Source organism: Cupressus sempervirens, chromosome 10 (genome assembly GCF_028749045.1).
Source record: "Cupressus sempervirens isolate cs-2001-9-10 chromosome 10, ASM2874904v1, whole genome shotgun sequence".
NCBI lineage: Eukaryota > Viridiplantae > Streptophyta > Pinopsida > Cupressales > Cupressaceae > Cupressus > Cupressus sempervirens.
The window spans coordinates 863,805,071-864,093,428 of NC_143127.1; the positions used below are offsets into that span (position 1 = coordinate 863,805,071).

The 288,358-nt window shown below is 34.9% G+C and overlaps 4 protein-coding genes across 23 annotated transcripts; 3 read left to right on the plus strand and 1 right to left on the minus strand.

Annotated features, from left to right (window-relative positions):
• Nucleotides 1–53,877: 53,877 nt before the first annotated feature.
• Nucleotides 53,878–175,052, minus strand: LOC149536748 (DNA-directed RNA polymerase II protein). Of its 20 annotated transcripts, none has more exons than XM_089803292.1 (17): nucleotides 174,795–175,021; nucleotides 173,948–174,115; nucleotides 143,947–144,037; nucleotides 143,518–143,676; nucleotides 130,180–130,281; nucleotides 127,014–127,101; nucleotides 120,179–120,278; nucleotides 119,988–120,061; nucleotides 119,680–119,751; nucleotides 87,756–87,833; nucleotides 77,211–77,335; nucleotides 60,524–60,596; nucleotides 60,274–60,335; nucleotides 59,817–60,194; nucleotides 54,569–54,680; nucleotides 54,395–54,469; nucleotides 53,878–54,286 (listed from the first exon to the last, which is right to left on the minus strand). In XM_089803292.1, the coding sequence occupies exons 5-17, from the start codon at nucleotides 130,200–130,202 to the stop codon at nucleotides 54,074–54,076; spliced, it is 1,473 nt and encodes a 490-aa protein (XP_089659418.1). In that variant the 5' UTR covers nucleotides 130,203–130,281; nucleotides 143,518–143,676; nucleotides 143,947–144,037; nucleotides 173,948–174,115; nucleotides 174,795–175,021; the 3' UTR covers nucleotides 53,878–54,073. The 20 variants fall into 20 exon arrangements, with proteins under 20 accessions (XP_089659418.1, XP_089659419.1, XP_089659417.1 ...); XM_089803293.1 differs by having other exon boundaries at nucleotides 59,817–60,191; nucleotides 174,674–175,021; XM_089803291.1 differs by having other exon boundaries at nucleotides 174,674–175,021.
• LOC149536749 (uncharacterized) lies at nucleotides 72,800–73,755 on the plus strand. The gene is made up of 2 exons (XM_089803296.1): nucleotides 72,800–73,243; nucleotides 73,383–73,755. The coding sequence occupies exons 1-2, from the start codon at nucleotides 72,861–72,863 to the stop codon at nucleotides 73,621–73,623; spliced, it is 624 nt and encodes a 207-aa protein (XP_089659422.1). The 5' UTR covers nucleotides 72,800–72,860; the 3' UTR covers nucleotides 73,624–73,755.
• LOC149536750 (uncharacterized) lies at nucleotides 74,642–75,349 on the plus strand. The gene is made up of 3 exons (XM_089803581.1): nucleotides 74,642–74,683; nucleotides 74,810–74,972; nucleotides 75,108–75,349. The coding sequence occupies exons 1-3, from the start codon at nucleotides 74,642–74,644 to the stop codon at nucleotides 75,347–75,349; spliced, it is 447 nt and encodes a 148-aa protein (XP_089659707.1).
• A 36,344-nt stretch (nucleotides 175,053–211,396) lies between the features above and the next one.
• Nucleotides 211,397–233,584, plus strand: LOC149536751 (DExH-box ATP-dependent RNA helicase DExH12-like). Its single transcript, XM_089803323.1, has 3 exons — nucleotides 211,397–214,635; nucleotides 214,767–215,156; nucleotides 230,129–233,584. Exons 1-3 carry the CDS (start codon nucleotides 211,690–211,692, stop codon nucleotides 233,312–233,314), a joined length of 6,522 nt encoding a protein of 2,173 aa, XP_089659449.1. The 5' UTR covers nucleotides 211,397–211,689; the 3' UTR covers nucleotides 233,315–233,584.
• The last annotated feature ends 54,774 nt before the right edge of the window (nucleotides 233,585–288,358 follow it).

The window sequence follows — 288,358 nt, forward strand, 5'->3', positions numbered from 1 at the left end:
TCCACCTCATTGTTCAAGTCCCACAGCTTGGAGGTTGTTTCCATGTTTCACAAGGTTTCCTTTAGGTAAAAACTTTAGGCAAGGGTGAAAACTTTTGTGACAATAGTAATACAATTGCTAACATTGGTCTAAATTCTATCATTTAATTGATTGATGAAGTGGATTTGAAAAGAAAACAAGAGTACCTAGAGAAAGGTTGAGTAATATGGTGTATAAAAGGAGCACTAAGACCAAGTAAGACTTTGATGATATAGTATATTTTTTATCTACTTAAGGCTAAAATGAAAGGATACTTAAGCAAAGACAAGAAGAAGACTTGGCAAAGAAATGTATCTACCAAGCCTAGCCAAGCAAATAGTGGAAGCCAAGCAATTTTGTGTAGGCCAAGCAGAAAGTTAGTTGTGGTCAAGCAAAGCAAAATTTAGTATGAGTCGAGCAAAGAAAACCTTAGTATGTACCGAGAGTTAGAAGAATGGAAGTTATGAATGAGTGAGCAAAGACTTAGTTCATGTTCAGGAACCTAGTGTTAACCAAGCATCAAAAGCATGTTACTACCGAGAAAAAAACATGTTATTGTGGAGTGACAGTAAAATGAGTTTGATCAAAGATTTGACAAATCTGAGCCAATAAAGTTGATTTCTTGAATTATGTGAAGTGTGTTGAAGATAAGTATGATGAGTTGGTGGCACATAATTCAAGATAAGTTATTTTGAGGAAAATTTGAAGAGGATTGTAAGATATTTTTCTAGAGGAAACAAAATATAAAAGAGGGAGTATTCGATGAATCTAGCCTAACCCTAAGATGGATGATTGTGATGAAGCAGAAAAAGATCAAAATTTTCTATATAAGAGATACAAGGCCAAAAGAAAAGTGTGAAGTATGTGAGGGATGTTAGATTATGGTGACTGATCAGGAAAGTACTATACATACTTCATAAATAGTGATCGACATATGGCCGACATGTTGTAACCCTAAAATGAATAAAATCCTTGTATAAAAGGGTTTAGGGTTAGGTATTTTTCATTATGTTGTGATGCAAAATTGGTTCTTGCGGTGGTATTGAGCTGTAAGGGATTACAGATTGTAATCAGGTTGTAATCACTGGATTGTAATAAGATTGAACTTGTTGTTTGGTGGATGTAGCCCAGGGATTGGGTGAACCACATTAAATCTTGGTGCCTTTTGTTCATTTTTGTGTGATTTATTATTATTTTTTATTGGTTATATTTGCATGTAGTTTTATTTCTGTCTGTGGTTTATCCTAACAAGTGGTATCAGAGCGAGGTTGTCTTTCAGTTATACTTTGCAGGAAAGTCTCACGGTTAAGTGGGAGTCTCACAGTTGAGTGGGAGCAATGGCAGATGAGGGTAAGCTGAGGGTTGACAGGTTTAATGGGCAAAACTTCCAGTTATGGAAGATGCAAATGGAAGACTATCTATATCAGAAGGATTTATGGAAGTTGTTGGAAGGCAAAGCCAAGAATCAGGGAACTATGTCAGAGGTTGAATGGGATCTTTTGGACAAAAAGGCACTCGAAAGCATTCAATTATGCCTGGCACCATCGGTGGCATTTAATATTACAAAAGCAAAGATGACAGAAGATTTGATGAAAACCCTAGCGACACTATATGAAAAGCCCTCCACTTCAAACAAGGTATTTCTCATGAAGCATTTATTTAATATGAAAATGGCAGAAGGTGGATCTTTTGCAGATCATTTAAATGAGTTTAATACTATTACTAGTCAATTATCTTCTGTGGGTATTAATTTTGATGAAGAAATTAGGGCTCTCTTGATTTTGTGTTCTTTCCCAGAAAGCTGGAATAGATTGGTAATGGCGGTGAGTAATTCTATTCTCGGATCTAGTACCCTAAAATATGATGATGTGATCAGTGTTTTTTTGAGTGAGAAAACTCGTAGGAAATCCTCAGGTGGATCTACATTAGGAAGTTCTTTGAATGCACAAAGTAGGGGCAGAACAACTGAGAGAGGAAGTAACTCTGGAAATCATGGGAAATCAAGAGGAAAGTCAAAGGGGAAGAGGTCTCAATCAAGAGGACCAAACGATTGCTAGTACTGTGGGAAACCAGGTCATAAAAAGAAAGATTGTTGGAATCGCAAAAAAAATGAAGGAGATACATCAGATGGAGACAAGGAGGCAAATGTGGTAAGTAACAAATCCGATGAGGATGCTTTGCTTCTATCTTTAGAAAGTGTTGATGATTCATGGGTTTTAGATTCTGGTGCTTCATTTCATGCTACACCTCATAGAGGTTATTTCACTGATTATGTCCAAGGAGATTTTGGGATTGTTTATTTGGGGGATAATGAACCCTGTCAAATTGTTGGAAAGGGAAAAATTAAGATTAAGTTGCAGAATGGGAATCATTGGCTACTACATGAGGTAAGACATGTTCCAAGGCTAAGTAGGAATTTAATTTTAGTGGGGCAACTCGGTGATGAGGGTTGTTTAGTTACTTTTAATGATAAAAATTGGAAGGTTGCAAAAGGTTCCCTTGTAGTAGCAAAAGGTGTGAAAGTAGGAACCTTATATCTTTGTACAGGTCATATTGTTCCTTCTACTTTGATTATTTTAGAGAAAAATGAATGTTCAGGAACAATTGTTGCAGTTGAGCAAGGAGAACAAATAGTTGCTATAGATTCTGATACAGCGTTGTGGCACAACAGACTTGGGCACATGAGTGAGAAAGATATGAAAGTACTTCATTCAAAGAAATTTTTACCAGGTCTAAAATGTGTTAATATGGATTTCTGTGAAAGTTGTGTGTATGGAAAACAAAAGAGAGTAAGTTTTGTAAAGACTGGGAAGGAAAAAAAAAAGGAGAAATTAGAGCTTGTGGATACAGATGTATGGGGACCAGCTCAGGTATCTTCCCTTGGTGGCTCTCATTATTATGTTACATTTATAGATGAAACAACTAGAAAAGTATGGGTTTATTTCCTTAGATAGAAATCTAATGTATTTCAAACTTTTAAGAAATGGAAATGCTTGGTTGAAAACGAGACTGGTAAGAAATTAAAATATCTCAGATCTAATAATGGTGGTGAGTATTGCAGTCATGAATTTGAATATTATTGCTCCACTAATGGTATTCATAGATAGAAAATTGTTCCAAGGACTCCACAAGAAAATGGAGTGGCTGAACGCATGAATAGGACTATAATGGAGCGCGCAAGGAGCATGAGGTTGCATGTTGGGTTGCCCTTACACATGTGGGTGGAGGCTATCAATACTGTAGTATATTTGATTAATAGAGGTCCCTCTACTCCTTTGGGCTATGGTATTCCAGAGGAAGCATGGACTGGTAAGAAGGTGAGTTATTATTTTCTCAAGACCTTCAGTTGTGAAGCTTTTGCTCATATAGACTTTGAAAATAGAACCAAGCTAGAAGCCAAATCAAAGAAATGTGTCTTTGTTGGATATGGCATTAATGAATTTGGTTATAGGCTTTGGGATTTTGAAAATCATACAATTATAAGAAGTTGGGATGTCATATTCAATGAGAAAGTGTTGTACAAAGATCTGTCGCAGCAACATGAGAAGAAAGAAGATGATTATGTAGTGCTAGATGATACTCCAAAAGCTGATGTTCTAGCCATTCCTCATGATGTGCAACAATCGCAACAACAAATACCACACACACCAATGAATATTAGATGGTCAACGAGGCAAATTAGGCCTCCACAAAGGTTTTCTCCCTCTTTGTATTCTATTTTACTTACTGATGCTGGTGAACCCGAAAGTTATTATGAAGCTGTGCAGGTGGATACTAAGATTCAGTGGGAGTCTACAATGAAAGATGAAATGGAATCTTTGCTGAAGAATAAGAATGAGATTTGTGAAAGTTGCCTGCAGGTAAAAAGGCTTTACAGAATAAGTGGGTTTACAGGTTGAAAGAAGAGGAAGGAGGTCAGAGAAGATTTAAGGCCAGGTTAGTTGTAAAAGGATTTGTACAGAAAAAGGGAATTGATTTTGATGAGATATTTTCTCCTATTGTTAAAATGACTTCTATTCATACTATTTTAAGTCTTGTGGCTACTGAAGATTTGCATTTAGAGCAGTTGGATGTTAAAACAGCCTTTCTTCATGGTGATTTGGATGAAGAAATATATATGTCTCAGCCATAGGGTTTTGAGGTCAAAGGTAAGGAGAACTTAGTGTACAAATTGAAGAAAAGTTTATATGGCTTGAAGCAAGCACCTCGGCAATGGTATCTAAAAGTTGATAGTTTTATGCATGAGCATGGATATAACAGGTGTCATTCAAAATAATGTGTTTATTTTAACAGGTTGGATGATGATAGCTACATTATTTTATGTTTATATGTTGATGATATGCTTGTAGTTGGGTCTAACATGGATCATATTAAGGGGCTAAAATGCCAGTTAGCACCTGCATTTGCTATGAAGGATTTGGGGGCAGCAAAACAAATCCTTGGTATGAAGATTTGTGGAGATAGGAAGAACAGAACCTTGACAGTATCTCAGGCTGATTATGTTGAGAAGGTATTGCAACATTTCTCTATGGAGAATGCTAAAGTTGTCAGCACACATTTACCTAGTCATTTGAAATTGACTAAGGAGATGTGTCCCAAGACACATGAAGAGGAGGATAAGATGTCCAAGTTACCCTATGCTTCAACTGTAGGAAGCTTGATGTATGTTATGCTATGCACTAGGCCAGATATTGCACATGTAGTGGGAGTCGTTAGCAGGTATATGAGTCATCCAGGATTTGAGCATTGGAATGTTGTCAAGTGGATTCTCAGATATTTTAGAGGAACATCCAATAAGTGTTTACACTTTGGGGTCTCTACTATTGATTTACAGGGCTATGTTGACTCAGATTTGGCTGGGGATATTGATACCAGGTGGAGTACTACAGGTTATGTCTTTACTGTTGGTGGGGCAGCCGTGAGCTAGGTTTCTAGGTTACAGAAGATTAATGCTTTATCCACTACAGAGGCAAAGTATGTTGCTGCTACAAAGGCAGCCAAGGAGATGATATGGCTTCAGTTCTTCTTGGAAGAATTGGGACATCCTTAGAAGGATAATTATTTGTTCACAGATAGTCAGAGTGTCATTCATCTTGCCAAGAATTCTACTCTGCATTCTAAGACCAAACACATACAGTTACGGTACCATTTCATTCGGTCAGTTTTGGAGGATGGACAGTTAAAGCTGGAGAAGATACATACAAATGATAATCCAGTAGATATGTTGACAAAGGTTGTAACAAGGGCAAAGCTGAACTCCTCTTCAGCTTTGGTTGGTCTTTTAGACTGAACATGAATGAAAGAACAACAGAGTCCAGGGTGGTTTCATCCAGTGGGAGCCCCATGCGGTAGTGGTATTGCTACAAGATTAGTCTCCAAGTGGGAGATTGTTGTTTAGTGTGGAGCCTAATCAATCCCCAAGTGGGAGATTGTTAGATTATGGTGACTGATCAGGAAAGTACTGTACAAAAAATTTTGGGCCATGGCCGACATGGTAGCCGACATATTATGGCCAACATATGGCCAACATGTTGTAACCCTAAAATGAATAAAATCTTTGTATAAAAGGGTTTATGGTTAGGTATTTTTCATTATGTTGTGATGTGAAATTGGTTCTTGCGGTGGTATTGAGCTGTAAGGGATTATGGATTGTAATCAGGTTGTAATCACTGGATTGTAATAAGATCGGACTTGCTGTTTGGTGGACGTAGCCTAGGCATTGGGTGAACCACATTAAATCTTGGTGCCTTGTGTTCATTTCTATGTGATTTATTATTTTCTTTTATTGGTTATATTTTCATGTAGTTTTATTTCTGTCTGTGGTTAATCCTAACAAGGGAGGTGCTACTTCATATGGTGGCTCAAGGAATGAACCTGCAGTTGGCATACTAAGCATGAAGGTTTGAAGGATGAACAAGAAATTAGAGATGAAGGGGAATGAATGACAAGAAGAATGCAAAGATGAATAAGAGATTTTTAATCTACAAGTGAAATGTTTTGTTATGGATTATATCCTACTATTACTTTCTAGCAATTGTATCAGTCTAGATAAATCCTTTGGATTAAGGTTGACCTAATAGTCATAAGTAAATCCTTTAACCGGGTGACATTCTAATGAAATTTTCTAAAGTCCTATAACAAGCCTCACTTTTAATAGGGTGATTGAAATCCTTTAATCAAGGTCACATTTAATAGTGTTCATTGTAACCTTTAACAAGGTTGGCTCCTCATAGGGCTCACTTCAGAAGAGTGAAAATTGGTAGCATGTTACTGGTGGTTTTTCCCAAATTGGGTATCCACATTAAATCCTTGTGTCAAATTGTGTGATTAAATTTGTGATATTTCATATTTACATTTCTGCAAAGTTCATTTGACCTAGGACAGTAATATACTAAGGTTTGAGATATGGGATGATCTAATCAATGCATGCACATGTATTTGTTGAGTGCTGAATAGTTTTATCTATACATTTGGAACATTGATAATCGATTCACCTCCCCCTCCCCTAAATAATTCTAATTTATTCCAATATATAGATATAAATATAGATATAGATATTTTTCTTTTACTTTCTATATATTGTGTTTGTGTTACTCTCTCTCTCTCTCTCTCTCTCTCTCTCTCTCTCTCTCTCTCTCTCTCTCTCTCTCTCTCTCTCTCTCTCTCTCTCTCTCTCTCTCTCTGTGTGTGTGTGTGTGTGTGTGTGTGTGTGTGTGTGTGTGTGTGTGTGTGTGTGCATCTTGTTGATTCATGATGCAAATGTTTGTAGGAAAAGGTACTATTTAGCCTCCAAATATTTTATTTATTGAAATATGATACCATGATCTATATAGGCACCCTAGGCCTAGGAAATCCTAATTAGGGATTCAACTACCAGATTTGGGGACTATTGGGTTAATATCTTGATTTTGATATTTTGTTAAGTTGATATTCTTATTTATGATCTATGTATAGTTTGTGATCTTGGTTCCATGATGTCCATAACTATCACTTAGGTATATTTATATGAGTATATATGGGTGTACACCTATATATGGCCAAATAAATATGCACCTGATATTGGTTGCGTGTGTGTCGCACTAAGTGTAGATACAATGGATGTGTCTCAGCCCAACTATATAGTTCTTGTGAATAAATAAATAAAATAAAATAATTAGCAAAAAATAGGAATTTATACTAAAAATCCATTTTGAGACTCGAACATGTGAGCTACCACCTCCCAAACCCACCACCTATCATCTCTTCTAATTGGCTCTTCGAAAACCATAGTAGATAACTTGTAAATATGGGATAAGTTACAAAATAAGGATTAATAAAAGGTCATGAGAATTGAACCCTTGACCCTAGAATGAAGAGTGAAGTGCCTTGACCAATGTTCCATTTGAATTCCTTGAGATGGAATCCTTTAAGAAAATCTACTAAGATGGGAAAAAAAGGAGATATTAAATTTTTTTTTTTTTTAAAACTAGTTTGATTTAATTAATCAAACCTCTGGGTTGTCACTTGCAATGGTTACAACCAATGGAACCATTTGGATTATTCCTATAAATCTAAAGTCTTCTTGGGAATGCAAGGGAGGATACTAGAGATAAGAAAATTCTTGCATAAGTATTGATTCAAAGAGTTTTAAGGAACCTCAGGAAGAAGGGAGAATGTTGTTTAAGGAAAATTAAAGATAACTAGAGAGAAAGAGGAAGGGAGGAGACTTTTATGGATAGGCATCTCTTCACCTTTAGAAATTTCCTCTCTCTCTCTCTCTCTCTCTCTCTCTCTCTCTCTCTCTCTCTCTCTCTCTCTCTCTCTCTCTCTCTCTCACACACACACACACACAAACACACACACACTCTTACAGAATTGAAAAAAGAAGAATGGATAAATACAATAGTTGATGGAATTAATATAAATAAATAATATGATAAATTAACATTCATTTCTATTGCTTTTTTGCAACTGTGGTTCTATTATGTTATTTTGGTAGTGCTCTTGATATTTTCTTTTGGAATCATAATGAGGCCTTCAAAATATTTTGTTAAATACCTTATTAAATTATACTAAAAATCCCTTTTGAGACTCGAACATGTGAGATATCACCTCCCAAACCCACTATATCACCTAGTTTAGTAGTTTAAAATGAATACTAGCTATTAAGGAAAGCATTAACCATACTAAACAAAACTAACACTTAAGATAGGACCAAAGAAGACAAACTTGAGGAAAGTAGACCAAAGATGGTAAACTCCTCAAGTGCTTCTCATGATGACGAAGCTATGTCCCTAATGAGAGGGGATGTATGCTCACGTTGTGCTCAAGATCCAAGTAGATGGGTGATGATCAAATATGGGTGTGGATGAGGGTTTCAACAATGGAAGTATGGAAGGATTTCAGCATTATGATGGTATTTTGGTAATTTTTAGGCTCTCAAAATAGCATTATAACTTCGCATGAAAGGTGTATTTTTCTTGTGAAGGGAGGAGGTTCAATTTATAGGCCAAGGGTTGGAGGAATGGAGGGTCAAGATGCAAAGATGATGAGATGTTGAGGGAGGGTCAGGATGCTCTCAAAAGGGAGCACAAGGATTGTGCTAGTTTAGCACCAATAGGGTGGTGACACTTGTCAAAGGGTGACTGGATGAAGGGAAGGCAAGCTAGATGGTCAACAAAGGAGGCTCAAGAGATAAGGGCTCCATAAATTCCTTGTAAGAGTCATTAAGGGAGGTGTAAGAGGTGTAAGAGTCATAAATGTTGGAGGGTGAGGGTGAGGATGAGATTGTTCACTTTGGTTTGGGTTAGCAAGTCTTAACCCATGCTTAAAGTTGTGTACATGATTAGGAGGGAGATTAGGATTAACTTAGAAGGGGAGTTAGGGGGTAAGTTATTTAGCTTTGATGGGATGGGTTAGTTAGGAGGCTAAGTGAGGTTAGTATGGGTGAATGGGTTGGATTAGGGGTTAGGATAGGGTTTAGGGAGGCTCTTAGGATTTTAGATATTTTATTAAATGATTTATTTAATAAAATGGGGAGTATGGAATTAAATTGAATAGATTTAATGACTTATTCAATTTAATAGAGGAATTGGGATTTAATTGATAAATTGATTTTGGATGATCATTTGATTTTATCAATTGGACTATAGTTAATAAATTAATTAACTAGGGGATGACGATAAATTAATTAAATAGTAAATATTTAATCAATAATGTCTTAGGAGATGACTAAATATGATTACTTATTGATGTAATTAGATTTAGGTGTCTACACCCACTACCTATCATCTCTTCTAATTGGCTCTTTGAAAACCATAGTGGGGGGATGGGTGATAACTTGTAAATAGTGGATAAGTTAGAAAATAAGAATTAGTAAAAGGTCATGAGAATTGAACCCTTGACCCTAGAATGAAGAGTGAAGTGCCTTGACCAATGCGCCATTTGAATTCCTTGAGATGGAATCCTTTAAGACAATCTACTAAGATGGGAAAACTAGGAGATATTAAATCAAAAATAAAATAAAATTTAGTTTGATTTAATTAATCAAATTTTTGGGTTGTCACTTGCAATGGCTATAACCAATGGAACCATTTGGATTATTCCTATAAATCTAAAGTCTTCCTAGGAATGCAAGGGAGGATACTAGAGATAAGAGAATTCTTGCATAAGTATTGATTCAAAGAGGAAGGGAGGAAACTTTTATGGATAGGTGTCTCTTCACCTTTAGAAATTTTCCTCTCTCTCTCTCATATGTGCACACACACACTTCTTAGTGAATTGAAAAAAGAAGAATGGATAAATACAATAGTCGATAGAATTAATGATAAATAAATAATATAATAAATTAACGTTTGTGTCTTTTTCTTTTCTACAATTGTGGTTTTATTATGTTATTTTGGTAGGTCTTTTGATGTTTTCTTTTGGAATCATAATGAGGCCTTCAAATTATTGTGTTAAATATTATGAGTCAAATTCCCAAATCTAGGGAGGACTATAGTAGGATCCATGCCTAGAGATTCACTCCTAGGTTGTGAAAAGTCTCCTAATTGGTCCAGATTCAACCTGGAAATTCAATTCATGACATTTATATATTTTAAATTTTCTAGTCGAGGATGGATATGAAACTTTATATGCACAACTTTGTGCTTCCATTAGTTTTTCTAAGCCTTTTAGCTATGGTGCCCATATGCGCAAAATTAATGTATACATGTGCAATTTTTTATCACTTAATGTTATTGCATAAAAGTGCAACAATTTTGTATTACCAATACATAGTTATACATGTCAAATGCTAATCTAGTGAAAAATAGAAATAAGCATAGTTATAATAACTATATGCATAGTTTCTTCTTATGTATGTGTAGAAATAAGATTATTGCCTAATCTACTCCCTAAATTTTTAGGTCTAATTTTTCAAAGCTTTTTTGTTGGTCACCAGAGGATTTTACTTTCTTTGGTATAATGTACTCATGTTGTAGCTCATTTTTTATTGTATTTTCTTTGATAATTAGAATGGGCCTTGGATTTGTTATCAGGGTTAGGTTTTGGGCTAGTAAAAAATGTACCCTAAGACCATTTGTGCTTCTTGGATTTGTGACTAGGGTACAAACCCTAGGTGAGTGGCTCACCATAGGTTCTAGTGCCTAGAAGTGGACTCTAAAGTATCCTATGTGTTAGATACGAAATACTTGTGTAGGTTGGCTCTACTTGCAAGTTGATAAAATAAGTCATAATATAAATAAAAGTGAAGGGTTAAGGATGTTTGGGTTTACACATTAATCAAGAAAAAGTGGATAATATGATTGTACATGTCCCATTGGAGTAGTTGGCTAAAGATATTCTCTGCAATGGGATGGTCAAACTCCTTGGCAGTTTGATCATAACATATAAAATGTTCGATGACACTTACCTAGATGTGGTTGAATCCCTCACACGTGCTTTTACATCTAGTTCTCCATTTGATTTTATGTTTTCTATTTTACTTGTGATTTTGGAGCTAATCCATAAATATTTCCTTAGAACCTATGCGGATAAGGGTTTTGTCTCCTATCTTGGTGGAGTGATTCCCCTTGGTTCCACACGGTTGGTTAGAAAAACATTTTGGAGGCTTCTTTGTGGTTTAGGTTGGATTGATTTGAAAAATCCATGATGCTTGAAGAAATTTTAAAGATGTTGTATATAATTGCAAGTACTTCATGTGTTATTGAATGTATCTTATATGAAGTTAAAAAAATCTATTTGATGTACTTTAATGATGTAAAATTGATAACCCTAAAAGGGAGATTTAATATTGTATTATTTTTTTAAAAAGTCATTTAAAAAAAAGGGAAGTTTTGGAAAAGAAGTTTTGGAAAAGAATATGTAAATATTATTTCTCCTCACTCCCTTTGTTCCAATTCATTGAAAGCAAGTGTTATTGGTTTTACTATGTGTAAAGAATTTATTCAAGGGAATTTGTTTCAAGTTATGAATTAAAAAAAGGGTATTATTAAGTTAAATTTTACAACTTTATCCTTGCAAGGTTAAATTGGAATTTACTTTGTAAATGCTATAGAGAGTTAGAAGATAAACTTATTTTATAGATTGAGAAATTTCACAACAAATGTTTAAAGAAAGTAAACTTAGGTACTCTAATGTTAGGTAACATGTTAGGACAACTATACATATGTATAAGGCATATTTAAAACAAAAATAGAAACTTTAAATTATGTCCTTCCAAGTTCCCTGGTGGGGCATGGCATCTAGTATCAAAGCCCTAGGCTACTGCATTGGAAAATTAAATGCCTATTATGCTTGGACAAAAACCTAGTAAACTAGAAAATGTGAAACTTAGATATTTTTAGAAAACTAAACTTATGAGCTTTTTATCTTGTGACCTTCAGGATGCCTCCTAAGACATGAAGAGTCACTAGGGGAAGAGCACGCAACTCTCCCCCAAGGTCCCAACATGAAATATTTCAAGGAGAGTGAGAGGAATAAATTAGAAATAAAGTAAGTGAAAGCTTGGAAAATAGGACCAAAGAAACCCAACTTGTGGACAAGATACAACAAATGATGCAGAGGTTCATGATACAAATTGAAAATAGGATGAATTAGGATAAATCAAACCATTCCCAATGAGGGAAACATAGGGAAGGAAAAACAAGACCTAGAAGAATTGCAGAAAGATAAAATACCCGCTTCTACCCAAATGAAGGACCTATTAAGACTACAAATACCCATATATGGGAATGAAGCGGGATTGACAGCCAAAACTTGGTTGTTCAAGTTAGAAAAATATTTTACCATGTGCCCATTCAGTAAAAATTTTAAGGCAAGGTGTGTCATAATGCATCCAAGGAAAAATGCCTCAATCTGGTGGAGATGGGAGGAGAAAAGATTGCAAATATCGATGGATGATATTTATTGGGATCTCTTCATAGAATCTTTCAATGATAGATATCTTTTAGACTAGTGGAGATAGGTTAGAGCCAAGGAATTTCATCAACTTAAACAAATGAACATGTCAGTAGAAGAATATAAGAGGAAATTTTATGAACTCAAGCTTTTCTTAGGATACAAGAAGATGGGCATATGTTAATGCAACACTTCTTAAGGGGTTAATACAACTTAGGTGTTAAGTGAATTAAGGCTCCAATTGGAGAAACTCTTTAAAAAAAGGATTTATAAGGCCAAGTTATCTCTTTGGGGAGCATGGGTAACATTTTTAAAGAAGAAGGATGGGTCACTTAGGCTATGTATCAATTATAAATAACTCAATAAATTCACTATTAAGAATTGGTACACTCTTCCTAGAACTAACAACTTATTTGATCAGATGAATGAGGCGAAGGCCTTTTCAAAAATCAATTTGAAATTAGGATACAACCAACTATGGATATATGAAGAATATGTCCATCAAACAACATTTTGTTCTTGGCATGGACACTACCAATTTATAGTAGTACCATTCAGATTAACAAGTGCTCCCTCAATTTTATGAGCCTAGTGAATGGAGTTTTTATACTGTACTTGGATAAATTTTTCATATTGATGATATAATGGTGTATTCTAAAACTGTTGAAGAACGTGAACAAAAAACTAAAGCAAGTACTTCAATTCCTCAGGGAGAATGAACTTTAGAAAAATTTAGAAGAGTGTGAGTTTTTCCAAACTGAGGTAAAATACTTAGGGAATGTAATATCTAGTGAAGGGACCTCAATTGATCCTGCAAAAATATAAGCCATTATTAATTGGGTCACTCCCACCAATGTAGAAGTAAGGAGTTTCATGGGCTTAGTATTATACTATAGAAGGTTTTTTATGGGTTTCTCAAATATTGCACACCCTGTCACATCCTTATAATGAAAAGGGAAGAATTTCATTTGGTCAAAAAAAGAGGAAGCTTTCTAGTGCCTAAAATAAAAGCTTCCTAATGCTCCAAATTTGGCAATACTTGACCCATAGTGGGATTTTTTAGTATGTATGTAAATTCTTCCTTGGAAGGAACAATTGTGCTCCTCATGAAAGAAGGGTGATGGATTGCTTATGAGTCCAAAAAACTTAAGAATATCATGATCTCAACTATCTCATTCATGTTTTGGAACTACTTGTAATGGTCCATGCCTCACTGAGATGGAGATATTTTCTCCTTGGGAAAAATTTTGAATTACAAACAAATCATTTGAGTCTTCTTTAGATCTTCACTCAACCCAACATAAATGATAGGTAACAAAGGTGGATGGAATTTTTGTGTGAATATGACTTTGAAGTAAACTATGTTCAGGGAAATAAAAATGTAGTGGTCAATGCTCTTACTGGAAGAAGGCATGGAGCCTCAGTCCTTACCCTCAACACTGATCTAAGAAGTCATATTTTGTAGGAACTCCCTTTCGAAAAATGGTATCAATAAGTAAAGGCGGTAAATGAATTAGGAGTAAGCTTGGAAGGAAGATATGTGAGATATTACCTAGAAGAAAATGCATTATTAAGACAACAAAGAAGAACATACATTCTAGAGGAAATCAAAAGGTTAGTCATATCTGAATCTCATCAAGATCCCTCCTCATCTCATCCAAGAGTTAAGAAAATTGACTCATACTTCTAACAACTATATTTCTAAGAAAGCATAAAAAGGGATATAGTAGACTTTGTGGTTAGGTGCTTACAGTGTCAGATAGTAAAAACAAAAAACCAACATTTAGCCTTGTCTTCTCCATCCTCACACAATACCAGAATGGAGATGGGATATCACATCCGTGGATTATATTGTTCATTTTCCCATAACTTCATAAAGGTATGATGTTATTATGGTGATTGTAGATAGATTTACTAAACTATCCCACTTCTCTACAATTTAATCATTGTACACAACCACTACAGTAGCAAGAATATTTTTGAAGGATGTAATCAAACTCCATGGGATTCCTAGGAAGATCATCTCATATAGAGATATATTCTTCATATTCAAACTCTTCACATCACTACAAAAAATCTTGGGTATATAATTGAAATTTAGCTCAACGTATCACCTTAAAATTGATGGTCAAACAGAAACGGTAAAACAGGTTTTGGAGGATATGTTAGGTTGTATGTTATGGACCAAAAAATTCACTATGAGGGTTATATATATCTAGTATAGTTTTCCTATAATACAAATTTTCAAAACTATATCAACATGACACATTTTCAGACATTGTATAGTCATCCTTGTCACGCCCCTTTGTGTTGGGATCACTTGGAGGATAGATTGACTATAGGGCCAAAGATTCTTCAAGATATGGATACATAAGTATAGAGGATCATGGAATATTTGGTGATTCCACATGACAAGAAGAAGTCTGCATATGCCCACAAAGTGGATAAATAATTTTCAATTGGGAATAAGGTCTTCTTGAGAGAGTGACCTTGATAGAGCACAATTAGATATGGAAATGTGTGTAAATAAACTCCTCAATTTTTTACACCTTTTGAGATTATATAGTAGAGATGACCTATTGCTTATCAATTTTCCCATTGCCTAGCCTCACTCATATTGATTTGGGATCACTTGGAGGAAAGAATTACCTTAAGTCCAAAGATACTTCAAGATATGTATAGATAGGAACAAGGGATTAGAGAATATTTGGTGATGGAAAACAACAACAAGAAGTACATAGATGTCCACAAAGTGGATAATGTTGGAATTCTTTACAATAATTGGAGGTTGGGGGGTGGGTTCAATCAGTTATCCAAGGTTTAGATGTAAAAATGAAAATTTTCAATGCTTAGTAGACCCATATCCATAAAACCTTATCATGCATGCATCCATTAGATCATACAATACATAAACTTTGTCAGTTACTATCCTAGGTCAAAACAACTTTGTAGAAATGTAAACATGAAACAACACAAGAACTTTCACACAATTTGACACAAGGATTTTATGTGGAAACCCAATTTGGGAAAAACCACCAGTAACATGTTACTAATTCCCACTCTTCTAAAGTGATGCCCTATGAAAGGCCAACCCTGTTAAAGGTTACAATACACACTGTTAAATGAACCCTGGTTAAAGGATTTCAATCACCTTATTAAGAGTGAGCCTTGTTAGAGGACTTTAGAACATTCCATTAGAATGTCACCCAGTTAAAGGATTTAAAAATGATTGTTAGGTCAACCTTAGTCCAAAGGATTTACCCTAGATAGATACAATGATTAGAAAGTAATAGTAAGGCTTGATCTAATAAAAATTACAACTCACTTGCAGATTATACATCTCTATTTCAGTCCTCCATTATGCTTGGCATTCACACACTTCAACTCTAATAGCTTGTTCACCCTTCAAGAATTCATACTCTGAAGCCTTTTTTCTTTGATTTTCAATTGCAGTTACTTCTAGTTAGCCACTAAATAAAGAAATACCTAAGACTCCTTGTGTTCCTTAAGTTCTCGCACATGACAACCTTTGCTTCTAATCAGCTATCTCTATAAATAGAGAATTTAGATTTTTTGTTTCTTAACCATAATTGTCCATTTTAGGGTTAGGAAAGATATAATGAATCTACCCACTTTTCCATTTTGTTCCTCTAGAAACTTCTTCTACAATCTTCCTTGAATTTGCCTCAAAATGGTTTACCTTGAATTTTGTGCCACCAGCTTATCATAGTCATCTTCCATACACTTCACATAAATCAAGAAAACAAATTAGTCAACTCAAATTCATCAAATCTTTGATCTAACACATTTACTGGCACTTAGCATCAATATGTTGTCACTCAACATCAATATTGTTCAATCACTTTGCCAACACTAGTTCACTTGACAAACACTAAAGTTTACTGGTGTTTGGCACCAACTAAACTTTACTCAGCATATACTAATAATCACTCATCTTGCACTATCTTTCATCTTTTCTCAACATCTCTTGATTTTTAGTCGGCTTCTATTGATTTCTTCTTGGGTTGCATTGATTGTTCGACAAGGCTTGACAGACACTTTTCATACTTGATCTTCTTTTAGTCTTAACTTGAGTAATCTTTCATTCTAGATTTTAAGTAGATAAACAATATACTATAGTATGAATGTCTTACTTTGTCTTAGTGCTTCTTTTACATACCAAATAAATCAACCTTTCTATAGGTGCTATTGGTATCTCCTCTTTTCAAATCCTCTTCATCAATCAACTAAACGATAGCTTTCAAATCAAAAATAATTGTCTCACAAGTAGGTAGCAAGTTTCACATCATTGACAAAATAATTATTTTTCCATTATAGTTTCTTCACTTCAAAATAATCTCATATAAATAATCTCCCTCTTTGGCATTGATGGAAAACCAATACCAACAACAATACTAAAAAGAAAATAAATCTTTGACATTTCTCCCTCTATCAGTGTAGTATATGTCCTTTCTCTGTGTAGGATAATGTGAGCTTTGTCAAGTTCCTTTACTACTCCATCTTTCTTATATCTCCCTCGGTACTTTCTTCCTCCTACTAGGTATATGTATATGTATTTCTCCCTCATTCTTATTTTTAGGTACTCTATCTCCCTCTAGTAATCATTTCTCCCTTTGTCTAGTTATTTCTCCATCTTTGACAACAATGCCAAAGACTTGTCATCTCTGTATGTAGATATAATCAATTCCAAATTCTCACTCTATTACCTTTCATGTGACTATAATTTTTTTTTTAATTTAGTTCCTTCATTACTTTAGGCATCTCCTAAAGTAATATCCACTGCATCAAGTTGTAAGATACAACATTTAGCTCAATTGATGTAGGGCACTAATTATGCTTCTTAAGTAGCTTTGGATAGGGGTATCACTCCTAGTTTACCTTTTAGATACTCATGAGCATCCTTAGGTAAAGCTTTTGTGAAGATATCATCTATCTATTCTTTTTTATTCACATATTCCATCTGCACTTCTTTTTCTTGAACTAACTCTCTAATCAAGTAATGATACTTGATTGCAATGTGCTTAGTCTTTGTGTGCATCATAGTATTATTTGATATATTTATAGCACTTTTATTATCACACTAAAGTACCAGAGGTTCAGTGATTTCCTTCTTCATACCTTTGAGTAGTTGTTTGATCCATAAAATATTTGTACAATTTACTGCAGCAGCCACATATTCAACTTTAGAAGTAGATTGAGATATGCAATTTTGTTTCTTGCTAGTTAGGTGACCAATCTCTTTCCTCAGAAAAATTCTCCACCACTTGTGCTCTTTATGTCACCTATATTTCCAGCCCAACCAGCATTGGTGTAGGCTCTCAACTCAAAAATTTCATTTTTCTTGTATTATAGACCATAGTCTTATGTTCCTTTTAGATATCTCATAATTCTCTTAACAACCATCAAATGATTCTCCTTAAGATTACTAGAGAATCTTGGAACTATTCCAACAAATAATGTAATGTCAAGTTTTCTACGTACTACATATTGCAATTTTTCAATCATAGACCTATACAATGGTTGATTTACATCATTCAAATCATCATTCTTTGACAACTTGTGTCATGTCACCATAGGTTCGCTAACTAGTATGGAATCTTCCAATCCAAAAGTTTTCAATATTTCCTTCACATACTTAGACTGAGTGATTTATATACCATATTTAATCTGATATACTTGCAAACCAACAAAGAACTTGATCTTTCAAAACATATACATCTCAAATTCTTCCTTCATTTCATTTGCAAATGCCTTACATAATGTATCTTGACTTCCAAATATGATATCATCCACAAAAATTTCAGCTAGTAAAATACCTTTACCTTCTTCTGTCTTCAAGTACAAATTGTTGTTATCATCAGTCTTCTCAAAACCAATCTTCACAAGATAATTGTGAAGCCTTTCTTACCATGCTCTTAAGGCTTTCTTTAAACCATATAAATTTTTGTGTAGTCTACATACCATGTTCTTGTTGTTAGCATCAACAAATCCTTTTATTTGTTCTAGATAAATCTCTTCTAATATACCATTCAAAAAATTTGACTTCACATCCATATGATAAACTTAAAAACCTTTGTATGCAGAGTAAGAAAGAAAATTTCTTACTCCTTCCAATCTTGCAACAAGAGAAAATGTTTCTCCATAGTCTATTCCTTCTTGTGGATACCCCTTGCAAACTAATCTTTCCTTATTCCTTGTGACTTCACCATTTTCGTTTAACTTGTTTTTGTACACCCACTTGGTTCTACTCACATTCTTCTCCTCTGGTCTAGGAACTAGAGTCCATGTCTTATTCTTCTCAATCTATTCAATCTCTTGTTTCATGGCTTTACTCCAAACCTCATTTTCTAAGGCATCTTTCAATTTTTTAGGCTCATACATGTTCAAAAAATATGTATCACTTCTTAGCTTTTTCCTTGTCATTGGTCTAGCATCATTATCTCTAATAGTTTGTTCAGTAGGGTAATGTCTTTTGACATAGTTTGAAAATCTTGGTTTTTCTCTTCTTTTATCATTAGGTCTTTCAGCTTTAGAATCACTATGTACTTCTCTATCTAGTAATTCAGCATCTCTTTCATGTACAATTATCTCAGAATTAGAATGAGACTCATCTTTTTTCTGCAACCCATCTTTTGACTATAGCTCAGTTCCTGAATGCAACTCGACATTCATTGTATGTGACTCAACAGTCACTAAAACTTGTTGTTGATTAACAACTTGGTTTACAAAATCTTTATCAATAGGCATACCTTCATAAAAGAATACAAATGATTTGTACTCTTTAGGTTCCTTCACCATTTTCGTTTAACTTGTTTTTGTACACCCACTTGGTTCTAATCACATTCTTGTCCTCTGGTCTAGGAATTAGAGTCCATGTCTTGTTCTTCTCAATCTATTCAATCTCTTCCTTCATGGCTTAACTCCAAACCTCATTTTCTAAGGCATCTTTTAGTGTCTTAGGCTCATGCATGTTCAACAAATATGTATCACTTCTCAAATTTTTCCTTGTCATTGGTCTAGCATCATTATCTCCAATAATGTGTTCAATAGGGTAATGTCTTTTGACATACTTTGACAATCTTAGTTTTTCTCTTCTTTTATCATTAGGTATTTCAAATTTAGAATCACTATTTACTTCTCTATCTGGTAATTCAGCATCTCTTTCATGTACAGTTATCTCAAAATTAGAATGAGACTCATCTTTTTTTTGCAACCCAGCTTCTGACTATAGCTCAGTTCCTAAATGCAACTCGACATTCATTTTATGTGACTCGATAGTCACTGAAACTTGTTGTTGACTAAAAAATTGGTTTACAACATCTTCATCAATAGGCATACCTTCATAAAAGTATACAAATGATTTGTACTCTTTAGGTTCCTTCATAGGTTCAGCTTCATGTACCTCTGTATATTCATCAAACTTCACATTTGCACTTTCTACAACTTTATTAGTGTTAGTATTTAAACACTTATAAGATTCACATCTTGTAGAATAACCAAGGAATATACCTTCTTCATTTTTAGGATCTAATTTTTCATTCCTAAAATCCTTAAGAATGTAGCACTTTTTTCCAAATACCTTAAAATATTTTACATTGGTGAATATCCATACCATAATACAAAAAGTGTTGAATGAGTACCTTTCTTGACTTGCATGTGGTTCAAGGTATGGACATTTATACTTACAACCTCTCTAAAGTATTTCAAATCAACATTCTTCTCCATCATGAGTGTCCTAGTATAGTCCATTACAGATATGTTCTCCCTTTCAGCAATTCCATTTTGTGGAGGGGTTATAGGTGCAAAACTTTGTCTTTTGATTCCTTTATCATTACAGAACATCTCAAACTCATTTGATGTAAATTCTCCACCTCTATCAGATCTTAGACATTTCAAGCCTTTGAATGTCTCCTTTTCAACTCTAGTTAAGTTCCACTTAAACATTTGGAAAGCATCAATTTTTTGTTTTAGAAACATAACTATCATCATCCTAGAATAATCATCAAAAAATAAGATAATGTACTTGTTACATTTGTAGCTTTTCACATCAATTGGTCCACACATATCGGTATGAACAATCTCTAGAATATTTTTGGAGGTATGAGTCTTACTCTTAAAACTGGATTTTGTCATTTTTCCTAACTAACATCATTTTCATATCATATTGTCATGTTTCTTCAATTTAGGACTTCTAACTCTTGTCATGTTACTAATACTTACTAAGTTATCAAAATTAGCATGACATAACCTCTTGTGCCATAACCACACATCATCAAATTATACAACAAGATAAGTAGCATCATTCATATCAAGGTAAAATAGATTACCTCTAGTCTGATCACCTTTCCCAATTATTTTCCCATCAGTGGTCATAGATCTTTGCTATCTTGTTCTCAAACTTAACTTTGCAATTTGAACTATTCAATTGTGACTCACTGAACAAATTATAGTTAAGTCCTTCTACATAATAAACATTGTCACACATATCTTTTTTGTGAGTTTGATAGATCCTTTTCCTTTTATCAGACAAGGTGCATCATTACCAAACCTTACACTATTTCCATCATAATAATCAAGGGTAATGAACTTACTTTTATCTTTAGTCATGTGATGTGAACATCCACTATTAATGATCCATCTATTACTCTTGTTCACATAAGATACTAATGCAGTTGCCTCATCCTCATCAAATCATCTTTCATTGCAACATACACCACTTCATCACCATGGTCATCAGATCCATCTTTGGCTTCCTCCTCAGTAATGTAGCAAGACTTCTTGCTTTTGTCTTTCTAATTTTTTATCCTTGTCTCTTTTACTTTCATATTTGTCTCCACTTCGATTGTTCTTTTTCTCTAGACATCTAGGAACAATACGACCAACCTCATTGCAATTAAAACACATGATAGGTAACTTACCTTTGAATTTTCCATTTCCTCTTTGAAATCTCCTTGCCAACAATGCTTCAAGTTGTTCTACATCTTCCTCATATGTATCACTATCACTAGAAACATATTTAACCTTTTTCTACTTCTCTTTAGGTCCTTTTAATGGTAGTTTAGAGAATTCAAAAGAAGTCTACCTATCAATCCTTCTAGGGTCAGATCATTACCAGGTGTGCACCTTAGTTCTTGTATGGTAGAGACTAATAGCATAGATGGGCAGTAGGATTCTGAGTACTTTGCTGATCACGGTTTCATCTTCAATCTTACAAGTTTCTCCTCTAATAGATTTGACTACTTCTTTTACTCTAGCACAATAGTGAACTATATTCTCACCTTCTTGCATTCTCATATCATCAAACTTACCTCTAAGACTTTCAGATTTTTCTCTTAGTACATTTTTGTCTCCTCTATAGATATTTTCTATAGCATCCCACATTTTATTAGCAGTATTACATTCCTTAATGTCATCAAACTCAATGTATCTTAGGGCAGATCTTCAACATTGTCTGATTGTGTTCTTTCTTCTCACTAATACATTTGGTACCAAATTGCAGTTTTCCCGTCACAACCTTGTCATCGTCGCAATTGCGATGACGACAAGGTTGTGACGAAAAAACTGCAACGACACTACCGTCGCAATTTGGTACCAAATGTATTAGTGTCTTTTTCAAATCCTCGACAGTTAGGGCTCCAATAGGGTCAACATGCTCAGTGGTTATGGTAGATTGTGAATAGTCTCCAACACCTCCTAGGTGTAGCTTCATCAGACTTTGGCATGCAAAGAAGTTCTCCTTGTTAATCTTGGGTACCTCTCTTGTGGACATCCTGATCTTTTTCTTCTAGTACCTTCAAACTAGTCCTCTTAAGCACTATGATGCTCTGATACCAATTGTTGGAATTCTTTAGAATAACTGAGAGGGGGGGTGAATCAGTTATCTAATGTCCAGATGTAGAAATAAAACTTTTCAATGCTTAGTAGACTCATATCCATAAAAGCTTATCATGCATTCATCCATTAGATCATACAATACATAAACTTTGTAGGTTACTATCCTAGGTCAAAACAACTTTGCAGAAATGTAAACATGAAACAGCATAAGCACATTCACACAATTTGACACAAAGATTTTAAGTGGAAACCCAATTTAGGAAAACCACCAGTAACATGCTACTAATTTTCACTCTTCTGAAGTGATAGCCTATGAAAGGTTAAGCTCATTAAAGATTACAATACGAGTTGTTAAATGTGACCTGGTTAAAGGATTTCAATCACCATGTTAGGAGTGATCCTTGTTATAGGACTTTAGACCATTCCATTAGAATGTCACCCAGTTAAAAGATTTACAAATGATTATTAGGTCAACCTTAATCCAAAGCATTTACCCTAGACTAATACAATAATTAGAAAGTAACAGTAAGGCTTGATTTGATAAAAAATTACAACTCACTTGTAGATTAAATATCTTTGTTTTAGTCCTCCAATATGCTTGACATTCACACACTTCAGCTCTGATAGCTTGTTCACCCTTGAAGAATTCATACTCTTAAGCCTTCTTTCTTTGCATGCCAATTGCAATCACTTATGTTTGGCCACTGAATGAAGCAATACCATAGACTCCTTGTCTTCTTTAGGTTCTCACACATGACAACCTTTTCTTCTGGCTAGCTATCTCTATAAATAGAGAGTTTAGATCTTTTGTCGTTTAACCACAATCATCAATTTTATGGATAGGTAGGATACAATGAATCTACCCACTTTTCCATTTGGTTCCTCTAAAAACTTCTTCTATAATCTTCATTGAATTCACCTCAAAATGGCTTACCTTGAATTCTATGCCACCAACTCATCATAGTTATCTACCACATACTTCACACAACTCAAGAAAATAAAATAGTTAGCTCAAGTTCATCAAATCTTTGATTTAACACATTTACTGGTACTCGGCATCAATATGATGTGACTTGACATCTATACTGTTCAGTCATTTAGCCAACACTAGTTCACTTGGCAAACACTAAAGTTTATTAATGCTCGACACCAACTTAACATTACTTGACATATACTAACAATCACTTGGTTTGCACAGTCTTTCATCTTTTCTCTGCAACTCTTGATTTTCACTCGACTTCTGTTGATTTCTACTCAGCTTGCATTGACTATTCAACAAGGCTTGGTAGACACTTTTCATACTTGATCTCCTTCAAGTCTTAACTTGAATAATCTTTTATTTCAGACTTTAAGTAGATAAACAATACACTATAGTATCAATGTCTTACTTGGTCTTAGTGCTTCTTTTACATACCAAATAACTCAACCTTTCTCTACATACCACATTATGATCTCTTAAGATAGGGAGTTGGTGGAGGGAGAGGTGGAGTAAATTCGAGCACCTGATGGATATCCTCCAGGGAACCGCTTGTAGCTTGCTTCACGCGCCCTCTGCACCGTCAATCTACCATCTCAAAATGATCGTAATAAGGAGAAATAAATATTCCTATTCATTAGATTAATATTCATTTTCTCATCCACATTATGATATCCTAAGGTAGGGAGTTGGTGGAGGGAGAGGCGAAGCAAATTTGGGCACATGACGGATATCCTCTAGGGAATCGCTTGTAGCCTGTTTCATGTGCCCTTTGCACCGTCAATCTACCATCTTATGATAATCATAATGAAGAGAGAGAAAGATTCCTTTCAAATGATTATGTAAATGAAAAAAAATGGATCATCACATGACTTATCTTTATTTAGAGCTATTATATGCTAATAATTATTTGTGTTGCAGGTCCATGATCAAAAGGCGTATTAGGGAAGTATATTTTATACATCATTTTTTTTAATCTACTTCATTGTGAAAATCAACAAAGAATGTATGATTTGTCTGCATTATGTATGCTTTGTGCCTTCATGCATCATGTGTCTGCATTTGTATACTTCGTGTCTTCATGCATTAATGTGTCTTCTTCGTGTATGCTTTGTGTTTGCAAGCACTTAGATATTTACTTCATGCATTATGACATTAACTACATGCATAATTTATGTGTTCTTTCATTCCAGTGTATAACTTGTATATTGAATTCACAATAAAGGTTTAGTGTAAACAATCATTGCTTGAGGACAAGCAATTTGAGGAAGGGCGGACTGTCATGTCCCCATATTTATAAGATTTAATGATAAATTAATTATTAATAATAATGATATAATTTGTCATTAAGTTAACATATTAATATGTCCTTGTCTCCAAGAGAAAGGATATCTATCACATCATTTGTAGATTATTATTCTTTGACCTCCATTCTAATATTAAATGAGTTGATATTCAAAATCAAACAAGTCAACATTTCATTGATTTGAATGATTCTTCAATATTACGTAATTATATCAAATGTATTAATATTATGCCTTTGTATATATGTACCTTAATACATATATTACCCTATTCTTATATCATACTTTAAGAGGGAATCCTATAATTAGATAAAATATAATAATAGTTCATACACTATTATCGACTGTTCACAAAAGAAATAATATTGATAAATACTTATGATCTATTTATATTACTTAATCATTTGTATTATTCATAGTAATAATATAAATTATTATTATTCATAATAATAAGATTAAGATATAAGAATAAATAAATGTTACAATTACATTATAAATAATGAAATAATAACATATCTAGATATTATCACATTTGGATATATATAATATTAATTGATTAATAAAATAATCAATATAATATTATATAAATTAATGATACAAGAGTTAATATAAATGATAATACAATCAAATATGTTATAATAACATATAATATAAGTAAATATATATGATAACCATCATATTTAAATAACATATAAATATATATATTTTAACATAACTATGAATTAGTTAACACCTAAGGATGTGACTGTTGGCCAATACCGACCAACACGTATAAAGAAATCCAATCAAATGTTATATGTGGATGGGAATAAGAAAGAGATGGAATTGATTACATCTCTGACAAATTACTGAAGCAATAACAATGAAGATGCATGGACCAAATACGAAGGACAAAGAACATAATAGAAACTAAAGGGACGGAATATATATTCAATTTCTCCCATTTGTAGACTTATGGGGTGGACTGAGAAAGCATGGTTGCTGACACAACCTTCCAGTTACAAGTGCAGGAATTGCAATAGCATATATCATACACAACGTAATTGTTGAGTGCATATTTATCTCTTTATCAGTGATGGCTTGAAGCATTGCAAATTGCATACATAACAAGGTTATATCAGAGAAAACATGGAAAAAGATATAAGTAAAGAAAAGAAAAGTCGCAAAAATGAATGTCCCTAAAAAGGGGTCATTACACACTCTTTACAATTCACAGACAAGCAACTAGCTTTGGAGCCAATATGTATACTCTAGCATAGGACCCTACACCTCAAGGGTTGCACCGTGGAGCAGGTCAGGATCTAATGGGATCCCAATAATGAGTCCTCCGCTACCTTAGAGGATTCTAGTAAATAAAATATTTCTTATCCATATTTATTTGTCAACTTTTAGGAGAAAGTCTAGCCCTGGGGGAGGATAATGTGATTCCCACCCTAGTGACATGTTTTGGGACATTATTTACCTTTAGATATTTTTCTTAGCTGTTTGACTTATGGGCTAGGTAGAGCTAGATAGCATTTCATACTTTGCATTTATTAGGTCATTATGGAAATATTTTCTTAGATAAATTTTGCATAACCTTAATATGGATTTATTATTGAGATAATTATTATTTTCATATAGTGATTTGGATTATGGTTTTGGACTAACCCTACTAACCCACCATGTGCTTTAACTATATAATCAGTGATGTAGGCATATGCAGGAACAAACACTATTAAGCCTCCAAATATTCTATCGATTCAAAGATGATACCATGATCCATGTGGGCACCCTAAGCCTAGGAAATCCTTATTAGAGAGTCAACTATGTGATTTAGGGACTTATGGATTAATATCTTGAGTTTGATATTTTGTTAAGTTGATATTTTTGTTTAAGATGTATGTATAGTTTGTGATCTTGATTTCATGATGTTCATAATTGTCAATTAGGTATATTTATCCAAGTATATATGGTTGTACATATATATGTTCGAATGAATATGCATATAATATTGATTGTATTTGTATGGTACTAAGTTTAGATCCAATGTATGTGAGTCTTATCCCCAATTGAATCATTCTAGTGAATAAATAAATAAATAAAAATAAAAATAGAATAAATAGAAACAAATAGGGACTTACACTAAAAATCTCTTGGAGACTTCAGCCTATGACCTATTGCCTTCCAAACCTACTACCTACCATCTCATGCAATTGGCACTTCAAAAACCATGGTGGGGGACATATGTGATAACTTGTAAATAGGGGATAAGTTAGAAACTAAGAATCATAAAATGCCATGAGAGTTGGATTTTGTTTTTTTTAATTAATTAAATCCCAAATGTTTGACTAATCAAAAGAATTAGTTCAATTTAATTAATCAAACATGTGGGTTTCCAGTTGCAATGACTACAACCAATGCCACCATCCAAATTCCTCTTATAAAATTGGAGTCTTCCCAAGAATGCAAGAGAGGCTACGAGGGACAAGAAAATTCTTGCATGAGTAAGTATTGATTAAAACAACTATAGGGAAACTCAAAAGAAGGGAAGTTTTTCTTTTGGAAAAATAAGAGATAACTAGAGAGAAAGAGGAAGGGAGGAAATTGTTGTCACAAAATTTTTCACCCTTGTCCAAAGTTTTAACCTAAGGACAACCTTGAAAAACATGGAAACAACCTCCAAGCTATGGGACTTAAACTATGATGTTGAGTCTTCGGAGAAGGTTGGATTTCTTTGCTATCAAGATGCACCTAACCACTCTTGGAGACAAAAATGGAGAAGGAATGAATAGAAGCAAACTACCTAATCTATTCTAAGGAGGTGATGTACCAAAATAGAGTGTTTAATCTTATCTCTACCCATAAATGCACAATTAACCAGTTATAACCTCAAAGATTACAAATTCTAATGGGGACACAACCCAAGCACAGAATGGACACAACAGGAAAGAGAAATTTTATTAACTTTGTAAATAAGCTAATACATTTAGTACAAATAAAATAGACTTCAAAACATGCCCTATAGGCTTACAATAGCATAAATCTGGAGATAATTTCTCCTTTCAGTACCTCCTCTCAAACTCCACTCTGAACTGCCTTTTACAATGCCAGAAATGTTCTTAAATAGACCCCGAAGGGTTAAGGATTAGGAATAGATTCTAGAAAGTGCTAGTAGGTATCCATGGACCAAATAGAAGGCTCTAGAAGTCGCATTAGAAGTCGGCACAAAATTAGAAAAATCCAAAAACGGTAGCCGAACTTTTGGGAGGCATAACTTTTGAACCGTAGCTCTGATTGACAAACCATTTACATTTTCAGAAAGCTCTCGAAGCGCTCTATAGCCCTATGGACCAAATTTTCTCGTCCCCCATTTTTTCACCTTGTTTGAGGTCATTTAATGCCCCTAACCTAACTTTGAAGCATTCTTAGGAGGTCTCCAAAAACTGAAAAACTACAATAACTTTCAAACCATGGGGCCTTTTGACCTGGTTCTTTTTCTGGAATGCTCTAAATTACAATTACATTCATCTAGCGAATTTACACCTTCTAGTGCACCAAAATGATGGCTCAATTACATACTCCTATTTTTTTGGCATTTACAAATATCCTAAGGTGTTAAAATACTCTATCCTAGAACACTGATAGTGGAACTGTGAGAGTTGGAACTTTTATTTGACCCAAATGGGTATCTAGAAATGAAAACACATGAAACAGAAACTAAGTCTAAGTACATTTTTTTGGGTGACACAAGATTGCCCTTATACCTCTGGATTCTCCTGCATCAAATTCAGACTTCATTTAATCCAACAATCACATTTAGATCAGAAAATAAAAGAATTTCATAGGAAGAAACTTCACTTAATATCATTCAAATGCCAAAATAGATACAATCATGCAAATTGCAAATTGCAGACTATAGACAATAACATTAACTAGAGGCAAAGGAGTCTTGCACAGGGTGTTAATGGCTGAAAGAGATATAGCAAAAAATTACAATGGCTCAGAGGCACAAGAAATTACAATAGTATGCATGGAAAGTAATACTAGAGAATCAGAGAAATATCAACCCTTAAAAAGATTACAAATTTTTCCTTTATAGTTCAAGCATAACTCGGATAGCCTCTACCCCAAGGCAAAGCACAACTACCACCATCAAGATTACAAAGAACAGTCATAAGATCAAGAAAATTTGATCTTAGAACAAACCTAAATGAAAGAAAATCCAATATTTTTCCAAAAGAACTACCCTGAGAAGACAGGAACAGCAGTCATTAATGCACAACTGGGTAGATGGATAACATGGTGATGAGTGTGTGCTCCTGTTGCATTTACTAGGTATGGAAAATGTTGAAAGCAATATGTAGATGGTCGAAAGATTTGATCTGTCATAAAGAGTTGTTTCTTCCTTGCTATCAGCATGCCAAGTCAAATGTATTAGCAAGTCAATAATATACAATGTTCATCATATACCCTTCCTACAATTCTATTGGTCGAAGAACCTTTCCTTTTCTAGCTTGGACAGGTGAAACATCCCTATCATGGTCAACTCAAGGTTCTACAATCCTATGATCATCAACTTATCTTAACATCAATCCCTCCTTGAAACTCCTCTCAATCTTACGACACACCATACTTTGTAACATCAAGTATCTACCTTGCCTATGATTCCCTAACTGGACGATCTCATGACAACACCATGGCATAGGGTTGTAGATCAATCAATCTTTCCTTAGAATATTATGGATGCATTTTCTTGACCTTACGATCTTACGATCGTAGTTCAGTGTAACATCAGTAGTAGCAACACTTAACCTCTACAATCTTACGATCATGGTTAGCTATCCTCTTGACATGACTTTGACACCTTCATCACTTGCACCTATGATCTTATGGCACGGTTATTGTAAGATCGTGTCCATTTCTTTAACCCTTTCATGATCATTTGTTGTTACGATGTTATGATAGCCAAATATCGTAACATCGGTAGCTTAATCCTTCCTTCCTGAGATCTTATGACACAGTCTTTATCATAAGATCGTGTAACTCCTTTACCAGCCTAGACACATGTAGAAACCTTGCCATGTTAGTATGGGTATCCCTCATGCAACTTCCATTGGAAATAAAACAACAATCACTTGCTCATAATCCATTTGATGGCTCTAAAACACACTAATTTGTGTCAGAACATAACCAATAGAAAACACTTCCTTTCACCAACTCACCTGTCAACCTATCCACCTCACCTACAGACCACAAGAAAGATAGGACCCACATGCCATGCATTAACCCCTTTCTTTTTCATCAAGGATAATGACCTCATAAATTTGCATAGCAATAAAGCGACAACCATGGATTATTTTGAATCTAGCAGCAGATAGAAACTTGTTGATGAATATGTTGACTAAAGAAGAAAAAAGGCACCACCTAGATGCATGTCACACTATCGCTTTGTCGCATGAATTAAAATCTGTGTTTTTCTGCAAAGTGACAAAGCAAGGTTCTTCAATCTGGGAAGATATGATGGCTAGGAAAGTGCAAGCCTACAGAGATATTAAAACATGAACTTAACCTTGGGACTTAGGATATAATGCATATAACCAAAGTATTCTCGTGTGCCCTAATATTTGAATTTTCAAACATATGAATGTTAGGGTATGCTTAGGCCTTTGAATTCAATTTTTTGGTGGGAAGGCATTTTTGGTTAATAGAAACTTTCAAAGATATGCATCTCATCTGATGGAGACACAACCCAAGTACAAAAAGGACACAACAAGAAAGGGAAAAACTTTATTAACTATGAAAATATGCCAATACACTAAATGTGAAGAAAACAAACTCCAAAACATGCCCTATGGGCTTACAATAGTATAAATCTGGAGATAATTTCTTCTCCCAATACCTTCTCTCAAACTCCACTCTAAACTGCCTTTTACAATGCCAAAAATGTTCTTAAATAGACCCTAAAGGGTTAATGATTAGGAATACATTCTAGAAAGTGCTAGTTGGTATCCACCGCCAAAATGGAAGGCTCTAGAAGTCACTTTAGAAATCAGTGCGAAATTAGAAGAATCCAGAAATGGTAGCCAAACTTTCGGGAGGCATAACTTTTGAACCGTAGCTCTGATTGATGAATCGTTTACATTTCTGAAAAGCTCTCGGAGTGCTCAATAGCCCTATGAACCAGCTTTGCTTGTCCCCCATTTTTTAGGCCCATACGAGGTCATTTTGTGTCTCAAACCTGACTTTGAAGCATTCTTAAGAGGTCTCTAGAAACTGAAAATTTGAGATAACTTTCAAACCATGCAGCCTTTTGACCTGATTCTTTTTCTGGAATGTTCTAAATTACAATTTTAATCATCCTTCCAGTTTACACCTTCTAACTTACCATAATTATGGCTCAATTACATAGTCCTATTTTTTTGGCATTTACACATATCCCAAGGTGCTTAAAAACTCTAACTTAGAACACTAATAGTGGAACTATGAGAGTTGGAACCTTTACTTGACTCGAATGGGTATCCAAAAATGAAAACATGTGAAATAGAAACTAAGTCTAGGTATTTTTTTTGGGTGATACAAGATTGCCCTTATACCTCTAGATGCTCCTATATCATCATCACCTTCTCTCTCTCTCTCTCTCTCTCTCTCTCTCTCTCTCTCTCTCTCTCTCTCTCTCTCTCTAGAGAATTAACAAAAGAAGAATGCATAAATACAATAGTTGATGTAATTAAAGTTAAATAAATTGTATGATAAATTGAATGTGTTTGTTTATTGCTTTATTGCAAGTGTCGTGTTATTATGTTATTCTCAAAGTGATCTTGATGTTTTCTTTTGGATTCATATTGAGGCCTTGAGATTATTTTGTTGAATGTTATGAATTAAATTCTCAAATATGGGGAGGACTATTGTATGATCTTTTTTTGGAGATTCACAATAGGGAGATTCACTATAGCGGTGGAACATCTCCCCTACTTTGTCTAGATCCAACTTGGAAGTTCAAGTCATGACATTTAAATAATTGAAATTTAATTGAAACATGTCACATAGATGTGATTGAACCCCTCACACATTCTTTTTCCTCTTTTTTTATTTTAAGTTTTCTATTTTACTTGTGATTTTTGGGATAATCCTTAGATATTTCCTTACAACCTATGTGGATCATGGTTTTGTCTCCTAGATTGGGAGAGTGGTTCTTTTTTATTCCATTTGGTCGGCTGGTAAAATGTTTTGGAGGCATGTTCATGGTCCAAGTTTGATTGATTTAAAGATTCCATGATACTTGAAGACATTTTAAAGATTTGTATATAATTGCAAGTACTTGATTTTTTATTGAATGTATCTTATTTAGAGTAAAAGGAATCTACTTGATGTACTTTAATGATGTAAAAATGATAACCCTAAAGATGAGACTTATTATTATATTTTAAAAGAAAAAAGCCATGTAAAAGAGTGGGTAGTTTAGGTAAAGAGGTTTTGGGAAAAGATTATGTAAATTTTGTTTCTCCTCTCTCCCCTTTATTAGTTTTAATATGTGTAAATAATTCATCCAAGGGAATGTGTTTCAAGTTATGAAGAAGAGAAAGTGTATTATTCAATTGCATTTTTATGCTTTATCCTTGCAAGGTTAAATTAGAATTTACTTTGTAAATGCTATAGAGAGTTAGAAGATAAACTCACTTTATAGATTGATAAATTTCATGAAAATATTTAAAGGAAATTAATTTAGGAACCCTGGTGTTAGGGAACTTGTTACTACAACTATACATATGTATAAGGTGTGTTCTTAAGAAAAAAATAGCAACTTTAAACTATGTCCTTCCAAGTTCCCTAGTGGGGCGTGACATACGAAGTCTACAATTAAGGGAGAATCATGAGGGCACTCTATTGCAACAACAATCAAGAGAGAATTTTTATGAGGGCACTATACTATTTTTCCATGAAGGGAGAATTTCTAGGGCATCCTATTGTAGTACTAGCTAAGAGAGATACAAAAAGACACATCTTCAAGAAATTTTGATGTCCAAACAGGGGAAAGGAGCATGACATTTACAATCAAGGTTTGTAAAATTTTTCCTTAACCTTCATTTATTTCAAATTGTAACTAAGAATTTAATAGAATTTTTAATGTATACCATGTGTCTACATCATGCGTTAAGGTGTTTGCTTCGTATTTTCCTTGTGTCTTCATGCATTTGTGTGTCTACCCCATGTTGGTATTGCGTCTTCATGTGTTCATGCTCCTAGTTTACTATTCTCTTGCATAAGCCATCATATATTAACACACATACTTTGCAAGTGTTTAACATGTATGCAAGAAAGAGAATGAATATGAGCTATGAATCAATTAGGAACACATCAATTGCTTGAGGACAAATAAATTTGAGAGGGGCGAAATGTCATGTCCCTGTTTTAATATAAGATTTTAATAATTATTATATATAAAATATAAAATTTTAGTAAATGGAAATTAATAATAACGTTAAATTATCAATTAAAAATATATTATTTATAATAAAAGATATATCATTAGTGTAATGATATATAATCAACACAATAATATCATGAATGATTATATATATGAAGTAATCTATATATGTAACCTATTCTAAGTAAAATAATATTAGTATTTTTTATTATAATCAAAATATAGATATAAATTAATCATGCCTTTTAATGTAAACCAACCCATTATATAATATATGATTAAAAACCAAATACAAACTTTTATTGTTGAAGTGACTAACTGAATATTTGTAAGCTTCATTCACACAAATATATTAGAGGAAAACAATGATGCAAGGAAACCTCATCAGCGATTTGGTACTTTATTGGAATGACCAAAAAGGGGTCATTACATATTCTTTTTATCAATCAATCCACTTTAATTCATATATTTTTATCAATAGTATTTACATCAACTAATAGACTATCAATTGTAAACTGATTAGCAAAATTTATGAATTTATTCACCACATGTATTGAATTTTTCTCAGTGAATTACAAATGTTTTCCTTCCTTTTTCAACCAATTCTAGTCATCAAAGGCCCTAAGACTAATCAAATTTTGGGTTTCTTCAAACTAAGGATTCCATGACACTATCTAATATACTTGAGCATGAATATAGTGTTTAAGTTGGTCAAAATATTAATACCTACTTAGGCGAACAAATTGTCCACTAAAAGTGAAAAATACGCCCACAAGATTTTAATTCGTTAATGCCTCATTGTTGACTATAAATTTGTTAACGTTGTAGCTTTAGAAAAATTGAAGCATGCAATAATCAGAATAATGTGTATATGCATATACTTCTACACACACAGCCATGAAACAATGTTTCTCAAAACCCTCCACCAAATGATCTAGTGCCCCCTCAAAACCACCTACCAAACGATCCACTACCCCCTTTAAACACTCCTTGAATTGAAGATTTGATACAAGAAAATCTTACCAAACTGAGGGGTTTGCAAACCACATATAACAACACTGTACCCACATTGGCTCCCATGTTATCCACGTTAAACACTATAGTGGATAATATTCAAACACTTACTGATGAAAAAAATGTTTCTCTTCACTGGCATGAACAAATGCATGCCATGTTTGATGATGGGTTGGACTATGATGAGGTTGTGGCCCTAAACATAAGTAAAGATGATATAGTTAACCTTTTTGCAAACCAAAAACCAGTAAAAAAGTAGATTGCTCAAAGCCCAAATTATCAATTAGATGGTGAACAAATGAGCCTATGTGTGTAAACTTTTGGGATTTTTGGTGGATGGGTTTTGACAAACCTCCACATAGCAATTTAGAGGTGTTATTCTATTTCATTAGAAAATTGTATGCTAACTATGTGTTGGGCCCCAAGGTGAACTATAGAGCATGAGGCCCAACATGGGTGTAGGAGGAGGACCTCCTCAAGATAGACCATTTGTCTAGTAGAAGAAAGTTGGTACATTTTTCCCCCTACTGATGTCTCCCCCCTCCTCTAGTGCAGCATCTTGATATCATTATAGACGCTAGCTCTCAAACTATTAGTCTTTCATAGATTGAGTAGCCTATTGATATCCCAAGCTAGGTCAGTGTTGTCTCCCAGTGTTGATGATGTTGGCCCGAGTTCATCATTGACAAGCTTATCACATGTTTGTGTGTGTCATACTAGCATAATGTGGAAGAATATTTGTCTAGGTCCCATTGGTGATCATACTAAGTATCAATTTCTATTGAGGAGGATGATACAACAAATGTGCCTAAATAGATTACACACCCTGACATGCAGAGCCATGGGATCCTTCTGTCTTGGTACATGTATACACTTTTTTGTTACGGCATATGTGATTTAAAGTTAATCTTTATTATAGAATAATTTTAACCCATACTAACTTATACATGTATGTGATCTTGATTCATGTTTAGTTGATGACTGAAGAGGAGCTTAGAAAAGTTGATCATGTCACTCTCTTGGCTATCTCATTTGACCTTAAGACATCTATAGTATATTATGTTGTGTTTCCATTGTTTTTCTTTTTGATATTGCAGCATATATGGTTTCTAATATTTCTTTTCTCTTGAAGGTATCACCTATTAGTGGGGGGAAGAGTGCAGGGGATGAGGCACAACCCATTGACAAGGGAATGGTAATTAGGTTCTTTTAAAGTGATTAAATATTGATGCATTCTTATAAAATGTTTGTGCTAATGAAATTTAATTACATTCTTTATTGTACAGGGTGTGGCTACTGGTGATGAATTCAAGTAGATTTGACATCGCATACCCTCTAGCATTTCCATTCACAACGAGAGCCCCATTGTATGTATAAGTATCATTTATAAACAAATTCAAAAAATATTTCCATTATATTAACAATTAGGCTTTTGTATCCCATAGGAAACACCTAGTGCGTAGAAGGCTGGATGTCAAAGTTTTGTATCTTTTCTCATGCAACCATTATATCCAAAGGAGGAGTCGAAAAAGGCAAGTTTTAGTGTAAATTATTGTTTATATGTTATAAATTTAGCATTCTATGAATTATAATGTTATATTTTAAGTTGTAGATCCATATGGCAACCATACTTGAACATATACATGCCACAATAAATGAGGTTCAAGCATTGTCGAGGACATATGAGAGGACTCCTGACCACCGCATGAGGTCAACGAGAAAGGTATTTATGATGAAAGTATAAAACTATAAATATTCATTAAAAAAATGATCATTATGCATTTGATTAATTCAATGTTAGATACGTAGAATCATGTAAATTTAGTAGTCTACTTTGGTTTTCCTTTTTTTGTTTATGTAGGAGGCATCTAATCCACCTAGTTCAACAAAGAGGCTGCATTTTGATGATCCACCAACAACATAGGATAGTATAGTTGTCATAGGATGAATCATGAGACATTTTGAATGGCATATTCCACATTACATACAGAAACATTGATATTATACACATTTTGATGGCATGATCAGCCACATTTTGTATATGGATCTATGTATTTTGATATATATTTGTGTAATTTGTCTATGGATACATAAACTTTGATATATATTTGCATAATTTATTATGGATACATGTATTTTGATATATATTTTTGTCATTTATGTGCACAAAGATATACATATTAAATTAGTATAGTATTGTAAAATTTATTGTGGATTATGTGTATTGTTCATATTTCTGGACTATCATTCATTTTGACCATGTTTGTTATATTTGATTCAAATGCAATAATTAGTGAAAAATATTTTAACAACCTTTATTATCAAATTTTGATGCAATGTTTAATTTGAAATTATATCATATATGTTTAATTTTAAATGATCTATACAATCCCTTAAGATGTCTACAATTAGCCAAACCCATGAGCAATTTCGTCTTAGGAGCCCATCTTTGGTCTTATGAGACATTTTAGCATGTAGCGGTCACAAACGTTATAGGGGCTCTGTGGTTAAAATAGGGGTGTCACTAGGTTATTATAGATATCAACATGACTATCATGTTTTCACATTTCACTAATAGCCCCCACAAGCTCTGAGTTATGACCCTCAAAAGATCGATCTCCAAATGCACTTAGAGCATCTTAAAGAATCTTCAGTACGGGATGGTCATGAACATTGTATGTTCTCCACATTCGGAACAAAGGTGTCACTAGGGTTCACTCGCCCATCTAGAGCCAATGGCATTGACAATTTGATGCCAAGATCAGTGGTTTCAAAGTTATGCAGTGATGCACCAATGAACTAAGGCACACTGTAAGTTTTGGCATCGAGAAAGATCATTGTACCAAATCCAAATGGAATGTGATCCCTCCAAAATAAGATAGTTTATTGTAGACCATGACATCACTGTCTTGTGGCATTTAGTGTTTCACCAATATCCCACATGAGCTCTGAGTTACAACCCTTAGAAGATCGATCTCCAAAAGCACTTAGAGCATCTTAGAGACTCTTTAATACATGGTGGTCGTGAACGTTGTAAGCTCTCCGCAGTCGAAACAAGGGTGTCACTAGGGTTCACCTACCCATCTAGAGCTAATGGGACTGACAATTCGATGTCAAGATCAGCAATTTTAAAGTTACGCAATGATGCACCAATGAACTGAGGCACACTTCAAGTTTTGGCATCAAGCGAGAACATTGTTCCAAATCCAAATGGAATGTGATCTCTTCAAAATAAGATAGGTTATTATGGACCTTGACATCACCACCCTATAACATTTGTTGTTTTACCAATATCACCCATGAGCTCTAAGTTATGACACTCAAAACATCGATCTCAACATGCACGTAGAGCATCTTAGAGACTCTTTGCTTTACAATGAAAAAGCCAAAAATAAAAATGTGATTGTCGGGTCTCCAGTGACAAAGAATATTTTGGTAAAAGTCTGCCAGTAGACAAATTCAGGTACTCGATCCCATATCGAGTATCCAATCCCAAATCAAATACTCGACATGATATCAAGTACCCGAAATTTGCGCCCAAAATTTGGATGGAAATAAAGTGGGGACAATAATATATAGTATTTATAGTCATATATATTATTTACTTAAGAACAATTATATATTGTTATTATATAATAATGTGGTATTATTATTATATAATATAGTAATATTATTATTATTATTTTAATATAATATATATTATTGTTATATCATATAGTATTTATATCCATATGTATCATTTATTATATAATCATATATATAGTTGGCAACAATTATATAAATATATAGAATTTACTTATTATATATTATTATATAATATAGTTATTATATATTATATATTATTATATACATTTATTATATATCATTTTGCAATCGATCATATGGGTCAAAGGGGGTCATAGGCTAACCTATGACCCCCATTGATCCATTTCATTGCAACATGTGTCCCTACGGGTCCTAGGACCCCTATGGACATATTGTAATCGATCATATGGGTCAAAGGGCGTCGTAGGCTAACCTACAACACCTTTTGACCCATTTCATCACGACATGTGTCCCTAGGGGTCCCCTAGGGATATATAGTAATCAATCATGTGGGTGGAAGGGGGGTGTAGGCTAACCTAGGACCCCCTTCAACCTATTTCATTGTGTCATGTGTCTCTAAGGGTCCTAGGACCCCTAGGGACATATCATAATCAATCATATGTGTTGAATGGGTTCATAGGATAACCTCCGATCCCCTTTGACCCATTTCATCATGACATGCATCCCTAGGGGTCCTATGGTAATCGATAATATGGATCGAATGGGGTCATAGGCTAACCTACGACCCCCTTTCAACCCCTTTCATCCCTAGGGGTCCTAGGACCCCTAGGGACATATCATAATCGATCATATGGGTCGAAGGGAGTTGTGGGTCCCTTCGACCCATTTCATCATGACATGTCATGATAGATCATAGCCTATGACCCCCTTTGACCCCTATGCCCCCCTTTGACCCATATGATCTATCACGACATGTCATGATGAAATGGGTCGAAGGGACCCACAACTACCTTTGACCCATATGATCGACACATGTCACGATGAAAGGGGTCAAAAGGGGGTCGTAGGTTAGCCTATGACCCCATTCGATCCATATTATCGATTACCATAGGACCCCTAGGAACGCATGTCACAATGAAATGGGTCGAAGCCTATGACCCCCTTTGACCCATTTCATTGTGACATATTTCCTTAGGGGTCATAGGACCCCTAGGGACGTATCGTAATCAATCATATGGGTCGAATCAATCGTAAGCTAACCTATTAACCCCTTCGACCCATTTCATAATGACATGTGTCCCTAGGGATCGTAGGACCCCAAAGGACATATTGTGATTGATCATATGGGTCGATTGGGGTGAATCATTCCATCACAACATGTGTCCCTTGGGGTCATAGGATGTAGGACCCCTAGGGACATATCATAATCGATCATATGGGTTGAATCGGCTTGTAGGCTAACCTATGATCTCCTTCGACCCATTTCATCACCAAATGTATCCCTAGGGGTCCTAAGTACATATCATAATCAATCGTATGGGTAGAATGGGGTCATAGGCTAACCTCTGGCCCCCTTTGACACATTTCATTGCAACATTTGTCCCTAAGGGTTCTAGGACCTCTATGGACATATTGTAATCGATCATATGGGTCAAAGGGGATTGTAGGCTAACTTATGAACCACTTCGACCCATTTCATTACTACATGTGTACCTAGGGGTCCTAGAAGCCCTAGGGACATATCATATTCAATCATATGGGTCGAATGGGGTTGTAGGCTAACCTAGGACCCATTTCGACCCATTTCATTCTGACATGTATCCCTAGGTGTCCTACAACCCCTAGGGACATATCATAATCAATCAAATGGGTAGAAGGGGGTCATAGGCTAACCTATAACCCCTTTGACCCATTTCATCATGACATGTGTCCCTAGGGGACATATCCTAATCAAGCATATGGGTTGAATGGGTTCATAGGCTAACCTACGACCCCCTTCGACCCATTTCATCATGACATGTATCCCTACGGGTCCTAGGACCCCTAGGGACATATCATAATTGATCATATGGAACGCTTGGGATCGTAGGCTAACATACGACCCCCTTTGACCCATTTCATCTTGACATATGTCCCTAGAGGTCCTAGGACTTAGGATGCCTAGGGACGTAATCGATCATCCATTTTTTCGTGACATATGTCCCTAGGGGTATCGTCATTAATCATATGGGTCAAATGGTTTTGTAGGCTAACCTACAACCCCCTTTGACCCATTCCATCATGACATGTGTCCCCAGGGGTCCTACAACCCCTAGGGACATATTGTTATCAATCCTTAGGGTTGAAGGGGGTCGTATGCTAATCTATGACCCCCTTCAACCCATTTCATCATGACATGTGTCCATAGGGGTCCTAGGACACCTATGGACATATCGTAATCGGTCACATGGGTCTAATGGGGTCGTAGGCTAACCTATGACCCCCTTCAACTCATTTCATAGTGACATGAGTCCCTATGGATCTTAGGAGGACCACTAAGGACATATCATAATCAACCCTATGGTCATATGGTAATCGATTATATGGGTCAAATGGGGTCATAAGCTAATGTATGACCCCCTTCGACCCATTTCATCATGACCTGTGTTCCTAGGGCTCCTATGACCCCGAGGGACATATCATAATCAATCATATGGGTTGAATGGTTTCGTAGGCTAACCTACAACCCCCTTTGACCCATTCCATCATGACATGTGTCCCTAGGGCTCCTACAACTCCTAAGGACATATTATAATCAATCCTTAGGGTTGAAGGGGGTCGTACGCTAACCTACGACCCCCTTCGACCCATTTCATCATGACATGTGTCTGTAGGGGTCCTAAGACACCTATGGACATATCATAATCGATCACATGGGTCTAATGGGGTCGTAGGCTAACCTAGGACCCCCTTCGACCCATTTGATAGTGACATGAGTCCCTAGGGATCCTAGGAGGACCACTAAGGACATATCATAATCGATCATATGGGTCAAATGGGGTCGTACGCTAACCTATGGCCCCCTTCAACCAATTTCATCACCAGATGTGTCCCTAGGGGTGCTAGGACCCTTAGGGACATAATGTAATCGATCATATGGGTCAAAGGTAACCCATGACCGCCTTCAACCCATATCATCATAACATATGTTCCTAGGATTCCTAGGACACCTTGGGATATTGTAATTTAATAAACTATATAATAGTATGTAATTATTTCTAATATTATGTTAAAATATATATTATATATAATATTATATATAATAATAATATATAGATAATATTTATAATATTATAGATAATATAGAATATATAGTACTTTGATCCTAATATACTATCTAATCATATTTAATATCATATATAATATTATAACAATAAAATTTATTCTATAATAAATAATAGTAAAATAAAAAAATAATAATATTCAAATATCATTATATCTTAAATGTAAATAATATTTAAATATGTCTATAACCCTTTTGGTTTAAAATGTACAATTAGTTCCCACTATCTCAAATTTAAAATATTGTATTTTGTCGCCACATTTTGGGTGCACGATTAGGCTTGGTATTTATCAAACTTCTTTGGTCTACTCAAAAAACATATTTGAGCCATGTTTTTTCTAATATTCAGACTTCGACTGGCCATCTAACAATATTTTTTTCATCCACATTCAATGAAACGAAAAGGGTTTCTTGAGAACACTCCCAAGATTCCCTCAATATAATTGTTGTCAAATTATGAGTTCGATAAGTATTTATTAGTTGATTTCTAATGAAGATGTAAGTAAACTATTGATTGTCATACTGATTGAAAAATAGCTATAACTTTCAAACGGTATAACATTTTTTAAATCCAAAACTTGTGTCACATTCTATGCCTCACCTAGTATAAGAAAAAAAATTAATTTTGTGAAATTTTCAATTAGTTAAGGTGGTCAGACATGGAAGTTTTTTAATTCTAAAAAAGTAATAGTAGAAAATTCATATTTAATTATTTATTTAGAATAAAAATACCCAAAAATATGTGTCACATCTAGGCATGAGTCTATTTTTTATATCTATAATTATATTTAAAAATATTACCATTTGATTTTGATTAAGGTGGTCATACATACACCTACTTTATTACTTTCGCCCTGAATTTTTTGTAGTACTGCATTAAAATCCAAAATCTTGACCAATCAAAATTTTTTTCTATAGATAAGGCCTAGTAGTTTAGAAACTATATTCAATTTCCTACAAATTCTTTTATTACATATTTTTGATATAAAGTCCATAACCACTTTAAAATTACATGTCAAGTTAACATAACCTTGATTTGTTAGTTTTTCACTGCCACTTAAGGCAATAGTTTGGTTGACCATGATCCTGCATATACCCATGTATGTATGTATGTATGTATATCTATGTGTGTGTGTGTGTCTGTGTGTATATGTATGTGTGTGTGTGTGTGTGTGTGTGTGTGTGTGTGTGTGTGTGTGTGTGTGTGTATTTATATGTATATGTGTGTGTGTATTTATATGTATATATATTTATATGTATGTATATTTATATATACATATTATATATATATATATGTGTGTGTGTGTGTGTGTGTGTGTGTGTGTGTGTGTGTGTGTGTATGTACATATAGATATATATACACATACTTGCACTTAAATGTGAGACATGATTTACCAAACTCAAATGGATCACATATTATTTGTCTCATAGTTATCAAGCTCCTCATATTATGATTGTGGCATTATAAGTCACAGATATTAATATATATTACATTGAACCATGTATGACCCTCCACCACATATTATCATGGTGGATTATGTTATTAAAAGTTGACTAAATTAAGTTCATGTAGGGACATGACCCTATGTGGACATGACTCCTTGTTATATATATCTAACGATAACCATTATTGTAGGAAACATCATTTATCTATGACATGACCAATATATCTACAACAATGGAATATATAATTACAGTCAGTATTTGATCTAAGTTATTTCACTTGGATTGTTTCAAAGTTTGCCTGAAGATTGTTATCCTATATTGTCTGTTTTGAGTAGTTAGATAGTTCAAAATAGCATAGCAGGTTGATAAATAGAAATTATTTGTATATATCAGAACCATAGTCTAGAACATTACAATACTTATTTTGTTACCCTATCAAAGATCTAATTTTCCTTTACATGGTATCAGAGTCGAATTGATAGAGCATAAATTATCGTTTATCATTCAAGTTTCATATCTATTTAAAAAATAATTTCTAAATTGCAACCATGGTGAACTATGTAAGGCTGGATGATGGACTTGAAGTTTCTTCAACCTTAGTATCATGGAAGATTTGAATAATGATCATCAAATGAGAACTTGATTTAGAAGGATGCATGGAAGAAACTAAAATAATGCTTGAAAGTGAACTAGATAAAATAAACTGGAAAAGACATAATACTAAAGTTATGAAAATTATTATAGATTCTGTTAAAGATCATATACTTTCGTCCATATCAAATGTAAAAACTACCCATGAGATGTTCATGACTATTGAAAACACAATTGAAATCAATAATACCAACAGACTTCTCACCTTGATGTTAGATTGTGGTGATTGATCAGGGAAGTACTGTACATTCTTCATAATTCCTCTGTGGGGTTCGAAGCTAGCTCGGGCCCCGAGGGGGGGTTTGGGGGCCCAAAATCCCAATAAAACATATGTATGTAGCATTAAAACATGAAGCCTCAAAATCAAATTAAATTTTGCATAGAAGGATAGGCCACCTTCATTTTCATGCTCTACCATTTGTAGAAAAGATTGTAATAGGTCTACCTAGTCTAAAATTTGATCATATTGAAACCTGCAAGGGATGTGCCTTAAGAGAAAATACCAAGGGATATTTTTAGAATAGTGAACCTAAATCTGAAATTGTGCTAAAATGTATTCACACTGACTTGTGTAGTTCTATGTCAATACATTCACTAGGAGGTTTCTTGTATTATGTAATTTTTATAGACAATTTCTCCAAAAAAACTTGGATTTACTTCCGAAAACTCAAGGAATCAAATAGAGTATTATTAATCGAAAATCAAACTGGGAAGAAAATCAAGACACTAAGATCAAACAATGGGGTGAATACATTTTTTAGAACTTTAAAGAATTATGTACTCTATTGGGATTAAGAGGGAGTTTATAGTACCTTACAATCCTCAACAAAATGGAGTGGCAGAAAGGAAAAACAAAACTATAATTGAATCTGCTAAAGCCATGATGCATGATCAAAATCTCCATATCTCATTCTGGGTTGAAGCCTCAAATACAACAATATACATCCAGAATAGATGTCCTCATTCAATCTTAGAAATATAACTCCTAAAGAAGCATTTATAGGAAACAAGCTAGAATAAGTTACCTAAAAATCTTTGGATGTGGTGCAAGAGCACATATGCAACAGGAAGATAGCATACACCATTACTAATGTAGAATTATATTGCGATGGAAAGTATGGTGGCGAAAAGAAGACAACCTAAAAAATGAATAAAATGCAGGCGCACAAAGAAAATATCAGAAAGATTTGAGTTTAAAATATGAAATTTGAAGAGTGTATGTGTGTGTGTGTGTGTGTGTGTGCACGCGTGCGTGCGTGCGTGTGTGAGTTTAAAGTTTTATGTTTTAAAATAAAAGTCTTTTTCCATGTGGTGGAAATGTTTAGGTGGCATTCTTATAAGCCTACCCAACATTATCCACATAGGACTTAGTATGAGTTTATTTTAGTTTATTTTGGGTGTGTTAAAAGTTTCTAATTTTCGAAAATGTTTATGGGAAAAATCAAAAGGCAAAAAAATGATGAATATTCCTAAAGCATCATGTGTAGGCATTCAAAATGTAACTGCCTCAAGAAAGCTATGATGGTTTCTTGGGAGTTACATTAGAAGGTTTTTCAAAAAGACAAAAGGTGCATATTGTAAGGGAGGTTTTTTTCAAAGAGAGATTTTAGGAGAGAACCTTGAGACAAAGTGAATAGAATGAAGTCCTTGAGTTTTCTTGTAAGTTTCTTGAGTTTCTAGTGTTGTATGGATGTGATTGTGTAGTATTCTACATAAATTTTTTTGTTTGCAATTAGATTTTCATTTTGGAAGAAATCTAAAAATCAAATCATAATAGTTTAACATCTTCTTACTTTTCATTTCCTATCAGCCGGATCTTCTGTTATTTTGAGAGTGTGCTTTGCATGGAGTTTTTCTAAAGATCCTCCAATGGTCTTTATCAATCATTTGAGGATCCTCTTTAGTTTCATGCATCTATTTGTTGTTGTATTGTTATCTCATATCATGTTACAAGAAAACCCAGTTGTAATGCAAATTTCAATAGGCAACATCATCATGTGTTGACCCTTTGTTGAGAAAAATTTATGAAATCTGCATGCATGCATGTACAATCTGATTTTCTAAATTTCCTCATTTTTGTTATCAGAGCCCAAAAAAAGATATGGGTAGGGAAAGGTGGTTTGGTATTTGATTTTGAAGTTATATGGGGTTCCATGCAAGAAAGAATCGAATCACATATTTGTTTGTGAATGTTGAAGGAGAATGGATCAAAATGAGTTTTGGATTGATTTGTTGCTAAATCACTTGTATGAACCAAAGGAAGTAAATCACTGTCACTTGAAAGAGAAATATCTGGAGTTGAAACTATTGCATGCATGTCAACATTCCTTAAATTTGAAGCTCTGTGATTTCGGGCAGTGTAGTGGAAAGCCTTTCCTTGTTTTTTCATGAAGTGTTTCCTTATTATGCATGAGATGTTTTTAGAAAGATTATTTAATATACTCTCATTTGGTTCAAGTTTGATTCATTTTCATTTAGAAATGAGCAAGTTATGCATAATTATGTGAAGCTAGTCTGTTCAGATTTTAGATTTACAGTCCAAAGAAAAATTTGTAACAACCACATATGGTTTCATAGAGACCTAAAAATTGGTGGGAGGATAGTTCATTATGTTTTGAACAACTTTCATTTTTTCGAGAGAATTTTATCTCATGATTTGAGGGGTCAAAATTGTCTTGTAAACTGTCATTGTTGCTACAGAAAGGCAGCAATTTGAAAAGTCTTTTCTTTCTTGATTTTCATGGTGTTAAGAAGGAATGTGGTTGAAAGACATTCAATTTTACCATTTGGAAATAAATTCCAATTTCTAAAATCAGTAGCATCGAGTTGGACAATTTGTTTTGGTGATATTATGCTTTTAAAATATTGCATTTGATTTTGGGAAGAGCATGGTAATATGACAGGTTAACCATATATGATTGTAGAGAGAACACATATATATACCGTCAACAAGGATGGAAAGAAGATGGTGTTGTTTCCATTGAAGGATGATGAAACATGGAAGGAATCAAGAAGTTTAGGCCTTATTAATAGGATAGCATTTCCAATGCATTCTGAAGTTAAAGAGGAAGTGAAAGAAGTTTTGGTGAAGGCTAATGAAACTGTGGAGAAGGCGGCCATAAAGAGTGTAGATGCATGTGAAGTTGGGACAGAAATCTCAACAATGATAGATGTAAGTTGTCCTTTGGAAGGGCAAGAACATGAAGCGCAGAAAGAATATAAATTGAAACAAGAAGAAGTGCCACAAGTAAATGTTAATGAGAAGAATAAAGAGGAAAGTCCTATGGGATTTGAGTGTGATAAAGTTATGGTGTGTGTGTGTGTGTGTGTGTGTGTGTGTGTGTGTGTGTGTGTTCATTTAAATTTTTTATGTTAAAGATGTGTTCATTTAAATTTTTTATGTTAAAGAGTTACTATCTTTCATATGTGGATTATGTCATGAAAGGTGATGATCTTTCATTGATATATTTGTAAGGTTGCAATTACAAGGTTATTATCTTATCAATAGCTTTACATGGTTACATAACATGGTTAGACTACATTAAAAATTATAATGTAATGTGTATTGTAATATCTTAAGAAATTTGGAAAGGCTCAAGTCCAAATAAAAAAATTATTTGAGGACTTGTTATCCAATAGACTACATTAAGTTGTTGTCTCCAAGTGACAAAAATTGGAGAACTTATTCTCTTGATAGATGTCACAAATCTAATGCTAGTGCACATATCAAGTGAATACCACTATGGTGAGGGAGTGTTAAAGTTGTAGCATCAGTCGTACTAAAGTAAGAGGTAAATCAGACGTGTGTGTGCCTGTGCTTGTGTGTGTGCATATACTTGTGCACGTGCACACGCACACACAGATATATATAGTTACACTTACATGTGAGACATGATTTACCAAACTGAATTGGGTCATATATTGTTTGCCTCATAGTTATCGGGCTCTTCTCATATTATTATCGTGACATTATAAGTTATTGATAATATATATTACATTGAACCCTGTATAACACCCAATCACATATTATCATGGTGGATTATGACATTATCTTCATTTCTTTGCACATGGTCATAGCTTGTCACTATCTTCATTTATTGAGCTTTAACTTCACACTCGTCCTTCCTTGATGGTGATGAAAAGTTTAAAAACATCATTAGCATGACGCATTATGATTTTTCTCCTTTTGTGAAAAGACATCATGTATTTCTACTAGGTGTTATTTCTTCCCAAAGGAATGTTAGTTGACATGCTCCAATCTTTGTCATCATCATTGCTCAAGCATCCTACCATCACTACATGAAATTATGCATTGGCATGGAGTAGGCATGAAGGGTCAACAGGAAAAGGGTGGGCAAGAGGTATATTGTATATCTATATCCTTGTGGTGGAACATTGATTGTACATTGACGACAAATAATTCTTAAGAGGTTGTGTTGAATCCTCCTTACTATCTATAATACATATATGTTTGCATCTCCTCTTTCTTGAAGTTTTTCTCATACAGATTTTTCTAGCTCACCCATGTTAAAATGATTAGATTTATTAACATATATGATTTGTGTGTATGTTCTTTCAATTTTTGACTCACAAGATATTACTATTGACTAATGTGTGTTCTTGCAGATTGCGATCAAAATAATGTAATGATTACTTTCAATGTTTATACAAATCTGAACTATGAATGAAGAGTTGTGATATTGTGAATGCAATACTAGAGATGAATATGAATAATAATGATCAAATTCTTAGAAGGCTTGCACTATTTGATTTCTATACATCCTTCTAAGTCCAATCTAAGGATACATATAATCATTTGGAGACTTGTCAATGAATAAACATGTCTTCATGTGAGTGAATACATGTCCATTCATGGACGTGTCCCTCCATAACCAATGATTAGTTTCCTTAATCGCAGTAATCCAAATTGGCATCAACACAATGTAATTATGGTGATTTGCTATTAGTAATTTAAGCAAGCATAATCATACTCAAATCTCTAGAATATTGAAACCATTTTCTCATTAACTAATTTACCATCAATGCATATAAATGGCAATAGAATTTGATCAAGTGTAGATCAATTAAATCAGTATACTTGGGTTTAAAATTTAGATTTATCATGGTGATAGATCAAGACAATGGTTTGATATAATTATATATATACATACATCAATATACATAATGTATAGATAAGATAAGATAAGATAAATTTATTAATGTCGAACAAAAGACCACAACGCGAGTCTATGGGACTAGAAACTTACACCAAGAAAAAAGCAAACAAACGGAGCACCAAACGGTGTCAATAAAAGAACAAGTACAACAAAAGAAGAAGAAAGCAAGAGACATCACAAAAAAGATTAGGTGTTCATCCTCACAGGGAAAAAGTCCAACAACGAGTGATTTGTGTGGCTACCAAAGGCCCTGTGAGGAAGCTGAGTGCTACGAGAGGACTGTCACTAGCAAAACGTTCCTCTATATTCAAATTATCATCTATTGCTATATGAACGTTGATATCAACTCAACACTCCCTCTTAGCTAGGGAAGATAATGCTCATCCAATTATGGATTATATCAATAGCACCATGCTCGTGATATTAGTAGATATGCTTAAGAAAATCAAGTCTCATGACATTCTTCACCAATATCCATGTTATAGTGATCTTCAAATGTTCATATTCAAGTTATCATCCATCACTATATGAACATTGCTATCATTTCAACACTCCCTCTTAGCTAGAGAAGATAATGCTCATCCAAGTATGGATTATATCAATAGCACCTTGCTCGTGATATTAGTACATATGATATGCTTAAAAAAATCAAGTCTCATGACATTCTTCATCAATATCCACATTATGGTATGTGTACTGACATCAAGTCTCATGACATTCTTCATCAATATCCACATTATGGTGTGTGTACTGACATCAAGTCTCGTGACATTCTTCATCAATATCCACATTATGGTATATGTATTGACATCAAGTCTCGTGATGTCTACCATAAAAAATATGGTATATCCATGGATACAACATCCACCATGATTATCTCTTAAAGGATCATAATGATCTTCAAATGATATCAAGTCGCATGATATCTATCAAAATGTCTAGGAGATATTAACCATCATGACATGTCTCACAAATATCAAGTCACATGATATCCATCATGATAGTAAAACAAAACATTGTAAAGCTATCACCTTACAATGTCAAATACAAGTTTTCATTATCTGAAAGAACGCTACCTTTCAATAATGCCCACAGGAGCCATAAAGTCATTGAGTCACCACATGACAATAAAGGATTTTACACAATCACCACAAATTCTCTCACATGGTGTTGTCATGGTTCCACACATGACATCCATTGTGAACTACATCAGAGGGTGGATCCATCATAACTACTCCCAGAGGGTGGAATTAAGGGTTTCATTTTAAGCTTCTCTCTCACAGAGAAGAATTTAATAAAGTGTATTTTAAGAAATCATTGATGCTAAGAGACCCTCTTAGCAAGGGCTTCATTCTTCACAATCCAAGCTAGTCTCAAAATGCTTAAACTGTACTTTTGTATGAGACTAGGTGAGAATATCAATCATTCATTCATTCTTTAGTGATAATGTACATTGTCTAGAAACCATCTCTATTCTCTACTCCCTCTGAATCACTATGATCAAAGTCATAAAAGATCCACTTGGTAGATCTTCTACAAGTCTTTATTATATCACAATATTATTTGTAGGAGTAGTTTCTCATACACAAATCTACTTGTCTGGTTTCATAGTAACATTAGCCAATGTATTTAACATTGTATTTTTCCCCATGCTTGGTGACACCAACATTTATGATAATGTGGCTTCTATCTGAAGCTCCAAATACATGCATCAACCTCTTGACCTCCTCATTCACGATTTCCCTAGACTTTTTCCGTAAGTAATATCAACCTTTGGAACTCCTCGTCCAAGATTTCCTCTAGTAGATTATTTAACACCCTCTTGATTGCTATAATTTCATGGTCACTAGAGAAGTCATCTTGACATGATATTCTCCATCTGAACTAATATAATCCTCGATGGTCAATTTAAAGTGGATCCTCTAGTTGCTCCCTCTCTCATGGAAGCATATCTTGCTTCAAGGATGCAAATAGATCTGAAGTGTCCCCTATGATTCATGACGGATGAACCATCATTCTCTACTACTACTACTACAGCAAGTGTCTCCCCAACATCACGAGCGATGTGCAAAGTTCCATGTGAATCTGTAACATCAGATATTGTGCCCAAAAAGCATCATTTAGGTGTCAATCCTCTGATTCACCAATTTCCATAGATTATCATGCTACTGAAGCTACCTTGCATTTTGTTGTTGGCCTTGCTCCTTTCTTGGGTCTTGCCAAAATTATTGGTAGTACCAATGAAAACTAAATCGTCGATATCATTTGTTTTACTTTCTTGGTATGCTTAGACACTCAATTGTCTAAACTAGTGTAGCAACAGTCTCAGGAGTAAACACAACATTTGCCAAAAGTAGAATGACATGTTTCAAATATCTCTAAAATTTCCTCTAATGAGGCATCGCTTGACTAGATTATCCCTTCGCCATTAATAGACCGCTTTTTTGATGATATAGTCTCTCAATCTAATGAATTAAGTGCCTAGAAAAAAATCTTGTTCTAGTCCAACATGAAATATTCCCATGACAGTCTCCAAACTAAATGGAAAATCAAGAGGAAATTCTCAAGAATTATTTTGCTTTATAAACATCAACAGCTTTGTTTCCAACATTCATAACAATCTATGTAAATCCTTTACTTGAAATAATTTCTTTCCCCATAAGAATACGACTTTGCATGCATTCATTAACATCTAGGACTATAGAAATTGCCCATGCAGAGCCCAGCCTTCAAACTCAATAGACTTACACTTTTGAAATTGAAACTTAGTTCTCAACAACTCTTCGGCCGCAAACAATAATCACACCAAGTATATTGAGGTGTGACTTGTTACTCCCATGATTCAAATATTATAGCAAAGCACTCAATTAGCTAGCAGTGCTTGTGACAAAAGTACAAATTCATGCCATAGTGTGATATACATCTTGGCATCTACATCGACTCCCACCTTTCTGCCGTGTACTTTTGTCCTATTGATAGTGTAAAATCCTTAGGTGATATCATTGATAGAATCATAGAGACATCAACACATTCCTCATTTGTAGATCACATCATCTAAATATCATTAATCATTTCTACTTGAAGACTGTATGCATCATAGCCTTACACTAAACATCGTCGTCAATCAAATCAATTGATTTTTGCAATTTGCATGGTCATATAAATACCAACATTCAGAAACTCATAGTTCAAGCAATAACAAGACACAATAATCATTGCGCCAATTTTTATATATTCATAACATAATACACAAAATAAAAAACAATTTGCTGTCATATGATCACATTCGTCATCAATAGTGAATCCCTACATATATTCAGATTATGGATCCATGGGTATTGTCATTGTTTACATTGTGATCAAATAGCAATATCATCATAATAGAGATTGACAATATCCTTGTGATGTCACAGTAATCGCACTATCCATTGAACATATTTCTTGTGATGTCTTATCACACAATTTAATCTTTGTATCTGTTTGTCTAAATTGTTGTTTTATACCATCAATTCCCCAAGAAAGTACAGATGCTTCCTCTTTTCCCTACTAATATACATTCATGATTAATGACTATTGTTTTGATTTTCATATTTGTCATCTTAGACAATATATATAGACTTAAACACAAGTTTATATTTGCAGCAGTGCATTTGCTTCAAAGTTTCTAAAGTACTGCAAACAAGTCCATTTCCATAACTTTTGAAGTCATTGTATTCCGTGAGACTGGCATGTCTTTGAGGGAGTCCACCAAATGTATTATGTCCCTGTCTAATTTCCAAATTCTACATGCAATCTCTAGAAAAACACTAACTCTCCTACATAGTTGCTTCTCTATATTCAATGCATCTACAGATTGTTGTAACATGTTTCAAATGCTCGTGTATTTCTCAAGTCATCTTTCAATCATGTTTGTTGCTTCTTTTGCTTCAGCGAGGATCTCTCAACTTTTAGACTTCATCTCATTCACCTCTAGAGATCACACTAATCATTGTGAAGAATGGAAAGTGACTTTGGAAGCAAGTTTATATTCAAGCTTTAATCTGCACTCTCAAATCTAATCAGATCTTCCTTAACAAGGCTTTCATACCATGTTAGAATCATAAGATTTATTAACAAAACTAAACTGTATGGAAGTTATTTCAATTTTTAACTCACAAGATATTCCTATTAACTGGTATTTGTTCTTGCAGATAGTAATCAGAATAAGGTAATGATTACTTCCATTGATTATACAAATATGAACTAAGAATGAAGAGTTCTGATTATTGTGAATGCAATACTGAAGATGAATATGAATAATAACGATCAAACTCTTAGAAGGCTTGCAGTATTCGATTTGTGTGCATCCTTCTTAGTTCGATCTGATTCGATATATACAGTCATTTCAAGACACATCAATGAATAAGCATGTCTCATGTGAGTTGAAACATGTTCATTCATGGACGTCTCTCTCAATAACCAATTATTAGTTTTCTTAATCACACCAATCTAAATCAGAACCAAGACAACATAATTATGGTGACTTATTATCGGTAATTTAAGCAAACATAATCAGACTCAGACCTATAGAATATTGAAACCATTTTCTCATTAGTCGATTTACCAATGATGCATATAAATGGCAGTAGGATTTGATCAAGTACAGATCAGTTAAATCATTATTATACTTGGATTTAATATTCAAATTTATCGTGGGTGATAGATCAAGACAATGGTTTAATTAAGTATTTATATACATACATTAATATACATAATGTATATTGTTGATTAGTATGCATATAATCTTCAGGTCTTTATATTCAAGTTATCATCCATTGCTATCATTTCAAAAACCTCATCTGTGAAAGATCTGTTTGCACATGGATACCTGACACGACCTTGTCACTATGACCCACTCTTGCATCTTTGCATTACTTCCATACTTCATAAGCTACAATTAAAGAGTGTTGATGAAAACATGGTATAGTATTCAGTTATTTACATTAAGTTTTATTTACATCTGCATACTTAAACTTACTCAAGTTGCTAACTTTTGTGTCTGGTACACTGATCATAACATGTGTCTATCATAAGACTTCTTCATTATCTTTATACCATATGTTTGCTCATGTATTGTACCAGATTCATTTTTCTATCTAATAAATCATCTAGTTTCAAAGCATTTGCATTGCTCGTCTCTAACGAATAATTACTGTACTTTTGTAGGCTTGATAAACAACTGGTACATCTTTGAAATGAACCGATGTCCAAATTTTAGAGAAGTACAATAATGAGGTGTTCATAAATTTCTGTCCAACCACTAGCAAAGACAGTGGTGTAAGAAAACATTAAAACTCTTAATAGTGGCAAGAATTAACATGTCGTAAAAAACTATCATATATTTAAGAAGTTTGGCTAATATGTTGGCTTGCTCTAAAGGAAGATAATTCATCAGAATTAGCATGAAAAGAAGCCTTCGAATGGTAAACATTACTAAGTTTATAGCATAACTGGTTCTAAAAAGTTCCAATAAAAAATAGCAGATGTTAATTCACATCAAAATAATTATGTACATGCAGACCCAGAGTGGATTTAACCAATACATTTGCCACATGATAATAAAATGAGATGTCATACAGATGAACTTGATTAACTAAGACGATCCTAAGGGATGTTGTTAGGAGTTCCTACTTTCTTAGGTTTGTCTCGGCTTAGGGTTAGTACATTATCATTTATTATACTCTTTATCATTCATTATTTCCTTCTAAGACAGTTCAGATAATAGGAGTTCAATGATGCTAGTATAACATAACTTGACATCAACTAACTCAAACTTTGCAGCAAGGATTTACAAACATTGATCGGTCCTATGGTTCATTCTGATCTTAAGCACTTAAAGGCCACCACAATTATTAAATATGCAATAATGAAAATACAAAATAAACAATATGACAAATTGCAAATGTAATGAGACGATGCATTTCATGATACTGTACATGGTCACCATTTTTTAGCATCATTACCCTTATCTTTTAGCATCATTGCTCTTGTCCAATGCTCAATGTCTTCTGACTGTGAGGATGGTGGAGGCAATGTAGGATGTTCCACTATATCCCACTCGTCAAACACACTTTCTGCTTTTTCTGCATCTGGTAGTTGATTTGGATGAGCCATACTGTTATTGCGCCTTGACTCATCTCTTGGGAGAGACTTCTATTCAAGAATTTACACAATATATATTAATAAACATTAAACAATAAATGAATGTTGTTGGTTTAAAAAGAATTAAAAAATATTATGCATTACAACCACAAGTTTTACATTTTTGCTCACTCTTAAACTGCTTGATGATATTCTGGAATCTGCAATTGATTGATCCTCACCTAGGCTATTAGGCTGAGAATAAAAAAGGCAATACATATAAATGCACCTATTATATATCATTCATGTTTTTTATTTTATTTTTAAAACTCATTTATGTGTTGCAAGCTTTACCATCACAAGTTTTGCATGTTGGCTCTCCCCTAAACTGCTTGATGATATTCTGGAATCAGCTACCAAATGATCAATTCCAAGCTTGCTGGGCTGCTGCATGTGTCTTTTTGACCTTCAAAGAGACGGTGAATTAAGTAGAGCGAGCAATTATTCACACAAAATTAAGAGATTCCAACCAAGAAATCTTATGCAATGCAATGGACAGTTCATCTGCGTAATTAGAAATATCAAACTGATTTTAAGAAAGTTAGGCTGTTGAACTGAAATATTTCAACAGTGGCATAATAATCTAGGACATCCACAAGTAACCACAATATCAACCAATATTCAGATATAAGCTCTAGGTTTCAGAGACAGAGATGCAATATTGCAAAGGCAATCAAGATGAATATAGATGTGATAGAGGTTGATTGTTAGGTTAAAAAAATAATTAAAATATTTTATGCCTGCCTGCTAGACCAATGAGATGTAAATTATATATTGATATGCTAGAGACAAACTACAAGAAAACAATGTGGCCAACTATTACTCAATCTGCATGCTCTAAAAATAAACAAGCAGGAGTTATAAATATAATGATTATTCTACTACAATAAATCCCTCTATATAATAACATTTGAGAATAAATTACGACGAAGTACATATCTAGTAATTTATTAGTATGCTTTTTCATGTTTAGTAGATACTATAGCATCTACCAAGAGGAGAAAAATGAAAAGCTCCAGAGATGGGAAGCAAGCTTAAGTTAGAAGGTGCTTCCTGTGGAAATTTTGGACAACTAAGCACTGGTTATGTTTTCAGGGATGCTTCCAGAGCTTTTGACTGGTGATTCTCAATATTCAGGTATAAAATCTAACAATGCTGCTGAGTGAGAAGCACTTCTAGCCAGTTCCTTCTGAGGGTTACTGTAATATTATGGTGAAGGGGTATTAATTGGTTGTCAAATTATATTAATGCCTTGAAAAGAGAAAATTTCCTTAACTGACAGATGCAATCCACTACACAATAAATCCTTATTGATCCAAGAAGTTTGAATCGGCATAAACTCCTCACTGCTATCATGAACAAAACGAAGTTGCAGATGTTCTAGCCATTATGATATTGATGTCTGATACTTCTTCTCAAAAAAGTAATGCATGACTGGGATGGGCTTGCCAAACTTACAGAAGAGAACTACCCAACATGATGTTTTAGCCAATTATGACATTGATGTCTTATATTTCTTCTCAAAAAAGTTGAGTTGTGGATGACTGGGATGGGCTTGCCAAACTTACACGAGAAGACCATCCTCCATGATCAAAAATGAAGTTGCTGAATTGTGGGACTTAACTGGCAATTCCAGGTACAAAATGTGCTGGAATCAGATTCTAAAAAAGTTCTCCTGTGTGTTCACATCTAGGACTTGTGTTTTTAAATGCTGAAATGTTTAGTGATTCTAGTTCGATATTTTAGATATTTTTAAGATCTAGACTACTGACTAGCAAACTCTGAACTTGCCTATCACAAGATTCTGACTTGATCTTTTTGATACAGAAGCCAGAATTTAAATTACAAGTTTCAAAATATGAAATTTGTAATGGTTTAGTTTAGCAAATGTATTGGTATATGACATTCTAAACTTAATCCCTTTTTTAGCTTCAAAGATACACACACATATGTATTTATTTGTTTGAATGCACCAAAAGATGTACCCAACCCCCAACAAAATTTCTATAGTACTGGGGTTTGGCATTTCGTACCATGTACCTGTACCCATTCCCACTTACCCTTGGAAGATCATGACTGGTGTCAGATCCTCTATTTTTAAGTTGGCTTAAACATCCTTTTAACAATAACATGAATACAAAAGCGAGCATAGGAATGTGTTTTACAAATTACAAGTTGAGTTGTTAGTTAATATGTGGGAACTGGAATGTCAACTTATAGATAGTTATAGACATAGTTCAAAATATCTCATATATATCTGCTTTTTATATTTTGGCTCCTGAGAAGTGATGTCAACTTATCTCTGATAAGTCATCACAAAGAAATTTCAAAATATCACAGAAACCTTGGTAAAATATTGGCAATACTTCTCTATTTTATCACAGTAAATAGCAAACTTATCACCCGATGACCCAGAAAAAGGAAAACAAATATTTTTTATTGGAAAAACAGATTTTAAGTTCTCGATATTTTCCCAAGAAGTTTCTGACTTATCTCCGATATTTGTAAGGCTCTAGTTGTATTTGGGAAAACTGCAAAAATACAATGTCAGAAAGCACTAATTAATAGATCTGATGTGAATAGTTGACTCAATTTAAGGTATACTATAATACTATCCACTTTATATCAAATGTTTCTTCAAGTTCAAACCATAAAATTGTTAAAAAAGACTATTGTAAAATGTAAAAGCACTTCTAGCTAGTTTTTCTGAGGGTTACTGAAATATTATGGTGAAGGGGAATTAATTGATTGTCAACTTATATTAATATCTTGCAAAAACAATATTGCCCTAATGAACAGCTGCAATCCACTCCACAAGAAATCCTTACTTGGTCCAAGAAGTTTGAATCAGCATAAATTCATCGCTGTTATCATGAACAAACCAAAGTTGCAGAGGTTTTAGCCATAATGATATTGATGTCATATATTTCTTCTCAAAAAATTATAGATGGCTGGGATGGGCTTGACATACTTACAGAAGAGAACTACCATCCATGATGTTTTAGCCATTACGATATTGATGTGTTATATTTCTTCTCAAAACAGTTGTGTTATGGATGACTGGGGTGGGTTTGCCAAACTTACAAAAGAAAACCACCTCATGATCAAAGGCCAAGTTGCTGAATCGTGTGACTTTTCTGGGCAATTCCGGGTACAAAATGTGCCTGAATCCAATTCTAAGATAAATCTCCTATGGGTTCGCATCTGGGATTTGTGTTTTTAAATGCTGAAATGTTTAGTGATTCTAATTTGATCTTTTAGATATTTTTAAGATCTAGACTGCTGATTAGCAAACTCTGAACTTATTTATCACGAGATTCTGGCTTGATCTTTTTGATACAGAAACCTGAATTTAAATTACAATGATATGTTTCAAAATATGAAATTTGTAATGGTTTATTTTAGCAAAAGTATTGTTATATGACATTTTTATTAGAGTTAAATCTTTCTATTTTTGTTTCTCTCTCTTCCATAGATTTACTCATATTTCTAATAATCACTACTCTTCTATTTTTCCATATTCTCTCTATTCAATATGGAAACTTTCTCTTTCTCTCTCCAGAATGTTTATTTTCTCTCTTTGTTCGTTATAGAAACATTCTTATGTATACTTGTATATATAGATCACTTATGATCTTTGTTTAATAATACATTCATTATTCTACCATACTATGGTATTATAGCTTTTTTTTTTTAAAACAAATAATGTCATTTTTCAAATTTTCTAGGTTATTTTTTGAAATAGGCTTTGAAAATCTATAATTTCTTCATGAATTTTTACACTCAAGATTTTCAACATCCTTTGTCTAGATGTGTTCAAAAATTTGTTTGCAAGGATATTTTCTAAAATCCGTTTAGGGTTTCTATAGTTTTTTTCCTCTAAGCACTTTTGTCCTGCAACTCATTCGCCATCTGTCTTTCCCCTGCTTGCATGACTAGCTTCCTCTATAAAACGACTGGCTTTCTGGTGTTTTTAGGCCTGCATATGACCTTTTTTTTGTGAGCCTATTTTCTACAAATTTGTGGCCTTCTTTTGCACTTTTTTTTTTTTTGTAAAATATATTAGGTGTTTTAAACCCTATCTCCGATTTTTGCCTAGCGGTTTCATTTTCCACCATTGTTTACAGTCAAACCTGCATTTTATTTCTTTTCAAAAAATGGATAGAATTTCGTTTGAAACTCTCAGGTGCTTTGTCATTTTGAAAAAAAAAAATTTGCAGATTCTTGATGGGTTTTTGTAGATGTCAACTAGGTCAGTCTTCGTTTTTCTAGATGCATCGTTTTCTGTGCCTCGATTTTTCAAGCCCACGGATTCAAAATCTAATGTCAAATTCTTTCTGGGTTTTCAAGCTCTCTTTTGGGTGTCAATATGCCTCGAAGTTTGCCTTTCTTAAAATATTCACATATTCTGCATCGAAAACAAATCATGGCATCTCTCACCAATCTTCTCTTGGAAGGGAGTCAATGATTCAACAAAAAGAAGTACTACACTTAGAAGCAGAGAATGATGACGATCTTCAAGTACTGTCACCTTGAGGTGCTTGTTCTAGGTATTGACACTCGTCATACCACAGTCAATGCTACCACAAACCAATATTGCAAAACATACTGAGCGGATTCCCTCGCAAATTATTTTCTATTGAAGTTGGATTGACCATTAAGGGAGAGTATTAGAGTTAAATCTCTCTATTTTTGTTTCTCTAGTAGATTTACTTCTATTTCTAATGGTCACACCTCTTCTATATTTTCATATTCTCTCTTCAGAATGTTTCTATTTCTCTCTTTGTTTGTTATAGAAACATTCTTATGTATACTTGTATATAGATCATTTATGATCTCTGTTTAATAACACATTCATAATTTTACCATAATAATTTTAAACTTGATTATATTTTTAGCTTCAAATACAGCCACACCCACACATACACGTGTTTTTATGAACATCCCAAAAAATGTACCCGACCCCCGACAAAATGTTTGCTGTACTGGCATTTGGCATTTTGTACCAACGTACTTGTAGCCATTCCCACATACCCTTGGAGGATCTTGACTAACATAAGATCCTCTATTTTTTAGTTGGCTTATTCATCCTTTTAACACTAACATGAATACAAAAGCAAGCTAGCATATGAATGTATTTTACACATTACAAGTTGAGTTGATATATATATATATATATATAGGTAAAAATATGAATATGGCCATTTTCTAAGACCCCCAATATGGCTAGACTAAAAAAATTCAAAATTCGTATGACTCTAGTTGTACTTGGGAAAACTACAAAAATACAATGTCAGAAAGCCCTAATTGGCAGATCTGATGTGAATAGTTGACTCCATTATAGGCTATAATACTGTACACCACTTTATATCAAATGCTTTCTTCAAGTTCAAACCGTAAAATTGTATAATATAGTAGAATTGTAAATTGCAACCGACACAGAACTGGAAAATATGAAAAAACACTGAAAGATCTCTACTACACAAGGATTGAAAACTGCAACAATTAGAAGAGCTGAAACAATACGAGATTGGCCACTCACCTTGACCTGGCTTCATTTGAAGAGAGCAATGCCCGAGCTGTTTTTGAACAGACAAGTGCCAACATCTCTTCAAAACCTTCAAAAGTGGACAGCCGTGTAGGTGAAGGCAAACAAAATGAATTAAAAACATTTGCAGTGACACATGCCACACTTTTCTTTAAAAGGCATATCCCTTCCTCCAGGTCCGTGTGTGTCTCGGTTGAATGAAGAGAACTACTGCCATACTTGAAGCTGCTACTAGCAGCAGCACCTAGATGTGTCCTTCCTGTTGGCTCTATAGATGCCACACCATAATCACTAGAACTTTTTTCAGACCAAGAATTTCCCTGACTGGAATTTGAGCTATTTTGGAGTGGAATAAAAAGAGGATGCTCTCTACTGCAGAATGCACTAGTAAGAATATTATCTACCATAAGTTTACTGTTCAAAATAAGCATGTCTGCATAAAAACCAATACCTTCTAGAAGCTGGCCGAGAATCCCAGTAAGAAGCTCTTTGCCATACACGTGAACATGAACCCTGAGTGCACCATTCATCATTCTCATAAAGGTGAAAAAAGTTGCAGAATATGTATAAAATTCTGAAAGTGTAATCTAGTATAAGCCAGAACAAAAATTAACTCCCTTGAATTCTACTTCTCTAAAAAAAGCATTCTGATGATTGAAATTTGGTCCAAGTGAAAAAAAATTAAAATCATCAGAACTTACAGCAAACCCAGATGTAAGAAGAGAAGGTGCATATAGGTAACGGATGACAAGATTTAAAAGCTGCAACATATACCTGTAAGTATAGCCAGTCCATCAAAAAGCATATACATTGCACAAACCACATATACAGATATGACAGTCATGAATTCAAGCAACATATAAATATGTTGAACTTAATGATAATCGCAAGCTTTATTTTTTATGTTGCATATGTGTTGCAAAATAAGCATAAAGGAGAAGGCATTGATACTGACAAAGATTTCCCATCACTTATATTTACTTTGAACTTTTGAACAAACAAACAAATGGCATAAAAATCAAACAATTGTGCTCATACAGTATTAAATCCAGGAATCGTCAGAAGGTAAGCATAAAGGAGCAGGCATTGATACTGAAAAAGGTTTCCCATAACTTCTGTATACTTTGAAGTTTGAACAACCTATCAAATGGCATAAAAATCAAAGAATTGTGCTCGTGCAGAACTAAATACAAGAATTAGATTTTCCAATTGTTCATTCTCCCATTTACGCAATCAAACTTGTGAGAAAAGTTTGCAAAAGAAATACCTATTCTTGAAACAATAGATTTCCTTTAGGATAAAAATTCAATATGATTATAAATTAAGATGGGACAAAATTAATAAGATTCATAAAAGTGTCAACATGATTTGATATCATGATCTGGGCCAGTCCAAATAATAACGCTCCCAAATCTCCTTTTTACATGGGAGAGGGGTACTCATTGTCTCCACCAATGTGAAACATGACCACTCCAAGAGGTCAAAGCTCTTTTACCAATTTTCCAATGAACCTAACTTAAAACCTAAATTGCCAAATTGAATTTGAGATCTCAATTTGTCAAAACCTGAATATCCTGATTAGATATTTTGAACGATTCAATATACAATTAGTAATCAATATCATACGGGTCATCCAGAGAACCAACATCAATATCTTTATTGAAGTAAGATGATACAAGAAGATTAGAGGAACCACATGCAACCCCACTGGCACTTGTAGTTAAAGTATGATACTTGAACTCCACAAAAAGTAAAGATTGTTTGGCAGCTGAAAAATCCAAATCAGTTACACTCTAGATCTCCATCCAACGACTTCATGCCACCTTCCTTGTATTCATTTTTCTTTAGTAAGAAGACATGAGTTGGAATGCACATAAGCTAGCACTTTTGCCTTAATTGTTGTCAATCGCTTGGGTTTCATTGGTGTTGAGACACCCTAATCCCAACATTCTGCCACTTTTCGAAGGCCTATCAAGAGTCATTACTAACACCAAAACTTACATTGCTAAGAGCCACTTGAAAAAAAATATATCATCACCACCACCCATGAAACCACATAGATCCCAAAGCATACTCAACCTCTAGAGATCAGACATAACATACTATCAAGTATCTAAATGGATGTAAGCCTCTCTAAGCAGTTCACAGTACTCTGTTTCCCATTTCATGAAATTGGCCCACTACCATCTCCTATGATCATTATAAAGGTAAATAGATCCAAGGAGATAACCATGGTATATATCTCTCCCATTGAATCCCCCAAACCACTGTCAAAGCTCCAATCAGCTGAACCTGGAATCCATCATGACATCATGATCTAACCATCCCCTACTAGGAGATCACATGCTCCAAGTGAACATAACAAGGTCTAAAGAGCAATGTATTATGCAAAAACTCTAAAGTGCAATCAAGAGTGTACCATGACATAACACCATCTAAACTAACATCACATGTCAAGCACTTTGTGGCATAGTACCTCATAACCAACCATGTAGGTACTTTTTCAGCATCCATCCTCTCATCCCAGAGAAAACACACCATGCTTAAGTGACTATAGGCAAGGAGAGTTAACGAGTTTGCATTAATATTGAAGCAAATCTTGTGGATATAGACAATCAACATCTGAATTATCCCACTACAATTAAATAGGTGTTCAGCCCACACAACAACATAACTCGTAGGTCCAATCATTGCAGCATGCAAACCCACTATTAAAACAGTGACATGCAAGATGAGATCTCAAAGAGAACAATCATTTAGACAACATGGCTCAAGCACCAAATCAAGCATAGATCTAACTTGCCAATAAGTCCACATCGAGCACCATAGTACAAGAATTAAAAAAAAGCATCACCACAAACATGTTGAATGACTAATCATGTACCAACATCCACATGTAGAGAAAGCATCACACCTTTTATCACCATGCACAAAGCATGCATGCAAAACTGCAAAACTACAACTATGTAAAATGTTTTGCTTTGTCTCAAAATTGAAAACCTTAAAAATAAAAATCTTAAATTGGAACAAAACTTATTTTAAAAATATCTTTGAGGAAAGGTTGAAAGTAGAAAAAAGCATTCAGGAACTAAATGAAGAAGTAATAAAGAAAGGAATGGATAATGATAAATACTTAGTGAAACAGAACAATTAAATAAACTCGATTAAGGCTTTCACTAACAGATTAAAGACAATCCTCCCTCGCAAAATTTCTAAGCAACAACCGAGGTTTGTTCATGGTAGGTCCATCTTTGATAGAATTATTGTACAAAAACTGATCCATTCTGTCCAAAAGAACAAGGATCCTAGCATGATCATTAAACTAGACATACAGAAGGCATAAAACAACTTCAATTGGAGGTTTTTATGCAAATGCCTAGAAGCATTTGGCTTTTCTAAACAATGGATAAATCTCATCTTTAATTGCATATCAACCCTGAAATTTCAATTCTTTTCAATGTCGCCCCTAAATGCTTCTTTGATATTTCAAGGGGGATTACACAAGGAGATCCTATTACTCCTTTCCTCTTTATTATCATGGTAGAGGCATTTGGAAGAATAGTCTCCCATTCTCACCAACAAGGGCATATTTTAGGAATCAATGTAACAAATGGGGTGCCTAATAATACTCACCAACTATTTGCAAATGATACCATTCTTCTAGCTAAAAGCACCAAAATTGAGGCATTAAAACATAAAGAAATATTAAGTTAGTATATAAAAGCTTCGTGACATGTAAAGTGCTGAAAAGTCGGAAATATTCTTTTTGAACACAAATAGTAAGCTGGAAGATGAAATATGTCAAATTTTTGAGTTATAAGAAAGGTAAATTTCCTTGTAAATATCTAGGGATGCCAATTGATAAAGGTGATTGATCTACTAGAATATGGGACTCCCTTATTAACAAACATGTGAATAGAATGGATGGTTGGGAAGGTAAATGGCTATCAAATGTTGGCCATCTTACCATGATTAAATCAGTTTTGTCTGTTGTACCAACCCACCAAATGTCATGCATGCTTCTATCACAAAGTGCCAAAAACAAGTTACAAAAAAAGATAAAAATTTGGCATGGGGTCTCCAACAACATGAAAATGGTCCTCATCAGCTAGGACAAAATTTGCAGTCCCATAAAGGATGGAGGGCTAGAGATAGAAAAAACAAAATGGAAAATTTTGGCCCTAGGTGCTAAACGAGCTTGGAAAATCTATCATGAACCTAGCAGTAAATGGGCTAAGATTTTATTAGACATACCTAAATCCCAATGATAACTCAAGTATATTTAGAATGGATAACCCACCCAAAGGATAAAGAGCCTAGAATTGCATTTTATAGAGATACCATTAGAAAATAATTCACTTGGGTTATTGGATCAGGCAGTTACATCCTCTTCTAGGAAGACAATATTGTAAAGGTGTAAACGAGAGTTGCAGGGCTAGACAATATTGTATCTGGTCACCATCCATAAAAGAATGGTTCAATCATAATTTTTGATGGGGCCTCTCGGGGCAATTCTAGGCAGGCAAGAATTGGATGTATTGTACATGATTGGAATAGCAGGGTTTGCAGAAAAATAGCTAAACCCATTATGGTCACTACTAATAATATGGAAGAGTTAAAGGCCTTACTTGAAGGCCTTCTCTTATGTAAAACCCTAGGAATCAACAACTTGGAAATAGAAGAGGACTCAAATATTACCATTAATGCCTTAAGAACTGGTTTTGTGCCTAACCGGATATTAAACTCTAAACTAGAAAGGGCATTTTGACTCCTTCCGCACTTAAACATTAACTAACACAATCACATACATCGTGAAGGCAACAAAGATGTTGACTACCTTGCTAATTTAGGAGATGATGGAAACATATTTTCCAAAGAAGAAATATGCCAATTTAATAATTTTAATTCAATCACTGGATTGAGCTAGGTAAAATGTTTGAGGACAAATTTCCAAACTATATTATTTCATGTATTATTCATTTTAGATGCCCCAAATTTCCACCTTTATACTTGGCCAATTATCCTAATGTAATGTTTAGCATTCTCATTTTCTAAATCTGCTTTCTTTTATGTTTTGTGCCTTTCTCTTCGGCAGTTATTTCCCTTCTTCCTACATTTTATCTTATTTCTCCTTCATTTCTTGGCATGTTTTCCCTCTTTGTCTATGTACACTCTGCATTTCCCTTCTTCCTACATTTTATCTTATTTCTCCTTCATTTCTTGGCATGTTTTCCCTCTTTGTCTATGTACACTCTGCAATTATTGGTAAGGATGTCTTCATCATTAGATTTCATGCTTATCCATTTTTTCTTGTCCGCACATTATGGTCTTTTGTGGCTTTGAGCTTCCTTCATAACCTCCTAAACACTCTTCAACTACTCATTGACCTCATGTGTGGGTTCCTCCTATCTTTTGTCTATTTTAGATTAGGTTTTGTTGGAGGCTAGTCTTTTTTTGGTTGTCATCATTAAAACTAGCATTTTGGTATTCCATACCAGTGAATATAGGAATATGGCTTTTACAGGTGACATTTGAAAAATGGATGTGTGTCCTTAATCGTCTAGGCGATATGGCTAGGCAAGATGTGGAAATGGTCCTAGGAGATAGTCATTTTACTTAATAATTCACCTGAAGGACCAATAGTTATATTATTGGGCTAAGTCATATGGTTCGAATGAATTCGAATTCGGCAACTATAAAATTCGAATGAAGTTCGAGAAAGAGTAAAAATTCGAATTAAATTTGCCTTCACAATTTTAATTATTTTCTAGATGTATGTAATATATCTTATCAATTATCAAAATAGTAAAAATTGCTAAATAGATCTCACAACTTCATAAGCTTGATGAGACATTTATTAGGTACAAAACATAAGAAACATGTGAAATCACAATAGCAAAGATATTATTTTGTTGCGAAGGTACAATCAAAAGTCAAGACTTCATAGCTTCAAGAAAGCTCGAAGTCATCAAGAGCACTTGGCTCAGATGGTTGTAGCATCATCATTAGTATCACTATCCAATTCTTCCTCAAAAAAGTAAGGCTCATCTGCGTCTGGTACTGTTGTATCTTCTAAAGCTTGTTGTTGTGAGATGACTCATTTGTTGATTTGTTCATAAGCAATTTTAAATTGCTGCGAACATAGACAAGATCTCCCAACTTTCCAAACAACAACTTGTTCCTCTTTTTGGAATGGATGTGGTCAAAGCAACTCCAATTTCTCTCACAAGCTGATGAACTTGCTACTTGACTCAAAATTCGAATGGCAAATCGCTGAAGTTCAGGAGTTTCTACCCCATAGCTCAACCACCATCTATAACTAGGTACCTCATCTCGTGTCATATCATATTTGGCTGCTCCTATTCCAAACATCCCTTCTGTTTTTCTGTATTTCCAACATTGTTCTCTAATTAGAGATGCAATTGTTGGATCTGGTTCAAATCTACTAATGGCTTCATAAGACCTTGCCATAATTTCAGCATCACCTTGTCTATCAATGTGAAACAGTTTAGGCTCCAAATAGCAAGTTGTTGCATGTAATGGAGTGTGCATCATTTTCCATCTTGAATCAACAGTCTCCCATATCTCTATGTACTCTGCTTCCACATTATTTAGTGCTCTCTGAATAGCTTCCTTGCAACGGTCCATGCTTACATAAAGCATTCCAAGGCAAGGAGTGTCACCATCAACCCTGTGGAGCACGTCGACAATTGGATCGCATATATTTAAAACCTTTGCCCCACTTTCCCAAAAGCTACTATTTAAAACAATTTTCTCTATGATCTTCCCCTTACCACTTTTTGAGAGAGTTGACTTTTCCCACTCATTGGAACAAATTACAGATCTTAAAGCTACTTTCTCTTCAACCACTCTTCCCAGAGTGACATAAAAATGAAGCAAAAGCAAATCTTGTATCACAAGGCCTCAACAACTCCCTAGATGCATGTTGCCTATAAAGGCTCAATGTGAGATGATGATTTCGTATGAAATTTGCAAATTCCCTTCCTCTATGAATTACTTCATGTATCCAAGGGAATTTTGCCAAATCATGAAGCAACAAATCCAAACAATGAGTTGCACATGGACTCCAATAAATGTTTGGGTACTTCTCTACAATTAGCTTGCGAGCTCCCACACAATTTGTTGTACTATCAGTAACCACTTGAACCACGTTTGCAACCCCTACTTCAAGAATTGCTTCCTCTAATATCTGAAATATATATTCAGAAGTTTTTTTATGATTCATAGTGTCAATAACCTTCAAGAATACAACACCTTTAGGAGAAGCCACTAAAACATTAATCAATGGTCTTTGACAAATATCTGACCATCCATCACTCAATATAGTGCACCCTGTTGCCTTCCAAGAGGCTTTGACCACAGCTAATTTATTAGTCACTATCTTTTGACCTCTCTAAGAGAGTTGTTCTCAAAGCCTTAGAAGAAGGAGGTATGTACCCTTTGCCAAACTCTCTAGCCTTTTGAAATACGACATAATAAAGTGGATTTCTAGCTATATTGAATGGAATTGCACTAGCATAGAATAAATCAGCCAGTAAATCATCAACTACTTGTTTCTCACATGGTTTCCAAAAGCTATTCAGAGTTCCGCTCTCTTTTGTTGCCTTTACAACCTGAGGTAGAAATGAAGATGAAGGTATAGTGGATGTGAATCTAGAAACATCTTCAACTCTTTGTTTCTTTTGTGCCTTCTTCATCTTTTGAGCAATAGAAGACGAATGCTCTTTCTCTAAAATCGCTCTAAGCTCTTGGGTCACACCTGGACATGCAGTAACACTTCCACCTTTACCTGTCGTAATACCAAGCAAGTGATCCATGACCCTTGTTAAACTTCCAGTAATAACTTTTGGACACAAGTTACATTGAGCTTTATTAGGACCATTTTAAGTCACATGTTCCACACCTCTGAAGTTGATTTGTTGGGAGCCATATTACAATTTGTAGAATTAAAAACAAAATAATATATTATTATTTCAAACTTTAAAACAAAATAAGTTAATTTAAAATTAAACATGTTAAAGGTCAACTTTTTTACACTAATAATTATATTATTTAAAAATTGAAATATACATTTATAATTTATTAAACATAATATAATATATCTATTTATTTATTAAATAATAATAAAAATGATAAACTTACAAAGCAAAATAAAATAAACATATTAATATATATCTAATGGACTCTAAACTCTAATTTTAAAAGTTTTTTGAACTATGTTAATTAAAAATTAATATATCACTATTTTAAATCAGTTTTAAAAAATTAATCAAATATTAAATTAACTATTACAAAATAGATTACAAAGAATTATAAAAAAATAAAATTGATTATAAAATATATAAATTGAAATAATTTTTTTGTACAAATTATATTATGTAAAAAACTATATACAAATTATATGTAAAAACTATATAAAAAAAAAAACTAAATATAAAATTAATAACTATATGAAAAGTTAAAACTCTATACATATTAGAAAATACAAACTATGTAATATGTAATACAAACTATATGAAAGTTTATACATATTACAAAACAAAATACAAACTATGTAATATGTAATACCCTAAATCATATAATATGTAATACAAACTATACAAATCGAAAAAATAATTCTATCACACACAGGCGTTGTTGCTTCGGGCACGACAAAGAGCCGAGAGAGGGAAAACGGCAACGAAGGCAACTTTGCTCGGGACAAACATCTCAGGAAAATGCCGCTGAAACTTTGCTCATTCGCAAGGTGGATTCTTCGAGGGTTCGAACAGCATTTTATAGATTTTTTTGCTTGAAAAAACCCTACAAACTCTGTAAACGGAAAATTCTAAATTTATTCGACTCTAAATAAGAAGTCCATTTTTAGCAGCCGAATCAACAACCGATTTTAGCGAATTTTTTCAGCAAGTTTTGCATTCAGCAATATCCAAATATCAAGCTTGATATTTGCCGAACCTTGTGACTTAGTTATTGGGATTTTCATAGCTTGTTTGTTTCAAACCAAGAACACCAAGGTAGATATAGTTGCCCTCTGTCGTACTCTTTATCAAAGAATTGTTGTGTTGTCTCAAGAACGTCATCCTCAACATTATTTGTAGATTTAAAATCTCTTACCCTCAAGCCTACATGGATGCCCAATTGGCAGTTTGGAAATTGCTAGTCATGTGGCTAGGCAACCCATTCTGGTAAGTAGGGATAACTTAGCCTTTGAAGTTATTTGGCCTGAAATGGAAAGCAACATCCACTTTTGACTTCATTACCTTTGTATTATCAAAAAGGACGACACGAAATGTTTTCACCAATATCTTCAAGATTTTGGTTATGACGTTTTGCTTCTTTTGAGTTAGATGATTTAGATCAATTTCAGTTCATCTTGCCCAAACTCATCAGGAATAGCTAGAAGAAGAAGCTCGTGAATCACTTGGACTCCAAAGGCAAGTCAACATGAGGTGGTGGTGATGCTACCAATGATTCATACACAAAACTCATAGTCATCCGTCATGTCTAGCTATTTCTTCCTATGTCTCTTTTTTGGTTGGATAGCGGGTGCCTCGTTTCCATCATCAGGGGTTTGGTGTCCTTCAACTTTTCTAGTCCAATAGTTATCTCTAATTCCTCTGTATTGGTCTTTATCTTTGTTTATAATATATAATGGTGAATAGTCTACCTAATAGTATGGATCTTTGTATAGGATCTCCATTTTTATATAATCGCAGTTTTCGAGCTACCTAGCAGTATTCAATAGGTCTCTGTATAGCCTCTCCATTTTTGTATAATCACAGTATTCGAGATACAATGGCAAATCAATGGGTCTCTGTATAGGCTCTCCATTTTTGTATAATTCCATTTTAAGTCTGATATATTTCTAGTTTTTGTTTCTATACATATACTCTACATCAAGACTCAATACAATGGAAGGGGTTGTTTTTAGTATCTATCACAATTCAGCTCATATCCTCAACATATACCTTCATACAATTTCAATTATATCATAAAATGTTGTATATAAATTTTGTTATAGAAAGTTTTATTCAATTTAAGCTAGTTTGATTAATAAATAACTTGTATGAGGGGCTTGTTTTTATTAGACCTTTTATTCTCTCAATCTTTTGTTTCACAAATTTATATATGGGTACAAAGAAACATGTTTGTAACAAGTGGCCAATTAGCCTATCATTCTATAATTTAGATGCAATTTTTTTTGGGTCTGGTGACTTTAACTAAATCTACCCATCGAAAGCTTACAAAAATATAATGGTAGAAATCATCGACAAGCAAAACGAAATATGGTTAATAGATAACCAATTCCTCAAATATTCTTTTCAATTGAGAACATATGAATATAGGATTAATGATCATCTAGCTTAATGCCTGTTCAAGTACTCTTTTTATCATATTAAGGATAAATTTCAGATTGTCCTCTTGTGTTACTTACACGTAAGATTATACTATTACATTTTTAAGCACCATGACATTTTCTTTTAGTTGTTTTTCCCCAATTCTTACATCTAGGTAAATTTCACACCTCTCCATTAAATTTCTGATTTTTTAGATACTATATTTACAAGAATTTTGTAAATAATTGGTATTACTTACTCTTTTGTTGCTCAAAAATATGTATAGGCTTTATTAGAATTCATGTGTACTTTATTAGCTTTAAATGTCACAACTAAATTTACATTTTAATCACATTTATACTAGTTTCTAGTGATGTCTCTTCATATCACTTTTCATATTGTTATGTGGCTAACATCTAATCTTAGTCAAAATCAAAGAATGTGGACAAGGTGTGTTGAAATCAGATAACAGAAAGCATAATGGATGTTTCTCTATCCAAGCCCCTTTTCAGCAAAATGCAAAGCTGTTCCTTGTTTGTAACATCTAGCCATGTAGAAATTGTTGGCTAGGATGATTGGTTTTTTCTTTTTTTAAAGCTATCCTTGTGTAATAAGGTAGTGGAAATTGTACACAAAAAAATTAAATGGAAAAGAAAACTTGGATATGTAAATGAGAATGTTGGTTCTCATTAACATACTGCTTGTCCAGGGCGGAATCATAAAACTATGTACTATGCTTTTCCAGGCTGCATAACTCTCGGGCTAGACCAGAGGTTTTTATGCTTTTCCAAGCTGCATAACTCTTGGTCTAGACTAGAGGTTTTCTTTACTCTGTTTTTTCCTATCGCTGCCCACAATGGAAGGAGCTCAAACTATATTTTCTTTCAATTTATTAATAAAATAATTTTCGGGCTTCGGGCTTCAACAAATAAATAAATAAAAAACCTCAAAGGAACTAGGTCTAGAAACTAGCTTCTTAGTGAATAAACAAAACCACAAGTTATTTCTTGATTGTGTAAAACCTAAAAAACCATTGTGTTCAATAAAACCTATGCACATCCATACCCACTTCTCATGTAGAAGAAACAGAAGTTTGAAAAAGTACCAAACAACTTAATCCAAAACAATGGATTGTCATATAAGAGCATCACCCTAGATTTTTAAGGAAAACCTATAAACCCCTCAAGATCTAAGGATCATAAATCCAAGCCCTGCAAGCACAAACATACGTAAGGAAAAATAAGTTCAAGAACACCAAGCCCATTTGTAGGCCAACTCCACAACCACCATCAATACATACAATCAAGGGAGTCTAGCTCTTTCAAAAGCTTCCAAATCATCAAATGATCAACTCCATATCATGCATGCAATCAGATTAACAAAAATAGCTTCTTTGTATTACTAAGGAGTTGATCACAAACACCCAATAAAATACTTTGTTGCATGAAACCACAAAGTGTAAAAAGCACAACCTCGTCCATTAGGAATTATTTTACTATCAACAAAGAGCTCCAGATCAATGTCATTTCAACATTCGCCATCCTTCAAATTACATTAAAAACAAGAAGAGTTCCGCTCATCAAAGAATCAATATTGTTCAGTCAATTCCTTTAGATTACATCCAGCTTGCGAGGCTATGAAATCTTCGTAGAAGGAATGTGAAGATTTACCTATAATCTAGAACACCAAGAAATCTTATTTGCAAACACGTAAAAGCATTATGTGAGTAAATGCAAGTTCATGCAACTCACAAAAAGCCATAGTTCCAAAAATCGCCATGAGATCGCCGAAATCGCGATAAGATTCATGGCTCCCGATTTTTTTGGAATCAAAAATCGCTGGTGGCGATTTTTTCCTGTGAATCGCCTGAATCGCCAAAATCGGCGATTCATGGCAAAAATCGCCAAAATCGCCATCGTGAATCTCTAGAAATTGGCAGCGGCAGCAAGGATAGAAAGTTCAATTTTAAAAAAAAAACACATGTTTTATTTGCTTTCTAAGTTGACTTTCCTCTTTGTTATAACCCTAAAGAGCCTTCTATTTGCCTAGTATGAGTAGAAGAGAGGAAGAGTGAGAGAGAAGAAGAGAAAAGAGAATCCATAGGTTTCCAACCGGCAAAAAGGAAGAGCACCAAAGAGATCAAAAGTCCATCTGGGGAGGCCATAAATTGCATTGGGAGCATTAAGGAGTCAATATCTACACTCCTCAACTCATTTGCAAGAGGTAAGTGTTGGTTTTTTTTTTGCATGTTAGTGTAGTATGCATTTTTTGTTAAATTTTTTTAGTGTTCATTTGCAAATCTTGAATGTTATTTATTTTTACTAAATTGCAAACTAGGGTTTGTTGTTTTGTAGTTTTTGTTTATTAGTTGCAAACTTTGATTTTTTACATGAATTTTTTTATTGCAGCAGCCCTTTGCTTTCATTTTCCAATTTCCACAATGGGTAAAAAAGATGAATGCTGGAAATATAATGAAGAGTTTCCTGGGAGAACCAAATATCAAACAGTATGTATATTTTGCAAAGAAAAAATAAATTCGGGAGGTATCTATAGATTGAAATACCACATTGCTGGCATACCTGGCCATGATGTCATAGTTTGCACTCATCAAACCGCTGAGGCAAAACGCTCTTGTTTAGTGGCATTAGAAAAAATTGAACAAGACAAGTTGACTAAGAAAATGCAACTTGAAGGGTTAAGAGGTATTGGCTCCCGTGCTCCCACATCCGCAATCGCATCTACATCTGCAAGTGCATCTGCATCAGCTTCCGCATCCGTAGGTTGTGTTGGAGAGGGTTCTTCTAAGCCTCCTTTTCATCCTAGTGCTAGTGCTCATGTGAGTGTTAGTGGTAGTCGGTCTCATACTGAGACAGAGTCCAACACCAACCTATTGCGGCCTAGAGTGCAGAAAAACAGAATGGATAGTTACTTTGTGCCCCGCACTACTCCTGGCTCCCAACCCACGCTTGAGGGCATGGGTTTGAACAAGGAGATTCATGATGCTGCCAGAAAAGAGATTTGCAAATTCTGGTACTTTTGCAACATTCCATTTATTGCAGCCAGGTAATTGATTCTTTTTTCTTTGTTATCTTCAAAGTTAAAGTTAAAAGTAAAAGTAAAACTTTAATTATATCTACTTGTTTTATGATTTTAGTTTTTGACATCTAAATTTCTAATCAATATCATTATCTATTTGTGACAGGACTCCTTATTGGCAGAACATGATAGATGCAGTTACCATTTGTGGTCCGAGGTTTAAAGCCCCAACTGAGGCTGAGTTGAGTGGATACCTCCTGGAGGAAATGGTTGAGGATATGAGGCATGAGCTTGAGGACAACCGAAAGGAGTGGATCGAAAAGGGTTGCACCATCATGACTGATGGTTGGACAGATAGGAGGGGAAGAACACTCCTCAATTTTCTTGTATCCTGTGGAGGTGATTGATCATTCTACTTTCCTACATACATAATTTTGAATCGTGATTGACTATTTCAAATTTTGATTTGTTGATTGCTAATAGTAATTATAATTCGTTGTTTTGTTACTTGTAGGATATACCATGTTCCTCAAATCCATTGATGCTCCTGCTCATATAAAAAACGCCACATACTTATGTGAGGTTATTGAGGAAGTTATAGCAGAGGTGGGGGAACAACATGTGGTGCAAGTGGTGACGGATAATGCAGCAAGTTATGTTGTTGTAGGTAAACTTTTAACTTTTTAAGTTTTGAAAATAAATTTATTTGAATTTTGAACTTTTTCTAATTCTAACTTAGAATTTCTAAGTTTCCTAAGTTCTAACATGTTTGAAATTTGAATTTCTAATTATCTTAAAATTGTTGTAGGCAAACTTTTGATGGAGAGGCACCCCACCATATTTTGGTCCCCTTGTGCAGCACACTGCCTTGACCTCATGTTGGAGGAAATTGGCAAACTTGAGTGGGTCAAGTCATGTGTGGAAGGGCAAAAAACATATGCAAGTTTATTTATAATCATTCATTTGTCCTTAGCACAATGAGGAAGTACACAGGAGACAAAGAGTTAGCTCGTCCAGGGATCACGAGGTTTGCCTCGAATTTCATCACCTTGCAGTCCTTGTTGACATCAAGGGATGATTTGAGGAGCATGTTTGTTGGGCGGGAGTGGATTTCATCTTCCTATGCTACGACCACTGCAAGGATAGATGTGGTGGATTGCATATTTGATGATGATGGTTTTTGGAAACCTGCTAGAGAAATCCTTAAGGTAATTTTATTGCAATTTAACATTTAATATTTTACAGTTTACTATGCTAATTGTTTAATGATTTAGTTTTACCTTAAGTTATATTATTGAATTATTCTATGTTTAAGTTTTGACTCAAATTTTTGTTTTACTTTATATGTAGGCCACTGAGCCCCTTGTATCTCTCCTACGAACTGCTGATGGGGAGAAGCCCTCTATGGGCTACATATATGAGGGCATGCATAGGGCCAAGGAGTCCATTAGAGCTCAGTATGCAGGAGTGCATGAGAAGTATGCCCCTATTTAGGACATCATTGATAGGAGATGGCAGAATCAGCTCCACAGACCCATCCATGCAGCAGCTTACTTTTTGAATTCGGCATTTCGTTTCCGTCCTGACTTCAAGGCGGATGAGGAGGTTCTCACCGGATTATATATAGTGATCCAGAGGTTGAGTACTGATGAGGATAGCAATGCTGCAATTATTGAGCTTGATAAGTTCAATAATAAAGAAGGGCCACTTTTCTCTAGCAGGGTAGCCATAGATGCTCGGGAAACAATACAGCCAGGTAAAAATTAAATAATATATTCAATGTTCATGAATCTAGATTCTAAACTTAAAGTTGATTATGTAATTTTAGAGTTTAACTTGTAATTTGTAATTTGTAAATGAGACTAATTATTTTTATTTTCCCTTATTTCAGATAGATGGTGGCAAATGTTTGGGGCCACAATCCCAAAACTTCAAAAAATTGCCATTCGTATTCTGAGTCAGCCAAGCAGCGCTTCTGGATGTGAGCGCAGTTGGTCCATGTTCGAGCACATCCACTCGAAGAGGAGAAACAGGTTGACAGTGCAGAGGTTGAATGATCTTGTCTTCGTTCATTACAACCTCCGTCTTAGGATCAAACAGATTTTGGGCACTGACTCCTCTCCGATCATCTGAAGGAGATTGATCCAAAATCAGAGTGGCTCATAGAGGTTGTAGATCCAGTCTTCACTGAGGAAGACCGTGCGTGGATTGACCAGGTGGATATAGAGGCTGAGGCAGCTAGAGCACGTTCTCCAGGCATTGGTAGATGCACACGTGCACGCACAGACACAGGCCCTAGCGACATTCGTGAGCCCATCTTATATGCGAGAGATATGGCTCGACAGTCCTCTAGGACCTACATTAGACGCCTTGCTACTAGGCAGACTGGATACTCAGAGGCTGAGGCTGAGGCTGTAGCCGAGCTTGAGGATGATGTTGAGGATGATGATGACTATGAGCCTGAGGCTTGAGCTGGAGCCTTGTTTTTATATTTTGTTTAAAGATATTGATACTGAATCATTGATAGACATATGTTTCAACTTTCATGGATCTTCATCTTAGATTCTTACATAAATTTATGATTTGATGTCTTATGGATCATCTTACATACATTCTATGATTTAAATCATTATGATCATTTGATTTCTATTTACTTCAGCTAGCCTACAATTTACATTTTAGATAACATAGTTACGTATGTGATGGATTTTATGTTCCATGTTTATGTATGTTAAGTTTTAACTTCTATTTGATGATGTTATAGTGTGCTTAAGTTATATTCAATAAAGGGTGCATGAAATAAGTTTTAAATTGTTAAAATCTTTAAATTTAAAGGGTTTTTTCAAATTTGCTGATTCATTGCCGATTCACGATTCGATTCGGCCTTGCCAATTCCGATTCACGTTTCTTTGCAAAAAGCACATGCAAGCACAACCTGCAAATCTTGGAACAAAGCCCTGATACGAAATGAAGGGAAATTTGAGATCAGTATGTGCATCCAGTACCTATTGTTTCTTCACAAACAAGAGACAATATGCTGATACAAACACATACTAAAATGTGAAAAGGAAGAATCGGACAGTTTATTTCCCATGATTACAACCTTAAAGGAAAGTTCTATTTTCAATCTTGTTAGATCGGGTAGTTTCAATAGCATGCATTCATTGATATTTAACAATACAAAATCATTAAAAAGCAAGAATAAGACAAAAGATAGAACACTAAAAACAAGCAAATAAAATTAAACTTTTACAAACAAAAAAAACAATATAAATAACTTGTAGAAAAAAATTCCCCGTAGATACCCACGAATTTCATTTTAAGAAAATTCATCAAAAAACTTAACGATACCCTAATACCATGAAATGATAATTCAATATTAACAAAGGAGACGAAAGCTCCTTATATAGAGAGTACAAGACAATCTTTCCATAATGGAAATGATGAAGAATGGAAACATGCAAGATGGAAAAGAAGGTTCCTCAAACTAACTAAAGATGAAAACACAAAAAGAAGTTTCTAAATACCAACTCAGATAACCATCATATTAATATTACAAAATTGTTTTAGAATTCAAGTCCAAACTATTATTCAACCAAAAGTGAAAGAAATGATGTAGGAACTTTTTGAGTAGCCTTAGAAAGTCATATTCATCCTCAATGCTGCACCCTTGCTTCTGTTGTGATATCCATGTTCAAAGAAAAATAGAACTGACAAATAGAGAGGAAAAGCCCAAAGAAGAGGTGAATACTATAAGATACTTTAAACTTATATGCCAAGTCCCCATTAGCAGAACAATCATACGAGCAATTTAAATGGAAAAAACGAGTTAAAAGAACAGTACTACTGATGATTTTTGAAGTTAGCTGCATGCAAGATGGACAGAATTATTAAAAAAATATGGGATTGCTTCAAGAAAAAAGATCTAGATCCCTTACATCACTAGGTTAAAAGCAGAAAATTCAACACATGAGACAATATGCAATTGCCCTACCCCAGTGATGCACCAAGCTCTTCCACTGAAACTGAATATGGATCAGTTCCTCGTGGTAAACGAACACCACAAATTTGACGATAATCACTATTCAAACCTTTGCTTGTTCCCTCTCCATCAGGTACCTGAGAAAAAATGAAAACTGTGAAAAATATTGAGCAGCGATCCATTAGAGTTGAAACATTGTTGCTAATCTAGACACTAGAAAGAAACAATAAATGAGAAAAAAGAGCTTAAATACCCAGTTGCATATAGGCCATGATTCATGCAACAGAATATGCATTTCTCTTAAATTATTTCATACCAATTAAAAACTCTTATGACTACTTTGCTATCATAAAAGACAATTTGAGTTGTAGAAGTGACATGAATATTATAGAACTGTCTTATTTCCAATTTAAAATAGTATTGTTTGAACTTCAACCCATTTTTTGCAGTACTGACAACCACTACAAAGAAAGACAAACACACAGCAACAAAGTTCAAAAACAAAATATAGAAATAAAAACACAATTAAAAAGTACTACTAGTTAAATCAGAAAAGTTTCTAGGGTTCTAGAAAATCTGAACATAAAGCATTTAAAACACTGTAAATGTTACTAAAGTGGATAAATCTAAGTCAAATCCCACGCTGTTGCATCTATATAGGGGTAGAAAGTCATGTGAGGGAAAGAATCAGTAACAAAAAAAAAAAAGATGCTAAAGATCAGAGATGGACATCAGAGCTTGAAACCAGAAGCAGCAGCATACCTGTAACAAGGATCAAAGAATAGTAACCAACCTATTTCCAATTTAAAATAGTATCAATTGAACTTCAACCCATTTTTTGCAATACTCACAACCACTACAAACAAAGATCAACATGCAGCAAGAAAATTCAAAAGTAAATAGAGAAACAAAAACACAATTTAAGAGTACTATCAGTTAAATATGAAAAAATCTAGGGTTATAGAAAATCTAAACATAAAGCATTAAAACACCGTAAATGTTACTAAGTCAAATCCCACACTGTAGGATCTAAATACAGGTAAAGGAAACACTATGAAAAAACAAGGTGCTAAAGATCAGAGATGGAGTTCAGGACTAAAAACAAGAAGCAGCAGCACACCTGTAACGAGGATCAAAGAATAGCAACAATATCCATTATCTACAACCAAAAGAGGGCCAACCCATAATGATACAATTTAATAATTTACATATAATAATATCAGGGATTGACAAGCCTAAGTAGACAATCATGCAAGAGATAGGGATAACTCCCATTAGAACCTTTCCCAAAGCTAAAGGATCACAAAACTCTGAGGCTAGCAAAAGTAATAATCTAAACCAGTCCTTGTGACCTGGGGAGCAAGAAAGGGAGAATCACAGATCATCAACCCTTAAATAAAGCAGACCCATGATCCGTAGAATAAGAATGAGAAGGGTGGGACATCCTTATAGTTGTGCAAATCAGAATCATCCATATAAAACTTGATGCCTCCAACAGACCAAATGATGAGCCTAGTAGCCCTTGGCATCCCTTATAAGGCTCCAGAGTCCGAACCCAAAAGTGACAGGCTCTTGAAGAAAACAGGTCATGCATTCAATCATGTCAAAAACCATCAAAAACATAGTAGTTAAAATTGTTGATAACTCTTGAAGGAAACAAGTGTTGCAAAGCTCATGATGTAATAACCCCAATATGTTATAACTTCTTCAAACACCAAAAATCTTTATACTTCAGTTGTTTGACATTTCGTCAAACACTTTGCAAGCAAGGGTCATCTGACTGATATAACTTTTCAGATTGCTGTAGTGATTCTTGTTTGGATTTGCCTCAAAGAGAATGCTTACAAAAGACTCCAAATTGTCTAAACAATGACCTAACAAAAATATGCAACTAATTTTGGCAATAGTGAATGCATATATGAGTTCTAATCATGAAAATGATCACCTACAGCCAACTGATATTTTAACAAACAGTTGGTATGCAAGCTAACTGGCTGATAAAAAATGATATATTAACGCTCAAAGACAACTATTAATGACCAGCAATTGTATCTCCTTAATTGAGAATGAGTATCCAATACAATATTCATACTAAGTTAGCCAAGACTCTTGGAATTTACAAAGATATCAAAATATGATGATTGCTGGTAAAATAATATGCACCTACAGCTGCCAATGAAAACTAATGCAATACTAAATATCTAACTTCAGTACTCCCCTATAGCAGTACGCTAATCACATGCATGATTAAATACAACTAAAGCCATGGATTGCTGATACCATTGTGAGGAATGTAAAAATGAATGATATATCTATTAATGAATGATAGGTCTGATACGAAATGACAATTACAACAGCACTCTATAGTGAAAGGCAACTATGAAAATACACATCAGACCTGGCATATGAAGTCGCCTTAGAGAATAGATGTATTGCAATACCACTGAACAGAAAATAACCTCCTCAAGTGCCCAAGTCGTGCCTCTCTAGCTGCCGCCCTTGATTGTAGATGGCTATAATAATTTTCTTTGCTTTTTTGAATTTTCTTTTTCGGATTGCTTTTTTTTTTTGGATTGCTTTTCCGGACCTGCTTTTTCGGCATGCTTTTTTCGGTTCTGCTTTTTCGGCCTGCTTTTTACGGACTGCTTTTTCGGCCTACTTTTTTCGAACTGTTTTTTCGGCCTGCTTTTTCGAACTACTTTTTCGGCCTGCTTTTTCGAACTACTTTTTCGGCCTGCTTTTTGTACTCAAATATTTTTTCCCAATGTAGCACAAATAGAAGACTGAAGTATCTTCCTCCCAGTTGCAATAATTCAAGTGATATTTCACACCCTCAAAATCGCATACCAATTGAGAGTTTTCGTTCTCAATGGCCACAAATATTTTTTCTCAATGTAGCACAAATAGAAGACTGAAGTATCTTCCTCCCAGGTGCAATAATTCAAGTGATATTTCACACCCTCAAAATTGCGTACCAATTGAGAGTTTTCGTTCTCAATGGCCAGTTGTGACTATTGCAGAAACCCTGGGCTCCACAATGCACATCAACAACATCAACAACAACAAATCTGGATGATTAGAATGAAGCCCGGGGTGCCTATTTATTCTTTTTTCTCCACTTTCTCCAGAAGCTTCTAGAACATTATTTTATTTTATCTATTAAGTGACTTTATAAAATATTTTATAATTCAAGTCACTTTATTAAATTAATTAAATATAAAGTTACCTTCTAATATTTATTTATTTGATAACTTTATAAATAATTAACTTAATACCACTTATTTATTTAATTAAAATAATTAATTAGTCATCTTCATAAAATATTCATTATTTTGGATAACCTAATTAATTAAATTAATTAAATCAAATTGCCTCCAAAATGGGGACATGACACATGACACAAAATATAGTGGTTCATTTCAACTCATAACTGATGCTATAAACCTCAGCTGACCAAGAGTACTTTCAAGGCTTTGCAACCAATGCTGTTAGCTTTTTTATCTTCGGGTTGAAACTGTGTGGATACTTATCATCATCAACATTTCAGATCACACCAGAAACGATAGAAAACCTGCAGACTTATGAGATTAAATAAAGGCAGGAGGAACCAAGGACTTAGAGGAGAGGAAAGAGAAAAGGCAAAAATATAAAAACCATCCAAGAGGTTAAAAGAACCAAGTAAAACAGTACTAAAAAGAATGGAGAAAGGTTAATATGTAACAAAAAAAATAACTATGTATATATATATATGCATATACATACACACATATACACATAAGGAAAAATATCAAGTAGAATAAAGATATGAATTAAAAATTATAGAAAATATTAAAGAAGTTAAGAGCCAACAACACAATGGTAACATGTGAGCCTTTCATCTGGGAGGTCTTGGGTTCCAGTCTACTCAAGCTTAACAAAGAAAAATAATTGATTTCAACAAATAATAATAACTAAACAGGGCTTCGGCCTATTACCTATCAAAAGAAAATATATAAAGGAATGTGGAAATTAGAAATAATATATGCAAGTAAAACTTTAACTAAAAAATAATAATGACAAGTATTAATTAATAACAATAAATGTTAAAAAGAAAACCTGAAATTAGATAATGGAAAAGAAAATGATAAGGAGAACAAAATAAAACTAGACAAATACATAAATATATTAAACTTACAAAACCAATGTTACCAAAAAATTAATTAAATTAAAAAAAGGTAAACAAAAAATAAACGCCAATATAAACAAATAAAAACTGAAGAACATATTGATATGACAAAGAAGTACAAATAAAACAACTAGGGAAAAAAAAGATACACTAAGACAAAAAAAATTATGAGAGAAATATATATATATATATATATAGTTAGTTAGTTAGTTTATTGTTGAGTACAACAATAGACATAGCCTATTCAAAAACAAAAGAAATTGAAAAAGGGGATGGAAAAATTAGGGATAAGAGAGAGAGAGAGAGGGTAGAGAGTAAACTAAATAAGGACCACGGCGTGGAGGGAAGGTATTGTACCATCTGTAATCTTTATGAAATTCTCAACATGGATATCCATATCAGCCCTGACAGGACAATAAGGTCATCTCCTTGCCAAATCCAACACATAGTGCTCACCTTGGTGGATCCGATGAAAGAAATAGCAGATTTAAGAATGAAGAAAGGCAATTCTCATTAGAGAAGAGATTACAAATAATAAACAAACATATAAACCTTGAGCATGTCACCAAGCAACCTATTTTTAATCAATCAGAAGAATCAATCCCAAGAACAATGGAGTAATTTAAGTTAGATAATTGTTTTGATAATGAAGGTACAATAGTCCCCTACAAGGTAGTCAAAGTATCCAAATGGAATATTCCAGTTCAAGAGCCTAATTAAGATTTGTTTAATAAGGGGTATCTGCACAAATTTTCCAAAGATCTAGATTAAGCTCAAGATGTCCTTGCACTCTTCAGATTTATGGTTAAGATCTTCAGAACAAAAACTGAAATGATTGTTTTTTAAATGAATGTCTTCAGCCATCTGACCAGCTATTTAATCCATTGGGTAACTACTAATCATAGTACTTAAAACACATGAAAGGACACAGAGAAAATGATAAAAAGATTAGAAAATAAATTTCTACTTTTAGATTACAATCAGAATTGCAAATAGGACCTTCATTTAAGACTTTCCACCAGGACAAGTACAACAACAGTTCAAAAGCTCACCAAGTTATTTGCCAACTTGCCAGCAAGTTGCAGCCGAGTTTTGGGTAACATACTGCAAAACTCTATGAGTGAGTACAGAATGTCAAATTCAGTGATCAGATCTATTCAATTTAATTCACTGAAATTTGTATAAGAGTTGTTAAACTTTTTAATAGATTTATATAGATTAATATATAAATGATCTGATTTAAATCTTTCTAATCAATATATATTAATTGAATTTAACCTCAAGTACTTTTGTGTCTTATCTCATTTTATAAGGCCACAGATTTAGGGCTCACTATTCAGCCGCTGCACTTGATGTACCTAGGATGACAAGGATATACTTGTCCAATAATGGAGCAGGTAACCCGAGAAGACTTGATTTCACTTTGCAGTTCACAGGACCCACCACACTTCTGCTGCATTAGGAAAGACGGTACAGAACAGTGAATAGGTGCTCACTCCCTCACTCCTATCTTAAAAATAAAACCCCTGAAGAAGTATTCACTAAAGTTAAACCCAAAATAAGTCATCTTAGAATTTTTGGATGTCCTATATATATCCATGTTCCTAAGAAAAGAGAACCAAGTTAGAACCCTCTGGGAGGAAAGGTATTTTTGTAGGGTATATGAAACTTCTAAAGCATATAGGATTTTCATACCTGGACAAAAAACTATTGAAGTTAGCAGAGATGTAATTTTTGAAGAAGATCTTGCATTCAAAAGAGCCATAAGTTCTGATGAACCTTCCCCCTTATCTAATTCTGAAAGAAATAGTGAATCTGGGTTCCAGAGGGAGAACTTAGAAGAAATTGAAGATGAAATTCAAAATATGAATCTTGAAGAAAATTCAAAGAAAAGACCACTTTGGGCCATTAAAACAGTTGAAGTAGCTCAAGACTTTGCTGCACCTTCTGGAACAGTCAGAGAAAGCAAAAGACCTAGAAGATTCTCTAGTTATACAGCCAACATGAGTGATTTATCCAAAATAGAGCCAACCAATCCTTCTGATGCTATTAAACATATAGCTTAAAAAGAAGCTATGACAGAAGAATACCAATCTATCATGAAAAATGATGTTTGGAAAATTGTTCCAAGACCTAGAGGAAAATCTGTTGTTTCTTCCAAGTGGATATTTAAAATAAAGCATGCTACTAACAATAGTATTGAGAAGCATAAAGCCAAATTTGTAGCTAAAGGATTTTCTCAAAAAGAAGGTATTGATTATGAAGAAACCTTTGCTCTTGTTGCCAGATATAGCTCCGTAAGAGCAGTCTTAGCAATTGCCGCATCAAAGGGATGGAACGTACATCAGATGGATGTGAAAACGGCATTCCTAAATGGAAAGATTTCAGAAGAAGTATATCTAGAGCAACCTAAAGGATTTGAAACTCATGATCCTAACACTTTTGTTTGCATGCTCAAGAAAGCTCTCTATGGGCTTAAACAGACTCCCAAGGCCTAGTATGAAAGAGTTGATAAGTATCTCACCAACTTAGGATTGTCCAAGAATGAAGCGGCTCCAAATTTATATTATAAAAGAGATAAAGATGATATGGTAATTATGATACTGAATATTGACGATCTACTAATAACAGGTGATGATCATCTCATAGATCAGTGCAAGAAAGATCTAACTAGAGAATTTGAGATGAAAGATTTAGGACTCCTTCATTACTTCCTAGGACTGGAAGTACGGCAGAATTCTGACAGTATCATACTAAATCAATGGAAGTATCCTAGGAAGTACGGCAGAATTCTGACAGTATCATACTAAATCAATGGAAGTATACATCAGATATTTTAAAGAGATTTGGAATGTGGAATTGCAAACCTATGTCTTCTCCAATGGAGACTAATCTACATAAACTTAAGGAAGCAACTGCAAAATCACCATCCATAGATTCCACTCTCTACAAATAGATGATTGGGTCTTTTATGTACTTAGTAAATACAAGACTAGATATTTGTTATGCAATTAATGCCTTAAGTCAGATTATGTGTGAACCGAAGGAGATTCGCCTAGTCGCAATTAAACACATTATGAGATACTTACAAGGCACTCATAATCTCGGACTCAAATATGAGAAAGTTGCTTTAGACTTACATGGATTCACTGATTCAAATTGGGGTGGAAGTGTTAAAGATAGGAAAAGTACTTCAGGATGTTGTTTCAGTTTGGGATCAGCAATGATATCTTGGATATGTAGAAAGCAGTGTTCAGTAGCACAGAGTTCCACAGAAGCCGAATACATTGCAGCAACGATGGCCTCCCGAGAAGCAGTATGGCTGAGGAAGTTATTTGTGGGATTATTTGGGCAAGCTATGAATCCCGCGATTATTCATTGTGATAATCAAAGTTTCATCAAGCTCTCAGTGAATCTAGTTTTTCATGACAGGTCCAAGCCTATTGAAATTCCTTACCATTATGTAAGAGATATGGTAGACAAGAATTCTGTAAAATTAGAATACATTTGCACTGCAGATCAGATAGCAGACATACTCACCAAACCTCTATCTAGAGTAAAGATAGAACACTTCAGGAGGAGACTTGGTATGATTGAGTTGCAATTCATTTGTACTCTCTTGATTATTAATAAAATAATTTTATTTGTCAAGCTATTGACTGTTATGGGCTCCGCCATTTGTATTCATTATTTTAAGAGGTGATGATCTCTGAAAAATAATGAACACTTGTATAAAACATTATGAGAGGTGACAAACTCTTAGATAATGTGCTAAACAATAGAGTTCTACTGTAAGATCTAGATGAGTTCAAGATCATATTGTGATGTAGACATTGCTATGTTTATGAGTCACAAGTTGGATAAAGGGAGAATTTTAGTATTCTCCAGGGTTATCCTCTTTTCTGGTAGATCTTAAACTCAAGATCTCGTTGTGATATAGAAATACCAGTTTCTAACTTTCTATGAGTCACAACTTGTGTTTTTATCACTAGTATCAATGATTTGTCATATCACGGGTTTAGTAATATGACAGTGTATTATGTGTTCTATAATACCACATACTAAGAAGATTTAGACAGATATAGAGTATTAATTCTTGCTTATTCATCTGTATTGATGTTGCTAGATATAATATATCTCTATATGATTATCAAGTTAAGAGGGAGTGTTAAATATTTAACATGATAATCTACAGATCCTTAAGTGCAGGATGCACTTAAATCTTCTTAGTCTAGATATCTACGATGGCTTTATATGTCTACTCTCCTTCCTATGTTAGGCGGTGACTTTTCAAGAACAAATTGCATTTAATCCTAAACTAATATAATGTGTTTGTTAGTGTTAATTCTAACTTGTCTTGAAGACGCCAATCCATGAGAAAGGGTATCAAAGCCGACCAAGGATAGGAACATGCCCTTTGATGGTGACGTCCCTTGGTTTAGATATTTAGAGGGATGATGATGCAGACTTGTAGGACACACAACACAAAAAGTTCAGTCTATTCCTCCAAGCATCATTGTTCAGTATTTAACAGCATTAAGATATTCTCCGATATCAGATCAAACAATCAATTCTTCCTTCTTGTGTCTGAAATAAAAGAAATTAAGTGTTCTTCAAGTCTTCAAATCTAAGGCTATTTTTCTTAAGAAGATTGTCATACTGTTCTACCTGCAGTTACATACAAAGATCAGATTTACAAGTACAGACTTCATCAATATTCAGATCTCAGTAATAGTAATCAGCATTCAATGAAATAGGAATTAGATGTCTGATATAAAGTTGCAGAATCTTTACACCCTTCAGCTCCAAAAACAACCTTTTCATCAATATCATGATATTCAAACACACAAGATCATTGTTTCCTGTGCCTGGGATTTAAATCTTTTCATCACGGTTCCAACAAGCCATGACACTACGTTGACCAAGATACAATACCAGCAAAAACAGCACCCTTAGTGTATTTACTTAAATAATAATCATAATTTACTCGTCTTGTGAAAAAGGCTGAAGAAGCGTCAGTATCAAAATCTGACAAATGTGAGTGATCCTGATGAAGAAAGACGATGAATGAACATGACAGGATGATTTATTAAAAATAGATGCTTCCTCCTACCTATCAAAAAAAATAGATGCTCTCTCCAAGATTATTGGAAACCAAAAACCAAAAAACTGAGAACATCATTCAAATCCTCTAAATCATCTAAGCTCATTGTAACCACCCATTGACTTATTATAAATAGTATGTCCCACCAAACAGAGCCAAAACCCTCAACAGGGTGCTCTAATCACCAGTATTAGCCTACAAGGACCAAGTATTAGGCTAAATCCATCAACTCTAATGCAACTCAACAATGGTGGCATTACACAATTACTTTGTTTAATGTTCAAAATATTGGTGAATGAGTGATGTAAAAATCTATTAGGGACCTTAGGAGAATGTACCATCTTTGTGGAGTTCTTAAAATTGGCAAAGCAAAGATAGGTTTGATTTCATGTCTCCAATATTGATCTCTTGAATTCATAGGATTAGTCCATAGCATTAGTTTAGGGTTAGAATTCTCTTCCTAAAAGCCCTCTTCTTTTACATTTTAATTTTCAAACATTTTGTATAAGTCAATCTAGAAAACTCAAAAGCAATATCATTTGAATTAACAATTGTTGAAGGTATTTGGCAAATCTTGGAATTGGATCAACATCCTAAAACAATCACATAAGTCCCCTCGGATGCAAGCATTACATGAAGCCAATTTGAGTCTATCCCAAAAAGCAAATTACCCACAATAGACAAACCGTGGAGTTGACTTTGTCATCATATAATTTATTTAGCATGTTGAAGATTTTGTTCAAGAGAGAATAAAGTGCCCTTTGGTATTTTATTGCGTTGTGGGGCGTCACAAACACTCACAAACAAGTCCCTCTTATTCATTTTGCTTCAATTGGTTGCAACGATAATTCTTTTTAAAATATCAAACAAAATATTATCTCCTACCTCTCATTTTCCAAAGTTGTCTATTTAAAACTCCTATACATCTAATCATGAAAATGTCACTCTGTATGCTCTTTCAAACATGGAAAACTAAAGAAAATTTTGTGACTTCTTAGAAAACATTAGCAAGGGAGATTGCCAGTGAAAGTGGGTGGTTTGAGATCTTTGAATGTGCAATTATCTAACAAGCAGTTCCATAAAGAGCATATAGACAAAAAACACAAAACCTCTTTTTTTTTCAAACTTGTATAGATTTACTACATTTCAATAAACATTTCATCAGAAATCTCTGAGGGGCATATAGATTGTGAGTTTCGATGTGGGTGTATTTAACACCCATTGAAAGTTTGAACAATGTAAAAAACATATAGGAGGTGATTGTATTCAAGATTGTTCCAACACTTACTTTGCAAAGGGGAAAAACCTTGCCAAGTTGTCTTATTACCACAGATTGCGCCTGCAAAAGGTCTAGCCGTACTGTTGTCTACAAAAATTCAAAATCGATGTTGTCAGGGATATAGAATCTGATAAAACAATGATGAAATCAGCAATTTGATTATGATGACCTAATATATCATGTTGCACTAATAAATATAAACAACAAGCCAAAAAAAAGAATTCTATCATTTCCATAAGAAACAGATTTCTAACTTTTAAGCCATAAAAATTCATAAAAGCTAACAAAAAACTATGAACAATGAAGGAAACAAACATCCTCAATGTCAATGCAGAGATGATAATCAAATAGAAGATAAGTTGTCAGCAAGAAACCATTATTTTCCATCTGATTGAATACAATGTAAAACTGGTCATGTGTCCCCAACTATGCACAAAACACATGCATTCACAGGCACGTGCATACGAATCCACTCAGGCACACATGCATGTGCAGGGACATGCATACGAATCAACTCAGGCAAATGCATACATCTGTGCAACTGCACACATGCATCTATTTGTGTGTCTGTGTGTGCTTGTAAACTTGTGGATGCACAGCCACACTCATTTAAGTTACCAATATGAATGCCCATATACATATTCACTCATATTCCAAAGAAGACCTATTCTTGCTGGAACAAATAAAGAAAACGCAATGCAATCAATTAAAAAGATCAATCAGAAATGGTTGTCATACATAAAAATAAAATATAAAAGAGGCAAGGCAATTTTGGATGAACAAGGGCACCCTTTCAACAAATATAGGCTATAGCATGTCAGCTTTACAAACCAAGATTTCATTTGATGAAGCTAGAACAACATAGTCTCCAAATTATAGCTGTGTATTTATCTTGATGATTGTCTGGCTTCTTCAGATACTTTAAATTGTGCAACTGTAGGAAATTATTTTCGGTGAACTGCATGGGTACAGTAAATTTCAATTTATATGAAAACTAAATAATTACTTGCCAAGTCTATAGAAATCATTGCCTTCCAAACAGGAAACCCAGTATAGAAGCAACCTGGATACAATCCTGATGTGTAATATAGTTTCACAAGTTTGCAACAATCCTGTTGTCAAGCATGACCAGTAGCTTGTGCAAACATGCAACAAAACCATCATAATCGATCTCCAACATAGTGTTAGAGGTCTACTGAAGCACACCACATATAAGACTAAAAGTATCGCATAAATCAACAATAGTAAAAGATTTTAACACCATAACTTAACTACACTACTCTAAACTATACAGATCCCAAGAATAATCCCATGTAAATGTCTCCAACTAAAAATAGACAAATCAGTGGTCATGCAGCAAAAAGAACAAGTGATTTGTTAATAAATAAAAATAGAGACATCAGGATGCTAAGCTCTAGAAGTTACCCACTGTTACAAGATTCAAGAATTGGCAAATTAACGGATTTCCGGATGATTGATTGATTAACAGAGGAACAAATGTGTTCCTTATAAAGAATTACAAGGACGCTATTTCTAAAAGAAACAACATAGACTGAAGACAAATTTAGAAACAAATCTGAAGACAGGATAGGAAACATTCCTATCTGGACTGAAGACAAAAGAGAGAGGATAGGAAACATTCCTATCTAGACTAATAGACGGACTACAGACAAGTAGTTGACCATTATAGAATGTATTTAACTAAGGAGATAATATCTTAATAAAGATATTAAAAATATTATCTTAATACCCTCCCTTAATGGTCAACGTACGGATGTCAAAACATTATGTGATAAATGAGATCCTCCCTGGATCTACAGACCAAGAAGCTTTTCCAGAAGAGTACTATGACTCAAAACAGATTACAAAACTTCGTTTTTGTGGAAAAAAAGATAAAACCCAAAATCTCAAGCAACCTTGCGTATTATAGACAACATGAAATGATTTTTGAGGAGAAAATCAACAAACCCAGAAAAACAAAAACAAATTCAGAAGGCAAAAAATGCAGCTTCGCCTTGATCAGGAAGCTCGACAACTTGTGTTGTTGGCTGAGAAGCATTTTACCTTGCTTGGTCAGCCAAACGTTTCTAGCACTCGAACTTCATATGGCCAAACTTGTGGCAGTAATTACACTGTACATTTTGCTTCATAGAGCCATCTAGGGATTGAACAGAAGGTTGATGCTGGAAAAGTTGAGAAGACTGATGGTTGTCGATGTTTTGTTGAAAGGATTTTGCAGCAAATGCCTACTCTAAGGAGGTTGTAGAAGCACTGTTGCCAAACTGTTGTTTCCAATGATCCTGCTGCAGAAGTTTGGTGCATAATTCTGGAAACTTCAGATCAACATTAGTTGACGTACTGTTGAGTGTTTCTATGAAGTGCTCATAGGATGATGGTAGACTTTTCAAAGTGTTGACTACCATATCCTCTTCCTCCATTTTCCGACCAATGGCTTCGAGCTGATCGCGGATATCCTTAATCTTTGTCAGATACTCTTGTATAGACACACATTCATCCATCATAATGGAGAACAACTGATTCTTCAAAAAGAATGCCCGACTTTTGTCAGAAGTTTCATGTAGCTCCTTCAGATATTTCCAAATTTCTGCAGCTGACTTGCCAAAAGGAATCTGCGGTAGCTGATCATTGATAACAGAGAGCTTAACAAGCATTACAGCCTCTCGATTGCAATCATCAAACTTGTCCTATTCTACTTGGTCGGAGGTCGGACGAGTCTTTGTGCTTAGAACAAGCTCATCCAAACGACAATATTCGAAGATGGCTAAGATGCATTGCTTCTAGTGATTATAATTGTGGCCATTGAATCATAGACTGCCCTCCAACATTAAATTAGTCAAAGATGCCATTTGCATGAAGTTTGAGGCAATGTTGAGGCTGACCCAAAAAAAATGACAAGTGCCCAGAAGAGTAGACGGAAAACCCAAAAGGAATTTGCTGTCGTTTTCTAGATCTGCTAGCTCAAAAATCGAGGCACCCAGAAAAATAGACAACCCAGTTGAGCTCTCGAAAAACCCACCAAGAATCTGCAAACAAAAAAAAATTCGAAGGTCAAAAACTAGGGTTTTGAGCATAATAACAGTCGACGGCCAAGGAGGTCGAATAAGTAGAGAAAATAGCCGATTTTGGTTTCAAAGTCGAACCAAAGGTCTTGCAACTACAAAGATGTCAAGACTGGGTGAAGGGCGCAACGTTTTTGGTACGCGACATTTAGGGCTTTCAAAACAACATGAAAAATGAACACTAGATCGCGAGTTGCAGAGAAAAAACGCGAGTTGAATACCAAATTGAATGTCATGATTTGCAAGAAAAAGGAGCCCCTAGCTATTGCTTACACAACTTACAGACCAAACAAAAACTCCAAGTCGTAAGCAAAATAATATCAAACGTGATTTGCAGATTAAGCCATGAAAATGCAAGATTAGGATCACGATTTTTTTTTAGAGAGAAGGCGCAATTTTTACCAGTCGTGAGCAGATAAAAATGACCAAGGATATAAACGACTTTCATTTTGTATGGACGCGATTTGTAGATTCATAAACCCTAGCCAAAACTTAGATGTGCACAGATAAATTTCTCAAAGTAGAAATCTTGGACAAGCTATAGAGAAATCCTTAGAAATAATTTCAAAAAATTTAGCAGATAATTTCAAAAGAAATTATAAATTTTTTGAAAAATTCCTTATAGTGGCTCTAATGCCATGTTACAAGATTCAAGAATTGGCAGATTAACGGATTTTCGGATGATTGATTGATTAACAGAGGAACAAATGTGTTCCTTATAAAGAATTACAAGGACGCTATTTCTAAATGAAACAACGTAGACTGAAGACAAATTTAGAAACAAATTTGAAAACAGGATAGGAAACATTCCTATCTAGACTGATAGACGAACTACAGACAAGTAGTTGACCATTATAGAAAGTATTTAACTAAGGAGATAATATCTTAATAAAGATATTAAAAATATTATCTTAATACCCACAATCATTACTGTGCAATCTTGGTGGAAGACCTACAAAAAATGCTATAGTGTAACATATTATTCTCTTTGTACACATGTTTAAGTCCCAAAGAGTTATAACTTGGACTCAGAAAAACTCTTCTGTGCTCAAACTTAGACGTAAGATGATGCAGTAAATTAGAAAACATTAAAAATAGCAAATCTTATCAAAAAAAAACCTTTCTCATCCCACAACAAATCAGCAAAAACTTTGCTTGCCACCTTAACTCATGAGTCACATTTTGTCAGGAAGTTCAAAACCATAGCCCACCCTTCCGCATACTATTTAATCACATTTAATATCCAGACAGGACATACAAGAGATGGTGTTCCCAATGATTGATAATTACTTATAGATACACAACGATGCATCCAAATAAACAGGAAGTGTAAGACAAAAGGCGAACAGTAATCCTTCTGTATACATTAGTGATTGTTGTATAATCTCCATGAAGTAGCTGCCATTGATATCAATAAAATTGCCGAAAATGAAAATCCTGTCTACTAATAGATTTACATAAAAATAGTAAGGTCATAAAGCTATATATGAATACAGAAACCATGTGAGCAACATGTATGATTATTTGATGTAGTATCATCATTAACAAACAGTTCATATGTATCATCTTTAACAACATGTATAATTATTTAATATTACCTTTCAAAAATGGCAAGAACATGTTGAGAGTTTCCTATGGTATATGACATAAAGTGGTCTATAGAAGGCATAAAGGAAATTGAAATCAAACAAAAGTACCCATAAGACTTAATATTATGCTGATACTAACTGGATGTTATGCTGACAATCTGGCATTCCCAAAACAGTTGATTTCAAAGTCTTCTACCAGCACAAAATCAACAATAATGAAGGTAGGAAAGATTCCTTTAAAAACACTTACAGGTACTAGTTTCAATATTTTATGCATTTAGGTTAACTTTTCCTGGGTCATTTGCACCTCTTTTAGGGTGTTCTAGACCTTTTCTGACTTCCCTTGGAACTTTATGCCCTTTTTTTAAAATGTATGAACTTTAGGCAAGTTTCGAAATGCAGTAAGATCCTGTGACATCTTTCAGTTGGAACGCACCTGGCTCATGGAACTTACTACTCTATTGTCTGTCTGTCCCTTCCCAACTTCTCAAGAATGAAGGTTTAGCATTTCTTTTCTCTTTCTTGACAGAGAGAAGACTCCAAATGCCCTCTAATAATGATGACTTGCATGCTCAGAACAAATTTTGGTGCAAATGAGACAATCAAATAACAGGGAAAAATTCAGCGAGAGGATATCCAAATTAGCATGCATTTAAAGTCACAACCAAAATAATTTGAAGGGCAGTTTAAGTTAAACAATGGGAAGAGACTACACAGAACCATCCAAAAGGAGTAAATATTAGACTTCTTAAATCTGTAATGTCCCCTATTAGGCTTAGGCTTAGTCATTACCAGTTTAACCCAAATTTAGTATTTACATCCAAAGCTAAATTCAGTCTAAGACATTCAAGGTAAAGAGAATTATGCATTCATCTTATTAGATTAAGTTATCTGTATATATTACTAACATCCATACTGACCTTATTACTACTTCAAATCAATGAAGGAAGGACTAGGCATGTAACCAAGGAGCCCATAGACCAATTACAATAGGCTACCTTAAATTTTACAAGTACAAGCCCGTATCCTATCTTGGGACTTTGCCCTCAAGGCGGGATGCTGATCCCTACCCTGTCTTAGGAATAATACCATTGATAGGATTTAGACAAGGCCCTCCTTGGAAACATTATAGCCCCTTTCTCCTCTCACAAAATAATAATAAGACTGAAAATGGTTCTATAAATTTATACATATCTCTGAGTACTCACTTATATTTCTTAATCATCTCTTCCTTATGAGGAGTCTCCAACATATTTTTATACTAGCACTTGCACTAAAATGAGGTGCAATAGTTACACCGATAGTAGACTATATAAAGAGTTCAATTGTGCATTTTATGTAATTGAAATTTTGTAATAGAAATCATATGAAGTAAACCTTGAGGAACAACAATTTGATCTTGTCAACATTGTTTGAAAGAGTCATTGTGAAAACAGTTCTCATTTGTTAATTTCTATTATATCTTATTAAGCCCCTTTTACATTTGTCAAGGAGAAGTTAGAGAAATTTATTGAGAAGAGGGCTCAGATTCAGATTCAGATAGCTCATCAAATGTAATGGACACCCAGGAATGCCCAAAAGCTGAACCAACTGCTGAAATTATATTAATTCTAAAAATGCTGCAATCAAGTACAAAGAGATGTATTCCAAAGGCCAAACCCTAAGGGAATGACGTCTAGAATGTTACAACAGAGAATGAACATCCTCTATTGCCCAAAAAAGAGTGTGATTCACACATCCAAGCTCTTATCAAATGCAAATCACAATCATCCGATACAATAATCCGATAATCAGCAATGAGACTTTCAGCCCTATTTATCCTTTTCTTCATCCTTCTGGAAGGAACTAAAACATTAATTAATTGCAAGAGCTAGAAGCTTCCTCTTCCAATAATTAACGCATACCCTAGAAATTCCTCCCTAGCAATAATTAATTAAATCACGAGAAGCTTCGGTCCTTCCAATAATTAATACATACCCTAGAAGCTATTAATACAAAGTCACCTTTTAATTTTAATTGAATGACTTTAATTTTTCTTATCCTCCACTTAGACTTTGGAGAACGTGAAGGCCAAAAGATGGGATCATTACATCAAAGGGATGATTTGGCTTGATATATTCAAGGTTGATATTCTCAATATCTTCCCACATGCCTACTTGGTCCTCCTGCATGAACTTATCTATCCAGTCAAATCCAAGAGGATATCTTACATGTAGAAAGTACATTAAAAAAGCCACGTTTCTTCTGATAACCGATTTCCATTTATTGAACCTTCTTTGGTCTTCCGTGAATACTGTGCGAAAGAGCGGGACATTATTTCTTCTCAAAATATTTATATCATAATTACCAGGTCTGGGAATTAAACAATCTTCGTTTATGTTGATCAAAACTTTTTCCATATCCCCTAAATACATAATCTTAAAGAGTCTTCTACAAAGGAGATCTATACCAAACTTTTCAACCATGGCTACAAACATAGAGGTTATATAGAAGGGTACTCTATATCTATCTATGTTGAAGATAAATTCTTTATCCAAAATACGGTAAACCACCCTTGTTACCAAAAAATGTGTAGATAGTAACATATCCTTGATAGTGGTACAAAGTTGTTTGATTTGATGCCCCTCGTAATTTGATAATGGTTTCCATTGCTTATCTGGATTTCTACAAACCTATTTGACACTTAGAACAAACATCCTATAAATAGGCTATAGCGATTGATGGATAAAGAAACAAACTGATTAGTGATAGCAATAAGAAGATGAAAAGACATATCCTAAAGCCGAGAAGATGAAGAGGCAAAGTCTAAAGCCAAGTATTGGATTCAAATCTACCTTGATATCACATAAATGGGTTTAGCAATTATTAAACTATCTACCCTTAGGTAAGATACATATTATTAACAAAATTAGATATTATAAAACAAAAGAGAAAGCTTCAACAGCAAAAAAGAAAGGAAAGAAACCAGCAAGAACACGAAAGATCAAAAGAAAGGCAAAGAAGAGCCTACATCATACCAGACAAAGGAAAGAAAACACAAGAAAGACAGAAACGATCTAGTGACATTATTATGTTCGGGATAGTTTACTCAAATATATCATGTCCTTTGATATAAGTTATCTCAAACATGCTATGTCTCCTGATATAATCTACTCTGGAAAGGAAAAGAGGAGCCCAAGAAAACTAGAAACGCTCGAAGAGAAGGGCTAAAGAATGAGAAACAGAGGGAAATAAAAAATCTAAAATAGGAACTGGCCTCTGACCAACTGAGACAATTGGAGGAAAAAAATCAGAATACTGACAAGAATAGAAGACAATAAGGAGGGATAGATACAAGAAAAGGAAAGAAAAGAAAGGCCTAGCAAGAAAAAATACAAAACAAGGTAACAAACTAGAACCAAGGAATAAATCCTAATCCAAAACTCATAAAAACCAGGAATCAAGGAAAAAGAATAACGAACCAAAGCTAACCTAAAAATGGCAAGAATATACAAATATGCTCTATCAGCTGAAAAGGCTCAGAGAAAAAAACAGGGAGACAGGGAATCTAGCTAAAAAGGACTAAAAGCCAAGAATGCCCAATCTAAGAATTGAGGAAATCTCAGAGAAAAGAAAGGGTCGGTAATCTGACGGAAGCAAAATAAAAAAGATTGAAAGAAAAAAGGTAAAATAGGAAAACGATTACACTCTATCAAAAACGGTAATCTTTTGTTGCTTAATAGATTTGTTTCAAAGAAGAGCGAGTCTTATAGCTACAATTAGGGATATAAGGCATAAAAGAGAAAACAATTAAACTCTATATATACACTTGTTTCAAACTAATAAAAACTAAGGAGATCTCTTCCGAACCATACTAAGATTACTCCTTAATTACTAGTATCAATTTATCAACAATTAACCCTTGAAAGCTAGACCAAAACTTATTAAAACATCAAGTCCTAAAAATCTTTACAGAGTGATCCAACTGGACTATGTTACATCCCAATTTTTAACCTAGCTTGAAATATAACCGTTGAGGTTCGCAGGAAGTCAGTTGGCAGTTTAATTTGATATAATCAGGCAAAATGGTAAGATAGTTAGTCGTTATGATTTCAAGTGAAGATGACATATTAGTCGATCGTTAATCGCGAATTCATGGAATTAAGATGAAGTTTAATTGTTATGATTATTTATTATTAAATAATATATAATTTAATTACAAATAATTTCCTTGCAGGAAGCATGTCGAAGGGGTGAAAGCATTGTCAGAAAAGAATTAGGCAGAACGTCACCATCACTGGGTAGTCGGGTAAAAGACCTAGCCAAAATACATCTGCAAGACTTGCATGAGTTATTTAATACTTTAATTAAAATAATTGGGATAAAATATTAAGCGCACATTAAAGGATTTTATATTATCTTTTGTCATAGTATTTTTAAATAATTGTTTATAAATGCTCATTTAATATAACAATATTTGACACCATTATAATTTAATTAATAAAGTAATGTTGCTTGTATATGTAAGATTTTAATAATGTTAGAATTATAATAAATTATTATAATCCTTGAAATATAACTTTGCAACTCTATTCTTCCAATTTGATATTATTGCTTTTAAATGATAACACCTGGCATAATTAATCGATTTAAACTTTTGGCATAATTAATCGATTTAAACTTTTGGCAAATTGAGTTTTTTTCTTTTCCTTATCTTTAAATTGGAATTTTTGATGTATTCATATTTTCAATTTGGAAATTCGAGGGGGGCTTTCTTTATAACCGATGGGAGATGGAAAGTCATTATTTGTCTCTTATATGGAAGCCGTGGAATATGATCTTGTAGGGAGAGGAAGCCAAAAGGTCTGACTCGTAACTTTATTTTTAAACCATCAACATAACTCGGCAAGAGGGGGGGAAATCAGTTTTCTTTCATACATGAATTTCCATCGATTTCCTTGCTCAAAAATATTGTGTCAGTAACACCCGATTTTGAATTACTTGCATCGTTTCATAATGATATCATGCACTGCGGGATACAGACTAGAGAGGCAGGTTGGAGACAGGCGGAAGCCTTTTTAGATTGCAGAGGCAATATGTCACCGCTATCCACTGTGGAACTTCAAGCTTGGAAGACAGGAGTAGTCAAGCAGAGAGGCCGTCTCAGACCACCGTGACAGAGGGTTTTGTAAGATCTTTTTAAAGCTGTATTACTTACCCTTTGATGTTTCAGAAATGCTAAAGTCTATTGTAAAATCGAACAGTCTTATGATCATGAAATTCATTCTTCTTCATTTGGGTTACGAGTCATGTTTTAAGCCAAACATAATTCTTATTATAGTCGTTTCTTCTTTTATATTAGAGATTGCAATTTATGATTGAAGCCAATCATGTTTCCCATTTACAGTCTGCTTTATTTTAATAGTGATGTCAGTTAATGATAAGCCGGTTAGAAACCTTTTCAAATTCATTGTAATTTACTAAAGATCATTTGACTGCCAGTTGCAGTAACATAATAATGTTTTTACTTATAAACAAGACTGATAATCTTTTAATATCAAAATGTGTAATCCTTTGACTTTTGCATTTCTTTAATTACCTATTCTAATGCTGAGTCGGCTCTAAGTATAAAACATTAAAAGCTCCTTGATTCCAGTAATCATGCAAGTATGTCATCTTGCTTTCATGCAAAAGATTACAAACTGTATCCAAACGAAATTCATAGATCTGTCTTTGTTTACATTCTGAAGTTAAATAAAGCCAAGTCGGTTTCATTCCTTTTAGATCAGTAAAATCCTCTGAATTCAGTCGATTGCCCTATGCAAGATTATAGCAATGTTTTATATTCATTAGAGTTGGATTACATCCAAAATTTGGTATGACATTGAAACTATAAAGTCTGTTCTCTTATATTTATATATATATATATATATATGTAGAGCTACGTGAATTATCTTTGGATCCATGATAAGAAAGTAAATCAACCCAGTTTAGAATCAGACCCATCCTGAATTATACATTTAACTGAGAATGAGATAATGAAACTAGAATGTAATGTCCCCATTTTAGCAGTTGACCAAGTGTGTGTGTGTTAGCCTTGTTCTACATGGTCCCGAGGGCTAACGAAGGGTTTAATGGGATCCTGGAGTGTTTTGGCCTAGTCATTTCCAATTTGGGCCAAAATGAAGTTGATTTACTCAGTTTCAGGCATACTTACTATTTTTAGTAAGTCGGCAGGACACAGTGCAGGTCAATTTTGGTGATTGGATTCGATACTCCTCGGTGAGAGCTTTCCGATGAGCTATCACTCGCATTATTCGGAGTCCGATTGCTAATACATTTTAATGCCTGAAGTTTTATTAAAGTAACGTCTAATTTAATTGTAAAATATTAAAGTGTTACTTTAATATTTATTTTATGGTGATGTGTACCCAAGGGAGACATAAGGGGTATTTTAATATATGTTTTATATATTACACATCTTTTATCCCACATTGCCCATATGAGTTGAGCGGACCCTTGGGAATTGAATAAAAGGAAGCATTTGTGGCTTCATTAGACAGGTTGAATATGAGAATAAATTGGTGTGTGAGTTGCAGCTCCGTTCTTGGCATTTGAGGATGTTTATCCTCTCTTGTAACATTCTAGACGTCATTCCCTTGGGGTTTGGCCTTTGGAATTCTTTGTTATCGGCTTCATTATCAGGCAATTTAGTTGCATTTCCGGCTACAGGCGGATTTGGTATTTTGCTCATATCTTCTTCACTACTTGTCCGACGCTTATGCCACTTTGAGAGAATGATATTACGAAGGTAGTGGACTGATTGAAGGACAAAGTACTGTAGCAGCAAGTTCGAAAGCATGGGCTGGAGTATTATGTCAATAATGCTGAAGTAATTAGTGAGTTGATAAATCTGCCATGTATTTGGTTTTATGAATTCTGAAAATAACATTTATTTGGCTGTAGTTCATTTCCACTTTGCATATTATTGTAGTTTCTTTCTTGTTTATGTTGTATGATACCAATTCCATGCACAAACACAACAAACAAATAAACGTTTGATTTCTGGAGTTATAAGGGGTTTAAAACATTAAACGGAGAAATAAGAGGTTGAATGCAAACTGTTTGACATAATTCCTTTCAGCAATTTGGTTTAGTTTTTTGGACATTCAGGGGTGCCCATTACATAGAAGGAAATCATCGGGTAAGATGCTAGTATGTGGTGAAGAAGTTGTAAGATATCATTGTGATCTTTAACCTAATAACACTTGGGAATCACCAGCTTGGAGGCCTGAATAGGGTGAAAAGGAGAAAAGAAAGGAATCTTCAATATTATGAATCAGCATTATCTATGTCATTTCAATATTTACCATTAATATGAATTAATTAATAACTCATGCATATTCCTGTTACGGTGATCTCCTGCTGCCAAGTTGTATGGCAAGTTATATATCATGACACCCAGTGGATGGAATGATGTTCCCTGTCAATTCTGGGTAGGAAGGGCCTTTCTCATTAGAGATCATGTGGGGATATGATATGGTCCGAGGTTGGGTGGTAAAGCCCCTGACAATGTTTCAGCTCTCTCAAGATGTCGGATATGCGTCAGAGACAGATGAGCCATGCATTCAATTGTTTATCAGAAACAGGTATTATCAATTTTGTTTATGAGAAGGTAAGATTTAATTGAAGTATTTCATTGTTATCATCATTTTACTTTCATATAAATGAATATTGAATATAAGTATTTATCTAATCTTGAGAAATTGTCACAGATAAGCAATCAAAGGAAAAGAAATCCAAGGCCCTAATTGATTGTGAGACCGTTGGAACCTTAATAGATATGGTGGTATTGGAAGCCCTAACTGAATCCGTGGTATCGAAAACCCTAGTTGAATCCATGGTTGCGGAAGCCCTAAATTGAATCCGTCATTGCGGAAACCCAAGATAAATCCGTTGTCGCGGAAGCCCTAAATTGAATCCGTGGTTGCAGAAGCCCTAAGTGGTAAAGCAGTACCAAAAGCCCTAAATAAACCAATGGTAATTGATGCCCTAATTGGTAAGATGATACGTGATGCCCTAATTTAAGTTATAATGGTATTTAGTGATATTCATCAAATGATTTTTGAGATAGCAGTCGATTTGAGAAATTGTTATAGTATATTTGTGGACTAACCCGGGTGGTTGCAGAAGCATAATTAGATGAATTTCAGTCTCAGTTTTTCCGAGGTATGTGTTTTCAATTTCTGAAGTAATTTCATTAAAAAGTATTTAGTTAAGCAATTTTGTTTAACTAACTTTAACAGTAATCTTCTTCACATGAACATGAATGATGTAACTGCCTTCTTATGAAGTCGAAGTTAAAACTGTATTCTATGCTTATGATAGATGTTAAAATTAGACCCGAGAAAACCGTATGTTATAGACTAAGACTCTACTTATAAGGATAAATCAAAACAAATTTTACTTAATAATAGATTTATTATATTGTATTTATTATTTGACCAAATTTTGATCTTGTAATTTTTGAAGCCCTATATAAAATCTTTTTGGAGTTTAAAAGCTAAAAATTATTAGTAATTTTTATAAGATAATCTGATAACTATAAGATAATCTCATTAACAATAATTTTGTATTAATTTAAGTATTCAACTTTGGTTAAAAAACTTAACTTAGATTTAATCTGCAAAAGCTTATAAACCTATATTGTGTTAATAGTTAAGTTAAATGAACCAATTATAGAATTAACTCCTACATAACACTACTCGCTACTATCAAAATCTGAAAAATTTGCAAAGGCTATAGATTAGAATACAAGATAACCAGACAAGATTAAGTAAGATAATCTGAGAAAAGTAACAAACTAAACTGTTGCTTTAATCGAGATCTGAACGAAGACTACCTCTAAATTTTATTTTGAAGGAGCCAAATCTCATGGAAAATTTTCCTAAAAATCTTACTGATTTAAAGATTATTTAAGTTTGAAGCCAAGATTGAGGTTAAAACAGCATACAATAGACTAAGACTAGCTCAAGCAGATCTCAGTATGGCTCGGTTAGAACTAGAATCTGAAAAAATGATATGAATACTAATTCAAATGTTCATTATGTTATTTGATTTATATAAGGTAAATAAGCCAATCGTATGAGACTGAGATCTAAAAGGAAAAACAACCAAAGAGAATTAATCTAAATATTTATAATAAGGATATCAAACCAACAAACCACTATTAGCAGTTTGATTAAAACCTTGTTTGAATATATGCCTTAAAATATATAAAGATTTTATACAAGTATACGCCTATATTGAGAATTGTGCCATAGCCCCAATCATTGGAAATGTATAGAGACAATTAATTAACACACCAAAATATAGACCAAAACTAAAGACCTAGAACATAGACCTTTACATATCAAAGCGACGAAGCACGATCAACTCCTCATCCGTGTCTCTTCACCATCCGTCTCTTCTCGCTGAACCACAGGTGCTCCATTCTTGAACTTCTTTGGCTTGAAGAGCACATGAATATATTGAGAAGGGAGGGGGGCGGCGGTGAATCAATATATTAATAACTTTTGCCAATTGAGAACTTTTATCCAATTAATTACTTTAAATACTAAAATCAACAGTTATGCACTTGAACACAATGACACGAGATTTACATGGAAACCCAATGCAGGAGAAAACCACGACAATAAATGCTTTATATAAACTTGTTCATTTATAAACTGGTTTGTAGGCTACGACCTCTATGTTTATGAGCACCAACTCACAAGGAGCTCCAACTCCCACACTTCGCAAGCTCCAATCTACTAGAAGCTCCTACTCTAAAACTTCGCAAGCTTCAACCTACTGGAAGCTCCTACTCCTACTAATAACAATCTAAAACTCCACCTTTAAATAGTTGCTTGATCAACCCGATGATGGATACAATGTGTTCTCAAATCTGAGAATATGTTTTTCCCTTTTTATGTCAGCCTTTATTTCTGCGAGTATATATTCTAAGTGTTTTACTGATTCTTGTGAGGCCTCCTCCATGTTTGATTTGCTTGCGATGGCCATTCAATAGTCTGTCATCCTTTCCATGCCTCACAGTCCTTCACTCTCCCTTTGTCGCAAGCACTGTAATACATGCCCCATGAACTAATGGTTCAATGTTGACTGCAGAGCCTTTCATCATTTAATGCGTTCCTCTTTCGAAGCTCACTCTCCCGATTTTGCTCACCTTCGGTTGTCTTACATTCATTTTCTTCGCTGCAAGAAACAATCCTTTACCGCTTCCCAATGTAAATCCCTATGCTCCATGTCGATCTGCAATCCCCAGCTTTTTTGGCGCACTCTTTTCCCTTGTTGTACCCCTCCGTCTTCTATCCTTGACTTTCGCTTCCTTACCACTCACACCATGGCTCTTTATGACATTCCTTGGCAGCCTTCTATTCATCCCACCCCGCCTCCTTTCTCTCACATTTTCACCTCCTCTTACATTTACGAGGCTATCAGATCCATGAGATGCGGCAGAGCAGCGGATGAGGAGAGGCTCTAGGCTAAACTCTTCAAGTATGGCACCTCCATTCTAGACCCTTCTCTCTCTATACTCTTTAATAAGGTGGTATGTACTAGGTTCCCGATTTCTTGGTCCACACATCTGATTTACCCAATTGATAAGACCGATCATGTCTCTCACCCTAGGAATTATAGGACTACTATGATCAGACACACATTTGCCAAATTGTATGCTACAACCCTCAATACTATGTTATCTAGAGAATTTGACAGGAAAGGTTGCAGAGCTAGAGGACAGGCTAGTTTTCGAGCTCACTATCAGACCATGGACCACATTTTCACTTTACGGGCTATTATTGAGGAGGCTAGACACAGATCAGAGAAAGTTTACTATTGCTTTGTAGATTTTCGCAAGGCTTTTGATTCTATTCCTAGGATGACTTTATTTCAAAGGCTTCGGGAGATTGTGATTTCACAAATGTTACTAATTGTTATCATGAGATTATACGAAACTGTGGTGGATAGATTTAGAACTCCTGATGGTTTCTCAAATCCGATCCATAGCACTATTGGGGTTAAACAAGGATGTCCTCTCTCCCCCACTTTGTTCGGTTTGTATATTGATGAGCTTGAGGATTTCCTTTTGAAATCTTCGCTCCCAAGAGATGGTTGCTACCTACACCAAGTTTTGATCTCTATTCTTCTTTTCACGGATAATGTAATTCTTTTTGCTTCTTCTCCAAAGAGTTTACAACGACGTCTGGATGGTTTGGCTTCCTTTTGTGTTCAAAGATAGCTTACAATTAACTTGGGTAAGACTCAACCTATGGTCTTTAATTGCTTAAAGACTTCTCATCTTCACTTCTTTTTCCAGGGATAGGAGATTGAGATAACTTCATCCTATATGTATCTAGGAGTCAAGTTTTTGGGGGCCCGCTTTAGTATGAGACCAGCGATATAGTCCAGAATTAGTAAGGGGATGGGTTCTCTTGCTATGCTTGAGAAATAATGTTTCAGACACCACTTTCAAGATACCTCGTCCAAGTTATCCCTCCTGGACTCTCTTGTTCAACCGATTGTTCATGGCTTAGTGGCTTAGGGGCCTTCTCTCCTTGGATCTGACTGGGCCTCGATTGAGCGGGTTCAGACATTGTTATGCTGCATCATCAGATGTCACAGGTTCACTCCTCATAGTATCATTTTTCCTGAGTTTGTTGCTCATCCCTTCAATCTTGCAACCATATTTGATCTGATTTGGTTCCTTCATCGCCTACGTGGTTTTGCAGATTTGACTAGTGAACGTGATAGATACTCCTACCTAGCATATTGTTCTTTTGTTGCTACTGTGAGTTCTGATACTAGCTCTCATGCTCATTGTTGGTATGCTCAGGCATCTTCTCTGCTGAGCTCGATTGGGATTGATATTGATTGTCTCCCTCCTTATCAGTTCTCGTTGAATGCCCTTGCTCATGTCCTCCCCTCTCGACAGGAGCTAAATGAGTATGTCAGACTTGATATCTATAGACAGTATATTACCACTACATGGACTAACCCTCCGGGTGGCTTACGACCGAGGATGGCCTTTTGTGCGGAGCACTTTTTGGAGATCGGTGATGGGATTATTGTTCGTCCTAGTTACCTTTCTCGATGGTGGTGTCATACCCTATGTATCTCTCTAGGGTCTTTTAGAGTTGGTTCTCACTGTCTTCGTGCTCAGACCGATCATCATATTGATTGAGGTGAACGTATCTGTAAGTTGTGTAATCTTGTTGAGGTTGAGACGAAGACTCACTTTATTTTCCATTGCCCTATCTTTTATGAGATCAAAGGGAGATTATATTGCCTGTTCCGGGACTGTTCTTCTCTTTCAGCCTTTTTCAGCTATTGTGACCAGCGATGTCTTGCACTTTATCTTCAGGAGGCCACTCTGCTCCGTGATAGTACTTTACAGTCACTACTTCCTCACCAGCATACCTCTAATCAGCTTATTACTGCCTTTTTCACACCCTTGTCTCCTTTACGGGGTGTGAAAAGGCCACCTAGTTCTACCAGTTCTACTAACCATTCCAGATCTGTCAGACCTCGTAGAGATTTCTTGCGTCAGCAACACTCTTCCATGAGTACACAGAGTCTTATCCTTCTGTGACTGATTTCTTTTTACCAAGAAAAGACTCCTAGTCTTTCCTTGGCCTCTCTCTTCTTTATTCTTGTTGTTTGCTTTTGTCGGAGACCGTTTGGTGCTCCTGTTGTTGTCAACTGCCTGTTTGTAAACTTTCAATCCCATAGACCTTTTGTGGTCTTTTGTTGGACATTAATAATTTTATCTTATCTTCTATATTCCTCTTCCTCTGTATTCTGATAAATGTATACATCAGATTAAAAATCTGAATATATATTTCTTATTTTGTACCCTTCTTGTATTTATTCAATCTGCTCACACTTCTTCGTTTCTCCACACACATATTCTTTATATGTCATTCCTTATGCATGGTCTGATCTGCACTTACATACCTATTTTTCATTATTATTGTACTTCTCGCTTCTTATTTATATTTGATTATATGAGAGAACGTGACCTTTCAAGGTCAAAAGTCATCTCTTTAATTTAACACTTGCAAATCGCACCTCTTTGACCTCTTAACAAATAAACTTCAACCTCTTACTTTATTACTTTGTGGTTTCATTTCAATCTTTATAATATTTGTCTTGTATTAAACTTTCCCAGTTTGCATGACTTTCCAAATTGGATTTATTAATGTTCTCTGCACATTATTTCCAGATTTTCCTCTTGACCCATCACATTTTACCACATTTGATACTTCAGCAGTCTTTGCTTTATTTTATTTTTAATGAATACTCCCACATACTCATCAGCTGGATCTTGTTTGTGTCTGTTGTATAGCTTCGTCTGAATTCCTATTGGCACATGACGTGGAACTCTTGTTCAATATTTGACCTTTCTGTATATTGTTAATTGTTGTACAAGTATATTTTGTTGATGTAATTACTGCTGATTATGCAAGTGACATTGGACTTGTCTATAGCAACTATTGCTGCCGCAAAGTGACACGAGCTCTTCCACCATCTAATTAGGCTTCAATAATATTAATGTTTACCAACTCTCCACACTTCCCTTTTATTAGATTTTTGCACGATACTTGTCTAAAGGATAATGAATTATGCTGAAGTTCATACATTAAAGCTTGGACAGTCACGTTTTTTCCGAGTATGTATATGCAAAATTTTAGATAGATGATTATCACCGTTAAGTCTTCCACATCTGCGTAGTTCTTCAACCGTGTCTTGCCATGTATTAGATATTCTGAACTTAGTTCTTAGAAAGACTCCTCTGACGGAAAACTCCCTTCATAGGATTAATATAGTAGTCAAGTTACTTCCTTCATCATACTGTAGCATCCACAGATAGTAGGGATACACACAGATTGCGTTCCTTTCAAACTTTTCCTTTTACAATTTATTTTGTTGCCTCAATCGCTTTGCATAGCAAATTTTGATTAATCCATCAGATATTGATTTAAATGTGGAACTGCTTCTTTATCTCCATACAAATCGCACTCCTTGATATGTAATGAACCCTGACATGCTGTATGAACCACAAAACTCATATGCTGTTTATCTTGACTGATGACTGGAGTCTTTGTCTTTACTTTATACTTAAATCACTGAAGTAAATCACTGCTAACTGTGTATTCTCTACTTGATCATTTTACTGTGCTGTTGTAGATATTCTGTACTTAAACTTCACCAAATCATCTTATATGCTGCTAACTCTGATATCTGTTTTGGCAATATTTTATAATTCCATATTTACATATTATCATCCTTTAGTCATAGCTGTTTGTATTTTTCAGGATCTTGTTAAAAAATTGCTCTCTTGTATATATCTTTTTTGAAAACAGATGATTTCTTTATCTATTATAATTCTCTCATTGGAATTACCAGTGAATCAATCTCTCCTTCAAGCTCAATTATAATAGGCATTCATACTTATTTGCAATGTTGTATGGTGTCTTTGTTATTAAACAAATCCTTAACAATGACAACCTTATTATACCTTTAACATTGATGATGGATAATTATACTAACAATCATGTCTATACTTGTGAAACCCTTTGACATCAATGACAATATTTCCATCATGGATAACTGGACTTTTTCAGTCGAGGGAGACGGAAGCTAAAATCATTATGGTTTTCATCAATTAATACCGGAGGAGGATCCATTTTCGCCTTCTTGAAAAGAGGAAGCAACCAGAAAGTTATTCCTCTCTCTGATAATATTGCACCATTGGATGAGAAAATAGATATTTGCTTCCATCTCAGGCCAAACTTTATCAAATATGGATTGGTCTCTAATGGTTAAAACCGGTTGCTTAGGGACCTTAGCCCATTTGAGGCAGCCAATAGGCCAGTTCATATACATTTCTGGGAATGGGATTTCCACCTTATGGTTAATGTTATAGACTGCATTATGCAGTCCTTTTAACCAGGTTGGTTCAAAAATGGCCTCACAGAGCTTAACCATGACAAAATGAGTAATTCCAACTTTCAGAGTGACAGCTATAAAACACCCCACCATATCACTGTTAGTTCTCCAAGAATTACTATTATTGAAATGCTTTTCTCCTAAAGCTCTCCCTATGGCAAACCAAACCATATCATCTTGGCTTAGAAGAATATTATTCCATCTTTCTAGTTTAACTGAACCCAAAAACACCATTGTCCTATTTTCATGTTGGTGAAAAAGAACTATACCAGTGTCCATGACACTGGATGAAAACCTTACAAGTTGGGAGCTAACCAAAGGAGCAAAAAATTATACAACCAAGCAAACCTATTCCTAAAACTCAAGAACCTCAAAGCTCAGAGCGGATGACTTGAAGAAGACGTCTCCAGATTTCGAGAGGGAATAATAGATTTAATGTAAAAGGATTACATAAAATCTAGCTTAATTAAATGACGACATTTGTACTCCTTCACACAGAAGAATGTATCTACGATTTTCGATAACAATCAGTTTTGATGCCTTTTAGTGGAGATGACATATGACTTCATGAGTAATTATTTTTTCCTTGAATGGCGGGTTTTCTCCAAAAAAAGTTAATGGGTCATTACCCATTAATGAGTATCTCTACCTAATTCAGCACTCCTCAAGCGATAATGTTTTATTAAGGAATTAAAACACTAGAGAAGCATAAAATCATTAAGATTAAATGGGGTCTAAGAAAAGGAGAGAGACCTTAGTTGTCTTTTAGGTAGAAAGTATAACATAGCAGTACTTCTAATTATTTAAGGGCTAACAAGGAGTAATCTAATAACTAACAAGGTAGAATATCAGCTATAGAAACTAGATCCCTTTATTCTAATATAGCTATAATTTAAGAAGATGGACACTATTGTTAGATTACTCGATATAAAGATTTTCCTTTTATAGTGATTTGATATTATGATAGATATGCTCTTGATTGTAAAATTAGACTAGTAAATATTAGAAAGTATTAGATTTGAGTAGGGTAGGTTAATAGTATGTTATGATGTGATAATCACCAATTTTCCTTATTTGTAGGACATATGCTTCTTTTAATATTTTTAATATTCAAATTATGTATTCATCTTATTCATTTGATTCATAGAAACTATAGATATTGATTTTTCTAGGAGTATAAGAGTTGACTTCTCTTATATTTATTCCATTTGCACCTTTATTAGCTAGATCATTTACTTCTTTGTTACCTTCCCTAAATATATGTTTAATAGAAATCTCCTCAAACTGATCGACTAAGGATAAAGCATATTCTAATTAGGAGTTTAAAACCCAATTGGGGGTTGCCCTTTTTCTTAAGGCATTAAGGATGATTTGTGAATCTCCTTCAATAAATAATTTCTTGATACCTAGATTTTGACCTAATAATAAGCCCTCAGTCAAGGCTTCTAACTCAGCTAAGTTATTTAATGGAATGCCCAAGGGTTTTGCCCTTTTTGATAAACATACTCCTCTATCAGAATAAATAAAACAACCTAAACTTGTTATACCTGGGTTTCCTCTATAGGCCCCATCAAAATTTAACTTAGACCTTCCAATAGGAGGAGGTTCTCGTTTACAATTTAACCTATCTACTTTATTGGCTTTGGAATACAACAAAGGAGGATTAATTAGATTAACACAATTTTTACACATTTTTGCATCCCAATCGGAGAATGTCCCTTCCTCTTTATAAGTGTTTCTAAAATTATTATTAGCAACCTTGGTAACGCAAGCTTCTATCTTGTTAAAAAGATAGGTTAAATCCAATTTTTGGTTATATTTCTCAGACAAGAATTGATGGGGAAATTTTCCGTAAATTATCATATATTTTAGAGTTCCCATATTTAGGCCAGCTTTTTAAGAAATCTAACAAATTATTAGGGAAAACTGAGTACCAGTTTAATTTTTTACTTAACCAGCACCAACAAGATTTAGCAAAGGGACATGTGAAAAGTATGTGCTCTGAAGTTTCTTACTCATTTTTGCATAGAGGGCATCTCGAAGGACCTTCATAACCCATGTTAGTAAATTTGTCCGAGGTTAGGATTTTCTTTTGTAAGGCTGCCCATAAGAAGATACCTTCTTTTGGTAAACATATTGGATCCCAGCTTAAATTAAGAGGATAATCAATCTTGACCCATCGCTGCGAATTTATAAGTTTCTCATAACCTAACTTGACCCTATAGTTACCATAACATCTTTGGAGACACCCCATATAAGTTTGTCTTCCCGATCCTTATGGTTAGTTTGTCTGCTGCTTAGGAATTGATTAAAAATGTTTCTTTCTTCTACTGAAAGGGGTGTATTATTTAGAGATTCCCATTGCCATCCCCCATATTGATTGTTGTTGATTTTAATTTTATAGTCACTAACGTGTTTACCCCATAGACTAGTCAGAGTATTATTAATATTTATTGGGAGATTAGCGTTGTTTGGAGATGGTAACCCATCCCATGAATCTTCCGAAAATAAGGCTTCTTGCCCTAAACCTATATCCCAAGTCAGATTTTTTGTGATTAATGGTTGACAGCTCATCATAAAATTCTAAATTCTAGACCCTTTAGAAGGATTAAGAGCTTTGAATAAAGATATTGGATTATTACTACTTGGATATTTATGATATAAAACTTTAGCCCATCCAAATTAATTTAGCCCATTTGCTATTATTTTCCTTAAACATTCTCCAAATTAATTTAGCCCCCCAAAGATTCATTTTGCCAGCTAAAGTTTTTTATACCTAATCTTCCATACTCTTAAAGTTTACAAATGTTATCCCATTTAATCAATGCTAGTTTTTTCTTTTCTTCAGTGCCTTGCCAAAAGAAATTCTTAAGTATAGAGTAACTCTCTTTTGATACCTTTGGGCACTAGGGATAACTGAAAGAACCAAATGTATCATAGTTGTTCTTCCTACTTTAGTTACCCGTCTCTCTTTCCCACTACCCATGGACTTATCTATTTTCTCTAAGATTGTATCCTAAGCTTTCCCATTCGTTGCTCCTTTCTCAATTTGAATACCAAGGTATTTACATGGGAATGCTCCTTTTTTGTATCCCATTATACGACAAATGTCACTTTCCATTTTTTCTTTTGTATTAACAAAGATCTCTGAATTATTAGTGTTTACCATATGACTTGAGGCTTCCATATAAATAATAATTCTCTGTTTATAGTTGTGTGCTTCTTCTAATGAACTTTCTCCTGTAGTATCGTATCATTCGCAAACTGTTGGTAAGTTGCATTTGCGATTCCTTCTGTGACTTTGATACCTTCGATTTTTCTATCTATCTGGACTTTTTTAATTGTTCTTCCAAAAGCCTCAGCCATTATAATAAAGAGAAATGGAGATATGGGATCTCCTTGTCTAATTCCTCTAGAAGAACTAAAATAAATTTTTGGGGAACCACTAATTAGAACGGAGATTTTAGGAGTTGATATACAGTTAAATATTAAATTGATCCATATAAGAGAAGTTGAAAACTTCTAGTGATGTACAAAGGAATCTCCAATCAACTTTATTGTAAGCTTTTTGGATGTCTAATTTCATTAACATGAAAAATTTCCTATTCATCTGTACTGAATGAATTAATTCTTGAATAATGATAATACCATCAAAAATTGATCTACTTGGTACAAAACCAGTTTGTTCCTCAGATATAATTTTGGGGAGAAATCTCTTTAATCTATAGGCTAGGGCTTTAGATAAGATTTTATAAATAGTATTGCATAATGCTATTGGTCTAAAGTCTCCTGGTTCCTCATAATCAGTTTTTTTAGGAATTAAAGCTAAGAAGGTGTTATTAATTTCAGCCAGGAGGGAGCCTAAGTTTCTGGTTGCTTCAATAGCCTTCTAGAGATCCTCTCCTATTATATCCCAACATTTTTGAAAGAAGAAAGGCTGAAAACCGTTTAGGCCTAGGGATTTATCACGATTGAGTTGGAAGACAACTTTTTTAATTTCTTCATTAGTAGATTTTTTATTTAGGAATTTGTTGTCCTCTGTCGTTATTACTTTTGGAATTGATCCTAGCATTATAGTTTGAGCTATTAAATTTGAGGAATCAAAATTCTTAAGAATGTTAGAAAAATATCTAACAAAGGTTTTTGATATTTCCTTAGGGTTCTTTGTTATTTTCTCGGAGTGATTTGATGCATCCAACAATGAGGTTGCATTCATAGCAAATGATGAGGTGGCCCAGATGGGGATTAAGTTGGGTGTCAGCAGGCTCCATCTAGAGGGAGATTCTTGTTAGGATTAGAGAGACAAAAATAACAATTATATGCATGCAAAAAAGAACACAGACACAAAGATTTAACGAGGTTCACCCAATCCCTGGGTTACGTCCCCCAAACAAGTCCAATATTCTTATTATCTAGTGATTTCAACCTAAATACAACCTACAATCCCTTGCAAGTCAATACCACCGCAAGAAGCTACTAAATCATCATACATCATAAAATCCATAACCCTAAGCCATTTTATACAAGACTTTTGCCACTTATAAAAATTACAGCTATAACATGTCATTCAATAGAAAAAATAACTACTCATGCCTTTGACAATAGTAAATTCAATTTTTTTGGCTTCAGGGGTGTTGCCCCTCGACCCTGCCTTGTATCACAATAGGGAGTGTGCCTAGGGCTGCAAACCCCAGGACTCCGCAAGGGACGTTGCCCCTTGACCCCCAGCATGGGGGCGTTGCGCCCAAACGCTCACAGAAAAATCTGGGGGGAAACCACGCCGAATGAAGTGGGGAAAAGTTAACCTCTAAGTCTTATTAGGCTCTACATAACAACAATCTCCAACTCGGAGACTGATTAGACTCCACAACAATAACTTCCCACTTGGAGAATGATCACAACACTAGTACACTGGTATACAAGTAGCTCCCACTGGCATGTAAAACCACTCTGGACTTTGTTGTTCTTTTTTTCTGTTCACTCTAGAAGACCAACATAAGTTAAAGAGGGGTTCAGCTTTTCCCTTGTCACTCCCTTTTGTAAACATATATGTTGGATTACCATTTGTATGTATCTTTTCCAGCTTTATTCGTCCATCATCCAAAACTAACCAAATGAAATGATATAGCAATTGTCTGGGTTTCGTCTTTGAATGTAGCACAAAATTCTTGGCAAGATGAATAGCACTCTAGCGGACTATAAATAGATAATTGTCTATATGTGGGTATCCCAATTCTTCCAAGCAAAATTGAAGTCATATCATCTCCTTGGCTACCTCCATAGCAATAACATACTATGCCTCTGTAGTGGAGAAAGTATTCATACTCTGTAATCAAGAAATCCAACTCATTGTTTTCCCACCAACAGTAAATACATATCCTATAGTACTCCATCTGATATCTAGGTCTCCTGCCAAATCTTAGTCAACATAGCCTTGTAAATCAATAATAGATCCCCTAAAATGTAAACATTTACTCAATGTTCCTCTCAAATATCTAAGAATTCATTTGACTGCATTCCAAAGCTCAATCCCAGAAGGACTCATACACCTACTAACAACTCCCACTACATGTGCAATATCTGGCCTAGTACACACCAAGGCATACCATTAAGCTCCTTACAATTGAAACATAAGGCACTTCTTGTGTCTTTGGACACATCTCCTTAGTCAATTTCAAATGACCACGCAAAAGTGTTCTAATAACTTTGGCATTCTCCATATAGAAACATTGCAACACCTTCTCAATATAATCAACCTGCAATAATGTCAATTTTATGTTCTTCCTATCTCTGCAAATTTTCATGCCAAGAATTTGTTTTGCTGCCTCCAAATCCTTCATAGCAAATGAATGTGCTAACTGTTGTTTCAAGTCCCTGATGCGATCCATGATGGACCCAACTACAAACATATCATCAATATATAAAGATAGAATAATTTTGCTATCATCATTCAACCTCTCAAAATAAACACAATGGTCTAAGTGACAACCCAATGTAACCATACTCATTCATAAAACTGTCAAATTTAAGATAACATTGCTAAGGTGTTTTTTTCAAGCCATAAAAACTTGTCTTCCATCTGCACACTAAATACTCCTTACCCATGACCTCAAATCCCTGTGATTGTTCTATATTATTATATATTTCTTCGTCCAAATCACCATGAAGAAAAAGTTGTTTTAAAGTCAAGTTGTTCCAAATGCAAATCTTCAGCGGACACAATACTTAAAACCTAAGTCACAAGGTTCGAGTTCGAGTTTGAGTTCGACAAGGATGAAGTTCGGATGAAGTTCGACAAGTCAAAAATCTCGAAAAAAAATTCGACATTAAATTCGCCTCATGTAATTCTCAAAAAAATATGTTATTTATCATTATTATTATATGTTTGAGTTTAATGCAAGGAACTTTTCAATTCATAACTACAATAGAAAACATCTCTTCATTTCTAACAATATATCCAATATATAATCAAAATAGTTTGAGATTACAAAATAGATTTGAAATCATTACAACAAAAGATATCACATTTATAAGATATAACCCATAAGAAACATGTGAAATCATGATTACAAAGTTCTTTTACTATCCAAAAGATAGATCAGCGTTTTATACTTTAAAGTTTATAACTTCAAATAGCTCAAAATTAGCAAAAGTACGAAGATAGTTCTTGTCAAAATATTATAGTCAAAAGTCAATACTATTAGTATTAAACTTCAAAAAAGCTCCAGGTTATCGAGAGCACTTGGTTGATCTGCTCTAGAATCATCATTAGTGTCACTACTTAGCTCATCATCCAAGAAGTCTGGTTCCTCTAGAGGTCCAGTTGCCATGTCTTCTAAAATTCCCTTTTGTGAGGAAGATGTGGAGTCCTTTGCTGATTGGTTCATGAGCAATTTCAAATTGCTGCGAACATAGACAAGATCTCCCAACTTTTCGGACAGTAGCTTGTTCCTCTTTTTAGAATGAATGTGGTCAAAACAACTCCAATTTCTCTCACATGCTGATGAACTTGCTCCTTGACTCAATACTCTAATAGCAAAGCACTATAATTCAGGAGTTTGTGCCCTATAACTCATCCACCATCTATTCCCAGTTACCTCAACTCATGCCATATCATATTGTGCTGCTTGCATTCCAAACATCCCTTCTGCTTTCTTGTATTTCCAACATTGATCCCTGATCAAAGTTGCAGTGTTTTGATCCGGCTCATACTTGCTAATGGCATCATAAAGCCCTGCCATAATTTCACTATCACTTTGTCTATCAATACGAAATAACTTGGGCTCCAAATAACAAGCTGCTGCATGTAGAGGTGTGTGCATCATTTTCCACCTGAAATCAACTGCCTCCCATATCTCCATGTAGTCTGCTTCCACATTCTTCAATGCTCTTTGAATGGATTCTTTACAACGGTCCATGCTTTCATAAAGCATGCCAAGGAAAGGAGCGTCACCATCCACCATACGAAGAACCTCAACAATTGGACCACATATGTTCAAAACCTTTGATGCACTTTCCCAAAAATTGCTGTTTAAAATGATTTGCTCTATGTTTTTCCTCTTAGCACTTTTAGAAAGTGCTGAACTTTCCCACTCATTAGAACAAATCACAGATCTCAAAGCTGCTTTTTCTTCAATTACTCTCCTCAATGTGATATAGAATGAAGCAAACCTTGTCTCACAAGGCCTCAACAACTCTCTCGATGCATGTTTCCTGTAAAGACTCAAGGTGAGACGATGGTTTCTAATGAAATTTGCAACTGATCTCCCTCTATAAATTGCTTCATGTATCCATGGGAACTTGGCCAAGTCATGAAGCAACAAATCCAAACAATGGGCTGCACATGGGCTCCAATAAATCTATGGGTACTTCTCTACAATCAGCTTCCCAACTCCCACACAATTCGCTGCACTATCAGTAACCACCTGAACCACATTTTCTACCCCCACTTCAATAATAGCTTCTTCTAATATCTGAAAAATATATGCTGAAGTTTTCTTTTGATTGCTCGTGTCAATCACTTTCAAGAACACAACTCCTTCAGGGGAAGCCACCAAAACATTAATCAAAGGCCTCTGACATATATCTGACCATCCATCACTCAATACAGTACAACCTGTTGCCTTCCAAGAGGCTTTGATCACATCTAACTTTCCTGTCACTCTACCTTTGGACCTCTCTAAAAGAGTTGTTCTCAAAGCTTCTGAAGATGGAGGTGTGTAGCCTTTACCGAACTCTGTTGTTTTTGCAACTACATTACGGAAATGGAGATTCCTTGTTGCATTAAACAGGACAGCACTAGTAAAGAAATAATCAGCCCATGCATCATCGACCTCTTGCCTCTCTATTAGTTTCCAAAAGCTATTTAGTGTTCCACTCTGTTTCATTGAACCTGTAGATGTAGACTTGAGAAAACTAGAAGACGACACAAATGTGAACCTTGACACATCCTCTTGAATTCTTTGTTTTTTATGTATCTTTTTTCTGTCAGCTTTACTCAAAAGGGTTAGTTCTCTCTCTATATCAGCTACCATTGCATCAATCACATTTGGACATGCTCTAACACCTCCTCCTGTACCCCCACTGATACCAAGTAAGTGGTCTCTTGCCCTTGTTAGACTTCCTGTAAAATCTTTCGTACAATTAGTACAATAGAGTTTAGCACCATCTTTTGTCACATATTTCCATACTTCAGACTTCGATTTTTTGGGAGCCATTCAATTACAACCTGCATGATGCAAAAGAAAATTAATATTAAAAAACATTCAATATTTTCTTGAAAATGTGAAAAGGAAATATAAGAAATAATTATTTCAAACTCTATAATGAAACATTAATAAATACCAAACTTTATTTTAATTAACTAGATACTAAAAATAACCCTTTTAAACTCTTATAAAAAAATTAAAATATTCTAAAATTAAAAAATATTAAACTTGAAAACTAAGTAAAATCTATTTGTTTTAAAATATAAAGTAAATACATAATACTTTTTCTATGTTTTAATATACTTTAGCTTTTTATTTTATATACAAATAATAAAAATAAAAAATAAAAATTACATAGTATAAATTAATTAATAATATTTATTATTAATAAATAATAATGATATTAAGTCAAATTATTTTGCACTTTGCTTTAAAAATAAATAATACATGCAAAATTAAATAATTACGCAAAGGAAATATTAAAAGCTTACAAATATTAATATAATATTTTAATTGAAATATTTATATAATAATTTAATATATATAAATTCGATTGTTTATTATTGTTTATAACTTTATTATGTATTATAATATTTTTAAAACTTTTAAAAATAGCAAAGCCCTATATTTTTTCTATTGTTTATTATGTATTACAATATTTATAAAACTTTTAAACATAAAGAAATTTTAAAACAAACATTATAATTTATAACAATAACAATAATAATAATAAGCAAAAATTTTAAAACATAATTTTAAAACCTTAAAAACAAACGCAGACGCAGCGCGCAGGAATTGAAAAAGCCTTGCCGCACGATGGAATGGAAACAGTAATGAGTTTTCAGTGCCTACCTCTCTCTGTCGTCCGCATGAGCCTCCCTCTACCGTTTGCGTGAGCTCTACCGTCCACGTGAGCTTGAACCTGCGCCTGAACCAGTCACAATGCACTCTAGATTTCAGCCTGCAGACGGATTTTCAGCCCCCAACAGTGGTTACAAACGGCGTTTCAGCCTCACGACTACAGCGGATGATCAACAAATTGCAACCTCAGCCCTCAAATAATCACCTCAAAAGACTCAGACAGCGAACCTTGTGACTTAGTTTGCAATGACGGAAAGCGTTTTTTATAACATTTGAAAGTCGAAAACCCTAAAACGGCCCAGAATAAAATAATATATTTGCAAAATGACAACAGAATATTAACCATAAGAATTTGAAGCGAATTTTATGATTTTAAAAAAAAAATTTAAGGGTTCGCCGAATTTCGAATTTCAAGCCGAAAATTCGGCAAACCTTGTGACACGACTTAAAACAATACAAATAGAAGTCATTTTAACTAGAGAAAATATCTCATCAAAATCAATGCCCTTTTCTATGCAAATCCTTTTACAACTAACCTGACTTAAATCTCTTCTTACCTCCATCCTCTTCTTTCAACCTATAAACCCATTTATTCTGTAAAACCCTTTTACCTACAAGCAACTTACATAAATCCCAAGTTGGATTTTTTAGTAAGGAGCCCATTTCTTCTGTCATTATAGACTCCCACTGAACCTTTGTATCCACCTGCACAACTCCATCATAACATTTTGTAGCACTTGCATCTTTTAATAAAACATAATACAAAAGGGGAGATAAGGTCTACCTAGCCTTGTTGACAGTCTAACATTTCACTGGGGTTTGTGGTATTTGTTGTTGTTGCAGAGCATAAGGAACTATTGGAACATCATATCTTTTGGAGTACCATCCAGTACTGCATAATCATTTTTTTTCTTCTCATGTTGCTGAAACAAACCTTTGTACAACATTTTCTTATTGAATATGGCATCCCTACTTCCTACAATTTTATGGTTTTCAAAATCTCGAAGTCTATAGCCAAATTCATCAATGTCATATCCAACAAATACACATTTCTTAGAATCTATATGAGTAAATGTTTCACAACCGATGGTTCTAAGAAAAGAATAACTCACCTTCTTACCCATTCATGCTTCCTTTGGAATACCACAGCCCAAAGAAGTAGAGGAATAACTCACCTTCTTACTCCTTGCATGCTCCATTATTATTGTCCTATTCATTCGTTCAGTCATTCTATTTTCTATGTAGTCCTTAGAACAGTTTTATGCCCACAAATACCATTAGAGGAACAATAATCTTCAAACTCTTTGCTGCAATACTCACCACCATTATCAAATCTAAGACATTTTCGTCTTTTACCAGTTCCATTCTCAACCAATCATTTCCATTTCTTATAAGTTAAGTTACCAATTCGGATGTGGATTCGAAAGCGGATGCTAGATGCAGGAAAAAAATATTTGGATGCGGATGCAGAAGTGTGTGTATATGTATATGTATATGTATATGTATATGTATATACATGATATTATGACAAGAACAAGAAATATTAAAAAACAAATCATTTGATAGTATGACTATGATATTTCATCCTTTATAAAAATTCAAGATATTTCACCCTTCATCAAAATGCAAGAAATAGCAAGAAAAGTTTATTCCACATTGACAACTCTTATAAAAGAAAATTTGAGGCTCATGTAGTATGCTAGATTGAATTGGTAGATTGCAAATTGTTTGGAGTGGTCATCTTCAAGGGTTTGTGAGGACAAAATCTCTCATAAGAACCAATCTTTACGCATCAGTTAAAATTGTAACAAATATACATGAAAGTGTTATATTTCTGGTTTGATAGTTTGAACTTCATAGCAAATTTGGGTGGTTAAGTAGCTTGAAGACATACTTTCTGGCATAGTCATTTCCAACCATCCATCTCTTGGAAGCCCAGACGTCAGATTGAAGCTTAATATTACTCCATAATTGATGGTCATCTATGGACGCTGCTGTTCACTACAGAGACATGCAGACTGATGGAGATGTAAGAGTTTGAATACATACTTACAGCTTGGACATTGTGAGAACATTGGGGGTCTACATTTTAAGTGCTGCCACACATTGCTAGGTTATATATTGCTACGTATGTATTTCCATAGACATATAAAATGTTATCTGAACTTGTTTAGCCTTTACATGGCTGTGCAATACCAATTTGGAGAGCAACAAGGGGTAGATCTGTTGTTTGAAGAGCTTGTGACCTTATTCTCCATAGAACGAACTGTACATGCTGAGAATATCAATTGAAACTGAGAAGATAAGTCACTAATAATTTGGATGGATGACTAACTATGACACAATTTCTTCAATTCAATAGTTCTTGGCAGATCAATGAAGGTATTTGCTGTTGATGAAATAACGCAGTGTTTTTTATTATGAAGACGTGATTATGTCAGACAATCTTCCATGAACTCTTGATACTGTATATTATATTTAACTAGTAATAGATTATATATTATATTGTATTATTATTAAATATTAATTATGAAAAGAGACATAATACAAGGGACATGAACAAAATCTAACATTTTCTCATGATGCTTACACCGTTAAATGAATTCTATGAAGGAAGACTTCAAAAGCACCACAAGCTTAGATTTCTAACTAGAAGAGAATAGATAACATAATTCAAAGCAGCACACCATTTTGTGAGAATTCTTACATGTGCCAAGTTTTGGGCACGAATGTCATCTGGATAGAACTTCTCTAACTTTTCCGCCACATTCCTTTTCAACTGAAAATAAAAGAAACAATCAACCAAGTAAAATTCAAAAGAAAAACCTGGGTAGAAAAAGTTTTAAACTATAATGTATTTATTTCCAGATACTAATAAATCTCACTTTTCTAAATTAGATTGACTCAATTAGCTGAAATCATGCTTCTAAATTAAAACAGATATTCAAGCAATATTATGCAAAATCCAGGTGAACTTTAAATTCCACAGAGAAAAGATATATAATATTTTACTACCAAATCAAAGGCGCCTCCAAGTAAGGTCTCTCTGGAATGGAGTTCATTAGTTTTGTCCTCGAGCTTGAGTTTTTCTGTGACAGAAATCATAACAGATCAAATAGAAAATTCTTTTTACCTATGCAAAAGCAGATCTGTCAATACTCTCAAACATCTAGATGAAGATCAGTTGGATATCCAAAATAAGTAACCTTTCATAAGTTGATCCTGCTTTAGACGAAGCCGCTCTTTAAGCAATATAATTTTTTCAGCATGAAGCTGCATCCATCGCCGTTGGTCGCCTGCTTTATCCTGAATTAACCCAATAGTCAAATAAGGGTACGTATAGATTTGTTAATCATATTATTTTCAGATTAATTAAGAGCAATCATTTTTTTCATATTCAAACTCCAATTTATCAACAGCATCTTGACTTTGCATTATCTTTAATATAAGATTAGTCATTGACTCATAATATCCAAAAATATTATTATGTCGGGAGACATGTTACATTAATTGTTGAGAGTGTTGACTTAAAGGTCAGCACGTCCTTGGAGATTCATGCTGTGGATCCGGATAAATCTAGGGCCCAGGCATCTGTATTGGGCATTAACATCTCTATCTTTTGGATCCGGATAAATCTAGGACATGTTACTTTATATACATGAAAGGAACCTCTTGGTGCAGAAAACAATCAGGTGCCTAGTGAAAAGCAGCCAATCCTAGCAGCTTAACATGGACTACAAGTACAAAAAGGCAACACAAAAACTTCGAGTTATAAATCAGAATTTCAAAAGGCACTTATATTTCTTACAATCTCTCTGCCTGTCCCAATTCCCCAAGGCCAGCAGATAAAATGTCCCCTGCTTCTTCTTCATACAATTTCTACCACTGTACCTACCTTATTCTTCTCACATTTCTTGTATTCTTCATATGCATATATATGTCAGCAGCCCAGTGAACAAACTGCTGCCAACCAATTAGTGAGACAAACCACAATCCAAAATGAATGACAGGCCAAAAAAATGAGAGGTAGGAGACTAAGAAAATGTATATTCATAAAAGATTAATTTCAATATGCAGAATAACTGAAAATGATATGGAAACTTTCTAAAACAGCTGACAACAGGAAAGTTTCTATATTATCTAGAAAATAACTAAAAATCTATAAATTGCCTAAAAGACTAAATATCTAATATATCTAAATGATCATTGATATTTAATTCTTTATTACCCTCCCTTAATGGTCATTCTACTAACTACCCAGAAATAGAACTTCCAGATCAAAACACATAGAAGGTTGATTCCTTCTTCTCTTCAAACTGCTCTGCCACAAGAGCCTGTTGTTGAGAGTCCTTGGTTGGTCTTCTAATCAGCTAACTTTTGTCTACAAAAGTACGTTGAGAGCTTTCTGGAGAACCTGGGTCAATTTTGCTGCAGGGTCCTAGGAACATGTCTATCATCTCGTAAAGCATCTGGATACTTTTTTGTTTTCATCAGCAGTCATAACTACAATCACAGTTTCAAATCCTTAATTTTTGAAGTAAAATGGCATCTTCTCTTGAATATTTCATGGTAAGTTCTTCATCCTTCCTTTTATCTCTAAGTATATACCTCTTTCCATATATGGATTGGGCTGATTGCATACATTTAGTGCCTAGATCTATCTTGCTCTTGTCATTAAATCAATTGGTCCAATTTCACATTCACTTTGCATGTCTTACTATTAATTCACGTTGCATGAAAGAGGCCTTACTTGCATAGTTCCTTGATGTAATTTGGGTTTAATACTAGCGGGATATTGGAATTGCAATTACAAATCCAAAAACTACTTGCCGAGAGCCTTCTGGAGAACCAGGGTTGATTTTGCTAAAGTGTCCTTGGAACATGTCCATCATCCCATAAAGCATTCGAGCACTTTTATGTCCTAATCATAAATCCGCAATCAAAATTACAGTCACAATTTCAGATCCTCAATTTTCGGAGTAAAAAGGCATATACTCTTGCATATTTCAAAGTAAGTTCTTCATCCTTTCTTTTGCTTCTTAGCATAGACCTATTTCCATATTTTAATTGGGCTTATTGCATACATTTAGTGCCTAGAATCTATTTTACTCTGCTCATTAAATCAATTAGCTCAACTTCAAATTCACATTGCACATCTTAAAGTTAGTTCACATTGCATGAAAGAGGACGTGCTTGTGTACTTCATTGATATAATTTGGGTTCAATACTGGAATCTTGTAATCCTATTTGGGTCTTGCTGATATTAGGGGTTGTCAAATACTAGGGGTTGTTTTAGTACCAAATGGTAAAACGTTCCATTCATACAGACCCTGGTCATCCAGGTAACAACAATGTGCCAAAATACTTTTGTTAAATCAAATTTTGAGTAAATATGGCTTCCTTGAATAGTTTGCCAAATATGATCTTTGCTTGGTACAAGATGTTGATTGTCCATCAAACAACTATTAAAAGGCTTGTAGCTAACTACTAACCTTTTCTCTACTAGTGCATTCCTGTTAAAGTAGATTAGATTTATTCTTGATTAGGAACATAAATTTTTTTTATTTTAATCTCTAGAATAATGCTTTTACTAACTTTAAGTTCATTCCTGTTGAATGGTATTTCACAAGAAATGTAGATAATTCTGATTTTGAGAATATTTCAAATATTTTTTAATTTGAAAAACAAATTTCAGAGTATAAAGAGATATCGAATTCCAAATGACTTGCACTAATGATTTCTGTACTTTTCATTCATCAATCTGATTTGAACTGATTGTTATCAGTAATATAACAAATATAATCAGACATAAATCTGATTTATAATCAATGCAAATTATTTTTATCAATACATGGTATTGACGACGGTAATCATGTTTAATATTGGTTAACTCAATACTCATTTAAATGTCAATGATAATGATATTCAATATCGACTTAATGCTGATCAACAAATACAGATTTATACTTGGAAAATAACAGTAATGATAATCATTCATCAGGTCGATTATCATGAATGTTAATTTAATTCTCAAATAATCAATATAATGATTTATGGTTTAGTATTAAATTATGTATGTATGTATATCAATATACTCAATGTATATTGATACACATACACACATAGAATCATAGATCATTTTATTGATAATTATCACTCATGTTTATCTGATTGAATATATCATTATTAACACTCCCTCTTAGCTAGGAAAGATAAAAGTTATCCAACACAGTAGATCCATTTATTGTGATAAAAAGATATCACCTCACTGTGATATCAAAAGATATGGTATACGCAAGAATATCAAGTCACGTGATATTCTCCATAACTCAAAATATCCATATTATGGTATGTACACTGACATCAAGTCTCATGATACCTACTATATGAATATTTGATCATGTCATATTCACAAATATATTATCCACCAAATGATATCATGTCTCATGATATCTATCATAATGTCTAAGAGATATTAATTATCATGACATTGTTGAAATCATCGTTGTTGTTACACCAAAAGCTCGAGCTGTCAATGAACATCACAATAGCCAAAGACAAGGATCCACAGGAGGCGGCTAAGCACATGTCACAAATCCATCGGTCTATGTTGAACTGCACTTTCACCTAGAGAGGATGGAGGCACCAACCTCCCAACATCCCCCCCTCAGCATGACCCAAGGGATTTGAACCCGTAACCCAGCGCTTTGATACCACTTGTTCGAATCACTACTATCGTTATACCAAAAGCTCGAGTTGTCAATGTACTTCACAACAGCCAGAAAGAAGGATCCACGGGAAGCATTTAAGCACATGTCACAAATCCATCTGTCTATATTGAATAGTACTTTCACCTAGAAGGGACGAAGGCACAACCTCCCAACAAACATGTCCACAGATATCAAGTCACATGATATCCATCATGATAGTGAAATAGATCATTGTATAGTCGTCACCTTACAATGTCAATCAAATACAAGTGTTCGTTATTGAAAAATTAATTACTTTTCAGTAATGTCCACAAGGGCCTATAAAGTCATGGAGTCACACACATGACAACAAAGAGTTTACACATTAAACACCTTAAAGAATAATTGAGACTCAATCTCAAATTTGACTTGCATTTCCAAACATACCAAGTTTATCCCAAAAGCAATCAACTTTTATAATATACTCTTACTGAATCGCATTCCTTTCTACCATGTCTCTAGCATAGTGATAAGGATCTCGATGTGTTTTGATCTATCATGGAACACTCGATTCACTAAAAGATTGATGCAACTCTGATTGTCACAATGGATAGTACTAGGATTCAGGGGCTCACCAAATAGTCATACAAGCAATTTCCTAAGACACTGCTTTTCTTGCTCCTATGGAGGCTACAATGTACTCATCTTTTGTAGAGCTTTGTGCAATTGAGGACTATTTCCTACTGATCCATGAGATCATTGTTGATCCTAAACTAAAACAATATCCCAGTGTGCTCTTTCTGTCAACTACACTTCTAGCCCAATCTGAGTCAATGTATCCATGTAGATCTAGGTCTACATGTTTGTATCTAAGACCATATCCAATTGTACCTCGAAGATATCTCAAAATGTGTTTTGCAGCAACAAGATGTATCTCCTCTAGTTCACACATAAACTGACTAAGTGCAATCACTGCATAACAGATATCAATTCTTGTGTTGGCCAAATACATTAGGGATCCAATTCTCTATTTATAGGGAATGGGATTTGCAAATTTTGTGTTTATTGTTGCTTCCTTTAATTTGTACAAATTTGTTTCCATAGGTGTAGACATGGGTTGGCAATCCAACATTCCAAACCTCTTCAAAATGTCAATAGTATACTTCCCTTGATTTAGAGTGATGCCATCTAACTACTACCAATCTTCTAATCCAAGGAAGTAGTGTAGGATACCAAAGTCCTTCATGTCAAATGTTGAAGCTAAATCTTTTCTAATGTCCTCTCCTGTGTTTAACAACTTGTCAACATATAAGATAAGAATTAGCATATCGCCATCAATTACCTTAAAATAGAGGTTTGGATCTGCATCATTCTTGGAAAACCCTAATCCCATGAGGTAGTGATCAATCCTTTCATACTAGAGCCTATTTGAGTCCATACAAAGCCTTCTTTATTTGTCATACATGTAATTCAGCATTATGTTCAACAAAACCTTTGGATTGCTTTAAACATACTTCTTCGTTTGTGTCATTCAAAAATGCAATCTTCACATCCATTTGATGGATTTTCCATACCTTCAATGTTGCAATAGTAATTACGGCTCTGACAGAAGTGTATCAGGCAGTAGGGGCAAAAGTCTCTTCATAATCAATTCCTGCTTTCTAAGAGAAACCTTTGGCAACAAACCAGGCTTTGTATTTCTCAATGTTGCACGATGTCCCATACATCATTTTTTACAATGGACCAATATTCTTCTGACATGACATCTTTCCATACTTAATGTATGAGAGCTTCTTCAACACGGGATGGTTTTGGTTTTATGATCTCACTCATCAAGGCAACATAACAAGAGAATCTGTGAGGTCTCTTGCTCTCCCTGAAGGTTCCCTTTGCTCTTGCATACTTCTTTACAACCTAAATCATCTTCCTAAGGCGAAGTGATCTCTTTCAATTATTATTGGCTTCATCTAAGGGAGTAGTTTGACCTTCATTTTCAATCTCTTCGGGAGTCTCCCTCTAAGCCTCAGGAATATGATCCTCTTCCATATATGTGAGAGGATCTTGATCTTCTATCTCATGAGAGCTTTTGGATCTCCTAAAGGAAATGTCTTCCTCAAAAATGACATTCAATTATTTTTTGTCCGCATATGTATATCCTGCAAGCTTTAGATGTTTTGTTGTAACCTAGAAATATTTCTCTCTTGCCTAAGGGTTCTAACATAGACCTATTTTGTTTAGGCACGTGAATGTAGACAAGACACCCAAAGATTCTTAAATGACTTATATCAGGTTTGATGTTGGTGAATGCTTCTTCAGGGGTTTTGTTGTCTAGGAGTGAATGAGGACATATCTATTTTGGATATAGACAATTGTCTTAAACGCTTCAGCCCAAAATTAAGTTTCTATGATTTGACCATACAACATAGCTCTAGCAGCTTCTACAATGGTCTTGTTCTTCCTTTTTGCTACCCCATTTTGATGGGATTATAAGGTACAATAAACTCCCTCTTAATCTCAACATTCACATAGAACTCTTCAAAAATGTTTCAAGTATATTCCCTCCCATTACCTAACCTTAATGTTTTGATTTTATTCCCTGACATGTTTTAAGAGCTTTTAACTCCTTGAATCTCATAAGGATTTCTTCAAACTATTTACATTTTAAAATGTATATCCAAGTTTTGCTAAAGAAATCATCTACAAACAATAATATAGTACAAGTATCTTCCTATAGAGGTTACAGACATGGGTCCACATAAATCAGAATAAATTTGTTCTAGTAAATTTTTAGTTTTGTTAACAGAATTTTTGAAAGTTCCCTTTTTATTCTTTCCTTGGGCGCAACCCTTGCATTTCCTTCATGAGTTTGATTTAGTTTGGGCAAACCAATGCCCGATTTTTCTGTCGAAGCTATAGCACAAAAAATGGAAATGCCTTAATCTTTTGTGCTTAATCTTGTTTAAATTTAAAGTTTCCTGAATTAGGGCTTGAGAAGGATTAGTCCATAGTTTGTAAACATACTTTAACTACTAGTTAAGACCCAAAAGTAAATACTGGTCTTGTTACACACTCTTGATTATAATTGCATTAATGTCTGTTCCAAAATTTTGTCTGTAACATTAAGTCCTGATGAATTTTAGCATTTTAATAACTTGTGATCCGCAACATAATATCTAGCATGTAACAAATAAGCACTTACAAACACCAAAGTTGCAATTACCAGCAAAATTAATAAAACATGTAAAGCAGTTTTTCATTACATTCCCATATCATGTAACAAAAAACTAGAATTGCATTTTCCTAATTCTAAAAGTTCTCAATACATGAAAATCAAGAAGGGAAATGTGTGAACCTTAGCCTTAAGCTTCTCATCCAATCTTTTACTCAAGAAATTGTGTTCACGTTTCAATGCACCAATCCATTTGTACTTATCATTCAACCTGTCCATAAACAAAAATAATTTTAAAATTACAAAAGGTGAAGACTAGGCAGGGAAAGAGTTTATTGCTGAAAGAATATATAATCAAACACAAAAAGGAAAACTGTTTTCATCAAAAGATCCCCCTCCCCCCAACCCCTACCAAATTGCTAACAAGATAACAACATACATAACTGAATGTCCAACAAATGTATAAGCCATTAGCATCTTAAGAGTTTAAAGTCTATAAAATTCCAATAAAGAGCAAGGCCCACAAAACTTAAATAGTAAGTAAATAAATGTTTTTTCTCAATATTTTTACCAAATATACATGATAATCAATAAATAAAACACTCTACTAAGGAAAGATAAGCCCAACAACAAAATAAATGGCTTGTGATGTATTTACTATTAATAATAATCTTAGATCAAACTAACATTCAATACTTATCTAACACAATTGTCCGCTCTCCTATTAACATGAGTAACCATCACTGCAATACAGGAAAGTTAAACTAGGAGAAAACGGGAACACATCCCCAACCCCAAGCCCTACATACTAGGGGCAATGGAATGGACAAGAAACCTCCCCTCATTATCCACCACACTTAATCCCAAACATGAGAATGGGCATCCAAGAATCCTTCAACCGTCATAGGGATCTTAGGGCGTCCTTAATTCATTTTTCTTTAAATTAAATTAGAATAAAAGAAAGATCATTCCTTACACGTGAATGGTTGCCCCCAAACTAAAAAGCTTTGAAACCACCAAACAATGCTCTTTTGCACTCACCAAAAGGAAAAAAGAGGAAGAAGAAAAAAAACACTTAATCCTTATTCTTAACATGTGTTCCCACTTCCCATTAATCATTCATCTTCCTAAGCTCAAGTTAATTCTTAAAACAAATCATTTATGAATTCTTTTTTTTGTTCTTTTTTCAAACTTTCTATAAATACTAAATAGTGTTGGATGTGATTGCAATGTTGTGTATCCTTTGCATTTGTGCCTCATCAATTAAGGGAAATACTTGGTAGATCTAGAAATCGAACCCTAAATCCTTCTTATATGTAGAGCAAAGTAAGTTCTGTTATTTAGTTGCAGCATCAATGTGACCTCCACAAGCCTAAACAGCTTTCCCCTTAACCAAATGTCTATACCAAAATTGATTTTGTCACTGAAATTGAAAACATAATCAAATCAATTATCAATGATACAATAGAGGGATTTGACAAGATTGAGTGGTCACATTAATGCGCACCACATACCCTAGGCATAGCATTCTAAAACTAATCCTAATGACTATACAAGATTTCAAAAAGTAATAACATTAACATTACCCAAGATGACAAGGGTAACATCAAGGTGATTTTGAATAAATGTGATTACGAATCCAAGATGTTCAACCCACCTTTACAGTGGTAAAGGTTACACCTTTTGACCCATAAATCCATCAAATTTATGAGCAAAAGTATCTATCAAACTTCCCGTGGTGATAACATTAAAAATGTATCTTTCCATTGTTGCATTCTTGACTTCTTGATTTGTATTTTCTTCAATTTGGGTTTGGTTTGCACCTTGTTGGCTTGATCTTGGTCTTGAAATCTCCTCTCATCTCAATTAGATTTTGAAGTTGCTAAATCCAAAATGTTAAAATCAGACTTCTAAAATTGTAAATCAACGTTATGAAATAGTAAATTATAGCATGAAATACTAGAAAATTCAATCAACTCTCAACCCTACACATCATACCAGTCTTCCTAACTGAATTTCACTTCACTGTTTATGAGAAAAAGTGACTGAGATCTGTGAAATAATGCCTGGTGCAGAACTATACAGTTTGAGAATGATTTTAGATCCTTACCTTAAGCTGCAACAGCATTGTTTAAGGATAGAAACTGAAGCCCTAGTTTGATCTAATTTGATTTCAAGTCTTGAAATTATTGAAGGTGGTTAAAATCAGGATGCTTATTGCTGGCAAAGAATATAATCAGTCCTCTTTTGGCATGAGATTCGCATGAAATTTGAAGAGGGTCAATTTCTATCAGCACCTATATGAAACACATAAGGAAGTGGATTCCACCTTTTTATTTGGCAAACTTAAAAAAGTAACACTTTGACCTTTGTTTTCCCTTATAGAATTTAACTTAAATAAGTTTATGATGCAGAGAAAAAGGTTTACACAAAACTTGGAAACAATCTAATGCCAAAAGGGCATGTTTCCCAACAAATCGCTACAAGCCTAAACTTGATTTGGGTATTCAACCTATACATATGACACCTTGAAAAAATGTTTTTCATGATATATGAGACATTTCCAAATCACACATGGTCACCAAGCACACAAACACACATATAACAAAGTTTTACCACCTTCCTGTAGCAACAGTGACAGGAAACCACATAAACAAGACAGTTTTTAGAAAACTGTTTGTTTGACCCTTCAAATCACAAACAAAAATTATGGAAAGAAAGCAAGTTGTTCATAACATGATAAACTAGCCACCCACCAATTTTTAGGTCCTTGGTCAACCATAGGTAGCTGTTAACTAATATTCTTTAGACTGCATATTTGGAAAACTAAAATCTGAACAGACTCGTTTTATGAAAGTGGGCATAACTTACTCATTTCTTAATGATAATGATTCAAAATTAAAGCAAACGATGGTAGATTCAATACTCTTTTCAACCATATGGCATGCGTACCCAAACCCTTCCATACATAATGATAAAAATCACTAAAACATACAACAATCAGAATTTTACCTGTTTGAGACACAACTAGGACAGTCACAAATTCTACCATGAACCCTATATAAAAATGGTATATTCTGTTGTCTTCACATTTTTAGGTCCCTAACACATCTAGGGATACTTCGAATAGTCATGCAACCTCGAATCAAAGGATTTATAATTTTTTTACGAACATTATTTGTACTGCTGTAAGGGCTGCCATATTTGCCTTCACAGGGACAATCATATACAGAGACTTGATTTTCATACACCAAATCTTTTCTTAAACTCGTATTATGCATTGAAGATCCTCAATCAACCTCCTATGCAATCTCAAACCAAAACCCTTCAATATTTATCCACCACTCACACATGCAAGTTGAAAATCTTCATTATTTTGACTGATACATATGAAGTATCAATCTTCTTTCATCTCAAAACCCATTGCAAATGTACTCCTCGAGCCCTGCACCTGTAGGACAATTAAAAACATATAAAAATAGACTAATATACAAGATTTGGGCATTTTATCTTGAGCCAAATGAAATTTTTACATTTTACAAGCTCACAGTTTACCCTAGGCAGGGTTTTTAACCCTTCAACACCAAAATTATGATATCTTAGCAAAACTAAATGAAATAAATTGAAACCAATGCCAAAATAAAGTAGATTCAAAGTACTATCAACCCCAATCACTGTGAAATCATGGGGATTAAGGAAAATGAATCAAAACTAATTATTTTCAGACTGTTTACACTCAGAAAAAGCAGAAAACTAGAGAAACTTCATTGCAAAACTCACTTCAAATTTTCATTAGTCTCTACCAATGAAGCTCAAAAGGCTTATTTAAGTCCATAATCATTTTTTATAACTGATCCACATTCACTAGGTGACTTTTCCTCTTCTTTTCCATGTTTTCCCCATCTTTTTGCAAAAATATTGATTTTTACAACTTGCCAATTTGAGCAACTTTTGCATTTTAATGCCTAAAGGACTTGAACTTTGGAAAATGATTGAAAAATGGTCATAAATGATTTTAAATGTCTAAAATGACCTTACACATTATTGAACTAAAACTAAGCAAAATTCCTCAAAAATCACTTTTTCCCTATATGAGGCTAATCAGCATGTATAGTGTCCTGCACCAGTTTATCAAGCCAAATCATACATTGGCTTTGATGTTTGAAGGTTGTCACCTAAGGAAGTGGATTCCACTTCTTTATCTGGCAAGCTTACTTATGGTGGTGGATTCCACTTCTTTATTTGGCAAGTTTCCATTTAAGGTGGTGGATTCCACCTCCTTATCTAGTAGGGTAGAACAACCTTCTTATCTAACTAGGCGATTTTAAACAAGCTTTTCTCTTGAATTGTTGCCAACCTATTCTACTACCTAACCCTACAAACCAGAAGCAAAAAGAGGTCCGCATTTGCAATGGAGCAATGGTGTGGGAACTTCACAAGTACAGGGAACTTCACAAGTACACATCACTAGAGCACTTAAAAAACCCAAATATCATAGTACTACTTCCAAAAACATTGATCGCTCTTAAAGATTTCGAATAAAATTTTTGAAATCCTTCAAGGAAAAAGCTCTAGTATGCTCCTTCAAACCTCTAACCATTGTAAGAAATATCATCCCCTCCACCAAAGAGCCTTGTGAACTCCTAAACATTAGGGCTTAAATGACTGATTGCTCTATGAAATCTTTACATTGATGAAACCAATCACACAAAAATGCTTCCTAAACTAATCTAACAAGAGAGTATTGTGCAATTAGATCTTTAGAATTAGTCGAGAGAAACTCCCACACTACAAAGCAAACCAATGTGTTATTCGTCAATCTAAACACAATCAAATAACATTTATAGAGAAAGCCTTTGCAAGAGTAGCACCAACCAGTTTTCAAGTAATTCTATCAACAACCAGTTTCCAAGTAATTCTAGCAACATTAGAATGTTTACAACTCAATATCAATAGCTCCATTTCAAGAACATTATAAATAGAAGTAATACATGAAACCATCAAATAATAACCACAAAACAATGAGCTAAAACCAACCAATAATTTTGTATCCAAATATCTAGATAAAAAAAGGAAACACCTAAATCCAATTTGAGCTCATAGACTTAAAATAGCATATTTCTTCCACCTATCATAAGCATGTTGTAATTCACTCACCAAATTGGATGTTTCATTATAGTTGTATTATCTCCAACGGAAGATTTGTGTCATAGCATGCATCATAAATAAGTCAACAAGTGTAATTACCTTTTAAAACTCTTTTCTATGTGTTGGAAGTTCTATTTATTTTCAATACGAAAGCCCCAATTTTTGAAGTTTGTAACTCTTGATTTGAGATGTTGAAGTTCCATGTCTTCTTAATTGTCATGCTCAACAAAATCTACACAACAAATAATACCAAACAAAGACGTACTTTTTTTAACCCAAAAGTGAAGTATGAATCAAAGAAATTGAAATTTTCTTTTTTTTAGTCTGAAAATGTCATTTGTGTTCTTAACATTAGGAGAAATGCTAAGACACCTTTCCTAAAAGCATAACCAAGATGATGGCAAGAGTTTGAGCTTCACTTGACATGCTATGTTAAATTCTTTAAAACTTACCTCTTTGGAACCATCTTGACCCATCCACAAAACCCCCTTGTATCACACCACATTATGTAGTGCATGTCCCTCACTCATTTGCATCATTTTCTTCCCTGTTACTGTCCCTCATTTTTATTTATCCATTTCTCCTCTTACATCTTTTCCTCTTTCACTTGTCCCTTGTTTCTTCCTAATCCCCCTTGTCTTTCTTTATTTGTTTTTTCTATTTACAAGATTATTTCTCTCTTTGTTCAACCTTTTGCTTCCTTCTCACTATTATTATTGCTGCATTGTTTTTATCCATATTATTTCCACAGATAGTTGTGATTTTCTATGCTGATAACTTGATTTACATGATTGATTTTATTATTATAAGTATTTTACTTGCTATTGATTTATTATTAATAATTCTATCATATTAATTTTACACTGAGATTAATAGCTCTTTGACTTCATAACATATAATTATCTTTGTTAATTTATCCACAAAATCATGGTGCTTTTTTGCAGCAACCTCTTTGATAATTTTTGCCAAAATCGTAGCTACAAAGTGTTTTACCAAATTTTTATCAACAACCGTCATTTTTTGAGAGGCTAATCTCGGTCTCTAGATCGAGGGAGGGATGGCTTTGTTACCCAACATCATGTTGTAAGGCAATCAGCCCATGCTCACCATTTTCAAGTCTTAAGATATTGCATTCACTGTATACATTTCATCAACCTGTACTTTTTGGCACAAGATTGTAAAATTTGGGGACAAACTTGGTGTAATTAGTAGAATGACCATTTTAATGAAGGAAATCAAATTGATATTGTATAAAGTAGCATAATGGTCATGTAAGTAACTTTCTATTAAGTAAGTTTCAGTAACTTTCCGTTCTTTAGGTTGTTTTGTTAGTTTAGTAATTTTATGTTCTATCTTTTGTTCTCACTCATTTCCATTATGGAAATATCTTCCTGTAATTGTTTTTTAAAGTAGTATTCCTCTCCTTTGTTTAATATTGTATAATATCAAATGATTATCATTTCAGAGTAAGGTCATTTATCAGAGTTCCTTTGAGTTTTGAGGATGGGGTCTAAGGCTTTTGTGATATGTCAAAACTTTGGTCCCTCCCTCCATGTCATGTTTCTAATTAGTTATTGAATAGTCAACACTTCACATTCTAAGACATATAGAATGGTTTGCTACTAGCAACCTTAGCTGTGTTGCTCCTCAAATTTTATCACATGGTTTTTCAGTTGTATTCAATGAAGACTGTGTGCACCAAGATTAAAACAAAGAATCAACAAGAGAAAATAAAAACAGCACTGCTAACTAAGCCTTTGTTTTGCAAGATCTATTATATAGACTCTTGCATGCAAAATTATTTGTTTGTGAATACATCAAAATGTCCATTTCTACAAATGCAAGGGCATTACCTACCACCCATATGATGATTAAGGGGCATCAAGGTATCCCTTGTTCATCCCAAGTTTCATTTAACAAACAAAGCAGCATTAACCTTTCCAAGAGACACCCCATGAACTTCACAAAAAAAGTGGACACAAACAAGGTGGGGGAGGTGAGGATATCCCATCCACATCACTTTGCCCCAAAAACATCCCAGAGGCCAAAGACATATACCTAGGATTTGGGTACATCCCCTGTAAACATTATCTTCAATGCAATCACAAATTTGTAGGATAGTTTATGATGATTGAATGTGGACTAAATTCTTCGCCAAGTGAAGCACCAAGCTGATGACCACACCCTCAATAAGGTTTCTTTTTATAATCTTGCATACTTTACATAAGTTTATTAAATATCAATAAAAGACTTATCTAGAGGTTTGTTGAACATATCGAATAACTAAGAGGGGGCTGAATCAGTATACACTTGTTAGAACTTTTCAGTTGTCGATAAATACTTAACAACCATGAACCAATACTTAAGATCTATCAATTAAAGCACAGTAAATCACCATAACAAAGATAAGCATGAAAGCACAGATACACTAATACAATCAACATCAAGAATTACATAGAAAACCCAGTTTGAAAAAACCACAGAGAAGCTAATTCTAATGAAATAAAAACACCTATTACAATGATACCAGTAAAGGTAATTAACAAGAAGGGACAAATATCGAAAATGTTCACTGAAACAATGGGTACTACCAGTAGGCTTCACATCCAAAGTGGCTACTCTTAAAAAATACGATAGGGCTCATTGCCATTGGGCTTATGGCCAGCACAAGAATGGTGAAAGTAGAACCACCAGAGATTACAGTTGTCAAACACGTAGAATACAATTTGCTATTGTTTGCACCTCCTGGGATCAACTTTATAGAGTAAGTTCACAATTACATCACAATTTGTCCACTTCTAGCTAATTTCACATTCCTCTTCTCATGTCTTACCAATAGATACTGTTGATGTCAGTTTTGTACCACTACATAAAATATAGCGATTGAATACTTGATATGGAATATCAAACACTCAATCCCTCTCTTCAAAAGTAAATACTCATGAAGACATGAGAAAAAACTCCAATGTTCCTTACACCTGTGGATACTAACTCAGTTATATTAATATGATTTGTTGGTTAATCACGTAGGCTGCCTTATGTTGTTCATTCAAGGATTGTCAAACTCTTGTTGTGATAATGATGATATTTGGCCTTGTGGAATATATGAGCGCCAAATAATGTTGATGGTGATGATGATGGAGGGTATGTCTACCAGTGATGCTTCTCCTTTCTAACTTTCTAAGAATGATCTCCAACTACCACACTACTTGCTACTTTACCTCTACTCCTATGAATGGAAAGATTAGCAAATGGACAGAGATCAAATCTGATGAAAGCTTACCAGGGGCTCTACCTCCATAGATGCAATGATTCAAGGGAAAATAATAGATTACCACACAAGGCTTCCTAACCAGCTGCTAGGATGCTAGTGGCCTAGTTTATAGATCCCTATCAAACATCCACCAATATCACCATGCAACTATCCATCTATTCTTACTTTTAACAACTTTCTTGAAATAAAATCTACTTTAACAACTTCAATGAGATTTTAATTCTAACTATTGGAAGTAGAAACCATGCAATAACACCAAATGTTCTTAATCACCATGCAAGTCACAACAATGATAAAGAGAGGTAATTTTGGTATTATCTTAAGCAACAATTTTCTTCAACCCTTTACAAATGAGAGCAAATGGCCTTATGTAGGGGCCAAAGTTACAACCAACAATAGAGATTAAGAGGCAAAATCAATGATCCAGATCAAATCTCAAAAACCCTAATTAGGGTTACCACCCCGTCGGCCAATGAGATGATGAATGAGAAGGCACCAAAATGGTAACCAATCAGAATTAGACACCTACCCTACCCAAGAATAAGGAGAATTTGCCACTTGGGCTTACATCAAATGATCTTCTAATATAATTCTACCCTTTTCTTTCATCTTTTTAGCCAGGACAATGAGCTTGGCTAGCTTGTCGTTGACTTCTTTCATGGGAGGGCAAATCCTGTGCTTCATCTTGAGCTTAGCAGAATTCATCATGTTGCTTATTGCTTGCAATGTCTTCTCATGATCCTTCTCATATTCTTTCGCACATCCAATAAAGGCATTGAGGGAGGCAAGGGTGCCTAAATGTTTCTTCTTGATGGCAACCTTCCCCAACTAATCCAATCTTGATCCAAATTCTGTCTCATTGACGTTCTCCTCTTTGATATCTTCAAAATCAAGTGCAGCCCCAACATTGCTCATCATGGTTGATTTGAGAGTGTCAACGCCTGGGCTGTGCTATGCAATCTCATTCCGTATCTCTTCAAGTATCCTCAATCTAATGGTCAAGGCAACAAACCAAGACTCCACCATACTCATTCCTCCTTCATCTACCAACTTGATTCTCTCCAAATATCTCTCCAATAGCTCAATAAATGTCTGTAGCCTTGGAATCGCTAAGTCCTTGATTGGAAGGAAATCCTCCCACTCCCCTTCAAACATTCTAAATTTGTCTCTAATAGCCACCAATGACCTGAATGTCGAGATAAAGGAAGGCAACAAATTTTGCCCATCTTGAATTATATCATGGATCCAATCCTTGACTTTGTGCAGCTAAGCCGATGTTTCTTCCATGTTGCTTCCACTATCTTGTGTAAGGGTTGCCTGATGCAACTACTAGATAGGCTGGCAATCTCTTCAATATTTGTTTTTGGCCTCCAACTTCACAACCCTCTCGTTTGCCTTCCTCAATCTTTCTCTGATTGAAACCATGCCTTCTTGAATCTCCTCACATTCCATGTCATTCGTGACTCTTCCCAAGTTATGCTCTACTATCTCATATTCTTGGGCTACAATCTCATCCACTGCCTTGCTAAACTTTGGTAGAGCGATCTGAACTTTTCGATGACCCTCATTATCACTCCTAATTACCTTTGCCACTGTTTTTGCAATTTGTCTTTGTTTCTCACTATCCTCCTTTTCCACTAACCCTTGTATATATTCAACTGTTCGGACAGTCACCACCTCGCCTCTTGGCATAAGCATTTGCCTTAACCATAGCGGTGCAGTGCATCTCCCCAAATCTGGATTCGATTCGACAAGCAAAGCATCACCAATGACCTCGAGCACCTAGCTTATTTCCTCAATATCAATTAACCTATCCTCTTCTTCACTAGTGACTGTCATATCATCTCCATGTTGGTTCTCCGAGAGACAAGAGTACTCAATACTATTGTTGTAACCGCTTGATTCTGAATCAGAACTCACCTCTACCATGGTCCCTTGTCCACTTGTATTATCCTCTTTGCCTCTAGCCTCAATTATGCTCTCCCTTGACGGCAATGCATTCCGTCTCTTTGTTGGAGGCTTCTGATGTTCTTTATTTTTCTCAACCTCCAAACTTCTCTTCTTGCTCCTAACTATTCTTTGTTGCCGACTACTGCCTTCACCTTTCTGTCTGACTGACTCTGTTGGACCTTCCTCTGGTTTCATCTTCTCATAAGTAAGGCGTACCTTCCGACTTTGTAATTGCCTTGTACCACGACTCGAAGTGTAGATCAACTGCCCTTGTAACTGCCTCTAAGGAAAGATCCTGATGATCATCCCAATCCATTGGACCCAATTCTGTTCCATCCACTATAGCAGAATCTTCTCTCAGCACATTTTCATCATCTTCTAGCTAATCGGGAATATCAAAGCCTCTCCATCTGATTGCCCTCATCATGCCTACTGACAATCTTGAGAAAGCTAGCTTCCTCACATGAAAGTCATCTTGTGCATTGGCCCAAAAATCTTCTCTAGTAGGAATATGTTTGAATGTGTTTTTGTGAGATGCCTTGATAAGACCATTAGGATCGAATCCTTTTCTTGCTCTATACCATCCTAGATGATACAATTCTAACTCTTTCTCTGCAGATGCAAAGGCGACAGGATTGAGGCAAGTATCATTACCTATTCCAAATGAGAAGGTAATCCCTGTCTCACCTTTAAGTTTCATCATTGTCATAATGCTCAAGTTGCCTAGCCAAATCCATCAAAACTACCTTGACGTGTGGGTACCTTGGAAGTCTCTTGGGACAAACCGTACTTCCTGCCACTCTAATGTATGTAAATTGCAAAAATTGGATGAACCAACTCCCATACTTCTTAACTTTTACTTTTGCCTCCATTGAGAGTATTCTAGCAGGTGTCCCTTGTAATATCCTTACCGTCTTCATGGCAAAGGCGTCATAAAACATCTTATAAACTTTGGCATTGTGCAAATGAAGTTGTGGATAGCACTCATGCACCAAACATTGCCCTAGCCCATTGCCAATCACTCCTAAGGCCTTAAGTCCAGGATTTTCATATAGTCTTGCAATCAGATAGAAAAGATAGGATCCCATATAGAACTACTTTTGATTTTGCATTGTCCTAATTTGCAATTCTAAATTTTCACTTATGATTCTAGCCCAATCAAACTTTCTCTTTCCATTTTCAATTTCATCAATAAAGTAGTACATCTAGTTCTTGAATTGCATACCTTGAGCCACGCCCATGATCTAGCTGAGAAGCACAATAAGATCGTCGTACTACGGTTTGAAATCTAACTTGGTGAGCTTTGACGACTTGGTGATTCTCTTTTTGCCCTCGTGTAACCAATTCTGCTTTAGATGAATGAAGTAGGCCTCCTGATTATCCTGAAATAACTTACCCACCTGATCCATCATTACCACTGTCATGCTTTTATACTAGGGAATATTAAATACTTCTTCGACCACTTGTCTGCCGATGTTGGCTAACACTCTCTTCCCTTCATCAAAAATGATGGATTTAGTAACAATATCAAATCGGGATGCACATTCCATTACCAATTCTAGACAAGGCAAGGTAGGAGGGAAAGCTGCCGCGTGTACAATTCCACTCTTGTAGATCTTCTTTGCCATGGGGGATTGTCCTTCCTTCAATCTATCCTTCAACTGTATCATGTTCACCATGTCAATATTGGTATCACATATTCGCCTCACTTTCAAGAAGGTGGTCTTAGGCATCATGTCTTCTTTGTCTTTTTTGGTATCCGTTCCCTTTGCGTTCTTGCTTGCACTAACATCTACCATCCTAAACACTTATTTTTGCCCCTTCGTTTTAAATGATATGGACTACACTTATCAATCTCCAACCTTCTTTCTATCAATGGAATCTAGCTTATTTCTGCCTCTCCAAGTCCTATCTCTACACTTATCAATCTCCAAACTTCAATTCTAAGGATGGGACTACCACTTATTTTTGTCTCTTCATTACCTTGGGATGGACTAGACTTATATCTATCAACTTCAGCCTAGGGTGGTCTAGCTTATTTCTGCCTCTCCAAATGTCCTATCATGAACTCTAAACTTACATCTCCCAACTTCAACCTATCAATGGAATGATGAAGTGGTGTATAATGAATGCAAGAAGAATATAAGGGAATCGAACCAAGCAAGAACAAGGAATAAAATCTGCCTTTAAAACCAATCTTCACCTCTACAAATGAATAGAATTTTTCTTTATATTTGCCTTTACCAATTACCGGACCCTCTCCAAATTCGGATCATATCTTAGAAATTTCAATCCTCCTTGCAAATAATGATGCCCTAGCAAAAATCAGAATTTCGACTTGCTTGAAATTGCCCACACTTGCCAAAAATCAAACCTTATATCACATAGTCCTTTCGCCATATAAAATCGCCCAATTCTAGAAGGAGAAATCATTGCCAAAGATGGAGAAATCAGACTTCAAAAAAAAATCACCCAAGCTAGAAAAAATCAGATCTGCTCCAAAAATTGCCCTAGAACATAAATTTGCCCAAGCAAGGAGGAGAAAAATGCTGCCAAGAAATGGAGAAAATCTGTCCCAAAAATACCCAAGTCTGAAATTTGCCTCTAGAGGAAGATCGCACATCCAAGGAGGAAAAAGGAATGAGAAAATAAGAGGGGAAGCCCCTCTTATACCAAACTTTTTGCCTCTCCAAGTGGGCCGACCTGCCTGGAAGAAAACAAAATTAAATTAGTCCCTTAATTAATGGCCCAGATTTAAAAGCATCATTAAAATTACTTAGCCCATAGTGAAATTGGCCCATTTAATTGCCAGTTTTGATCATAAATTGCAAAATAGAAACAAGGTAAGCCTAGGAGATGCCAAGATTTTCATTTAACAATGCTTTGGTAATTAAAATATCATTAAAATCGAATTTAGCACGCTAGAATAAATTTTCAATTCTAATTTACCAACTTCCTTTAACATTTTTAAAACCTTATAGGCAAAATTTCAACCAAATTAATGAGATTTTGCAATTTAATCCAATTTCAACTTTGCAATGCAATTTCAATTTTTGAACAAAATAAATCCTTTTCCTAGCAGTCAAAATTCAAACTCCAATTTCAATTTCACTATCAAAATTTTCCTTTTTCACCAAAAAAATCAAGATTTTCCGAAATGACTAAATCTAACAAATTCATTTTGAAAATGCTCAAGCTTATACAATTATTTCAAATTTTCAAAAAAATCATCTAAGTCCAAACTTTGCAATTTATCCTGCCAAATATCGTTCTAACCATCAAAAAAATGTTTTTTTTGAAACCTGTTTGGCCTAGGGATAAAATTACATTTTTCGAAAAATCAAGTTTTTGCACCAAGTGAAAAATAAACCAACCACGTCCCTCCTCACCCAAAGGCATCCAAGGTGTAAAATTTTCAAATCGAAGACCTCTGGACAATTCCAAAAAATTTGCTAAGGCAACGAAAAAAGGGGGTCCCCAAAAATTTTGGGGCGATGGTGTGAAAACTTCATAACAGATACTTCATTCTACATTGACTGTCCTTTTAACCAAAATTCTGAAACGTACAACAAATTCCATGAAAAACATTAACCATTGCCTTCCTTTGCTTTATGACCAATATTATGACGAGTAAAGCACAAAACCTCCTAAACTTTCAAAGACAAACAATGTTGAGCATTTGGTTGTCTTACCGGAGGATTTCTAAATTATGTAGTTTGTTTTCGGTCCCTACTTGTCATTTCACCATCTGCATCATTTTTTGGTTACCATTTCTTTGCCTTAATTATTCTGATCTGAGCATTCACCACTGCATTTTGAGCATTCTTTATTCGTGTGATTCTTCTGCTTGATTAGCAACTGATCCAGGATTAGCACTATTTTCACATACTTATGCCTTCAATTTCTCCAACTCTCCTTCCAACCTTTCATTTTGTTCAAAAACCTCCCTGATCATCGCCTTAAATTTGTTTTCAGCTTGTTTCAATTCCTCCAAAGCCATTTCTAGTACAGAACAAGCTAACCCAGTAATCAATCAAATTGGCCTCTACCTCAGCCTTGAAGTGATTTATCTTCTCAGGATCTGCATCAATGACTTTAATTTCTTTCAAATCTCCATGTTCAAGATCCATATATTCACCACAACTCTATGATTTCTTCAATTTTTGTAGTTCTTGTTCTAGCTCAGCAATACACTTCCTTGTGCCTTGCTTCGAATTTTTCGATCTGATCTGAGTTTTGCAATGTATGTGTTTGTTTCTCTCGGATTCTGCTTGAGTTCTTCATTTTCCGATTTGATACTCTCTATATCACTCACCATGATCTTACAATCCTCATTTGATTAGTATTCTCCTTCCATCTGTTCAAACATCCAAGGTCTCCCTCAAGCAATTAAGCTCTATCACCAAGGGACCAAGCTCTGATACCAGTTGTTTTATAGGCCAACAAGCAGAGGGGGTGAATCAATTATTCCCACACACACCTATTAAAATGTTTCAATTGTCGGTAAATACTTAACAACCATCAACCATACTTAAGATATGTCAGTTAAAGTACAGTAAATGACCATAACAAAGATAAGCATGAAAGCACAAAAACAATGATACAATCTACACCGGGATTTACGTGGAAAACACAATTTGACAAAAACCGCAAAGAAGTTAATTCTCATGAACTAGACACACCTATTAAGATGACATAGGCTACGGTAATTTTTACAACAAGGGCTAACTGTTGGAAATGCTCACTACAGCAATAGGTATTCTTGGCAGGCTTCACTACCAGAGTGGCTACTTCTGAGAAATACAATAGGTCTCACTGTCAATGGGCTTATAGCCAACACAAAAAGGATGAAAGTAAAACCACCACAGATTATAATCGTTGAACCTCTACAATACAATCTGCTACTGTCTGAACCTCCTTGGATCAACTTTTATGTGTTTGTTCACACTTAGATCTCATTCACCACTTCACTTTCTACACATTCTTTGCCACATTCACTACTCATAACTACTGCTCTTGGATACAAAAAGTTCTTATTTATATCGATATACAAGTATACATATGTCAGCTTCATAACAATAGGTGTGATGTCACTGATGCACCAGTTATAATATTACATCTGATTTAAAGCATCGGACCTAAATCTAGAAATGCATTACAACCACATTACATTATGATTTCTAGGTCATACTTAAGATATTACAATATTTATCACAATTGTCGATGCCGTAGGAATGCACAACCAAGACCAAAAGATGAAACCTAAGATCTTCATTAAAATCAATGAACCCAGGCACCACAATCAATTGTAGCCAATGCACCAAACTATATCTAATGATCTGTACAATTTCTCAGATATAAAGGATATCAGAATGTATACTTCATGTACACAACAATCACTAGAAACCAAATAGCATGAACAGGTGTACCAATAAGTGAAACCCTGAATGGAGTCAGGTACACAAATTAGGGAAGTATGAGATATCTGCATTTTGAACCATTCCTGTACATAACCAAAACTTTTGCCATACTGCTGAGACCAACAGCCAGAGAATACATCAAAACTCCAAAACCTGTCGACAACCAACTGATACCGCCAAAGTGTCGGTATGGATGTTTTGACATCAATGACAATCAATGTCAGCATCAGCATGCTAAGTCTAACAAGGCTTTCCATGATGCTCTTCTATCTTTTTCTTGTAGTTCAGATGACTTTCAGAAATTAAGATTTAGAGTTTCAAAAAGCTTATAGCAGTTCAGATGTCAATGAAAGGCGTGTCCTGAGGTTTCTTCTTCCAAACTTCAATAAAAGACTGGTTTTGAGGTTTTCATTTTTTCTGTGATGTCCTTCCTTATTCTTGAAGTCCAGATCTCTTTCAAAAATTAAGATTTGCAGTTTAGGAAAATTCAATATGTTTGAAATTGTCAATGACAGATTTTACTTCAACTGCTGGCTGTATATTTTATCAATTATATCATGGATTTTGGGCCAGGAGCATAGGACATAAAACTTATTTGATAGCCTATTGTTAAATTCAAAGCAGTATGCTGTATGTATAAATTCCTTTCCAACTTCACCAAAACTGACACAACAATTTTCCTTTTCAATTTATACATGAACTAGCTATCTGTCTGTACGATTTTTTCATCCTTATTTCCACTTGCATCATCTAACCACTATTAAATAATATCCATTCATGGCCTTTGGCTGATGGCCCATAACCAATTATAATACAGTGATATTATCCTAAAACAAGGATTAAAATAAGTATAAACTTTCATTAAACATTTTAGGAGTTTGAAGTTTGGGAGTACCTTGAATTTGCACAAGGTGCACAAACTGAAGGAAGATTTACATTCTCGCATATGCCACAAGTGCATGCTTTCCTTGCCATTACATCCACGATATGCATCAAATGCATATATTCATGTCCAAAATCAAACTTATTGTAATTATATTTCTTTCAAAGCTCCCTGGATCTCCGAAATAAAAATAAAGATAACAAAAACAAAAAATTAAATATGGTTCCATAAATGAGCTGCAGTTCACATGCATAACTGTTAAATCAGGAGAAGCAAATAGAAAGTTACAGTCATATATTTAATCAAAGTGCACTAAATCACATATGAGTAATCAAGGCAACAATCCTTTAGGTTTGTCATAATAAATAAATATGTAAGTAATTGCAGAAAATATCAAATACAATTAATCCATAGGAGAAAGACAATAATCCATAAGCAAACCTGATGGTTTTTGCCCAAATAGAAACTTCAACAGCATGAGAGCAGAAGGGAAATACTGCCATGTGGCTGTGAAAAATCTTTTTGAACTCCTCTGGGAAAAATCAAGCCAAAAAAGCCCAAACCACAAATCAAATAATAGTCACGAATATTTTCAAAAAAAATAACCTCGATCACAAAGAAAACAAAATAAATATTAATATTAAAAGCAACAAATATGTATAATAATCATTTCACAATTCAAAATATCCCTATATGAAGAAACAAATTGGGCTCTAATACTAGGCATTACAATAATAACATATATGAAAACAACCATAGATAAAACCACAGAACAAATGCCTTAATTTAACTGATAAAAACAGATTTGTTTTAGAATAAAATCAAACACAACAACAAAAAATGATCTGGCCATGTCTAGATTCCATCTCAATGAAACCATGGCAAGTGACTTACCTCAAGATTCTGAATAAATTGTATCATTCTGTCAACAATGCTGATAAGAAAAATGGGCAGAGTTTGCAAGAAAAATATCACAAAACCCTATCAAAGCAATTTTTTTTAAATGAGATAAATCATAACCAATCTCCCTACAGATGCTGCTTTAACATATTCACAAAAATTGAAAAGTAGATCTAAGAACATCAAGGTTATAAAGCTGCAACATTCTTGAATTCAAGGCAAGAATTTTGCAGCCTTTTAGCAAAAATATGTTAGATATTTTCTCATTGATGTCCAGTATACCGTTATCAAATCTGATGAAATATAAAAGTTGCAGAAGTTCATTGAAGTTTGCAGATTGAAATGACAGTATAATGATCATTTTTTTCTCTTCGTTGTTTTGATAATGCAATTAATTCTATCAAAGAACAGAATGTTTAATATTGATAGTGAAAAATAAACATGTAAGATTACTGCTGAAAAGAATAAATATGCAGTTGATTTGTGTAATTCAATCTGCAAACAAGACAAGATCAGTTTGATTTATGTTGCATGGACAAAAACTTAATATGCAAACAAATATGTCTCAGAATGTATTTACTTAAAGCATGACTCAGAAAAACTTTAGTTTTGTGGAAGTCTGATCATGGTTAGTTCGAAAGAAGTCTGCTCATTGGCATTGATTACATTATTGTTGAGTGGTTGAGTCTATTTCAAACCATCCTTGAAACTGTTACCTTGCAATATTTCTTTAATAATATCGTTTCTAGAGATATGTAAACACTTTGGCACAATAAAGAAATGCTGCACATTATCAATCCAATTGATGTAAAAGTATATTAAAAAGGCTGATGACAATTGACTGTTGGCAGTTGGTAGTTGACAGTTGGCAGTTGGTAGTTCATAGTTGACAGTTGGCACTGCTTGGGGAGTTCGAACTTCCCACAACCTTTCTGCAGATGGAGATAGGAAGTCTTATCCATAGGCTGCTTGAGTTTGATATTTGTAGTAGTTGGGAATGCTTTATATTGAGAAAGAAACATGTTTTACAACATATTTTATTTATAGAATACCATGACCTAATCTGCAATGATTTCTAAGGGGTGAATGGGTAGATTCACATGTCTTTTGAATAAATCTGATCAAGCACGGAATGCTGCAAACATACAAAATCTGAGGTATACAGTACCATATGCAAATTATTCTTTTGACAGTGTTTACTGCATACACTGTTTGAATGGTGAACACAGTTTGATAGTGCAGGGAATTATGATATTTGGTTTGATCAAGCTGACTAAGCAAATGAGATTGATGCTGTTTGTGTTTTGTAATTCAGATAACTGTGAACAGAATTTGTAGAAGGCAGATTTATCAGAAGATTGTCACTATTTCTGTTTTGTAATTCATATCAAAATATCTGAAGGGTTAAGAAATTTAGTTTGCAGTAATATATAATTGTACATCATCATATTTGTGAAGTTTGAAGTTGCAGTTGTAAATTTTGTTAAACTTGTTTGTAACATCTTGTGGTTGATGCTCAGACTAAAGAATATGTGATAGCAAGGGTTGGTGCTCTTTAACAAGGGGTTGGGTGATCTCTTGGGGTTGGTGCCCTTAAACATTGTATACAATTTCATCGTGAGGCTGGATTAGGGCAGTAGATCCTAGCAACATTTATGACCATGGTTCCATGTATTTCTTGTGCATTGGCTTCATTTGTAGTTGCATTTCTTTTCATATTAAAATTTAATATTTGAAGTACTCCAAAAGTTCAGATTGGGATCTAGGTTTTATCTCTTCTACACCTCAGTTCCCATCGAGACAGACTTCAGACCAGCTCATCACCTCCTCCTTCACACATGTGTCTCCTGTCCAAAGGATGAAGCGGTCACTCGGCCCTCCTTCGGGTCACATGTCATGACCCCTCCTAAAATGGAACCCCGCAATTATAAATGATTAAAATAATAAATAAATATAAGACAGTAATATATTGCATAATACATAACATCATCATTAATCTACCCTATATATATATATATATGAATGGTAACTATTTGAATCCTAATGAGGCAATGAAATCATTGAATAATATTAAATAATAGCAGACAGCCCTTGTAATCACAACACCTTGATTATGCTATGGACCAATACAGGCCATCCTAGATAGCAGAAAAGAGGAATCAACATCAAGTAATCACATCTATATCATCGAAATATATATATATATACATACAATGTACATATATATAATCCATCAAAAATACTAATAAAATCTAATATTTCATTGTTCAAATTCAATTATTAATAACATATATTTCTCAAAACAATAATATTAAATTGTTTTCATATTACACCAATTAAATTAGCAGCACTACATTTAAAGGCTTGACTACATATAAATATGCCGCCACCCTAATGCAATAAGAGATAATAAAAGGAACATAGAGGTGGCCAATAAACATTAATAAGAGGCATGTAAGAAGAGAAGCTGATAAAGGAGTAGGATGAGGTTGTGGCCATTGTAATGTATTCATTATGATATGAAGGGGTCTAATAAATATAAAGTATATAAGGATATAAAAAAGAGTAAGGGAGTAAGGTAATAAGGAAATAGGAGAATAAAGATTAATAGTATTAAAACATATATCAGATAAGTAGGAGAAAACAAATTTTAAAGGCAACCAATAAAATATAAAGATAGTAACATAAAGTGGTCATCACCTTATCATGACATATTATACAAGGGAATTCTAATAGGAGTTTGATTTCAAGGATTAACCTAAAGAGGAAAACAGCATTGCAGAGTATATGAGATACATGCATTGGATAAGTTTAGGGAAGTATAGATAGAGGAAAGAATGAACAAAGGGAACATTAAAGACAAAGCAGTATATGGATTATTGTAAAGAGATATTGTGGAATTGATATTAAGTTAACTTTATTTAGCTCTCATATATGACATAATCATCTTTTCTGCATATCATTTATTCAAAGAACTTCTATATTCATGGGTGAATATATATTATGTTAAGGAACGGGCCTTATGTTTTTTTATATAAAGAAATCTTAAAAATATTTATAAGTTATCCACAATATTCAAAACTCTTAAGTCGGTAATTAAAAGCAAATTAAGGGTAAACCCCAAGAAAGGGGACATTACATCATACCAGATCAATTAGGCCCCGCAAAGGGCACACTCGACAACATCACCCTATCTTCAGCAGCTCCCTAAGACAGTCTAGGGCACACCCTCACCTCAGACTATATCCTTCACTTCTAGAGTACTTCTTGTCTGTGAGAAGTATCAAGTCTTTTCTTGTTTTTTAATATAAAGAAATCTTAAAAGTTATCCACAATATTCAAAACTCTAAGTCAGTAATTAAAAAGTGAAACAAGTGTAAACCCCAAGAAAGGGGACATTAAATCACACCAGATCAATTAGGCCCCGCAAAGTGCACACTCGACAACATCAACCTATCTCCAGCAGCTCCCTAAGACAGTTTGAGGTACACCCTCACCTCAGACTATATCCTTCACTTCTAGAGTACTTCTCGTTTGTGAAAAGTATTAAGTCTTTCCTTGTTTGTTCTTTTTCTTTCTTGCTTGTTCTTTATGCAGACCCCGTTTGGTGCTCCTGCCACTAGCATTTGGCTTGTTGTACACTTTCCATTCCCCTAGACCCTTGTGGTCTCTTTTTAGACATTAATACATTTTTATTAGCTACTAATGATAAAATGTACACAAATAGAGAGCAAGAATGGGATATGCAAGAAGAAATTGTGTCTCTTGCCAAGAACCATGGCTACCTAGTCATACGATGCCTTGAGAAAGGTACAATGTATTATGTTGAACATACATCTGCAAATGATGACACAAAGTGGTAACGAAGAACAATAGAATATAGCCTTCACACATAGGGCTAGTACTTTACTTCCTGTTATGCCCAAGTATCAACCACTTAGAGTAAGAAGATTTGTGAATGAATTGCAAGTAACATGTTTAGTGGACAGCAGTGCAGCTCACGATTTCGTGAGTGACAGGCTTGGTGGCAAGAAAAGGATTGGCATTGGAAGCTTTTCAAAGACACTATGTGATGATCAAGAATGGGTTTAAGATAAGATGCCACAGTTGGGTACCACAGATAAGTATTGAGCCTGATGACTACACCATCACCAATGATTTCTATATGATTTGGATTAGTGATTCCAATATCATATAGGAAATATAATGGATGCATTCTCTTGGACAGTACATTAAAGATTTTGAGAAGATGGAGTTGAAGTTCATGGTGGGTGAAAAGAAGACAATACTCAAGGCTTCAGTGAACGAAGCACCACAAGTAGCATTAGCAAGGATGATGAGATCTATAAGGATTCTTGATATGATTGAATGGGCAGCCTTGCCAGTTGATTTCCAAGGTGCGGATATCATGATGGCACAAGAGATTTTCACGTATATAATTCCATGTTGATTTTCCTATCTATTATGCATCTATAGTAGGCAGGTTGGAGTATGTGAGATGGATGAGCATTCTCTTGGACAGTAAATTAATTTTTTCGAGAAGATGGAGTTGAAGTTCATGGTGGGTGAAAAGAAGACAATACTCAAGGCTTCAGCAAATGAAGCACCATAAGTAGTATTAGCAAGGATGATGAGATCCACAATTATCCTAAATGCATTAAAAAAATAGAGAACCCAAACTGGATCCTTAATTCTTAACTTGAATATGCCCTAGCCATCGTTGATCAATTCGAAAAAACTATCATAAAACATATTTATGGGGAAGGTAATAGAGAAGCAAATAATCTAAGGAGCAAATAGAGAAGAGATTCTAATAAGTCAAGCTAATATGATAAGTATAAGTTAGACAATTGTTCTTGAGGCGAAATTGGCTTAGAACTTTTATTGATATCATGGAAGTTTTATGTTAATAAGTGATGTATTTTCGATTATTCAAAACTTTTCCTTATATAATATTTGATTCTAAATTTAAAGTTAATGGGATAAAAGTTTCATTTGTTATTATGAAGCATACTTCTTTTCGTTCTAACAGCTACGTCATACCCAAGTTTAACTTTCAGGTTATACTCACAAGGAATTATCAAGAGCAAAGCTATAAATTCGGAAATCAAAAAAGGCACTAAAGTTGGTTAGATTACTCTGAGATATTTATGTAAGGGTTACACCAAGGGTACCTATCCATCTATGATCTTTGGTGCCCAATTGAGACGGAATCTTGGACCTCATGGCCTTTTACCTATCAAAAAAAATATTTGATAAGAGAACTAATGTTTTTGTTAGTTCTTATCAATTAATTTTTCAATGAAAACAATTCAAGATTCTATAGTTTAGGTATTTTTTTTAAAAGATATTTTTGCACACTTATCTCTAATTTTCTATTGGCTAGAACCAATTTTCCTAAAAAAATATATATTTAAATTTTGGATAAAACAAAGAGATTCATAGAAAGTCTCTCCATCTCTCTAGAAACAACTTCTTCCTAACCCACTGTAAATTTGAGGTGTTCTCGTTCCGAGTGCATCCTGCATAGCATACAGTAGATGGCCTCAGCATAAAAATAACTTTAAAACCCTCAAGAAATCCTCGACTAATGAAGAGACATACACTGCTTTGGCTATGGAGTGAGTAGCAGTAACCCAGCCACATTATGATTAACAAAATACTATAAATGTTGGGTGCATGAATAAGTTTGCTTCAATGCAAATCGTTGGAACGATTGCTCATATTGTCCTGCCCTAATTGCAAACTAGCCCCTATATTTCTTAAACCAGAATGCTCAAACCCTAAAAAATACAAGTTGTGAGAAAAGTGTAACAGAACCCAAGGTTTCCTTTACGAGCTTAAATTTGCACGCTTCAAAAACTTTTCTTAAAACAAGATGAATTGATGATTGAAAGACTTACTTTGCCCTAATTACAAAATGCTTTCCACTACAATTTGTCAAGTACCTTGGATTATTGTTCCTTCGACAATTATTCAAGCCAAATAACATTCACAGGAATCAAACCCTTGCCCTTGGGAAACAAGCATAATTGACTATAATGTAACTACGGAATATTGCGATCTACAGGTCATGGTTGTTACATCCCAATTTTTGGCTTAATTGTTAATTTTCCCTTATAACCGTTGAAGCTTCCTATGAAGTTGAGTGATTTGTTAAATTAGTTATTCATTATGATTTCATGGGATAATGGAGTGTTGGTCAATCATTATGACGATATATGAATTGGAAATGCATGGCTAATATGATCATATGTTATAATAATTTTGACTTCATAAAATGATGAGCAATATGTTGTTACCATGATAAATTTCACTTGCAGGCACACGCTGAAGGGGGGAAACATTGCCAAAGAAGGAATTTGAGCACAGGGGTACCACCTATCATTAGGCAAATAGTTATGATTCGTAAACCACCATGGCTAAGGGTAAACGGCTAGGCAAGCAAGTGTGTACCTTGGACGACCATGAGCTAACCAAGTCAATATGTGTATCTCATTAAAATAATAAAAGCATTCAATTGAGCGTGAAACGAACTAGGAAAAATTGTAATATATGTAAATATAGTAGGGGTATCATTATAATAAAGTATAAAGAGTGAATTATTATTTTTCATCCTCGTATCAACATCTTATAAAGCTAGTATTATAGTTATTATTTTTCCTTGGCAATAGTTTTATTATTTTATCATGAGCAATCATATTTCTATATCCTTTCATTGGACCCTTATATTGTTCGGTGGCCATTTTAATAATATCGTTACATTTGTTGTCAATGCCTTTTTGTTGCAACTCCTTGCCACCTTCATGCTTTTTGCTAGTAACCGGCCATGCAACTGAGTAAGGCAAGGATCTATTTTGTGCAATGGTTCATTTTGAGTAGCATTCAAATCCTCGCTAGAGTTATTACAACTTCATACTACCTACATTTTTTTTCATATTGCTTTACATATTCTCAGTTTTCTTGCGAATCCTTCATAGTTTCTCGAAGTCACACACAGCTACTATTCCCATTTGCGTTGGATTATTCTTTCGCTTTAAATTTTGAATCGAGTGTCATCGTGGTGTAACAATACCACCAAGGATTCTCTTGCACATATTTGTCATACAGTGTTGGACTTTCTACTGGAAGCCACAAGCACAGAAGTGTCGTGAGAGGTGTCAAGAACTATTTTCAATACTTATCTATTCTACGTTTGCAGCCTTTGATCCTGCTTTCACCAGCATTGCTTAAAGACTAACTAAGCATTCAAAGAAGTGACATTACAGTTAGGTCATGGAATACTTATGCTTATTTATGCTCTTTTGAAATTGATATAAGAGGCTCATAGTTATTAGCTTGGTATTAAGTAGCCAATAATAGCTTGGTATTAAGTAGCCAATGGTAGCATTGGTAGCACCTTGATCTGAAATGGCCTATTTGTTTTCATTTGTATAAAATTTGTTAATATGCTCTGGATCAAGCAAACTGTGGCACTCTACATTAACATCATCTTTTCATAATTATTATTTAACTTAGAGCAAGATTGAACAGTGCAAGCTTATATCGAGGTATCTACTATATACACTTTGAGATAAGAGACAGCACTCTTCTGAAAAAGTCAAGAATAAATTAAAGTATCATGAATCTTTTGTAAAGCCATAGGCCTAGGTCACGCACAATGCATTGGTTGTGATTATATAATGTTTAGACAATCGCAGCAGAAATTCATCAAGGAAGACCAGCATGGTCGAGATGAAGGGTGTGTAATGGTAGCCATTGAACCACAGGTTATCCTTGCATGATCAAAGAAAGAACAATCAGTAACAAATAAGAAGATAATAAAAGTGGTTTAAACTGAGTCAGCTCATGGTAGTCCATTGTATAGGCCTTGTCAAGTCGAGCAGTGGGTGATCGGGTACATAGTGCCCACACAAATCCTTGGCCAAGGTAGGTTAGTGGCAAGCTTCTTTTTGTGATCACTAGAGGTCAAGGTTGCTAGCAATTGGCAGATAGGTGCATGGAAGGTATCCAAAGCGTAGTTGGTTGTCTAGCCAACACTCTTAACACCATAATGCTCAGTGGCTGGACAGTGGTGTCCCAAGCCTAATCACAAGGTAGGAAGGACCTTTCTTAGTAGAGATTGTGTGGGGATAGTAAAGGATCCACAGTTGGGAGGTTAAGCCCCTGACATTGCTTCTCTCTCCCACCAAACGCCATCACTTGCACAAGACAAAGATATGATCTGCATTCAAGTTATCTACTTTTAATGAGTATTTTATTTTTATGTTTTTCAAGTTCAGTTGAATATGAAATTATCTTGTGACAATTATAAATATTTTCTTCAGTATTGATCAGTTGATCTTAGTTACGATGGCAATTATATTCATCATATTTGTTGATTGAATACACCTTCAATTCTTAGTTAAGATATTTCAGTTAAATTGATTTTAACTATTAATCTCTTTCATATGAACATGTAAAATAGTTGTTATAACTACCTTCTCATGCTCATGAATATGGAAAAGTAACTGCATTCAATGATATGATAGTTGTTAGTTGATATCACAGTAACAGGGGGACGCATCGCCCCCTTTCGCTCTGCGCACCGGGGACTTGGGGACTTTGTTCCCCCATCCTCAACAGCACCACCAAATTCAACCACCTCTGTCGAGGATGGAGGGACGTTCCAAAGTTAACTACTTGCTGATTTGACTATTTATGTTCAATGTTCGATGTTCCAATTCAATGCAATGTTCAACTATTTACTCTTTTACATTTTTATACCTTAAATTGCAATACATCTTTTCATCACAAGCATTCTATACATCTTTTCATCACAAGCATTCTAAGTACCATATGTATAGTTGATGCAGGAGCATCCCAGGTTGCATTGCTATCCTGCATATTTTCCTTCTTTCTTGTTGCTGCCAAGTTGTAATGTCTTGCATTGTCAAGTTTCTTAGTTGTTGCCAAATTCACAATTGGTTGTCGAGTTCGTGGTGGTTGCCAAGATCTCTATGTTTGTCGAGTTCACAGTTGCTACCGAGTTATTCTTTGGTCGTCGAGCTTCCTTTGGTTGCCAAGTTATTCTTTGGTTATCAAGTTCCTTTGGTTGTCGAGAGCTACCGAGTTTCTTTGGTTGCCGGATGTTGTTGAGTTTGCCGAGTTGCAACATTTTGTTGGATTCTTCGTTTGCCGAGTTGTCGTGTGCGGTTTCTTGTTGAAGCTGACCTTTGCATTTAATTTAGTGATAGGTATCTACTGTGAGCCGACTTGTGGCTTATTTTAGCATTTAATATAATAGTTTTTTTTTATGTAATTGCAACAAGCCGACTTGTAGCCATGCATGTATTTAAAGAGGTCTTTAGTAGAGTCTTAGGCATCAGAAGTTAGAGGATAGAAGCGTAGGAGGAGAAGAAGCAAATTGAATTGTGAAGTTTTATCATTGGAAGATTAATGTATGTTGGCTATAACCCAGAAGGCCTTATAGTTGGGCATGTATTTGATTATTTGATGAATATATGAAGGCATTTCTCCCTCTATCTCCCAAGTTTGTTGTTATTCGGTGTTTGTTTCCACTGTGTTAACTCTTGCAGGCGGTTCGGATAGCTTGGTGTGCCTTTGGCCCTGATTGACTCATCCCTCCTTGCGTCAAGTGGTATCAGAGCTCGAGGTTCGTCCTTGTGGAGATTAGATCGTGTAGAATCCTAAGTTAATTTCGGTTGTAGGGTTACAGATTTGCGGATTTGGCCTACACCTTGCAGAGGGCTATGATCTTGCAAGAACCCGATTGTAAAGATGGTTAGAGGTAGAGGAAATGTTGATAATGTCGTGTTGGATACACCAAGATTAGATGTTGTAGAGACAGCCCAGAGAAGAGGAGCGCATCTTGATGATGTGAGTGATGATGAAGCAGCAGCACCAAACCCTAATCCAGAACCTGAAGAAGACCAAGATTATGCAAGATTGTTGAGAGTATTGTCAAGGGCAAATTCCAAACAAGCTCCTAGAGCCTGGTATGAAAGACTACATAACTACTTGATACAGATTGGTTTTCAAAGAACAAATGACAATAGTAGCCTATACAAAGCATTTTCAGAACAAATGAATAAAGAATTTGAAATGTCCATGTTTGGTGAAATAAAATTCTTTGTTGGATTGCAAATATTTCTTTGTTGGATTGCAGATACAGCAAAACAGAAATGGTATCTATATCACTCAATCTAAGTACATCAAAGAGATACTCAAGAAATTTGGAATGGAGGATTCAAAACCAGTTGGAAACCCCATGTGTACTAAACTTAAGCTTACAAATGATGATGACGCCAAAGAAGTAGATCAGACCTTATACAGATCAATGATTGGGAAATTACAGTATGTGGTATATACAAGGCTTGATATTGCCTTAGCAGTTGGAATAGTGGCAAGATTCTCAGCTAAACTCAGAGAAAACCACATTATGGCAATAAAAAGAATCTTAAGATATCTAAAAGGTACTAAAGACTATGGCTTATGGCACAAACTTGGAGGCAACCTTGATCTAAAAGTATTTACCGTTGCTGATTGGGTAGAAAATCTTGATGACAGAAAGAGTACCAATGGTGGAGCATTTTTTCTGGGTAAAAGGTTGGTATCTTGGACAAACAAGAAGCAAAACTGCACATCTCAATCCACAACAGAAGTAGAATATGTTGCAGCAGCAGTGAATTGTTCTAACATTGTTTGGTTCAAACAATTGTTGGAAGGAATGAAGGTTGAAATCAAAGAGCCAATAGTGATGTATTGTAACAACACCAATGCAATCAACATATCAAAGAATCCAGTGATGCATTCCAAAACAAAGCACATTGCTATAAAATATCACTTTGTAAGAGAATTAGTACATAACAAAGAAATTAGATTGGAATATGTGCATACAAAAGAGCAAATTGCAGATATATTCACCAAATCATTACCTAAAGATGCATTTTTGTATCTAAGAGGTAAGCTAGGGGTCATTCCCCTATCTGAAGCTCACTAAATAAAATTTAGTGATGCATCAACAAGCACCAACTTGAAGATCAATCAATTGATGCAATATTAACAAGGACATATTGCAGATGAATCTATACTCAAGGTACGTTGGCATTAATCAAAATTGTCTTTGGCATGTGTTGTCAAAGAGGGAGAAGTTTACTGTCATATCTTTCTGAAATTTTGCAGAGGGAGAAGTTAAGCAATTCCTTCACAAAGGGAGAATACTATAAGAGAAGTTTTCTGTATAAAATCAAAGAGGGAGAAACTTTCTGACAGAGGGAGTCTTGTTCTCAAAATTTCATTGTGCTATGACATGTTGTGTTGCCATCAATGTCAAAAAGGGAGATTGTTGGATACAATTGATTAATTGTGTGTTGTCTTTGATGTTACACAAATGTCATATCAGTTGACAGTCAACGCATGCCATGCTCACTTGGTCAATGAAGACAGTTTTCCTAGTCTACCAAGGGTTCCTAAGTTTACTCTGTGCAGAAGGCAATTTCTACCGAGCTCACTCGGCTGTCGAAGGAAGTTAAGCAGAAAAGAGTGTTAACCGAGCTCACTCAGTTAACAAAGGGAATGTTGAACAGAGTCAGTATTAACCAAGTTCACTCAGTTACCAAAGGAATTTTGTAAGTTCACAGTGTTAACCGAGCTTCTATTGGTTAACACAAGAAATCACTTCAGAATCAGTTTCTATCGAGCTAGGTTGGCTACCAAAGGATTTTCTTATTTTGGCATGTAAGGCTTAATTATTTTACCTATTGATTCTAACCGACTGAGGTGATGAATATTGGTTATTCTAATTTGTATTTGAGCCGACTTGACAATCTGAAAGGTATAAGAAAAAGGTCAAGTTGTGATTTCAAAGTGTGAGATGCAAGTTGAATAAGTTGAAAGAGTTAAAAAAAGAGGAAGCGAACTTGAAGGATAAGAAGATATCCTTGTGGAGCAAAAAAGTGTTATTCGATTAGGAAGGATCAAATATGAACCAAAGCAGAGATCTGTAATCAGCAATTCAGATGCATCACAATCAGGTCATTTCATTGTTACTCTCTAACCATTGTAGCAATGCACTAAAATCTCTTAACAGAATTGGTTTAACAACCATTTGTAAATCCTCTAACAAGGTGGCAATTCCATTGAATTGTTTCAAGACCTTTTGCAAGGCCACTCCTAACAGGGTGATTAAATCCTTTAATAGGGTCACACCTAACAATGTGTTTTGTAACCTTTAACAGGGTTGTCTCCTAATAGGGCTCACTTCAGAAGAGTGAAAAACAGTAACTAGTTATATTGGTGGTTTTTCCCAAATTGGGTTTCCACGTTAAGTCCTGGCGTCTTATGTGTTCATGTTATTTCTTTCATGCTTGCAAGTAATTACTGATAACATCTTAAGATCTGCCAAAGTAATTCACACTCTATATTACCGAGTTATAGTAATTTCTTTGTGTTTATCGAATATCAAGAATAATGAATTTTACCAGACTGAATTTCAATTGACATCTAAGGGATCTGGGATTTATTTTAGTAGTAACTGATTCACCCCTCCCCTCTCAGTTACTCCTCTTATATTTCCAACAGTTCACACATAAATTGACTTAAGGTATTAACTACATAGCGTGTGTTAACCACATATATCAAAGATCCGATTAATCGGTCTATAGAGGGTAGGGTCTGCAAATCTCGATTCTGTGGTTGTCTCTTTTAACTTACGCAAGTTTGTTTCCATGGGTGTGGACATAGGACTACAATTTATCATTCCAAATCTTTTCAGAATATCAACAGTATATTTTCCTTGGTTCAAAAGAGTACCATCAAGTTTCTACCAGAGCTTCAATCCTAAAGAGCACTGTAAAATACCCAAGTCCTTCATATCAAATTCTGAAGCCAAATCTTTCTTGTATTGAACAATGAGGTGATCTTCTCGTATAATCAATAGGTCGTCATCATATAAGATAGCATATCACCTTTAATAATTTTAAAGTAGAGATTTGGATCTGCGTCATTCTTTGAGAAACCTAGTCCCATAAGGTAGTTGTTAATTCTCTCGTACCAGGCTCGAGGAGCTTGTTTAAGTCTGTACGAGGCTTTCTTTAATTTGCATACATGGGATGTTGCATTGTAAATCACAAAACCTTCAAGTTATTCTAGGTAAACTTCCTCTTCGATAGTCTCGTTCAAGAATGTAGTTTTTACATCCATCTAGTGTATCTTCTAGCCTTTAGCTACAGCAATAGCTATAACTGCTCTAACAAAAGTATATCTGGCAATAGGTGCGAATGTCTCCTTATAATCAATTCCTTTATTTTGTGACAATCCTCTTGCAACAAAAAATTACTTCTATTTTTCTATACTACCATCTGCAACATGTTTAATTTTGAAAAGCCATTTAGAGGAGACAATAGATTTCCCTTTAGGTCTAGGTACTATATCCATACACAATTTTTCAGAATGGATTGATACACTTCTGTCATGGAATCTTTCCATAATTAGTGTTTAACAACTTTTGTTACACTGGTAGGTTCTGAATCTATAATCTCATTCATTAGAGCCACATAGTTTGACAATATGTTAGGCCTCTTACTCTATCTAAAAGTGCCTTTGGGTGCCGCAAAGTTTTCAGCTTCCTCAACAACCTTCCTAGCGTAAAGTGGACATTTCTTTTTGTTGAAATCTTAATTTCTTCTTGATGCTCCCTCCGAGTCTCAACATTAATTTGGATTTCATTGGGGTTCTTTCTGGTTGCTCCCTCTAAGGCTCAGAAGTAGGTTCTTCCTCCATGTTTTAGGTGAGTTCCGAATTTCTAACTCATCTAAGCTCTTTAACCTTTTTAAGGCAGTGTCTTCTTCGAAAATGACATCTTTTCTCAGTTCTACATGAGCTTGATCAGGTATGTATATCCTATAGGCTTTAGAAGTTTCACTATAACCTACAAAGATCCATTTTTTCCCAGAAGGTTTTCATTTTGTCATTTTCTCTTTAGGTACATGTATGTATACAAGACACCCAAATATTCATAAGACTTATAGCAAGTTTTATCCTGATAAAGGCCTCTTTTGGTGTTTTGTTTTCAAGATGTGTATGGGGGCATCAATTTTGCATGTAGACGGTTGTTCTCGAAGCTTCTGCCCAAAATGAAGTATCAAGGTTTTGATCATACATCATTGATTTGGCAGCCTCCACAATATTTCTATTTTTCCTTTCTGCTACCCGATTTTGTTAAGGATTAGAGGGTACAGTAAGCTCCCTCTTAATCCTAGCATTAACACAAAACTCTGTAAAAAATTATGAAGTGTACTCTTTCCCATCGATTGTCCTTAGAGTGTTAATTTTTCTTTTCCGAGTAGTTTTCTATTAGAGTTTTGAATTCTTTGAGTCTTTTAATAATCTCTTTTGATTCTTCACACCTCAAAAAGTAGATCATGGTCTTTCTAGAGAAATCATCCACAAAAATTATGTAGTTAAGAGAAACTCCCAAGGAGGGGTAGACATGGATCCACATAAGTCTAAGTGAATTAGCTCCAATGCATTTGAAGTTCTACTCAAACTGTTTTGAAATGATCACTTAGTGTTTTTCCCTAAAGCACACACTTGACATGTCCTATTATGGGTAGAGTTTAATTTGGGCAGTCCTATTACTAATTTCTCCATGGATGTTAAGGCACAAAAGTGTATATGCCCTAATCTTCTATGCCAGATCTCGTTGGAGTCATGAGTTTCATAAATGAGTGCTTGTTTGGTCTCACTTTGGAAATATATATGTATCCTTGTCTTTCACCTATAGTTTTGGCTTACTTAAATGTAGTATTCTTTGGCCATGACAGAACTTTTCCATCCATGAATGAGACTTTGTACCCATTATCTTCTAGGGCAGATATTTCAATACTAGATTCTTTTGATTCCTGGTACAGATAGTACATCTTGAAGTTACATAGTAATTTCTTGATTCTAATTTGATGTTACAAGTTCCTACTCCTCTTACAAGTCGGCAGAAACCATCTCCGATAGTCACCTCTTCCACAATCTCTTCAACCATAGTATCTAGATGTTCGTATGTCTAGATGACCCACTATCAATTACCCAAGTATTTAATTTATTTGATACATGATTTGATAGTGTTGTATAGAATAGGAACTTCTTAGAGTCTACTTCTTTGTTTGATTTTCTGGCTTCAGCAATGGATGATAGTATTACAATAATAGATTATTAGTCTATTATTAGTTAATGTTTATCTATTGTAAATATCTCGTTAGCTTTAGTTAGCTTCTGCTTTTTTAGCTTTATCTGTCAGAATAGAATATTTCTATCCTTTTTTAAAGTTCCTAAGGAAACATCGCTTTATTCTTTTGTATAAATTGACCTTTTGGTCTCTGTTAATAACAAGCAAGTATTTACCAATTACTTCTGTAATATGGTATCAAAGCCTAGACTTCAAAAAATTTCAAATTTTTTATAATTTCTTTCTAAATTATCTACTCCAAAAAAAATTCAAAATTCTTTCTGAAGTCTTTTACGTGCTTCATTATACCTAGTCACAGCTAGGGTTTCAGAGGCAAATCTGTGAATTCATTTGAAAAAAAAGGCATTTTTTCTTGGGCGTTTTTTCTGAAAATTGCAATCTGCAAATCAGTGATTTCTTGGGCATTATTTTTTCTTGGGCATTTTGCTCTGTGTTGTCCCTGCAAAAACGCCTCTATTCTAGAACAAATCGGGCATCTTTTTGCCTGCAAACGTCCTTTTTATGCCATTTTTTACCTCCATGGCTGCCGACTTTTTTTTCGAAACCCTAATTTCTGAGATCGGAAAAATATTTTGATTTTAAATTCTTGGTGGGTTTTTCGAGAGCTCAATTGGGTTGTCCATTTTTTCTCGAAGAACATGCTTTCACAATTTTTCATTGAAAAACGTGCCATGGCATCTCTGACAAACATTTTGCTTGAGCATAACTCCAAATTCAATGGCCGAACTTATGGCACCTAAAAGTAGTGGATCATCACAATTTTTGAATATCAGAACACCGATCAACTTGTTCTAGGTGTTACGAAGCGTCTAACTTCTCCGGGTCCTAATCAAGATACATGGGATCTGAATAATCGAGAGATAGTGATGCTTCTCAAATTATCCATGGCTGATGATCAGTTTTCTCAGATTCCATCCGGCAAGGCAATTGTCGAGCTCTAGACACATCTCAAAGGTCTTCATGAGACTTCTAACAAAAGCAGAGCCTTCTTTTTGAAAAACACTCTGTTTTCTATTGTCACGGATGAGCGCACCTCGCTCCAGGCACACCTAAATAGGATTCAAGAAATCCGTGATCAGTTACTTGCCATCGTTGTGGTTATCACTCTTCGGAGTTTACCAAAATCCTATGAGCATTTTATCGAGACTCTCAACATCACATCTTCTGGTATTGACTTGAAGCTCACTGATCTCTACACCTTGTTGCTTCAGCAAGATCAGTGGAAACAACAATTCGGTAGCAACTCTAGTTCCACCTCCATAGAGCAAGCCTTTGTTGTGAAACCCTTTCAGAAGGATAAAGGCAAGTTTCAGTAGAAGTCTTCTACTCCAGCATCAGATGTTTCCCGAAAGAAGAACATTCAATGCAACTACTACCACAAGTTTGGACACATGAAGGTTGAATGTCGGAAACACTTAGCTGCACAGTCTAAGCAATCAGGTTCATAGCCTAAAGAGAACAATGCAGAGCACACTGAGCAGGCAGAATTTGCCTTTTACGCCTTCATGGCTAAAAGATCTACAAATCATGTGAAGTCGTTTGCCTGGTACATTGATTCAGGTGCTTCTCGTCATTTCAATCACCGCAAAGACTGGTTTACTTACTACCAACCTTATTTAGACTTTGTTATTTTTTGTAGCGGAAAAGAGTACACGGTTGTCGGTAGAGGCAACATTCAAATTTGTTCTATTGGGAGGAATCTCATATTCCTTAATGTGTACTACGTTCCAAGGATGGAACTAAATCTACTCTCAGTCAGTCAATTGCTACGACATTCTCCACACTTAGCAGTCACCTTTAGTTCACATCAGTACACAATCACTGATCGGGTGACTAAGTCAACTGTTGTAGTGGGTCTTGAGGATTATGGTCTTTTCAAACTTACTGATTCTGGTGATTCTTAGGACTTAGCTATGGCTACTTGGCAATCTTTTGTCAACACACTTTGGCATCAGCAATATGGGCACTTAAATGTGCATTATCTCTCACAGCTTGCTCGAGATGAGCTTTTTCTTGCCTTGCCAGAGATTCAGACTCAACAACTCGGAGTTTGTGATGCATGCCAGGCTGGGAAGCAACATCGCACACCTTTCATCAGTGGCGACTCATGGCGAGCTTCTCAAGTACTTCAGCTTATACATGCCGATATCTGTGGCCCTATGGCCACTCCTTTTGTTCTTGGGTTCAGGTATTTTCTATTGTTTGTTGATGATTTCGGTAGAAAAATGTAGGTATATTTCCTTAAAAAGAAATCAGATGCATTTCCTGTATTTCAAAAGTTTAAACCTTTAGTTGAAAAAGAGTCTAGAAAATCTATTATTACTCTTAGATCAAACAATGGGGGGGATACACATGGCATCAAACGCCAGTTAACCACACCCCACACGTCACAACAAAATAGTGTAGTTGAACATCGAAACAAGACAATCATCGAGATGGCTTGATCCATGCCCGAATATAGACATGTTCTTTAGCAGTTTTGGGCAGAAGCAATTAACACTACAATTTATATATTGAAACAGTCACCCACAGTGGTGGTCAAAGGTAAAACTCCAGAAGAGGCCTGGCTAGGTAGCAAGCCCAGAATCGGTCACCTGAAAGTTTTTGGCTCCCTTGGTTTTGTTTGGATCCCTGATGTGTCACACACCAAGTTGGATGCCAAGAGTCAGAAACTCATGCTTGCTGGATATAGCAGTTTTCACAAACCCTATCGCCTAATCGATGTTGAGACATCTTGTCTCATCAACAGTCGTGATGTAGTTTTTGATGAGCAGCGAGGACCTTTCATGCCTATTCCTCTTGTTCCTGATCCAACAAACCAGCCTATGCAGGCTCATGATTTGGGAGTTCGGCTTCCATTAGGTCCACCTAATGGGACGGCTCCAATAGCTCCTATAGCTCCATTTATACTAGTGATACCTATACAAACACCTCTGACTTCTCCAAGATCACCTCATTTGTAGATGCTTCACCTGAGTTTGAGCCAGATTCTTCTGATAAGGATCCTGCTGATCAAGCATCTCCTGGTACTAATGTTGGTCATTCTCCTATCCGGCCTAAGTGGTGAGCTAAGACACTTGTTGATCTTCGTAATGATGAGTTCATTGATGGGAGAACTGCTCGGAAAAAAAGCAAAATTGTTACATCCCAATTTTTGACCTAATTTAAAATATAGCCGTTGAGGTTCACATGAAGCCAATTGACAGTTTAATTTGTTATAATCTCATGAAATGGTAAGATGGTTAGTTATAATTTCAAATGAAAATAACAAGTTAGTTGATCATTTATCACAAATTCATGGAATTGAGAAGATGGTTAACTGTTATGATTATTTATGATTAAATAATTTACTATGATAATTTAATTACTGAGAATTTCCTTGCAAGAAACACATCAAAGGGGTGGAAGCATTGTCAGAAAAGAATTAGGCACAGGAGCATCACCATCATTGGGCAGATGGGTTGAGAACCTAGCGACCTGAAATAGGAATACATCCGTGGGACCCGCATGAGCTATTTAAATAAATAAATTGAGAAACATAAAATAATTGAGTTAAAATATAAAACATACCTCAAAGGATTTTTGATCTTTCATCATATTATTTTAATAAATATTTATATACGTGCATATAAATATAAAAATAATTTGGCACTATCATATTTTAATAATCTAATAAAGTGATATTTACATGTACATATATAAATATAAGATTATAATAATATTCAAAATATAATTCAAAATATAACAACATTTGAATTATAATATTCGAATGATAATCTTTCCAACTTTATCTTCCAACCTTGTATTTATTTTTCCCTCTTTTTGTTTTAATCGAATTAAACACTTGGGAATTCAAATGGCTTATAATCTTTGAAAAAACGAAAGGAGCCAAGAGTTTTCTTTAAACCTTATTATATTATGAGTCGAGAGGGAGGCAGGGATATATATTATTTTCTGACTTCTTTTATTCACTAGAGATATATCTTCATGCATACCCGACTTCCTTTATTAGTCACGGAAATAATCTTTCAACCGGCGAAAGCTAAGAAGGCACAGTTCTTCTTTGTAGCTAAAGCCATGATTGAAGTCTGGCACCTTTTTATTGACTCATTTGCCTTGCCATGGATATATATTATTTTTCCAATATAGCATAGCGTGAACTTTTCAATCTTTACTGCATTTCCTTAATCCTTTTGTCATCTCCACCACTCAGTATCATGCAATCCAATGAGCTGAAGTTCCATTTTCTCTCCCAATCTAAGCAACCATGTTTCAACAGTAAATCGGCCTTATAAACTCGGCTTTTTGAAGCATTTGCATAGATAGGTCTGCAACGTCTCTTTCATATTGTGGAAACCAAAACTCTCATGTAGATTATATATTTTATTCTGACTGTAGCATTGTTATGATAGTAACTTTCCTTGGTTCAGGTATTCATTCTAGTAAATGCTTGATACCCAGATAGAATGTTTAGCTATAATATTGTCTTCACTCAGTATTTCAAAAAAATGGAATTGATGCAAGGTAAAGAAAGACTAAATTTCTGAATTCAATCATTATGTCAAACCGCCATATATAGGAAGAATCACGAACTTCAACAAATGTAGTACAAGCCAAAGATACTTGTTGGGTAACATTTGAATATTAACGAGCTCTTACATGACATGGTATATGTTGACCCAGCCTTTTCAAATGTTCACAATATGTTTGTAGGTTTATCATTTACGTTTGATATCTTATTTGATATTATAGATTTGATGTTCTTTTAATTTTGCTTGTCATGGCAAGTGGAAGCCAAGAAAAACTTAGTATAGATCCATAATCATTATGCCAATAGATATTAGATTTAAACAATCAATTCTGAAATCTTAAAAGAACATAATCATGTAATCACAGATTGTGTAATGTTGGATGTATGTAATCTTCCTGAATAATTGATAGAGTTGTCTGCTTTGAGATTCCGAATACCTGAGACTCACTTGGTTGTGTGGCCAAAGAAAAGGGTGGAGAGGTGAGAGTAACGAATCTGCAATAACATGAAACAGTATCAATTATGACATAACAATGTTTATATTTTTTTTAGGGGAAACATTTAATAACTCATGTATAATCCTATTACTGTAATCTCCTATTGTCAAGTCGAGAGGTGTGGTTAGATACCAGGATGCTCAGTGGATGACAAGATGATCCCTGTCTATTTCGGGTAGGGAGGGCCTTTCTCGTTAGAGATTGTATGGGAATAAAGTTAAGGTCCAAGGTTGGGTGGTTAAGCCCTTGACAATGTTTCACCTCTCCCTAAGTTGTCAGACGTACAATAGACAAAGATAAGTTATACATTCAATTGGTTACCAGAAACAGGTATTTTACTTTTATGATGTATATGCAAGAAGGTAAGATTAATTGAGTTATTTCATCGTTATAGTTATTTTACACCTAGATGAGAGAGATAGATTTATGGATTGCTTTTCATTTATATGAACATCGAATATGAGCATAGCTTCTAATCTTGAGTTGTTGCCACAGTAAAGCAATCGAAAAGGAATGATATAGTGATATCTGGAGCCCTAAATGATACAGTGGTATCTGAAACCCTAATTGATTCGGTGGTATCTAAAGCCCTAATTGATACAGCGGTATCTGATGACCTAAATGATCCAGTGGTAATTAAAGCCCTAAGTGATGCAGTAGAATCTGAAGCCCTAAATAATCCAACGGTAATCGATGCCCTAATTGATACAGTGGTTTGTGATGCCCTAATTTTATATAGTGGTATTTAATAGTAATCGTCATTTGATTTTGATATAGCAGTATTGAATGTCAGTCGTTATATGATTTTGTTATAGTGGTATTTGTGAACTAATCTGGGTGATTGCAGAAACATTCCTCCAATGATTTCTCGATTCCAATTCCCTGGTATGTGGATTTAAATTTCTATAGTAAATTCCTTGATAGTATTTTAAGTTCTTAGTTAAGAAATTTTGTTTAACTGATTTTAACCATCAATCTCTTTCATATGAACAAAACTGATATAATTGTCTTCCTATAAAATTGAAGTAATAATTGTAGTTCTTTGAATATGTTAGTTGTTAATTAAGACTCGGGAAATCTGGTTGTTACAAAACCTACAAATTCTGTTAACTTTGCTCTCATGGCCAACATTCACAGTGTGTTTGAACCTCAAACATATTCCAAGGCTAAAGGAATTCTAGAGTGGGAACAGGCCATGCAATTTGAACACTAGAGCTTGCTGAAGAACAACACCTGGGTCCCTTCTGATCTTCCACCAAGAAAGAAACCCATTGGCTACAAATGAGTTTACAAAATCAAATACAAATCGAGTGGTACTTTGGACAAGTACAAAGCTCATTTAGTGGCGAAGGGCTTTTCTCAGCATCAAAGCATTGATTATGAGGAGACCTTTGCTCCTACTGCAAAGATGAGCACCATCAAATTAGTCCTAGCCATGGCAGCACAATTTGGCTAGAAGGTTCATCAGATGGACGTTAAGAGTGCTTTTCTGAATGGTGATCTCCATGAAAAGGTCTACATGACGTAGCCTCGTGGTTTCAAGGCTACTAGTAAAGACCATCAAGTTCTCAAATTGATAAAAGCTCTCTATGGCTTGAAGCAGGCCCCTCGGGCATGGTACCATAAAATTGATAAGTACCTCACTAATCAAGGCCTCAAGAGTTCTTCACACTCAAATTTGTACATCAAGACTACTGACAATGACATCAACCTTGTGGTTATTTATGTGGATGACCTGATCATCACTGGCAGTTCGACATCTTTGATTCAGAGAATCAAACAGAATTTATGCCAATCTTTTGATATGGCTGACCTTGAGCTCATGCATTATTGCCTAGGTGTTGAAGTTTGGCAACAGTCTTCTAGTATATTCATCTCTCAATCCAAATATGCCAGGGCCCTGTTAGACAAATTTCATATGCAGGATTGCAAACCTGCATCTACACCTATGAAGAAAGGTCTCAAGTTATCAGCGAAGTCTAATTCTCCTTTCATTGATGATGCTACATACAAGCAACTAGTAGGCATCCTTATCTACCTCTCTACTACTAGGCCTGATATCAGCTTCGCAGTCAACTACATTTCACGCTTTATGACAACTCCTAAGGCTGATCATTAAATGGCAGCAAAGTGTGCTTCGTTCTATGAAGGGTACTTCAGATTATGGACTTTTGTACTCTCGAAGTTCTAATCCTAAACTCAGTGGGTTCACAAATTCAGATTGAACAGGCTCTATTGATGATAAAAAGTCAACGTCTGGATATGTGTTCAGTTTTGGATCCGGTGCAGTCACATGGACCAGTAAGAAGCAGCAGGCAATTTCTGTCCTCTACAGAGGTCGAATACAGAGGGACTACTAAGGCAAGATGTGAAGTTGTTTGGCTTCGTCAAATGCTTGGGGATATGCAGATGTCACTAGCAGGACCGACTACTTTGTTTGTTGATAACGAAGGCGTTATCAAGTTCGCACAAAATCTAGTCTTCCATGAACGAACCAAGCATGTAGATGTTCACTGTCATTACATACGACAATTGGTTGAAGACAGGACTATAGATTTGCAGTATGTTCCTACCACAAATCAGACTGCAGACATTCTCACCAAGCCTCTTGGTCCTGATAAGTTTGTCAAATTCAGAGGACAGCTTGGTGTTCTAGATAGATTAACCATTAAGGAAGGGTATTACAATAATAGATAAGTCGTCTATTATTAGTGAATGGTTATATATTGTAAATATCTAGTTAGCTTTAGTTAGCGTTTGCTTTTTAAGCTTTATCTATTAGAATAGAATATTTCTATTCTTTTTTATAGTTTCCTAAGGAAACATTGCTTTATTCTTTTGTATAAATTGACCTTTCGGTCTTTGTCAATAACAAGCAAGTATTTACCAATTACTTCCGTAATAGATAGTTTCATAATTATGTCAAGACATTTAACAGCATAGTGACCATATTGATCACATGTGAAACATTGAACTTAAGAAGCATCTTTACTTTGTCTAAATGAGCGTTTTTCATTATAATTCTTCTTTCTTTTGAAGTTCTTCTTCTTCCCTTTCTTATGATGGTTAGTATTCAGAATGTCAATGTCTTCATTTATGGATTTTTGTTTGATTCCTTTTGGTAACTGCCCAGCTTCTTCTTGCAGGCAGTCAGACCTTAGAGGGTCTAACTTTGGAAGTTTTGACCTTGTACTTATGCCTTGTTTGAATGATTCCCACGAGTTTGGTAGGCCACCTGGGGCTATTAGGGATAATTCTTTGCTAGCTATTTCATATCCAACAGTTGACAATTGATCCCTCAATTCTGTTATTCTCATGAAGAAGGCATTCACAGATTCACCTTTGTTCATACTTCTATGATTCAATTGTGTTTCGATTGCAAGGGTCCTACATGTGTTGTTTATCTCAAATGAATTCTCTAGAGATTTGAACATATGGTATGCAGTTCTTTGTTTGGCTAGAATAAGTACTATGTGGTCCCTTATAGGATCCACTATCATTTTCATAGCTTTCTTATTATTTTCATTCCATTGGGATTTTTCTGTTTCATCCTCAGGTTCTGTCCTTTTGTCTTTTAAATATGAATCTAACTTGAACTCTTCTAATATCATCAATGATCATGATCCTTAGCTTCCATGTTCTAAAGTTAATGGCCCCTTCAAGGCGATCCTCAAATCTTATTGTGTTTGTCAATTTGCGAGATGGAAGAATCATTGTATTTATCAAGGTAGCTCTAATGTAATTAAACTTATGATCAGACTGTATAACTGATATGTATATGACAAATATGATGGACAGAATACTGACTTCTAATTAATTGTTTTGCAAATTATCGCACATCCTTGAAGCAATATTACAATACTGTAAATTGAATATGATTACCAAAGTTGTAATGGATGTTTCTGCTACTGCCGATTAGGAGAGGAGAACATTTATTGATTTCAATGTGTATTCTCTCATGATTGGTCAATATAAGTATATCCACCAAGAGGCATAATAAGTTTGGTCATGACTGTTGGTGATTAGTTGCACTTGAAAAGCTAAGTTACCAATTCGGATGTGGATTCCAAAGCAGATGCGGGAAGCGAGAATTTTGTTTTTGGGGGATGTGGATGCGTATGGATGCGTACATTAATACTATAGATAACTTTAACATATATATATATATATATATATATATATATATATATATATATATATATATAATAAATTAATATTTTATTCTATACAAATTTATTATATATTTAAATAACAAGAATTCCTCAATTACGACATCTAGTCTACCCAAGGGCCAAAAACTACATAAACATCTATTCTTTTTCTCCGTGATCTATTGTACTTTTTTATTTAATGCTTATTGACTGCTCATTTTCTTTTTCTCTCCCATTTCAAAATGAAATAACTCATATTTATATTCCACTTATGTGCTTCGATTGTTGTTTGAGTGCTGAAGACATCGTCATTTTATTATTAACAATAGTAATCACATCTTTCCCTATATGCAAGCGAACAAGTATAAATGTCTCGTTTCCTTTTTATTGTTATTTCTTGTTTCATTTTAATGATCAAAGGCATGAATGGAATCTCCTTTGTATAGATTTGACTGGCGTGATATATACTACCTGTCACACCAAACAGACACCCAATCGCTAACATAACTTCCAATAATGTTTTTATTTGTTCTTAATCACCATCGATTAAATAACAAGCTGCAAATGCCTCAGAAGACGCGATCAAACACAAGCTGCAAATACATGTAATCAAACACAAGCTGCAAATACAAATGCGGATGTGTCACACTGAAGCTTAAGCTGGCCCTGACAAAGAAATGGAGAAGGCAGATGGGAGCTGCAACACACCCAGGTGCCACCCACAGGGCACCCATCCACCTCCATTATCCACACGTATCCGCTTCAGCATACACTACTTTCCTAGATGCATCGGTAACTTAGTTGAAAAGGCATGAACACCTTATTAAATCAATCCAAGATACCCAATCAGGATCGGGTATGATTAGTAACCTTGTAAATGTGCCCTAAGATTATCGGGCAAGTGTTATGCATTTATAGTAATCCTTTTCATAACCTCCAATCAGTATATTAGATCATATACACAATTCATAGAGGTTTATAGAAGCTTATCAGGGATATGCAACCTGATCTGAGAGAAACATAATCGGATATTCACACTTGTTCGATCAGATTTATTCAAGGAGGATCTGTATAAAGACAGAGTAGATTATGTTCATGTGTACTTGTGTGAATGTGTATCAGTTCACATAGTGAACTGTTATACATGCACACACATATACATATATTATCTCCGTTGATCTGACCGACGCTATCTTTTCTTAACAGTTATGGATAAAATAAACTCATTATACAGGAAGGATGAAAGCTTCTTTGTTCCGTCTTTGCCAACTTTCTACAATTCAACTTTGTATGTTCAATACTATAAATTTCTGTTCAACTTTCTGTCCAATCTGAAACACTTCACCTCATGGATGTTTACAGCATTGAAATTATAAAAATGCAAATCATTGCTTTTAACATGTTTTTCTTAGATTGCATATATTACCCAGTTTCAAAGATCTCATATTTATAGCATTAAAATAACCCGATTAAAAATCCTTTTTTTGAGATTTTAACTCTTTCTTTTACAATGCCAGGTTGGACAGAGGGAAATGCAACTGCAAGGTGAGCAGCCACTAATAATTACTATAGCAAGACCGATATTGGAAAAGCCAAAGGTTCTTTTATTGGATGAAGCAACAAGCACTCTTGTTTTCTCAATTTGAAAGGGATGCCTAGGAAGCCCTAGAGAAAATCGTGTCCAACAAAACTACACCGTGCATTGTCTCTCCAGATTTGCCAATGCACATCTTATTGCAATAATTGAAGAGGGCAAAGCCACAGAGCTTGGAATTCTCAAATAATTACAGAAACAATCCATGTACAACAGAAGTACATTGATGACTATTCATCGTCTCTCTACAATTGTCCATGTTCTTTTATTGGATGAAGCAACAAGCACTCTTGTTTTCTCAATTTGAAAGGGATGCCTAGGAAGCCCTAGAGAAAATCGTGTCCAACAAAACTACACTGTGCATTGTCTCTCCACATTTGCCAATGCACATCTTATTGCAATGATTGAAGAGGGCAAGGCCACAGAGCTTGGAATTCTCAAATAATTACAGAAACAATCCATGTACAACAGAAGTACACTGATGATTATTCATCGTCTCTCTACAATTGTCCATGCAGAAATTATTGCAATGGCTGAAGAAGGCAAAGTCGCAGAGCTTTGAAATTGCAAATAAGTATTGAAAAATTAAAAACTGCATACAAACATGATACACATGAAATACCTCATCTCTAGAAACCATCAGCTAATGACAAAGCCAAGTTGGTATTAGTATTCTTCAGGATAAAGCCCTTGATATTTTTTTTAAATATTGTGTACAATTCCCTATTTTTGGTGCAACCTTTTTTGTTTACTCTAAACTAGTTCTACTTGGAGGATAAATTGACTTTTCTTGATTTTGTAAAACCTTCTTGTTCAAGATAACATTTACTCTATGTCAACACCTAATGATGCCTCCGCTGTTTTAGCCCAAGAATCCAAGAAAACTCATTGACTTTTACCACCCAAAATCATACCATTATTCCAGTAGATTGGACTATTATGGCCAGTTGTAAACGTGAACATAATTTCTTAGGTATAAGAAAGCTATCGGTTGTTTGCTAACCCATTTATTTCCATTGCACACATCTGAAGAAGGTACCCACAATAAGCTTACAAAGGGAAGTGGTCCTTTTCTCAACCCTTCCACGAGCTTTGATACAGAAAAATCATCCAATCATATAAATTACACAGCTATTTTTCTTGGTAACAAAAGAAAAAGAACACAAAAGTTGGCATAGCCATCAATCAAGCAAGTTTAATTGAAGATGAATGCATGGGAAATAGGAATGACCATTACAGTCAGCATTGCCTGTAGCCACAACTGGAATATTCAAGCCTCTTCTGATTTAATTCATTACAACGATCAGAGTTTCAGTTTAGTCATTGGATGCATCATGAATGACACTTCATTAATGAAGTCAACCATAGCCAGTCGTATGTCTGTGTTAGTGCAGTGCATATCATCCATTTGATTGCCCCCATACAGTTAGTTTGATCACAAATTGAAGGATGGCCCTGATGACATGGTCCATAATGCCCTGTCGTCTCATATGTTGCCTCATTCAGGCATGTTGATGTTATCAAATCGAATCTTCATTTATGACTTAATAAGGACTCTTGAATAAATTTGTGATGCTCAATAAAAAAAATCAGCATTTGCATGAAGGCTTTGTAGGAGAGTGAGCAACTGAGGGAGATAGTTGGAGTTTTGCAAGAGGGCCTTGAGGGTCAGAGAATGGACATATATGCCTGTCTTGTACGCTTGACTAATGAAATTTTATCCTCAGCACAGATCAAAAGGCTTCAAGAGATCTTTGAAGACATTCAAGTTCTGATCCGCACTCTTTGTGAATGAATGTAATCTTTCTTTTTTAAGTAATGAAAGGGTGCTACCCCTATGGTAGCAATTTGTTGAAATTATGTATGTGTGCGTGTGTGTAAATACCAGTGCCCATTTGAATGGAGAATTCTGTAAATTCAATTTTATTTTATTCAATATAATACAAGGCTTTGGCCGTTTACTGATCAAAATATATGTGTGTGTGTGTGTTTGTAATATATTTCATAAGGAAATAAAAAACTAGAGATACATTTGTTGTTTGTTAAGTGACTGGTCATCTCTTTTCAGGCTGTAGGGGTGAGATCAAAACAAGCAATGAACCAAGCAGTGAGTATTGACTCAATGGAATCATCATTTGTGTCTTACTTTTCCCCTCTACTCTAATAAGTGATACAAGATGGTATTCAAACCAGCCAAACAAACCACGTTAACTACCATTCATGCCAGCAGCATTATTTCAATCTCACCTCTTTAAGAATGTGAATATCACCTAATGCAATGAGTGGTGAGTGGGCCATCTAATTCATCATGGATATGAATGTTAATGTAAACCACTTTTCATGATACATAGGACCATTGAAGAAATTATTAGTATAAATCATAAGTGCCATGCACAGTTAATTCTGAAAACCTTATCTATTTATTGTCAAATTATTTCCTGTTTTTAAGCTGTGCTCAACTAATGACAGGGTTGATAATCAAAAGAATTTGCAACTAATTCAGCCAAACTCCCCACAGAAATAAGATGATTGGGAAGCAAAGTAGTATTAAACACTAGAAAAGATGCCTTATTTCTTTACAAGGGTCAAACCATAGCTCAAAATATTGTTATCAACATTCGCTGAGGGCAACTAAAAAAAAAAAAGATATCGGGAAATATCCTTATGGAACCTCCTTTCTCCTCTTTGCTTTTTCTCTCCTCTCCAAATCTGTTTTTCCTATCAAAAAAATGTGTTTTATCCTTTTCCGGGCCATCCCTACTTATAACAGGCCCGCAGGCAATAAGTTTGCTATTTTACACAATAGAACAGAGAAATATCACCAATAGTTTACCAAGTTCTATGCGATATTTTGAAACTTCTCTGCAATAACTTATCTGCAATAAGTTGGCATTACTTCTCGGTAGCCAACAAATATCAAGATAAGAAGACTTATCACAGATATATCTGCAATATTTTGAACTAGGGATCAAACAATTGAATTCGTCCAAAATTGCATAAGCATCCCCTTGCAAAAAGCCAGAAATATGGAACCATAAGGCATTCTTGCGGAACATTGCCCATGCAACTACAATTTTGTACACTACGACCCTGGTGGAAATACATCATGCTAGTTTTGGAAAGAAATTATATGTAATGGCATACCAGCTATTCTCATTTATAATACCAGACTTTACCACAGATTTCAATCATCGGCTGTATAATTTATCAAATAATTACAGATATTGAATTAAGAACATAGCACACAATGCTTCAGATACATTTCATCGGTTCTTTTGAAATTCAAAGCAGTATGCTCTGTATGTTCCTTTGCAGCTTCGTCAAACCTGACACAAACACTTTTTCCTTCTGAATTTATACATGAACTAGCTACCTAACTCTCTGGTTTATCCATCTTGAATTATAACCACTTGCATTCTCTAACCATAGATATCCATTCATGACCACTGGCTAATGGTTCATTACCTATTGCAAAACAGTTAAATATCCAAAAACAGGGATTGAAAGGAAGCAAAAGTTTAGAAATACCTGTAATTCTCACAAGGTGCACTAACTGAAGACAGGTTTACATTCTCGCAGCTGCCACGGATGCATCCTTTCCTTGCCATCACATCCACTATATGCATCGACAGCATATATTCATGTCCTCAACTAAACTTATCATAACCATGTTTCTTTCGAGGATCCTTGGATCTCCTAAACAAAAATTTAAAAAATTAAATCTAGATTCAAAAAATGGGCAACAGTTCACATGCATGACAATCGAGTTATATAATTAGAAAATATCCAATGCAATTTATCCAAAAGAGAAAGAAAATAATCAATAAGAAAACCTGACATTTTCAATCCAAATGATAATAGCATGAGAACAGGAAGGAAATGCCGCCACGCGGCGGCGAGAAATCTTTTTGAGCTCATCCGATAAAAAATTAAACCAAAAAACCTAATACCCCGAATCAAACGAAGAGTTCGAGAAAACTTCCATTTAAAAAACTCAAGAGAAAAGAAAACAAATTAAACAAAAATTTCAAAACCACAAAATAAATGTAAATTTCATTTCCCAGTTAAAAATTTCTCTACGTGGAAAAACAAATAGGAATATAATATTATGTACAACCATAAATTAAACTTCAGAACCAACGAATGCATTTAACACAATTGTTTCAGAATGAAACGAAGCGCAACCTTTAAAAAAACTAGCCGTACAGATTCCCAAACAAAACATACTTACTGAGACCGGGGCAATTGACTTACCTTTAGATTCCGCACAAATTGTGGCGTGCTGTCAACGATGCTGATAAGAAAAAGTGGCTAGAGTTTGCAGGAAATGTATAAGAAACCCTATCAACGCAGAAATTTGAAAATTGAGACGTACCAAAACCAATCTGCCTTCAGCTGCTGCTTCAATCCATTCACAATAAACGAAACTTGGACCTAAAACGCGATTAGATTCTTCCGCCCAAAACAAGAATTAGAACAATTTAAAGAAAATATTGGTTGCACTTAAAAATTTGTCTTCAGGCATGAGGCAGGGAATGTTAGAACTCTGTGATAGTTGTTTTTCCCAGCTGAGACAACCTGTAGAGCAAGGGAACAGAATGTAAGACGTAACATTTGGAATCTTCTTCTATTTATATATTCATTTTTCAAAGATTATTATATATTGGAAAATAGTTATTACATAAAGGGAAATTAAGTTAAAAAAGTTATAGTCATTATTCTCATCAAAGTTGTTAATTTTGATTGGACTTCCAATAGTAAGGTTAGTTAGAGGCAGGATTACATTAAAAACAAGGGGCGTATGGGCTAAAGTTCCTGTTTTCATGTTTTTATAGTTGATTGAAGTAACTTTTGCAATGATCTTTATCTTGTCAACGCCTCTCTGTTTACTGATGGAAACTTATGACTCAAGATTAGTTTTTTGTGTTTAGTGAGGAACTAAGGGAAAATGTTGAAGTGTCTTTTTAAATGGAAACGTTCATAACATTTTTCTGTATATAAAACTAAGCTAGTGTTGATATCAAGGACGCCTATGGCCCATAGAATATAATGTTATACGAAAAGAGAGTTAAAAGAGAGAATGATATTATAAGGACAAATGAAGGTAAAATAATAGAGAAACTTGAAGAGAATTTGAAAAATAGTAATAATTTTATTATTTTAAGAAATATATAAATAACAATAAAAATTATATTATATGAATGAACTACTCATTTCTACCAGTTCAATTATAAGTTGAAATATTTAATTAAAAAAAATTGTTGATTACTTAAATCAAAGTACCAAAATATGTATTAAGTTTGAAGGGTAGTTTAAATGGTATAAAAAAATTGAGCGAAATTGTAAAATAGTAGAAGATAATAAATGTGTTTAAAATTAAAAAAACAAAAATCGAGCCCGATGGCGAAAAAAGCAGGCTATGCGAAAAGAACAAACCAAGTGAATAAAGCAGGGCACAAAGTTTTTCATCGAAATCACCAAAAACCCTACTGCGGCAGAAACGAAAAATATCAAAGAGGGAAGCAAATCGACATATTCATCAACAAAACTGATTGGAAGACAGGCGCACCCCTGCCTCACAACCAGGAATCAGTTTGAAGCATTAGCAGTCGATGATGGAAAGGATCAATGTGCAGATTTATCTAAAAATTCTAATAACCAATGCCCCAAGCAAACTCTTTTAAAACAGCTGGTAGTGTTACAGCAAACAACTACGACAGGTATTCAAACTATTGAAAGCTTAGACAAGCAACTTTTTGTCTTCAATGCGACTAAATATGCTAAATGGTATTTGAATCCCTTTCTGCTAAAACAAAAGGGTTTTGAGTTTTGCCCGACAAAAGAAGTCCCCACTCATCAGATTGATTTAGCAAAATGGCTGTCATCCACCACTTATATACCTCTGCATAGAAGGGACTATTTTTCTGCCCAGAAGAAACAATTAAATCATATGAATCCAAAGGATGAAGATCAGGAAGAAAATACTCTCATTATAAGCAATCAAGAGAGCGAGGAATGTTGGCAAGATTGTCTAGATTTTGGACTTTTCGCATACTGGAATGGTCCCAAAATAGAACTTATAAATTTGATTGACTGGCTGGAAGATCTTTGTGACCGCCAGGTAAGTATTTCTCAATACTCTGATAAATTTATTTATTTATTCTGTGGTAGTAGTAAAATTAAAAGAGAATTTTTAAAGATTTATGATTGTTTATTTAAAGGTCATGTGATTTGTTTCTTTGATTGGATTCCCAATTGCAGAGATGATAACTTAGATTTAAATATTCCAACATGGTTTGTCGTCAATTCTTTTCCTCCAAAGCTTAATCTATTAGGAATTATTAGACGTATTGGTAGAGCAGTTGGTTATCTAATGTAATGTCCCCATTTTAGCAGTTGATCAAGTGTGTGTGTGTTAGCCTTGTTCTACATGGTCCCGAGGGCTAATGAAGGGTTTAATGGGATCCTAGAGTGTGTTGGCCTAGTCATTTTTAGTTTGGGCCAAAACGAAGTTGATTTACTCAGTTTCAGGCATACTTACTATTTTTAGTAAGTTGGCAGGACACAGTGCAGGTCAATTTTGGTGATTGGATTCGATACTCCTCGGTGAGAGCTTTCCGATGAGCTATCACTCGCATTATTCGAAGTCCGATTGCAAATACATTTTAATGCCTGAAGTTTTATTAAAGTAACGTCTAACTTAATTGTAAAATATTAAAGTGTTACTTTAATATTTATTTTATGGTGATGTGTACCCAAGGGAGACATAAGGGGTATTTTAATATATGTTTTATATATTACACATCTTTTATCCCACATTGCCCATATGAGTTGAGCGGACACTTGGAAATAGAATAAAAGGACGCATTTGTGGCTTCATTAGACAGGTTGAATATGAGAAGAAATTGGTGTGTGAGTTGCAACTCTGTTCTTGGCATTTGAGGACGTTTATCCTCTCTTGTAACATTCTAGACGTCATTCCCTTGTGGTTTGGCCTTTGGAATTTTTTGTTATCGGCTTCATTATCAGGCAGTTTAGTTGCATTTTCGGCTACAGGCAGATTTGGTATTTTGCTCCTATCTTCTTCACTACTTGTCCGACGCTTATGCCGCTTTGAGGGAAGGATATTACCAAGGTAGTGGACTGATTGAAGGACAAAGTACTGTAGCAACAAGTTCGAAAGCATGGGTTGGAGTATTATGTCAATAATGCTGAAGTAATTAGTGAGTTGATAAATCTGCCATGTATTTGGTTTTATGAATTCTGAAAATAACATTTTATTGGCAGCAGTTCATTTCCACTTTGCATATTATAGTAGTTCTTTCTTGTTTATGTTGTATGATACCAATTCCATGCAGAAAACACAATAAACAAATAAACATTTGATTTATGGAGTTATAAGGGGTTTAACACATTAAACAGAGAAATAAGAGGTTGAATGCAAACTGTTTGGCATAATTCCTTTCAGCAATTTGGCTTAGTTTTTGGGACATTCAGGGGTGCCCATTACAGTGGTATTAGAGCTATAAGTCCTGCCATCCTGTGGAGGTCTTATAGGGAATTTGGAATAGTCAGATAGAGGGAAAAGTGTTTGAGGAAATGTCAAAACACTAAAATCAGAAATAAAAAAAACACAGGCTAAGCATTTATGTTTGAGCATGCGACAGGGGCCTTATAATTTCTACGATACCAAAGCAAGACAAAATAGGATTTCAGACTTGCAAAGCAAACAGTCTAGTACATCCGTGTAGGGTACATTGAATCCAGCCATACAGACACAAAGGAGATATTCTTTGATTAGGACAACAATATGGGTGATTGAGATGACAGGAATACAGGATTAGGCAGAGGCGAAAATGTTGGTCCAGATCAGGGGGAGGTACTGTTCAAACAGTTACTGGATACATTAGAGTAGGGGCAGCGTATGCAACAGGAGCATAATAGGCAAATGGACATGATGTTGCAGCTCATGGCTAGACAGATGGGTGTCAATATTAATCTAGGTGATGCCAACAACAGAAACAATAACAACGAGGGAAACAATAACCATGGAGGCCAAGGCAACAAAAATGGTCCTAAGAATAACATTAATGGTAATAATGGACACGGCAACAATGAGAATGAGGCTAATAACTTTAGACACGTTGCACGCCTAGCGCGGACTGCGAGCTCGAGACCTCTTCTACCCACTTTCCCACCCAGAGATCTGGTTCAACCAATAAACGAACTGCAGATTACCGAGTTACAAGATCAGTTCAGGAGGGACTGGGAGGCTAGTGGACCGAAGTTTCAGGCGGATATTTCCCTCAGAGATTATATGGACTTGAGGATGAGACACATGCCTAGAGCAGGAGGGAGGAATCAAAACTTTGAGCTAAGGAAGAAAGTTGGAAAACTTTCTTTACCTTATTATGATGCTTCAGGGAAGATGACTGCACGAGCTTGGGTGCAGAAGGTAGATACATACTTGCAGCTAAATCCTATGCCTGAGGAGGAGGCTATCAAGTATGCGGCTATGCACTTGGATGGCGTTGCACATGAATGGTGGCATCATGGCATGGTGACTTTGGGGCATAATCAGATTACATCCTATGAGGAATTCACCGAAGCATTGATTGAGAGATTTGACACTAGGGATCCCGAGTTACATTTCAAGGAGCTAGCACAGTTAAAACAGTCAGGTTCTGTGGATGCTTACATTGTCGAGTTTCAGCGCTTGTCTACACTTGTTATTGATATCTCTCCTAGGAGATTGGTGGTGTTATTTTGTGATGGTCTTGTTGATCCATTACGAGGTTGGGTGAAGGGACATGATCCACTCACCTTAGCTGAAGCAACTAAAAAGGCACGAGATTTAGCCCCTTCGGTATACAAAGGAAAAAACCATCCAACAAATTCTTCCTACTGCAAGGACCAAGACAAAAAATCGTTTCAGAAAGAGTATAGCAAACCCAAAGAAGGATCAAAAGGACTAGACAATGAAACCTTGAATGAACTTTGAAAGAAGAAGTTGTGCTTCCATTGTAGAGAGCCTTGGGACTTATCTCATAAATGTTCTCTCAAGGCTAAGGCAAATCAAATGGAGTATTTTTCAGCAGAAGAGTCAGAGTCAGAGGGGGAGGGTCAGCACTCTGATTTAGATGAGGGTAACACTATAGAGGAGAGCAGCATTCCTAAGGATGATAGATCGTTGGCACGCTTAACAGGGGCCTAAAAGGCAATCACATTTAAGGTCAGGGGTACTATCCAGGGGCAGAAAGTGATATCTCTTATTGACACTGTGGCTACACATAACTTCATAGATGCACAGTTAGTAGCCAGGAGAGGGTTACAGACAGAGGAGCATGATGGGTTTAGAGTCATGGTGGTTAACAGTGATAAATTATTATGCACTCGGAAGATATCTAATCTTCACATTAGGTTTGGAGATGGCTACGAGTTGAAGGATGAGTTCTATGTTGTAGACATGGGAGATTATGATGTCATCCTTGGCATGACATGGATGGCTTCATTAGTGGAGTTCACACTCAACCTAGCGAAATTGGAGATGAGATTTTAGCATGAGGGCAGAACTGTGGTACTTAGAGGACTTTCAGATAGAGGTTGCAGAGTAGTGTCCTTGAGGAGAATGCAAAGACTTTTTCGTCATGATGACATAGAGTGGGCGATAGAGTACTACGTTATGCCAACTTCACCAGAGCCACAAGAAAAGAGTCATCCACCAGATATCCAGAAGATACTTGATAGACATGCTAAAGTATTTAGTGATATTCCTCATGGGGTTCCTCCTGACAGAGGGATGGAACATGTTATCGAGCTCGAGGAGGGAGCCAAACCAGTTATGATTACTCCTTATCGTCATCCTAAGAAACACAAGGATGAGATAGAGAAGGCTATTAAGGATTTGTTGGAGATGGGGCATATCAGGCCCAGTAAGAGCCCCTTTGCTTCAACAGTAGTATTGGTAAAGAAGAAGGATGGGACGATGTGCGTGTGTATCGATTACAGGGCACTGAATAAGAAAACAATTAAAAATAGGTATCCCATTCCTAGGATTGATGAGTTGCATGGGGCATGCTTCTTCACCAAAATTGATTTGCGATCCGGATACCATCAAATCAGGATGAGAGCAAAGGACATTGAGAAAACAGCCTTCCGATGTCAGTATGGCCACTTTGAGTTCATGGTTATGCCATTTGGTCTAACCAATGCACCCCCTACATTTCAAAGTTGTATGAACTAGGTATTCAGGAAGCAGCTGAGGAGATTTGTCTTGATCTTCTTTGATGACATCTTTGTCTTCAGTAAGACCTGGGAGGAGCACTTACATCATCTGGAGGAGGTGTTATCTATTCTGGAGAGAGAGTCATTGTATGCCAAGGAATCTAAATGTGAGTTTGGCATGATTGAGCTCCTTTACCTTGGGCATATCATTAGTGCAGATGGCGTTCGGGTTGATCCCGAAAAGATTAGAGCTATTGTAGAGTGGCCTACTCCCACAAACCTTACACAGCTTAAGGGATTCTTTGGTTTATGTGGTTTTTATAGGAGGTCTGTTAAGGGATTCTCACAGATTGCTACACCCTTGATAGATCTTACCAAGAAAGGAGCCTTCGTGTGGACAAGGGCAGCACAGAGGTGTTTTGAGCATTTCAAGCAGGTAATGTCTTCATGTCCAGTTCTAGCTCTACCGGATTTCACGAAGCCTTTTGAGCTTCATTGTGATGCATCCGGTGATGGGATTGGAGCAATATTGATGCAGGAGAAGCATCCCATTGCATTCGAGAGTAGGAAGCTCTAGGGAGTTGAGAAAAGTGATTTTGTTTATGACTGGGAGATGTTGGCCATAATGCATGCATTGGCCAAATTTTGATCATATTGGGTAGGTGGACATTTTGTGATAAGACTGATCACAACAGTATTAAATGCTTCATGAGCCAGCATGATCTTAATGACCAGCAACAAAAATGGGTGACTAAATTGCAGGCTTATGAATTTGACATAGAGTTTGTCAAAGGTAAGAAAAATGTGGTGGTTGATGCCTTATCTCGGAGACCTCACTTATGTGCTCTAGCAGAGATTTTAGGAGATTGGAGAGATCAGATTATAGCAGAGTATGTCGGAGATGCTTGGGCTTCTGGATTGATTTAAGGTACCATACAGGATGATCGCTATGAGGTGATAGATGGATTGATCAGAGTTTAGGACAGGGTTTATTTGATTTCGTCATCACATTTGAGAGAGGCGATACTGAAGGCATTTCATGATGCACCCACAGCTGGACATCTGGGGGTCTTCAAGACCTACAGGCAGATCCGAGAGCGGTTTTCATGGAAAGGGCTCAAGGATGATGTTCAGAGGTATGTCAGGGAGTGTGTGGTTTGTCAATAGAATAAGGGAGAGCACACATTTCCTACAGGTTTATTACAGCCCTTGCCCATTCCTGATAGGAAATGGGAAAGTATTTCGATGGACTTCATCATTGGTTTACCACGAGTGCAGGGAAGGGATTGCATCCATGTGGTGGTGGACCGCTTGACGAAGTTTGCTCACTTCTTTGCTATTTCGTCCACTTACACAGCAACACAGGTGGCAGATCTTTTCTTTAGAGAGATATTCAGGTTACATGGGCTGCCCAGATTCATTGTCAGCAATCGGGATAGTAAGTTTATGAGTGTTTTTTGGCAAGAGTTGTTTAGGTTGTGTGGTACAGATCTTACACCTAGCATTAGTTATCATCCGCAAACAGATGGGCAAACAGAGATTGTGAATAAATGGGCGGAAAGATATTTGAGAAACTATGTAACTACACAACAAAAGGCTTGGATCAGATGGTTGTATATGGGAGAGTATTGTTATAACACCACTTATCATATGTCCATCAAGATGACTCCTTTCATGGCACTCTATGGTTATGAAGCACCTAGCTTCATGGATTTAGTTTTGGGGGACAGTAGAGTGCCCAAAGCCAAAAACTTATTTCACGATAGTCAGGACATCCTGAAAGTGCTCAAAGAGAATATACAACAGGCCCATAATCAACAGAAATTGTATGCTGATCAGCACTGAATAGAGCGTAGCTTCGAGGTAGGGGATATGGTTTACTTGAGGCTACAACCATATAGACAGTCATCGCTCAAGAAGAGCAAAGCTAAAAAGTTGAAACCTAGATTTTATGGTCCCTACAGGGTGATTCGCAAAGTGGGCAAAGTCGCCTATGAGCTTGAGCTTCCAGAGGACAATCGAGTGCACAATGTGTTTCATGTGTCTAGGCTTAAGAAATCCATTGGTCAGAGTGTAGTGCCTTCTGCATATTTACCCCCTTTGGATGAGGAGGGGAAGCTTGTGTTAGTACCCGAGGCTATTCTAGACACCAGAGAGAGGAAGATTAGAAACATGATAGTGAAGGAGTATTTGGTCAGATGGAAAGACCTGCCGGAGGAAGATTCTACATGGGAGAGTGAGCAGGTTATTCAGCAGGCTGGACTGATATTGCTTGAGGACAAGCAATTTCGAGGGGGGCGGACTGTAATGTCCCCATTTTAGCAGTTGACCAAGTGTGTGTGCGTTAGCCTTGTTCTACATGGTCCTAAGGGTTAACGAAGGGTTTAATGGGATCCTGGAGTGTTTTGGCCTAGTCATTTCCAGTTTGGGCCAAAACAAAGTTGATTTACTCAGTTTCAGGCATACTTACTATTTTGAGTAAGTCGGCAGGACACAGTGCAGGTCAATTTTGGTGATTGGATTTGATACTCCTCGGTGAGAGCTTTCCGATGAGCTATCACTCGCATTATTCGAAGTCTGATGGCTAATACATTTTAATGCCTGAAGTTTTATTAAAGTAACGTCTAACTTAATTGTAAAATATTAAAGTGTTATTTTAATATTTATTTTATGGTGATGTGTACCCAAGGGAGACATAAGGGGTATTTTAATATATGTTTTATATATTACACATCTTTTATCCCACATTGCCCATATGAGTTGAGCGGACACTTGGAAATAGAATAAAAGGAAGCATTTGTGGCTTCATTAGACAGGTTGAATATGAGAAGAAATTGGTGTGTGAGTTGCAGGTCTGTTCTTGGCATTTGAGGACGTTTATCCTCTCTTGTAACATTCTAGACGTCATTCCCTTGGGGTTTGGCCTTTGGAATTTTTTGTTATCGGCTTCATCATTAGGTAGTTTAGTTGCATTTTCGGCTACAAGCAGATTTGGTATTTTGCTCCTATGTTCTTCACTACTTGTCCGACGCTTATGCCGCTTTGAGGGAAGGATATTACCAAGGTAGTGGACTGATTGAAGGACAAAGTACTGTAGCAGCAAGTTTGAAAGCATGGGCTGGAGTATTATGTCAATAATGTTGAAGTAATTAGTGAGTTGATAAATCTGCCATGTATTTGGTTTTATGAATTCTGAAAATAACATTTTATTGGCAGCAGTTCATTTCCACTTTGCATATTATAGTAGTTCTTTCTTGTTTATGTTGTATGATACCAATTCCATGCAGAAAACACAATAAACAAATAAACATTTGATTTATGGAGTTATAAGGGGTTTAACACATTAAACGGAGAAATAAGAGGTTGAATGCAAACTGTTTGACATAATTCCTTTCAGCAATTTGGCTTAGTTTTTGGGACATTCAAGGGTGCCCATTACATCTAATAGGGGTGGATGCTACCTTTGAAAGTTGTAACAATCTAAAATTGCTAATCAAACAAAATGTGAATAATTCAAACCCTAAACACTTAAAATTAATCACAAATAGATCAACATATAAGTTTAAATTTCAAAATATGAGGGAAAAATCTCAGAAATCATCATACTTGATGATAACAGAAATTCATCATTCAGATTCTTACCAAGAACCTCCAATCTAGACCAATACTTATCTGAAATCTGTCATAAACAAAAGGAATTTGAAAGGGATGAATTGAAATTAGGGGACATATGGACGACCAACACAAAAGCTGACTCCAAAACTTTTAAAGCAAATGATTTAAAGGATAAGTATGGCAAAAAAAGTTATGAGACAAGAAGTCTTGAGGAAGCAGAACAGAAAGTTAAGAGCGATAAACAGAAAGAAAACAAACAGGGAATTCTCAAAAAAGACACAGATAATATGCCAGATAGCAAAGAGGTTAGGAAATTCTCATTGGAACAGCCAGCTCAAGAGAAATGTGCTACTCCGGCAGAAGAGATCTTGGAAGTTGTGAAAAGAAAAAGATTACAAAGTATAATTATAGATGGAAAGAAACAAAAGAAAAAAGATAGGAAATCAAAGAAATGGAGGGCAACCAAGAGAATGGACAACAAAGAAGAAATACAGACAGAATCAAACATAGTGGTTTATAAGGAACTAGAAGCTTCTCCAAGAAGTATAGAGGACAGGGAACAAGCTTTTCTTTTTGAGCCCATAGCAGCATTAGACAGGGGACAAAAAGATAAAATCCTAGAGGATTTAAGGATAGAATCTCCATTAACAAAGGAAACTAATGAAAAGGATTTTGCCAAAAGATTGACCAAATTTTGGCAAAATCCATCTCCAAAAAAGAATCACTTAGAGAGAATGGAAGGAGCCACAGAAGGTATCTCCGAAGATATTCCCACTCTAGAATTTCAAAAGTTCCTAAATTAGAAAGAGGACAAGAGACAAATAATAGAGACAAAAAGGTTAGAGAAGGAGGAGATCGAGTATATGGAACAGTTGTCAGAAGAATTATGTAGAGTCTTCGATTATGAAAATGACAAGAAGGACAATATGACACAAAAAGAGGAACTTCTAAAGAAAGTCTTACAGTTGGGTGGAGCAAATTACACATTTACAGATCTGAGATGAGACTTGCAGCTATTTAAACAAGAGGACAGATCTGAATATTATTCATAATTGGAAAAAGGGAATAAAGAACAACAAGAGGTAAATATTGTAACTCAAAAAGATCTATCAGAGCAGTTATTAATGGAACTTGCTACAGATGCAAAGATAGAAAAGGAAGGAAGCTCAAAAAAAGAAACAGCAGAGTATACACAGGAAAACCTAGTACAGCTGGGTATTTTAAAAAACTTGGAAGGAAATAAAATTCCTAACTGTGGGAGGATGCCAGCAAAGAGAGGTAGAAAGTCACTCAAAGAGCTCAGAGAAGTGGATGGTAAAGTTTGAGAACAACAAAAAATTAGTAATTTGTTTAATAAAGGGAAGGGGAAGTGCCTTCCCATGGAGTTATGAAGATTACAACTTGGAATGTTAGGAGTTTAAATGCTCCTAAAAAAAAAAGAATTTTAAAACAAAATATAAAAAAATTTGAATCAGATATAATTTTACTACAAGAAACTAAACTAAATAAATCAGAAGGAATCAATCTAGGTAAAAAATTAGGTTTTTGAAGTAGTAATATGTATGAGTCAAGAGGTGCTTCGGGGGGTTTAGGGTTTATTTGGAACCATAGGAAAGTTTCTTTAGATATCATAACCTCGAAAAACAATTGGATCTATAGCATGGTTAATAGTGTTAAATCTGATATAAAATTTATGCTTTTTAATATTTATGGACCAGTAAGCACTTCTGAGAAAAACACAGTCTAGAAAGAAATCAACACTTACTTGGATAACTTTCCAAACATTCCGATAATTCTAGGAGGAGATTTTAATACAATTCTGAATTTGAATGAAAAAACTGGGGGAATTTCACGAATTTCTCAACCAATGAAGGAATTCAAGGAATGGTATATAGATCTTAAGTTGATTGGCATTCCTTGTTGTAATGGTATTTTCACATGGAATAATAGGAGAAAAGACTTTGCATATATAGCTGAAAAATTAGACAGATTTTTCATTAAAGGAGAGCTAGAAATAAACAATCTAAACATTCAGTCCGAGATTTTGCCATTTGCTGGTTAAGATCACTTTCCGGTGAGATTGGAGTTGATTGAGCCTCACAAACCATTTAGAAATGCTTTTAAATGTGAAAAAATGTGGTTTTTGGATTCTAGTTTTTTAGAAAATATCAAAGCATGGTGGTCTCAAGGAGATTTTGAGGTGTCAAAAATGTTTTTTTTTGTTTCTAAAATGAAGATGCTTAAACAAAATATCCTTAAATGGAACAGAGATCATTTTAAGAATATTTTTGAAGAAAAATTAGAAATTGAGGATAAATTAAAAGAATTAAATCTAGAAATTATAAAATATGGTATGAATTATAAGAGTTATGAGTTAGAAAAAGAACTATTAGTGAAACAAGAAAATATCCTATCTAAGGAAGAAGTCTTCTGGAAACAAAAATCTAGAGAAAGGTGGCTGGACGAAGGAGACAGGAATACAAAATATTTTCATAACTCTACGCTCTACAACAGATTAAGGAATACCATTACTAGGATAAAAAATCAGTTCGGTAAAGTCTCTGAAAACCCATTTGCTATAGCAGAAACTTTTGTAGATCATTTTCAGCAACTTTTAAATAACTTGGAGGGATTTAACAAAATAGAGCAAGACCAAATGCTTGAAGTAATTCCAAAGCTAATAACGCCAGAAGACAATAAAACATTAAACTTGCCGATAACGCTAAAGGAAGTAAGAAATGTGGTATATAATTTGAATCCTGAGAAATCTCCAGGACCAGATGGATTTCAGGTCTTTTTCTATCAAAAATGTTGGGATATCCTTGGCAGAGATCTTTGGGAGGCATTAGAAGCGTCTAGAAAGGAAGGTTCTATTTTGTCTGAAATCAATCACTCATTTATAACGTTAATTCCAAAAAATTCAAAACTAGAAAAACCTAGTGATTTTAGACCAATTGCTCTTTGCAACACCATATACAAAATTTATTCAAAAAATTTAGCAAATAGACTTAAATTAATTTTGCCTAAAATTATATCAGAAGAACAAACAGGCTTTGTTCCAAGAAGATCCATTTTAGACGGAATAATCACCATACAAGAGACTATACATTCAACTATGAAGAATAAGGAAGCATGTATGTTTATGAAACTGGACATTCAAAAAGCTTATGACATGGTCGTTTGGCGATTTCTTTGTAAAACATTAGAAGCCTTTGGATTTTCTTGACAATGGATCAATCTTATCTTCAAATGTATATCTACCACTAGGATTTCGGTCCTAGTAAACGGGTCGTCGGAAGGTTTTTTTGAAGTATCAAGGGGAATTAGACAAGGGGATCCACTATCCCCTTTCCTCTTCATCATTATGGCGGAAGCTTTTGGAAGAGCCATAACAAAAGCATATAAGAATAAAGAAATAAAAGGGGTAACAGTTACTAGAAATATGCCTAATATTACACATCAACAATACGCAGATGATACGATCTTACCAAGGGAAAGCTCTTGAAAGGAGGCTTTTAAGTATAAATCTATTATTGATAGTTATATGAAAGCTTCAGGACAAAAAGTTAATGAAGTCAAATCAGAAATTTTCTTCCTAAATACAGAAGAAAAATTGGAAAATCAAATTTGTCAAATTATGGGTTATAAAAAGAGTACCTTTCCATGCAAGTATTTAGGTATAGACCTAGAAAGGAGGCAGAATTCGGCAAAGATATGGCTTAATACCTTGGAAAAAATGGAATCTAGGATTGATAATTGGAAAGATAAGTGGCTAACAAAAGCAGGAAAGAGTATTAAGATTAGATCAGTATTATTGGCAATCCCGACTTATCCCCTCTCTTGTCTTCCTCTTCCAAAACATCTTTTTCATAAATTTGAAGCGAAATTGAGAGACTTCCTTTGGAAAGATTGTCCAGATTCTAAAAAATTGGCGCTTATCAAATGGGATAAAATATGTAAACCTAAGAAGCTAGGAGGTTTAGGTATAATAAATCTCCTATGGCAAAATGAAGCCTTAGGGGCTAAACTAGTATGGCGCTTGTATTCTGATAGAGGGCAGAAATGGGCTAAAATCTTGTTTAATAAATATCTAGATGTGGAGGATCCGATTTCAATTTTTAGAATCAAGACACTTCCAAAGGGTTCAGAAACCTGGAAATTTATCAGTAAGTGTCGAAATTTAATTAGTAAATTTTTAACTTGGGATGTAGGGAATGGAGAAGATTCTCCTTTCTAGGAAGATTCATGGGATGGACTCCCACCCATCGACAACAATCTTACCACAGCCAGCCTCAAACAAAAATTGATGAAGCTGTGGGGTAGGGAAGTTAAAGATTATAAGGTAGAGTCCATCATTGATAACAATTCCATATGGAAGTGGAAATCTCTTGATGGAATTAATTTGGCTCCTCAAGAGATCTTGGAATATAATAAGATCATTTCAACCAGGATGATCAAACATACAAAGAGAAAGGATAAATGAATTTGGGCAGCTTCTAATGATGGCAAATATAATGTCAAAAATGGGTATAATGTCATCATTAACTCCCAAAGCTAGGAGTCAGTAGAGATTCCCCTTCAGTTATGTTGAGATCCTGCATGTTTACCAAAAGCTGGATTTTTTCTATGGTTAGCAATTCAAAAAAGGATTTTGACGGTAGATAGATTAAGGAGATTTGGAGTGGCAGGACCGTCCAGATGTCCTCTTTATAAAAGAGAGAGTGAAGATGTTGATCATTTAATCTACAATTGTCCTTATTCTCGCAAATGTTGGGAATGGCTCATTCATAAATTGGGTTGGTATTCTCCATTTTTGGTAGATTTTAAGAATTTCCTCACTGGATGGCCAAATAACATATGTAAAGGTATATATAGTAAACTTTGGAATATCTCCCTGTCCATTATTGCTTGGGAGATATGGAAAGAAAGAAATAGGAGGATTTTTTGTGATTCAGAATTGAAGGTCAATGATCTTATTACTAAAATTGAAGCTATTATTATAGAAATCATGAATTCTTTCCTTAGGAAATCGAGAATGATAGAAGATTCTTTCTCCTTTTGGGATGGGTCAATCAAGAAAAGTTGGCCAAATCTGATTAATCCTCCTCAAATGTATATTAAGGCGGATAAGGAAGCTAGAAGAAAGTGTAAGTGGTTACCACCCCCGAAGGGTTGGACCAAGCTCAATTTTGATGGTGTGGCCAGAGGAAATCTGGGGGTGGCTGGAATTAGTTGTATCATTAACAATGATTCATGTATGTGGTTAGCAAAAAAGGCAAAACCTATAAATCCAACTACAAATAACCTAGCAGAATTCTTAGCGTTGGAAGAAGGCTTGAATACTTGTCTTAATCTAGGAATCTCCAAGTTAATTATCGAAGGAGACTCACAGATAATTTTAAATGCAATTAGGAAACGTTCAACTCCTAACTGGATTCTTAATTCTAGGCCGCAAGAAGTTTTACTTCTGTTTGATAAATTCGAAGAGACTAGGATTTGTCATATTTATAGAGAAGGGAATTCAAAGGCTGACCTCTTAGCAAATTTAGGGGTGGATGGTTTTTATGTAACTGAATTTAGATCCTAAAAATTTCCCTTATATAGAATTCCTATAAGATTTAGTTTTTTTCTTGATTAAAATTATTAGAAGGTTCATTATTATTTACTCTCATTACTAACTCAACAAACATTATAGATTTATTACTTGACCTAGGATGTTTTAATCACTAAGTATATAAGTATTATAGTCTCTTTTACCATAGGCATAGGATTGTTAAGGATTTTATTCTCAATCGCATTTCTAGTAGTCTTTTTAAGTCACTTAAAGAGGACAAAGCAATTATTAAGAGTAGTGGATTAGTAACAAATGGATGAAGATTGCATCAACATTATGAGAAGATGGCTTTCCTCTCACAGGTTTCGGGTTAATTCGAGAAACTTCTTCTACCAGATAAGGGTTTTTTAACTATCTATGTTAGCTTAAGGAAGGATTAGAATCAGTGAATATGGACACTAACATTTGTGTTTTTCATTCGACCGAAGCAAGAACAATGACATTCATGGGGAATGTGAAGCCAGAGCGTTGGAACAACATCCTTAGACCAGTAGACAAAATGACTAGAATCGCGATTAATCGCGCATTGGGAGAAGGAATTTTCAAGTATGATCATTCTTGGAGGATGAATAGTGATGTGATTGGCACATTTATAGGATGCATGGCAAGAATTGGTTTTCGAAAGTGGGCAATGATTAGATTGTGTCTGAATATCTTCAACCCAACATGGAGCAAAGGAATTATGGAGGCTATTATGGGGTTGGACAAGCATTTGTGTGTTCCACTCCCGAAGGTGTACATGGAGCATCCACCGGGGAGTCTGAGTATCACCAATATTCCTAGGCGTCCTGCTTTAGTTATTAGAGATAGGGTTACTTTTGCAACAGCTTGGATTAAGATGGAACCATGCTTCCATTTTCTAATGGGTTGGAGGAAAATTATACCAGTGTTTGGGAATGAGTGGTTTATAAGGTACCTCAGGATACATAAGGCCTACATTCATCCGGGGGTTTCACTCGAAGATTTGGAAAGGGTTAACTTTTACACTCCGAACATTGAAAAGACCAGCAAGGAAAAAAACTCTTTCGAGTTCCCTCCTTTCTTTAAGGCAGAAAATTCAAATGATGTAGCAGAAGTAATAATGATCTACTGGAAAAAGTAATAGAGGTCTCTGCAAGGTTGGCCTTTTTGTTCTGTCTTTATTTTGGTCTTTCTTATGTCGGTCTATTTATCTAAGGAAGGATAAGACTGTTTAAGTTTTCAAGATTAGTATATATGCTCAGGTTGTGGTATGTTCCAATAGGAATTAATCATGTACTCTCTATAATTAGGTAGAATGCTCTGTTTTAGCATCTAGTATTCTAGTGTATGGTAAGATTCGGTAGCATTCTAAGGTTCTGTACATAGACCTTAAAGACTTTATATCTGATAGTGTTGGTTAATATTGTATAGTAATAATGTAAATCGCAACATATTTTAAGTATAAGCTTTTATGATTTTGAAATTAGCTTCTCTTAGGAAATAGTGCCAGTGATTTCTGAATTGGTACTGCAAGAGGTTCTGAACTAATTGGGTAGTGAAGTATATCTTGCTCTCTAGATTCTAAAAAGGAAATGGGACTTGGACATTATCATATTTTAGATTAAGGAAACATCGATCTGTGAGAAACTGACTATGACTAGAAACCGATGATGCTTTTATTAGTATATGGATTACTTTTAAGCAATTAGTGTTCAAGACGTTTTTAAAGGCTAAGATTCTTTAAAATTCTCTATAGCTAGATTTGGTAGTATATAATGATATCTAGACATGTATTTTAAGTAGATTTATTCAGATTAGTAATGCCTTGTTGATTCCTTGTTAAAAGGTATGGAGTAGTTAATTTTAGCTCGGTAGGCCAGAACAGGGTATTGGTCTGCTAATTGAAACAAAGTATTTGGCTTATTTTGGTCTGTGAACAAATGGATTATTAGTTATTTCTTAGGATTTAGATAGAGGTTTAGGTTGCTGGTATGATCCATAATGGCATTTTGTCGCCTGATTAGTGAAAGATTTGGTTTTTACAATGCTTGGATTAATCTATGTAGCTCTCTTTTCTATAGATCAGTATTTTTATAAGGATGTTTTGAGGTATATATGAATTGCTTTGGTAAAGTTATCTCCTATGTATATTGTTTAAATTCGGTAATTGGTGGTTTCATGTAAATTTTTGGGAGACGTACTATTATGGTGCTGTAATTTAAAATCAACTTTGTATATAGGAATTTTAATCTAGATAGTATTGAAACAGTTTTGATAGGTTCTTAGTTTTGGATTTCGTGAAGTCTGCGAAAGGTTATCTTTTTCAATTTAAATTATGTGTTACTAACCAGTTTATTGCAAAGAATTTTTAAAAGAAAGGTGAATTTGTTACAAAATGGGAAGGAATGTGTTTTAATAGACAAAGTATCAAATTAACAGGAAAGATTAAAACGGTACCAAGATGGACCTGATCAGACTTCTTATTTGAGATCTTCCTTCCAAATTTGGATCAAAGAATGCGACTTATGGATAGTAATGGTAATAAAATGGAAACAGATAAGGGTATGCCCTGTAATCGATTGCAAAGACTAAATGTAATATTACTAGCTGGGGTATGCCCATTGTATCAATGTAAAAACTGGGGTATGCCCCTTTTATCAATGTAATAATATAGGATTGCGGTCTCGAGCAAGATTGGAGGGTTTCTTTCCCCGTTCTTCCCTACCGGTGCCCGTCAGAACGGAGGACTCTTTGTAACACTTAATTTCAAATTAATAAAATTAATCAAGGCTTCGGTCGTTTACCAATCAAAAAAAAAAAGTGTTTAAAATAAGAAATATATTTAACTTTATATTTGATTAAAATATCTATATTTGAATAACATTTTACAAATTAAAAAAATAAACATCAATGTAAAACTAGTAACTAGTAATAAATATATTTAAAATAATAAATATAAAACATTGAAATCTATATTTGAAATTGGTAAGGGAAATAGATAGGAATAATTTATATTGATTAGACATATTTGTGAGGTGGAAGATAAAAATGATTGTTTTTTTTTTAAGTTTATCCACTTGTCACAAATGTGGAAAAGATAAAGTTGCAAAAAATGAATTGTGTTAGAAAAATACTGTTTTTTAAAGTTTATCCACTTGTCACAAATGTGGAAAAGATAAAGTTGCAATTAATGCATTCATTAATAAAGGTGTTAAAAAAAAAATTGTATTTTTTGTTGAAGAAAATTGAATTTTTTCATTGCCTTTTTCATCATGAGCCAATACAATTTTTTAAAAATTGTATTTTTCAATTCCAAAAAATCATGCAAATTAATATAGCTTTTGCAAACATTAGTATATCTTGAAATTTTTATATTATGTAACTAATATGGAACCTCACGATTCCATTAGTTTCCTACCAAAGGCAGGAACTAATAATAAAAATAAATTAAGATTGTTTTATTTTATATTTTGAATATTTTTTTCTATTTGGGAATAATAGTGATAAAAAAGTGGACTTTCATACATATATATATATATATATATATAAGGTGTTTTTTATGGAAAGAGATTTTCTAATGGTCATATAACAATTGTTTGATTCAATCTATTTTGGTTTATTGAGTGTTATTGTTTAACTTATTTATTTATCTATAATAAATTTTATTATATTATTAATATTAAAAATAATTAAAATATTAAGGATCATTGATAAGAATAGGATGAACATTAATTTCAATTCTTACTTATTGAGCGACAATGTGAAATTTGGGACAATTCTTATTATTTTTGTCTTTTCTCTTTGTTTTAAATTAAAAAAAAATCTTAGTTGATAAGTGGGTGGTAAGATCATTGAATGATATCCCTCAACTTTTATCAATATGCATTTATGGAATTCGATGCAATTTGTCTCATGCCTGAGTATTAATTTGGGCTAAATGGTTTTCCTATATTGAGTATGGAAAATGTCCTCGTGTTAGTTGTTTTAGAGTACCTTGAGTTGTAGTTCATGGAATGTTGTCATTTAGCTTTGACCACTTTTCATTTTGGCAATCAATTTAAGAGATTTTTTTTAAGAAAATACACACATGCATAGTTATACAGAGGGTGGGGGGTTGTAGCACCCTTCCATGTGCTACAATTTTTCATTTAATGTTCAAAATTTTGTTTATTGTGTTGTGTGTGATGTTCTAGCAATTTTTCAATTATGTTTCCCATGACATTATATTTTATACTATATATATGTGAACATATTTGTTATATGACATGATGGAAATGTTTATGATATGTGATCTATTTATATGCTTTCCTAGTGATATATGATGTTTTTCATTAAGTAAAATGGGTTTTTTATAGGGGATCCCGAAACCCACCAATTAATAACAAAAAACTACTAAAAGTTCAAGTCTAGCAACCAAACAACAGGTCAAACCCAACCATCAAACGTAAACAAAAAACAAATGGCCAAAAGCTAGGGAATAAACAAAAAACTAGGAGCAACGATCAGGGCACTAATTCTTTAGTTAGCTCCACTTTCTTGAGCTCCAGCTCATCCATGGCCTCAACCTCATCGATCTTTGATTGGCTATCATCCAAGGAGACCTCATTTTTCCTCTTCCTCTTTTATGATCTCCCTTTGCTTGAGCTCTCACCCTACAAAGAAACATCCTCATTAGCTACCTTGGTTTCCTCTTTGTCCTTTTCCTCCTTCCCCTTTTTGCTTTCCTCCATCATCGCGTGCAACTGAATGATGTTATCATTAAGACCTTTTATTATGTTAAGGTTCTGGTTAGCCAAGCTATGGAGAGAGCTCTCCATCCTTTCCACTCTTTTGTCAATCTCATAAACCCTTGCATCCAGCTTGCTAATTATGACATTCCTGTCCCCCCCTTCCGGCCTTTCCTACCCCTACATCCTGAACTTAATCTCTTCAATTTCATGGAAGATCCATTTAATGGACCGAAAATTGTCCACCAAATTGTTGCAGGCATTGTTAAGGAGGTTCATCCCCATTTCCTATGAGTTGTCGCTAAGAATCACCAAAGTCGGGTCAATGAGCTCTTCCAACTAAATTTTGTCATCCCTTCCCTCCAAAACCTCTGGATGTATATGTTCTCTAACTAGATCCATTTTCGCAATATTAGCATGAAAATTCCTCCATGTAGTTTTTCGTCCCTTTGCATCAAGAGTTATAGTGGTATTAGCCAAGCCCTCTTCCTCTTTTCTCTCTTTCAGAGCTTCAATAGTGCTCTCCTTTCCCTTACCAAGAGCCTTCTCAGCATCCTTCTCACCTCCTCTTTTCCTTTGGACTGAGTTATCCTCCTTCTTGCTTATCTGAGTCTTACTGGTGCCCTCCTCTCTCACATTGCCCTCCTTATCTATGTCCATCCCCTCTTCCTCATCATTATAATCCTCCTCTGAGTTTTTCCCCTGCTTTGTCCTTCTCTTCATTCCTCTTCCTGGCTTCTTTTTCTTCTTCCTACCCATATCCTACATGATTTTAGCCACCTCTTCTTCGTCTTTCGAGTGCAAACCAACACTATCCTCCATATATGATCAAAGGTAGGAGCTCTCTGTCTTGTCAACGGAATCCATCTCTTGGGCAATAGCCCTTCCATGAGTTTGAGCTTTAAAATGCTCATATATGAGTAATAAAAAACCCTCATGGAAGGTTGGATTAGCATAAACTTTCTTCTTATAATCCATAATACTCTTATTTGTAGAGAAAAACAGGTAGAAGGGGATGGAAATTTTTGTTTCATACCTGAAATTGTTTAGGATAATGAAATGGTGGGTTTGAATCCTGTCAAACCTTGTGTCAAGTGTAATGTAGGATATAATTGCCCTTAGGACAAACCTCCACAGTTTCTTAATAGATGCAGGCTCATAGTAGGCACCAGTCTTCACTAGATCCTTCATCTCCTTTGCATCCTTTCCAAACTCTTTCATCGCATTCAAGAATATTTTCTTATCCCTATAGAATTTTATGCCCTGATTGGGGGAGTTAATGACGTCAGTGATAACCCTTTCATTGACCTGGAAGTTGATCCCATCAATCTTCACCTTCCCATCTCTCCATTACTTCACCATAAGGTCAGTTATCTTCGGATCCCAACTATGAAGTTTTTCAATGAAGGATGATATGTCACATTACCTCATTAAAAGAAAGCCAAAGTTGACAACATTGGAAAACAAATGAGGTAGCAATGGGTACATAAATCTCTAAAGAATGCAAGCCAAAGTCTTGAAGTTGTTGACACCCAAGTCAATGAGTTGGGTGGCCCAACCATTTCAACTTAGTTTCCTATGGAGATCACTAGAACTACGATTCAGAAGAAACCATCTAACATCAGTTCTAGATAGCAAGCAAAAAGATTCATGTGAGCATTCAAGATGTACGAGGATCACTGAGTGATGATAGAAATTCAAGACCTTACCGAGCAAGGTTGAGTCACAAGACCTTACCGAGAAAGGTCAGGTTGCATATCTTTTCAAGATGCATATGTCAGGTTGGTAGTTCCTACTGAGTCAGGAGACCTTACTGAGTTGAAGGTGTCTTTCGAGCATTGAAGACCAAACTAATTGGAGGACAACCTATCACCAAGCAAATATGTGTACGAAGCATTAATGTCAATTGTAGAGACTGTAATTCATTAAAAGAAGGAAATTGATTTTATTGCTTCACTCTGAATTTTCAGAGCAAAGAGTGAATTCAGAGCCTCTGAGTGATTTAAGAAGTTGTTGTTGAAGATTACTCATGTGTTCAAAACCCTACAAAGTGATGGCATCTTCAAGCAGCAAGGTTAAGAAGGATTCTAAAATGTTGGTTCGCAGAGTTGATTGCAAGGCTCCCACACTCAAATTGAGTCCAACAATGGAAAAGGCACTTGACCCTACTGGAGCACAATCTAAAATTCCACCTAAGGTACTTCTTGTCCATGAAATATGTTCATTTTATCATTGGTCTATTCAGGAGCTTGGAACCGTAGTAATGAATGAGGCGTACAATGAACTATGTGTGAATGATAGTCTAAAACCTAAGCACAGACATTTGGAGACAAAGGATTTGACGCATATTGTACATATGCCAAGGGATTTTCGAGTGAAGTGGATCAGACTCATCCTAAGTGTGAGGCCTCACCCCGACCCATCGTAGCATAGTGATACATTACTCCTATTTTGTTATCCGCGACTTGAGATGTCGAGACTTTATCTGATGCTTAGAACATATTTTATTATTTCATGTTGTGTGATGTTATTTCCAGATATATTTGATGATTGTCATTTAATGTTCATATATATGTATGATTGACGAAATCAGTAAAATTGAGATTTGATTTAAGATATTTCAAATGGTTAAGAATTATGTAGGATAAAGAAACTCTTATTGATGTATGTTTTAATTTATGTGAATTTTTGAATACGTATACATTTATGTACATATGATTTTATGGGACTACTGATGTGTGCAATGAGTGTGCAGATATTTAGCCAAGAAACCCTACAGAGGAACAAAACTGATCTCCATGTGCTAAATTTGAAAACCTTGCTGATTCATAATTCACGTATTTTTTTTGTGAGATGTATGTATGCATTTTCCTTGCTCAGTGAATGTTAAATGTTCGTAACTATGTTCTCTCCGTGTCGCTTGACACTCGTAAAATGGTTATGTGCTTCAGTGGCTATTTAGGGTTAATTGTTTAACCTTTGGACCAAGTTGGTTTAAGTTAGAATAGTAAGTTGGACCTATTTTTATTCCTAGATTTTATTTGACTCTAAACCTCTTCTTAAGGCTTTAAAACTTGTTTTTTTTCTAACCATAGGGTATGGGTATGGGTTAGGGGTCTTTTCCAACCCCTAAGCCCCTAGCTTTGACTTTTGAGGGCACTCAAAAAGTCCCTTTTTGCCTTTGTGCGAAAATTGATCATGGGTATCTTGAGTTACCTCACCTCATCTCCACTGGGGGGTTTAACCATAGTGTAGGTTGAGCTAGGAGTTCTAGGGTGGCTAGTGGGAGAAAATAGTTATTGCTCCTTTTTGGGTGGTTGAGTTGGGGGCTTATTTAGAGGCCTTCCTTGGTCTAGTGGTTGGGTTGCCAATATCTACATTTAGAGAAGATTTCTTGAAGCTTGAAGGAAGGAGGGATACTCTACTCAAACTGGTTCATTGCCATTGCCTCTTTGTGAAGGTAGGAAACTCCCATCTCCCTTATTCAGTTTTTATGTTTTGTTTCATGTTCTTGTTACCTTGTTGTTGTTTTACTGTTGTATGGTTGTGGGTATGTTGGGAAGATTTGCAAACCATGTCTTTTTTTGGTTGTTTTCCTTTCTTGTTTATGTTTGAAATTTTGAGTTTTCCTTGCATGGGTGTTGTGGTATTACTCACCCTAGGAGAGGGCAGAAGTGACCAATTTTGGGAGAGGTCTGTTTAGTTGGACTCCAACCTGTGTAGAGTCTCTTCTCAGGATGAGAAGAGGGATAAAGGGTAGGGTGTTATGGGCCCCTACCCGTCAGCACAAACCTGGTATGAGTATGGCAAGTTTAAATGGAAGAACGGAAGTTCTTGGTTATTGGCCCCGATTGGGCATTTGATTTGGTGTTGTGTTTGACTTCTCCAGTTGGAAGAATCCACCTCTCCCTAGTCTTGATTCATTGTGAATCTTATTGTGTAAACCATGTGTGATTATGCATGCTTGATGTTCTTTTGGTTCTGCTTGGTTGTCATTCGATCAGTTATTGGTTTCCTCCATGGTTCTTGAAAAAAGATTCAGAAAACATTACAAATTCCTTGATTTTGATCATGAGGAAAAATTTGATTTAATTGTTGGAATTGGGATTGAGATCCTATTGTAAATTGTATTTTAAACCTTATTGTAAATGGCAACGAAGCCGGGTTTTCTTCCTGGTCTTTCCCGGCTGAGCCCTTGAATCAAGTTGATAATAAAATAAGTGATTGAGTAACTTTTGCTTCTATTAAAATTTTTGTATTCTATGTTGTCATATGAATGTGCATCAAAGATAAGATGGAACAATGATATCCAATTATGCAAGATTCAAATTATAAATGTATGGTATTTCCTTGAGTTTGGTATGATTTAGTTTATGTAAGGTTGTGTTGAAAGTGAATTTGCAAGAACATGAAGGAAAGAATTATGTCAAGATATCCAACTTAAATCTGAAAACACAATAGCGGAAAGAACGTGGTGTGTTTTGATACTCCCATCATAAATGATTAGAGCATTATCATTTTGATCTCTTTATTGTTTCAATTGCCTTAAGACTAGTTTCGTCACTATGTTATTTCAATTTTGCTCCATTAGTTATAATAGATAGTTAAACGAATTATGTAGATGATTATTTCATGTAATGTAGGTATCATTGAAATACATAGCATCTGAGGTTCATGAAAGTTATTAAGCAAGAATTCATAAGAAATTTACGTAGATTTTGATGATCTTGCAATAGTTGATTTGTTGAGCATAATGCATAAAAAGGTGGTAGATTAATATCATTATGAATTAAAAACATCAATCCTATAAAGATGCATAGTAAGATCTAAGCCAACAAGTAAAGTTCAAAAATGCATATAAAAGAGGCCTGTAGAGGCACATTATCCTTCTGGAATTTGTATGGAAATCACTAATATAGTTCACTCTATTACAGACTAATAAAATAATAGGCCATCATTAAAATAAACTTTTTCAAAAGCTATCCTAATTATCCTAGCTAAACTCTATCAATTCTTACCAAGATAACTTTTGCAATAACTACTCTCTCTCCCTTAGGCGTCAACTCAAAAAGGGGGGGGGGGGGGGGGGGGGTGGAAGAAGAGATTTATATTAGTCAAATCCTTTGTGGGTGACATCACCCTATCTTTTCCTTTCTGCCAGTAAGGGCATGGCGTCATAGCATTGGGATCTTGGTTGAGGCGAAATCTTTTTTTGAAGGGAAGTTTAACTTGTTGTAGCGCTTCCCCTTCACTCTTGGGGCTCGGATCTGACACGTTCTGTCACGTGCAGGAGGGAGGGGACATGCCTGTCCTCTACCCTGTGTCAGCGCTTGGAAAAGCGCATGGGTTGGATGGATCAGCGCTTGTGGAGATTGCTCCACGCTATTGGTGCAAGGGTCTGACATCCCTCTCTTGTCAGAGTAAACTTTAGGCTTTACTCACGCCTCCATTCGTAGAAAGGGAGTGGGGGTTTTGGGTAAGTAAATTAGATTAGTATTTTGTTTTATATTGAAGTTGTTAGAGTTAGAAGTTAGTGTAGGTGTGAGGAATTGTGTCTAGTTATGATTATGTTTGTTAGTAATAGGTTAGTATTATGTGGTAGATTTAGTTAGTTTAAGTTTTAAGTTTAGAGATAAGTTAAGTTAGTTAAGATTTAAGTTGTTATTATATATGTTTAGTTAAATTTTTTTTTGATAGTTGATTTTAGTGTAAGTTAGAAAGTGTTATATAATTAAAAATATTGTGTCAATTATTATAGTTTTATTCTAAATTATAATAGTGCAATGTTGCATTTAATTATTTTTTTTTTTCTTATATTCTTCGATACATTTAGATTAGTTAGGTTAGTTAAGTAAATTTGGTTAGTGTTCTATATGTTTATATATATATATTTAAATGTAATTTTTGTTTAGTTTTGTAAAAGTCTTCTTTAAAATTAAAGTTAGTTTAGTATCAAAATTATATTAGATGTAATATAGTTTAGATTTTAATTCAGTTAGTTTTTCTTTTAAATAAATTTATCTTTTAATATAGTTTAGTTGCGATCATAGTTTTTATTAGCATAAATCGAATTGGTACCTGAATGGTGATTTTATTTGAATTACAAGGTTAAGTTAAATTTTGTTATAAGCATCATGATAAATTAATACTAAATTTTAGGTTCTATCATCATGCAAATTTAGTAAGATTAGATAGTTAATTTTTATGTTAAAATAGTTGAAATGTTTAAAGTTAATAAATTATATATATATAATATGTTTTAATTCTAGTTAAATTGTTTTTCCATAAAGTGACTTCCAATATCGATTAGTTTGTAAATTGATTATTGTCTAAGAGTTTTATAGTTGATTTTGATTATACTTTCTCAATGAATCTGTACTCGAATACATTTGCTTTGTCATTTAAATAATTGTTTTCTTATTATTAAAAGTTAATGTAATAACATAAGTTTATTGATATAAATCTTATAACTAAAGTTTCAAATCTTAATTATAATAACCATCCTCTTATTTATAATCTTAAGACGTAATGTAGAGAACCTGTACTAAAACTTCTATCTCAATCATATCAAACTTAGAGCATGTTTAATTATTAGTTATTTTATTAAAAAAATAAATAAAAAAATTTGTGTGTGTGTTTTTGCCTTCAAGTTTTGGGCATGACACTAAGCCATGTGCATAACATGCAATTATGGTTAGATCACCCTATTTTGATAACCAAGAAGATGATACACAAGATTACAGGATTGTCCATGTTGAACAAAGCGAAGACCGCTAAAACCTTAGGTCAAGTTGAACTGACAAAGCAGACTCTTTTCGAATGGGATAGGAGAGGTATGAAACTTAATGGTGTGACTGACATGATATTGAAGTTTTTCATTCATGTGATAGCTCACAAAATCTATAGCTCGAGTCGGTTAAACAACGTGTCATGTGAAGCGGTTGACCTAGCATACAAGGTGGTGAAGAACAACTTATCCTTCGACCTTATCGAGCTATTATTGAATCAATTGAGCAAGAATATGTAGAGCATCCAAGTATCAAAGAACAATCCATGTAAGTTTGGTTCTCTCTTGACATGTTTATTTTTCTAGGTTCAGAAGTTTTTCCCTTCTAAAGGAATTGTAGCATGGAAGAAAGATAGTCTAGTACTGTACAAAATAAATGAATTTATAGTAGAGATGGTAGAAAATTTTGATAGTGTCATGGACAACTATTTTGAAACATTTAAAGAGAAAATGCAGAGCATTTTTAGGATACCTAGGAAACTTGTAGAAGATTATGAGCAGGACATATGTTTCATGGTTGACTGTGACAAGGTTTACATTCAGGCAATTAGACCTAGAGTGGCATGGGTTGAGCCTTTGGAATATGAGGTTAACATCGATGATGCTAGAGATATTATTGAAGCTCTACTGAAAATTCCTGTGGATCCCAAAGCTATATATTTTGGCACTTATGGAGAGGCCAAGGCCAAAATTGAGCTTGAGATCAAGTTACCTTGAGCAATGAATAGAGGAAGGAATAGGATAGTGAAAATAATCAAGAATTCTAAGTCATCAAGTTCTCCTCTCATGATTATCGAGGGTAAAGGAGATGATATAAAAGATGAAGATGAAGAGGATGACGTAGAGGAAGTAGAACCTGAGGAAGAGGAGCCTCCGAAGAAGAAGGGAAAGGTTATTATAACCAAACTTGCCAAGTCTTCCCCTGTTGTGTTTATAAGATGAACTGGTAAATCAAAGAGGAAACTTAAGTTAGGTGAGAAAGATGAAGCTGAACAGGTTATCTTTTATATGTCTGCACCTACCTCTAGGAAAGATCAAAGAAAATGGAACAAGGAATAGGTATGCCATGTTTTAAGTCTCTTAAGTATGAGACTAGGAGTGAAGAAGGGAAAAATAAAATTAAGGATACCCTTCTGACAGAATTGGGTAAGTGGAAGTATTCGCATGATGAACTTTCACAACAAGTTCCAGATATGCTTTTGAAAGTAGTTAAACCTTGATGGAATAATGCAATGAAAATTGCCAAAGATATTAGTGAACAAACCTTGAGACAACTTATGCCGAGTCTTATTGAGAAAGAGGTGAAGGAACCTTTGAAAACTAATGAGAAGAAGTTCACACCCAAATTTAATACATGTCTGATACTACTTAAGGACATTGAATCTACGGTGAAGTCTATTACTACTACATGGAAGAATATTTATGGGTTGCACAAGCCCAGTGACTTTGTTGTGCAAGTTGATGATAAAGATGGTGAAGATGATGATGTTGAAGAAGAAGTAGAAATAAAAGATGATGAGATAGACAATGTCAATCTTGATGAGGAGGAGGAAGAGTAAGAAGCCATTAGAGGAAGTCTTCCAGAAATAAAGAGTATTAAAGATTGCAACACAACTTATGACTTCCTTTCCTCGCTCTCTAAGCACAACTTTAGTGCATTCAAGCTTAGAGGAGACTTCTACTAAGTTGGTTGAGGTCAAATCTGCTACACTAAGCACACAACCAATCTCCTGAATTGCTCTGTTGAGTATTTCAATGACTAAAGCGCCTAGCACTTTATGTGTCGAGCAACAAGTCTTCCCTGAATTAGACTTGACTGAGCAGCAACAAGGTATTCCTATTGTTAATGTTATTTCTGGTGTTAGTATTGTTGGTGCTATTCCTACTTTTTCAACTATTGTTTCCACCATGGCTAGTGCAATGACAGTTGAGAATCAATCTCACCCAAGCACTAAAGTTTTGAATAAGGGAAAATAAGTTATTCATTTTGTCATTCCAAAGATTAAGGGTAAACAAGAGGAATAAATTGATCCAGATGAGGATATTGTTATTCCAAATTGGGATACCTCTAACCTCACTCTAAAAGAGATGGATACCATTGGTGAACTTTGGAAGAAAAGGGTTAAGAAAATGAAGCTTAAAGAAGAGAGGAATAAGATTAACCAAGTCCTTGAGGACATAAAGAGTATATTTGTTGATGCTCTGAATATTGAGGTTGATGGGAAATAACCTATTATAGATCAACTAGCTGAAATTGTCCACAAGTATAATGAAGAATTGAATGGACAAGAGAAAAAATGCTGCAGAGAGCTGAGAGAAAATCTAAAAATCAAGTCTTGGAGCAGGTAGCATGGAAGATTTCTATAGATCAAGTAGAGTTGTCTACTATTCTCACTTCATTGGAAACATCTATCAATAATGTTGTTTCATTATTTGTCAAATTGAGTGACACATCTATCTTCAAAAAGGAGATCAAGGATAAATTATCCAAGATAGATGAAGATATGAAGGCAAGTGCACACCAACTATCACTTGATCCAAGTTATAGTTCTGCACACTTCAGATATTTGACAAATCTCCAAGCAGAATTATTGAGGGAAGAAGCCATAATTAGGGCCACACTTGCAAAAGTTCAGGGCATGATTCTCAGATACTCTCATCCATGATAATAAATTCTCCATAGCTGACCACATGATGGAACTATCAACAAAGGTACAGATAGCCTTGCATGTAAGTAAGGTATTGCAAGAGAATTGGGACAAGACTATGGTACTAATCCTAAAGGTACATTATGATTTCTTGTCACGTTTTGGTATTAACTTGTAGATTTATGTCAAAAAGGGGGAGAAGAAGATTATTTGTATAGAGTAATAAGTAAATGTAAATATGCTTATTAATAATACAGAGGAGAATATTATTGATAAAGGGGGAGAAGAATATTATACTCCAAATATATGTATATAGGAGAGATATATGTATGGGGGAGTAGCAATATGTACAGATAAGAAGTGAATATATCTACAAAAGCAATTTGATTTTATTTTTTAAATAGAGTAATTTATCAAGCCACAACAATAGGATGTCAAAACTGAGTTGAAGACATATAATGTTGATAAAGGAAGTTTTGACTTGTAATTTTGAGAATTCAGATTTTTGGTTTGATAAGTGTTTTTTTCACTAATGCCAATGGGGTAGATTGTTGAAATTAAGGTCAATTTGTCTATTAGTGCCTCAACACTTAGTTAAATGATTACATTGCTACCGGGCTCTACAGTCACTACCAAGCTAAACAGTCAAATTATAGTTCATGTCAAGCTACATAGTGTTTACCAAGTAGTTGAGACAATTTACAATATAGCCTGAGCGTAGCAGTGTCTATTGAGCTATCTAGCAGAAGTGATAAAGATCTTAGTGTTAATCGAGCTCTATAGTCTATAGTGTTAACCAATTTGTATAGTGTCTATCGAGCTCACAATGTTAACAAAGTGAATCCAATATTGAACGAGTCATGTAGTGTCAACCGAGTGATTCAACATCTACCGAGTTTCTCAGTGTTCACTGAGTCATACAAAGTTGATCGAGTTCGTGCTACTCGAAGTGATCAGTATAGACCAAGCTTCAACTTCAATAGAGAGCCAAAGTTTGCCGAGTGTCAGAATATCACCGAGTTTGTCTTCTAAACCCAAGTTACAACAGTTGGGTCAACTTTGTAAATTACGATGAATTTGGTATTGCAGTCGACTCTAGTAAGTAGTTATTTGGATTGATACATGTAACTCATTGTATCATATCCAAGTATGTTGAGAAGTAATATGTAGTGTATGAGTGTGAACGAAGAAGGCTACAAGCAGTATAAGGGACAACAAAGATTTGTCTATCCCAACAAGGTGATCATTGCAATTCAAGGAATCTCACTCAACAAATCAAAGTTGTAGATCAAAGATCAACCACTGATTCATTCTAATAGGTGTATTAGTCAAATCCTTTAACTGGGTGGACTTAACAATCTTTTGCCAAATCTCCTAACCGAGTGCATACTTCATTGTATGTTTGTAAGTCCTTCAACAAGATAGACCTCACAGTCCTTGTTACTCCTACTAGGGTAGATCATCAAAAGTGATCAATTGTAAGCCTTGACAGGTTTACTTTATATTGCAGTACTAAAGCTTGTGGGTATCATCCCCACCCCAGTTTTACTTTCTGATTGGAAGGTTTCTGGATCACCATATCTCATGTCAAAGTGTTATGAATTTGCTTTCACTCTTTTGTGCATACAATTAGATCATAATAATTTATGAACGATTAATTAGTGAAGTGAGCTAAAGTTTTGTTGGTTCCTGATTCACCCCTCCCCTCTCAGTAGCCTAGCCTACCTTATATTTTCAACAATAGCAACAGTAAATTGTTCAAATATTATATAGATCAAACAATTGTTGAAAGGAATAAAGGAAGAAATCACCGATCCAATTGTTATTTATTATGACAACACAAGTGCTATAAATATATCAAAAAACCTTGGAATGCACACAAAGACCGAGCATATTTCTATCAAGTATCATTACTTGAGAAAGCTAGTTCAAGACGAAGAAGTGAGATTGGAGTATCTAAACACTAAGGAGCGAATAGTTGACATTTTCACTAAGGCTTTACCCAAGGATGCTCGTGACTATCTAAGAGGTAAATTAGGGGTGATTCCCTTAGCTAAGGCTACTTAAATTGAGATGGATCTCTGCATCAAATGAGTTGATCATAATATCTTACAGGCTGATGTAGAAAGTCATATTTTTGGAGTTGCCTAAAGTAGTTAAAAAAGAAGAACATAATGTTGTATCAGTCACAAGACCATATGATAGATGGTGAATAAGATTCATATGTACTGACATGGAGATATCTACATGATGAAGATGTATGTGAAAGTTGAAGTGTCTTTGGCATTATTTTCAAAGAGGGAGATAATATTTAGTTACCTATGTAGTAATAAGAATGAGGGAGAGTATGTCAGTCACCATGGAAGAAGGAGAAAACGTAAGGAGAAAATGTAAGTGAGGAAGATAATATACAGTTACTATATGAAGATGGATTTATTCTATAAGAGGTGTTGCAAAGAGGGAGAATGCATGCAAGGTGTTGCCAACAATACAAAAGGAAGCTGGTTGATTTCATAATCTAATATGATAGAGGGAGCTTATGTGTTGCATATTAGAGCTCCATGGATGAGAATCAGAAGGAAACCGAAAAAGTGAGATTGTTGGGCATTGAGATGTGAATAAGAATGGAAATAAGGATATTAACAAAGATCTAATACTGAACACAGAGGGAGATACTCGAAGCAGTACATGTTTTAGATTGCACGCTAACTAGAGGTATTGCCATCAATGCCGAAGAGGGAGATTGTTGGAAGCTACAATTAAGATAATTGTTATGTTGTCAGTGATGTCAAACCTTATTGGTAAGACAATTTGCTATCCAATTCGAGTGCCATATCCAGATGATTGATGAAGAGGATTTGAGAAGATGAACATAACACAAGGACCTAGAGGAAAGGTCAAGTCATGAAAGGATCTAAAATGTGCACTTGATTAGTTAAACTTTGACAAGATAAAGTGATTGTTTAATCATAAACTAAGTGAAGAAGGCAATTATATTGAAGCCCAAAAGAAGTGATCAAAGAATGATCAAATGCATAGGCTTGATCGAGCAAAAGATCAAAAGATTAAGGAACTTGAAGTTTATGCTGAGTGATGCCAGTGTCAACCAAGCACTAGTAAAAGTTGAATAAATATAGTGTCGACTGAGCATTAATATTGATCGAGTGTTAGTATATGTGTCAAACAAAAAAAATTGTAGCAATTGAGTAATCTAGTGGATCGAGTGTTAGAACACAGTGTTGCCCGATGGACAATATTTGACAGACTAAAAGGAAATCATGATTTCTAATCGACACAATTGATTTATTGGAATATATAAAGTGTGTTGAAGATAAGGATGGATGACTTGGAGCATTTGAATCAAGGAAAACCATGTTTGAGTATTCCTATGCAAGAATTCAAGGCAATGTTTTGAGAAGTTTCTATAAGAGAAAAGAGGAGAAAATATAATGAAAAGATTTGATGAATCTAACCAAACCCTAAGATCTACAGTGATGTTTAGGTGGAAAAATATCATAATTACCTATTCAAGGAGGTACAAGGGCTAATTTAACAAGGCTAGCTAGAGGTTAGCAAAGTTAGTGAAGACCTAACAAGTTTGGAGCAATTGTTGATGCTATTAATTTGTAAACATGAACAAGAGGTTGAGAAGAGTTGCGAAGGGGTGAACATTGATTGCTTGAAGGATTTCCAAGTAGATTAGAGAGTGAGATGAAAATGAAGGCCAATTAATGGATCTGTATGTGAATTGAATTGTGATTTGTATTTGCAAAGTGACTTGTATTTGTCAAATCAAACCTACTATTACTTTCTAACCATTGTATTAGTATTGAAATCCTTTAATTAAGGTTGACCTTACAATCACATATAAATTCTTTAATAAAGGTGACATTCTAATGGAATGTTCTAAAGTCCTCTAATAAGGCCATTCCTAACAAGGAGATTAAATCCTCTAATAGGGTCACACCTAGCAGTGTGTTTTGTAACCTTTGACAACATTGGCTCCTAACATAACTCACTTTAGAAGAGTGAACAATTGGTGACATGTTATTGGCATATTTTCCAAGATTGGGTTTCCACATTAAATCCCAGTGTCATACTTGTGTGGATGTCATTTTAGATGTTCCACATTTTGCAAGCTTGATAATCATTAGGATGGTGGATTGCAAGTTTATGTTACTGATTGTTTACTATAGAGACTGAGCTATTGAATATTTATATATGAAGAATTTGAAGTGTTCAAAAGTTCAATTTTTACATTAAAACCTAAGGATAATTGATTCACCCCCTCTCATTTATTCTAAATCATTCTTATAAGGGGTGGAAGGGAGAAAAATATGAAGAGAAGAGAAGAGAGGGGGAGATAAAGAGATAGAAGAATAAAGATATATGAGATGATAAATACATAGATATATCCATAAAAATATCATATCTCTCCATCATTATCTCCTTATACTTCCCCTACCTTGTTCCTTGACCTTAAACTCGGGAAAACATCAATTTGAATCACATGGGCATCAATATTAGTAGGAATTTGTATTGGGGGGGGGTGGGGGGGGAGTGAATCCACTACCCTATGAAAATATGAAGGGTGAAAACCAAGATTCAACTCCTAATGTAGGCTTTATTAACACAAGACAGAGTGTCAATTTGTGACCTATGAAAAATGCACGAGCCAGTTGGAATTACTTCTCCCTCACCTAGACAAAGAGAGGGTTTTATGTAAGTAGATATGCAATGTAAAATTTGAATGCAAAAGGAATGGAAATATGTATTGAAATAAAATAGAGGAGAAGGATCACCTCGATGTATACAAACCTATAATGCACTAGTAGATGGTGTTTGGAATTACTAAAACTCAACTTCTAAACCTAAAACTATGAGATCTACAAAACCCATAAATTGTTCAGCTCTAGGGAAGAGTTGACTGACTAGGGCTGTGTTAATCTAGGACATGGTCAATTTGTAAGGGTGGGGGACATAGTGCATCCCCAACCTTCCGTGTTCGATCAAAAAATTGATTTCATATCTCTAAAGTTCTACGAAGAGGGTATCTAAATTTGCACCCTTTTATGTCTTTCATGATTCGTAACCTGTGATATTTTTTTTTCTTTTGTTGATGCAGGGTTTGCCTTGGTCAAACCCTAGCTTATGAATTAGCCTTGAAATTGAAATTGAAAGTACTAGTAAGTAGTATAAGTAGACCTAACACTATGAATATGCTCTTGAATTTAGAATGTATTCAAGTATGTTGATGCAATATCTTTGACTCAACTTCAAAAACCACAGGAATGGAAATCAAAGTAAATAAAAATCTTTGTGAATGAATGTGCTTGAAATTTTCCTTAGAAATGAATGTAGATATTGGAGAGATGAATGTATAAGATGCAACAAAGGATCCCAAATGTATGAAGGGGGATCTAGAATTTTGAAAATGCACTTAAACATCTTGCATAACTCCTTCAATTACTTGAATGTTTGAATCCTTGATCATCAATGAAGAACTTGCTTGAACATCTAGAAATCTTGAGTGCTTGAATACTTGTGCACAAGAATGATGGATGGATGCAAAATGGAGAAAATGAGTGTGGTCATAAAATATAATAAACATTCTCTCATCGACTAACTAGGCAATGGAATAATGCCTTAGATCAACCCTGATACCAGGGCCAAGAAGGAGACCCAAAATAGGTCTTGGGGTAGGGACGCATATATACTTGACTTGTGTTAGGGATGTAATACATCTCTGACCTTGACCCAGGGTCCATAAAGCTCCCAGATTCCTCTCAGATCCTATAAGAGACACTAATTTTGGGAAATCACGTGCAAATCTCAAGAAAAACCATGTTTCAGTGTGAAAAAGGAATTTTGGTGATTGAAAGATAGAAAAGGAGGACACCAAGTGGTATGTCCCACCTCAATCTTTATGCCATAAAATAAGAATAACAAGGAGGATCCATTAGATCCTACCCCATTTTCATCTAGGAGAAATAAAAAGAGGTATGCAAATATATCTTAAATGCAAATTTATGGTGAAATCACATAAATGGGTGTTGCATTGTCATTAAATTGAAGTGCTTCCAATTTAAGACAATACAAAATAAAACACAACTTGAGCATGCAACATCACCATTCAGATGAACCCCAACATTTGTTTAATTTTTAAATCTATATGGTATTGATATTTTAAACTCTATTTTTTGTTGTTTTAATTTTTAATTAATTAATTATTATTTTAATTTTAAATTAAATTAAATTTTTTGTTGAGATCTTCGTGCTCTCTTTCTTCATCTCACTTTTATTTATCTATTATTGGTCTCTCATTTTTCAATTTTCTCTTAAATAATTGCTTAATTTGCTCTTTTTCATACTCATGTTGGTTATAGAATGTTAATGCACAAATATACTCTCCAATGTGAATAGTAAATTGAAAAGCTATAAATTAGAGCTCGAAAATTTCTTACATTCAATAACTTCTTTAATAATGATTAGAGAAACATGTAGTATGTTGAGGGTTACACATGTCTATCAATGTCTTATAAATATATATAATTTATTTTCACTTTATGCTTTCTCCACTCCTTGGAATGTTGGATTTGTAATTAACCTCCTAAGAAGCCTTTCTACAAGTCTTATTACTCTTTGAGACAAAGTTTAGTTGATAGGCAAAACCAATTGTCAAGTTTTAAAATTTGATAGACCCCCTTTGTAGGGCCCATAACTTTGACATAACCTAGTAGATTAATTAAGTAAATTAAATAAAATTAATTCAAAAACACATTTATAAGCAAAATACACGCATACAAGACATGAAAATTGAGGCTCTTAAAGAGCATGTGATACTTTTCATTATAATCAAGTGATTCTAAATCATAATTATAAAATACACCCTTTATAAAACATAATATTATGTATTAAGCTCAAACAGATTGGAACTCATAACCCCCCAAATAAGAGATTCACAATTTATCATTGTAATATAGGCTCTTATCTATATTAACAATAACAATAAATATTAGAAATTAATAAATAATACAATTATATGCTAATATCCAATTGGTTTACATTTAAGATTTGTTATTACTAAAGATTGTTATGAAAGTAAAAAAAAAATAAAAATAGTTCAAGTCCAATCTCTATAGTCCATATAGAAGAGAGATTACTTGAAGTAGTCTAAGATTAAGAATGTCCTCATTAGGGTCTTTCAAAATATTATAATTTTATATAACTTAAAAATAAATACAATTAAAAATTAACTTTAATTTTTTTAATATAATTTTATAAATAAAAATAATTGAAAAAACACACGTTAATATTTTTCGTACAGATTTCTTTCCAAATTAAATACATAATACACATTTTTAAAAAAGAAGTAAATGATATCAAAACGAAGTTAACACATCTGCACAAACCATCAGATTACAAGGCTAAAAATACATAATCGAAGGCTCTATCCTGCTTAGAAATATCAAACAAAATGGGCAACGCTGTAATTATTTGCCGACGAGCTGGAACCGGCTAGAAAATCCCTGGTTTTTCAAAATATCTGCTCTGTTGGAACAAGGCGCTCTGTTCTTGAGACGGTACTAACTCCGAGCAACTCATTAGGAACGTTATGGAGATCTCTGCCAGGAAAGCTTAAACAGGTCAGTTTCGTATTGTTTTTATTTGGATTTTGACAAGTAACAGAAGAAATGGCACATCTAGGGGGAGGTGCCGAAGCCCATGCGCGTTTTAAGCAGTATGAGTACAGGGCGAATTCCAGTTTGGTTTTAACTACGGATTCCCGGCCCCGTGATACTCACGAGCCTACAGGAGAGCCTGAGACCCTGTGGGGAAAGATCGACCCGAAGAATTTTGGTGATAGGGTTTACCATGGGAAACCCCCTGAACTGGAGGAAAGGATTAAGAAGGCTAAGAAGAAGAAGGAGAGAGAAAAACCTGCCTTGGATGCGGCCGTACCCAAGAGGGATACCAAGAGAAGGCGAGTCCAGGAAGAGAGTGTTTTGTCTATTGCTGATGATGGTATTTACAGACCTAAGACCAAGGAGACCAGAGCTGCTTATGAGGCACTTCTCAGTACTATACAACAGCAGTTCGGTGACCAACCACAGGACATCTTGAGAGGTGCTGCCGATGAAGTGTTGGCTGTTCTGAAGAACGACAAGATTAAGGACCTTGATAAGAAGAAGGAGATTGAGAAACTTCTCAATTCATTGTCATCTCAGCATTTTGCACAGCTTGTTTCCATCGGTAAGCTCATTACTGATTACCAGGATGCTGGGGAAACAGGGACAGGTGTGGGATCAGCTGCTGGGGAAGCCCTTGATGATGATATTGGTGTTGCTGTTGAGTTTGAGGAGGAGGAAGAGGACGAGGAGAGCGATTTGGACCAAGTGCAGGAAGATAGTGAGGCTGAGGATGATGATGATGGGCAGGATGCAAGTAAGTCGGAAGCTATGCAAATGGGTGGTATTGATGACGATGACATGGAAGAAGCAGACGAAGGATTAAATGTTCAGGACATAGATGCTTATTGGCTTCAACGCAAAATTTCTCAGGCTTTTGGTGTAATTGACCCTCAACATAGCCAGAAACTTGCTGAAGATGTCTTCAAGAAACTGGCAGAGGGTGATGTTCTGGACGTGGAGAACAAGCTGGTGATGCTTTTAGATTACGAGAAATTTGATCTTATCAAATTGCTTTTGCGGAACAGGCTCAAGATTGTTTGGTGTACACGGCTGGCCAGGGCAGAGGATCAGAAAGAAAGGAAGAAGATAGAAGACGAAATGATGGGAGAGCCTGCTCTTGCTGCTATCCTTGAACAGTTGCATGCTACAAGGGCCACCGCCAAGGAGCGGCAGAAGAATCTAGAACGGAGCATCCGCGAGGAAGCGAGGAAATTAAGAGATGAGGGCGTGGATGGAGAGAGTACAAGGGGACAACGGGTAGATAGAGAAATGGAGAATAGTTGGTTGAAAGGTCAGCGTCAGATGCTGGATCTTGATAGCATATCATTCCATCAAGGAGGGCTGCTGATGGCAAACAAGCGGTGCGAGCTACCTCCAGGTTCCCTGAGGATAACAAAGAAAGGTTACGAGGAAGTTCATGTCCCTCCTTTGAAGGCAAAACCCCTTGCAGAAGGGGAAGAACTTGTCAAGATATCGGACATCCCAGATTGGGCGGAGCCTGCATTCAGGGGAATGAAGCAACTGAACAGGGTGCAGAGCAAAGTTTATGAAACCGCAATGTTTACTGCTGAGAATTTGCTGTTGTGTGCACCCACAGGCGCTGGTAAGACTAATGTGGCATTGTTAACCATACTTCAACAAATTGCTCTCAATAGGAATGTTGATGGTTCCATTGATTTGAATAAGTTCAAGATTGTTTATGTGGCACCCATGAAAGCATTAGTTGCAGAGCTAGTTGGTAACTTGTCTCACCGGTTACAGTCTTATGGGATTTCTGTTAGGGAACTTTCTGGAGATCAAACAATGTCTCGTCAACAAATAGAGGAAACCCAGATAATTGTCACCACTCCTGAAAAGTGGGATATTATTACCCGAAAGTCTGGGGATAGAACTTACACTCAGCTAGTGAAGCTTCTGATCATCGACGAGATTCATCTTTTACATGACAATAGAGGGCCTGTGCTGGAAAGTATTGTGGCCCGGACAGTTAGGCAAATTGAGACTACCCAGGAAATGATACGGTTGGTGGGGCTGTCTGCAACATTGCCAAACTATGAGGATGTTGCCTTGTTACTAAGAGTTGACAAGTCAAAAGGGTTGTTCTATTTTGATAATAGTTACAGACCTTGTCCACTTGCTCAGCAATATATCGGTATTACAGTTAAGAAACCACTCCAGAGGTTTCAACTTATGAATGATGTGTGTTATGAAAAGGTGATGGCAGCTTCCGGCAAGCATCAAGTTTTGATCTTTGTACATTCCAGGAAAGAAACATCAAAAACAGCTAGAGCCATACGAGATACAGCACTTGCCAATGATACTCTTGGACGGTTTCTCAAAGAAGATAGTGCCAGCCGAGAAATTCTTCAAACGGAGACTGATAGAGTAAAAAGCAGTGACCTGAGAGACCTTTTGCCTTATGGATTTGCAATACATCATGCAGGGATGGCGAGGGCAGATCGAACTCTGGTAGAAGAGCTTTTTGCCGATAGGCATATACAGGTTTTGGTATCAACTGCCACACTTGCATGGGGAGTAAATCTCCCTGCACATACTGTTATTATAAAAGGAACTCAAATTTACAATCCTGAGAAAGGTATGTGGACTGAGCTCAGTCCCTTAGATGTTATGCAGATGCTTGGTCGAGCTGGAAGGCCACAGTATGATTCCCATGGTGAAGGAATAATATTAACAGGTCACAGTGAGCTGCAATATTATCTGTCCCTTATGAATCAGCAGTTACCAATTGAGAGCCAATTTATCTCAAAATTAGCAGATCATTTAAATGCAGAAATTGTTCTAGGTACAGTTCAAAATGCAAGGGAGGCATGCACATGGTTGGGATACACTTATCTTTACATTCGCATGCTTCGAAATCCAGTTCTATATGGTCTGTCTGCTGATGCTTTAGATAAAGACAATACCTTAGAAGAAAGAAGGGCAGACTTGGTAAGCATAATGGTGGTTTTTGATTTTTGAGAGTAATTTTTGCTATAATATTGTTAGACACATAGGACTGCTCATTTTACTTCAATGATATTTTTTAGTGCTTCTGATAATTGAACTATTTATGTTAACAGATACATTCGGCTGCAACTATCTTGGACAAAAATAATTTAGTGAAATATGATCGGAAAAGTGGATATTTCCAGGTTACTGATCTTGGACGGATAGCCAGTTATTATTACATAACTCATGGGACAATTGCTACTTATAATGAGCACTTGAAGCCAACAATGGGTGATATTGAGCTATGCCGATTGTTTTCTTTAAGTGAAGAGTTTAAATACGTGACTGTAAGAGAAGAAGAGAAGATGGAACTTGCAAAGCTCTTAGATCGTGTTCCTATTCCAGTGAAGGAGAGTTTGGAAGAGCCAAGCGCGAAGATAAATGTTTTGCTCCAGGCTTACATTTCACAGCTTAAGCTCGAAGGTCTTTCCCTCACATCTGATATGGTGTTTATTACTCAGGTACGTATTCATATTGACAACCTATGAAGCACGAATCATAACTATTTCTAGTTACACTATGAGTGGGTATTCTGAGTTTTGTATGCTTTGTAATGCAACTTACTAGTGTAGCTATAATTAGAAAAATCTATGTAAAGGATGTTGAGAGATATCAATATGAAGAATTTCGTAGAAGATAATATATATCAATTTGATAACAAATGATAGAAACATAATCCCTAACAAGAGTTTCACCAAATAGAAAATGAAACTATATTTTGATACAAATTTGATTGTTATTAGATACTTGTTATTAGATACATTATATATTTCAATATCAACTATGTATACATGGAAGTTACTATTGTTAAGATATGATAGCGTTGGTCAGATACTGATTGTGGCAACTGTGCATGCATGTATTTGTTGTGCCATCACAAGCGACTATCCTTCTGATTATCTGAAACTATCATATCAAACTGAGTATGCAAATCTGTACATTCAGATTGTACCTCTCTTGGAGATGGCGCAATACTTCCTTGCATATTGATCCTGTATTGGATCAAGTTTATGATCCCTCATCCTATGTAAACCAGAGGTCTCAATAAGACTTGTTTACAAAGTAATCATGCCCGATTAGGAACGGGTCTTTTGGAGTGTTAATTATGTCACTTCATGCTCCGTCATCAATTGACACATAGTGAACAGTCAAGTCCATTCATTATGTGGCTCTTAGTATGAATACTTTTATGGATCGAATCCAAGAGACAAAGCATTGAAATCAATAAATGTTCTGCCTCTTGGAGATCGAATACCACTAGTTCTATTTTAGACTTGTGAATTTAGATTCAGTTATTTTGAATACTGATTTAGCATTTTAACATGGAATCAGAGCCATGTTCCTTTTAATATAGCTTTACTGCTAAGGGTCTGTTTGGTTTGTGGATTTGAGTAGGAATTGGAATTCGGAAACCTAAAAAATTCCTAATCCACTGTATGGGCCTACAAAATAAGAATTGGAATTCGGGGAAATGTGGATTCGGTATCCCCATTTGACCCCCAAAACAGGAATTCCGTCTCCCCTCAAAATACTTTTTTATTTGGAATTCCCGTTTTAATTCCCCTTTTTTGAAAATGAGGATTTCAACTAGAGTGAAATTTAATCTAGTTTGACATCCGGATGCCCATTTGGGAGCACCCATTTTTGCACATATTTTTGAAAGATAATTGAGTTGTAACCGAGAGAGCGAGGTGTTTCAAGAAATGATACCCTCTGCATCTACTTCGGGCACCCTTTGAATGCCATTTTGTAAAAATTAGCAGGCATGGCTTGAAGAAATTAGAAAGATTATTGCAAAAATTTGTACGAATTCAATTTTTTAAAATTGGGGGAAAATTTTCAGCTATTGTTTTTTTTTGATTGGTAAACAACCGAAGTCTTTATATTAAATTTAGATGTTAAAAAGACAATTACAATGTTCTCGTTCAAACGGGCACTGGTAGGAAAGAACGAAGTAAGAAAACCTCCAGTCTTGCCCGGGACCGAGGTCCTAAATTATACATAGTTTAAAAGGGGCATTCCCCAATATATTCCTAATTAATGAGATCTTACATTGTCCAATTATTAGATCTAGTATTGACGGTACTAATTTCCTTTGCATTATTCAGCTTGTCTTCCAAATTCAGACTTATGATGCTATTCGCGACTGCTTATACCTCTTGAGATAATCTTTCTACTAACGTGCATATCAAAGACGCCTTTCTTTCCACAAGTATTAGTAGTATTAGACCAACAAGAATAAATGAAGAGATTCAACAAGATTGGATAGAACCTTTTTTATAACAAATTTAACACTTTTCTCTTTATCATGAGTTGGTAGACTACCATCTTATTTATCAATTTTTTATTGTTCGTGTCCTTTTAATGTTTATACGCACTTGTAGTGTCCGGATTAGTAAATAATCCATGCATGTTATAATGTACTATATTGGGAAAGATTGGGAGTGATAGACATTTTCCATTAAATTATTTTATTGCCTTTTTTCTATTGCTTACTATAGACGGTTGATTTATTTCTTTATTTGTTTCTATCACATTTTGAACTTAATTTAAATCTGAGTGTTCCTACATGAATTGTAGTGTGTGGAATGTAAGCTTGTAGATTGATATTACCAATTTCTGAAGTTACTACCAAGATTCTGACATTATTCATACATTTATAGTAAGACCGAGTTGTAGAGCCTAAAATTATCATACATATATTGCAAAAACTAAAAGAACAAATTTTCAAGGATTGGATCTAGGTATAAGGAAACTTATAGGATATGTTCCCTTGTAGCCTTACTGAATTCCTTTCATATTTGAAAGTACTATTGTCTTAACTTTTTTAATTTTAAATTCAAAAACCTTTATTATTATTATTTTTTTAAAATTATATTTTAAATCTGTCAACGTCTTGATTCATCTCTAAATTTTCCTCCATCTACCCCCTTTGTTTGCTACAAGAAGACAATGCTTTCAAGTTTAAACATGTTGATATATATATATATATATATATATATATATATATATATATATATATATATATATATATATATGGCTTTTTATGTATTTATATACATATATAGGAATGTATGCATATATGTTTAAAATTATGAAGATATTATATTTGTTTGTATCCTTATTATCTAAATTATCCATCAAGGCTAATTTAGCTAATAAGATTAAGAGTTACATTATCCAGTTTTGATTAAGCTGACTATTCATTTCCAATTAATTTACTAATAATTATAGATTAAAATATTTTCACCATCAACACCCTTATTTGCTAACTAATCTGCCTCTTTATTACCTTTTCGGAAAATATGCTGAATCTAAATATCTTCGAAGAGGTCCAGGAGATTTAGAACTTCTTCCAATTTAGAATTTAAAACCCAATTTGGTGTCTCCATTTTCCTAATGGCATTTAAGGACAATCTGCAAATCTTTTTCAATAATAAGTTTAGATATACTTAGATCTCGACAAATTTGGATACCTTCTTGAAGGGCTTCTAATTCAGCGAGCTTGTTAGTGGTTGACCCTATAGATTTAGCCCTTTTAGCGATCCAATTGCTAGAATCGTTGTTAATGATACATCTTATTCCGGTAGTACCAGGATTGCATCTTGAGGCTCCATCAAAATTTAATTTGGTCCATCCACTTGGAGGTGGAATCCAACTACATTTGTTCCTTGCCTCTTTATTCTTTTTATTATACATAAGCGGGGGGTTAATTAGGTTTTCCCAACTTTTTTTTATTAGACCATCCCATTCTGAAAATGATCCTTCCTTTTTCGGTATTTTCCTAAGGTGAGAGTTTAAGGTTTCAACAATACATGCCTCGATTTTATTAGTAATCTCACATACCGTCATATCTTGATCGTGGAATATTCTTTTGTTCCTTTCTTTCCATACTTCCCAAATAAGGACAGATGGACAAATATTCCAAAGTTTACCATAGATACATCTACTATTATCAGTTGGCCAACCCCTAAGTAGATCGTCCAGAAATTCTGGCAAGGGTGCGGTCTCATCCAGCATATGTTGGAGCCATTCCCAACAATATTGTGTATATGAACACTTATATAATAGATGATCAATATCTTCACTGTCATTCTTACATAGCACACATCTTGAAGGTCCCTCAATGCCCATCTTTCTCAATTTGTCAGCTGTTAGAATCCTATTATGAGAGGCAGTCCATAGAAAGAAGCCTACCTTTGGCAGGCAAGAGGAATCCCAACAAAGTCTTAGAGGAGTATTAACTTCTTCCCATCTTTGGGAATGAGTGATTACTCTATCCATTTTTTACGTTATACCTGCCATCTTTTGATGCTGCCCATACGAGTTTGTCATTTCTCACTAATTGCTTTATTTTCCTTTTATGAATGATGTTTTCATACACCTTTTTTACCGTTGTTTCCATGCCAATATTATCCAAGGTTTTCCATTCCCAACTTATATTGCCATTAATATCTTTTTTGATTTTATAATTGCTAACCTTACACCCATAGAGTTTGACTAATTGGTCTTCAAGACTAGCTAAGATACCCATTTTATCTAATGGGGGGAGACCATTCCATGAGTCCTCCCAGAATAGAGCTTCATCACCATTACCAACATCCCAAGTGAGATATTTACTAATTAGGGCTCTGCTTTGAACTATAAAATTCCAGCTCTTGGATCCTGTAGGAACGATCCGCATTCTAAACAAGGAGTAAGGATCGGTTGCATTTAGGTATTTGTTATACAAAATTTTTGCCCATTTTTGATTTCTTTATATGAATAGTCTCCATGTCAGTTTGGCCCCAAATGCTTCATTTTGCCAACTTAAGTTTTTGATACCAAGACCTCCTAATTCCTTTGGTTTACATAATTTCTCTCATTTTATAAGGGTCAGTTTTTTTGGATCTTCAATGTCATTCCAAAAGAAGCTTTTGAGTTTTGCCTCAATCTTCTTATTAAGAGTTTTAGATAGAGGTAAACAAGAAAGATGGTAGGTTGGAAGGGCTTATAAGACTGGTTTGATTTTTATCACTTTATTGGATTTTGCTAGCCATTTATCTTTCCAACCTTCTATCTTCTTATCCATTCTATCAAGTATATTATGCCATCCCTTGTTAGTTTTACTACCTTTTTCTAACTCTATTCCCTAGTATTTACATGGGATTGTTCCTCTTTTATATCCCAAAATATTACAAATCCGTTTTTTCTCTTTCAGGTTTAGTGTAAATGAATAAAATTTCTAATTTTTCAGCATTCACTCTTTGCCCTGAAGCTTCCATAAATTGTTGAATGATTGACTTGAAGTTTAGGGCCTCCTTTATTGAACTTTCTCCTGATAGAATAGTATCATTTGCATATTGTTGATGTGTTATATTAGGAACATTCTCAGTTACTGTAATTTCACTAATTTTACCGTCAGAGTGGGCTTTAGAAATTGCTCTACCGAAGGTTACTGCCATGATGATGTATAGGAACGGAGATAGGGGATCTCCTTGTCTTATACCTCTTGATGTGTCAAAGAAGCCTTCAGGAGTTCCATTAATAAGAACTGAAATTTTATTTGTTGAGATGCATTAGTATATGAGGTTAATCCATTGGTGCGAGAATCTGAAGGCTTCTAATGTTTTGCATAGAAACCTCCAATCAACCATGTCATATGCTTTCTGAATATCCAGTTTCATGAACATGCTTGCCATTTTATTCTTATTGGCTGTGGGTAATGTTTCTTGTATAATGAGTATCCCATCTATAATTGATCTTCTTGGTACAAAACTGGTTTGTTCTTCTGATATAATCTTATGGAGAACCGGTTTCATTTGATTTGTTAAAATTTTGGATATGATTTTATAAGTGGTGTTGCTCATAAGAGAATGGTGGAATCAAGGCAAGTTTAAAGGCTCTAAAATGTACATATTTGTATCTAAGATGAAAATGATTAAAGTAAATATACTTAAGTGGAATAAAGAACAATTCAACAACATATTTGAAGAAAAAATAGATATCGAAGAAAGCCTAAAAAAATTAAATGCAAAAGTAATTAAAAAAGGTATGAATAACGAGACCTTTTTTTTAGAAAAGAACTACTCGCCAAGCAGGAAAACATTCTAGCAAAGGAAGAACTCTTTTGGAAGCAAAAATCAAGAGAAAGATGGCTAGAAAAAGGAGACCGTAATACAAAATATTTTCATAATAGCACTATGTACAACAAAGCTAAAAGCAAAATTATAAAAATTAAAGATGCGCCAAGCTCTATCATTGAAAATCCTGAGAATATAGCAAAGATTTTTGTAGATCATTTCAATATACTATTAAATAATTTTGATAGTTTGAATATGATAGCGCAAGCAAAAATGCTTGAAAACATACCAAAAGTGGTGTTTATAGAAGAAAATAAAGCATTAAATTCACCCATATCATTGGAAGAAGTCAGCTCTGTGCTATTCAACATGAATCCTGATAGTTCCCCAGGTCCAGATGGATTCCATGCTTTCTTTTTCCAAAAATGTTGGGATATTAGTGGAATTGATCTTTGGAAAGCCATTGAAGCATCAAGAAATCGTGGATCATTACTTTCAGAAATCAATAATACCTTTCTCACCTTGATACCCAAAAAAGATGATCCTGAACATAGTTCCAAAAATCACGGCGATTCATGCGATTCACGCGATTCTGCGATTCGATTCAAGCCAAACGATTTTTTGTGAATCGGTGAATCGAATCAGCGATAAAGGGTTTATGAAATAAGTTACTCACTAAATTTCAAGGGTTTTTCAAATTTTCCGATTCATGGCCGATTCGATTCCGATTCATGGCCGATTCACGATTTGATTCGGCCTTGCCGATTTCGATCCGATTCCGATTCTTGAATACCATGGTTCGCAAATATCAACTCAATGATTCGAGCTTCTGAAGACGTCTTCCAAGCCATACATTTCAAATAGTGGTCATTGTCATTTAAGTTTAATTTTGTTGAGGTTAATTAACCTCACCCAAATCACGTATTTGGGAGGTAGTTACTAACCACAGAGGGGTAGTTATTAACCACTATGTCTATATGAGGGCTCTTTTGGGCTTTGTAAAGGGGGACTTTTTGGTTTTAATTTTTTAAAAATAAGGGAACACTATGCTGAAATTTTGATCAAGAGATAAATTTTGGAAAGTATGTACACTTTTTATCTCTGAAATCGAAAAATCTCTATTGTCTTCTTGGTGCAAGGAAACGAAATGAGATGTGCTTTTGGTTTTTTATTCTAAAATCAAAATTGTTGCATGTTGTAGTAGACATTCTCATGGTACTGTGCGAGTGTTTATGAATAATGAATGTGCTTGGTAATACTGGTTGCTTTTGAGCGTAGTTCTCGATCACCTTTGTTATCATTCTTGTTTACCCAAGAAGGTTGTGAGGGCGTGTGGTGCATTCGTCCTGAACGGCTTTCTCTTGATCTTTGAAGTTTTAGATTCTTTATTTGAAAATCTTTTAAAAATTATATCATATGAGGGAGCTACCCCTCTAAACGCAGAGGAAGGCCGCATACCAAGGGCCTATCCAACTGTTGTGAACGGTTTGCCACACACTCCATTGGGCAAATTCTACTGTGACAAATCTATTTACCAACATGTTTCCAATTATTCTAGAAAATCATTACAAGGACACTAATAGAAATCTGAGTTTCTTTTAAATAATGAAGGCTTTTGTAATAATTCAGAAGAAGGGAATAATATAATTAACTTGGATACGAGTCTTCGCATTCTGAAGTCCAAGTGGGTAGGGGTCTTTGGATTCTGAAGTCCAATTAGGCAGGGATTGCATTGCTCAGTCAGAAATCGGTAAGCAATTATCTTGGCATGACCACTTGCTTGTGTTCAACATTGGGAAGATCCAAGCTTGTTCTTGTGAGAAGCTCAAGCACAGGTCCAGACTACAGGAATGATTCTTTATCTGTGACTAGGACGATAGATGGTCCTTAGAGAGGTGTTTACAATAGTTCACATCAAACATTTCATGAAGAGCAATTATTTTCCGATATTGGTTATATTTGCATGTAACTATTATTTCTGTCCGAGGTTAATCCTAACAAGTGGTATTAGAGCCAGACGATCGTCTTTTTTTTTTTTTTTCAAGTTAGATCGTCGTCTTTTTTTTTTAATAGCAATCCTCTGTAGGAAAGTCTCATGGTTGAGTGGGAGCGATGGCAGACGAGGGTAAGTTGAGGGTTAACAAGTTTAATGGGCAGAACTTTCAGTTATGGAAGATGCAAATGGAGGATTATCTCTATCAGGAGGATTTATGGAAGCCGTTGGAAGAAAAAATTAGAAATCAGGGAACTATGACAAATGAGGAATGAGAGATTTTAGACATAAAGGCACTTAGAAGCATTCGATTATGCTTGGCACCATCAGTGACATTTAACATTACAAAAATGAAGACGACAAAAGAGTTGATGGAAACCCTAGCGAAATTGTATGAAAAGCCCTCCGTTTCAAATAAGTTATTTTTTATGAAACGCTTATTTAATTTGAAAATGGTAGAAGGTGGATCTGTTGCAGATCATTTAAATGAGTTTAACATTGTTACCGGTTAGTTATCTTCTGTGGGTATTGATTTTGATGAAGAAATTAGGGCTCTCTTGATTTTGCGTTCTTTGCTTGAAAGTTGGAATGGCTTGGTAATGGCTGTGAGTAATTCTGTTTCTGGATCTAATACCCTAAAATATGATGATGTGATTGGTGTTATTTTGAATGAGGAAACTTGTAGGAAAACCTAAAGTTGATCTACATCAGGAAGTGCTTTGAACGCACAAAGTAGAGGCAGAACGACTAAGAGGAAATAATTTCAGAAATCGTGGGAAATCAAGAGGAAAGTCAAAGGGGAAGAGGTTCAATCCAGAGGACCGAGAGATTGCTGGTACTGTGGTAAAACAGGGCATGAGAAGAAAGATTGCTAAACTCGAAAGACCAATGAAGGTGATAAACCAGAAGGGAACAATGAGGCAAATGTGGTAAGTAACAAATCTGAAGAGGATGCTTTGCTTCTGTCTTTAGAAAGTGTTGATGATTCATGGGTTTTAGAGTTCGGTGTTTCATTTCATGCTACACCTCATAGAGGTTATTTTATCGATTATGTCCAAGGGGATTTTGGGCTTGTTTATTTTTGGGATAATGAACCTTATCAGATTGTTGGAAAGAGAAAAATTAAGATTAAGTTGTAAAATGAGAATCATTGGCTACTACATGAGGTAAGACATGTTCCAAGGTTGAGTAGGAATTTAATTTCAGTAGGGCAACTTGGTGATGAAAGTTGTGTAGTTTCTTTTAATGATAAAAATTGGAAGGTTTCAAAAGGTTACCTTGTAGTAGCAAAAGGTGTGAAAGTAGGCACCTTATATCTTTTTACAGGTCATATTGTTCCTTCTACTTTGATTGTTTCAGAGAAAAATGAATGTTTAGGAACAATTGCTGTAGTTTAGCAGGGAGAACAAATAGCTGCTGTAGATTCTGATACAGCGTTGTGTCACAACAGACTTGGGCACATGAGTGAGAAAGGTATGAAAGTACTTCATTTAAAGCAAGTTTTACCAGGTCGAAATGTGTCAATATGGATTTCTGTGAAAGTTGTGTGTACGGAAAACAAAAGAGAGTGAGTTTTGTGAAGACTGGGAAGAAAAATAAAAGTGAGAAATTAGAGCTTGTACATACAAATGTATGGGGACTAGCTTAGGTATTTTCCCTTGGTGACTCTTATTATTATGTTACATTTATTGATGATGCAACTAGAAAAGTATGGCTTTATTTCCTTAGACAAAAATCTGATGTATTTTAAACTTTTAAGATATGGAAATGCTTGGTTGAAAATGAGACTGGTAAGACATTAAAATGTCTCAGATCTGATAATGGTGGTGAGTATTGCAGTCATGAATTTGAAGATTATTGCTCCACTAATGGTATTCGTAGACAGAAAACTATTCCAAAGACTCCACAGGAAAATGGAGTGGTTGAACACATGAACAAGACAATAATGGAGCGTGCAAGAAGCATGAGGTTGCATGTAGGGTTTCCCTTAAGCATGTGGGCAGAGGCTATCAATATTGTTGTATATTTGATTAATAGAGGTCTCTCTACTCCTTTGGGTTGTGGTATTCCAGAGGAAGCATGGACTGGTAAGAAGGTGAGTTATTCTTTTCTCAAAACCTTCGGTTGTGAAGCATTTGCTCACATAGATTCTGAAAATAGAATCAAGCTGGAAGCTAAGTCAAAGAAATGTGTATTTGTTGGATATGACATTAATGAATTTGGTTATAGGCTTTGGGATTTTGAAAATCATAAAATTGTAAGAAGTAGAGATGTCATATTCAATGAGAAAGTGTTGTACAAAGATCTATTGCAGCAACATGAGAAGAAAAAAGATGATTATGTAGTGTTGGATGATACTCCATAAGTTGATGTTCCAACAATTCCTCATGATTTGCAACAACCGCAACAACAACTACCACACACCCCAGTGAATGTTAGACGGTCAACAAGGCTAAGTAGACCTCTAGAAAGATTTTCTCCTTATTTGTATTCTATTTTATTTACTGATGCTGGTGAACTTGAATGTTATGATGAAGCTGTGCAGGTGGATAAAAAGAGTCAGTGGGAGTTTGCAATGAAAGAAGAAATGGACTCTTCGCTGAAAAATAAGACATGAGGTTTATGCAAATTTTTTGCAGGTAAAAAGGTTTTACAAAATAAATGAGTTTACAGGTTAAAAGGAGAGGATGGAGGTAAGAAAAGATTTAAAGCCAGGTTAGTTGTAAAAGGATTTGCACAGAAAAAAGGCATTGATTTTGATGAGATATTCTCGGCTGTTGTTAAAATGACTTCTATTCGCATTGTTTTAAGTATTGTGGCTATTGAAGATTTGCATTTGGAGCAGCTTGATGTTAAAACAACCTTCCTTCATGGTGATTTGGATGAAGAAATATATAGGGCATAGCCACAAGGATTTGAGGTCAAAGGTAAGGAGAACTTAGTGTGCAGATTGAAGAAAAAATTATATGGCTTGAAGCAAGCACCTCGACAATGGTATCTAAAATTTGACAGGTTTATGCATGAGCATGGATACAGTAGGTGTCATTCAGATTATTGTGTTTATTTTAAAAGGTTGGATGATGACAGCTACATTATTTTATATTTATATGTTGATGATATGCTTGTAGCTGGGTCTAACATGGATCACATTAAGGGGCTGAAATGCCAGTTAACACATGCATTTGCTATGAAGGATTTAGGGGCAGCAAAACAAATCCTTGGTATGAAGATTTGCAGAGATAGGAAGAACAAGAAATTGACATTTTTTCAGGTTGATTATATTGCTAAGGTGTTGCAACGTTTCTCTATGGAAAATGCTAAAACTGTCAATGCACCTTTACCTGGTCATTTGAAGTTGACTAAGGAGATGTGTCCCAAGACACAAGACGAGAAGGATAAGATGTCCAAGGTACTTTATGCTTCAGCGGTAGGAAGCTTGATGCATGCTATGGTATGTACGAGGCCAGATATTGCACATGTAGTGGGAGTCGTTAGCAAGTATATGAGTCATCTAGGAATTGAGCATTGGAATGCAGTCAAATGGATTCTCAGATATTTGAGAGGAACATCTAGTAAGTGTTTACACTTTGGGGATCTCCTACCGATTTACAGGGATATGTTGACTTCGATTTGGCAGGGGATATTAATACCAGGCGGAGTACTACAAATTATGTATTTACTGTTGGTGGTGCAGTCGTGAGCTGGGTCTCTAGGTTACAGAAGGTTAATGCTTTATCGACTATAGAGGTAGAGTATGTTGCTGCTACAGAGGCAGCCGGAGATGATATGGCTTCAGTTCTTCATGGAAGAGTTTGGACATCCACAAAGGGATAACTATTTGTTCATAGATAGCTAGATTGCCATTCATCTTGCAAAGAATTTAGCTTTGCATTCAAAGACTAAGCACATATAGTTGCAGTACCATTTCATTCGGTCAGTTTTGGATGATGGACAGTTAAAACTAGAGAAGATATATACAAATGATAATCCAGCAGATATGTTTCCCAAGGTAGTCATAAGGGAGAAGCTGAACTCCTCTTCAGCTTCGGTTGGTCTTCTAGACTGAACAAAATAAAAGAACAACAGACTCCACGGTGGTTTGATATTCCAGTGGGAGTTACATGTTTAGCAGTGCTTTGATCAGTCTTCAAATGGGAGGTTATTGTTGTGGAGCCTGATTAGTCTCCAAGTGGGAGATTGTTGTGATGTGGAGCCTAATTAGATTTGGAGGTTTATTTGGTGTAGTTTTCTTCCCATATTATTTCTACGGGGGTTTGGGGGTAGCGCCCTTGCGGGGTCCTGGGGTAGTGCCCTAAGTGTGCTCCTTGTCATAGTATAGGATGGGGTTGAGGGGCAATGCTCCTGCGGGGGTTTTTAGGGGCAGCGCCCCTGAAGCCAAAAATGACCTTATATTGTAAAAGGTGTCGGCTACTATTTTTCTATTACCCTAGCCCTAATTTTGTAAGCGGCAAAAAACTTGTATAAAAGGCTTAGGGTTAGGGATTTTCATTATGTGTGTGATGCGAAAGTTGGTTCTTGCGGCGGTATTGAGCTGTAAGGGATTACAGGTTGTAATCACTAGATAATAATAATATTGGACTTGCTGTTGGTGGATGTAGCCTAGGGATTGGGTGAACCACGTTAAATCTTGGTGTCTTGTGTTCTCTTTTATGCGATCTATTATTTTCTGATATTGGTTATATTTGCATGTAACTGTTATTTTTGTCTGAGGTTAATCCTAACAGTTAGGTGATATCTAAACTAGTTCATACTTAGTTATCTTCCCTAGCTAAGAGGGAGTGTTAAGATATGATAGCGTCAGTTAGATATTGATTATGGCAGCTGTGCATGCTTGCCATTAATATCACAAGCGATTATCCTTCTGATTATCTAAAACTATCATATCAAACTGAGTAGGCAAATCTGTACATTCAGATTATACCTCTCTTGGAGATGGTGCAATACTTCCTTGCAAAATATCGATCTTGTATTGGATTAAGTTTATGATCCCTCATCCTATGTAAATCAGAGGTCACAATAAGACTTGTTTATTAAGTAATCATACCCGATCAGGAATGTGTCTTTTGGAGTGTTAATTATGCGACTTCATGCCTCTTCATTGAAAGACACATACTGAACAGTTGAAGTCCATTCATTATGTGGCTCTTAGTACAAATACTTATATGGATCGAATCTAAGAGACAAAGCATTGAAATCAATAAATGATCTGTGTCTTGGAGATCAAATACAACTAGTTCTGATTCGGACCTGTGAATTTATATTCAGTATTTTTCAATACTGATTTAACATTTTAACAACTATGATAGCTAATTTCCTTATCAATTATGTAATGGATAACCTTGAATATTTGAGAAGCCAACTCTTTATAACTTTTTAGTGAGCAAAACTAAATGTGGCCTAACATGAGTTTACGAATGTCACCATAACAAATATTTATATGGCAATTAATAACACAAATTTATGCCTTTCAGTATTTAAAATCTGTTATGATGCCATGAAGTACATTTTATTCTTGAACAGTTTGCCAAATAGTTTCATAGTTAGTATTGGTATTCGTATCTTAAAAAAAAGTAAGGTTACTACTGCAAACAGTTGCATATATTGAGATTTCACTTCCAGCCTTTAGCTATGACAAACGTTGAACAACTGAAGTAGTGTGCAAAACCTAAGCTTTTAAAATTAAACTTATTAAAAGCTTTCTGAGCAAGTTCAATATTACGACGACTATGAATAAGTAAGTGCTTGTGTATTAAACTAACAAACAACTATGACCATATATTTACTTTGTATATTATATATAGATAATTACATGTTAGATAAATAGTTGACACTTAACATCCTCTAAAGAAATGAAATGCATTCGATTTCAGTTGGTAACCAAATAAGGTCAGTAAGACTACAAGAAGAAACACAATGCCAAGAAATGGGGAGCCATTTGCAATTTTGACCATCGCAAAACAATTGGAACCATAGGAGATGCATCGATACAGGGCACTTTCAGTCATTCTCAGAATATAGAGCTGGATTAGAGACTTATTAAGATAGTGATTTTATATAACGTACAGATGTACAGATTAATCTGATTACACAAATGCTTGTCAAAAGACTTTGTAACTTAAGATAGTGATTGTATATGATTAAGAAGACTTCACAAATGCTTGATACAATCATAAAGAAATTGCTACTGTGGTTTCTCAAAAAAAACATGAAAATTGTGGATTACCATGGTTTGTGGTTCATAAGAAACCACTTTATAATTTAGGGGACAGCAAGAAAAAAAAATTACAAGCACTTGTCAGCAGATGAACATTTTCAATGAAAACCTTGTTATACTTTTACATTACATCATATTTCTTTGCAGTTTTTTATCTTTACACTGGCTCTTGTACTTTAAAGTCCAAAATGTGGAAGCATAGACTCGACTGTTTTATAGGATACCTCAAAGAAACGTAGTCTCATGGTATGCCATCATTGCATGATATTACAATTTTTTGGCTGAGCCTAAACATTGTACTCAATCTAGAAAATATGAATTGAATTGGCAATCTTCTTTGAAGTGATGCTGCAGTCACACAATCTCTCCAATAAGGTAGCAGTGCTAGTGACATCCACTATAAGTCCCCAGTCAGCCATTCAAATAATTTCTTTCAACTACCAGACATCATGTGACATCTTGCGGAATACCAAAAATGAGGAAAAGCATAGGAAAGATCCACAAAAACTGTTGAAAAGCTTACACTTTTGGCAGACCAAATCAGGAGCATATGTGAAAGGAATTCCATGATTGCTGGACCACTGTAGTTTCAATATTAAAATATTTAAAATCACAGCTGTCACAGGCGATACAAATCCCAAGTATATAATGTATAAAAGCTGAACAATTCACATTTGAAAAGTGGCAGAGATTTGGCATTTAAAGAGATCAGACAACTTTTCCAATACTGTCGGTTTCATTCGCATGCATGTCAATTTTACAGCACATGCGGCTGCTTACATGCATTTAACTGTCATCTTCCACCTCTATTTGATCGTATGCTTATCTTTCCATGCAGAATGTTATCCTCCTGATTTGGAAGTTCTTAACATGTAGCAAGAGTGTTTGTTTCTATACAGTTTACAATTTATTTATTTTCTTCTAAAATGAGAATACAATATGGATCCTGAAATAAATTCTCCTCCTTGAATTATCAAAGAAGAATTCCAACTAAAAATTGCTTCTAAATAATGATGAGTTCTATTTTAACACTCTGTTGGTACTAACAATTCAGCAATAGGTTGATAATATTTTATGGAAGCTGTCGGATGATGCATGCTGTGTAATCCTAAACATATTTTTTTCTTTGGTTATGTGTTGCAGAGTGCAGGCCGCCTCCTAAGAGCACTTTTTGAGATTGTCCTAAAAAGAGGATGGGCTCAGTTAACAGAGAAAGCACTTAATCTATGCAAGATGGTTGGAAAGCGTATGTGGAGTGTTCAAACTCCACTCCGGCAATTTAAAGGCATTCCAAATGACATCTTGACCAAAATTGAGAAGAAAGATTTAGCCTGGGATCGATATTATGATCTTTCTGCCCAGGAGATTGGAGAGCTCATTCGTTTTCCAAAGATGGGAAAAACTATTCATAAATTTGTTCACCAGTTTCCAAAGTTGGATCTTTCTGCTCATGTTCAACCAATAACACGTACAGTATTGAAGGTGGAACTGACAATCACTCCAGATTTTCAGTGGGATGAGAAAATTCATGGATATGTTGAACCTTTCTGGATTATAGTGGAAGACAATGATGGCGAATTTATACTTCATCATGAATATTTTATGTTGAAGATGCAGTATGTGGAGGATGATCATAACCTTAGCTTCACTGTCCCAATACATGAACCTCTTCCACCCCAGTATTTTATTCGTGTTGTATCTGACAAATGGCTAGGATCACAGACTGTTTTGCCAGTTTCATTTAGACATCTTATTCTGCCAGAGAAATATCCACCTCCAACTGAACTATTAGATTTGCAGCCACTTCCTGTATCTGCATTAAGAAATCCTTCATACGAAGCTCTGTATCAGCAGTTCAGGCACTTCAATCCTATTCAAACACAGGTATTTACAGTCCTATATAACTCAGATGATAATGTTTTGGTTGCAGCACCCACTGGAAGTGGTAAGACTATCTGTGCTGAGTTTGCTTTGCTACGACAGCATCAAAAAGGTGTAGACAATACATTTCGATCTGTTTACATTGCTCCTGCAGCTGCACTTGCAAAGGAAAAATATTGTGAATGGGAGCAAAAGTTTGGGAAAGGTCTGGGATGGAAAGTAGTTGAACTGACAGGTGAGACTGCGACTGATTTGAAGCTACTTGAGAAAGGTCAGATTGTTATAAGTACACCTGAGAAATGGGATTCACTGTCTCGCAGATGGAAACAACGTAAGCAAGTGCAGCAAGTCAGCTTATTTATTGTGGATGAACTTCATTTAATTGGTGGAGAGGGTGGTCCCATATTGGAAGTGATTGTTTCTAGAATGAGGTATATTTCAAGTCAAATTGAAAATCGTATTCGCATTGTTGCTCTTTCCACTTCACTTGCAAATGCTAAAGATCTTGGTGAGTGGATTGGAGCTACTGCACATGGCCTTTTTAATTTCCCCCCCGGTGTCCGTCCTGTACCATTAGAGATTCATATCCAGGGTGTTGATATAGCCAACTTTGAAGCTCGAATGCAGGCAATGACCAAGCCAACTTACACATCAATAATTCAGCATGCAAAAGGAGGCAAACCAGCTCTAGTGTTCGTGCCAACAAGAAAGCATGCCAGGCTTACTGCCCTTGATTTATTAACTTATTCAAATGCAGATGGTGGGGAAAGATCCCAGTTTCTTCAATTTACTGAAGAAGATTTGAAACCTTTCATTGCCAAAGTGAAAGAACCTACATTGAGCCATGCATTGTCTAATGGAATTGGGTATTTACATGAAGGTCTCACTTTGGTAGAACAGGAACTTGTAGCCCAGTTGTTCAGTGCAGGGGCAATTCAGGTGTGCGTTGCAAGCAGTTCAATGAGTTGGGGGTTGTCTTTGTCAGCACATTTGGTTGTTGTCATGGGTACACAGTATTATGATGGACGGGAAAACGCTCACACAGACTATCCTATAACTGATCTTCTCCAAATGATGGGGCGTGCCAGCAGACCTCTGCTTGATAATGCTGGAAAGTGTGTAATTTTATGCCATGCACCTCGTAAAGAATATTATAAAAAATTCTTATATGAGCCATTTCCTGTGGAGAGTCATCTAGATCACTTTCTCCATGATCATATCAATGCTGAAGTTGTCGTGGGTACTATTGAAAGTAAGCAGGATGCCGTAGACTATCTTACTTGGACATTCTTCTACCGAAGACTCACACAGAATCCAAATTACTATAATCTTCAGGGTGTCAGCCACAGGCATTTGTCAGACCACCTTTCTGAGCTTATAGAGAGCACGCTGAGTGATTTGGAGTCAAGCAAATGTGTTGCCATAGAAGATGATATGTATCTTTCTCCTTTGAACCTGGGGATGATAGCATCTTATTACTATATTAGTTATACCACCATTGAACTCTTCAGCTCATCCTTGTCTGCAAAGACAAAGCTAAAAGGGCTTCTTGAAATTCTTGCCTCTGCCTCAGAGTATTCACAGCTTCCCATACGGCCAGGTGAAGAAGAAACAATAAGAAAATTGATAAATCATCAAAAGTTTGCTATTGACAAACCAAAATATACTGATCCACATGTAAAGGCAAATGCATTGTTGCAAGCTCACTTTTCAAGGCATGTCATAGCTGGCAACCTAGCACTAGATCAGCGAGAAGTGCTTCTTTCTGCTAACCGGCTTCTTCAGGCTATGGTGGATGTTATTTCTAGTAATGGTTGGTTGAATCCAGCTCTTGCAACAATGGAATTGAGCCAAATGGTTACACAAGGTCTTTGGGACCGTGATTCTGTCCTGTTACAGCTTCCACATTTCACCAAGGAACTTGCTAAGAAGTGCCATGAAAATCCAGGGAAAAGCATTGAAACTGTTTTTGATTTAGTTGAGATGGAGGATGATGAAAGGCGTGAATTGCTACAGATGACAGATTCACAGCTGTTAGACATTGCTCGTTTTTGTAATCGCTTCCCAAACATTGATCTGGCATATGACATAGTTGACAGTGATGATGTGAGGGCTGGAGAGAATGTAACAGTGCAGGTCACTCTAGAAAGAGATCTTGAAGGTAGACAGGAGTTAGGTCCAGTTGATGCACCAAGGTATCCCAAAGCAAAGGAAGAAGGATGGTGGCTAGTAATTGGGGATTTAAAAAGCAATCAGCTGCTGGCCATTAAGAGGGTGTCGCTTCAGAGGAAGACTAAAGTCAAGCTTGAGTTTACTGCACCTTCAGAGCTTGGAGAGAAGACATATACACTGTATTTCATGTGCGATTCATACCTTGGGTGTGATCAAGAGTACACTTTCACAATCAATGTGAATGAAGCAGAAGAAGAAGAAAATGCAAAGGAATGAATGTTATTTACTGAGTACCACAGCTGTACAAATTTTTCATGAAGTTGACTCCCATTATATGCAAGATTGTGAGTCTGTACTTGTATTTAAAATTAAAAATTTTGGATACTAGCATCTATTTGGATTAGCTGTTTGAAATTCATTTCATAACTCGTAAATAGCATGGGGCCAATGCAAATTAACACCTGCTGCGAATACAAATTCTAGTACACAGCGAACTGAAATATGAATTAATGGTTGATTCAAGAATTCTATTTACCTATTTTTCAATATTTGCTTTTTGAGGAGTTTATACCATTTCTACGATACAGCTGTTTTAGGATATGCTGTCTGTTGAGAGCTTGCATCTCAGGAATTAAGCTATTTGTTTGTCAAGGTATATGATGTCTCTTTGCTTTTATTATTTTGGATTTTTTTAAATTTAATTAGCATTATCTTTCCTTTTTAGGTTACTTCCAGTCTTGGGTATCTTGCAATGGCATTTATTATTTTGGGGATTCATGTGGTATTTTCCTGGAAATGGAAGCCACCCAAAATGCATTTATTATCTGAAAACTGTCAAAATCTAGACATTTACATTAGTTTGATGGTTTGTGGAAATTGACCCTTCTAACAATTGGTTCATGATTCATCCCATTTATCTTTTCCTTTGTTAGTAGTCAGTTTGAGGAGTTTTATGGAGGGAAGGATGATCCTATTCATTCGATTTCATTTCAAGACCTATGTTTCTTTCTTTTTCTGAGATTTAAGTAGAATGCATTACTAAGAGCTTGAATGTCGGTGTGGAAAATATCAGTGAAAAATGAAAATTAGTATGTATATTTATTTCTCATTTAGGAAGGGAAGTATTTTTTCACTTGAAAACCTTTTCAGTACTCAGTTTTCTTTGATATACTTTGAAATTGGGTAGACATTTCCCTATAATAGCCACCTCCACCAGACATGCCCATTCTCATTTAGATTGATGCTTCCTCCCGCCAAAATTTATTAAGTGAATAAATGATAAATTAGTTACCGTAAGTTCTGGAACTTTAAAATATCACTTATCATTTATTCAATTTGCTAACTAAAAGGAACTGGTAAGTTATTGAAAAAACCACCCTCAAATCATTTATCAATTATTCAAATTATGAAAAAACAGCATTGGGGCAAGGTCGATTTCTATCTGAGGAGCACAGGAAGCAGTTTAATTGGAGCCCTTATTGTTTCTTTAGGCATCTTGTGTCCATTCATCAGAGATCCTGTTCTGGGATTTTAAAAGGTCACATGCAACTTAAAAACAAGTCTGCAAAATGATTACAATCCTTTGAAAAAAGAGCATCAAGATAGAAGATAATTTACAGGTAAGGACAGCACAAATTGCCATCTATGATTCATTGTTTGCAATGCATTTACTTTTTGAAATCTATTTTCCAAGTTTATTTTTTCAGTGTTTGGGAGTCTATTCCTGATGTTCAGGATCTTCCGAAGGCATAGCAACCTGCTTGACCCTGACACTGACCCTCCTTTCTCCTGTCTCTAGCTGTATGCTGGTGTAAGTGCCTTTCGTCTGTAGACATTTGCATTGACTTTTGGGGTGATTCTATTCTAGCTATCTTTTATGTGAGCTAGTGCCTTTTATTTTGTATTATGTACTTTAATATGTGCAGTATTCATCACAAAAAAACAAATTTAGAAAAACATAATTGTGCCCTTCAAACTAGGTGTTTTAGTATCTAGACATTTAAAGGAAATGTTTCTTCTGATAACCTTGATTAAGTTGACAATGAAGTATTGTGGTGCAAGTAATCGATGTCTTCTTCATGTTGTTTTCAAGCAGGACCTTGAAGAGCAAGATCCAAATTGTTTCAGTTATAAATTGTTGTTATCTGAAAAATTCTGTTCTTGTGCTCATATGTTCTTTGGACAGTAGATACTTCTAATCATTAGTTTGGAAAAAAACTAGGACAAATCTTAATGAGAGGTGTGTGAGGTGAGGTGATCTGAAAAATATTGTTTTCCAAGAGATTAAATTATTTTAATGAAGGGTTTTCTTTTCTTTTAAATTTTTACTTATGAGTTGAAGCCTTGAAGGCAACTGCAAAGTGAGTACACCTTTCCCATATTAAATAATTAACGAGATATGAAGTATGGTCTAGATAAATGCAAGTCACTTGTATTCTTGACTGGGGAGAAACCTAGAAGACATGGCCTCATGATTGTAAATAACTAGCTTGGATCCATATAAGAACAGGTCTGAAATGCAGTCATGGGTATGTCCAATTTTTTTGATGTTGTTGTGTGAAGTGGTTGTATCGGCAGATCTGTATCATCAAATATCATCATTAGCCAGTGGTAGTGTGCCTATCTGTGGCTTTCAGGCCTGTATTTATGTGTTATAGCTGGCTTTTACACACCACAGTTACATAAATTGCGCATATCAGATTGTGTATATATATATATATTTTATTTGCTTAAATATGAATATGGTATCTTTTAGCAGATTTAAGGTTCTGGTTCCCAAGATCATCGTAATAGCTAGTGACATACAATATCCTATGAGGGTAAAGAAAACTATTAAAAAAATTCGAATCATGAATGATACAGAAATTTGTGAGTTGGGACAGATGGGATGTTACTGCATTATTCTGCAATATGTTTTATAAGGTACACTGATGGAATTGACGAGTGCATTGGTGAATGCATCCTATGATAGAGTTGAGCATGTAAAATTGTAGGTGTTTGTTATCTCTCCATAATTCTATTTTCACTTTTGTACGCATGATACAATCAATCTGCTCTGGATTATAGTTACTCCTCTAAGGTTTCTGGTTTTTGACTTCTGGCAAGATCATCTAAACGTATAATTTTTCACTGTTAATGATTTACTAATATGCTTTTATAATTTTATTTGTGAGGTACTCTAGAACATGCATTCTTTGCAGTTACCTTGCTCAACTTGGTCTTTTTGATGCAAATTATGGTCCATGTATTGTAGCATTGGATTTCTTTGTCCACAGAATCTTGTGAGATATGTTGCGACCTCTATTATTGATTCTGTGAGATATGTGGCTAGCTCTATTATTTGTTTTTTATGATTTTTTTTGCAAATATTTGTTACAATGATATTTTATACAAGTATCACCGACCATATTGACATTTCTCAAGGAAGAGACCACAGTGTTGCATGGGACATCCAAATTCACATATCATTAACATAATAAATCACAATACTTGTGAATTAGAAAAATTGGAAACTTCAATTTCTGCACAATAGTTTTCATCAGTACATTGTTTTTCTCATTTGATCACATTTCATTAAAATAATATTTTATTTTATAATAAGCACTTAGAATCAATGAAATTTTTCTAAATACAGGTCTGTCTGTGTCTCTTGGGGGTTGTGCAAGTATCTTTTGGTTATCTATTAAATAATCTGGGCGTAGTTGTAATTCACCACCACTAACTTATTGGCCGAAATATGGAGAGAGAATGACCGACATTCATAGCTACAAAAGAGATCATACACAATAAGATTGATATTGCCAACTGTTTCTCTATTTGCCTTATCTAGATCTTGTTATTCCTCAATAAATCAACTGGGATAGTGACCATTCCAATGATTGTTTTTAAAGAAATTATGGCTTCTACACTGCCTGCTATAAACTCTTGTAAATGCTGCTACCAAATTACATTGATAGATTAATGTGTCATAACTATAAGCGTACAATTCACAGATCTGAAAATGAGAGAATATGCTTTATAGACTAATTGTAGTTGGAAAATGGGAGTTCATTAGGCACTTATTATTTTAATATGCCTCTCTTCTGTTATTGAAGGGCCTCACTTCTAAACTACTGGGGAAATCTTATTTCTTTTCTACAAAACCAATGTTAACTGTGCTTGTTCATATATTTTTTCTGGCATAAAGACGATGACAGTAACAATGACATCCTGTGACTGATATACTGCTATAGACACAAAAAATTATATCAAGTGACTGCAAAGTAGAGATACCTTTTCATCGAGACATTTTTCAGATCCTTGCGAGAATCTTTAAGGAGACTGGTATTGCAGGAAACTAGAGTTCTCATAGGTTAAGACATCTTGCTTGCAGAAGAGTGCCCACCTGGTCCAAGGCCCCTCACCTTTAAGAATTTGATGTTTGTGGTCTTTTTTTGGGTGCAAAACTGGTGGAAACTTTCTTACCCGTCAATTAGGACCTTTAAAGAGTTTATTGGAGGGAATGCAATTGACCTTTGGCAATTCGTTTATCAAATATTAAGCAGGAGCGACTATTCTATGAAAAAAGACATTTGTGTGATTCCGAATTAAGTATTTGTAATTATTTGCAATCTGACCATCAATAACTATGAGAGTTTTAATTCATAGATTTTTGATTTGGTTGGTTCCATTTCCCACATAGAGTGGGAGTGAGGCGCACCTAAGTTTGTAGAATGAGGAACTGGTTTCCTGGCATGTACTATCGATGCAAGAATAATGGTTCTATTAAGGCAGAAGTATGGTAAAAGTAGAATAGCAATTTTTCTTCTTCAGTGGGTCTCATGTTCCACAATAATATAAGCTGCAAGAAATTGGCAAGTACATCAAAAGTGTTGGAATTGTTTTGTGTCAAGCCCTCCAGTCAGCACCTACCTATTACTGTTGTGAAGATCCTCTGAACCCCTCTGCCACAGCAGCAGCAGTTAATGTTTTTACAAATGAAGTAAATGGAGGTTGGTAAATTTGAAATTTGAATGGGAAAATGAATTTTGACAGCAAAAGACAAATAGAAGTGTTGGATGCAATTTACATACACAATGTTTTTTTGTTTGAGAAAACTGAAAATAGCAGTTCTGAGCACAGAAGAAAATGTGCAGCAGTAGGGGAGGATATAAAAGAGTTCAATACAGCTACAGGGAGTTCCATACAAATAGAAGAACAGGGAGTTCATAGCAGCAGGATTGGTAGTGATTGGTTAGCTCCAGATTGCTGTAGAAAAAGCATTTGTAATCATGTTGCAATATGAATTTGAAATTATTTTCAAGTTCCATGTTATGATGAATAGAAGAGAAATTTTGTCGATCTCCAGTAATCTTTGTAATTGGATTTTGTGTTTATGTTTATTGCCAACTGATTGGCATACAGAGCAGTGATCTCTGGATTATTAAAAGATATGAACCACTCATTGCAGAAAGGATTCACTGGTTGCTAAATTTCAGAGTGGTATGTCTCGGTTAATTGTTGTGTTAGAATCGGCTTGTTGGATTCAATTTTGGTTAATCGGTTTCTTGTTTAGCATGTTGAAGCTTTCATGAGGATCTTAGGGGAGATCTGTAGGCAAATCTGAAAAGTTTTATCATGTAGAGTGCATGATTGGCGAGGATAGTTTGGATTTACTTATCTTCCTCCAAATAAGCATTTATGAGCTTTTTGGTTATTGGGTTGCTTTCGATCAGAGTTTCGCATGGTAAAAATTGAATATGCAATTACGTTTTGGCCTAATTTGAAAGTACAATTTCATGTAATGCTCGACCTTAGAAAAATATAAGGACATTATTTGATTTATGGTGGACACAAATACATGCCTCATGGAAGTATTGAAACTAATGACCTCATGGGTTATGCCTATGGGTTATGAAGATATGTTGACAATCTATTGTCAAAATTGGTAGACCAAAGTGTTCCTAGATTTGGAACATTTGATGTTAAAGAGATGGAACAATTTTCTTTGAAGAAAGGATTCACTAAGGAGTAATAGATCGATAAGGTAAAACACGCTGACACATCTACTGCAGGAGCTGAAGAGGAAGAAGTTGGAAGTAGTTTCCACTATAATCGATAGAGCCCAAACCAATAGACAAACAAGATCTACAAATGTGAAATAGGAAAAATCCACTCCTGTAGTGCCTTTCGTGTTTGCAGTCTGTACCTTGTTTATTTTGATTCGAGAGATACTTGATACTCTTATTATATGTACTTTGAGATGACCTGAGGGTCGGATGTTATACTTTGATTCAGTACCATAGATGCTTTAGAGCTGTGCTATTCAGTTTATCATATTTGCATGTTGATGCCATTTTGAGATGACAATAGATCTATGAGGATATCTGATTATCTAGTATTTGGACATATTTCTGTTGATGTTATGTGATGGATTTTATGCTATGGTTATTTACTTCATTCTTATATCTTTATGCTTTATGTGAACGTGAGTGATGTAAATGGATTAATTAGATATTTAATGCATTCTGCTTCGGTTATGATATTATATGCAATTGCACTTGATCGTGTGTTTAGTGTGCAAGATTTATATCCTTGACAATGGCTTATGGAGTTAGTGATTCAACTATTCATATTTTACCAATGTCGTACCTATATGGTCGACGTATCTTTATTTAATTGTTTTAAATTAAAACCTTTCGGTGATTAGTACATCCAAACTCATTTGCATTATGTGATTAGACCAGTGAGCGTGTCTGTGCATTTAAAAGTCCGCATTGTCGTGAAGGTTGTTTAGTGATTTCTGTGATTTTGGGTTTTCAGACTTTATATCTTTTCGAATTTAAATTCTAACAGCTTTGCCTTAGGTGAATTCCCGTTACGAGGAATAACTTGTTTTCGTTTGGGTTGTTTCGGAGTCTAGCTACTCTAACTGGCTATTTGCCCTAGTTGACCATTCACTCGAAAAGTGAATAAGTATTGAAAAAATGATTTTATTATTCACTCTCTTTTTGAAAATAGAATTTTGAGAGCTTTTCTGAAATCCTCTTCTGAAGGATTGGATTTCTGTTTGTTCTGGGAGCTGTGAGCGTGGGATCTTCGCGAGGTCGCCGACTCGGGTAGACCTTGCTTTGCCGTGATTTTCAGTAACTTCGACAGGCGTTTTATTTTATTGTGCAAGTTTTAGTTCTATCCCTTTTGCTGTTAGGTAGGGCCTTCCTATTTGATTGTTTTTGCTTCGTTTCAGGTCCTGTTTTTGGTAGCTGTTTGGTTGGAGGCTGAGAACTAGTGTTCTCCTTCGTTTCTGTTTGCTGGTTCTGCCTGGTTGGTCGGGTATGAACATTTTTCCGATTTTTGAGATGGGGGTTTGGGGTTTCACACCGTTATGTTGACTGTTTTTGCATACGGTATCTAAACCCAAATATTATTGGGTTTTCAGAGGTTTTGTACCCAAAGGTCAAATGGGTTTTAATTTTGAAAATTTTCAAATTTTGGAGTTTTAACCTCGTTTTGTGTGTCACCTTGTTTTTTTAAGTTTTTTTGGCACAATGTGGGTCGTGGACTTGGACGATCTGTTTGGATGTTAGATCACTGTTGCACTTTTATGTTGCATTGGGATGTGTGCCGCATCCATCGTCTCGATTTTGTTTTCGGTTGAGTGATTTTTTGCATTGTGTTCTCATCCAGTCCTTGTGTTATGATCTTCGTGATGGTGGTGCGCCACACGAGTACGTACACGTACATTTTTCGGGTGACTTGTGAGGCTCGATCTTCCGTGGTACTTTCGAAAGTTATGATCATTGGAGTTGGTTTAGGAATTTGCATGCCTACAGACACTCATCATTGGATTAGCATGGGTAGGGTAGGGTAGCATATGGAGGGGGCTTCTATCTCCGTAGCTCGATGTCTATTTCTCGAGGGTTGGTGTGAAGAAGTTTTAAATAAGTGAAAACTAAATAATACACTAGGTGGTAATAAAACTTAAGATAATAAAATGTGTGTGCGAGGCTTGCTGTTGAGGAGTTGGAACACGTGGTTCGAGCTTGGACTTGTCGATGCCAAGCGACTCTCCATGATGTCAGCCCCTACTTAGTAGCCCATTGAGTGTCTGACCAGGACCTATAGTTATGGATTGTCTTTGTCTTGGTTTTAGTCATCATACTGTCTGGCATGTATGTTAGCATGGACGTTTGTTTTGTGTGTGGTTGTGGTTGGATCATTATCTCCATCAGTATGACAAGATTGGACCTACGGGTGCCACGTGGTTGGGAGGCGTAACTACCTACACCACTAGTAGGGAGCGGTGTACATAGACAGTCTATTGTTCTAGCGCGACCGTTGATGGATGTTTTCACTTGGTACTTTGGGTACCGGAGTATGCTTTCATTGGGATGCTTGTATATCATGTTTAGATGGTGTTAGTTATTGATGCATTTCCTTATTATGATGATTAACATATGATAGATGATGTTATCTGGATTTGTAGGATTATCTTATACTTTACTCCTAGCATGTTAGATTTCTTTATGCTTATGTTTTAGCATGTTTTAGTAGTGACGTCCCTATATCATAGTACCGACGATCCGATCGGTAGCTTGGGATGTTACAGGTGGGGGATGGCTAGGGTCCACGATAGCCTTATGATGCTATTATGGTTGGGAGGAACTGCCTACTTAGTTTGGTTATGTTGTTCATTGCGATGTTATTTCTGTTTATTGCGATGTTGCTTTTAAGTACATTGCAATGTTTCCTTCTGTATTTTCTTTCATGGTAGATGGTTAGATGCTGTGTCCTTATTGTAGTCTTATGTTCGAGTGTCTATGCCTCGACTTGTGGATTCGGTACTCCTCGGTGTGGAGGGTCTAACCCTTCTTTCTGCCTTGAGATTCCTTGGAGTCTGGCTTATAACCTTTCTGGGCGACCATGTTCGAACATGAGGCGATACTGTGAAAGTATCGCATGCTGTAAGAGAAACTGTCGTACGATACTGGAAATTATCGCACGACCATTTGTGAAGTATTGTGCAATATTGGTAAAGTATCACATGGTCTTTGGAGAAGCATCATACGGTCCTTGAAAGTATCATACGACTTCTTCAGAAGTATCGTATGATACTGGAAAAGTATCGTAAAGTGCTGCATTAATGTATCGCCTAGTATTTGCAAAAAAAATTGTTCGGGCGGACAATGAGCATTTTTCGGTTTGATCCAAACTTTTTGGGAAGTGTTTTGGCTATCCTCTAGAGTGCTCTTCAATCTTTTGGTGTCACATTTTGAATTCGAAATGCGTCGATTCAGATTTAGTTATGCATCTTCCGCTGTCAGTTGTTTTGGTCAGTAGTGGCATTTGGAGATCCGTTGGTGTCAGGATGTTTGGTTAGTCTTCCTTTGCGATCTTTGTGATCCTTGTATGTTGTTGCCGAGTGCATTCATACTTGTTTTAAAAAAAAAATCTTGGCTTATGTTTATCCTTGTTTCCAAAGATCTTCGGGTGGGGCATTACAACTCCTATCAAGTTGCTAGTTAAAAGGAAGAAAAATTGAAAAGGTTGATAAGCCCTTGAGCCTTCAAAGGTCAACAAGCCAACTGAACTAGTAAAGGTAATCACTAAGAGGAAGAAAGAGAAGGATCAAAGGGAAAAAGATGATGAAAAGAGAGAAGAGAAGGGACTATTTACAAAGAGGAAGGAGTTGAAGGCCATTGGAAAGAAGTCCAAGGTTGTTGGTGCCTCTACTATGGGGACTGTTAAACTAAACATGAGTAAGTTTGTCTCTGTTTATAAAATCATGAATAAAATTAGGAAATGGGGTATACTAGTTGAAGTTAAAAACTAGTATGATAATTATAATAAAGAGGAACAAAATTAGATAGAGGATGCATTTCTGTTCAATAGGAACAAACTAAGGCCCTAATTGAATTACACGGTCAAATCCACACCTTTGTACAAAAAGATTGAAGCTAGGTGGTATTTTGCATTAACGTAAGACGAGGAATTAACTGAATATGTTATAGTTCATCTGCCATTGGACATGTCCAAGAAAGAATTAAAGAAATTCTTTGCAATAATAGACTAACATTTAAGACCAAGAAGATGTTAACAAGGTTACTTAATGGTGAAACTCAATCGCCTCAAGACGAGACATAGACTATCTTGAAGAAATGTTTGGGTGGAGAAAGAAAAGGAAGAAGTGCATGAAGTTGAGGATATATTGAAACCATATGAGATTGAGATTACTATAGGGAAAAGTTGAGGTCTATCTGAATGGATTACTTTTGAACATAATTTGAATCGAAATACCATAAGAGTGTCAATCTGGGATTCATAAACTAGTGAGAGATATAACATCTATTTGCTCAAAGGATGAAGATAATAAATCAAGTGGTTATGAATGTAATTTATTACATGCTAGGAAATCAAACTAAGAGGCTTTTAATTAATCAAATTGAAATTTGTACTTTGAAGAATAAAACTAAAGAATAATCCTATCTTTACATTTGAACCAAATAATTACTAAAACATATCATTACTAATAGTAATTATCGCAATAGCTACACCACCCAATGAAACATTAAGCATTTTTATTCATGAATATGTTCAATCGATTAATTATCAATACTGAAAATCAATCTTTAAATGGTCTAATATAATGAAGATAAATATGGACTCTGTTTGCTACAAAAAGTTTAGTTGCGGCATGAAGTCTATAGTAATAGTTGAAAAGTCGAAGTAATAATATGCGACAGGAAGTTCATAAAGAATAATAGGCTGCGACGGGAAGTTTGTGGACAATAACAGAAAGCAACAGAAGTGTAATGTAGTGGGTGAAAGTTTGAGAAGAGATGGATGAACGAGTATTTATTAGATCAAGAGATTAAACAAAAATGTGGTGATCAATAAGGTGGAAGAACGGAAATGGCTGCAAATCAACAATCCAATAGACAATTAATTCTTTAAATGGTCAAAGTTTGATTGAACACATAATTTGAATCATTTGAATTCTTTTCTGCCACTGAAAACATTTATTTTACACTCTTAATTAATTTGCACTCTATAATTAATCTGTAATGAAAATAGATGAAATAATTAACAACACACAAACTCACAATGGAAACTAAAATAACCTCACCAAGATTCCCCAGAGGAGGCCCTTTGTCCAATTCACTTGGTGAGCAAAAGATTAACACGGAATTGCTAAAGCCAATCCAAGTCAATCAAACCATAACACAAAAAGAATGATTTATAACAACATTTTGATAGATGTATTTCTGGATGGTTTCTTATGATCATATACATGCTTATATAGTTTTCAAAACACCAAAATAAGCTTGAGTCGAGTCGTTATGGCCGTAGGCCATTGATCTGAATTATACAAACACTATCTTGGCCACAAGCCATATGTTTTTATCCATATAACATAGTAATAATAGCATAATGTTTTGACTGGAACTCATTCCAGACCTAAGATTATAAAACAAAAATAAGATAGCAAAATAGAGCTACGATATGTATATACTACTGCCCCAATCGCTCCAAGGTTCCTATAACTACTCAAGTGCCCATGCTTAGTTCCTATAGCAAAAACCAATCAAATCATTGTTATTTCCTACACTTAGCATCACATTGCAGGAATTACCTTTTTCCTTGCAACTTTATTAAATAGATTAAATTCCCTCAATAACTAATGGCATAGAAAGGACTTTAGGAAGGACCAAGGAATAATAAAACACATAAAAGAGGCTCAAAAGGAGACACAATTATACGCCCATCAATTACCCATACCGATGATGGATTAAAGATTGGAGGTTTTAAAGTCACCATAGATGATATACTCATTCAAAACATTTTAGATGAACATGTGGATGCTTTGGGGAACGATTAGGTGATGAAAAATGATACCACAATGGATGCATCTATCAAGGAGTAGCAAGAGATATCAGTAGTGGACATTACCAAAGGTGATGAGAATAAGAAAGATTAAGCACATATTGAGGATGTGCATGTGCATGATGATAAAGAAATGAAAAAACAAAATATGGACACAAAAAATAAGGAGAAGGGAACAAGAAACAAATGTACAAACCTCATCTTCTCTTTAGAAAAATGTTGATGAAGAAGATGCAAATGATATAGAAGCCATTCAAGGGCCACTTAATGTTAGTACTCTAAACCTTAATGAGATAATAGAATTTTCCATTGTAATGCAATCTAAGAGAAATAGGCAAATGATGAAAGCATAAAAGAAAGAGACATAAGTGATCCAATTGGAAAGATATCTATTGTCATATTTGGTATCTAAAGTAGACTATGATATATGTGCTACACCAATAAAGAAATGGATAAGTTGGTAAGTGCTCCAAGTAAAAAAATCAAAGTTTAGAACATTTAACAATGACTAAAGTCCAAAAGGACTATGAGAAGAAGAGATCAAAAAAATGGTTTAATTCATTGTACTTAAGAGAGTTATGTTAACAATTAGTTTGAATCAAATCAATGAAGCATTAAAGGAAGGCAGTAAGTTACCTTCCATATTTTTTGATTTCTCAAAATTTATTATTGATATTGAGAAGAGGAGAGCTCAAAATCAAGAGGACTTGAAGAAATTAATTTCCAGTTTTGATCAAATTAAACTTCCACTTTTTAAAATATTCAAATACAAAAGAAAGCGGGACTTCCAAACATAACTTTTAATATAACTCAAGTTAGATTAGGAAAACCCAAATAGGATGGAGGGATGCCAATACTAAACCCAAATTATATTGAGGAAGTACATAAGCAAGTCATCTTTCATGTAATGTTAATTGTGTAATGTGAATGTGAATTGACCTAATTGATTAAATGAAAAGAGTAAAATTGATCTAGGTTCTATATGCATGCAATTAACCCAAATAAAATATGGAAATAGGCCTATGCTAAGAGATAAAAAGAACGGTGGAAAGGTGACCTTGAAATATGCAAAGGAAGATTCTTTTCCACTATAAAATATGTAGATATGAAACTATGATTGAGAATATGATTGTAGATATATGGTCAAGATAAAAAACTTAGGAAAACCCTAAAATATTAGGCCTCTATGTACTAGTCGATTTGGGTGATGTCTATTAGTAGGTTTATGGGATGAAAGACATATTTTTGGGACACTGTAACAAATTCGACCAAAATTTTTCTGAAAGCTTATGAATGATACTTTCTAGATCCAAAACTACAATTTTGATGCTATGTTCTTGCGCATAAGAAAAAATAATTTTTTGGTGGGAGGGGCTTGCCTTGGTTAAGCCCCCATTTAGGAGTTAACCTTAAAATGAAATGAAATGAAAAAAATGCAAGGAAATAAGACAAATTTAAATATCCACCTTACTTGATTGAAACCCTTGTCAATAAAGATTTTTCAATGCTTGAACGTTGTAGATGTTGAATCCCCAATGAAGGATGTAGGAAATCTTGACAAATGCAAATGGATCTACTAATACCTAATCATGGAGCCATGGATGTAAATGTGTACCAAAGAAGAAGAAGATGAATGTCACATTGTAGATCTCCTCCTTTGATGACCAACAAAATGCTAGATCTTGAAGATGAAATGCTCACAAAGGATCCTTGAATCTTTGAAAACACCTTGAATGCTTGAGAATGCCTTGAAATTTGTTAGCTTGAATGTCCTTAAGAGTTTTTGAGATCTTGTATTCATGTCTATGGATATCCTTTGATATCTAGTGATGTGAAAATAAGGTGCCTAGGTTTCCTTTTATACTAGTTTTTTGGCGCAAAAAACAAAGCAAGTTGATAGGGTCACCCAATTTTTCATTTTAAGTCCCTAAGACAAAATTGGCCCTAGACCAAAAATGTATATGGTATAGGTCAACCTATTTCACCTATACTAGTATAGTTTGACTAGGTCAAACTATACTTGGGTTATTTTGAGAAGGGGTAACCTCAAAGTCCCAATAATTTCATAGTTGGAACTGAGTGGGAGAAAGAGCTGATTGAGCACAAATGCATCCATGGTCCATAAAATCACTATAGGGCGAGAGCCAAAATGACTTAAATGATGGGTGCTTCCATTTTAAGATGGTAAATTTATCCCCCACTCTAGTGGAAGTATGATCTATCTCATACGATAAAGTAGACCAAAATCAAGAGCAAATATGATCATGACTAAGGAAACAAAGAAACTGCCAAGCCCCCAATAGACTTGAGTCTTTGTCATATTCAAAATCATAACAAGAGAGATGTAAGTGAAAAAAGAGTAGTCAACATGCCCAATAAGGTTAGTGTTCCTCATTGTAAACTACAAAAAAATGCATGCTGCAACAAAAGATGACATTGAATGGTCTAGCAAGTGTGTGTGGAATGCTAGTCAACCCATCAAAGACAAATTGAATGGTATGGAAAGTGTGTGTAGCATGCTAGTCAATCCATTGAAAATATTCATCTTCAAGGGAACTTTATGTTTCAAAGGGGAAATAAAAAATGACCCAGGCATAAGGATGTGTGTGTCCTTAAGGGATAAAAAATAAGACCATGCTTCCCAAACTGTCAATAGTCCAAAGAAGGATCAAAAGAAAAAATCATGACTCCCAAACTATTAGTAATCCAACATGGGATCAAAAGCAAGGATCAAGCCTCCTAGATTGTTGCTAATCCAAGTAGGGATCCAAAAAGAATTGTGATGATCAAGCCCCTTGAATTGTTGATAGATTGATAGAGGGATCCAAGAAGAGCTACAAGGATTAGGCACCTTGAGCTATTAATAGTTTGATAGAGGAACCCAAGAAGATAAAAAAAAACTAAACATCAAAGTGCACGTGTTCACCAGTGAGCAGAGTATATGCCCCCACATTAAAGAAACTACAAACACAATAACGGGAGCAATTGCTTTAACAAAAACGTACATGCATTCACTAGAAATGTTTCCACTATGAAATTTCCCCAATAGAGAACACTTTAATAGAATAAACACATGAAAAATAAGGGAGCACAAAAGGGATCTACCAAATTTTGGATTAGTAGGAGTCTATGATAATATATAATATTATATAAGTATGAAACATCATCATTCCCCAAAGGAAGTAGCACTACAACACAATGGAGGAAAATCACGTAAGAGATACAAAGAAGAAATTTTTTAGGCCGACAACATAGAGACCAAAAAGATTTGGTGTTACCATGTTGCAAGCATCAAAACAATCTACACAATGGTACATTTTTGAATAATAACACATATACAACATAACATGTAATGATATATAAAAGAAGAGAGAGATATATAAATATAAGAATGTGTACAATGTGTTTGATTAATTTATCACCTTGTGCTCACCTAAAACAATCAAGAGAATTTTTTTAACAAAGAACATAACAGGGGGATACACAACCAAAAACACACAAAGACTACTAGGATGGAGAAGTCCACTTCAAGCATGCCAACCGTCCCCTCCCACCACCACATATTAGTTTATATCATCAGGGAAATGAGGGAAACTTGCAAGATGAAAAAAATGCAACACAATAGGAACAACAACTAGATCCAAGCGAGGACAAGTGAGATTCATTATGCTCGATACTCATAATAAGTACCAACTATTTAGAAAGCATGTTAGGAAAATCATAATCCATATCAATATTCTCATATTCATCATAACAAACATGTGCATTATCATCAAGAGTATCTTCTTGATTAAGATTAATCACAACAAAATCTAAGACAAATATAATTATCATGTTTATCCATGATCATGTTATTACTATAGTTAACTTCTTCCAAGGGCTCAAGCATGGGTTGATTGAAGGAAGGAAAATGTTGAGAAGAGGATGCATTTTGAGAAGCAAGAGCACGAGCCTTGGCCTTAGCTTAACAATTCTCACAACATTGATGAACATGTTGATTAAAAATAGTCTTATGAGATAAATTTGAAGGATTAAGATCAATCGACACAAGTTCCAAAGGGGAATTACTATAGGTTGAGAAGTTTTATGAAATAGAGGAATAAGTGGAGTGGGTAAGATAGCTGCAAGAGGATAAACCTTAGGAAGGCTAAGCTCAATATACTTTGTATCATTGATAGGATCTATAAAGATGATCAAGATGAGCATGTGATTTTTGAGGGAGAGAAGGGCAACAAAAGTCTATTTCAAAAAAACTCTAGGATGAGAGGGTTGATAAAGAGAATGATTGATAGTGACAATTTTTCTCTTATGAGGAAATTTAATACATTGATGACTAGGAGAAGCTACCATTTGCACGAAAGGAAGTTATAGGATACCAAGATTAACATGAAATTGAATGGAATTAGGGATGAAAACGAAGGTAGTATCCACAACTTTACCATAAAGGATCACATGAAGGGATACACGCCTTGAGTGAAATAAAGAAAACCATTACAAGTTTGAGTCCATAAATAAAATGTGTCATAGGCATCTTTATGTAATCATTTATTAAAAATGATTCTCTTCAATAATAACATTAAAAGTGGAAAAGGGATAAATCAAAACACCACGAGAAGGAATATGAGCAACCCTAGTAGTAATATAAAGATGACCATTGGGTTATTTAATTGTCTTAGAATGATGAAAGGCGATTGGAAGTGAAGGTATTGGTTTGAGTAGAAGCAAAATCGAGGGTTGAGATCAAGATTCAACTTGATTAATCACTTGATTAAGTTCTTCTGCTTTGTCATCATAGTGATATTATTAACAAAAGAGGAATGTTGATTAATGAAATTTGTTGAACGTGAAGGTAAAGGATTGGTGTAAGTTTGCAAGTTTTTATTAGGAGGTGAAACAAGTTTATTTGTACTATTAACCTCATCATCTACATATATAGAATTAGAATCAATAAGGTCTTGAATAACATTTTTCAAAGCATAACACCTTTGAGTATCATGATCAGGTTGATGATGATGATGATGATGATATATATATATATATATATATATATATATATATATATATATATATATAAATATATATATAAATATATATATAATCAACTTGATCATGATATATATATCAAATGACCTTGACATTGGTTTGCTAGTCTGAATAAGATGGAAAGCAAAATATTTAATAATGTTAGCATTAATTAACTTTGATATCATCGCATGAAAAGGTTTAGATAAAATGGTGTACTTATGATTAGGATGATACATAGAGGAGAAGTAGCCATACCTTTAGATGTAGTAGCGACTTGATCATCTATTATGTTTTTTGTCTTGTTGATTTTGATGTATTTGTGTTGGTAAACACATTTTTCACTGCAAGTGCTTCTGTAAAATTGATCATGTTCGCCCTCTGGGCAATGCCAAATGTCCCAACAATTAGAGAGATCACAACTGATCTCTATCCAATTGTAATCTTCCTCTGCTTTTGAGAGGGGCAACTCCCTCGTATGATGGGTGTATTTGTAATTTTAGGTGCACTTTAACTGGAAAGTACATAAAGGAGAAATCATAAAATGTAAATGAGAGAAACCTCACTAATAGACTTATGAGCACCGAATGAGATTTTAGGATGAATAATGATTACAAAGGGGATATTTAACACAACATGCATAGATGCCAAAGAATGGATAGGAGACCCTGGTATATGGAAAGATACACCATCCTAATTCACATTGAGATACCAGGACATGAATGTATTTCATGCACTGATTACATAGAATATTTATGACCCACATAGATGTATAAAAGAATCACCAACTTAACATACAAGATACTAGTGACCATAACTCAGGAGGACATTTGGACATACAAACAAATACACTCTTTATTAATTTGGAGAATGTACAAACTCAAAATCATTACACATAATGTGGACTCAAAAGTTAATTATTGTTTACTGAAAATTCTTCCAACATTTTCCCTTTGCAAAAATTCTGTAATATCCCCCTCTAATGGTAAAATCTTATATATGAGTATTGAGACGACTAAATGATTCAAGATAAAATAATATACCTTAATTAAGATAAAATAATATTATCTAAATGATTAAAGACATATAATTATAAATTGAGTATATAACTACATCTAAAGAAAATAATCTACGCTCACTAAACCAAACAAGAGCTCTGCAGAGCTATAGTCCCACCTTTTTCTAGAGAACAATGATCCCATCTTTTGTGAGATTTGTAAGTATGAAGCATTTCAATAATTATTTGAAGGAAAGAAAATGTTTAATCTAAACAACAATCGTCTGAACAAGAAATAGATAATCCTACTGTTGTCCTCTTGCCTGATAATGCTGCTTGTAATGAGATAAAACTAGATGGGCAAAAATTCTTCAGTCTTCCAGAGAAATAATTATAGATCACAGGTGGTATTATGGGTAAGAAAATATGGAGAAATTTTTTAATGATATGTAAGAATGAGAAGGGGATGGAGCTGATCGATAATAGCAGAGGTATTAATGTTTGTGGGTAAGCAGGCAAGAAAAATGAGACTGATAGCTCCAAAGAAATTTGTTATTGCATTACCTCAAATCGATCTAAAGCACGAGTGAAACACTGAAATCTATCTCTAAGGGAAGGGTTAATATTAGTATCAACTTGCATGAAGAAGAGACATTTCATTGTTTTTCTTAAGAGGCCACGTATCCTCTTATGAAAATGAGCTCTGCTTTTGGTTGCATCTTCAAAAAATTTGAATGGAAGCTTCTTCTTTCCCATCTCATCATTCCATGCATATAAAACACCAATTTTACTAGATACAATGCACCTATTTAAGAATGTAATTTGTAGAGAAAATGGTCTTTTGTGTTTGTAAAATTGACTTCTTTTATTTCTACTAGTTTATTTCTTTTCTGGTCTTGGCTACATATTTGAATGTTTGCATTAGACAAATACTTTGGAAAATAAGGAATTGGATTTAAATGAACTATGTTCACAAATTCAAGGGAGTTGACAAATCTACTCATTCAAGTGTGAAAAAGAGAGGAAACCTGAGTGATGTGGAATTAGCAAATGATGAAAATGGGCGTAAGATTAGTAAACAAAACTTTAATTGTAGAAATCAGTTTGCAGTATTTGTCTGAAATCATGATCCTACAAAGACGAATGAAGCAATAATAGGTTAAAAGAAATACATGTATAGTATAATTTATTTCCAATGACTATCATTAGCAAGTTGGGAGGGGAAGTGTATGCATATGGGGAATATAGCTAAGCGCTAACTGTAAAATTGGTATTCTTGTGTTCTTCCAACAATTTTTTAGTGTAGCTCTAATGGCATAGTAAGCCAAAGGCTTTTCATGGTCTTTTGAGAGATTATCAGGTCAACCATTGCTTTTACTAGCTTTTAGATGAAATCGAGCAACTTATTGGTTTGAGCGATTTGCCAGCGTTGTTGCTTCAAGAAATCCAAGACGAATTCTCCCAATTGGATCAACATTGTATAATGAAATGTCCAAATCAATGTTCCAATCATTTACATTGAATGGTTTTGTGCCTCTAAATGCAATCACCACCAATTTCACATTTTCTGCTTTATAAAAGAATATGAAGGCCTTGATGGATTTTATTTTTAAAGTAGCTTGCAGATGAATAAATCTCATTCACTTTAATAAATAAAACATAGATTTTAAAATTGTTATAAATTCTACATAAAGTAAATTTTTCCATTTTATAGAGATGTTTATAAGAGAAGACAATAATATTCAAACCATAATGAGTTAATAACTTAGAACTAGGCTTTTGACTATTAGAAAAAGAAGCATATATATTAAATTGAAATTGATCTATTTTAATATAAATATTAGAAAGAGTCAAAACAACTAATTTTTAATTTTATTTTTCTCTATTCCATTTTGATGATGAATTATGCAGCGTGGTCTAAAACATTATTGATTACAAAAATTATACTTCTGACTCTTAATTATGTAAGGATTTTTTGTTTAATTCAGGTCACATTTCGTCACCTGAACCAAAAAGACCTCGAGAAATTGAAAAATGTTTACACAAAATCTGAAACATTGATGAAAAATAAAAATTATAAATAGACCTGAACATATTATTGAATATTAAAATAAAAAAGATTTGATAAATCCTATCATATACATGAGAACTTCCAAAAATTCAATCTAGGGATGGAAAAAAAATAATTTTCAGTTCATAGCACAATTTTCCCCAAATCATATTTCCATAAACATGAAGAAGTTTTGGCTGGGATTTCTATGACAATACATATACATTCTTCATTATGTATAGATACATTTATATTTTCCTCTCCGAGTTTTGAAGTTTTTGGCCAGAATCAAAAAATAAAACAATAAAAGAATAATGGTTGGTTTCTTACGATTCCTACAGTTAAAGAGCTCCATGCCATGCATCTTCATTTAAGGATACAATATCAAAATTCAATAGTTATTGTGCAAACCTACATTAATAAATTATGGAAAAAAATTATTTTTGAATCCTTAAGAACGAGTACGAAACACATGAATTTGTAATTACCTTCCAACGTTAGGTGACACCACATTTCTAGTAAGTGATTCATTTTCTCATCATATGCTAATTTAGAAGCGATGATAAAGATACCAACACAATATCTTCTTCCTGGTTTGTTAAATTTTTCAGTCGTATGATATAGATCCACAGAACCATGTGTTCTATAAAACTAATATTGCTCAAAGTAAAAGGTCGTACATGTCGATGCACAAACCGTAATCCATAGAATACAACTGCCACTTGTTAAATGATTTCTAGTACATGTACTCTTTAACATATTTCCAAATGTCCTTAAATATTTTTTTTTCTTTTTCTCAATAGAAAAACGAAAAGCCTACTAGAAAAATCAACACTGACCAATCATAAAATAAGAAAAATACAACAAAAAAACATTTCAATAAAATATTTTTGCAGAACATAGGATAACATGTTCACACACAATTTCCAAAAAATGAATTAATAGCTCAGTGTGATATGAAAACTTTAGTCTCCACCTATTTATTGGCGGGACTAATAGCTAACAAAATAACTAAGCACCATGATTAAATCTATTAACTGATCATGATACATGTTTATTGGCCAAAAGGCATGATCCGTTTAAAGGCACATACACATATAAATAAACACTACCACTAGACTATAGAATGATGGAGGAGGTCTAAGAATAATTTTTTTATGAAATACCCATTATCGGGTGCAGTCAAACCTTTATCTAATTTGGCAGCCAAATAATACTAAGCGAAACTTACCATGCATATTTATATCTACTTGAAACCAAAAAATAAAATAAAAACAAATTGTACCAAATAGAAATGTACTAGATTGACATGCCAAATGGACAAGTGGGTTCCATCACATGTATTAGATAAGGAGTATCGAATAAGCCGAAATAAACACCGTCAATTATAAGGGATAAAAGAGGAGTCAAAGTTAGTAAAACATGAATAAAGAAGGAATTGAGGAAAAATAAATTAAAAAATGATATAAGACAACCTTAATAAGGGACTAATGCCAAAATTTTAGGGAATTATGTGCATTCACATTTAAATGAATAAGGTGGCTGAAAAGTAAGAAACCGAAAGTGGATCAAACAATTAAGAAAATCATAAGGACCCTTTTTCTTAATAAGATGAATGTCTAAGTAAATAACAAGGGGAGATTAAATTAAAGAGAATGAATAGGAAATAAAATAAATTATATTGGTTCAATTTATCATATTATTAGGAGAGACCTATAACACTAAATATACTTTTCTTGATAAATAAAATAATTACTTCTTTATATTTCAAGACCTTGTAGATCTTCAAAGTGAAGATAGAATGTATATATTTCTTTAGTATAAAATATATCCAAAATCAATTGTAATATAATCTAATCGAAACCCTAAATTGAGAATTTGAAGTAGTTAAAGAGTAAAGTCCAAAAGGGGACATTAAAGTGGTATCAGAGCATGATCTTTCCATCCTGTAGGGCAAGTATGTTATAAACATTTCAAACTATTGAACACATATGACAGAGAAGCCTGAAAAAATGATTAGGAAAAAAATGTATATAAATTCATGAATACAAGTGATTTATCGTCAAGATGGGAGAGGTAGAGTAAATCCACTCGAGATAGGTAGATCCCAAGATGGGTAAGGACATGGGTTCCAATACCTCAATGAGAGATTCCAAGATAAGTGAGGACATGGTTTCAAATACCTTGAGGAAAGAGTCCAAGATGGGTAAGAACATGATTCAAAAAGCCTTGAGGAAAGTGTCCAAGATGGGTATGAACATGCAATCCCAGTACCTCGAGGGAGCCTACTCATAGATAGGTATCTAGCGCCCTGCGACATTGAAATTCTGTATCTTCTTAAAGAGGTCACACAAGAAGAAAAAATAACTAAACTCAACATATTAACTATTAAAATAAATTTCATTTTAAATACATATAAATATATAGTAATGTTTGAAAGTAAGAAACTCTCGTATGAGAGACAATCGTCAAAGAAATAAATTATCAACCATTTTATGAAATCAATCATACACGTTATCTAATTGAAGTTGAAATTAATAATTGGATTATATCTAATGCATGAAATAAAAATCATAATTGCTTGAGGACAAGCAATTTTGGGAGGGTAGGACTGTAATATCCCCCTCTAATGATAAAATCTTATATATGAGTATTGAGAAGACTAAATGATTCAAGATAATATAATATACCTTAATTAAGATAAAATAATATTATCTAAATGATTAAAGACATTAAATTATAAATGGAGTATTTAACTACATCTAAAGAAAATAATTTATGCTCACTAAACTAAATAACTAACAAAATAACTAACAAAATAACTAAGCACCACGATTAAATCTATTAACCAATCATGATATACGTCCATTGGCCAAAAGACATGATCCGTTTAAAGGCACGAACACATATAAATAAACACTACCACCAAACTATAGGATGACGAAAAAGGTCTAAGAATAAAATTGTTATGAAATACCCATTAGCGGGTGCACTCAAACCATAATCTAATGTGGCAGCCAAATAATGCTAAGTGGAACTTACCATGAATATTTATATCTACTTGAGACCACCAAATAAACCCATTTTACATTACAAAATACCTCACATTTAAAGGCTTCACCAAATAACTACCTTCTCTTTGGGTTAGTAACTAACTCTACTTTACGTATTTTGGGAGAGGTCAATTAACCTCAAGATTTTGTGCAAAAAGAGTTAGTTAATGAACTTCTGAAAAATTAACCAAAAGTAACCAAAGTCATGATTTACAACATATGACTTGGAACTTATATCTTTAGAGACAAAAGCTAGAAAATTCATCTTGATGAAGCAACCAACGAGTCTTCCTAGTCTCAATCAAATAGTCATTTAGTCCCCTAAGATGAAACCTCACAAGCATTCTGTTAAACAATTCATTGTACTTGATATGTACTTGCATACATGCCTACACAAATATTTGATGGGAGTTTCCAAATACTTTAGGCTTCATGCAATTATTACATACTGTTGGTGTAAATAAGTACTTTACTATTTACACTTACTTAAGTTTACTTAGGTTAATGCATTATTTTATTATTTTTATTTATGAGACACTTAGGAGTTTGTGCAACCTTGTGAGTTGTCATGTTGACAACACAGGAGTACGTACCTCTATTTGAGCACATGGTGTCTACAACACTATTTTGCGTGTCCCACCCTTCTAGGCTTATCCTCTCATCATCGCACTTACTTCCGTGCTTAATGGAGGATAATCCATATTTGGTGGACATGTGCTTGGTTGTATGACACATCATGATGCTAACTTCTATGCATTCTAGAAGCTCTCCTGTGGCCTTTATAATTAGGCACTCCTAGTGTACTCTAGCATCAGTTATTGAATAAATGGTTATTCTGATCATACTCTCTCCATTTTTGGTCTACAGTTGTGGTTGTGTTTGAGTTCTTAGTTCTTGGGTGAATTTTGCCCTTAGGCAAATTCTTACATGGTATCAGAGCTTGGAGACTTTCTCATCACAAGCTGTTTGAGACCTCTTGTTGCTTCATCACCTCAGCCTGAATCCAGAGTGCTGCAGAAATTGGGAGCATCTAGCACCAAATTTGACCTCTCCATTGCATCTGGAACGCTAAACCGGTGAAAATCGACTATAAGCACGCCTACCTTGGCCCATAGTCGACCGTGAGGCAAATTTTTTTTGCAAATCGAAACTCGAAGGCCTGATTTGCGGTATGGGTATGATCTTTTTTTTCGGATCTATTTGATTATTTCTCAGATCTGAATTTATTTTCTCTCTGATATTTTTAGAATTATTTTTTCGAAATCGCTCTATTTGTCAGAGAAATTTTTTTTGCAGTACGGACTGTCAGATCTCGTATTGCACATTTGGCAGATTATTATTTTTTGCAGGGTTTTTTATTTAATTTTTTGGGCATACACCCCAAGGCCGTACCCGTCTAACCTCTGCAAAAATTGCCCAACATTTCTCCATCAACCCACACAATTATTTCGGCAACCGGTGGCGATAGACGACCTCTCTGCGAATTCAGGAGAATGGGAACATAATTCCGACCCGACATTTACTCGACGGCCTTGAACCCATCCACCCGAAACGACAAACTAGACTCCGTCACCATTTTATATACTGCTGGCGGCCTATTTTTTTAAACAACAGAGACTCCTGGCCCCTGCTCAATGTGTGATTAAACCCAGAGTTCCCGGCATCGCAGAAACTTTTGCGACCAATCTCCGGTGTCACAAGCACAACATTGGCGACACTCTGCAATTTTGGCTTCATGCGCGGTCCACAGTGGCAATATAGTCAGATGCCACACGGCAAAAATTCATCCGTGATCTGCCACTCAGATTCCATTGCGTCGACCCAGTCAGATCCACGTCATCCACACACTCTTGCCCAATCAACAGACAGCTGTACGCTGAGTCACCCTGACACATGGGTTTGTCCGTACGATTCCATATAGTACGAAATCCGTACTACCATGTCAGCGCCACATCATCAAGGTGGCCAAATTTTTGCTGACGTCATCATTTCACTGGGTTAAATTTGACGCCTGTCTGGATGTCATTCCAGGGCATTTTATAACTACTTTGATGGCCATTTCAACGTCAAATTTAGACTCACAGTTTCTCCTCCAGACCCCTCTCTAGATTGCTTTTCAGTTTGGCAGCTTGACTTTGCGAGCTCCTAACTTGGACATCTGGACTTTGATTCAGGTGCAATTTTTTTTGAAATCAGGCAAAATTTCTTGAATTTTCTAGTGGTGGTGTTGTTTTCTGGTTTTGGTGCACAAATTTTGCAAAAATTGCATTTTTTGGCGACTGTACCTGCATAATCCTGCGTTTTGCAACTTTAGAAGCTCTGTACGGGCACATCTGGTCACCTTTTCAAGTTCTTTTTTTTTGAAAGTGCCTATTTTTTCGTCTACTTTCTAGATCTGAAGTCAAATTCTAGGGTTGTGTGGACAAATTTCTCACTTTCAGAATTAGGCCTTCTTTGGCATTGTAATGCTTTGATTCTTTTTCAGAATTGTTGTAAAACTAAGCTACAGTGCTTAAGTGACAGATTTCAGCCTTATAAAGCAGTTGTAAAAGCAAAATCAGAAAGTCCACTTTGTTCATTTTGACAAGTGGCTCATTGTAAATGCACTACTTATAAAGTGCCAAAACATCTTTTTTGGGGGGTCTTTTGATTGAGTGAAAAGGGGGTTGTGTACAGTGCTCTTCTATCTCTACTTTGAGCTCTTTCATTTCTGCATCATGGGTTTTAAATGTCCTCCTCTAACTTCACACAACTATTCTACTCGGAAAGATATTGCATGGAGTAGATTAATGGAAAAAGGATATAGTTTATATGTTGATGGTACTATTACCAAACCTATTGATGCTAAAGAACTCATTGATTGGACAAATCTAGACCGACAGGCTTTAGGTGTTATCAGGAGTTGTGTACATAGCGATCTTCTTTCCACATGAAAAATTGCTCAGACTTTAAGGAAGCTTGGGATAAACTTGAACAGTTGTATGGTAAAGTGGATGAAGAAAAGGGATTTCAGATTGAGGATGATCTACTTCTCTTAGATCCTAAGAATTATGACACAATTCAGGATTATATCATCAAAGTCAATGAGTATAGGGCACTTCTAAAAGATTGTAGAAATCCCATTAAGAATGATAGGTTGATACATCACATCCTAAAGAAGCTACATTCTGAGTATGCCAACTTTGTTTCGAGTTTTAATACTCACAAGTTAGCCATGGGATCTGCTTACTAGAAGCCTTCCTTTGATGGATTTGCAGACATGTTGATTGTTGAACAATCTCACTTGGTGGATTTTGGACTTCTCAAGTTATCTAAGACCAAAGCCTTAGTGGCTAGTGAGGCTCACAAATCTAGTCAAGGGAGAAAAAGCAACAAGAAGAAGAAGCAGTGGAAGCAAAAAACACAATCTGAGACACAACATGACTCCTCTCAACAAGGTGGTTCTTCTTCAAACAAGAAGGGAAGTAATGAAAAGAAAGACAAACTCTTTTGTGCATACTGTAAAAAGCCAAATCACGACGAGCATCATTGCAAAACAAAAAGAATCGATGAGTTAGAGAATCTACTCAAGAAGAATAAGATTCAAGTGCCAGGTACTTCCAAGGATTCTACTCCAACCTCTTCAAAGGGTAAAGGTCAAGCACTTATGGAAAATTCAAGTTCTTCTTTGGAATGGATACTTGACTCAGGTGCCTCTTACCACATGGGTTCTTCAAAGCAATATTTTTCTTCATTGAAGCAGTCAAAGGTACCACACATCTTTGTGGGAGATGATGCCAAGATGGAAGTTGAAGGAAAAGGACATGTTGAAATGGAAGATGGGGAATTCAAAGATGTTCTCTATCTTCCAAATCTAAGCTCCAATCTCCTTTCAGTTTACCAAATCACTCACCTTGGAGATGGTCATAAGGTTGAGTTCCTTTCCGATTCAGTGATGGTGCGTAGTCTAAAAGATGATTCATTGGTAGCAGTTGGGAAAGTCAATGATGATAGGAGGCTTTATTCCTTTTCCCATTTTGTGCCTAAGAGTTCTTCTCAAGCCTTGTTAACTCACTCACATTCGAACAAAAACTTATGGCATGAGCGGTTTGGTCACCTTGACTTCCGCTCTCTTTAGCAACTTTGCTCAAAACACATGGTCAAAGGTCTACCCAACATCAACTTTTCTAAGGGGGAGTGTTCATCTTGTTCAGTGGATATGCATCTCAAGGAGAAGTATGATAAAGGGAAGTCTTCTTGAGCTCTAGTTGTTCCCATTTGCAGTGACTTCAGTCAGCCAAGGCCACTACATCCTCGCATTTGTTGATGACTTTTCTCGATTCACTTGGGTCTTCTTCCTTCATCATAAGAATGAAATAGTTCACAAACTTCAAGATTTCAAGGCTCATGCTGAACACAAGTCAAGAAAAGCCATCAAAGTATTAAGAGTGGACAATGAGAACAGATATGTTGAAAAGAGACTTAAGAACTTTTGCAGAATTGAGGGGCTTGATCTTTAGAACTCACTAGCATTCAGTCCGCACAAGACAGATGCTACAGCTATGAGGATTAGGACTCTCAAGACCATGGAAAGTTGCATGATAAAGGCCAAGTCTCTTGATCCTACATTAGAAGTTGAAGCCATTAGCAGTGCTACTCACATAATTAATAGCTCTCCTCATCCAACCTTAGATGGCAAGACTCCTTTTGAGGCATGGTGCGGCAGAAAACCAGTTGTGAGTCACCTCAGAGTCTTCAGTTGTCCTGCATGGGCAAACAGATCTTACAGGAGTTGCAAGGCACCGACACCTAGGCCTTGTAGCTTTATCAGTTATGAAGACAATGCAAAGGCTTACAGACTTACGGATCCAGAGACTCATGAGATTTTTGTCGAGAAGGATGTTCACTTTGAGGAAATTTCACCAAGTTTATCCTCTACTCCTCTCCACACTTCATACATAGTGGAAACTGATAGTGACACCAGCGATAGTACTTCAACAGGTTCAGCTATGTGGGGTTCTATCGACAGTTGCAGTGAGAGGTCACATTAGTCCAGTCCACGTGCTTACATTGCCACAGTGAAAGGTCCAACACAGCATGGTACATCTCGTCTTCCAGCTCCAACTTCACTTGACTTGGGAGATAAACTTGAGGACACACATCTTCTCATTGATGATGATACTTCTACAGTTGTTGCGAGGGCTCACTCTGACCCTCATGTCCATTCTCTACATGATCAATTTGCACAGGTTGGCATGATTGTGGATCCTTATGAACAACAATTAGTGGATGTCTCTTTGTTAGTAGAGGAGACAAATGGTTTAGTGGAACAGGTTCAGTAGACATCCTTGCCAAATCTACATTCGTTCTTTTCAGCACAGTTGGAAGGGGTGAACTTTAGCATCAGTACATGGATACTTGAGCAGGTTTTCGGGCCAGCACTCACCTTCAGGACTATACCTTGTGCATTGTTTCTTCCTAAGGGGAGGAACACAATTCTACATTCTGGGACCAACTTCTTCATTGGAGCAGTTTTCACTTGTTGGCATTCTTCTTTTGGGGGGGGGGGGGGGGGGGGGAGCCTATTATGTCTCTCTTCCTTCTCTTATTCTCTTTTGTATATACTGGATGTATGTCATAATGGGGGGGTCCTGATTACTCCATCCATCGATGCATCCTCACTTATCTCTCTTTTTGGGGGAGGGTTTTTCCCATGAGGTTTTCCCTCTTTCCTCGCTTTATGGGAGATTGCATTTCATTATGTACATGGGTACCTTACATGGCCTAGTAGCCGGGACCCATTCTACATCTTCATCCTAGTTCGTAAGCTTAAGGGCATTCCCCTAAGTTGCACTTAAGGGGGGGTGTTGGTGTAAATAAGTACTTTACTATTTACACTTACTTAAGTTTACTTAGGTTAATGCATTATTTTATTATTTTTATTTATGAGACACTTAGGAGTTTGTGCAACCTTTTGAGTTGTCATGTTGACAACACAAGAGTACGCACCTCTATTTAAGCACATGGTGTCTACAACACTGTTTTGCATGTCCCACCCTTCTAGGCTTATCCTCTCATCACCGCACTTACTTTCGTGCTTAATGGAGGATAATCCATATTTGGTGGACATGTGCTTGGTTGTATGACACATCATGATGCTAACTTCTATGTATTCTAAAAGCTCTCCTGTGGCCTTTATAATCAGGCACTCCTAGTGTACTCTAGCATCAGTTATTGAATACATGGTTATTCTGATCATAATCTCTCCATTTTTGGTCTACAGTTGTGGTTGTGTTTGAGTTCTTAGTTCTTGGGTGAATTTTTCCCTTAGGCAAATTCTTACACATACCTTTTATGATTCCATGCACTACATACAAATCATGTGCCATCACTGAGATGGAGTGTAAATGCTTGTCTATGAGTGCTATGTAAAGTGATGCCTCTTCTATGCATACTATCTTGAATTAGTTTTATGTCAACTCTATGCTTCCATAATTGAATGCATTTTATGTCTATTCGTGGTATCTTGATGATTCTATGCGGGGATTATGTTGACTAGTTCATGTGCCTCTATGGTATGTTTTCATATTATATTAAAATCTTCAACTTTGACCTGCGACTATATATAAAATCAAAATTTGATATCATTCCTCAATATGCCTTGACACTAATCATATAGTTGAGAAATAAAGTTTCTTCAAACTCAATTCTATGTTGCTAGCATGAGATGGGAAGAGGTTGGAACTTGGATTTCAAATAATCACCATGCATTCATTTAAAAGATTTCTGAATTCTTTTTGACATTCGAACTCTGCATACCGACTCTAATTTAGACCCTTTGATATATGTGATAGATTTTGGGAGCTTCTCCATTGGACCTAGGCCTCTGACCAAATTTGCACAATTTGTCAATTAAACCCATGCATTGGATTGAATCTAATTTAGCATCCATATCTTGATGTTCAAAGAATGATAACAAAGAGAATGAGATTATACAATAACATAGGTGACTGAGGCCAGAAAGGCTCCTAATGAGAAAGATACTTTTTCTCCATTCAATCCCTTGTATGACAAAAAAGGTGGCAACATGAATGATTAGCTAAGATAATTGATTATGTAATCCATAGAGTAATTACTACCTTCATTTGGTTCAAATATTTTTTTGCAGGCCTTCCATCACACAGTTCCACCATATTCATGAGTTCAAATAGTTCATGTATCTTGTCTGTGCTATTACAATTGCTCAAGGCCATTATACATATCAGGAAGTACTCACATATCAGTGTGGGATTTTGTCAAGTTGGAAAGTTCCTCCAAAGCGTCCTCTTTCACCTAAATTCCTAACAATTTATGACATATCAGGAAGTACTCATATATCAGTTGGAAAGTTCCTTCAAAGCGTCCTCTTTCACCTAAATTCCTAACAATTTATGAGCTTTAAACTTGTAATGGGATTGTTTCATATTGCACTAGTAGAATTGGCCTCTATTTTTGACAAAAATTGGTTAAAATTTCTGCCCAAGTTGGTTGAATGATCCATAAATGGCCTTGTTGGTATTTTTCTTGTCGCAATTTTGACGAATCCTTGTTCAGGCCAAACTTTTAATGAAATTCCTCATCAAAATTGGCTCCAACATTTGGCCATTGTGGTCATTGCAAATTTGACCATTTCTGGTTGAAACGGGTGCCTCATCCGACCACGATGCCAAAATAATGATAGTATCTTGGTCGATCATTTTGTCAAAATTGCACCGAAGGTTGGTTGAGCTTTGGACCAGCCTTGGTTAAGGTTGAGAAATTGGCACCAACATTTTTCTATATGTGGTTATCAAACCTTCCACCAATGTTAGTAAAAAAGGGTGGCCTATCTGATTAGGATGCCAAACCCATGACAGTGATCTTGTCAATGCATTGGTTGAAAGTTTTACCACATCTACTCAAATGTTTGACTATACTTTTTTAGGTTTCGACCTAGATCGGTCAAATTTTTTATGAATATAATATACCTACAGTGATGAAGCATCAAGTATCGGTGTATATTATGGTGATAGCTGCAGGGTCATCTTCAAAGTTGGGCGAGATATCGCTATAACATATAGTGATCAAGTTTATTGCTATGCATAGAAGACATATTGTCAATATGGTGATGAGGGATAAAGGTGTATTGTTATAACCTTCAATGATCATTGACGAGTGGGGAGATGAGGTTTGGTTACAACAATGAGGATGATGTTATCGCTGGTCAGAATTGAGCTATTTTATTTTGGCAATCAATGATGAAGTGGGTTGTATCACTATATGATATGGAAAAAAGTGCTTTTGGTGATCAAAGAAAGGAAGTTTGTGTTGTAGCGATTAGCGATAGGATCAGTTGATCGCCATGTGTTACAATGATAAAGAAATGTGATTTTCAAAAAGGGTTGCTATTTCCTATAGGGATGGATCCGAGTTGATTGTGGATCACATTCATAGAATAATGGACATAGAGATGAACGATGGGAATTTGTGCATCACTATGTATTACAGCGGTAAGATGAAAACTCACAACGAAGATTGAAACTTGTGATTGCTATACTCTATAGTGAAAACACCTATTGGGTGTCACAAAAAGGGGATTCCCTATATAGTGATGAGCGATAGGGTTATCACTATTTCTATAGTGATAAGTTTGAAAAGTAAAATAGATTTCTATTTAGGGGATGAGACATAGTGATCAAAGATGTGTAAGTATTTTTTGCCAAGAGTTGCAACAATCAAATATTTGAAGATATTTAATGGATTGGGGAAGTAATGATCGAAAATGACCGCTGAAAATCTGTGTTATATTAAAATGATCAAAATCTTTATGACATCAATTCATGCAAGGAAATAAATGCATGAGCACATAAGGCACATTATACTAAAAGGGTGATCATTGCACATTCCAAACTTAGATAATTTCATAAAGTTGTAAAATTTTCTGTGAGTGCACAAAGTTTGCAACAATTTGATTCAGAAAGGACTTTCAGAGAAGCATGGAAAGTTTTAGCTCAACACCAAAGAGGAAGGTTGAGAAAGAAAAGAAGGGCAAAACCAAGAAGAAGTAGAGAATAGAAGATGAAGTTCCTCCCAAAAAGTTGAATGAGGACTTGATTGAACAAATGGATTTTGCTGGGCCTAAATCCAAAAGGAGTAAATTTCTTTCTCCTGATAAGTTAAAAGATAAATATAGTGAAGTAGGAGACATCTGGAAAAGGACGAGGGGTTATGAACACCCAAGAATTTAAAGATACTTTTAAGTTATTTGAGAATCTAGTAGCAAAGCATGGAGTTCCAACTTGGCATAATGCAAATGGACAAACAATCGATTGGGAGATGTGGATTGGGATTTGTCATGTGATGTAGGAACAAGCCTTGGGAGTAGCAAGGAATGATGATCTGGAGATGACAAGGACCAATGAGTAGATTGAACGGATAATCGAGATGGAGATCAAGGCTTGTGAGGTGATCACTGATGCAGACTTGATGAATGATGACAAATATCAAGTACATATTTAGGAATGCAATGATTTTTTGGAGGAACCAACATCATATTCCTCTTGAGTGACTCATTATGTTTTGGAACCTTGTTTTTGATTAAGTCAATGTATAATTATGGGTTTATCAATTGCTGATTTAGTTTATTTTGTAAACAAAAGGTCATGCGTTTTCATATTGTAACCTATGTTATGTTTTCTGGAGACATGGGAGAAGTTACTACTGGCTTCAGTACTTTCAAATGTATAAAATAGTTAGTGGAGCTCTCCATTTTAGAAAACTAAAAATAGTCATAAGATTTGAAGGTATGGAGTTTTATGAATACTATTTTTTTGTCTAATCAATAAAATGTTCGTCGATATTTTTTATGAAATCCAACAAATCAACTAATCTATTTTTTTAAAACAGTGTAAATCAACCAAACCCATTGCAAAAGTGGTAGACCGATGATAAACATGGTATTGGGAGCTGAGATAAAATTGGCAACAAAAGCATTATTTAAAATTGTCACAATTCAAGGTTTTTACTTGAAAATATTATGACTACATAAGCAAGTTAGCTATAACTAGAATAAGCTTTAACTGACCTGCATGATTTTTTACACCGTAGTGGCTAAATAGCCAGATTAAATTAAATTTTTTGAAACAACACCAACACCATACCTTGCAACTGCCATTGTACCCATTGGAATGGCACTAAACCATGCAACTTGCTTCAAATTTACATTAAATACTTATATGCAAAGATGAAAGTGACTTTATCATATCTATGCTTGAATTAAAATGTAGCAAAAATTTTAATATGAATGAACTAAAACTATATTCATGAAGCTTGTGATTTTGGTTTGACATATTCTTTGATTAAAATAGCTACTAAACTAATATACCCAAATCTAAAACTTTATCAAATTATGTTGGTGTTTGCATCATGCATATGATTTGCTAATAAAATTAGTTCAGTATAGCATAAGTGTGAATAGAGTATTTATAGTCAAGTTTAGATAAATTAACTCAAGCATCATTACTAAACACAAATTAATTGTTCAAGATTAAACATAGAGTAACCCTATATGCAAGCCTTGTCAATGTGTCCATATACTAATTTATTTGTTAAAATATGATTTTAATGTTAGTTTTTTTAGAAGCCAAGGGAGTTTTGAAAAATGAAATAGACTAATAAGATCTCAAATAGTTCATAAACCATGTAGATTTGACGCATTCAAGAAGATAATACTTACAGAAAATGAAGCCAAATCATACCAGACAAGTTGAGTATTGGCCCTTCCAGTTTTTTATTTGATAGTTTCCTAACGATGACATATTCAAAATGCACTTATGAGAAAAGACCTAGAATGAATGAAATTGATTAAATAATGAAGTTATATTAGTTTGAGCTTCACTTGGTTTTGATAATAGTTTAATATTCTCTACTTAACAAGGCCAACCACGTGAAGGTGGAAGCTCATATGGCCTCAACTCCCCTACCCCTAACATCAATCTACATTCCCCATTAACATATAATTACACACTTCATTCATTCATTCATCCATTTATGAACTATAACATTCAATCAGTACAATCACATAAAATTCATTATTATGATATTAAATTCATTAATACTAAATACTAATCAAGAATTCATTAACACATAACAATATTCATTAACATGACATAAAATTCAATATTAATATGCAATATTCATAGATAATTACTTAAAACAATGTTCTTTCATTATCCAACAAAGTTTATCAAAGATCATTTAAAAAATCATTTCTTTTTTTGTTTTTCTTAGATTTCTTAAGGAAAAGGCTGATAGGAGCATCATTATCTTCCTCATTCTCCTCCTCTTGTGGGTGTAATATCAAATTATGATGCTTCCTCCTACTTTGAGGAGCACGAGGCTGCTGCACGAAAGGGGGGTCTCTTGCAATAACAAGTAAATAGGTTAAATTTGCATACTTTTTTTCTTGGTATTTTTACAAGTATTTAATTAACCAGTAGAATATAACATGCATTTTTCTTTACCTGATAATGCCACATCATGTATAGTAACATTTTGATTGGCCGCCACCTCAACATATTGAACACTTTGAACACGCTCCACTCATTCACCATGATGTTTAACATGCTCTAAAATATTCAAGAAAAGGTTACACATATGACCAATTGCAATTGAAGATGTTTAATTCTATTAATAATTACATAATTTATTTTCAATATCAAATTAATATCTCCACCACTGTGATGCACATCATGGCCTTCGTTACACATAGGTTCTGTGATAGGATTTGAAGGCTGCAATGAAATGTCATGCACATTGTTATCATTGTTTGATATATAAAACAAAAATAGTCAATTTATGTTGGAAATTAACACCAAACATGAAATTTATCAACTATTCAATTTGATTTACTTTTCATTTGACCAATTTACCTGTGTCTCATCTGATGCATCAGATTCTTGGGTATGGCTTTCAGATTCTTGGCATAGGCGTGCAGCCATGACTTTATAGCCTTCCTTGAAGGAAATTTTTTTGTCTTCATCTGTGGGCTCTACATTGAATTCCATGCCTTATTTTTTTTCTTAATATCATCAATTTTGCATGTATGATTTAATTAAACAAAATTGTTGGCAACCTTATATAAAAAAAATTTGATATGAAAAACCATTGCTTTTACTTACAAGTTGAGAGTGAAGTTTCATATAGCCACCAGAACCAAGTTTATGATGACCAACCTTTTGTACTCACTTTTGTAGCTTTTGATGTGTCTTGCAGTCAATGAAAAGTTTTAAACATGTTAGACTATATATTTACAAAAATCACTAATTAGTGGATGATTACATTCTACTTAATACTATCATGACATACCTTCTTTGGTCCTCTTTAGGTTATATTCCTTTATCTTGTAGCCTTTTCTCTTTTGCATCCTCTATTATTTCATTCCACTCCATTGATGAAATCATAAGAGAATGCTTGTACTTTGGGTTAACCTTTAGAGCCCTTCTATATTGGTCCCTCACAATCTTTATATGTTTGGATGCTCTTTTAAGAAGTAGGACACTGCCAAAAATGTTTTTTTTCAAAGAGGTCCTTAAAAGATGTAATGAGCTTTTTTTTTAATTCAGGACCCTGTTCATTCCATCTTTTTTGAAAAAATAATTGTTAGATCAATAACTTTAGTATAGTATAATAAATGGAAGAAAATAAAAATATTGTACCAATGATATGAAGCTACGTACCTTTTATGTATGGTGGGTCCAAATAACTTCAATGTCATTTCAAAAATAGTATCATAAAAATATCATTTCCTATAAAAACATCATGGGATTATCAGTCCAAAATGAGTTATGTATAAGTAAACTACAATTACAATGTAAATAATAACAATTTTAAAGCACCTGGAAGCTTTGGTACTTTTAACGGAAACACAATTTTCTTGTTCAACAACAATGACCCCACAAATGAACCAGTACTAGTAACACAGGTTGATCTAGGAAATGGTTCAACTTTTGTAGTAGTGGTCTTTGTTCTTGTATCAGCTATAGGTGTATATATTAGTGCACAAAATAGGTCCATGAGTATAAAATGCACCCAACAAAAAAATTCAATGCATGATTAACACATAACAAAATATAGTAAAACAAGGTTTTAACAGTTGTACTTGGTATAAATGAAGACGTCTGCAAGCTCATTAATTTTGTCGACATTGCAATTAGTAGTATCAGAGTGGTGATCGAAAGAGGCATCCACACTTCATAATGAGATGAAGAATACATTGTTAGAAAAGACATTTGCAATAGATAAAGATCAAATGGGGTACTAGAAGCATCCCAAACATAAGTTGAGTCCATAATGCATGCAAAGGTTTAAGGATTATTTACATGAAGATTGTGTGCCACTACAACCCTCACCATGTTGACCACGTTTCATAGGTGTCAAAAATTCCTATAAGAAGAACACATCATATTTTAGATCATGATCCATAAGATAGTATAAAATATAAACATTTATTGAATTTTTTTATTATTGCTTAAGATTAATTACTGCTTACCTTCATACAATTGACTTTACGTATCAATTCATCTTTGAGTGCCTCTGTCTCCTCCGTTTTTTTTATTCCATGAAAAGGGTAAGAATCTATTGACTATATTTATTTATAATCTTAGTAGCCATGAAGCTAGGGTCAACACTACATGTGATGTCATATAAAAATGATGCCTCAATCTCAAATCACATTTGATTTGCTATCATTTTTTCTTTTCCCTATCATTAATTATCAAGTCATGACATCAATATCAATAAAATTATATCAAAAATAAATCCAAAGATATAAATAAAAGAACATAATGAAATTTGTTTCTATATAATTTGTACAATTACACTAATTAAGATTTACCTTTGCTGAAGGTGTGTGAGGAACATCCCCAACTGTGCCTTTTGGTGGATCCATGTTGCCCTATGAAAACCATTAGTAATTCTTAGCAATCAACAACAAAGTGAAAGTAATAGACCTACCAACAAAATTTATTAATAAAATAGTAAATTGTATATTGGAGTCAATATTAATTGGAAGCAATTGGTTTAAAATATGTTATACTTACCAATCTAATGATAGTGATTTTTTTGTATCAACACGTTTCAAATTGTAATATATCATAAGTTCTTCCCCTGCACTTATTTATTTTATTGCACATTAAAAAACACAATTTCCCTCACGTGCCTCGAATATACAATTTAACTGCTTATTTGTTGACACAGGTTGAGAACTATTTATAAAACCTACAATACGTCCTGTTGCTTTTGGCCTTCCATCAATATACATAGCAAGCCTTTTACTTTGATCATTTTCTTTGCATTGTATAAAATTTCTTATAATGCATACCTATGCATACTTTTTTAATTTCACAATCCAAATCTAATTATTGTAATTGTAACAAGGTCCGAGACACTCCATCAATTCAACAACTTTTTTTATAACTAACCTTTATGCCATCCATGGAAAATAAGCCCAAAACATGTAATGAAGATGGAGCTCTACGATATATCCTTTCATTAATAGAAAAATCAGTGTTGATTGGAGGTAGTTCCTTGGGTACCCATTCTTTCTGAAGATGTGTGTACCTTAAAGGAACCTTCCTATTGCCTTTGGTCTCAATATCATAAGAATATGATCCCCCCTTAACAAGGAAAAAATGCATTCTTTTATTGAATTTTCTTCTAATCTTTTAACCTCTAGCTGATCTCCCTATTTTAGACCTACTAGATGTTTCACTTTTGTCTTCTGTTCTCGCATTTTCCTCACTCAAGGAAGATAAATTAGACAAATACCTATTTGGTGATACCTGTAATTCATCAAATGAGAGACATAGTAGGACTAAAGTTTATGTGGATGGTAAAGAGTCTACCACAAATAATAAATTAGATCTGTAGGGTATATTGAATATACTTGTCAATCCATGTCACTATGCATGATCCTAGTCAAAGGCATTGAATTTCCTGCATATGTAAATCATTTATCTTAAGTTAGCCAAAAATTACATGATATGTATTCTACAAATTACATAGAAGACCAAAATTACATGATGCATTCATCAAAATCATTGTATATTTTCTAATTCCATACCTCTACTTTATGTGTGGTACCTATGCAAAATCATTGTATATACTCCATGACATTAGAGTTCAACACATAATAACTTAATTATAAAAAAATACAAGTCATACAAATTTCTATGAATAAAACAATACCTCATACATGACATTGATCATACCTTGACATAAATTTCACTGATCATGCCATTGATCATCCTCTTCATCCATGTCATCCTCATGACTATCATCATCATCATGACTATCATCATCATCATGACTATCATCATCATCACCGTCATTGTACTTGTCCCCTTCATCATCATCATCGTCATTATCATCACAACCAATGCCATCACCATCTTCATCACCATTATCATGACCATCATCATCTTCATCACCATTATCATGACCATCATAATCATAACCATAATCTCCTTGATCATCACCATCTTCATCATCATGATCATGATCCTCATCATCATCACCATCACCATCATCATTAGTATCACCAAAATCACCATCTTCTTCTTCTTCTTCATCATCATTGTGTAACAGTCATTCGTAATCATTATTTACTTCATCATCCAATTCTTCAGTATCTTCTTCTTCCATCACATTATACTTTACTAGCCTTCGTCTTGGATCATGTCTAATGACAAATGACCAACCTAATTTATGTGAAACGCTAAAGTAAAACACTTGCTCACATTGGCTTGGAAGAAGATAGGGCTCATCTCCAACTAGCTCAAATGACATTGTATTAATCATTGTAAATCCACTATCATGTTCAATAACAATCCTATCAGGATCATTTTGATTCAATTGTAGCTTGTACCATTTGATGACAAATAGAACTAATTTGAATGAGTTAAAGTCACACTCAAGTATATCATCCAAAATTTCATAGTATTGATTGTTAGATTATTGAGGATGAATGTCATTTCTAGATGAAATATTAGTGACCTCAAAGACTGCACTTATCCTAGAATCACAAGTTTTCTTCATTTTGTCTAATTTTATGCAAAATTTATGACCATGGTAGTACACAACTTTGTGGTGTTTGATTTGCAACGATTCAAACATGTCAAGATTATTTGCATCGATCCACGAGTTGATATTAAACTTATGGGTCATGATTAGTAATCTTATACGTATGTTTATACCTCTTAAACCATATGCTAGATCAAGTACCATTGCAGTAATATTGGGATCTCCATTACGAGGAGCTTCTTTAACCAATGATGCAACACCATTCCATGTTAATGAGTGACCATTTTTTTGAGATTTTTGAATGCATACCATCATCCAATAAAGATTGTTTGCAATATAAAAATGTAGTGCATCACACTCACGATCGAATGTAAAAAAAACAAATAGACCACTTAGAAACAACTTATATTGAAGATTTATAAGAATTTATAAAATACAATAACATCTTGTAATTACCTCTCACTTTCCTCAGTCTACCTTTCCCCATCAAGTACTCCCTTTCAAATTTGTTAATAGAGCTAGGAAGATATTCGCTAATGTACACCATGATTTGGTATACCATATATCCCTCTACCATAGAACCCTTAGGATGTGCTCTTTGTTGAACCAAACCCTTCATAAATTTCAATTGCCTCTCAACCATCCACATTGATCTAGTTTGTATAGGCCCACACAATTCAATCTCCTCAACTTGATGTATGAGGTAGTGTTCTTGAGCATTGAAAAAAGTTGAAGGTAGACACTTTTACATTTCACACATAAGTTGGGGAATTTTTCTCTTCCAATATTTTATATTTTTTTATAATCAATTTCTTTAGATGATAACCATCTAAAAAATATTCAACACGCAAGAACATATAAACAATATTTTAGAAAAAAAATACAATAAATTACATAAAAAGTAAAGCAAGTTGTAAATATAATATATGTACAACAAATATAAGAAATAATACTTCTAACCTAATGTATTTTCCAAGATCATATATAACTTGTTTAACACTGTTGTCGAACTGGTGTGGGAGGGATAGATGTAGGATGTATTGTAATAATTAATTAATTTTTTTTTCAATATATTATAAAATAATGCAATAAAAAGTACATGTAATTTTACAAATATATTGTAAATAGACAACATGACTTATCTTGATGAAGGCATGCCAATCACATGTTTTCAACCTTGGCCCAAATTACCTTTCTTTGATACAAGACTGCTTATATTTGCAGCAAATTTTGTGGGATTTTTTTTTTATGACTTCTTTTAATGGATCACTTTGCTACTCCGTTAATAACCAAGGAAGGGCACTCATATTAATGCGGTCTCTATTGCTGTTTGATTCAATAATTTTTTTCAGTGCATGATTGGATTCATAAATATCATTACAAATTTTGACAATTTTTTCTTTGTCACACCTTCCATCCAATATTTTCCAGTGTCTCTGTTACATTCTTTCCAATATACATAGCATCAAACAAATGTAAAATTGGGAGATCCTTGTAGTATGGAAACCTACTAATTGAGTAGGACAACTTTTTATTCCTCTAGGAAGTTGGTCATTAATGCCTTGAAAAACTTCACGAGAATCAATTACATCATTACTAAATAAAAGACAATATAAAAATATAAATTTCAAAAAAAAATCATCAGATGGAATGACATTATGTCGACAATTTAGTCTATTGTATTCCAACTTCCACAAATGAGATGTCATTATTCGTGGCCTTGATGTTGTCTCTTCTTTCCCATTAAAAATATGTTTTTTAGTAATTTGATACTTATGATTATTGTGGAGAAAGTGCCCAAACTCATTGAACACCTGCTTTTGTAAACTTCTTGAATAAAGAGATTTCATCTTCAAACCACAAACTGGACATGCAAATTTTCCCTTTGTCTGAAGACCTAAAAGATCATGTATAATTATCATGCACAACTTAAACATGTTGGAATTACAATAAGAAAGGTAATCTTCTAAGGGGTGGGGGGTGAATCAGTAGTTTAAACTTTGATCAATAAAACTTTCACCACACATCCATCTCATGCATTCAATAAGTAAACTGAAATAACATGTAACACATGTATATCTAAAATATGTAAACAAGTAAACATTCACAGATGTATGACACCAGATATGATTACCCAGAAACCCTTCAATGAGAAGGCAAAACTGGGGTGGGGATGACACCCACAACTCTTCACTACTGAAGTAATAAAGTGTATCCAATGAAGTCTTTGATGCTCGGCATATACTATCTTCTATACTATGACTCGACATCTGTATTACTCAGCATGCACTACTTTCTTGGATCCTAAGTCACTCAGCATACACTATCTACTTAGCACTTGAGTGATTCATCACATGAGTGGCTCAACACTCATTGTGGACTTGACATGCTCTATTATATACATGTTGTGCTTAGCATGTACTACTTGTTCAACATGAACTAAGTAAATGAATTCAGTATGTAGAAACTCACTTGTCAAAACCAATTTGAGATCAACAATATTCCCCTTTGACACGAGTGTCAAAAAACACTTGGTCATGCATTGATATCCTTATCCTTACGAGCATAACATATCTCTTATTCAACATATGTACAAAACTTCAAAATATCAAAATTCTGTAACAACTTATACCTCAAAATTTGATAACTCCCCTTGAGTTGATAGGTTTGTTTTGTATTCAAAATTTTGAACTCCTGCTGAGTAGATGTGTCTCAACTGATACTCTTTCACTTCATCTCCCCCTTTTTCTCTTTATCTCCTCTCTATCTCCCCCATTTTATTTCTCTTTTTTCTTCTTCATCATGGCTTTTTCTTCCATAGATTTCTTCTTCTATTTAGTCACCTCACATAGTAGTATGGCTTGTGATTCTTGCTCTAACTTGAGATTTTTGATTTCCTTAACTTGGGCTCTGTTCTTTTCCATTAGATCTGCAACTGCTGTATCAAATTCATTGGAGTCTCCATTAGCAAATAACTTAGTAGTGTCTATCTCTCTGTATTGTGTGTCATTCTCCTTAATAGAAATTTCCTTCCTTTTCTTAAAATATTTCTTTTGTTCTTCTCTTGCTTCATCCAGTTGATGTAGAATGAGTTGTATCTCAATTCCATAATTCTCAATGATCTTTCCTAACTTGTAGATTTCTATTTCAAGATCTTTCCTCAAAGCTGCAAAGCTTTTCTTTTAGAGAACAAGGATCTGATACCAATTGTTGGAATTACAATAGGAAAGGTAAACTTCTTGGGGGGGGGGAGTTGATTCAATAGTTTAAACTTTCACCACACATCCATCTCATGCATTCAATAAGTAAATTGAAATAACATGTAAAACATGTACATCTAAAATATGTAAACAAGTAAACATTCAAACATGTATGACACCAAATATGATTACTCAAAAACCCTCCAATGAGAAGGTAAAACTAGGGTGAGGATGACACCCACAAATCTTTACTACCGTAGTAATAAATTGTATCCAGTGAAGGTTACAATGTTTTGATCATGAGACATGATCTACCTTGTGAAAGGTCTGCTTTGTAAAGGCTTACAAAGACGGTTAGGTCTCACCCTATTAAAGGATTTCAACACCCTGTTATAAGTGTGCCTTTCTAAAGGACTTTAACTCACAATTAAGTAAGTACCTTGTTAGAGGATTTCAAGATAGCCTGTTGGGACTACTCTGTCAAGAGATTTAACTGATTCACCTGCTAGAATGATTCAACAATGATCTTGTAGTTAGCACTTTGTTGTTTGATGATAGATCACCTCTAAATTTATGTATTCTTGATCCTTCTTGATTAGATGTCTCTTTGCTATATGATCGTTTCTTCCTCTATTCTACTTTAATAGATTCTGTAATGCAATTTTAGATCATAACTCCTTAGCCACCATGAATGCTCTATTTTCACATGCAAACTTCTCTCTTCTCTCCTTCATACTACTTAGAAATTTTAGCATTTTTCCTTCTTAAGAAGACTTAGGTGGCTTAGGGTTAGGTATGAATCAACGACTATGATTCATCCATTTTGCCACTTAAATATTCCCTTTTCCTAATTGGCTGCATGTAATACATTGGAAATCCAACTTAAGATTCATCCTTATATCCAAAATATCATAATAAAATCTTTAAGTCGGCTCAAAAATGGTTTACATAGTTGTTTGTGCTATTACAAAAAACTATAACAAAACAGTCTCACTCAGCATCTGAAGTCTCTGATACTTAGCATATAATGTCTTCTATACTGTGACTCAGCATCTGTATTACTCAACATGAAATGCTTGCTTGGCTTTTGGATCACTTGGCATACACTATCTGCTTGACACTTGAGTGACTCGGCACATGAGTGGCTTAGCACTTATTGTAGACTTGGCATGCTCTATTATATACATGTTGTGCTCAACATGTACTATTTGTTTGACATGAGCTAAGTAAATGACTTAATTGTGTAGACACTCACTTGTCAAAACAATCTGAGATCAACAAAACATACAAAAATAATGTGTAAGCATTATAACATCCCAAAAATATGTGACCTTAACAATAAAACATACCGCAAAAATGAGTTAGCCCAGGGGCATCATGTATTGTCCATACAAGCATAACATAGCATGGAGTTGAAATTGTCTTTGTCCTATTGGTCTAGAGATGTCATACATAGTGACCCCATTCCATAACTTCAAGAACTTGTTAGTAAGGGGATCAATATACACATTCATATCTTTAACGTGGTACTTACCTAGTTGAATGAACATAAACATTACATACTTATTATGACCATTTGATGTGGTGTTTATAAATAAATTTAGATAACCATTAAATAAAAAATATATGGTACAATCATTGACAATATTATGTGCTCCCTCTTTATGGACATCCAAGGAGGAATGTTATTGTTAATAAAAAAAATAGGCCACACTGAGTAAACAAATCTCATATCTCCAAATCAATTGACATCGTCTGCTGCTAATGAAAGTTTTAGATTATGAGGTTCTTCTTTAAATATTGCCCACCTATCTTCTATATCCTTAAATGCAAAACCATCCACAGATATTCACATAATTTCATCTTGACTTCTATTGCGTGCATGATAATCCATAAATTGTGCCAAGCTAGTGCACCTGAATAATCGTTCAAGATGTGGAATAATGGGACAAAGAACCTTGTGAGACACCTTTTTTGTTATTTGATCTGACCGATATCTAATAATATGACAATTAGGGCATTCTATTGCAAATTCATGTTGTTAATGATATAGAATGTGATCATTAGGGCATACATATATTATCTGATACTTTATTCCAATTTGATTCATTATAGTAGATAATTCTTGGTACAAACAAGGCAAAATGTTTGATGGTGGTAAAAAAAATCACCTAAGAACCTACAAAAACAAATATGATTTATTAATATAATGAATAGTAATGGTATGCTAACATTGAAAATGATAATAATGGAATACCTTAGCATACGTGACATTGCTACATTGGATAAACCATACATACCTTCAAGTTCACCAACAACACTATAATAGAGATAAGAGTTATTTGGGAGCCTTGGCATATGGGCTTATACAACTTCTCAAGTATAGGTATATCAAAACCATCTTTATTATCATTATCAGATGTGCTAGTACCCTCATCATGATCATCTTGATCAACTGCACCAATACCATCTTCTTCAATCATCTCCTCTGACACATTATCAACTATGCCGAGACCATCATCTTGAATTTTGTTCTTTGCTACAAGATCATCTTCTTCCATAGGAGGGTTATCCTCTGCTTGGATATTAACACATCCACGTTCCTCTAGTTGGAAATCCACATTGACAAATCGATGAAAATCATACCCCCCTTCAATGTGATCATATTGCCTACAATGATTTTGGGCTATTGTGATTAGAATTCTTTGATTCTTTAAGCCCTTACACTTTTTGCAAGGATAATTATATTTATCAACTTTTCTTTGGAATTGAGACCACAATGTAGCAATTGTCTTATTATTTTGTTTTGGGTTCATATTGGTAGGTGTGGTCTTTCTTTACAGGAAAATATTATCATATCATTGTTTTAAGATAGAATTTTAATAACAATTATATAATACAATATTATTAAATAAATAATGATAATAAAGTTAAATTAAAACTAATACTAAAATACCAAAATAAGAAATAAAATTTTAATCTATATTATTAATGAAATAATATTTAGTATTTCAAATAAAAATAATACTAATGCTACAATGAATAAATAAATAAATAAAATTAAATACAAGAGATACTATTGTAGAAAGTATGTTTTTGATTAAGTAAAACAAGTTTTTTATAGGGGTTCCTGAAACCCACCAGTTATCAACATAAATAAACTAAAAGTTTAGGTCTAGCTACCAAGCAACATAAAAAAATAGGCCTGACCCAGGCAACAGACGAAAACAAAAACCAAAAGGCCAAAAGCCAGGGAATAAGTAAAAACTAGGAGGAGCAATCAAGGGGGAAGATCTTTAGCCAGCTCTAGTTTCTTTAACTTCATCTCTTCCTTGGCCTCAACCTCATTGGTCTTTGTGTGACTATCATCCTAAGAAGCCTCCTCATTCCTCTTCCTCTTTTCCACTCTCCTTTTTCTTCTCGGGCTCTCCCCCTGCAAAGATACCTCCTCCTCGTTCACCCTAGTTTCCTCTTTGTCCTTATCCTCCTTCCCCTTTTTATTTCCTCCATCATCCCATGCAACTGAATGATATGATCATTTAGACCTTTAATAATGTTAAGGCTCTGATTAGCCAAGCTATGGAGCGTGGTCTCCATCCTTTCCACCCTTTTTTCAATCTCTAAAACCATAGCCTCTAGATTGCCAATTTTGACATTCTCATCCACCCCTTTTGACCTTACTTGTCCCTGCATCCTAAACTTAATTTCCTCAATTTCATAGAAGATCCATTTTATGGACCAAAAATTGTCCATGAGACTATTTCGGGCATTGTTAAGGAGGTTCATACCCATTTCCCGAGCACTGTCACTGAGAATCACTAGAGCTGGATCAATAAGCTCTTCCAACTGAATTTTTCTATCCCTTCCCTTAAGCACCTCCAGGTTGATATGTTCTCTGACAAGCCCCATTTTCGCTGTACTAGCATGAAAATTCCTCCATACAGATTTTATTCCCTTTTTGTTTAGAGAAACCATACTATTTACCAAGCCCTCATCCTCCTTCATCTCTTCTAGAGCTTCAAAAGTTCTCTCCTTACCCTTTCTGTGACCCCTCTCAGCTTTCTTCTCCCCTCCTCTTTTCCTTTTGATCGAGCTCTCCACCTTCTTGCTTGCATGTGTCTTACTAGATCCTTCCTCTCTTACCTTGTCTTCCCTATCCATGTCCATCCCCTCTTCCTCATCATTATAATAATCCTCCAAATCCTCCTCCTACTTTATCCTTTTCTTTGAACCTTTCTTGAGATTTTTTTTGTTCTTCTTACCCATATCCTTCATGATTTTCACCACCTCCTCTTCATCTTCCGAGTGCATTCCTGCACTATCATCAATGTTCGACAGGAGGTAGGAGCTCTTTGTTTCCTTAGAAGAAACCACCTTCTAGGTAACAAATCTTCCTTGATTTTGAGCTTTAAAATGCTTATATAAGAGTAATAAAAACCCCTCGTGGAAGGCTGGGTTAGAGTACACTTTCTTCTTATAATCCATTATACTCTTATTTGTAGAGAAAAATAGATGGTAGGGAATGGAAATCTTGGTGCCATACCTGAAATGATTTAGAATAATGAAATGGTGGGTACAAATCCTATCAAACCTGGTGTTGAGCATTATGTAGGAAATAATTTCCCTTAGGAAAAACCTTCACAACTTCTTTATAGATGTAGGCTCATAGTAGGCACCCATCTTCACAAGATCCTTCATTTCCTTCGAATCCTTTACAAAATATTTCACCACATTCAGGGAGATTCTCTTGTCCCTATAGAATTTTATGCCTTGGCTAGGGGATTTTATCACCTTAGCAATAATCCCTTTATTGACCTAGAAGTCCACGCCATCAATCTTCACCTTCCCCTCTCTCTATGTCTTCACCATTAGGTTAGTAATCTTCAGTTCCCAACCATGAAGTTTTTCAATGAAGGACAAGATATCACCTTCCCTCAATTTCTCCCACACCTTTGAATGCCTCTTCCACTTCTCAAATTCTCCCTCTAGCTCCCTTTTGTGCCTCTCCACAACTATATTGTTGCATAAAAAATAACAATCTCTAAGTTCCTGGCTTCGTGAGCTGAGACCTTGTTTTTCACCCAAAAGCTATACTTGACTTCGACCTCATAAAAATAGAAGATATAGTAATTAACATAAGCCCTTAAGATCACCCATAAAATGTGCCAATAGACCGCCCATTTATGATGCCTTTGGATCAGCTTGTACCAAACTCTCATTACTTTATATGTCAAATTGAAAACATTAACTACCATAATTACACTTTATGTTGCCCGTTCTCCCTTGGATCCTTTCTAGCTCAATAATGCTTTTTGCGTCCACTAGAAAACCCTCTCCACTTGACCATCTTTGTGACGTGTCTCTCCTTATTGCCTCATTCAACATCCAATTAGCAACCATGTTACCTTCATAGTAGAAATGTGATACAAAGATCTTTTCGAAGGAAAGAAAAATATTTTTCATTTTCTCTATCATATTCTTTATACTCCATGCTGGAGGGTGTTATCCCCTTAGGAATTTTATAATGTTATTTGAGTCCCTCTCCAACCAAAGGCATTTGACCCCCACTTCTTTAGCTAATTTCATAGTTTGAAGAGCAACACAAGCCTCTGCATAATGGTTAGTTTGAAAACCCAAGGGGAAAGTAATTGCCTCAGTATCATACCCATGGATATTTCTAATCACTCCTCCACAACCCACCTCTCCCAAGTTGCCTTTGGCTGCACCATCAAAGTTGGCTTTGTGCCAGCCTTCCAGGGGTAAAGACCAGTAACACTCCTTTCTTCTTGTCTGAGTATCACTAGTTCTAACATTATCACTTGCAAAAGGGTTAGTTCCTTTTATAAAATATAGTTTTCCAAAAGGGAATTTTGAATTTTTTTGGACACAATTCTAGCTGTTAGGTTAGAATCCCTAAATATTTGATTATTGTGTTCCTTCCATATATCCCATCCAAAATGAGGTAGGGCCCATTTACTGATAGTTTGAAGCCTAGATCCCCTCCAAGAATTTTCCCACTGCCTTAAGAAATTGGTAGTCGAGTTGGGAACACATCAACTCAACCCAAAAACTTGACTAAATAAAGACCATATCTCTCTAGAGAAAGAACAATGTATAAATAGATGATCCACCATCTTGGCCTAGTTTTTGCAAAGGACACATCTATTAGAAATAGGATTTCCCCTCTTGTAGAAGTTGTCAATAGTCAAAATCCTATTTAGGAGTAAAAGCTAGAAAAAAATGTTGATTTTAGGGGTAAGACCAGGGTACTAGGCTTTAGCCCATTCTAGTCTCAAATCCTTCTTCATAATATCTTGGTATCCCAAGGCCACCAAATAGGTTCCATCTGAAGTATTCTCCCAAACTAGCTTCTCCTGATCCTCATTCACCGCCATAGAGAGAAGAATAGTCATAAGGGGTTTAAGGTCCAAAGAAATGGTAGAAAGATCCCTCCAACCCTGGCCTAAAATGTAATCTAACACAAATCTCCCAAACCTTTGGATGCAAATGTAGGCCCATCTCTCAAAATTAGGGATGATAATAAGAGGCCCTTGAATTTTCCAATTATCCTACCAGAAAAGAGCTTCCTCTCCATTCCCAACACTCCATTTTGCCCTACTGTTTGCTACTTCTCTAGCACTTAGAAATTGATTCCATATATAAGATCCCCTTAGAATTGATTCACTAAAGAGTACATTTTTGATTGAAGGTCTATGAAGATATTTATCTACCATGATGTCCCTCCATTCTCCTTTGCTACAAGAGATTCTCCAAACCTATTTAGCTTGAAGGGCTTTGTTGAAAGGTTGTAGTTTCCTAATCCCCAATCTGCCATTCTTTTTTGGGAGACACGCATTATCCCAAGCCACCAGGTGTAAACGTTTGTTGCCTTCTAATCCTGACCAAAGAAAGTTCCTCTAGATCTTCTCCATGTGATTTAAAAACTTTCTTGGAATCCCAAAAAGACTCAAAGCATAGGTTGGAAGGTTCTGGAGAGTAGCTTTGACCAATTGAATCTTGCCAGCTTGGCTTGGAGTGACTCCCTTCTAGCCTACTAGTTTTTTATTAAACTTGTCTAATATGTTATTCCAGAAAGAATCAGGGGACCTCAAACCCATGGGGAGGCCCAAATAGTTTGAAGGAAGACTTCCTATTTCATAGCCCATAATAGCATCAATCTTCCTATGATGCTCAACTGGAGTATTTATGAGGAAAATAGAGCTCTTGTTCTAGTTGATAAGCTTCCCCAAGCCCCTAGAGTAAGAGCTCAAAATATTTTTCACCACCTTGGCTTCACCAACTATGGCTTTCCCACCCATTACAGTGTCATCAAAAAATTGTTGGTGGGAGAAAACTAGGGGACTAGAAGAAGGTTTGATACTAGAAAGAGCACCCAAAATTGTGTTAGCAAAAAAAATCATTCCAAGATGGTCAACCAAAATAATGAAGAGAATGGGGGAGATTGGATCACCTTTCCTAAGAGCTCTGGAAGGCTTGAAAAAGGTCAAGGGGGATCCATTGACTAGCACAACCAGGGAGGTAGTAGTCACCAACTAGCCAATAAGTTTGATAACCCTTGAATTAAACCCAAAGGCCTTGAGAAATTTGAAGAGAAAGGCCCAATTCACATGATCATAAGCCTTAGAAAAGTCAATCTTAAGGAGGAAACCTTCTCTCTTACCTTCTTCCAAAGAGTGGATCACTTCATGGACAATCATCATAGAATCTAGGATATGTCACCCCGGGACAAACCCAGATTGTTGAGGAGCTATAATGGAGGGGAGAACCTTAATGATCCTTGAAGCCAACACTTTGGAAATAATCTTATAGAAAGAGTTACATAGGCTAATAGGTTTGAATTGGTCCATAGAGTCCACCCCTACAACCTTTGGGATAAGCACTAGGAAAGTGGCATTAATCTCCTTAAGAAGACTTCTTGCACCAAAGAATTCTTGCATTACTTTAGTTACATCCTATTGAACCACATTCCAAAACATGTGGAAGAAAAAAGATAGGAACCCATCTAGACCTGGGGATTTTTTTGCTGCAAGAGAGAAGACAACCTGTTCCACTTCCTGAGGTGTGGGAATAGACCCAATCATCTCATTCTCCTTGGGTTGGATCAAATTTGGAATGTTTCATAAGATTTCTAGCTAATCATGTTCCACTTGATTAGGGTCATTCACTAGCAGATTAGTAAAGAAATAAATAGCCTCACCAACTATTTCATTTTCTTCTTCCAAAACCACTTCTCCCTTCTTGATGTTTCTAATTCTATTATGGACTCTGTGCTTCAAAGAAGAGGTGTGGAAGAACCTAGTATTCCTATCCCCTCTTTCAACCAGACAACCCTCGACCTCTATTTTCAATAGGTCTCTTCTTGACTAATAACATTGTGAAGTTCAGACAAGATAGATTTTTCCTCTCCATCCTTGCATTATTATACCCCTCCTTCTGAATAGCATCCTGAATGATTCCTAGGTCCTCTGAGATCCAAACTTTGGAGTGAAAGATATTACCAAAATTTGACTTGTTACACTTTCTAACGTTCAACTTCACATTTCTTAGTTTCTTAGCCGCCTTGAACATAGCAGATCCCTCAATATGGATACAGAGAAAATATCTAGATGAGAAATGGGCAAGTGATTCGAAACAACCCTAGCCATTAATGAAAGATTGCAATTATAAGAAGATAGCTAGTCTAAGGAGATAAATTCCCTATCCAAAAAAACCTAAATAAAATCTCTTCTAACTCTTCTATTACACCAAGTGCAGAGACCTCCCTGAAGATCAACATCAAGATAGGCCAAATCATTAATAAAATTTGAAAGGTCCATCCGATTGTCCAGATCTAGTGGCATACCTCCCTACTTTTAATCCTCCCTTAAAGGGGTGTTGAAGTCCCCCATAATAATACATAGTCCCACTTGGAATCTAGATAAAACATTCTTAGTTTTAACCCAATAATTCTTCCTACCATTCTTAGTGTTAGGAACACACACATTCAATAGAAACCAAGATTCTTTATTTTTAATAGTTTCAACATGAATGAGGAGAATATTACCTTTACCATAAAAAATTTAAGACTTAAAGAGATAAGAGCTACAACGGGTAAGCAAACCTCCTGAAGCTTCTTCTGAATTCATTGCAAAGATCTCCATACTACTACTAAAAGAGATTCTTTCCACAACCTCCTTTCTCATTTTGGTTTCTTGAATAAGAAAAAAGTTAGACCTATGATCCCTAATCATATTTCTAATTACCTCTTGTTTGTGGGATTCATTTAGCCCCCTTATGTTGTAGGATAAGACCTTCATTTCTTCTTTGTGAGGTAGATCTCTGGGATGGTCCTTTGGCTCCCATCTGCTAGGTTCCTTCTAGTATCCTCTTTCCTATTCTGACTATTACTATTCCTACTAGGAGTCTTAGGTTTTTCTCCAACGTCAACCTTCCCTCTACTTCTTGTTGAAGCTAGGGACACTAGAGAAGGGTCTCGACTATTGTTTTTCTTGGTTACAGATGTCCATTTGCCCTAGCTTTCATCAATACATATTGTAAACAGAGCCTCCATATGAGTAAGTTGCCCTGGCAAAGAGGATCTAACCATTTCCACCACTCTAGAAATATTCCCAGGAAAGGCAATCCCCATACTGAGATTATTGCCTCCATTACGTATTAACTCACTTGAGAGAGCTACTTCCTCCTTTTCCTCCCTGGCTTAGATCTTGGGAGCATAAGAAATTTCCTTTTCTACTATTGGTTCAGGTCCCTCCTTCCTAGGATAAACCTTTTGGGTTACTTTTCCCTTAGGTGATGATTGCTTCAAATTTTATAGATCCTCTGGCCCAACTGCCATCCTCTGCTTCTTAGATACTAGCCTTTGTGATTCCTCACAAAAAGTTTTGGTACATGCTGGTTCTGTCCGTAGGACTTCCTCTACCACTAAAGGAGGAGCAACCACCGATTCGTCCTATTGTTTCTCTAGTCCATTTCTTAATTACTAATTCCCTTTTGTATCCATACTTTCTCTCCCTCTTTAGAACTTTAAATTCTATCCTTTATTAATCCCTTTTCCCTAATCTTATTCTAGTTTTATTTCCTAGCTTTCTCCTCCAAGACCTTAGGGCAAAGCTTAGCCACATGGCCTGCCTTCTTATAATGGAAATAAGCAAATGGTGCACTTTCAAAATCTAGTTTTTGAATATGGGTGCCCAGCTTTGAGTGTAGGTACACCATTTCTAGCATATCTCTACCCTCACTTACTCCAATACATATTCTTGCATAAGTTAACTGAATCCTCACCACTGTAACAAGGTCTATTGGTAAGAGCTCCCTGAAGGATTTAATTGTGCCATCAAAAAAATCCTCGTAAAAAAATTCCATTTGAAGTTCTAGCAACCGAACCCAGACAAGCACTTGGAAAAAGAAGGAATCATTAAGATCCAACTTTGAAGTCCATTTCTGCAAGGCTAGTGATGTAACACCCCAACCTTGCTTCCAAACCCCAAGCTCTCTCAGGGCTACCTTAGGTCATTTAATAGACCCACTAGGGCTTCTTCACACCCTATTCTTACTAGGACCTTTCTCAAGAGATCCTAATCCTTCAGTTGGGGGCACACCAACAAAGTAACATCAAATTTCTTACTAGCCAGCTCCAGTCTGCTACTAACCCTCAAGTCCATCTATAGCTCCAAGGGTACTAGTTCTTCATCTAGGGTTTTTTTAGACTCCTTATAACATCCATGACCCTAAACAATTATGATTTCATAGGTGCATTCAATCTACTAGGGAAAATACACCAAATTGCTCCAAAAAGGCTACTAGGAATTAGCCCTCCTAAATAGTTGGAAACAAGATTTCTTGAAAAAATTATTAACAAACCTGCAAAAAAATTACATTTATGGATACCCTTTTTGAAGTAATTCAATATTCTATGATTGTTCAACCCCCAAATTATCTGTACAACCAAAGTATAGTTTTAGGCCAAAAATGAGGATTTCAAGTGCTTTATCATTGTTGTGATAGAAAACCACCTTGGAAAATGTTCCAAGACCTCTCCCTAAAAACTAAAGCAAGGTTAGACCTTCTCCTTACTCATTGTGTGGCCAGATTGAGGTGTTTGCATGCTCGATCCCCTCCGTAGCTCATTTTTCCAACTGTGATTCCTAGCCAAGTTGCATTTGACTTGCCTAGGGCATCACTTTAAAAATGCTTGCTAATGATTCCAAGGGCCCTCCTTCTTGGTAAATAATGCATATGGACCTTAGTTCCAAATCCAAAAATACCAGAGGTTTCCAATGGTGGGAAGAGGCCCTAAGATTCCATTTTCTAAGTGCAACCTTATTCAGATCAGCAACATGGCAAGAACAAAAAGATTTTCTAAACTAATACAAACGAATTGAAATGATCAAAACAACACTAAAACAAGATGAAAAAAAATATTTCAGAACTTTTCCAACACAAAAATCAGGCCATTCAATCATTCTCTATTAAAATGCCTTCAAATGCATAAAACCAACAACAAAATACTTGCACAATTTGTACAAATGCAAAACCAACTTGTCCAACCCATGAAAATGGTTGTCCTCACATTTTTAAAGGCTCCTCCATAATTTCCATAACTGTTCTAAACAGTTAGGACGTTGCGAACTCAAAAAATGCAAAAAGTTGCTTTTTGCAAGAAAATGTTGTCATGACAACATGCCAAAATTTTTGCAACTTTTGTTCTAAATGGAGTTAGACCTCCAAATTTGGAACAAAGAAAAAGTAGACATATAATATGAATAAAATGACTTCAAATAAACTATTCAAATCCATTGGCACATTTCTAGACCATTTTAGCCTTTACCGGACCTAAGTCACCTGGTTGACAATAGTCGACAACTTCTAGCAACTTGGCCACTTTGGGTCTTGCCAAATCTCCTAAACACACCTAAGGACCACATAGGACCTATTATTAGACTAGTGATGTGGATAGTATCAATACAAGCCAAAAATAAGGAAATACCTAGTTTTCACACTTAGCCTGCCTAGGTGCTCCTGTAGTAGCTAGCATCAAACATCCAAAGGACCAAGATCCAACACACAAAATCCTCATGAGATCCTCCATACAAGAGAAATCAAAAGAGAGGAAACCCTTAGCCATAGCCACTATCTCCACATGCCCTTTCAGTTCCCATTTATTTCTCACATAGGTCCTCACAATGTCAATATTTGTCCTTGGGCCGATGAACTTACCAACTAGAGAGGATGCCATTAAAGCAATGTTATGGTTTACCAGTTGATCAGGGATTTCAATAGTGAAAAAACCCTTATCTTTGTCTGAGATATCATTAATCTCTTAGAAGGAAGACTTGCCTATTGGTTTAATCCCAAAGAGAGAAGACCATCTCCCTTTTAGACCTGAGTCAGGGACCCTCCATGCATTTTGCGAGCCCAAAAAAGTCCTACCTGAATCCAAAACCTCCTTCCTTGGGGTGTGCCATGATTCTCGTGGGCCCTCATTTCTTGAGGGAACAATATTCTCTTGGTCTTCCTCCTCCTGGTAGCCCCCAGAACCCTTCTCTTCTCTATCTTGGATAGATCCTCTTGTTGCTAAATTCAAATTTCCAATCTCTCCATTTCCTGCTCCAACACCTGCTCCCTTCCTGTGCACCATATGTTAAATTTATAAATAGAATTTAATAATAAATAATAATAAACACAAATAATTAAGTAAATAAATAATATAGAATATAATAATATAAATTAGCTAAATCTAATGAAAATTCAAGAGATATTTAACAAATAGACATGACTCCTTAAAATTAAGATATAAAAGGGAGGAGAGTTTATTTTAGAGAAAAAGAAGAAGAGGAGAAGTAGGAGGTAAGAAAGGAAAATTGGAAGAGGAAAGTAATATGAAGAAAATAAGTGACTTTCTAAAAAGGTATCAATGATATTGAAAGGATGCAACCCTTTGAAAGGATCATAACTATGAATAGTTGCAGCTCTTCAAAAATATTGAAATTATAAAGCATTGAGACTTTTCCAAATGATTTTAGTTATGAAGTGTTGTGA

What these genes read in the sequence shown, in the direction of transcription:
- LOC149536749 (XM_089803296.1), top strand. Translation starts at nt 72,861, where the DNA reads ATGCAACTTGAAGGGTTAAGAGGTATTGGCTCCCGTGCTCCCACATCC. An exon ending in ATTCCATTTATTGCAGCCAG is followed by an intron (nt 73,244 to 73,382) that starts GTAATTGATTCT and finishes TATTTGTGACAG; the next exon opens with GACTCCTTATTGGCAGAACA.
- LOC149536750 (XM_089803581.1), top strand. Translation starts at nt 74,642, where the DNA reads ATGCATAGGGCCAAGGAGTCCATTAGAGCTCAGTATGCAGGA. An exon ending in TTAGAGCTCAGTATGCAGGA is followed by an intron (nt 74,684 to 74,809) that starts GTGCATGAGAAG and finishes CCTGACTTCAAG; the next exon opens with GCGGATGAGGAGGTTCTCAC. An exon ending in TCGGGAAACAATACAGCCAG is followed by an intron (nt 74,973 to 75,107) that starts GTAAAAATTAAA and finishes CCCTTATTTCAG; the next exon opens with ATAGATGGTGGCAAATGTTT.
- LOC149536748 (XM_089803281.1), bottom strand. Translation starts at nt 143,624, where the DNA reads ATGCATTTGATGCATATCGTGGATGTAATGGCAAGGAAAGCATGCACT. An exon ending in ATGAGAAGCTTAAGGCTAAG is followed by an intron (nt 120,279 to 127,013) that starts GTTCACACATTT and finishes GGGTTAATTCAG; the next exon opens with GATAAAGCAGGCGACCAACG. An exon ending in GTTTAAGAGTGAGCAAAAAT is followed by an intron (nt 54,287 to 54,394) that starts GTAAAACTTGTG and finishes ATTCTTGAATAG; the next exon opens with AAGTCTCTCCCAAGAGATGA.
- LOC149536751 (XM_089803323.1), top strand. Translation starts at nt 211,690, where the DNA reads ATGGCACATCTAGGGGGAGGTGCCGAAGCCCATGCGCGTTTTAAGCAG. An exon ending in AAGAAAGAAGGGCAGACTTG is followed by an intron (nt 214,636 to 214,766) that starts GTAAGCATAATG and finishes TTATGTTAACAG; the next exon opens with ATACATTCGGCTGCAACTAT. An exon ending in ATATGGTGTTTATTACTCAG is followed by an intron (nt 215,157 to 230,128) that starts GTACGTATTCAT and finishes TATGTGTTGCAG; the next exon opens with AGTGCAGGCCGCCTCCTAAG.